This window comes from Thermobia domestica, chromosome 5, assembly GCF_964235325.1.
Source record: "Thermobia domestica chromosome 5, izTheDome1.hap1.1, whole genome shotgun sequence".
NCBI lineage: Eukaryota > Metazoa > Arthropoda > Insecta > Zygentoma > Lepismatidae > Thermobia > Thermobia domestica.
Genome location: NC_137458.1, coordinates 6,289,389 through 6,544,879, shown reverse-complemented (window position 1 = coordinate 6,544,879; position 255,491 = coordinate 6,289,389). Strand labels below are relative to the sequence as shown.

The window sequence follows — 255,491 nt, the reverse complement described above, 5'->3', positions numbered from 1 at the left end:
AGTAGAAGTTCCTGTAATGTGTTCAGTTTCCAATTCACTCATTTTATTACTGGAATAAAAATGTAATGGAAGTATCCAAAGAGAGAGAGAAGAGGTGCACGATCTTTTTCGCCATAATCTGGTGCGATCGGGATCTTATGAGGGACCTCCCGAACCGGAGTTTTGAGCACTCTTTATCACTGATCAACTATGCATCATCAATGGGGCTTATTCACAGTTCCATTGGCAAAGGCCCCAGAAGGTAGACGTTGACGAATAGTTGTAATAGGAAGTACTCCTCAAGCCCTATCTAGAGGTACTGTGATTTTGTCCCTAAAACCTCAGGAAGTTGATCAAAAACGGGTCATTAGTGATTTAGAGAAACTGAGAGGTTTTGTGAATGAAATCAATATAGGAATAAGATCAGTATGCAAGCGCATTTATCGTATGTGAGAAGCATCCACAGAGGATAGTGCTAAGCTGAGATACCGGCATAAATGATGGGTCAAAGATTTTCTCAAAACTAGATATCTTACAACGACTCACCAAAGGTAGTCGTCAACCTGGTTCGGCTAATGATAGCCTATAAGTAAATCTTGAGTGGTAATAATTGTTTACACATAAAAATATCTTCAATAATTATATACACTATTATTCTCACCTTTTCTATCGAAATTACAAGTCGATGATCGGTATTAAATGGTTTATTAGTTGATACTCTTTTAACGTATTTTCACTCAAACTGTCTTGCAAACATACATGTTGATTAGGTATCTATAAACAACTACCTAGCAACCAATTATACAATAATGCATATTTCTTTACATATATTAAAAACATTCTTCTTTTGTTATTTTAAATTAACATTATATCAAGTATATTGCTTGAGTATGAGCACTTTCTGCCCAAGGTACAGGTAATTATTAAACGATACAAAGTATCTCGTTGTAATCTCGAAAGGAAACAAAGGTACACGAAACAAAAATTGTTTAGTATAGGACCTATAAAGAGCTCGCATATGACATGAAATTTGTTTCTAAAAAAATTTCAGGTACAAAAAACTAGTGAGAGATCATTCTTCACCACGTAAAAACTGCTGCCCACCGACCCATCACCTATGCCGAAATCCCAGCTTAACGTTATCCACTATGGATGCTTCTCACAGATGCTAAATGTGGTTGCACACAGATCTTACTCCTGCATTGATTTCATTTCTAAAACTTGTGTTTCTCTAAATCACCAATGACCTTTGTTGCCCTTTTTCGACGAACTTTTTGAGGCTTTAGGGCCAAAATGACAGTACCTCTACATAGGGCCTGACTAGTACTTTTTAGTATTAGTATTGGTCAACGTCTACCTTCTCGGGCCCTTGGCAATGGAACCGTGAATAAACCCTAATCTTAATTCTATCAGTCATATTTTATTAATACAGGGATGTTGAGGTACAACTGTGCTGAGTTCCAAGCATTGTTCGTATTGTTAGTAATGAAGAGACAGACCATGGAGCGAAAATTGCTGACCATGATGGAAGAGAACTCAGTCTTCCCACATTGTGTTCACTTTCCACTGCTTAGTTTTATCAGCGCTGGCAGGTTTAATTGGACCAAACTATCAGTAATAAATGAGATGTATTCAAAACTTCATTTGGTATCTGGACCACCAGCTCAAGATTTCGACAGGAGAAACGAATTCTAATTTCACACTGGACATTCATACTTAACTCATAAATTTCTACTTCGTGGCGAAGACGCACCATTGTATGGGACCTGTGGAGCTAGACAAAGTATTCAGCATCAGTACCGAATCTAGCTCGGGGCCGGGGGTTTTTCGAATGACAGAAATAATTTAAGCTATTATTTATATATTTTTGAAAGTTTATAGTAAAGTTATGATATATATGCCTATCATAGACTGGCTTCTGGCTGCCCCCTCCCAGTTTTTACCTTCTAGATCTTCCTATGTTCAGCATCTGATTGTGGATTGTTCTGATCATGACCAGCTTCTAGCTGACTGTACCTTACCAGCAGACTTACCCAACACTACTTGGAGATGGCCACCGTACGATCTACATGCAACCAAGGGCGCCGATTTCTTTGTAAATTTAAGGGGGAGACAATCAGATGCAGAAGGCATATATGAGGATTTTAAGACAAATTGCTTTCAAATTATGCAAAATATTGTATATTCTTATATACAATAAGGGGGGTCCGGGCCCCTTTGCCCCCAGGATCGGCGCCCATTCATGCAAAGTCATTCTTCTTGTTTATACATCTTATTTTCTGCTACCTCCTCTGTATTTGTCCTGTCATTCGTTTGCACTTTGACATTCCCGTCAAGTATAGGACTTTTTAACTTTCGTACCAATTTGGGCCTTTCTTTTTTATCTCGTAGCCCTGACAATAAGATTAATATCTCCCTATCAGCGTGTTTCCTATTTTATATTTGCTTTCATGGTAAATTGTTACTGTACTTCAGACACTGACGGAAAGGAAAAGATTCTTGGAGTAGAATGCACGCAATCCCTATCTTTTATTCCTGTACGAAATTCTGGTCCTATACTTGCTTCACTTCTTTCTTATCTATTCCGAAAGGACTAGTCGATTGACATTGTTAATCCATATTTTGCTCAATAGGTGTAGCTAGAAATATAATATAGTGTCGCCGCAGGTGTAGCTTTGTTAAACTTGTTGTACTTATTATTCAAAATATGAAAGTTCCAGGTTCATTCTGAGCGCTAAAAATCATGCAGATTTTTATTTACTTTTATTACTGTGCAACATTCAAAATGATAGTATGTAAATAAATATGAAGAAAGACATTTGGGACATTGCATATATTGAAGTACATATGATGTATATAATTATATAGGACAAAATCTTTCTTGAGTTCTGTTATACCTTAACGATTTATTGTAGGCTCTGAGCAGGCCGGTAGCCAGCCCAAAAATGTAGGAGGGGCCCGGCTGAAGTTAAGGGGGGCCAGATCCAACCATACTATAGTTTATCATCCCATTATAGTTCATTTGCAAGCCTACCGTGAAAATGTTAGTGGGCCAGCAAAAATTTAGGGAGGCCTGGCCCCCCTAGACTCCCCCTGGATACGGGCCTGACTCTGACCAGGGATGATATCGAAACTGCACCTTGAATTGGGAGACATTCTATTTATTTCCTGATAGGACTTCTCTAGCAAGTTCCAAAACAGATGTTCGTTTCTTGCCCGGAAATGGCCCCACCTTTGCAGGGGCTAAAATATATAGAACATTTTGACCTATTTTCTATAGCAGGCGATCATAAAGTACGTTGCTACTCCTAAAAGTTGAAACCTATGCTAAAACGCCAAAACACCTGTTTCATCATTGTAAAAGCATAATTTAACGAAGTGAAAATATTTGCCCCAGGGTCTCCGCAGGGTCCCAGGTGGGGTCCAACTCAAAATTTGCAATTGAAAAGAGGGGTAGGTAGCATATCGTTTGAAAACTAGTGTTAAAAGAAAAACGATAACAGAAATTTCACAGCTCTAATCAGACTCTGTGCAAAATGGCGGAAGATTCAAAATTTGAAAACAGTCTGCAGATAACAGTGCATGCCCACCACTAGAATTCCAAAACTGTGATACAGGTATCAAAATTTTAAAACATATGTTACAGTATTTAAAACATGCAATTTATCTAAATGAAAATGTTTGCTCCAGGGGCCTCGTATGGTCCCACAAGGAGTCTACCTCGAAGTTTTCATTTGGAAAGGCTTCAAAAAGTATATCTTTTATAAGCTATCGTTCTTCAACTTTCCGACGACCCGTCTGGTAGAAGCAGTCTAGAAGACACGGCTCCGTCGACTGTTGTTTGCTGAAGCTTGGCTTTTGTTCTGGTCTATGTGTGAGGACCACGTAAGTCACACGCCACGATCGTAGCAACGTGGTAGCTGCCAGGACTATATCTTTTGTTATGCAGGTATAAGGGCCATATGCATGACGATCACTCTACGGCGTGATAGTGAGGCTTGAGTCTCATGGAGTGGTGTGGCCGTGCTATTGTTCATGAAGAAGTTATAAAAGCACAGTGGTTGGAGACACCAAGTGAACTGAATAAAACTCTTCTCCATGCAGTGTTCGTCGTCCGGAATCGAACATGTCAAGAAAGCTGCATTCTTTGTATGGAAACTGAAAGACAAGTCTCACTGACTGGTAACAAAAATCATTAGGTAGGTCGATGTATCCACATTTGCCGAAAGCGTACTTGATCATATCTTAGAATCTGGGTGATTCCAACTGACCGATTTGTCATGTCTAGCTTGTCTCCAAGTCCTTCATTCCGAACATGCTTGTGGGCACGCTTCACTATCATTTTTCTGTAAAGAATATATCCCATATCGAATGGCTGTCCATAGGAAGTACAGCCGGGAATGATTGTTCCTGGATGTAAGTCAGGACACTCTTGATACAAGTCCGGATCTCTCATGATGGCTGCGTCGTCCTTCAACAAAAGACAAGGAGTTCCAACGTCTCGAACAAGATGTGGCAGGTATTCCTTGAATATTGCCTTTGTCATCATTCCTGACTTGTTTGCTCTGATCATGACTCCAGGTATCTGAGGAATTTTCCATTGGACCATAGATCCAAATTTCTCGGATGGTTCGCGGAACACAATGACAGTCGGGCCCACGAGCTTTCCTGATGCCGAAATCGCTTCCTGGACTGTGTAAGAATGTGTCACTTTTGATTCGCATCTTACTTGAGTTTCGACATTTTTTGCTCCACGTTGAGTTAGAGTTCGTGGTGTTTGTAATTCATAATTGAATTCACTTTGATCAAGATTCACAATTTGATCAAGGTTGTAGTTATCCTCTTCAATCTCCCGCTTGATTTGTTGAATGTAGCTGTCGAATTCGTTTGAACGTTCCAGTGCTTTTTTTCTGGCTGCCATGGTCATGACTTTTGTGATTTTCCTGGAACCCCAGTTCATTTCTCTCAATAGTCGGCGGATGCCTTGAAACCAGTAACCCCTAGCTTCCGCGATTTTTCTAAGGCTTCCACGGCAATGCCTTCTTCAGTGATCCTGAAAAAAATTCGGAGCAACGCGTTGATTTTTGCACCATGCTTTGAGATTCTCGGAGTTCTGCTAGCTTGGTCCGCTTGGATGCCTTGTCCAGGAATAGTTTCATGCGAATGATGTCACTTGTACAGATGTCAACTCTTGCTACACGTTTCGCATCCTTGAGTTTGCGACCACTGGACGCGTTGTTATAAGCTGCTACAGTATCCCTCAATTTCGCTTCACTCCATGATCTCCAAAATGCGGTTTCCTGAGAAGGATTTGGGTCCAGGCAGTCGTAATCAGGATCGCCTTCGGTACCCGAAGCAGTTCCTTCTTGACTTGATGTCGTGTCCAAGGGCTGGAATTGAGTATTATCTTCGAACGTAACATAATCGTCTACGGTCATTGTAATGTCCTGGAGAACAAAGTTTGTCAACATCAACTTGATGAGCTTGTGAACCGTCTTTGCAATCTAGAGAATTAATTTTCTAGATGTAAGTCAACGTTATTGCAAATTGACTAACACAACTTTTCATTCAAGCTAATCACAGGCTATAAGTCAGGGTTGCTGGCTTTCTAAATTCGTCATTGCAAACGTTCAATGTATAGAAATGAAAACGTATGTTTTCGAGTCCCTATATGCGGGCAGCGGTCAAACTACACATTTTCAAATGGGTTAAGTAGTATTTTCTTTCAAAGTTTCTCAAAACAGACAGCGTATGGAACCGATCTTTCGTCTCTACGCCAATCCTGTGGAAAATGGTGGGGTGTTTACACTACGTCTACATGCTGAATCTTAAGGTTCATGACCACCTCTTACACCTAAAGCTTTGAAACAAATGTCAAACTATGTGGTTCTTCACATCAAAACGACACTTGTAAATGCAAAACAGCCACGTGGTCTAGAGGTTTCTAGATCACTTCTACCAGACGGGCTGTCGGTAAGTTGTAGCGGGATAGCTTTCAAACGATATGCTACGTGCCCCTCTTTTCAATTGCCAATCTTGAGTTGGACCCCACCTGGGACCCTGGGGTAAACATTATCATTTCGATAAATATAACTTTTCAAGTAATGAAACACGTGTTTTAGAATTTTGCCACCTGTATCATAGTTTTGGAATTCTAGTGGTGGGCATGCACTGTTAGCTGCAGGCTGTTTTCAAATTTTGAGTCTTCCTCCATTTCGCACAGAGTTGGATTAGAGCTGTGAAACTTTTGTTATCGTTTTTCTTTTAACACTAACTTTCAAACGATATGCTACTTGCCCCTCTTTTCAATTGCCAATTTTGAGTTGGACCCCACCTGGGACCCTGCGGAGACCCTGGGGCAAATATTTTCACTTCGTTAAATTATGCTTTTACAATGATGAAACAGGTGTTTTGGCGTTTTAGCATAGGTTTCAACTTATAGGAGTAGCAACGTACTTTATGATCGCCTGCTATAGAAAATAGGTCAAAATGTTCTATATATTTTAGCCCCTGCAAAGGCGGGGTCACTTCCGGGCAAGAAACGAACACCTGTTTTGGAACTTGCTAGAGAAGTCCTATCAGGAAATATATAGAATGTCTCCTAATTCAAGGTGCAGTTTCGATATCATCCCTGGTGAGATAATTTGCGAAAGTCACAACCTCTTTTCATTTTTTCTGTACGTTCGTGAAGATTTATGAAGAAATACTTTGAATATGTACTACTCTACAGGCCTGTATCCAGGGGGGTCGGGCCCCCCTAAACTTTTGCCGGTCCCCTAAATGAACTATAATGAACTCTAATACGGTGATGAACTATAATATGGTTGGATCGGGCCCCCCTAACTTCAGCCGGGCCCCTTACATTTTTGGTCTGGCTACGGACCTGCTACTCTGTTCAAACTCTGACACTGACAATATAAATGAGTATTTTTGTTAGAAAAATTAGTTATTTTTGTACTTAAGGGTTAAAAATTGAGATTTTTTTTTTTAAATTTTATACTGATGATTAGTTTAGCAGACGACTTTATTTAAATATTATAAGGATCCCCCATCTTTCAGTGCGCATTATTTCATCGAGCACATGCTATATCTACAAAACATGTGCTATTATTTATAGTGATCAGTTCAGACAGCGCATTAAATAAACAGGAGACACGAAGCCAGCACGACGGAACCCGAGAAGGAACGAACCACCCAAAAGTCGCCTATAAAAGACGTCCAAATTATTAGTTAACCACTGATCGCATAACCCATAATACCTACCCTTGAGGTTGCCCTGGACGAAGGAATATTACCTTACCTAATCCCTGGAGGCTGCCAATATACCATAACCTATAGTCGCTACAGACACCCTGGAGGCTGCCATGAGCTAAGCAGGTTACCAATATACCATAATACATAGTCGCTACAGATACTCTTGAGGCTGCTATGAGCTAAGGGGGTTCCCATGCAAAAGTATTTCGTTCCTTCACCTTTACTTGAGATAAGGAAAAGATTATGATTTATTATCTTTGTACTTACAAAGAAATTTTGTAATATTTTTTATAAGTAAATTTGAAGGGTTAAATCTAGGACTGTTATTGACTCTACTAATAGACATTACAATGTTAAGAAATTGTCGTTTAGCAAGAGCATTAAATATTATTTCTTTTAATTTAAATTAAAATATTCGATTTTTTTTTTTTGATAAAGTGAAATATTTTGTTTCTCTTTTTAATTTAATAGGTTAAATTCTGCAATCGTCGAAGAAACCGAAAAGAATATGAAGGAGATAAAGAAGCTGAGAACTCAATTAAAATTGGAGGAATTCAAGATCTCTAGTTTAGAATTAAAACAAAAGCAAAAGGAAAAGGAAAACAACGAGCTTCTAGCGTTGGCGGATAGTTTGTTGGAAAGGGCACAGCATGATTGTTCCGAGTATAGAAGTTTCCTTAGCACAAAGACTCCAGTGAAAAATTAATCATGAATGTATGAAAAGTGTAAGATGTTGTATTGTATAGCTTTGTAATATTTTGGCAGTGATCAATTAATTAGTAGAGGAATAAGTTAGTATAGCTATTTTGCTTCACATGTGATTTAATGGCGTAGGAATGGATCGATTGTCAGTGGAACATCAGGGGTAGAAAGAAACGAGTGTCAGGATCTGTGGGTTGTAACCAAGGTGCATAGGGGGAATTAGAAGAACGGAATGAAACTTTCTAAGCATCATCCGACAGCAAAGTCTATTACCTACTCAGGAAAAACTCAGTTTCACCCAGTTTCATTCCATTACCAAGTCATTTCGAATCTTCTAGTTCACTTTTTAATATACAGTAGAGCGTCGATTATCCGAACGTCGGTCAACCGAACGACCGCTTAACCGAACTGTGTACTCGCTCGCACCTGTTACTCTCCCATCCTACCGTCCATCATCCCCCTCACTCCCAAACCAAGTTTCCCACAGTAGTCGCCGCACTGAGCCACCGCTGGCGGAACATTGCTTCTAATGGGGCCTTCATAAGGCGCTGCTGACCGGCCAAGCCGCCAGTTGCTGTGTTTCAACAATCAGCACACTTCTTTTTATGAATATATTTTCTGTACAGTACTTCTTTTTGGCAAATAAACATGTACAGTTCGATTATCCGAACAAACCAGTTTTCCGAACACCCGTGTCCCCCAATTACTTCGGATAATCGACGCTCTACTGCATTCCAATCTATGGCCTATTTGTATTATTCTCAATTTCACCCCACTTGATTTTACTACAAAATTATCTCGAATCTTGTGGTTTGCCTTATTCTTGTGTTTCCAAACTTAATCTTTTTTTTTTTTTTTTTTTTTTTTTTTTTTTTCAAGTATAGCTACTGGACAACATGTTACGAACAGTCATTGATTTGTGTACTGTGCATAGTACGTAAATCTAAAGCAGTTTGAAATAAATGAAAATATAGCATTTCACAGACACTATTTTTGCTGCCAATATATGAGTAATAGGAGTTTGAAATGAGAATTATGTTTCTAAATAAAAACTGTTAAAATTTCGTCTTAAAAATTCATCTCATGAGCTATGTCTTAATTTTGTTTAATATATAACTCAGTTGCTTAAGATAATTTTCATAAATAAATTTATCCTTAATGTCTAGGTAGGCTATATCAAAAGTTTTTAAAAAATAACAAGTTTTTGATATTAATATTTGTATAATAATTTGTGTAGTTTTACTGATTTTATCCGAACTGTAAAATTTCGATTTATTTTGATCAGTGCCATCTTAACATCATTGCGTACCGCTGGGAAAACAGTCTATTGGAGCCTTTATGACAGCTTTATAGGTAATACGAGGGTCACTACGAAAGGTTTGAGATGTGAAATAACTTACATACTTAAAATCAATTTAACACTTACATTTTCTCAAAGTATTCACCGTTACACTGTACACACTTTTGCATCCTCGAAAACTACTTTTGGAAGCAGTCTTGCCAGTCTTTTTCTTCAAGTGTTGAAAGTTCATTCTCGTAAGCCACTACAGCTTTTTCAGGGTTGCAAAATCTCTTCCCGCACATGCGATCTTTGATCCTGGGGAACAGAAAAAAATCACACGGGGCAAGGTCAGGGCTATACGGCGGATGAGTTATAAGTTTGACCTCCGTAGATTCTATAAACTGAATTGTGATGTTGGCCGTGTGTGTGGACGCGTTGTCATGTTGAAGCAGGATCCCACGCAATCCAGTTCTTGGACGCCGTTCCCAAAGCTTCTCGAACACTTTTGTTAGGCAAACAGTGGTGTACCACTGAGCAGTAATAGTCCTTTGTTGTTCAAGTAGAACAGTTGCAACATGGCCAGATTTGGAGAAGAAAGTTGTAACAATCTTCTTCTCCACACTTCGCGGTCGCTTCACTTTCGAGGGTGGATTTTCGTCTGGAAAGATCCAAACTGCAGACTGGCGTTTATTTTCAGGATCAAATTGATAGATCCAAGTCTCATCACCAGTAACAATGTCAGAGACGCGTCGAGAATTGCCTCCATCAAATCTTGCAAGCATTTCCTCACACCATTCCACACGCATGCGCTTCTGCTGTTCAATGTGTGAGGCACCCAACGAGATGAAACCTTCCTGAGCCGAAGATGATCATGAAGAATTTTTGTTACTACTGGCGATCCAATGTTCACTGTAGATTCAATGTCCTTGAAAGTTGTTCGAGGATTTTCTCGAATCAATTGTTCCACAGCGGCAATGTTTTGATCTGACACAGCTGTTGCCGGACGTCCAGCTCTCTTCATCTTTAAGCGATGTCCGGCCTCTTCTGAATTCACCAACCCACCGAAAATTGTAGCACGGGAATGAGCAAGGTCCCCAAATGCCCCCTGCAAACGGTCAAGGCTTTGTGTCTCGTTCAAACCACTTTTGAAATCGTAAAGGATGATTGCCCGAAAATGTTCCCTTTCGAGCTCCATTCTAGAGAGCCGAATACTGCTCACATCAACAAACAAGTGAAGGCGATACGGCCACGCTGATAAGCGAGGCGAGTTGAAACTTGCTTTGCTTCTTCGCTCTGGATACCACTACCGAACGTAATTGTTGGAATTAAAATACTGTGCCACAACAATGCGTATCTCAAAACTTTCGTAGTGACCCTTGTACATTTCCTAATTCTGATCCTAATAATACCTAATTCTGAACATTTATGGAGTAAATTACTTCTTAAGCAGTTCAATAATCCTATTTGGACAAATTTAGGGCAAACATGTAACTAAGTATCGAAAAATATTTGAAGTTTATAATATAAAATTGTTACACGAGCTGTATTGAATGACACCCAGGATGTTTGATTCCATTGTCCTAATTTTCCCTAACTTCCTGTTAGAAAGAAAAGTATAGATCGAAGATGGAGAGACAAATGTTCAGCTGTAGAATAATAATATTCATCTCTAGATGAAACACAAAGAATGGGAACCAGATGAAAGTAAAAATATTAGAATAAGGCATTTTTCTGTTATATAATATTTTTAAAGTGTATAATTTCTATGTTTTATACAATGTAAATAAATCACGTTTTGTAAAAGAATAATCAAATAAAATTGATATTAATTTCCAATGTGTATTAATATGCAAAATTAATACCTTGGATAACGTGGTCATCGTTTCAAAGAAACGTCCACTGTATACAAAACCATGTTGTTCGATGCTTATTTATTTAAATTTGGGAGTCATGGTGGCTAAGTGGTAGAGCGCTTACTTCTGATAGGTGGGGGTCTCTGGTTCGATCCCAGATTAAATAAGTGTGTGGTGGATAACATCGTGAGTTTTCTCTGGGGTACTCCAATTTCCTCCTACTTTTCATTCCACTGATTCTTGCATCATCATTCACTTGCCTTAATCATCCTTCTCCCTTAGGTTAAAGGATATAATCGTGGGATGTTAAACTAAAAGATTTCATTTATCTATTTGAATAGAGTTGGTTCAACTCAGAAATGTAGAACCTTATAGGCTAGAGGAGACGGATGAATGACTGTTGAAGAAATTGATGGATTGGTGATGTGGAAGATAACTGGAGAATCATGGGGAAAACCCACGGACAGTGTTGTCCACCAGAAACTCGTATGGTGTGGGATCGAACCAGAGGCCTATTGCTCTAGAGACGAGCACTCTACCACTGAGCTGCCATTCTCCAATTTTTTGTAGGCAACATAATCTTTAATTAAAATTCTAAACTACAATTTTTTTTTCATCTTCTAAAATTTTAGTCATATATTTGTGTTCCAGGTGGTTCAGTGAATAAGTTCGTCGCCTTTCAGTCAAAAGATCGCGGATTCGATTCCTGAGGAATACAAGTGTTTCGGGCCTCATGTTAAACTGTGGGTCCCGTTTCTAGTTATCTTCGTACCCTTACCTTTTGGAAGGCAACACCGATCCTTTTGGAAGGCAATACCGAATCGACATACTGTAGGTTCATCTTGTCTAAGGACCTTAAGGTCTACAAATTTTTCGCACATTCAACCCAGTTATTTGACACACTTTCTTAGTGGCAGCACATAAGACGCTGGTTTTACATCCCTGCCCTAGACTACAAATAGCCCTGGGTGTATCTGCACCATACAATACACCCCTACGTGCCACCATCGTATATGGTAGTACATAGTTTTCATACGCTTCCTGTTACCCTTCAGGTTAGTGTAAAGGGACAAGTTTTGCCGATAATGTCGCTACAGTCTTCATATCTCTTCCGTGTATTTTTTTACCTTTCTCGAAAATTTAAATTTCTCTTACAAATTTCAACCTAGAGACTTCAAATTTTTAGAGAAGGAACTTCATAACCTATTAAAGGGAACAATCCGTGCCGATGTTTTATTTAGAATTTTCTTCACAGTTGAAACAGTCCCATTCTTAAAGGTTTGGGTATCCATTTCAACAATCATGCCATCTCAACAATGAAGAAAATTTTAAATAAAAAATCGGCACGGATTGTTCCCTTCAATAGGTTGTGAAGTTCCTTTTCTATAAGTTTGAAGTCTCTAGGTTGAAAATTGTAAGAGAAATTGTAAATTTTCGTGAAAGGTAAAAAATACATGGGAAAGATACGAAGACTGTAGTGCCATGCCATCTATCGGCAAAACTTGTCCCTTTTAAACTAGCCTTGCCACGTAAATTGGAATTTCTATCCAACAACATTGTTCAAGCACTGGCGTCATTTGAGCTGTCAAGGATATGTATTGCCCACCTGAGTTTGAGATGTGTATAAATTTTAATTACTAATACAGGACGTTTCAAAACAACCCTGCAACGTTTGGAAGATGATTCCTGAGACCAAGATATGACGAAAAGTATAGACCCACCTGGGTGCACAAATTCTTCCTTCCGGAGTTATAGGCTGCCGAAAACATGAAAAAACAAACTTCAAAGGTCTATAGCTCCAAAACTATGGAACCTACCATAGTCGGGTCAAGACTTCACTTAGGAATTAAGATGTGCCCTATTAAAATATCCAAGTTTCAGATCTTGCGGTACTTCCGCAAAAATTCTTAGAGGTAGTTGGTGAGTACTTCAAATTATATACCCGTAGCCAAATTTCCTCTATAACAATTGTGTGAGTACCTTAGAACTCTGAAACATGTATTTTTGGATAGGTTCAATATTAGTTCCTACATGAAGTCGACCCGACTACGGTAGTTCCACTACTATTGGGGCTATGGGCATTTAAAGTTCATTTTTTTCATGTTTTCGGCAGCCTATAACTGCTATAGGAAGCATTTGTGCACCCAGGCTGATCTATAGATCTACTTTTGTCTTATCTTGGTGTCAGAAATAACACCAACAACAACGTTTCCGAGGTCGTTTTGAAACACCCTGTATAATAATTGAAAACGAGAAAATATGAAAATAAACGTGTTTTGAAAAACCTTTTCTCTCCCTTCAACAAAAGCTTCAATGACTACTGTATTCAAGCATTGTAAAATCTACTTTAATGCGTTTTAAATATTTATATTATTTGCCACTTCAACCATGCTGAGCACCATAACTATTCACTATACCAGTGTTTCTCAACCTAATTGCTACCACGACCCCATTTTATCACATCCTCTTGCCAGCGACACCCTTATAATTTCTCGTTTGTAATAAGCTTGTGTGGTATTTTTTAATATACCTATTGCGGAGATCTCACGATATCCATCTATTTCCATTATAGCAGAATCAATTTCTTGTATATAGTGGATACAGTAACTTTTCTAAAACCAAATGGATTAAAATCTAATTTGGTCAGTTCATTCATATTACAAATATAGAATCCTATCCGCCATATTGTTTCAAAATGAATACCATGGCTGGAAGTGTTTTTTTCTTCCATGGTAATCATTAAAACAGAGACAAGAAATCGTTTATAAGTTGAAAATGACTTGATAATGTGCGTCACGAAGATTGAACCGGACATTGGCGCACTAGTGAAGTCACACTATGATCAGGTATCTCATTAGCTTTTCAATGTTAATTGTATTTCAATGTGCAGGTTTTGTATTTTTCTGGTATTTCAATATGCAGTTCTCATTAGTTTCATATCTTAACTCTTTGATTTAAATTGATTTTTAAACAACTCTGTACCTGTTGAAAATGTTTACTAGACCTATTTTTTTGTTGTTGTTGTTCTTAACAGTGTATATAAATGCCTATCAGAACAAAATTCAATATTTTAAAATATTTTCTGGTATTATGTTTTAATTATATTTATCTCTTCCACTTACTTATTTCGCGACCCTCATGAAGCCGTCTCGAGACCTCCTTAGGGGTCGGGACTCTCACGTTGAGAAACCCTGCACTATACCGATTGCTTTAGGCACCGCACACCTCGACAACAGTGACTACGCCAGCTTTAATTTCTTGGGACAAAATGAGAAGGGAGAGAAAACTTGGAGGATCGGCAGCAATTTAATGCATACGAAAAAAGAATAAATGCGCTATTTGATCTCCATAGACTACATTAGAACGTGTCTGGGGCGACAGGCGCACCCAACATCGAGTGCTCCCACCTTGTCGTCCATCTGTTATCGGTACTGCTCGGCAATTTTTTCGAACTATACTATTTTCCAGGCATTCCCGCGCAAGATCATGCGCATACTTGTATCTACACAGTGTTGCCAGTACTTCATTTACAACCCACGTGCATTGATAAATATTTAATCGCCAGTATGTACACGGTCCACCAGAAAAATGTATATTCTCTTTGTTACCCTGTATCAGGATACTGACATTGACAATTGTTCTGAAATTTAAGTATGTTGTACTAGTTTTTCGCTCAACAGATGTCAGCATTGTAATTTTCATTTAAAATTATGTTGTAGTGCGGAGTTTTGCTCAACAGATGTCCGTACTGTCAGCACAGTTAGTAAAATAAGAAAATGGTAGGAACACGCTCGACGTTCCACTTCAGCCGCATAACTACGTTTTGTAGTGTTTTCTCAAGTTTCAGCGGTCAATGTGTCAATGGAGACCGATGCACATGCCTCTGTAATCTTCTGGCGAAGGTTCTCGAGCGTCCCAAGCAACGGACAACACTTTCAACATCTAATGTAAAACTTATGCTTACTTGAAGGTTTGTAACACATGTTTGAACCAGGGGCGTCATTTAGGGGGTCAGGAGGGGGCAATTGCCCCACCCAAGTGTTTGAGGAATACATATACTTTAATCGATTGTCTACTAATATACCAGTACAAGACGAGAAAGTCTTATGTCGGTGGCGCTCTTGCCCCTCTCAAGCGAAGTCTGAAATAACGTCCCTGTGAACAATGTTTAAATGTAATTAACAAATATGATATATAGGTTTTTTTTTTCTTAAACAGTGTATACGTTTTTTCTGGCGGGTTGTGTATTTGAAAGAAATATTCTTTGTCCTAAGTTGTAAAGTACGATTTATTTGGAACATGGAATTTTTATATTTATTACAATCATTTGGTACAATAATGTTCAATTCTTAAGCAAGTTAACCAGACAAATATTAAAATTTCCTTTTTCATATAATTTTAACTACAGAGAACAAACTTTTAAATATGACTTAGCTTAACATTTAAATTCTTAAAACGGGAAAATATAGTGTAAATATATATATTTCTTTAAGAGCTGTTAGTCCCAACAATATTTTATTTACTGTACACTTTCATTGCTAAAGAAACAATATATTCATAAATATTTTTTTCTGTACATGACATTCCTTCAAACTATATAGAAGATAAAATTTCCTTATCTTACATTCTCTTACAACTTTTATACAAACAGTTTACCAAAATATATGATTTCCGTTGGATATTTTGTTCCCTCCCTATTCCATGTATTTATCGTTTTTCACACTTTTTCTTGTTTTAATATACGTTTTGCCCTTTCTTCGCGGCAATTGGAAGCTTCTCACCCTTCAGGTAAGGATTATATTGCTAAAAATAAAAATAATATTTATTATTAGAAAGAAAAATATTTTTCACTACAAGTTACTCGAAGTATGTACAATTAATTCTTAATCTACAGTAATTAAAAGCTTACAGATCAAGGACAAGTTTCAGAATAGCAGGATTACCATATGACACACACATGGAACAATTGTCAGCTGACAATTGCGATTATATGAAAATCTGACATAAGGTGATGACTTTGTCTTAAAGGCCACTTCAAAAATATGAGTTATGACATTTGCAATCAATTTGTTAATTATTTTATATGTTTGTATGAAATTCAGGGTTAGCATTTTATGTCGTGACTTAGATCTAGCCGAAAATCTGACAAAAAGGAGGGAGACTTTGGAAAGTGAACTTCGGGGCCATTTTTTTGCGAGTTGGTAGTGCACATTTAAAGAATTAATATTACAAACTGGGAGAGCGCAATGGCCAAAAATAACGGAGAAAATCCTTTTTAAAGTTTTCTACTCGCTGCATATATTGTACGAGGCACAAATTTACCAAGTGTCGGCGTGGCAAAGTGAGGAAAATCTTTGATTCATGAGTAAAGGGTTCCGGGTTCGGTTCCTGTCAGTCTTTTCTTCTTTTTTTTAAATTTTGTTTTTGCTTCAACCAATATAATAGGCATTTGTAACTATAAGTAAAACATTAATTCACTATATGTTTATAATGAATAAAACAATATAAATTTTCAAATCTCTTGTAAAATCTTTCAATAACCCATGTTAACTACGGAAGGAACAAAATTTAATCTATTCCGTAAATATTAATGTTGATCGTTGTGTAAAAAATGTTCTTGACGCTTCGTGTCTACATCTGAAGACAGTGTGCGAATTACAAGGGGAATGAGGAGGAAATCTCCTTTGGTTATAGAAACATCCAGTATTAGCAAAGAGGATTTCCCCCTCAACTCCTTTGTAATTCACAAACTGTCAACAGATGTAGAAACGAAGCGTCAAGAACATTTATTACAAAACGACTGTCGTAACTAGTGGCGTATATTAGGGGGCGCTTCCGGGCTTAATTCCCCCCAGAAATGTTATTTACTATATTAAAGTAAATGAAATATCTTCGAGAATTTTCACATTTCCACGACTAAAGTTGGCAACGCCCCCCCCCCCGAAATAAAATCGTAAATACGCCACTGGTCGTAACCATAATATATCTCGTGATATCAGTATATTTATGGAATAGATTAAATTTTGTTTGCCAGTTAACATGGAACATTGGAAGGTTTTACAAGTGATTTGAAAATTTCTATTGTTTAATTCATTATAAACATACAGTGAATTAATATTTTACTTATAGTTACAAATGCTTATTTTATTGGTTGAAGAAAAAAATGTAGGACTCGAACAGGAATCTAACCTGGGATACTTTACACACAAGTTAGATTTTACTCACTCTTCCACACTGTCACTTGGCAAATTCGCGCGTCGTACGATATATGGGGCGAGTAGAAAACTTTAAGACGGTTTTTCTCCGTTATATTTGGGCATTGCGCTCTCCCAGTTTGTAATAACTTTTTAAGTGTGCACTACCACCTCTCAAAAAGTGGCCCCGAAGTTTACTTATCAAAGTCTGCCTTCTCCTTGTGAGTGAGAACATTAGTCACATGAAGGTATATGACAAGCTGATACATAAGTAAGAAAATTACAACAGCACAATATTTGTTGTGTGTGTGTGGACCTCCGGATATTCAATGCGAAGTCTGAAAGATCCACCATATTAACGTTAGGTATAAGAGAAGCGTGCCAATTAAGGTATGTTAATATTTATATATAATACACCAACTACTTTTATTAGAGTACAAATACCTCATCCAGTTCATTTCCAGGTCGTAAAGTGCTAAGGACCGGATAGAAACAGTTATGCGCTGTATTAGATAAGATGTGGAGCGAACTGCGCCGGAAACGCAAGAAATAAGTCTTCCTACCGCCCTAATAAATTCAAGGTTTCTTGCACTCTAAGCGCCATTAGTCTCAATAGCAATAGGAGTGAAAACAACATTTGCGAGAAGGTTGTTGTATTTTCTTTGCTTTTCAGCTTCCCTGCGATTAGCAACAGCTCCAGCGTTCATTACAGTTAAAAGGGACATGATTTGCCGTGTGTATCAGCGCATGTGAAGTCCCATAATAAGTATTTTCCTCTCATGCATGAAACCAATGTCATGCCATCGGGTCGCTTTCCATCCGAACGACAAGAACCAGAAGGTTCACATATTGAAGGAATTCCAGCAGTGTTAAGGACTCGTAGTATGATATCATTAACGGAAGAGTGTCGGGCGTATTTACCAGCCCCCTTCATGCATTAAAGGTCATGCAGGCTACATTTGTTAACTTGATCTCCGCAAGCTGGATACCGATGAGGCTCACAAACAGCTACGGAACTTGCTTACGGACAAAGATGCAGAACCTACGCTTCGTCTGTAAACATAATAATGATGATTAAATACTGTTTACAATACAAATGTGCGCAGCTCTAGTTTATTGAAACCATAGGGCGAGGATAAAGGCTAGTTATTCATCCATAGAGAAGCTTCTATAAACCTTAGGAGTATCGTCAATTATTTTCAACATCAGAGACTGGGAAACGAAGGCACTCCTGTGAATATATGCAGTTGCTACTAGACATACCACAAGACAAAAAATGCTATGTAATGATGGAATAATAAATGCATTGCTCGGTAGACCTTATCCGAAGGTTCAAGACTTTATTTCCTGCTTCAAGTGGGAAACAGAAAACACGAATGTGACGTTTATTACAATGGAACTTAACCGAAGAGAGAACAAGAGAAAGAAACGTATACATACAGACGGATGAGAAATTGAGAGAATCGTTCGGAAGTTCTAAGTTATTGGTGACTTCAGGAAAAGCCTGGTATGTTTGATCTATGTTCTAAACTTGGGATAATGCAGGGGATTCTCAATTCAGCATTTCTTCTCTCATTTTTCCCAGGATACTTTGCGGTCGGTGACGTCACGTGGAGGTATCGCCAAGGATGTTATAAAATAGAGGATCTGCCATATCACAAAAGCGTGAAGCCGTAAGTCACAGCCATACATATCCTATGATTGTTGATTTTCTTACCTGTGAAAGGTTATTCCGGGTAACTTCTTCTTACACCTATTTGTACACCCATACGTGCAGCAGGTAACCATACGCTACATGCCTACATAAGAAGATCGTACTGTTTTGAGCCATGGCGGTCATTCAGTTACTTGATAGGATGAAGACACATGGGCAGGTCCTCTATTTTATAACGTCCTTGTATATCGCGAGGTATCATTCAAGACAACAAGTGAAATACTGCATACGCAAAAGTTCCTCCACAAGATGTCCAGGGAGCCAATCAGAACGCTAAACGTGAACAGAAGCTACCTGTTATTTTATGTACCTTGGGATAATGCACAATCTTCGGACTTCGCGAATAGTAGATAAATGATTTTTTAATTTTAAAAAATAAGACTAGCAAGTGACAATTAATATTGTTTCACATCACCTCAGTGGTTTCGACTATTTTAGCAGATCCAAGCGTAGAAAAGATGTAAGAAAAATCGGTACTTTATCATTAATGCTGTTTATATATAGTAGTAATTTCTTTTTTAAATTATGAAATCTCAGTAACAAATATTTTGACACTATCAGTTGATCGTAATAGTCTTTGCAGACGTCAGATTAAGAAATATTTCTTCATCGTTAATCGCAATTGTCGTGACATCTATGATACCTGTAGTTTTAGATTTCACAAAAAAAATATTTTGGTTATTTGCTAAATCTCTTAATTGCATAGTACAGCTAGGTCCTGAAGTGGGTGTAACCCTAATTCTTCGAAGACAATGTTAATGTACATTCTTACCTGGAGATGCTTAATGAGTGGTTTGTGCCTCAACTGGAAGAAAATGGTATCAAAGACACTGTAATTATACAGCAGGACGGAGCACCAGCGCACTTAGCGATTCACTTGCTCAATTACCTGAATCAGACGTTTCCTGGCCGCTGGATTCGAAGAGGTTGTGCATCTTCACATGCTCCCTTTGCCTGGCCTCCAAGATCTGACGACACCAGACAATGCTCTCTGGGGTTTCATAAAGCAACAAGTAAGAAACACTCGATATCACACAACGCAGGAATTACGAGCAGCTGTGGAACACGCCTTCATCTTTACCTTCGTGACTCCGGAGTATCTGCGCAAAACATCTGCGAGAACTTGGCGCAGAATTCAGCTGTGTTATGACATGGATGGTGATCATACCGATGTTTATGACTCTTAAGATTCTTAAGACTTCAAAAGTAACAGTGTATAGACATTCTACCATAACTAACACTGTACTGTTGAAACTAAAGAGGGATACGCCCCCTTCCGGACCATTCTGTACAAGAGTATAATTTATACAACTAAATGTTTACAATACCCAAAATGGAAATATTAGATTTCTTTCTTCCGCGCTTATTGACTATATTTTAGGGTCCGACGAAAGAAGACATGCTCGGGTAAAAGAGGAATTTGTTAACGTTATAAAGTTCGTCCGAAACATAAGTTTACAGCTTCATGTACAAATGTAAATATCACAAAACTATGACTTTACAATACCGGTACATTACATATAAAATGAGTGTTCCATATTACCTTCATGTGACGTAGACTAGAAGTAGCTTCTGGATCCTCGAGTCCAATGTCTGCCAATTACCTGTTGAACCATTACCAGAAAGTATGGATACTAGCAGTTCCGGATCCAGGATTGTCTGAGGGGGGGGGGTGCACCAATAATTCCCAAAATAACCAATCACACTGAAACTCTTCAAAGTGACATGTGACAATATTCTTTACCTCTGACAACGCTGATGCGTAGAACGGGGGACGGGAGTATTTTAAAGAGGGTCGCAAAGTGTTATGTAGGAAAAATGTTTTCTCCTCCAGGCTTTCGTTTTCTTCCTTATTTGAGAAATGTTACATTGTTCTGCTTGGTGTATCCTTTTCCTTCAACCTTCAGAAAACTGACTTAAACTATTGCTTTTGCAAAGCTCTGGTTTCTTTTAAGTCCCAAACAGAAACATGATGGCAGAAAGTTTCGGAAAGTGTTGCTATTTTCACAGCTAGTTTCTCATTTTAGATAGTATATATTTACAACGAAGGGGGGTGCACGTGCACCGGTTTTGGAAAACTGGACAAATAGGTAAGCATATGAGGACACTGACGAATCTTTTGTAAGTCGCTATAGGCTTGTATTAGTTTTGGGTCAAATTTCTTAAACAAGAAGCTTTTCCGCAGTTTTCCTGTGTCCTCCCATTTTCGGCTACGTTTTCAATGTCATGCTAACATATATACACAATCTTTGATTCATATTTACTAACCCATTAAAGCTTATTTGGGGATTTCAACACTCCTGTAGAATTCTATATATCTTAAAGGCACGAGTTTTACTGAAAAACGGGTTTGATTTTTAGAAATAGAAAGCAATTGATACGTACCGTTTTCTTAGCTCTAAATTTCTTAGCCACAAGACTTTTGTGTTGGTCACCAACCTGCATATTGAAATAAAGTGATTGAAACGTAAGTGAAAGTCTTCACACAAATAGTGCACACTACAAAATATTTGAAATACATATAAATGTAAACGGTAAATAAGAATAACAACAATAATAATCATAATAATAATATAGATACAATTGCAGTGTACAGATAAAAAAATTGAATTTCAGTTTTAAAAAAATAAATTAACAAATAAATTTCGTTTCAGGTGGGGTCGCGCCCTGGAAAACCAGCGCACGGGGCGAGAGTATACATACGTCGGCACCCCCGTACATATGAGTGAGGTCAGTAGACCAGCCGCTTCAAGCCACAATGGTGGCCGCGAAGCGTAAGAAAATTTCAAAAAATAAATTCTGCTTTTCCTTGATTTGCGCATATTTTATTACTTTTTTCCTTCCATTTTATACATATATCTTTATTCCTGCCGAATTTTCAGCCCTCTTACTTCGGCGTCAGGGGCCGTTGCCCCTCCCCACATGGCATGGCACTGTTTCAGACTATGAAAATATGGTTGACTTCCAAACTATGAGAAACAAATTTCAAATTAGATTACTAGTTCAAGTGTTAATAGAAAGACAGGTAGCAGTCACCACGTGTTTTTTTTTTTGGTAAACCAAATTCCCTAACAAACTAAATTTTACCAAGCCTAGAGTTAAAAATAACATTTTATCTCAAATTAAGTGAACTGTACTTTAAGATGACTCAACTACTGTAAAATACTTATTTAATTTTAATTAGATTTGTTGTGTACAAAGTAATTTAGTTTCATTTTAGTGTTATATTTATTTGGGAGATTAATATTTTTAGCATCCTAAGTATTATACTAACCCGCTAATCTCAACAGTACTGCAGATGGTCTATCAAGTAAGGATGATATCCATAATTACGACCATAGCAATATATGGGAACCGATTTTTGATTGTCCATATCTTCTATGGGATCAACTACATGAAACACGTCCACCATCAAACTCCATTCTTAACGTTTGACCTTTTGCATCCTGGACAACATTGATCTACTATAATAATTCTTCTTGCGCTCGTGGGTTTTCTCGGGGTTCTCCCGTTTCCTCCCACTTTCTTCATTCCACCATTTCAGTCATCTCTCATCATCACCGTCTCCTTTAGCCTAACCGGCATAACCGTGGGACGTAAAACTTATAGATTTCATTTCATATAATAATTCTTGAGATTTTCTGTCTCCCGGACAGACAGGATAAATATACAGGGTGTTTCAAAAGAACACAGACAACTTTTGGAAGGTGATTCCTAACACCAAGATAAGATAAAAAGTATAGACCATCCTGGGTGCACAAAAGCTTCCTTTCGGAGTTATAGGCTGCCGAAAATATGAAAAAAATGAATTTTAAAGGTATATAGCACCAAAACTATGGGGCCTACTGTAGTCAGGTCGAGACATCACTTCGGAACTAATATGTGCGCTATCCAAAAATACGTGTTTCAAAATCCTAAGGTACACACGAAGCAGTTTTTATAGAGTGGGTTTGGCTACGGGCATATAATTTGAAGTACTCTCAAACTACCTCTATAAAAATTGTTGCAGAAGGACCACAGTATTCTGAAACTTGGATATTTAGATAGGGCACATACTAGTTCCCAAGTGAAGTCTTGACTACGGTAGGTCCCATAGTTTAGGAGCTGTGGACCTTTAAAGTTATTTTTTTTCGTGTTTCCAGCAGCCTATAACTCCGAAAGGAAGCATTTGTGCAACCAGGATCGTCTATACTTTTTGTCTTATCTTGGTATCAGGAATCACCTCCCAAACGTTGTCGATGTTGTTTTGAAACACCCTGTAGAAAGATTTTTTTTTTCCTAAACCGAAGTCTTCAATAAGGGCGGATATTTAACCTCTTCTTGATACCTTGAATATAAAAGACAGAAACTTTCTCACTACTTTTTACCACAAACTGAAAAATATTTCTGCAGGTTTCGTAAGGACAGAGACGTAAGGACAGAGAATAATGTGGATCCAGAAAATAAATAAATAAGCTGCTTCATCATCATGAAATTAAAACTCTAGCACAGTTGGTTAACGAAAGTAAGGGAACGCAGTGTTATCAACAGCAGATTCTAGCACAATTTGATGCTATATTCCGTGTGCGTGGGTTTTCTCGGGGTTGTCCTGTTTCCTCCCACTTTCTTCATTCCACCATTTCATTCCTTTCTCATCATCACCGTCTCCTTTAGCCTAACCGTGGGACGTAAAACTCAAAGATTTGATGCTATATTTTCCGATAATATTGATCAACCAGTGAAAGGATATAAAGTAAGTATTCCAATGAAGGCGGAGAACATTTTTATTTTTTAGAAAAGCCTATGACATCCCCTACGCTTTATAAGGTGAGGGTAAACAAAAAAAATGGATAAACTATGCGCTTTCAATAGCTGGAAAATTTTTGGGTTTTCAGACTGGGCCACACCCATGGTAGTCGCTCGAAAAAAAATGGTGATATTGAACTGTGCTCTGATTTTAAACAGAAGCTTAAGAGTCTTCATCTCGGCGAAATTAAAATACCGCTAATTTTACAGTAATTATGTGATACCTTCAAATAGATAAAAGATAATTGAAATATGGAACAAGAGCGCCCTAGACAATATTATTTTGCGTGAGGTACCGTTATCACAAGTCACCTAGTGGCTTTCCGTTTTCAGTTGTTTAGAAACGCGAAAATAAATGCTGATTTTCAAAATAGCTCGAAATCGAAAGCAGATAAGCGAGTCGTGATAACGGTTTCTCATGTAAAATAATATTGTCTAGGGCGCTCTTGTTCCACATTTCGATTATCTTTTATCTATTTGAAGATATCACATAAATACTGTAAAATTAGCGGTATTTTAATTTCGCCGGGATGAAGACTCTTAATCGATATACAGAAAAGTGTGTATATCCGATTCCGAAAATAAATGATATTCTTAATAAAATTGAGGGAGCCAAGTATTTTGTTATATTAGACTTCAGTAATGCATATGTACAGCTAGAGGTCGATGAAAACTCTGCTAAGTATTTGGTAATCAACACCCGATAGGGGCTTTTTCAACAATCAAGATTACCCTTTGGGCTAGATTGCTTGCCACATATTTTTCAAACCTTTTATGGATCAGATACTACAGAGTTGTCAAGGGATTACAATGTATCTAGACGACATGTTAATCTAGGATCACTCACTGGAGGAGCGTTTCAACAGAACTGTGAAGGTATTGGAAAAGTTTAAGGCATATAATGTTAAGGTTAGAAAGGATAAGAATATATTCTTGAAGACAAAAATCACTTAGTTAGGATATGATTTGGAGGTGGATACCATTTTGCCGGCCAAATCCAAATTAGAACCGATACTTAGTGCACAACCGCCAAAATGTATTCAAGAGTTGCAATCTTTTCTAGGAATGGTAAATTTTTACCATAGATATTTACCTGCTTTGTCAAGGAAAATTCGCAATTTGAATTATTTGTTACATAAAGGTGTGCGAAGGAATTGGAATAAAAAAAATACCAAACTGAATTTGATTTAATAAGAATAAAGACATGTCAGAGGCACAAGTTCTTCACCCCTTTAATGAAAAGGAAGATATTTTGATTATGACTGATGCTTCTTCATACGGTGTGGTAGCTGTGCTATTTAGTAGTAATAAAAATAAATTACAGACCGTAGTGTCCGTCAGCTACTCTTTCCAAGGTGGAGCGGAATTTGAAGAAGCTTTGGTTGTTGTTTTTGCGATAATGAAATACCAGAAAATATCAGATCAATAAGAATAAAGAGACCTCCAATTTGACGGGGATACATGTAGAAATGTAAGCTTTTTATTTTTGGCACAAAGTGCTTATTTATATAACACTGACCGTTGCTAAGTATAAAGGCGATAGTACGTAAAAATAAAAAAGAATTGCTACAGCTCAATTATGAATATAGATTGATTTATAATCAAGATTTCAGGGAATAATGCGAAATTGAGTAAAGGAGATTCAGGAAGGATAAGGGGAAAAAAACAAAGAATTTCCATGTATGAGCATTTTTGGGTGCTTTGTCCTATCTGTTGGTGACTCTTGGTACTATTTGACTGTATATGCCATGCATGTGTAGATGTAGAAATGTTCATGTAATAAGGGGCAAAAGATGTAACTAACCCTATTCTTTTTACGCGGTTTTCAATATTAAAACGCCATTTTCTCGAAAATGCAGTTTTGTGACATTCCTTCTTTTTTTCCCCTTTACTCTTCAGTTGGTAAACTAGGTTATAATATTGAGTTATGTGCTGATAGATAGTAATAAAGGATTGATTGATTTTTGAGTTTAACGTCCCGTTCAGCATCAAGGCTATATGAGATGCGGACCTACTGATTAACGTGGAATCCGAACCAAATGAACTCCCGCCGGGAATCGAACCCGGGTCTCCCACGCCGAAGGCGCGTACACTAACCGCTTAGCTACGGAGGAGCTCCTAGTAAATAAAGGAAGAGGCAAGTCCATGCATAGATTGAGAATAAGCAATTCAGTAAGATATGTTGTGATAATATTTACTTGGATTCTTGGGTACTTGTGTTACACTAAATAGTGTCTATTATTTACGTAGTTACAAATGTTCATGTGGGGAAGTCAAATAAAATAATTTGACTAACAAATAATTTTCTGACTAACAAGAACAATTTTAGATATTACTAAGAAGAGGAAGAAAAACTGGTTAGGACATTGGCTAAGAAAGAATTGTGTCATGAGGAACATCCTGGAGTAGAATATATGGTGGCAGGAAAGAGAAGAACGGGACGAAGGAGACTACAATTGATTGACGATATTAAAACAAAAAAATTGCACGTGAAGAGAAAGAGGTTAGCGGAAGACCGTGGAGCATGAAAACTTTGCAATTGTGCCAAATGGCCTGCCAATAATGGCAAAATACCTATATCATGATGACGATGCTGATGGCAACTGACATGGCAAAGAAAAGTTTTGAAGTTTGACGTAAGTTCAGGATATTCACCTTGTATTTACGTTCAGTATCATATCCTATTAACAATATTAAATTTTGTTATACATTCAAATAAAGTTAAGACAATAAATCTAATTGCAATATTAGTCATTACATAAAATTTAGTTGTGGATTTCTTTTTATTTCCTACGATAATCTCTGTATAAGGAAGAACCTTGATCTCATTCGTGGCTAAGCGGTTAGCGTACGCGCCTTTGGCGTGGGAGTCCCGGGTTCGATTCCCGGCGGGAGCTCATGTGGTTCGGATTTCACGTTAATCAGTAGGTCCACGTCTCTCATAGCCTCGCTGCTGAAAGAGACGCTAAACTAAAATCAACTCAAGGAGGAACCTTATTCTTCACGAATACGTAAAGGGTTGTTTTTGGCTAAGTGGTTAGCACTTGCGACCTTGGTACAAAATGCCTTAATATGTTTTTTTTTCCTCTGTGGAAGGGGGTTTCGATCCCGCTAAAGTTTAGGTCAAAACTCATACAGCCTCACTGATGAAGAAAGAAACTAAATTGTAAAAAAGTAAAAAAAAAAAAAATACCTATACTAACGACGCCAACTATAATTACCAAGTAGAGGAACAAAGAATTTTTGAGAGGGCAACTATTATTTTTGTATACCGAAGATAATAGTTATATATTACTGAACCTACATTAAAATAAAATACGTCTGTGGCAGACCCGTTTCTATGGGAGGCACACGGAGATAGACCCTTGCAAAATAAAGTCATGCTCCCGCAAGTGAACGAACAATACAAATTGTTTAATATGTTTCACACAAAGTTTGTTAGTTGAGAAATATTGTTCATCGAACGGTGCTAAAGTTTCGTCATTTCAGAGATCAAACAGGGCAAAGTTTGAAGTAACGGAGGGAGTGAGGGGGACAAAAGGAGGGAAAACCAAAACAAGAAGGACCTGTAACCTAATTCAACATTATTAATTGATATTTACATATGGCGTGGTTTGACTGACAAAGCTCTTAGTATAAATTCTATGATGCATCACATCAGAAGAGTATGTATTCTGAATTAACCAAAGTGTTACAAAATAAGGATAGAGGCACAAATGGTGCGTTCCCCTTTCAACAGCACTATTGTATTGAACAAGCGCGGTTACGTGGCATTGTGTGTTATGAATGACGTTTCCTTGGAGGGAAGAATCTCAATTTCTTGTGCGGTTTATCGTTGTATAGAGAAACAGTGTTTCTTCAAGACAAGTATTTTGGGAGGCACTACGCCCGGGAGCTCTGAGAGTGTCCTCCCGGAGAAGATCAAAATAATACGTCTATAATATAATAATAAATATAATAGTATCAGCAGTGTCCCCCCCTCACCGAACACTGCTTCTGAAAGAAAATAGAGTGATTTAAAAGAGAAAAGGATACGCCGTTTAACTCATACATAAATATTTTGATATCAGAAAATTATCTGCAAAATTTTTTTAATGTGTAACAGCAAGGATAGTGTCATAGCCGACTTACTAGTTTCCCGAACTGTAGCGTCCTTGTTAAATTGTCTTAAAAGCTCAAGTTCGTATCATTTTAATCATATATGAGGGGAGGTTTATAGTTCTCTAGAAAACTTCAAAGCAATTGATAACTTATCTAATGAAGATTAGTGAAGTCAGGGACATACACAGAAGGTAGATACTCTAGATTTGAACCTCCCCGAAATCTCAATTTTTCTGTAAATTTAGTCTATTTTTTTACAAATTTAAATATAATTTAGTGTATTCTAAATTGAATTTGGACACCCCGAAAAGTTTTGGATCTTCCGATATAATTCCCTGTGTACGTTTCTGGTGACAGTAACCACATTAAGCTTACAGAAAGTATACAAAAGGCCAAAAGTTCAATGTATGGTTGCCGAAATTAATAAACAGTTGTGTATATATATATATATATATATATATATTATACTTTAATAAAACCTTGTGTTCTTTTGGGAACTATATTGTATAATAGAAATCATTATTATTAATTACAAAGGGTGATTACCCCTTATAATCCAGATAATTTGCACGATCAAGCTTAGAATATTCGTGACAGTTAAACCACACTTTAAATTATGCTCTTTTGATGGATATTTCTTTTACTTAATAGAAGTACTTACGTTATTTAATCTATTTATAGAATTAACATATTTCTCGTAGACACAACATATTAACATATTTCACTTAGACACGATTAAATATATTATTTCTTCGTTTTACTAATAAAAACCACGCAACTGAAATTAAATTTGAATAACTTATGTCGATATGCAGGTGGTAATGTGTACAGAAGCCTGAAATGTTTATCTTTATACCATTTCTACTCTGTGTTTGTGTGCATAGGTTTTCTTACTCCACTTTCAGATATATGTACGAGTGAATTTATAAAAGCAATAAAAACACTGCATTAGTGCAACTATTTCACGCTCCCAAAATATGATGCTTTTTTAAAAATCCGTTAGCAGTGGCGAAGCGTAATCCCACAAGTAGGGCATACCCGATAAACTAATATTCCCATTTAGCTCCATTACAAATATTTTGAAGTGCAGTTCTTGTTTTTTTTCTGTCTGGGATTTGCAGGGAGGATGAGGGGAATTTCCTCCTCACTTGCTCTTTCCATTTATTGCACATTTGAAAATGGAGGGAGAGGAAAAGAAACTACATTCTTATTGTTAGCTGTCAAATTTCTTGGATAAGCATTTGTTATTTGCATCTCTCACTTTAAAGTAAGTACAATACTGCATTTAATTAATGTATCACGTGATAATAACTTCACTAGAAATGTTAATGCTAAGAAGGAACTTCATTTGAATCAACGCAAGACATTTAATACTGTATTTATGCAGTGGCATATTTAAGAAGGTGGCTTCAGGGTTTAAGCACTCACCGAAATTTTATCGCATTTTTTATTGTTTTATATATATTGCAGAATTTTCATATTCGCAGGAATAAAGTTAGCAAAGCCCCTCCCGAAATAAGCAAAGTCCCCCGAAACAAATCGCAAATATACCACTGATTCTATAAAATGGAAAACTCAATTAAAATTAGACACAAATATTATTATTTTATTACGTACGGTAGTGTTTGGTAAATTTATACATATGTTTAATGCATTAGACTTACATTTTTAAGCTATTATCGACCAGGCCCATGTAGGGGAAAATAGCTAGTCTGAATTACTCCTGAGAGTATATACCTAAATTAAACAAGTTATCACTAATAGAAATACATAATCCTACACAGAAACTTCTTACTCTATGTTAAAGAAATCATTTAATAACATATTATCATTGAAAGGTGCCTTCAACGCTAAAACTAAACTCCCAGAGGCGAGCGTTCGCACCTTCCCAACAATGCGTGCAATCCCCAGTGATAATATCTTCGCTCCCTCATCAGCATAGCCCGTAAGCTTGTCTAGCGAGCTGGTGAGGTTCAGACAGAAGGGTCTCCAAGTGTTTCAACCTACTATTTTTTTTACCGAAAAACCCGAAATATTGACTTTATTTTAAAAGAAATCAAAAGATAAAGAAAATATACGGTAGAAAACAGGGTAAGCCCGGCCTCAGAGCTTCATAGTACGCTTCGCCACTGTCCAATAGTAATATTGTGTTCTTAAACAATTGATATATTTTCAGTGAAATTTAATCCGAAACCTTGTTTGGATATTCTCTTGCTAACATCGCTTACACATTGAAATAAGTAGCATGTTATTTTTCCATACTAAGGAACAGGGGCGGATCCAGGGCCGACTTCTGGAGGGGGTTGTCATACTGCTACTTTTAAGGGCTCCAAACTTTGGGATGGGTTTTATTTATATATATAAAATAAGAAAGCTTCCTCTTCTGGGGGGCGATCGTGGCGATCGCCCCCCTGGATCCGCCCCTGCTAAGGAAAACAAATGACTGTTCAATTGAAACGCGCCAGTAGCTGGAGTAACATAGATAATGGTGCCGATTCTGCCTCTAGTGGTTATTTTATTAACTCTACGAAATTAAATTATTGTGTATGTTGTTCAACTGTACTTTGAATATCACTAGGTTATATTCAATGTGTAAAACATATTTTTTGGTGAGAGCGTAGAACGATCATACTGATAAACAAAATACTACGGTTCACTATCACTCTTAAAACATTTCTTGCACTTATGCTTGGGAAAGTGATATTTTTTCTTTCATTTTTAAATCAATACTGCACATTTATTCCTGCATAAAGGTAATATGATTAACATTATATTAGCGCTTTGTTAAATATTTTTATTGGAGAATTTTAGATGGCAGAGCCATTTTTAACTTTGAATTTAATTGTACTTGTGTTATAAGTCATACAATAAATCAAATTTTTGAAACAAGAAAAATTCACACACTAGGCTTGTGAACCAGTGTAGAAAGTTCTTAATTTGGAACAAATTAACATTATCTAAATAATATTTTTTTTTCAAATTCTCAAGGTATATTACCTTATGTCAGTATTTATATTGCTTATCTAAAGCATGAGTTATTTGAGTTTTGGTGGTTGAGTTTCGCTCCAATAAGAACCATGTTTTAGATTAGTAATATAAATATTGACATAGAGGTATTTACGTACCATGACAATTTGAAAGATTTACGGTTGGGTGTGGACTATTGGGTTCCGGGTAGAACAACTATAATGGTCCATACCTGAACCATTTTCTTTTTGGACAATAGTGTTAAATATTTTGGGGTCACCTTCGAAAAACATCTTACTTCGATAGCTCATCTCACCAATTTAGAAGCTAATATACGCCGAAGAATCAATTTGCTGCGCAGTTTACAAGGAATCAACTAGGGTCTCAGTACAAACCTCATCCTTTATATATATATATATATATATATATATATATATATATATATATATATATATATATATATATATATATATAATATCTTTGTTCGTCTTTCTCATACTCATGGACATATCGCCTGGTTATCCGCTCCACCAAAATCCTGTGACAGGTTATAGGTCCTCGAACGTCATGCCTTGCGCCTGCCTACTCACTACCTATACGAACTCCAACACAAGAAGTCTATCGCCGTACAACTATCCCTACTCTTTTAGAGCATCTCTACCGTCTCCGCTGCAGGCCGGTAGCCAGCCCAAAAGTGTAGGGGGGCGGTAGAATTTAGGGGGGCGACCCAACCATATTATAGTTCATTTGCAAGCCTACCGTGAAAATTTTACGGGGGGGCAGTGAAAATTTAGGGGGAGCGGGCCCCCAGCCTCCGGTGAATACGGGCCTGCCCGCTGTCGCTACATTTAACACCATATCATCGCCGTTCACCCGATCGTACATGAAATATCAGATCAAACTCCAGCTGTGCTACGTTACGAATATTCAACAGTCGATCACCTTCTTGCTCTCCATGAACGTTATCAGGCAGACTCTACAATCCACATCGTCCCATTTACAATCACCATCCGCACATCTATTGGGCATAAATTTATTCTTGCACTCCTTTTCTCTTCCTAACAAAGAGCTCCCATTGTCTCAACCTCCTCTATGTAGCCCCAAAGCAGAAGATAAAAAATAGTTTCAGATAACATCATATGTCCTTATGTTATATGTTATATATGAACAGCACTTCATTGCTACCATCACCTCATCGCTCATCGCATTCTTATGTATTAATGGCAATACATCAATAAATAAATAATTCCTGATACGCACTCCTATTACGTTTTTACTACACTTAAATTGATGTCACTGGCTGAAGAGAAGGCGTTACCTTCTGTTGCTAGCCCATATTTTTTATGGGAACGAAACTGCACTTAAAAATGCTTTATCCAATTACCGTCTTAAAAATGAGTGTTACGTTCCTTCTTCTTCGTTCCTATTTGCCTCATAATCTTATTCGTGGAGGAGCCGCACTCAGGCCCGTATCCAGGAGGGTCTAGGGGGGCGGCCCCCCTAAATTTTTACTGGCCCCTTCCTAAATTTTCACGATAGGCTTACACGTGAACTATAATATGGTGATGAACTATAATGTGGTTGGAAAAGACCAACCCCCCCAAACTTCGACCGCTCCCCCGCTAAATTTTTGAGCTGGCTACGGGCCTGGCCGCACTTACAGTCAAACCCTCATTACCTTGTCGTCCTATCATACCACCAAATCCAGATAGATATACTGAACATGTTATGTCGACCTCTTACTCTGACTCTCGCCACCATTTATTTTCGTTCCACTCAAGTTTTGCCACATCGTTGCCTTACGTACCTGGATTTTAATTTTCGAACTTATATCATCCTAGCTGACATCCATTATCATTCACGCACAACAGCTCAATAAAAACGGTTCGAATACTTTCTACAAGTCAGCTCCAGCACTTGTACATCTCTACCACATCAAACTCGTCTTGAGAGTAACTCCACTCCTGATGTAGTTATTGTTAGTAACAACCTGTTAACTAAATGTACTGTAGAGGTATTCAGTTCAGTATACAACGATCATTTACCTGTTCTTCTCACAATAATTCCATCTGGTTCACAGCAATAGAGGTATTCAGTTCAGTATACAACGATCATTTACCTGTTCTTCTCACAATAATTCCATCTGGTTCACAGCAATAGAGGTATTCAGTTCAGTATACAACGATCATTTACCTGTTCTTCTCACAATAATTCCATCTGGTTCACAGCAATAGAGGTATTCAGTTCAGTATACAACGATCATTTACCTGTTCTTCTCACAATAATTCCATCTGGTTCACAGCAATAGAGGTATTCAGTTCAGTATACAACGATCATTTACCTGTTCTTCTCACAATAATTCCATTTGGTTTACAACAATAGAGGTATTCAGTTCAGTATACAACGATCATTTACCTGTTCTTCTCACAATAATTCCATCTGGTTCACAGCAATAGAGGTATTCAGTTCAGTATACAACGATCATTTACCTGTTCTTCTCACAATAATTCCATCTGGTTCACAGCAATAGAGGTATTCAGTTCAGTATACAACGATCATTTACCTGTTCTTCTCACAATAATTCCATCTGGTTCACAGAAATAGAGGTATTCAGTTCAGTATACAACGATCATTTACCTGTTCTTCTCACAATAATTCCATCTGGTTCACAGCAATAGAGGTATTCAGTTCAGTATACAACGATCATTTACCTGTTCTTCTCACAATAATTCCATCTGGTTCACAGCAATAGAGGTATTCAGTTCAGTATACAACGATCATTTACCTGTTCTTCTCACAATAATTCCATCTGGTTCACAGCAATAGAGGTATTCAGTTCAGTATACAACGATCATTTACCTGTTCTTCTCACAATAATTCCATCTGGTTCATAGCAATAGAGGTATTCAGTTCAGTATACAACGATCATTTACCTGTTCTTCTCACAATAATTCCATCTGGTTCACAGCAATAGAGGTATTCAGTTCAGTATACAACGATCATTTACCTGTTCTTCTCACAATAATTCCATCTGGTTCACAGCAATAGAGGTATTCAGTTCAGTATACAACGATCATTTACCTGTTCTTCTCACAATAATTCCATCTGGTTCACAGCAATAGAGGTATTCAGTTCAGTATACAACGATCATTTACCTGTTCTTCTCACAATAATTCCATCTGGTTCACAGCAATAGAGGTATTCAGTTCAGTATACAACGATCATTTACCTGTTCTTCTCACAATAATTCCATCTGGTTCACAGCAATAGAGGTATTCAGTTCAGTATACAACGATCATTTACCTGTTCTTCTCACAATAATTCCATGTGGTTCACAGCAATAGAGGTATTGAGTTCAGTATACAACGATCATTTACCTGTTCTTCTCACAATAATTCCATCTGGTTCACAGCAATAGAGGTATTCAGTTCAGTATATAACGATCATTTACCTGTTCTTCTCACAATAATTCCATCTGGTTCACAGCAATAGAGGTATTCAGTTCAGTATACAACGATCATTTACCTGTTCTTCTCACAATAATTCCATCTGGTTCACAGCAATAGAGGTATTCAGTTCAGTATACAACGATCATTTACCTGTTCTTCTCACAATAATTCCATCTGGTTCACAGCAATAGAGGTATTCAGTTCAGTATACAACGATCATTTACATGTTCTTCTCACAATAATTCCATCTGGTTCACAGCAATAGAGGTATTCAGTTCAGTATACAACGATCATTTACATGTTCTTCTCACAATAATTCCATCTGGTTCATAGCAATAGAGGTATTCAGTTCAGTATACAACGATCATTTACCTGTTCTTCTCACAATAATTCCATCTGGTTCACAGCAATAGAGGTATTCAGTTCAGTATACAACGATCATTTACCTGTTCTTCTCACAATAATTCCATCTGGTTCACAGCAATAGAGGTATTCAGTTCAGTATACAACGATCATTTACCTGTTCTTCTCACAATAATTCCATCTGGTTCACAGCAATAGAGGTATTCAGTTCAGTATACAACGATCATTTACCTGTGCTTCTCACAATAATTCCATCTGGTTCACAGCAATAGAGGTATTCAGTTCAGTATACAACGATCATTTACCTGTTCTTCTCACAATAATTCCATCTGGTTCACAGCAATAGAGGTATTCAGTTCAGTATACAACGATCATTTACCTGTTCTTCTCACAATAATTCCATCTGGTTCACAGCAATAGAGGTATTCAGTTCAGTATACAACGATCATTTACCTGTTCTTCTCACAATAATTCCATCTGGCTCACAGCAATAGAGGTATTCAGTTCAGTATACAACGATCATTTACCTGTTCTTCTCACAATAATTCCATCTGGCTCACAGCAATAGAGGTATTCAGTTCAGTATACAACGATCATTTACCTGTTCTTCTCACAATAATTCCATCTGGTTCACAGCAATAGAGGTATTCAGTTCAGTATACAACGATCATTTACCTGTGCTTCTCACAATAATTCCATCTGGTTCACAGCAATAGAGGTATTCAGTTCAGTATACAACGATCATTTACCTGTTCTTCTCACAATAATTCCATCTGGTTCACAGCAATAGAGGTATTCAGTTCAGTATACAACGATCATTTACCTGTTCTTCTCACAATAATTCAATCTGGCTCACAGCAATAGAGGTATTCAGTTCAGTATACAACGATCATTTACCTGTTCTTCTCACAATAATTCCATCTGGCTCACAGCAATAGAGGTATTCAGTTCAGTATACAACGATCATTTACCTGTTCTTCTCTCAATAATTCCATCTGGTCACAGCAATAGAGGTATTCAGTTCAGTATACAACGATCATTTACCTGTGCTTCTCACAATAATTCCATCTGGTTCACAGCAATAGAGGTATTCAGTTCAGTATACAACGATCATTTACCTGTTCTTCTCACAATAATTCCATCTGGTTCACAGCAATAGAGGTATTCAGTTCAGTATACAACGATCATTTACCTGTTCTTCTCGCAATAATTCCATCTGGTTCACAGCAAACAAATCCGCAAGTTTCCATTCCGAAATATAATTTCAATGAGGCATACTGGAAGAAATTCTCGGAGCAACTACAATCCACGGGTACTTCTACCTCATCCAGATGGCATTATCCATCACCACTTCTTTAAGTACTATCGTTCTTCATGGTACCGATCATTCTAACTAACTCTATGGCCTATGGAACTTGGAGGTTCAACGTTCACAAAAGCTCTCCACTGACTTCTGTTCTTAGCCAACTGAATCCAGTTTCTATTTTGTATTTCTATTTCTGTGAGATCCGTCTTAATAGTGTCCTCCCATCTGCGCCTAGGTCTTTCTAATGGTCGTTTCCTGACTGGATTTCCAGTTAAAACTTTGAAAGCGTACCTACTTTCTTTCACTCTGGCTACCTGACCTGTCCACCTGAGCCTCCTAGACTTGATGACTCTTATAAGGTTTACCAAACATTGTTAATTATGCAGTTCTTCGTTTGAAGTTTCTGACATTCCCCATCCCCGTTTCCTTTTGGGTCCGAATATTCATCTCAGGATCTTGTTCTCAAATACTTTCAGTCTGCGTTCTTCCCTCAGAGTAAATGATCATGTTTCGCAACCTACACAAGAGACATGATTATCGTTTTATATACAGAGTGTCTCAAAAGTCCCCTGACATAGGGTAACTCTGTTACTATCAGAGTTATAACAAAATGTAAGAGGGGAAACCGTCTCCAAATATGATGTTTTCAATCTAAAGTAAAGGAATTGTTTAAAATCGGACAAGTCATTTGGGCTGTTCACTCTTTATGTGCTCAATGTTAAATGAAAATGCAACGTTGTCATTTACTTGGACCCACAACATAAGTAAATGAACTTATTGGTTGAAATGGGGGCTCACCATCGACACGTTAGACTAAAAGACAATAACTTCATACACTTATGCTGTTGGTCCAGGTAAATGGCAACGTTGCACTTTCATTTAACATTGGGCGCATAAAGAGTGTACAGTAGGGTGGGCCGAAAAAATATTTTTTCTTTGTTTGAAACGCTATACTGCGGAAAACTTGCCTCTGTGGTAGATAAATGAAATGTAAAAGAGATTTTTTTTTTGTTTACGTCTGGCGGTAGCCCAACGACCCTAAACTTTGAAAAAATATACGATTTTCATAACTTTTGCAATATATGGAGAAAATTCAAGTAACTTCCATAACAACTACCTATAGTCATATTTCAATAGAGAAAATTATAGAAAAGATAAATAAATGGAAAAAAGAATATATTTTACAATTTATTAGTAGCGTATTACATTTATAAAAACACTTTTTTTTCTTTTTTCTTTTTTTTTTTTTTTACAAAAATTAAGATATTGAAATATATGCCTGATTGAAACCTACAAACTGTTTAGTGATTTGATTATATTAACCACTGTGTCATGGCTGTTTACAAGAAAATTACTCGCAGCCAGTTTAACTGCCCGTTATTTGGGAACCCAAAAGAGTTATCGTTCAATAAACTTCCTACTTATGAAGATCTTCCTAAGCGTTCTTTTTAAAATTAACATTACAACTTAGCAGTGAAAACAAACAACAGGTCAGTTAGTTTTTCCCAAGTTTAGAATATTGTGGCAGACAAATTGAATTTGTGTTTGATAAAGCTTCAATACCAACAGCAACGTCTTACAGAACTGTTCAGTTAATAAATTCATACCATGTCAGCTATCGTAAAGTCCTTTAAGCGGGATAAGGGAAAGTTCAAAAGAAGAATTGAACATTTCAAAAGAAAATCTTTGTTACTGTTTGATGTCTTTGCATGTAAGTCCAAAATAACATTTGACTGCAATTGCCAAAAAGGTCATTGATAGTGAGGTCTGTGAATGGCCTCTGACAATTATCTGTAACTGTGACCCCCCCCCCGCCAAAAAAAAGATACCCATCATTGAACTAAAATTCTTGTACTCCGAAAGAAATTTTGGCATAGCTAAAATTGGAAGTGTGACGAAACAAAAGAGATTACCCAAAGACATGAAAGAACTCGATCCAATGTTAATTTATTATCACAGCCATCTTGTTCAAAATATACAGATACTCTACTTCAAAAGAGGTAAACACTGATTCGTCTGAAGAGATAGAAGATAGCAACGATGAAGATTTCGAACAATTTAAGTCTGAGAGTAAGTCACCATTGGCAGATGCGCATTAAATTGAAAAATACTGTTCTGACTAGTGATCATTTTGGAGTATCAGATAGAGCAACGCCAGCTATCGCTTCAAGTGTGTTGCAAGATTTTATTGTCGTAGCTGATGATGATCGTATCCATGTTATTGACAAAAATAAACTTAGAGGAGAAAAAATGTTAATCGTTCAGAATTCCAAATGCAGAATAAAGACAAGCATAACCCACTTCAAGCTCTATATTTTGATGGAAAGAAGGATGACACCCTCGTGATTGAGAAAGTAAACTCAAAGCAGTTTCGAAGAACTATAAAAGAGGAACATTACTCAGTTTTACAAGAACCTCATTCTATTTTCGTTGGTCATGTTTCACCCTCTTCTGTTTCTGTTCAAAACATTGCTAATAGCATTCTTTCTTAATTGACTGAACCTGCATTTTCATTTCATGAACTCGACGTAATTGGATGTGATGGAACAGTTGTCAATTCAAGGTGGAAAACGGCTGTTATTTGCCAAATTGAAAAACAAATTAAAAGGACAATACAGTGAGGTCTGTGCCTCTTACACTTTAATAAATTGCCATTCCGGCATTAGTTTTTTTACATTTAGATGGTGAAACAACTGGGCCAAAATCATTTACTGGTCGGATTGGCACACAGCTCAGTAAATGTGAGAAAATACCAGTGGTAAATTTTGACAGTGTTGAGTATGAGACTCCAGGAATTGACCGAAAAATTTTAAGCAAAGATCAATAGTACCTGCTGGACATAAGCTCCGCTATAAAATCAGGAAGCTGTCCTTAAGATTTAGCTGTTCGTGAACCTGGAACACTTTACCATTTAAGATAATTAACAACAGCGAACAGAGTTCTCCGATTGTATTTAAGAATCGTAAACCCAATAGATGAACACAATAACTTAGTATATTTTATTCTAAAATCTTATATGCCAGTATGGTTCATATAAAAAAGTAAGTATTTCACATATGGATCAAAACATGTATTTGAAGGTATAGAATGGTCTAGATTTCTGCCAGAAAACTTGCTAAAAGTCATTGACTGAGTAAGTGAGAGAAACGCATTTTTTGCCCATCCGGAAAACTTGCTTTTAAGTATGACAGTAGATGCAAGGGATCATACAAGAGAGTTAGGGTTCAGAAGAATTATAAAGTCAAGAAACTTAACTTCTAAGAGGACGTCAATAAGGAGTTTCCGAATACCTAAGATTGATTTCCTAGCTACAGACTACACCGAAATGATTCCCTGGAACACTGTTACACTTTCAGCTCAGCCTTTGCTGCGGAGATTTACCGATCTCGACATTTGATCTAATTAGGTGAAACAGCGGCTGAGTGGAACTTTGAAAATTATCATGTAACACCCAAGCATTAGAACGATGAGTGAAGTTGGTAACTGAGGTGTCACAAAATGTCGTTGGTTCCAATTCCAGGATGAAAATTTGTCTTTTTCTAAGTGTTTTTATAAGTGTAATACACTACTAATAAATTGTAAAATGTATTCCTTTTCCATTTATTTATCTTTTCTATAATTTTCTCTATTGAAATATGACTATAGGTAGTTGTTATAGAAGTTACTTGAATTTTCTCCATGTATTGGAAAAGTTATGAAAATCGTATATTTTTTCAAAGTTTAGGGTCGTTGCGCTACCGCCAGACGTAAACAAAAAATATATTTCTATTGCATTTCATTTATCTACCATAGAGGCAAGATTTCATCACTGTAGCGTTTCAAAGAAAAAATATTTTTTCCGGCCCACCCTAGTGTGCAGCCCAAACGGCTTGTCCGATTTTTTAAAAAAAAAATCATTCACTTTTGATTGAAAACGTCTTATTTGGACACGGTTTCCCCTATTACAGTTTGTTGTAACTCTGATAGTAACTCAGTTAGCCTATGTCATTGGACTTTTGAGACACCCTCTATTTTAAGTTCACATTCCTCAACAAAATTTGCAACGACAAGAGATTTTGAACTGAATAATAACAATAATTCCCTGCTTTCAGACGCCATTTAATTTCTTTGTGGATAAGGTTTTGTTCTGTTAATATTGATCCTAGATATTTGAAAGTATTCACTTTATCAAAAGTATTATTCGATATTTTAACGCATCCATAGTTTGCCGTATTACGATCTCGGCGAACCTCCATGCATTTAGTTTTCTCTGCATTTACTTCTAAACCCATGTCTCTGCAAGCGTTTAGCAAGACCTCTGCATTTCTTTCGATTGTCCTCCTATCACCCCTAACAGATTTATAGCATCAGCACACGCCATAACCTTGTGAATACCATTCAGCTCTAGGCCCTGGTTGCTATCTTTGATTTTCTTTATAGCGTACTCGAGAACAAAATTGAAAAATAATTGCAACAACTCATCTCTTTGTTTCAGATCATTCTCAACATGAAAGCTCGTGGATAGTTGTTTTCCTACTTGGACTTTACTTTAGGACTCACTTAAACACATCTTATTTAATCTAACTAGTTTTTCGGTATTCTAAATTTTGCTCTAGGTTGAAATATCCGTGTGATTATATGATGGAGTAATGCCGATAAAACGTGTGAGGGAGCCTAGATCAGGTAACTTGTGCTCACTAACATTATTTTAAATATTAAACATCATACATATTGTAAATAAGTTTATTTATTTAATACAATCACCCAGAGTTATGATTTTTCTATTGCTTGTTACAGATACCTGGAAGATGGACTAGGTAAACGAACCGAGGAAGCTGGTTAGATGAACAGCTTCAGAAGGCTACAGCTTTTGTCGACAAAGGGCATTCAGTAGGAGCTGCTAGCAGACAGTTCAACATTCCATGCACTACACAACGAGACCGAAAATTGAGTGGAGCAAGAGGTCAACCAAAACTATGCCATGGTCCTGTGTTTTCCAGTGCAGATGAACAATTACTCACTGAAAGTATAGAGCTCATGGACAACCTCTTTTATGGATTGTCACCATTAGAAGTACGACGAGTTTCGTTTGAGTATGCAGAAATGAAGAAGATCCTCCATATTTTCACAAACCATTCATCTTGCTGCTTCTGTTCTGGCAAGGTTTCTGAAGTTTCGAAAATTTGGTAAACAATAGGTAAAATCTAAAATTTTGTAAATTTTCAATAGAATCGTAGGCCCTATCGGAGTGATGCGGAAAAGTTGCACCTACATGTAGGTATTATCTTTGCGAAATTTCAAAACCGTAAACTCATATCTTATGTTGTGGCAGGGGGCGCAAAATTTTGAAAATTCGTTGAAAAATTTACAACATTTATCTTTTCTATTACTTTTTAATACTATACATTTATCACAGAATCTTTCATGGTAGTAACGAAAAGTTGCGTTTACATATATTTAAGAACTATAATAAATTTCAGAACTCTGGGATAATAAAGGAACAGGCATTTCTGACCGATCAAAGAACAAAGCGACTAATATGTATCGGCCCGGTCGATGTTCAAGAAACGAGGAAAGTTCAAAAGCGTCTCAATAGAAAGTAAAATGGTTTTCTTTGTAATTCTGAAAGTAATGCCTCAATCAGCTTGTTTCATGGTTCATCGTTATCGGACCAGGATATGCAATTCACAAGAACAAATTCAACATCCTCAGAGGAAGAAGACGCAAACAAAATGGAGGTGGACGTCGGTACAAGTGCACGTTTCTTGCCTCGAACAGCGTCGTCCCAAATGGTACTGAAGCTTACACATACCGCCATATAAATTCAAAAGTTCGGGGTATTGCTTCACGCTATTGCTGCAATAGCCACAGGTGTTTTGCACGACGTAGGCCTAATCAGCAGATCGGATACAACGTTAGTGGTTGACAAGAGCAAAATAAAATAAATAAATAAAAAAAAAAACGATCTCGAACTATGAAAAAACTTAAAAGTGAGAGTTTGGAAAACGCATGTGGTCCTATTTTAGGTCTTTACTTTAATGGTCGACTTCATAACACATTGTCAAGACAAAATCTTGGCGAGAAGTACTTCAGAGAACATTAATAGAAGAATATTATTCTCTTGTGAAGAACCTCTTTCCACGTTGGACACGTTACACCTACCTCTAGATCCAGTCTGGACATTTCGGAAAGTATTATCAACTATATCACAACAGAGGTGCTTGGAGCTCTCAACAGCTTTATTCTACTTGGTTGTGATGGAACACCGGTGAATACAGGAGTCCATAATGGAGTACTGCGCCGCCTTGAATTGAAGTTAGGCAAACCTGTTTAATGGGCTGTTTGCCTCCTTCATTTTAATGAATTACCCCTACGTCACTTGTTCCAGTTCTTTGATGGCCCCACTTCTAGCCCTTGTTCTACTCTGGCAGCATTGGAAAGTCTTTGGACGGCTGCGAACAGCTTCAATTAGTAATATATGAGACAATTTATTCTGCCTTGCCTTCAATCGAACCATCCATTGCTAGCAAGGATCAAAAACATCTGATGGATATTGTTTTTGCCGTTTCCTGATAAATCTGTTCAGCAGATTTAGCAAAACGCGATCCAGGGCCACCAAACGCTTCTCGCTGGTTGACAATAGCGAACAGGATCTTACGGCTGTATGTTTCCACAACGAAACCTTCGTACAGCCTAAACACCATAGTGGAGTTCATTATGAGAGTGTATGTTCCGTATCAAAGTCTAACATTCAATTAAGGATGGAGCTCGACACGTTCACCAATTCATTGTGACCTCTAGATATTTGGACAAAACTCACCTCAACGTAATCGACAATGTGATTTCGGGAAAGGTTTTCGTTGCACCTCCAGAAAACATTATGGTTGCGATGCTAATTGATGAAAGAGCATATTTCGAGCACTTGCGTTCGAAGAGTTATAAAAGCCAGAGCCAGAGAATTTGAAGCAACAGGTGAATCTGATGGTGTTCGCAAATTAAACATTCCTAAAATAAATTTTGAAGCTAAAGACTACATTTACATGATCAACTGGCAGGCAACCCAAGTGATCCCACCACCAGTCTTGAATAACATAACATCCCAGGATTTGCAAACCGTGTTGCAAGAAGAGGTTCCAACTGAATGCTCATTCACTGACTTCCCATGCCACACGCAAGCTGTGGAAGGAACTGTGCAACTAGTTACGGAGGCCTCCATGAAAGTTTTCGGTCATGGAAACTGTGACGACTTCATTCGGACTACCTTGAAATCCAGAAAAAGTATGACATCATTCAGGTTCAAGGGTCAGTATAAAATGTGAACTGTGAAACCTTCGCGAAAAAATTTCACAAACTTAAAATTGCAAGTCCATAAGTTTTATAAGGTATTCGTTTATTTTTCTGCTTGTTAAAACATAAACACTAACATTCTAATCTGTCAGATATTTGTATGAATGAAAGATTTGAAATGTAATAACTCTGAAGTTATAAAATGTTGCTGCTTTACTTGAAACAAATGAGTTATTGTAATTTAAAAAAATATGGTTTATGTACTAGTAAGAAAAAATATGCAAGTTCAGGCCAACTGCAGAAGAGAAAATGTTATTCTACGGTTCTGAAACTTTCTATAGTAGTTAAACATATGTAAACGTAACATCTCATTACTACCATGAAATATGATGTGATAAATGTATAGTATTTAAAAAAAATTAAAAAGATAAATGTTGTGAAGTTTTCAATGAATTTTCAAAATTTTGCACCCCCTGCCAGAACATAAGATATGATTCTAGGGTTTTGAAATTTTTCACAGGTTATACCTATACGTAGGTGTAACTTTTCAGCACTACCGCGAAAGAGCCTAAGATTCTATTCAAATTTACAAAATTTTAGATTTTGCCTATTTTTTTTACCTAATTTTCGAAATTTCATAGGCCTTGCCAGAACAGAAGATATTATCCTAAGTTTCTGAATTTCTGCAGGGGTAATACTTACATGCAGGCACAACTTTTCCGCACTACCGCAAAGGGATTCTCAAATTTCGAATTTTTCGACCCCCCTAATAAATAATATTATATTATGTTACTGAAAGATAAAGCAAACACATCTGCAGAGGAAACATGGTAATAATTTTCATAGAATTCAAATATCGAGCTTCAATCTCAATGTATCAGTTTGCAATTTCAATGTAACTTGCTCTTTTGTCTTTCTTTCTTGATTTTCCTTCTACATCTGTTAGAAAATTTGAAGAAACTCGTTTCCACCTTTAATGATAAGGAACTTGTTTGTGACAAAGATAAGACTAGTTTTCATATCAAAACTGTGAGAACTATCTAAATGGAACAGGCGTTCTCTACTGTTCGAGAATTGAGTTCTTGTATTTGACAACATTCAAGCAATTCATGCTGGGATTTGTTTGGCCATTTGCTTTAGTACTGTTTATGTGATGTTAAACTAATGCGACCTAAACATGATTTATAAATGTAGTATTCAAATATTAGGTCAGCTTTGTAAATTTAACCACCATCATCATGAAGTCTGTTTCCAACTTGAAATATTAATTTTAAATACTATCGTTATGACAGACTTTTTCGCCACTCGAAACTTGCCACCCCGTGCAGAGGCACATGTACATATGGTAGAGCCGGCCCTGGGTCCACTAATCCTAAAGCCCCCAAACTTCACAACTCTATTAAAAGAAAACACTTTTGTGTTCTGTCAGCACCAGGGCTGCTCTCGTGGGGGACTTCCAGGCCCTTATCCCATCTAGTATTAGTAACTCGATATACATTTGTACTTTTTAAATATAATTATCTAAACAAGCTGCACTGTCTTTACCAGATGAATGATTGCTTTATCTTAAAGATTTGATCTGATACTATATTCTGAACTCTCTTTCCTTTAGAAACAATTTCGTTCTGTAATTATTGTGAGAATATAAGTAGAAGTACTTGAAAAATACTTATCGTTTTCTCGGGTATAAAATAACATTAGTTCAACGCTACATAAATCTAGTGCTTTGTAGTGTTGGACCCTTCCTCCACCCTAATTTGGGACCGGGTTCCCTACCAATAAAACTTCCTGGGCTCACGCCTGTTTCTTATAATCTAATCCTACTTTGATTACTAAATGTGCCAAATTTCCAATTTTATGACAAAATCATCTTTCTTTTTTAAATGTCCAGTACCTTCAGAAATGTATGTTGAATTAAAGTTTCCTACCTTAAACTTTTCCAAAATACGATCTAATCCAGAAAGGTCATCTCCTGAGTGACCTCTTTCCAGATCATGACCTGAGCTTGGGCAATCAAACATATGTTCTGTGTCACACATGCAATCTTGCGCAGCTTGATATTCGCGGCTGAAAGCAGCAGTGTTTTCGAAATCCTCTAGGCAACCATCTTCCGCTACAATAAATAAATAAATAAATAAATAAATAAATGATAAATTGTGGTAAAGTCAGTAAAGAAGATCACACAAAAATTACGAATGAATGAATTTATGCCCAATAACAATACTCTAATATTAATATGCAATCACACACCAACTATGTGGGGTCTTAAGCTCATTAATATTTCGGAGGATTTAACCAAAAAAAAAGTTACATAGGATGACCAAAAATCCTCCTACATTTTAAAGTCTAATACAACAAACCGCATTCCAGGTAGAAACTTGCTTGTTCAAACATATAGATTAATATTGAAAACAGTTTGGGTGAAATAGCTAAAACTGCAGGCCTTCTTCTAAAATCCATCTTATACTCACCCTAGGAAGTGCAATAGCTGCAACATGTTTCCTTGGAGAACGTTTCGGGTAATGTAAAACATACCATCTCACAGCCTCAACACTCTCAGGATGTGTACGAGCATTTTTAGGTAGGCTAGATAAGTTTATTTTTTTTAAAAAAAAAAAAAAACTCTAAACCTGATATTTAGAAATTCTCGACTCAGTGCTGCTTCTGCAAGACTACAGCTTTAGAAAAATATTTTGCCTGCTTAAGCGCGACGAGCTCCTCACCAAAGCAAAATGACGACTGAAAATAGCAGGAAAATGGTGAGCGGAAGCGACAACTCCCACTCCTCCCTCCCCTCCACTAAAAGTGCTACAGTTTATCAAAAAGTGAGAGGTTTCCTTGAGCATTATTGATAATATAATAACTGTATTGCCAATTGGTAAATTATTTCAACACACAATATAACAAGAGTAAATCAAATCATAATAAAGAAATTGATTTCAATACAATTGATTGTTTTTAATAAACAAATTTCTATATGTTTATATAAATTTCTATATGTTTATATATAAACAAATTTCTATACTTTCCCTCTTAATCAATTTTCAAATATTGGAGGGTTTTTTTTGGTCACTCTGTTAAACTGATACCTGATAATGACAACATTGTCGGCTTTATATGCTCTATCATACCCCTGAGATTAAATTGATACCAAATAACAACAAGACTCTAGGATTTATATACCCTAACATACCTCTAAAGTGAATCTGATACCAAACAACAGCAACAACATTCAAGCCTTTATATATCCTATCATACCTTGAGTTTAAACTGATACCAAACAACAAGAACAATCTAGATTTTATATACTTTATCAGTCCCCAAGTATGTGAGGTATATACCCTCTCATACTCCAAGTATATAAAGTTTTAACCTTAAGTATGTTTCGAGGTTTAATCACAAAATCTCAAGAAATTCTAACCTCAACACATTTTTTATATATATAAGATGCGACTCCATGCGAGATATGTGCAGCCACCGTTAATATCACCGTTATCCGTTAAGATGTTAACGGATTGACTCCATTAACGAACTCGGTCGACATAATTACATGAAAAACAAATTATCGTTGTATTATAGGCAACCAACATTTCTTTGTTACTGTGGAGGTTGCATAGAAGCTAGAGAATGTTATGGATCTTAAATGAAATTTCAATAGCCACCGTTACTCTTTAAGATGTTAGCGGATTGACTCCATTAACGAAAAAGTTCAACAATTCAGCGTATGTTTAAGAGTTATCGTGTGGATTAACGGACAGACAGATGTACGAACATTACATTCTTATAATGCCTAGGCGTGATCCTAATAGTAAACATATCTAAGAGTTTGTTTAGCTGTAATACTCATTGCGCTCTCCTTTCTACTTTTTTCTTTTTTTAAAAAAAAAAAATTAAGTGGACCACAAGAATAACATAGGAAGAGCGTTTAAATAACTTTGCACCGATGGTTTTATTATTTTTATTTGCAATATGACTATAAAATTTTAGGTGAACTTACTGGCTTTAAAATGGTAATAATTGTCGTTTTCTATTATTTACACCATTGTTTCCTATTATTTATACCTATTATTTACATCGTTGTTTCCTATTATTTACACCGTTGTTTCCTATTATTTACATCTATTATTTACACCGTTGTTTCCTATTATTTACACCGTTGTTTGCCATTATTTATACCATTGTTTCCTATTAATTACACCGTTGTTTCCTATTATTTTCACCTATTATTTAAACTACAAGGAACATCGAAGTACACATCAGGACCCAAGAACGATCTGTAATGGAACTCCTGTTCAAAACCGGTGATCAGCCAAATCAATTCATACAAAATTACTTCCGGTTTACGATGATCACACACAGGACCGCGCTACTATCCAACGTTGGTTGCTACGGTTTTAATTAAACCTAGACTTTCCATATTACTTTGTAAACACTTTAAATTACAGTTTTACGGATACGTGCTGAACATAGTAGAAACATACTGTAATTAATTCTTACCGCATGAGATTGTACATACTGATCTGTGCTTCTGACAGGCGAGTGAGTTACCGAATGTATGAATCTATTCACTTGAATACTGCTTATAAGTAAATTACACAAACTGTTAGGTTGTCTAAACATTATTGAGCCTTTTTCCGGATAAAGTGAAGAATACATTTATTGTAATTCGAAACTAAATCATGAAACCATGGGCGCCATTTTGTTCGATGACCTGTCATTTCTCCGACATCATATTCTGTCACTATAGAACTTTTGTCGCTTCCGGCAGGCCCGTTGCCAGCCCAAATATGTATGGGGGCCGGTAAAAGTTACGGAAGCCAGTCCAACCATATTATAGTTCATTTGCAAGCCGACGGTGAAAATTTTAGTGAGCCAGTAAAAATGTATGACTACAGCCCGTTGTGCACCCCATGGATATTGGCCTGATTTTTCTAGTAAAAAAATGTGACTCTTGGTTTCCACAGGTCTCCGTACACTAACTCTCAAAATCATTTAGAGAGTTCTACAGAGAAAGAAAGACATAATAGTCTGATTGTGCCAGGCTATACATGCATTAAAAATCCTCCCAGCCAAATTGTCTCAATTTCTGATGGATCGCTAAAGTTGTACGGGATTTGGTGTTGTCAGCATAGTATACGACACCTTTTCTGTTAACCATTTTCTTTAAATTGCTGGTTGCACTTACATTAATAATATGAACAGTACAAGTCCCAGTCTATCGTTCGTCCCCATGGCTTTAGTTCGTGATGTGTGATACCCTTCCAATCCCACCAAAGGCACAGAACAACCTTCGTGGATGTCGTATGGGTTTTGCCACAAACTGTGAAACTACTTCTTGTCTCGACCTCGATCTTCCTCGCACATTGTTGCCGTCCAATTCTCATCACTCGTGATTTCTATTTTAAATATGTCCTTGCTGGCGCTGCTGTTGACGTGTGTTTTCAATTACCTCCCTCGATAGAGGAGAGACTAGTTTCTGTGGTCGAGATTCTTCAATGGTTGGATGCGGACAGCGTTGCCACATTGAACTATTTCAGGCTTCGCTGTGTACTGTTTTCTTAGCCATTCTAAGTAGCCTACGATCTTCACTCGCCAAGACGAAAATGCATGAGAAAAACTGGATAGGAGGTATTCTATCAAAAAGAGGTCGAACAAGACGGACTGTTAGAGGGTGAGCCGATGTTGTACCAACGTATTTTCGAGGGAAATCTAGCTACAAGATAAGTATTAATTAAATAAATAGCGTCATTAATTTCAGTGTCATATGATCTGACTGAAAAAGAACATTTACTCGATCGAATTTCTATCTATTCGATCGAGTAAATGTTCTTTTTCAGTCAGATCATATGACACTGAAATATTGAGCTATTTTTTAAAAATCTTTTTGTAGCTAGATTTCTCCAAATAGTTGGTCACCATGGCTACTTAACAGTCCGTCTTGTTCGATTTTTGCTAGAATATTATCCAGTTTTTCTATGATTTTCGTCTACTGGGAGTAGAATTTCTATGATTTTCGTCTACTTTACAGTAATGTACAGTCATTTGTGTCGTTTTGAAATAAAATTGTAGACTACAAGATAACACAGTTTTGCAGGAAATTCCCTCATTTTCACAGCGCAATACCTTACGGTCGCTAACAGATGGCACTGGAGCGGCTCAGGATCACAAAGACCTGTTACGTCAATTGCTTTCGTCTTATGTGTTAAAATATTAATGAACATTTTAAAAAAGATATATATTAAAAGAGCAAACTCATTTTAAGTATCCTCGTTGCTCTTAATATTAACAACGAATGATTTATGTAATGAATACTGCAAAATATAAATTTTATACCTCATTTTATAAGAATTTTATTTCGCGAGCTGCTAAAATTGGAATTTTCTTTATTCACATACACAAAAAATGGGTAAAACAAGAGGAAGTATAGAAGTCATTCCCGCTTAGAATTATTATTAGAATGTTTAACACAAAAATAAAAGCAACAATAGATAGAGTCGTGTTTTTGTAACAGTTATCAATCTGCTCAAAACAACTCAATAATTGGCCAAGGTTCCTGGAAATTTGTGCTGTCGCCTTCTACAATGAATGAGCAGATATATGTTGTAAATTGTTGAGATTTTTAGTAGGGCAATATGTACTAATTTTCTTTACCGACCTTTTGAGTTCTTTTACCCAAGGTGACCAGAACTTTTACTTTCAAAAACGGGACGCATACGAATCGGCGACCGGGGGGCGTGACTACCACATTGCATTTTGGGACTCAGCAGTGTTTTCAATTTAAAAAAATACACAAGTAAGAATAATAACACAGCGTTTCTAACTTAAGTACTACCCAACAATACTTTTAACTACTTCAACACTCAGAATTCCCACTCAATTCCCACTTGAACCACAGAACACTCAATTCTCATTTGAATATTCAGAAGTTCTAGGCACGGTTGAACCTTCCCAATGCAGGGGCGGATCCAGGACCGACTTCTGGGGAGGGGCGGTAGGTTCTCATACTGCTATTTTTAAGGGTTCCAAACTTTGGGATGGGTTTTATTTATATATATAAAATAAGAAAGTTTCCTCCTCTGGGGGGGGGCGATTGCCCCACTTCTGGATCCGCTCCTGTCCCAATGAGTGTTGGTACGGAAGAGTGTAGAATTAGCATTGACCATTTATATTTTGAATAATAATTACGGGACACCTGGGTCATGTTTGCTTAAAAACGGGACATTTAGGCGTCCCGTTTCAGAATCAGAAAAAACCGGGACAACGGTTGAAAATAAGGGACTGTCCCGGCTAAAACGGTCTGGTCACCTTGCTTTTACCACAATTTCTTTCGCACCAAATATTATTTAATTGCTCTTTCTTAACCTGGAATATGCAAGTGTAGGCAAGTAGAAATGCTCTTTACCATTTCAAACTATAAAAGCTGTATATAAAACTCTTTTCTAAAAGAATTATGTTTTTGTTACTATAATTTGATATGATAGTAAATTCAGAGTACATTACACTATATAGAACTAAATTTTGCTTCTATTGTTGCTCAACAATGCTGAGGGGAAAGGGGACTCAGGAATCCCGTCAAGCCAATAGGCTTCGACATTATAATGCACACAGGAGAAATAATGTATGAACAAAGAAAGTGGGACTAAAAGTCCCGACAGTCGGAAAAGGGTTAATTAAATATTCGAGGAATCCATTAAAATGCATAGGTTATTTAAAAAGATATAAAAGATACGGACCACCACACTGAACTTTCTCGTTCTTATTTATTAGATTAAATTAGGTTACCCTTCAGTTATTATTAAAACATTTATTTACAAAATACGAGCTAAAGCATAATACGTGTAGGTACTTTGGAGAACTTCGAAAAAACCTCACATCCAAGACTAAAATACTAGTTATCGATTTTTCACTTGGAATGAAGTGGAAGAAATCTTTAAGTTTTACGTCCCACTCTTATGCTGGCTAGACTAAAGCAGACGATGATGTTAAGAAATGAATGAAATGAAGAAAGTGGAAGAAAACGGGAGAACCCCGAGGAAACCCATGCACATGATGTTTGCACACTACGAAGTTTACTTGGCGTGAGCTGGGATCGAACCAAGGACCGCATGCACCAGAGGTGAAGGCTCTACCGCTGAGCCAACGCGGCCCCTATTTTTTCACTTTAAATGACATGTTCCATGCTGTAGAGTTAGTATTCTGTTTATTTGCAAAAGTTGAAAAAATTGTTTAAATATTTTTTTATTTTAAAAAATCTGAAAAAACATCCCAAATACAAACTACCCCTTGTGGACATTTTGAGAAAAGAAGAGTTACGCCAAATTAAAGGTTTGTTTATGAAATACGTGTATAAACAAAATGAACCGTGCGAACCTGAAGAAACCTGTCCGAGAAATAAAAATACCTTCAAGCATAAACCAGAGGCAGATTTATCCTAGGGCCGAGTTTTTTGATTATTATTTATATATTTTTTTTTTTTTGAAAGTTTACAATAAATTCATGATATATTTATGACAGTCTGGGCTCTGGTTGACCATCCAGTTGTTATTTTCTAGGTCCACCTGTGGAATAAAGTACCTCTTGTGGACATCTTGAGAGAAACGACTTACGTCATACTATAGGACTGTTAATGAAATATTTTATTTTTGAATTATGAAAAACTTGTCTGAGTAATTTTTGGTAAAGCTGCATGTAAAAATAAATCTCTTCAAAGTTGACTACCTCTTGTGTGTTTGTGAGTTTTCATTATTTTTAAATAAATAGTTTCAGGCAAGGGCGCCTCTCAGGGGGGTAAGGTGACGCGCTTGCTCCCCTTAAGTAGAAATTGTACTTGGGAATATCGAAAGCCCAATAGAATTTTTACATTAGTTACAGCAAAATTTGAAACTATATTTGAAACGTTGCTTATACTTGCCCCCGCTTGGAAACCACAACATGGGCGCCCTTGGATTCAGGGGGATAATATAAAGTTATTAACATTTTTTTATGGAATATGAACAAAATCAGCTGAGCAATTTTTGAAAAAATTGGTTGATTAAAACGCCCTTAGAATAAACGACCCCCTGTGATTTTTTTTCAAGAGAAATGATTTATGAATATTTTAGCGTTATTAACGAAATATATAAATCATGAACGAAGTCGTGTGAAATTTGAGAAAATCGTTCGATAAAATCTCATCATCACAAATAACTTTCAATTTTGTAATTTTCCAGAAGAAATGTTTTGCGTCACATTATAGAGTAATTGATGATTTTTTTTTTTTTTATTTATGGAAAATATGAAGAAAATAGCCAGGGACGTATATTCAAGAAAATTGTGTGAAAAAGATCATCCATAGAAGCTCCTTATGGATTTTGTCAATAAAAAATGACAGATCGAGTTATAAGATTCTTAATGAAATATTTATTTATATTTTATAAACAAAATCCCTCTGAGTTATTTGTGGGACAATTATACAAACAAACAAACAAACAAAAAGAAATACTTGCAAGAATAAACTACCGTTTTGATTTCCCCTAGAAAAATACTTACATTACAAATACTCAAAAATAAATAATAATTAAAATATTTAATTAAAATAAATAATAATAAATAAAATAAATAATAATAATCTTTGTCAATTTATTTTGGGTATTTTATTGAGCTGAGCGAAGCGAAGCTCTTATACTCGGGTTAGCCGTTTGGTTGTCCGCGAACTCCTCCTAGACCGTTTGGCCGATCTCAACCAAACTTAGCACGCTGATAGAGTATGTCGTGCTGAGTGACAACATAGGTCGAAATCAAAAATCCGATGTACCATCGAGGAATAATCACCGAAAAACGCTTCCTCCTAGACCGTTTGGCCGATCTCAACCAAACTTAGCACGCTGATAGAGTATGTCGTGCTGAGTGACAACATAGGTCGAAATCAAAAATCCAATGTACCATCGAGGAATAATGACTGAAAAACGCTTACTCCTAGACCGTTTGGCCGATCTCAACCAAACTTAGCACGCTGATAGAGTATGTCGTGCTGAGTGACAACATAGGTCGAAATCAAAAATCCAATGTACCATCGAGGAATAATCACCGAAAAACGCTTACTCCTAGACCGTTTGGCCGATCTCAACCAAACTTAGCACGCTGATAGAGTATGTCGTGCTGAGTGACAACATAGGTCGAAATCAAAAATCCAATGTACCATCGAGGAATAATGACCGAAAAACGCTTACTCCTAGACCGTTTGGCCGATCTCAACCAAACTTAGCACGCTGATAGAGTATGTCGTGCTGAGTGACAACATAGGTCGAAATCAAAAATCCAATGTACCATCGAGGAATAATGACCGAAAAACGCTTACTCCTAGACCGTTTGGCCGATCTCAACCAAACTTAGCACGCTGATAGAGTATGTCGTGCTGAGTGACAACATAGGTCGAAATCAAAAATCCAATCTACCATCGAGGAATAATGACCGAAAAACGCTTACTCCTAGACCGTTTGGCCGATCTCAACCAAACTTAGCACGCTGATAGAGTATGTCGTGCTGAGTGACAACATAGGTCGAAATCAAAAATCCAATGTACCATCGAGGAATAATGACCGAAAAACGCTTCCTCCTAGACCGTTTGGCCGATCTCAACCAAACTTAGCACGCTGATAGAGTATGTCGTGCTGAGTGACAACATAGGTCGAAATCAAAAATCCAATGTACCATCGAGGAATAATGACCGAAAAACGCTTCCTCCTAGACCGTTTGGCCGATCTCAACCAAACTTAGCACGCTGATAGAGTATGTCGTGCTGAGTGACAACAAAGGTCGAAATCAAAAATCCAATGTACCATCGAGGAATAATGACCGAAAAACGCTTACTCCTAGACCGTTTGGCCGATCTCAACCAAACTTAGCACGCTGATAGAGTATGTCGTGCTGAGTGACAACATAGGTCGAAATCAAAATCCGATGTACCATCGAGGAATAATCACCGAAAAACGCTTACTCCTAGACCGTTTGGCCGATCTCAACCAAACTTAGCACGCTGATAGAGTATGTCGTGCTGAGTGACAACATAGGTCGAAATCAAAAATCCAATGTACCATCGAGGAATAATCACCGAAAAACGCTTACTCCTAGACCGTTTGGCCGATCTCAACCAAACTTAGCACGCTGATAGAGTATGTCGTGCTGAGTGACAACATAGGTCGAAATCAAAAATCCAATGTACCATCGAGGAATAATGACCGAAAAACGCTTACTCCTAGACCGTTTGGCCGATCTCAACCAAACTTAGCACGCTGATAGAGTATGTCGTGCTGAGTGACAACATAGGTCGAAATCAAAAATCCAATGTACCATCGAGGAATAATGACCGAAAAACGCTTACTCCTAGACCGTTTGGCCGATCTCAACCAAACTTAGCACGCTGATAGAGTATGTCGTGCTGAGTGACAACATAGGTCGAAATCAAAAATCCGATGTACCATCGAGGAATAATCACCAAAAAACGCTTCCTCCTAGACCGTTTGGCCGATCTCAACCAAACTTAGCACGCTGATAGAGTATGTCGTGCTGAGTGACAACATAGGTCGAAATCAAAATCCGATGTACCATCGAGGAATAATCACCGAAAAACGCTTACTCCTAGACCGTTTGGCCGATCTCAACCAAACTTAGCACGCTGATAGAGTATGTCGTGCTGAGTGACAACGTAGGTCGAAATCAAAAATCCAATGTACCATCGAGGAATAATCACCGAAAAACGCTTACTCCTAGACCGTTTGGCCGATCTCAACCAAACTTAGCACGCTGATAGAGTATGTCGTGCTGAGTGACAACATAGGTTGAAATCAAAAATCCAATGTACCATCGAGGAATAATGACCGAAAAACGCTTACTCCTAGACCGTTTGGCCGATCTCAACCAAACTTAGCACGCTGATAGAGTATGTCGTGCTGAGTGACAACATAGGTCGAAATCAAAAATCCAATGTACCATCGAGGAATAATGACCGAAAAACGCTTACTCCTAGACCGTTTGGCCGATCTCAACCAAACTTAGCACGCTGATAGAGTATGTCGTGCTGAGTGACAACATAGGTCGAAATCAAAAATCCAATGTACCATCGAGGAATAATCACCGAAAAACGCTTACTCCTAGATCGTTTGGCCGATCTCAACCAAACTTAGCACGCTGATAGAGTATGTCGTGCTGAGTGACAACGTAGGTCGAAATCAAAAATCCAATGTACCATCGAGCACTCTGCATTTGTCAGCACGCTGATAGAGTATGTCGTGCTGAGTGACAACGTAGGTCGAAATCAAAAAATCCAATGTACCATCGTGACAACATAGGTTGAAATCAAAAATCCAATGTACCATCGAGGAATAATGACCGAAAAACGCTTACTCCTAGACCGTTTGGCCGATCTCAACCAAACTTAGCACGCTGATAGAGTATGTCGTGCTGAGTGACAACATAGGTCGAAATCAAAAATCCAATGTACCATCGAGGAATAATCACCGAAAAACGCTTACTCCTAGATCGTTTGGCCGATCTCAACCAAACTTAGCACGCTGATAGAGTATGTCGTGCTGAGTGACAACATAGGTCGAAATCAAAAAACCAATGTACCATCGAGGAATAATGACCGAAAAACGCTTACTCCTAGACCGTTTGGCCGATCTCAACCAAACTTAGCACGCTGATAGAGTATGTCGTGCTGAGTGACAACATAGGTCGAAATCAAAAATCCGATGTACCATCGAGGAATAATGACCGAAAAACGCTTACTCCTAGACCGTTTGGCCGATCTCAACCAAACTTAGCACGCTGATAGAGTATGTCGTGCTGAGTGACAACATAGGTCGAAATCAAAAATCCAATCTACCATCGAGGAATAATGACCGAAAAACGCTTACTCCTAGACCGTTTGGCCGATCTCAACCAAACTTAGCACGCTGATAGAGTATGTCGTGCTGAGTGACAACATAGGTCGAAATCAAAAATCCAATGTACCATCGAGGAATAATGACCGAAAAACGCTTCCTCCTAGACCGTTTGGCCGATCTCAACCAAACTTAGCACGCTGATAGAGTATGTCGTGCTGAGTGACAACATAGGTCGAAATCAAAAATCCAATGTACCATCGAGGAATAATCACCGAAAAACGCTTCCTCCTAGACCGTTTGGCCGATCTCAACCAAACTTAGCACGCTGATAGAGTATGTCGTGCTGAGTGACAACATAGGTCGAAATCAAAAATCCGATGTACCATCGAGGAATAATCACCGAAAAACGCTTACTCCTAGACCGTTTGGCCGATCTCAACCAAACTTAGCACGCTGATAGAGTATGTCGTGCTGAGTGACAACATAGGTCGAAATCAAAAATCCAATGTACCATCGAGGAATAATCACCGAAAAACGCTTACTCCTAGACCGTTTGGCCGATCTCAACCAAACTTAGCACGCTGATAGAGTATGTCGTGCTGAGTGACAACATAGGTCGAAATCAAAAATCCGATGTACCATCGAGGAATAATCACCGAAAAACGCTTACTCCTAGATCGTTTGGCCGATCTCAACCAAACTTAGCACGCTGATAGAGTATGTCGTGCTGAGTGACAACATAGGTCGAAATCAAAAATCCAATGTACCATCGAGGAATAATGACCGAAAAACGCTTACTCCTAGACCGTTTGGCCGATCTCAACCAAACTTAGCACGCTGATAGAGTATGTCGTGCTGAGTGACAACATAGGTCGAAATCAAAAATCCAATGTACCATCGAGGAATAATCACCGAAAAACGCTTCCTCCTAGACCGTTTGGCCGATCTCAACCAAACTTAGCACGCTGATAGAGTATGTCGTGCTGAGTGACAACATAGGTCGAAATCAAAAATCCAATGTACCATCGAGGAATAATCACCGAAAAACGCTTCCTCCTAGACCGTTTGGCCGATCTCAACCAAACTTAGCACGCTGATAGAGTATGTCGTGCTGAGTGACAACATAGGTCGAAATCAAAAATCCAATGTACCATCGAGGAATAATGACCGAAAAACGCTTACTGCTAGACCGTTTGGCCGATCTCAACCAAACTTAGCACGCTGATAGAGTATGTCGTGCTGAGTGACAACATAGGTCGAAATCAAAAATCCAATGTACCATCGAGGAATAATGACCGAAAAACGCTTACTCCTAGACCGTTTGGCCGATCTCAACCAAACTTAGCACGCTGATAGAGTATGTCGTGCTGAGTTACAACATAGGTCGAAATCAAAAATCCGATGTACCATCGAGGAATAATCACCGAAAAACGCTTACTCCTAGACCGTTTGGCCGATCTCAACCAAACTTAGCACACTGATAGAGTATGTCGTGCTGAGTGACAACATAGGTCGAAATCAAAAATCCAATGTACCATCGAGGAATAATGACCGAAAAACGCTTACTCCTAGACCGTTTGGCCGATCTCAACCAAACTTAGCACGCTGATAGAGTATGTCGTGCTGAGTGACAACATAGGTTGAAATCAAAAATCCGATGTACCATCGAGGAATAATCACCGAAAAACGCTTACTCCTAGACCGTTTGGCCGATCTCAACCAAACTTAGCACGCTGATAGAGTATGTCGTGCTGAGTGACAACATAGGTCGAAATAAAAAATCCGATGTACCATCGAGGAATAATCACCGAAAAACGCTTCCTGATTACGTAGTTTAAGCTCGCTCAGCTCATTTCATTGCAACCGGGTATATCCATTGCATTCCTAGTAATATTATACAGTAAATTTGTTAACAGTATGATTTATGATATTGCATATATGCAAAACCGTTTGTAAGAAAACCGAGAATCTGTCGATTTTCTCTAATTTTTCTGCCATCCGTGGAACTTTCTTATTACAACTCGTTTGCATGAAGTGCTTTTTTTTTTTTTTTTTTTTTTTTTGATCAGAAGATCCAATATTTTTCAATCAAAAATTTTCTTGTAGATCTTGTATCTGGAGAACTACATATAGTGTAATCAAACCCAAACTATTACTTAAGTCAGTATGACGTGCTTATTCCGTAGAAAATACGAAAACTCAATTTAGGGGCCGTTCAAAAAACTTGTGACCCCTGATACAAAAACTAATTATTGGCAAGATCGCAATCTTTTGATCCATTTTTAGGTTTCCTAAAATTCTTAACCTCAATTGATATATTTAGATGCAAACCTAGGTCCCAGTCACCTGTAAGTTTAGTAATAAATAACTTAAATATTCCCTTGAATAACGCTCTGTGGCATATTTTGAAAATTACTGAGTTAGGATACTTTACAAAATATGACTGACGTATCGTAAAAGCGGAATACGGACAAAATCTCGGGGCCTAAACATCGCTGCCCAAAATCTCGCCGTGCCGAAACCTTGCTTGGCTAAAACCTCGCTGCCCAAAACCTCGCGGGCCAATATCTCGCCTGACTAAACCATGTAGTGTGCAAAGCCTCGCCGCCCCAAACCTCGCGTGTTCAAAACCCCGCGGAATAAAATCTGACCTAGTCAGAATCACGCCTCCCCAAAACCTCTCTGCCCGGAACCTCGTGGGCCAAAGTCTCGCCTGGTAAAAACCTCGTCGTTCAAAACCTCGCGGACTAAAATCTTGCTTGGCTTAAACATTTTGAGATGAAACCTCTCCATAAAATTTATCCAATGAGTTTCTTGATATGTAATTCTACTCTTATATTACTACTACTACTACTACTACTACTACTATTACTACTACTACTACTACTACTACTACTACTAATAATAATAATAATAATAATAATAATAATAATAATAATAATAATAATAAGAAGAAGAAGAAGAAGAAGAAGAAGAAGAAGAAGAAGAAGAAGAAGTAGGAGAACAACAACAGGAAAATACTTAAGTAACATGTTTACTTTAGAGATTAAAAGCGCAAAAATATTGATGGGTTTAAAATGAATCGACATATACATGTAAAACAAATTCACAATCTCCAATTCTAGAATTTGAAGTCTTGGGTGATTACATTGAATAAAACAAGCTACGAACTTTACATAACGTGTTCAGGACCTCAATACAAGGACAAGTTTATATGCGGTTTTGGTCGGAAACGCTTAATTATGTCGGTAGCGCTAATTAAAAGTAATTAGTGGGATTGATCATAGGGACTACCTGAATAAAAGAAACGTTAAACTTCACATGTGCGTTCAGGACCTCAAAGCAAGGAAAACACTTATGTTTGACTTTGATCGGAAACGCTAAACTACGGAGATAGAGCTAATTAAAGGTGGGACCGCGAAGTTTTGACCAGGCGAGAGTTTCGTAAGGCAAGATTTTGGGACGCGGGGTTTTGGCAAGGTGAGATTTTGGAACGCGAGGTTTCCGACGGCGATTTTTTAGCCAGCCAAGATTTTAGCCCACGAGGTTTTGGGGGATGAGGTTTTGGCCCGGCGAGATTTTGGGCGGCGAGGTTCTGGCCAGGCGATTTTTCAGCCAGACGAGATTTTAGCCCGCGAGGTTTTGGCCAGACAAAGTTTCGGTCCGATGTTCTGGCCGCGAGGTTTTGTACCCAAACCCGGGAAAGCCTCGTTTTTCCATTACCCAGATAGTGCACTATTACACTGGCAAACTCGGAATGGAACATTGTTATACATGCAAGTTTACTACAGCTTTCGTTGTTTTCTTGGTTTCATTGAAATATACCATTAAACGTCATTCGGAAAAATAGTTCAACTCTTTTAGCAGTGAGTTTTTAATACAGCTCGGTATTTAGACCAGTTGCACCTTGTAACAATAATATACTTAGTTATTTATTTGCTAAATGAACTGAATTTAATGTTTAAAATATACATATTCTGTCAGTGGCGTATTTACGATTTTGTTTCGGGAGGGGCTTTGCTAACTTTCGAGGTGGGGGGCCTTGCCTGGAAATGTGAAAATTCTGCAAGATATTTCATTTACTTTACTATACTAAGAAAGATTTCGGGGGGGGCTTAAGCCCGGAAGCCCCCCCTCTAAATACGCCACTGTATTCTGTAACAAGATTTAAGTAATAATAAACATTGTCTTCTGTATTGCATACCAGAATATCCAACTGGACAAGGGTTTGGAGGATTGCAATAGGCGGGTAAGACAGCGTCTGTTTTTACTTCCTTCTGATTCTTGATGGTGCCATCTGGTTTCAGACGTTGTTTTCCTTCACCAGCGCCACCTAGGAAAGAAGAAGAAAAGCTTTTGTTTAGCGAGAAATACAAATGTTTAATATACTAGCCACCAGGCCCATAGTCAGCCCAAAAACTTGAAGGGGGCGGCTGAAGTTAGGGGGGGCCAATCTAACCATATGATAGTTCATCACCATATTATAGTTCTTTTGCAAGCCTACTGTAAAACTTTTAGGGGACCAGGAAAAATTTAGGGGTGCCCGGCCCCCTAGACCCCCTGGATACCACTATACTTGTATCCCTACTAAAACCGGAAGTGGTAGAAACTTATTACTACTTTCAGTTTCAATACTGAATTCGCATAGTAAGTCTATTATACCTTCACAGTGTGAAACGAAACTCACTTTTAACATTTTAAGAGGCCTAATCATGGCGAAATTAAAATACCGCTAATTTTACAGTAATTATGTGATGCCTTCAAACAGATAAAATATATTCGAAATGTGGAACAAGAGCGCCCAAGATAATATTATTTTGAATGAGGTACCGTTATCACGAGTCACCTAGTAGCTTTCCGTTCGAAGCCATTTATAAACGCGAAAATAAATGCCAATTTTCTAAATGGCTGGATAAGTGAGTCATAATAACGGTATCACGTGTAAAATAATATTGTCTAGCGAGCTCTTGTTCCAGTTTTCGATTATCTTTCATCTAGTTGAAGTTATCACATAATTACTGTAATATTAGCGGAATTTTAATTTCGCCGTGACGGGTCCTCTTAAATACTTCTGTTTGGCTTCTATAAAAATAGACGGTAGCAAAACCTTGTAACTTACTGGTCTAGTAACTAACAAAGTCGCCACTTTTGTTAAATCCTGTGTTTGTGGTTGCCTTCAGGGCCGTGTCGGGGAAGATCAGCGCCCGGGGCGAGACTATACGACGGCACCCCCCATACATATATTCCAAGTAATTTTTTCTTTATTTTGCCCCTTTTACTCCCCATTTTTTCGCCCCCCTTACTTCGGCGCCCAGGGCCGTCGCTCCGCTCGCCCCCTCCCCAACGGCACGGTCCTGGTTGCCTTACCTGTCATGTACTGATGTCCAAAGAGCGAGCTGTGCTGAAGATACTCCTGGTCCCTGATGGTTGGATGCTGACTCTCTCCCAGTGAATCGTAATCCCTCAGGAACGGACTCTCCTCGTCCAACTCTTTATTTCGGCGAGGTGACAAAATAGCGTCGAGGGGCACCTCAGCGTCCATTCTGCTTACAAATAGAGATATTATAGAATAAATTGGTTAAATTAAGTAAAATATATCTTGCACATACTACTAACGGCCAAAAAAAGACAATATTGAAGAAAAGCTTTTGTTGTAAATTTACAAAAAAGCAAGGAAGAGAGCAGTTACAGTAGATATGCTGTGAGGACACTTCACTTTATGTTTTATATGGGCCTAGGGTAAGATTCTCATTGACGTAGTTTTAGAGTTTTCACTAGTTCACCTAGGTATTATTATATTATTGAAAAACATATCAAATTAAGGAAGTGTATAGTTTCCCCCTTGCTTACTCGGAAGTGTCGCCTCTGTGTGTGGCAGACCTTTTAAAGTTTTCATTATTAGATCATTAGTATCTAATGCTCTACCATGATTTGGATTATGAGGGATATCTTGGGGTCATCAAGGGCAGGGGGAAGTTAACTTTTTAGTGCATTATGCAGACATTGGACAAAATAATGGAAACACTTGTAAAAGTGGGATATATTTTCATTGTACCTGGTAACACTGAGCACTGCGTAAATTAGCCTCTCGTTTTTCTCTTATGTAAGGTAGTATGAACCGTGCACCGTTAGTGATATGAGGTAGTATCACTGTTGCCACACTTGGTACAATTGTACCAAATTCAGCCCCTTTTGTCATTCATCGGCCCGTTGGTACCACGCTGGCATTTTCAGCCCCTTTTGTGAAAAAGTTGGTACAATTCTACCCAATTCAGCACCATTTAACAAATACTTGTCACATTTTCAAAAGTGTCAGTAAGACTTTTCCTACATATCACGTTACTCATACTGTGTGATGTCATGAGGAGCGAACTCGGAGATGATTGATTTGTTTCTCGTTTTATATATATATATATGGCCATATTTTCATATATGGCCATAATACCGTTTTGGTTTATTGGTCACTTTGAAACAGAGGCGCGTTTGGTTTCCTTACAATACATACCGAGAAGATAACTGTTTTCTCTTTTAATTTGCAGCCTCTGTCATACTTCCTACGTGCGACAAAGGTTTCATCTACTTCCACGGATGTTTGGGGTCCTCCCAGTGGCGTAGCAATAGGGTAGGGGGCGCCCCAGGCTTTTAGTAAAAGAGAAGCAAATTATATAAATGGAGCCCCAAGTTTTCTTGCTCTTCATTTCCAAACATGGCAAGAATAAAAATTCCTGCTCACTTCGCTCGCAGTTTATTACATTTGCGTATCAAATTATTGGCATTACTGTTAACTCGTCGAGGTTATAGCACTGTATGATTAAGAAATTAATCCTCCTGTATTAATACGATACCAGTTCTATATTACATGTACTAAGCTTACTAACTATAAATAAAATTTCCCTGCGCAACACGCTTTCAACAATAACGACAAATTCTATGACCTATAACATCTGGAGTAAAACGAGTTAAAAAGTGTTATCATGAGGCACAGCACAATTGCCACGTACTTTGGCTACACAGAACCAAGCACAAACACCAAAGGTAGGGCAAACCGGGCAACTGCCCGGGACGCTAACGTCAGGGAGCGCCCAAACGAGCACTCCAAAATAAATTTTCGAACGTATTTTCTAACATCACTGTAATAAAATGTAAAGTTTAGGCTAGGACTAGGTGAGGAGGCAAAGACTCATTGACAGGGGGAAAATTTTGCCTTCGTCCGCTACTGACGTTGATTGAGATGACCTTGTGTTAAATGGATGAGGACGATACTGACCTATTTAGGCTCTAATCTCAACATTATTGGAGAGTAATAATTAGGTGATCTTCTTAAATACCGATTACAATATTACTTACAATATTTTTGTAGACGTGATATATATATATATATATATATATATATATATATATATATATATATATATATATACAGTGGCGGCGATTGAACGTTAGAAGTGGGGGGCAAGACATGATCTGAATATTTGTTTATCAATGTTAGTTTACCTGGTTGATGCTAACACTTTGTTTGACGAAAGGTTGTATAACTAATAGGATACTATATTTTTCACTTAAAATACCGTATATCGTATTTCATATTTTTTAAAGGAAATTGATAAGAGCAACGCAAGTGGGCACTAGCCCTTTGTATTGTTAAACAATAAAAGTGTAAGAAGAGATTTCTTCCTCACGAACATCTTAAAATTCTGTCTGAAAAACTGTGTGATCAGATTATTTAATAATAAATTTGCAAAACAAATAAATGGAAAGGATAATATTAACCATAGTAATGAAAAATGAGACTTATATTGCAAAAGTTACATTGAAACCGGGGATTAATGAACAACTTATATTTTTAATTCCACAATGCTATTAAATGTATGTTATTACTCTTAGAAAGACAGTATATACTACGAGCGTATGCTGCGACATTTGAAGAAATATTTTTGTAGCTTCTCGAAACATGTTCGTTGCCATTAGGTGCAGTTTTCACTTTCTTGGCATACATCTAAACTCAACAATACTTAGAATCACTCCACACTCCAGTTATACAAAATAATTCTGAAACCTAGAATTATGTTGAATTCACTAAATCTAATTGTATATACACTCGTACACCCCTAAACACACCACTTCACTCGTATATTACATTGAAAAACAATGGAAAGGGTAGAAGTTGTTTCTTATTACTCTGTTTTTATTCAATATTCCTTACTATTAGAAAAAAAGAAAATAAATTTTAGGAACTCTCAATTTTTATGCAATTAAAGAATAAATTGTGAAAGATTTTTTTTTTTTTTTTTTTTTTTTTTTGCGAAACATTATCTCAATTAGTTTCAAAGCGGCTGAATAACAACATTGTAAGAAGAAATGAAAGTACGCTGGAATTATTGCGCTCCAATATATTAAATTTTGGACCATTTTCCGTGGCAATTAAAACGCAATTCCTGTAGCTTTCTTAACACCACGGGAAGAGAAATAACCAATACGTACTCATGCAACGGCAAATATATGGTATCATTCTTTTCTATGAACCAGTAATATATACAATAACTTTACATTTCCAAATGAACTATATACATCAGTGGGCCACTTCAGAAAAGTAGGGGGCAACTGCCCCTTTTGCCCCCCCTAATCGCCGCCCATGTGTATATATATATATTTGCAGTTAGCGAATTTTTAGCCCTGTTTAGCGGAAAGAAAAATTTCGTGTTGGCAACACTGCCCAAAGCTAGCCAAATGTGGGATATGGCGCGTACGTGTAAGTTACAGATGGTCATACATTGGCCTATTATGTGGGTGAGGGGGGCACCACTAGGGATTTTGCCTAGGGGCACCAAAGACCATTGTTACGCTACTGGGCCCTCCTATTTGGATGTTTTTTTTTTTTAAATTAAAAAGAGCACTTTCTTGATTTGAACTCTTAGAAGAGGCGAGGGGGAGTGTTCTAGGACTTTATCTGTTTTAGCTTCGTGCTATAGAATCATGTATTACACTGGTATAAAATAATGAATTCGGCCCTTTTTGTTTCAATTTGGTACTTTTTTTCAGCCCACTCCAGAGCTAGGATTGTGGCAACACTGGGTAGTATGATTGCGGACGCTGTGCAAGAATGGCAAGCTACCAGTATGTTAAACAAGATGGAGTTTCAAAAAGATCTAATTGATGATGCTCGTTTAGCTGAAGAATCAGTGAACAAAATAACAAAATTATGAGTTGAAACACAAGACATGGTCTTGAACGCCATTACCACAGACACACTGTATGGTAAAACAGGGTCGGCGAAGCATAATGGTGATCAAAGGAGGAAGTTGCAGGATAGAGACCGCGGAGCTTGAAGTGTGTTGTGAGAAGGCAGAATAAAATAATGGCTGAGAAAGGAACAACAGATCTTAATCAAACTCTGAACATCCCAAGTCATGGAAAACAGTGAATCTGAAACCTTGTCAAAAGCTTTCTTCAGTTCAAATAGAGTTAAGCAGGATTGCCGTAAAGTACTATAGTGATTGGTGATGTAGTAGTTAAGGAGACGTAATAACTGATCATTAATGCTGATATTTGCTCGAAAACCTGCTCGATAACATATTTAGTAATCTATATATATAAAAGAGAACGTACAAAATCCTTTGTCCGCTCATCACGCTAATACGGATGAACCAATTTCTTTCATTTTTGGGGGGTTATTAGGATTTGGACCCTAGATGGTTTTTATCATATCACTTTAATTTTTAATTACCAGTGTCTTGAGATAATTGACCATTCAAGTGTCCATAACGTACAAATCCTTTGTTATTAGTTCATCATAGGTAAAAATAAACGTATTTATATGCAACCCGCATGACCGTGTCACTCGGCGGGTTAACATAAATGACAGGCGATATACAGCGGAAAATAGCTTGAATCTTCTGTTTAAAATTTTTTAATTGATTTGCTTATTTTTACAGACACTTTTACAATATGCCAGCACCGGGATGACCGCAGCGAAGCGGGGCGGGTTAACATAAATGACAGGCGATATAATGTTAAGATTTACTGCAATCTTCTATGGTTTTTATCATATCACTTGAAAGCGAAAAAGTAAAAATTATCTAAGTAACAAAGTTTATTGCGTTCCGGGGTGACCGCAGCGAAGCGGGGTGAACGCTGCTAGTAGGTTATATAGGTTAAGATGTGTATGTAATTGTTGTACTAGGAATTTTCTAAGATCTTGCTGAAACTTTTAGTCAATTGTATGGGCCAATATGAAGAGGGATTGTCAGCGGGTTTGTTGAGTTAAAGAAACGTAAGTAGTTTTGAAGTCTTCCATTGTAATGGTATATAGTCAGTGCGAAGAATGAATGTAAAGATGAGAAAAAGAATGTAAAAATACTGCGTAAGGACTTCCTTTCATATGACGGTATGAGACATTATAAGTGCCAGATGCAATGTTAGGTTTTCGTGCAATGGCTGCGCTGATGTGTTCTGGAGTGATGAGATTTGTGAGAGTGCGATTTGCATTGTTGGACCGAAGATGACAGGAAGAGAAGTCAAAGCGATCCTCTGGGTGATTTCGAACAGGATGTTCGGGAGTGAGTGGTGTGAAGATATCTTGAAGGTATGTGTCGAAGGCATTTGCTTTGTTAAGATCGCATTATATTAAAGAGTCATTAATGATGAGTGGGTATTAAGTTTTCGTAAATTTGTCCAAGAGAGCGTTGAGCAGTTTACAATACCGTGTAGGATGAGAGGTTTAGGAGAGAATATAGCAAGTTTTGACCTACTGCCGTAATCTAAAGGCTTTCACATAATTTTGAACTTTGCACTATTGTAGTACTTGACCTCCTTATCAACATACTAAAAGTCCCCTAAGATTGACCTTGAGCTTCGGCCGCCATATTGGAAAATGGCCACCGACAGGCACGTAGCCAAGGGGGGGGTCCAGGGGGTCCGGACCCCCCCCTTCGAGACCACAAATGAAATAAAAAATAAGGAAGGACGAAACAAAATGAAATGAGAAAAAGAAGGACCAGCGTTAAAAAAAGCTATAGGAAGCTTTTGGTTACTTTTTCTTATGAGGAGATTTGTATTACTTGCAATACGTGGTGGCGAGGTAAGCATAATATCCTGGAAGAGCCAGATAATTTGAAATTTCTAGAAATGTTACTTAATTCTCAGAATTTCTGCTACTAGGCAGGAAGATTTCAAGCTTCCGAAAACATAGTGCCGTTGTGTAACAGCGTGGACATTTTTTATCATAATTTTTCGTCATCGCATCCTTGCAGTGTCAAACATGATATTTCAAAAACAATTTTCTACTGCTCCTTTACCTGTCATTTGGAACAGACACTGGTTGACGGAATAATAAAAACAAAAATTTATATGGAAAGAAAATTCTGTTAACATTTGATTCAACAGAGAAAGGAACGCAGATATTGTAAAATATTTTACAAGACATTATTAAGTATGTAATTTTTATAATAGTTGAGGTCATAATGAAAGGAAAATTGTTATATTTGAATAAACAGAGGAAGAACGTAAATACATTATAAAATCTTTTTCAATAAGTTTTTTATTATTATTATTATTTTAATCGAGATTTCTTCATAGTTTGTTCTTAAAATCCTTACCAACATATCCTCTTTTTATTGTCCTAACAAACCAAAATATGTTGATAGTAAAGTAGTTTAGACTGATCGAGCTCCTGGGCCTTCAGAATTTCTTGTCACTTCCTCCCCCCCCCCGGTACGAAATCCTGGCTAAACGAACCAATATATGTTCCAGTAAAATAGTTTTCAATAGTCGAGTCCCTGGTGTGATGACCACAGTATTTCATGATTCGGACCCCCCCCTTCACGAAATCCTGGCTACGTGCCTGCCACCGATTTTCAGTTTTTGGTTGATAACTCCAGAATGAGCACAGATAGCGTAAACTATAAAGACTAATGATATGTAGAAAATAAAAAAAATACACATTTTGGTATATAATACATCTCTTTAGCTTTATTCGTTGAGCAGATATGAAGTTTTAAGTTATGGGAACTTTGTTATTTTGTGCCGATAGTACGGTTTCTCTGACAGAATTCAAACACTACAAATTGCATAATTACTCAAATTGTGCATTAAGATGAAGAGAATAAAATGCAGATTTTGGTGCATAGTATGTTATATATCTGTATCAGTGGTTTGTAAATCACATAGCAATAAATCAAGTGGCGATCAGTATAGTTTACAATAAACGTCTATTCAGTAAGTTTAGTTTTCTTGACAAACCTCTAACTTTGATATAGTATTTCTGCAGTGTTTATATTATTTTCAAAGATGCCACTACATGTTTATATCTAAGGATGCTAAAAATACATTATAATACAAGAATTTGTATTGACAATTATTATTAAAAGTATATTCTTTTGTCTATGCAATTTAAATATTAAATGCATGTTAATTTATCCTCATTTTCTTGTGAAGTAGGAATATCTGGATATTTATTACACGAAACACCCTGGCAATAACCACATATGGGCTAACAAGGTAACCACACACAAACGCAATTATTCTTACCATTATCTTTACAGTCACAAGATATTCTGTGCAATAACTCAGAAGACGCAAGTTCCAGGTCTGAGCAAATTGGCATCAATTTGTTGTGAGATTGTGTCGAACCCCAATTTGTAGGCTGTAATGAATTTCCTTTACATTCCTGCACCTGATGATATACATGGAAAGGATGCTGCTTTGCGGCTGCATTTGTTGGGGGTACGAGTACTACGAGATCAAATCTAAACCCTATGTTAGTTTAGCGGTGAGAAAATTGTACCCATAATAACGATACTCATCAAGGCTCTAGCTTGCCTTTTCGCAGGAGCAGGTCAAAACTCCCATAGCCAAAACTCCCACACTCAGAAAATGTCAAAACGCCCACACAAACGGTCATAACTCGCACACAAATGGACAAATCTCCCAAATCCACGAATAGTCATAACTCCCACAGCCAAAACTCCCACACTCACAAAATGTCAAAACTCCCACACAAACGATCATAACTCGCACACAAATGGACACATCTCCCAAATCCACGAACAGTCATAACTTCCACAGTCAAAACTCCCACACTCACAAAATGTCAAAATTTCCACACAAACGGTCATAACTGCCACAAAAAATGGACAAATATCCCAAATGCATGAACGGTCATAACTCACACAGCCAAAACTCCCACATAGGTAAGCGGTCATAAAGTCCCAACGGTCATAACTCCCATACAAACGGACAAAATTCCACGCATAGGAACAGTCACAATTCTCACATAAATGGACAAATCTGCCACACAAATGGACAAAACTACCACACGCAGAAATTGTCGCAGCCACTACACAAATGGACAAATCTCCAATAGTAAAATCTTCCACACTCAAGAAATGTCACAACGACCATACAATCGCTCATAATTCCCACACAGATGGACAAATCTCCCAAATGCACGAACGGTTAAAACTCCCACAGCCAAAACTCCCACACAGGTAAGCGGTCATAACCCCCCAACGGTTATAACTCCCACACAAATGGACAAAACTCCCAACATAGCAACGGTCACAATCCCCACATAAATGGACAAATCTGCCACACAAATGGACAAAACTCCCACACGCAGACATTGTCACAACCACCACACAAATGGACAAATGTCCAACAGCAAAAACTCCCACACTCAAGAAATGTCAAAACAACCACAGAATCAGTCATAATTCCCACACAAATGGACGAACGATCAAAACACTCTTGTACTTCTTTTTATTATTTTCAGCGTGTGAAACTTACAAGACGTGCAACCAGGATAATTTCAAAGTGTGGGAGTTTTGTGCGTTTGTCTCGCGGTTGTGACAATTTCTGCGTGTGAGAGTTTTGTCCATTTGTGTGGGAGCTTTATCCATTTATGTGGGGTCTGTGACCGTTCCTATGTGTGGGTGTTTTGTCCATTGGTGTGGGAGTTATGACCGATTTTGTGGGCGTTTTAACATTTCTTGAGTGTAGGAGTTTTGGCTGTGGGGGTTTTGACCGTTCGTGCATTTGGGAGATTTGTCCGTTTGTGTGGGAATTATGACCGATTTTGTGGGCATTTTGACATTTCTTGACTGAGAATTTTGGCTGTGGGAGTTTTGACCTAGACCCCTTTCAAAACTCTTCCAAACGGTATGTAGCTTTCTGCAAGCGGATTTTTCCCGCTGTTCTTGCTTTAGCGAATCGAGAACAGGGGCGTGCCCGATTTTTTTTTTTTTTTTTTTTTTTTTACTTACGGAATTAGCCGAAACAATTGATTTGGAATTTTGAGGTTCTACATAAGAATCTAACGAGGTTCTAGCCAAACTATAATTTTGATTTCCCCATAACTTACTTTGCTCTTTCTCGGGCGTTAAGGAATCCATCTCGTAATGCACACTCTTCCCTAATGAGGGCTGCGATATGCATTTCCCAAACTATTCCCATTCCATTCCGGCGGCTTTACCATTTGTTGTACGAACGTCGGATATTGCGGGAAAACCAGTGGACATGGCCACTCCCCCCCCAGGAGGCAAATTCGGCGCATACACTGGATAAGTTTGCGCTCCCGCCAAGTTCGTCGGATTCGGCACACACGACTGGGATGCATCCTGATGATACCCGAAATTCATCGCTTCCGGTTCAAATGATTGGTTTGAACTGTACGCAGCACACCGGTTTCCATGGTCTTCTCTTCCCCAGTTTTGTTTTGCATTATTGGGCCAAGGTCTTCACGATTGAAAATTTCTTCTACGGCCTCTGTTCCTGGAGAATCTATCATTCTTTTCTCCCTTTCCAGTTGTTTCTCCGTTATTCCGTTTTCCTTCGTCTTCCTCAGTTTATGACAAGGTGTCGTTTGTCTGTTGTTAGCCGTTTTCTCAGGCTTCTTCACTACTTTCGCCTGGCACACATGGAAATGTTTGAGCTTTTTGTCTGTCACGGTTCAACTTGCTCAGGATGTCCTTCAATTTCCGCAATCTTAACAATCAAATGTTGTATGTTCTTAGGTTCAACCGCTCTCAACAATTTTGCATCATCCGCTGGTAGACAATCGAAGACAATTTCTATCAATTCGGTTTCATCTGGATGCTGCGCCACCGCATAATTCTCGGCTATGATTTTCGATACGAAATTTGTAAGTCTGCTGTATTTCGTCCCATCGTATTCCATGCTTTGTATGAATTTCTTCTGTAACCTTTCCATCCTGACCGAGAAGTAATGTTCTTCGAACAGACGTACGAAATCTGAATAACTTCTGATCTCCTTACTGATTGCTTGATACCATGTCTTAGCCACAGACGTCGAACAACAAGGTATTAAGATCAATTTTTCAGGTTCTGAAGCCCAAATTAATCTGAAAGTTTGTTCTAAATTTTCCAAAAAGGATCTTGCTAGACGGTATTCTCCTGTAAATGTAGGTAATTAATTTAACTCTAATAATCTTAAGTTTAAAGCTCTATTACCGGAACATCCCTCGTATTTGTTGGTATTCAGGGGAGAGTTGCAGTCACGCACGGGGCTCTTTGAACCCGGAAAATTTTGTCCAAAACTTGGAAAATTTTGGTAATTTGACCTGAAATTGGATTGTTTTGCATCGATACCACCGTGTAACTACACATTCTCTCCTGAACTCCAGCAAACGAAGAAGTCATGTCTACCACATTACTTGAGGATACCACATGATTCGACCTACACATACCTTTTGATGAACCCAAAACCTGAGGTAACGCCGACAAAGAATTCGATATTCTGTGCATAGACTCACAACCCATTGTTTCACCACAAGATAGATTTAGATTGTTCTTATCTGGAGGTTGTGGGAGAAATTCAAACGGAAGTACATTCGAGCCGTGAATACTAGTCGGCTAACAGACAGGAACCATCACCGTGGCAACAGCACGAGTCTCCCCAACAGAAGAGACTGCTACATCCACTTGGATGTCGGAATCTGTTCCATCAGACTCAACCAAATCAAAAGCACCAATGTCACCTGACCGCTTATTACCATACCTGCTACCTTTTCTTTGCTTCTGGTTTTCTGCTATAATTTGAATTTTGGCCTCAAGTGAATTATATGACTCTTTGGTGCTCGACGCGAGATGTGATAACTCTTTAGCTAGTTCATCACATCGTCGATTCTGCTTTTCGACCGATAACCTGAGATTCTCCTCAACAGCGTCTACTCGAGTGTTTACCGTATTCTGTTCTTCCCCAACTGTGGTTTGTAAATCGCGAGCTCCGGTTCCGATCTCATCCACGTCCTTTACATTCGCAACCTTGCCATTTATTATTTGCAATATTTCAACTTTAACATTTTAAAATTTCTGATTCATAGCCTGAAAATTACTATCGACCTTATTACGTATGGCCTGAAATCTTTCATTACACATTTCACTCATAGCTTGGAATTTGTTATTACACATGGCATTTATAGTCTGGAAATTATCATTACACATGTCATTCATAGCCTTGAATTTGGTATTGCACATCTGATTTACGTTCTCAACCTTTTCACTCATAGCCTGAAATTTATCATTGAGTGTTAACGTTAATGCCTGGTTACAGCGCTCTAGCATCGCGGCTAAGTCAGCCGGAGGTACATTAGAACCTACAGATACATTTTCAAGTGTTTCTTGATTCTCTTTTGTTCTATTTATATCATGAAGGGATCTATTGTTGCCTTCCCTATCGCTTTCGTTACCCGGCTCCGGAAGCGGTAACCTCGTAACTTGTTTCGGCATATAAGGCTGAAACAACCAAAGTTCGTCACTTTTATTTAGCTCTTGCACTTGCTCATCAGACAAATCATAACACTGAGCATGCACCCAGAAATGACAGTTATCGCATACACATTGTAACACGATAATTCGCTGTTACAACACAAGTACTCGTCTGGGTTACGATACTCATGGTTAGATCTGCTACCAGCAGACATCTTCACTTTTCATGAAATTCTTTCCCCAAAATTACATATATACAGATCCAAAAGTGATCATGTATCACTCAATGAGTCGATTGTCATAATAATTCCCATTATATTCTCTGCTGTGATTGTTACTTTTCTTAGCATTCGCGTGAAACAGAAAGAACAGAAATCCTGGCTGTCGAAAGCCAATTTTACAAATAAATAAATAAATAAATAAATGAATAAAATTATGAGTGAGAGATGTAATTGTGTATATGATGTTCACTTTCCTTAGGACTACGGACTGTATAAATGTATCACTGACTGGTGGTCGCGAGCCCCGTGTGGGTATGCCACCAACAATCACTGATCCATTCACCAAGACAATTGTCCCCGGAAAATGGAACTCAAATTTGCACAAAGAAGATAATTCCAGAGCCTCCTCCATCACAACTCATAGCCCGGCATCCAGGCCTGCAGACCGTCATCCGCAACCCTTCGCGAAAAAGGTTGGGAACCACAAACTACCGACACAGGATGTCTACCTCCCAGTTGAGTTGACAATGAGAAGTAACACTTTAAATTAGTAGTGCCAATGAAGGAAAACTTTTAGGACATCGTGATTTCGATGGCCGACACTTTGAAATTTGTTATTTTGAATTCACTTTAATTTTTTTTTTAATAGAAACCATATATTGTGATACCTTGTCCTTATCTGAAATTTTCTCAGGGATTCAATGCTGTGTTTCTTTTTTCTTTACCACTTAACATAATGAAGATATGATTGTTTCCTTGTTTTCTTGGTATTGTTGCAGGCAGAAGGCATTGAGATCATTTTGACTTCACGAGAGCAAAGCACAACGTTACTGAAAATTTTAACAACCTTCACCGAGATGGGGCACCCATTAGCCATACAAGACTAAGTTGATCAATAAATTTAGGGAAACAGGGTCTGTGGCCAAAAAACTAAAATCAGACAGGCCATGCACAGGACAACCTTGCACGACGGTTACAAGGAAGATATTTTTACCGCTTATTATATCACCACCGACCAAATAATAAATTATTCTATAGGATATTTTCCATATTATGGAAGGAAGCGTTTATAATGCCTACAGCTAAAAAGCAAAAGATTTCATCTCTATACGACCTTATGCCTATTACCTTGTTACCAATATTGTCCATAGTAATGGAGAAAATTGTATATAAGCAACTCAGTGATTTCATCATCAATAATAATGTCTTTTCTCCACATCAACCAGACTTTCGTAATTCACGTAGTACTACCACTGCCCTATTTCATATCACCAACGATATATGCCGAGCCTTAGATGAGATTAAGACATCATTTCTAGTACTACTACATCTTACAAAAGCACTTGATACAATTCATTACGACTTGCTCTTAACTAAAATGAAGTACTATAACTTTTCCCCTAAAACTATTCAATGGTTCCAGTCATATATCTCAGACAAATAACAAAAGGTGAAATTGGCAGATCATAAGTATGCAATATGAAACCAAATCGATCTTAAAAGAGGAGTGCCATAAGGGTGTGTACTATAACCGCTGTAATTTATCACAGGAGATTTGGAAAAGTTACATGGTAAAATATATATCTATATGCGGACGATACACAACTCTGCATACTCACATTTCAAAAACATGCATCACACACTACCGTCTTCATAAATGAGGATTTAGAAATATTTAGCGATTGTTGCTTATCCAAGGTCTTAAAACGAAAAGTTAGTAAATGCATATTCACTATCATAGGAACTAGAGAAAACCTGAGCAAATTGTCACCGTTCTACAGCTTATTTTTTTGCAATTTAAAAGAAACATTGAGAAAATAGATTCATTCTGAACTTTATTAACCAACCCTCGAATAAACCCAAATGTTCTAGAAACTCGTTGTCATCGCTTTGGAATGCTTGTTCATCTGTGTTAGTAGACTTCCGTCAGATTTCGTAACCATATATGGGCATCCGCTGCAGAGACATTGATTTCCTTTGTGAACGCTCTCAGTCCCGAGAACAACGGGAAAGTCGCAGAAATACTATACTCCTTGTCATTGCTTAACGCTGATTTGACTAGTTAAAATGCCCGCACTTCTGCAGCCAAAGAGCGCGAACTTAGTAGTATACGTCATCATCTGAGCGCTCTAACACCGAGAACATATACGCAATAGCTAACTGGACAAAGGGGCAGTCGCCGTGGACCAACTCAAGAGGAACGTGTTGACGTTCGCTCGCTCGAATTACATAAAAGCAGCATTCAGGCTGCCTAGTTTTTTATACACAAAGTGATAGCTATATTTTTCATAGTGATTTTTTCTATAAGTGCACTTAGTTGACAATACAGCGATAACGAATTTTTGGAACAAAACCTACATATGTAGATCCCATGGAAATCATCACGGAAGAAGCAGTAAATTAACTTTGGGACCTTAACGCCAAAACCACACACATCGTCGAACACAGGACAGCGGAGGAGTGACATCGACAGGCTGGCCGAAGAGACACGTGAGTTAATTACCCTAATACCACCTCTTCGTCTATTATTAAAACAAAGCCACTAGCGTAAAAACTGTGTTAGATTGTTCATGGTGAATATATTGTAAATACAAACGTATGTAATATTTGTGCTTTTATAGTAGCATTATACTCGTTCTACCAAAAGGTAATTTTATCATTCGCATAGTTAATATCAAATCCTATTGTACTCGTAGCCTAACAAATTCATTTACGTTGTCTACACTTTCGTTTATTGCGTTTCCGGCTACCGCATAACGAAACTGTAGGCATGGGTAAGTGATCGTATACGTCGTAAAGTAGCTGGAAAATAAGAGAAGAAAGGGGCGCAGTATGAGACTGAGAAATTAATCTGAACCACGACGCAAAATAACGATTACACCCGAAATGGCTCAACCGTGACAAGACGTACTTTAATCTTCGGATAGAACTACATTTAATTATTTCGGTGTTCATTTATTAAAATACGAAAATAGTAAACGTTTGAACCACGTAGTCACAGATAGCTACTCAGTACAGAATCATGCGTAGATTGCTGCAACTTGTGAAAAGAAAGAAACGAAAAAGAAAATAATGAGTAGGATTTGAAAAAAAAAAGAAAAGAAAACAGAAAGTAAATTCAATTACCATAGAAATATTAGTAGCATAATTTGTTTTGTGCGAGATTAAAACGTTTCGTCCATTCGCGAACTTTTATTCCGCTAACTTTTCACAGTACGGAAGCACAGAACAGCTGATTACACATACACATACACGTACACATAGTTGTAGTTACACATGCACCTTTCATGAGTAAAGAATGAAAAAACGTATCTTGTGTAAGATATTTGGTTATGTTTATGTCATTTGCTAGTGAAACATCTCATTTAGTGGAAATTTAAAGTAAGTGTTGTGTAATTGAAATTATACGGGCTTTAGAAAAGTGTTTGTTTACATTGTTATTTACTTCAAGTGCTTGTTGCCGCATGTTTTGTATTGTTATTTAGTTATTTGTAAGTTAAGTAAACATGGAGAGTAGTATTACATTAGAACAAATTCAAGCATTATTAGAGAAACAGTCTGAGAAATTAGAGCAAAGTTTAGAGAAACTAGAAAATAACAGTAAACGCTTAGAGCATAAAATTGATACCAATAACGAGCGAATAGAGGAATTGGCAAATGAGTGCGCGAACAATAAGTCAGAACTAGGAAATAAATTTGATTGCAAATTCGACCAATTGCGTACCGGTATTACAACCACCAATAATTCCATTATCGAAGTACATTCTGGACTAATTGATGTGACCAATCAAGTCGAAACAGGAACTGTCGAGTTTAAAAATAGTGTAGCAAAATGTAGGGAAAGTCTCGTTGAGTTTCATGAATGCATGCAGACGGCACGACTTGAATACAAAAAAGTGCAAGGCAAAAGTGAAATCGTAAATACTCTTGAATTCGCGCAGGTTCCCATTGCGGAAGATAGATGCCTCATAAGTCAGAGAGTTAGTTATAGTCAGGGAAAGGAAATATGTAGTGTGGAGGTAGCAGTAAACAAAAGCTTGTTATGGGTATCCGTAGACAATTGTGATTCTAGTATATTTAGCGTTATTGATTTACCGGCTAGGGATGCCGATGGCTCACACATAATGAATGGTAGCGTTGGGAATACGCGTACCCACCCTCGCCAAGAAGCCAGGAAGGGCTTGCGAGTTGAATTGTTGTTTTTGTGTAAAGATGTAGTTACAGTGTTGTCGTTTTTACGTCGCGGGCAAGTGGTCTTGCGCGACTTAACGGATTCAAATTTGTCTTTGGTACCATACACGGCCAACGTGAATTGCATTTTTATACTGCAGATCCATTCCGACTTTACTAACTTCGAGTACGGTAGTAAGAGACAACTCCAGATTAGTAATTTAAAGTGTAGGCCTATCCAGCGAATTGTGTTTTATGTGCTAAGCGCTTTATTTGTGAACAACCTGTCAGAAACGTTTACGGTAGTTGAGCCTAAAAGTAACATTCTTACTCAAGTGCATGCAGATAAAGGGAAATTGTCACCCGTGAAAAGGTTAAAATGTAATACCGAGGTCAAGAATAACAGTGAGATAGTCCGCAATAACCAGTTGAATTTTGCTGATTTGGTAGTTTATCTGAATTCGGTCTCAATGCGCACTAACACTATACATGCTGTAGAAGGGCGTAAATTAGATTCTAGTATGGTCATCTTTCACCAAGCCAGTACGTCATTATTGCGAAATTGTAGAAAACGAAGGTTCAAACGCAAATCTACTCGAAAACAGCTGATCGTTCGTGATTATGCTCATGCTCATCAATTTTCATGCAAGACGTTCTCACAGCGCGCACAATCCCGCATTAGGTATGCAGCGAATAGCAGGATAAAAGTAAAACAAAAGTGTTCTCGAAAACGAAAGTCGGCACAAAGTAATCGTGGGAGAAAGAAATTTAAGTGCAAATTGAAGTTAGCGGCGTATCAACAAACTTGTGAGAAAGCGAAAACGCGAAAAAAGTGCATGTCGACTCCGAAGAATACTAAGAAGCGCAAGCGTAAATATGTACGGGTATCGTACAGCAAGCTACATGGTAAATACAGTGGTAGTAAGTGTAAACTTAAAAGGAAAGTTGTGCATGATCCTAAGTTTAAGCGCCGTAAACGAAAACGCGTTACTATGTGGAAGTTCAGCAGATGCGATGGAAAAGGGAGAAAAGTTCCGCAAATTATAAAAGGTAATTGGAAAAGTACTCGTAAGCGTATGAAATTGCAGGCGTACAAGTGTAATAGACATCGGTGGAAAATGAAAGTTTTTGCGTAACCAAAGCGCGAACTTTGCCCGAATTTGGACTGAATCCCGGAAGAGACAAAAAATCAAATACGGAATATGACTTTTAGGTTTTTATAGAGAATGAAAATAAAGACTATTACTCTTTTACTTTAATTATTCCCCACCGAATTTCGAAAGTTAGGAATTTGCTTTTCAGCTTCAAGTGTGTGCATGCCGTCACTGACGCGCCCGGCCAGAGGAACCACCAGTATCCATTCATAATCAGGTACGTTTATTTAAATACCATGTTTTATTGTTTCTTTACAGTTTTCGGAGATGAGGGATGAATGTGAAAAGCAGAGGAAGGACAGTATTGGAAATTTTAAATAGGTAATCAATTTAGATCGCAATCTCGGACTGTGAAAATTTTAACAAGGCCTTACCACCATTGAAAATTTTGATTATCCCGTTTCAGATACGGAACTTCTGTATCGAACTTTTGTTAGGATGTTTATGTTCTGTATGTTTTATTTCTTTTCAGGTACTTCCAGTCCTGGGAACCAAATGTCATTAATAAAATTTTACTATTTTATTTTCTTTGAGTTTTTATTCATTTACCTTGTATAATTATATGAACATTTAGCTGTCCCCATACTATTAGGCATTTAGAGAAATGTTAGGCAATTAGAGATACTTAAAACTCAATTAGAGAAACACTAATGAATGTTACAATTAATTATGAAATTTGGATTTTGAAAAAAAAAAAAAGTGTGTGGTTTTCAGTTAACGAATTCTTCCATCTGACTTTGTCATGAAACATGTGCAAAAGTATAATGAATTTTGTAATATAAGACTGGCTAGGCGTCAGAACATTGAAAATTAAATAATACTTAGTATGGTTTCGTAAATACTTGAAAATAATGTTGAATTTAATAATTTGCTTATGAATCCATTCACGCATAATGCTCGTTATGTAAAGTCAGTGGGTATTTGTTACGACATTAATGAAGCTTTGAATTTAATTCAACTCGATTACAAAAACCGTCTACAAGTCAAGAAGAGGTAAAAGGTTGAAAGATATAATTCATCCCCTAGAGGCGTCACTACTTTCTTTCAAAATTACAGTGACGAAATCGGTTTGGCACCCGGTTGGGCCTCAGCTAGTGTGTGAATTTGGCCTTTAGACACACACACTTCTAAATTCTATTTCGGCTTATGACATTGTAAATCTATTTATTTAAGAACAAAAATATTTAGTTTGACGCTTAAAATTTTATATTTTATCAGACATTTATTTTTCATTGACGCAAAAGACACAATAAATTGCATTTTATTTGGAATTTTGGCAAATAACTTTTTTCTTCTTTTTTCCTGTAGTACGATTTTCACGAAAGGTTACGTTTATTTATAATAACGTTTCGTGAAAATTGAACTACCAATGATAACCGACACAATTTGGTATCGATGTATCAAGTGTTTGTTTTTAATTAGGTAACGATTACTTATAATAAAATTGGCTCACAAAATGGGAAATATATGTATAATATAAATTAGCTATAAAATATTATGAAAATCAGATAATCAAAACTATCATCACCCTTGTATTTATTGATGTTGGTGAGTCTGAAAAAAAAAAATGAATAATATTTTGCACCGTAAAGAATTCAATGTTGAAGTATTCTCGTTATTTGTTTAAGTTTGAATCAGAAACTTGTTTCAGTTTAGTGAAATGTTTTCGAAATCAGTTTTGTTCAGTTTGAAATGTTTTTGAAAAAAAAAAGAGAGGTATAATGGCAGTGAACAACTGAGATATGTAAGGCAAGGGCCAGTTGTAATTTAAGAACCATGATTGGGCAAGAATGGATTAAAAGGAGCTAATAAGTAGCTTCCATGTTGCGGGTTAATGCCGGTGTCAAAGGCTACTTTGAAGAGCGACACCGATGTTGCGTTTCAGGATACTAGCGATAATATTCGCATAGAGGGCGATAATTGCGCATAAGGCCTATAGGGAGGCAGACGCTTATATTGAGGACCATGAATTATACATATATTGAAAAGTATGCACGATGCAAAGGGCAATGAAAGGCCGCATCTGTGTTTTTCGAGGTTGACTTTTCCCTCGTTGTCGTTGTTAAGTTCCCAGCCAAGGGTGCTGGAAGAGGCAAGAAGCCTATATTTTTGTGCGTTTATGCTATTAAATGACAATGGTCCATAAGGTTGATATGTATATCCTTTTATGTTCGATGTTGTGAATGCTTGGAAGATATTTCTAAGAAACGCCCATGCTTTGAGGTGAATTTGTCCCTCTTATGCTGTGTAAGGTGTCTTTTTTAAAGACAACCGTAATATGAATTATCCTAGCTCAGTTTTATAAGTGCCCATAACCCAGTTAGTTGCCATTAAACGTCTATCACAAAATTGTTGTTGATAAATTGTTATAGCCAAGTTAAAGTAAATAAATAAAAATTTAAGATGCTAAGTTGGGATTTCAAGCAATGTTTTTAGAATTAAAGTTACGAGAATACATCAACTTTATTACGTAACAGTAGGTGCTAAACTGTATTAACGTTTACTGAACCAGTTATAAAACATTATGGAAATTTGATAATTGAATTTATCATCAGATTTGAACTCAGTAACATTGTCGGTTTGATTTTAGACAAAATTTGATAAATATTGTTTCAAATTTTAAAATGAGTGTATTTCAGAAATTGAGGGAACGTGAATAATAGTTATTAAAGTAATATTAATCGCATAACGAATGTAATATTCTGATTGTAAGTGATATGGTCACCACCCGATATGGCTAAATGTATTGATTTATTCCCGATTGTGACTTAATACCGGACATGACGGTATTACTGATGTTGATAAGTGCAATTTGCTAGTAAAGCCGCACAATTCTTTTGTATTGGCTAGCGCTCTTTAAAGGAATGCAATTGTAAACCTACTAATTTTGTAGGTATGAGCGAGCCGAAAAATATTAATAGTTATTGAATGGTTGATGATATTGAGATGCAGGGCTGTAGTATCGAACTTTCCCTCCCCCAGGGTATTCTTCTTGTCCTTTTCATATTTTTTTTTCTCAATACCTTCTGTAGGTCTAGATACTGGCAGCCCAATTGGGGTTGGAAAATTTTACCCGATTATGACATAGCTACGATGCGTAAAGCATCTAGCTGGGAGGGATTAGGATTTCATGCAGAAGCGATTTTATCCAAATCGTCGGGAAGGTTGGCGCTCCCGCATACTTCAAGCTGTAAGAAAATAGTAAGTCGGCGCTCATTGATCTTCGGGATCAACTCATTAACCTATTTTTTGTTTAATTTATGGCTTACGACCTGCTTTGTCAATCAATGGCACGCAGGATGGCGCTTCGAAAGGCCTAACCGCTGATTAACTTATGTATATATATTAAAATGTTTTAAAGTTTACTAGTTAGGTTATGTAATGTAAATATATAGATTGATATTTTAACTATTTTGCATATTATGATATAATCCGTAAAATGTTAGCATATAGGTGAATTTTGTTCAGTTTTGAACTTTATTAGTTTATGAATAGATTTTGCATATTTAGTGAGAAACTGTAATCAGAATTTGAATCTTATCCACATATTGTATCACTTTTATATATTACGTTCGTATATTCCAATCATTATTCCGGAAAATAGATATTTAGAAATGAATAGGTAAGCTCAGTGTGAAAAACATATTAAAAAAAAAAAAAGGTTTACTTTTGTAGTTTTTACAAGTTTATCTATTGCTCAACGACTCACACAAAGGAGAGAATACCTAATTATATTTTGCTTGCTTTATATAATTCATACAGGTAGAAAAATTTTTAATTTAATTCACTTTATTAGAGTTTTATTCCTGTCAATTTGAGAAAAGTATCAGTTGGAACTTTCGCTACATAGTTCATTTGAAAAGTGTGATTGTGATTAACGAATTACTTTGTTGTTTATCTGATTATTTTCATGTTCAAGAGTTTGAAAGGAGAGAACATCGTTTCGAATCAACACTTGTCAATAAACTCACACAACTATAACAAATTTTAGATTGAATCTGAATTTGAGAGTTGAGAATTTGAAAAATAATAGTAATAATAATAATGGAAAGAATTTGGTTTGTTGTACAATTTAACATTAATTGATAGATCCTATTGTTTATAGTATGATGAGGCAATCAGGTTTAAATCCGTTAGGCATGTTGATATTGATAATGGTCATCGAGCGAACAAAACGATTGTGCGCAAAGTATCTTGAGCTGTATACGTTTGAGTTCAACTGAATGGCAATTGAGCATTACAAATAAGTTAGGGCTATTTTGAGATGCCAAAGGCTGTATAGAGCAGCATCCTTGTACGGATTTTATTATGTACGCGTATGTTGACGTGACGTCAAAGGCCATTAAAGGGCGACTCACGTTTGGAGGTAGATACTCCTTATTATCTCCCGAATACCTAGCTTGTTTCTAGACGAGTAGGGAATGCCTTTTCTAAGTATTTAATGCGTTTAGAGGTGGATTGTATATCCCTCTTATTATGTGATATGTGTTTGCGTTTAATGCCCGTAAAATAGAGTTGTAATATGCCTTTGCCAATAAGATGTTTGTTGAAAATGAGATTCAGAAATGATTGTATCAGCCAAAGGTCGTATGTTCGTCAATGCTATATAAGATCTGTGCACTAATGTTGATGTCCACATACTTTTTGCAATAAATAAATAAGTAAAATAAAAGTTTACGTTTGTTGTGAGTAATGCTGATAATTAAGAAAGAAAGAAAAAGTGAGTTGACATGTGAATCCCACAATTATTTGAAACAATTTGATGAATCTCTTGTTTGTCGTTTGAGCAATATAATTATTGAGACTTGATAGTATATTTGATTTTGCATTCTTTTAGTAGTTTTGATTTTAGTAAATTGAGAAAGTAGTGTTTTGAATAACTAGTATGTGATTCCTGTCATGACCATTTTGTGAATTCTTGTTTTGAAATTTTTTGGAATTATCAATATTTTGCATTTATGAATATACACAGTTATTGATATTGATATAGTTATTTTGATATTATTTTAGAAAGGTTAAGTATTAATTAAGTTTGTTGTAAAAGGTGCATATATACACACATTACACTACACAAACTACATATTAGGAATTTCGATATTACCATTCGTTACGTTGTTAGGCTACATTTTCGAAATCGATATACATATTTTATTATTGTTTAATAGTTAAGCATTTTCAATATTAATGTTTACTTGTACATCTATTTGATTTTGCTTATTTGAATATATTATGTGTTTAGTGAAAAATAATTGAAAGATATATTAAAGTACATTGAATTATAGTGAGAAACCAATGTTAAATGAATAAACAAATAAAAGCAACTATAAACTGAAAATATAAATAAACGAAATAATAATGAACAATCTATTAATGGTGGCATAAAGGTGGCTTTATTTAAACAAAAGGTGGCTTAATCAGAACTCAAAAGTGGCTTTATATAAATAAAAGGTGGCTTTAACAAAGGTGGCTTGTTGTCATACAGGGTGAACAACCTCACAGTTAATAAGTGAAGTGCGATATATACAGTGCAGTCCCGATATGTCGAATTTTCATAGTGAGTCCCCAACGATTTTCAATTTATATACAGTGTGTCCCATAATATAGTGATCTTCTAATAACACTTCCGTACACTAGTGGAGTGAATTATATACAGTATAGCCCCAATATATCGAGTCGTTATGGTGAACTCTCAGTGACGGTTGATTTATATACAGGACGTTCCCAAAATACAATGACCATTTAGTGACATTCCAGTATGGACTATTAACCCCTCAACGGCCAGGGTTCTCTTCACAAATTGAAGCAATTTGCTCGGACGCTGCTCGGGCCCCAATAGGATGTCACCGTTCTACAGCTTATTTTTTTGCAATTTAAAAGAAACATTGAGAAAATAGATTCATTCTGAACTTTATTAACCAACCCTCGAATAAACCCAAATGTTCTAGAAACTCGTTGTCATCGCTTTGGAATGCTTGTTCATCTGTGTTAGTAGACTTCCGTCAGATTTCGTAACCATATATGGGCATCCGCTGCAGAGACATTGATTTCCTTTGTGAACGCTCTCAGTCCCGAGAACAACGGGAAAGTCGCAGAAATACTATACTCCTTGTCATTGCTTAACGCTGATTTGACTAGTTAAAATGCCCGCACTTCTGCAGCCAAAGAGCGCGAACTTAGTAGTATACGTCATCATCTGAGCGCTCTAACACCGAGAACATATACGCAATAGCTAACTGGACAAAGGGGCAGTCGCCGTGGACCAACTCAAGAGGAACGTGTTGACGTTCGCTCGCTCGAATTACATAAAAGCAGCATTCAGGCTGCCTAGTTTTTTATACACAAAGTGATAGCTATATTTTTCATAGTGATTTTTTCTATAAGTGCACTTAGTTGACAATACAGCGATAACGAATTTTTGGAACAAAACCTACATATGTAGATCCCATGGAAATCATCACGGAAGAAGCAGTAAATTAACTTTGGGACCTTAACGCCAAAACCACACACATCGTCGAACACAGGACAGCGGAGGAGTGACATCGACAGGCTGGCCGAAGAGACACGTGAGTTAATTACCCTAATACCACCTCTTCGTCTATTATTAAAACAAAGCCACTAGCGTAAAAACTGTGTTAGATTGTTCATGGTGAATATATTGTAAATACAAACGTATGTAATATTTGTGCTTTTATAGTAGCATTATACTCGTTCTACCAAAAGGTAATTTTATCATTCGCATAGTTAATATCAAATCCTATTGTACTCGTAGCCTAACAAATTCATTTACGTTGTCTACACTTTCGTTTATTGCGTTTCCGGCTACCGCATAACGAAACTGTAGGCATGGGTAAGTGATCGTATACGTCGTAAAGTAGCTGGAAAATAAGAGAAGAAAGGGGCGCAGTATGAGACTGAGAAATTAATCTGAACCACGACGCAAAATAACGATTACAAAATTAATTCGTTAATTCGAAATATTTTTAAAATTACTCTCCCATAGTAAAAAGAATCTTGGATTATCATTAGATGAGGTGGTAAATTCGAAGCAACACATACTGTATCTACTGTAAAGAATAAATCGTTATCAATCTCATGATCATTGTATGAATATAATGAGCTCTTAAATACGAACATAAAGAAGATGAACTTGGTACATACACTCACTTTTCTACTGTTCGGCCATTAGGACAATGTACTTCATATGGACCAGCCATCACAAAATCCTTTCCAATATCAATCCAAAAAGTCCAAAATGCCTGCATGAGATTTATATATAACACACGAAGATTTTAATATATTCTACCCCTATTAAATAAAAACAAAGTTCTAACAATATTAAGAAGGCAGTTGTTGCATCTGTAGTGTCAGGTAAGTAATAAACAATAATGCCCCCTTTTACTTTAAAACCAAGCTGAAGTTAATCGAACAATAGCAAACAGAAAGTTCTAGAACAATCGACATCTCACATCACACACTAAAAAAACAGAGAACATTTTCTAAAGTTATGAGAGTGTGGAATTCATTTTCCTTTCGATATAACTGAGTGCGCAGAATTCTTGATCTTCAAACGTAGAATAAAGGATTTTCTTTTCTCACGAAATCTTAGTTTAAGTACCTATCCCTTGGACTTCAGCAAGTAAACTACTTATATACGCACTATATGGTTTTCAGCAAAGGTATTAACTTTTTCATAAATCCTTTCATTTTTATTCTATCTTGGTTTTGATACGTTACGCTCTGTAGATTAAAAAATACTATATTTTTGTCGTTCATATATATTTGTTTTAGACTATTCTGTATTATATAGTTGTTTTTAAGGTAATTATTTGCTAGGTTAAGTGGTAGAGCAGCCCACGGCTGAACTTTGACTCATAAATACATTTTTAATTTAATTCAATTCAACTTAAACTTCAGTGTGCACAGTACGATGGAACAGATACATGTCCACTGGATACATAGTTCGTATATGTAAGTACGTATTCAACTGTCGTCAGGGGTAAAAGTAAGGGAGAACGCAGGGGGATGCCACTCTCCCACTTCCAAAAAATATCTAGGATGTCCCTCCACTTCCTAAAAAATTACAATGGGCAAAGATAGGCACGGGGAACGGCGTGATTTCATGCGTTCCCCTACCTTTTTAGATGCACCTTTACTCTGTAGTACGTAGTCAATAAATAATCTAAAATTACATTGGCATGACTCTGTGGTACTTAGCGTGACTCTGTGGTACTCAAACCTGAACTTAAGGGCCGCGGTGGCTCAGTGGTAGAGCGTTCACCTCTGGTGCTTGGGGTCCCGGGTTCGATCCTACCCCCCGCCAAGTGAACTTTGTGGTGGACAAACACCGTGTGCGTGGGTTTCCTCGGGGTTCTCCCGTTTCCTCCCACTTTCTTCATTCCATCATTTCATTCATTACTCATCATCACCGTCTCCTTTAGCCTAACCGGCATAACCATGGGACGTAAAACTCAAAGATTTCATTTCATTTCATTTTTTTCAAACCTGGAACTTCCGGACACCCTGTAGATCTTCCCTTAAATGGAAATAAATTAATCTCCAAAAATATATTTTTTTAATACCTGGAAATATCTGTGTCTGGATAGCCAAGGTATGAACTAGCGAGGTCCCCTAAATCTTTGTTTAACTTCTCCATGGCTTCTCGAAGAAGCTCATCTGTGATAAATGTCTCCTGAAATAACACAAATTTATACAATTACTCAGATGAAACATACCTGAAACAAAAGATACAAGAAAAATTGAAATACTATGTAATATAAATTTGTTCGATTTACGTCTACATATTTAGAAATAGTGTATCCTTCACTGTAGTAATAAAATGCTTTTACGTATAAAAAAAACTGCTATATAAATAGCAATTAGCGAAGACTACTGATTACAGTTCATTTTCTCAATCGAGCTTGTAGTTGAAACTTCTGGTTGGCCATCTTAACTTAAGATTTTCCTGGAATTTCCTACAGTCTCATTGGGGAATATCGGGATGGTTTCTTTAATTATATTAAACTCTGATTCACTTCCTCCAATTTTCCCACCGTTGTTGCTGTATTCTAAACGACAGAGTTTACGGCATTTGAAGGCGGTGCTCTGAGCTCCTTTTAAGATTAATTCACACATAGTGTGCCATAGTGTGTCAGTCACAAGTTTATTTTCGGGCCTTGATATTGAAAATTCGTTGAGTTCTGTTTTTAAATTCACACATGGCGTGCTGTGCTTGTGTCGTTCCCGTGCCGTGCCCCGACAGGTTGCCTTGAAGATAAACCAGGCAGCAATCTACAACGATATTGTATATCTATTTTATAATTTCTTCTATTTTTATATCTTGGTTTTGGGCAACGGTGCATAAAAATACACAATCTGTCGTGTAGAAGAAGAAGAAGAAGAAGAAAAGAATATATATGTTTTGATTCTAAATAGAAAGAAATAAGATTTAATCTTAGTAGCTGAAGATATATGTTGATTTTATGTGTATAATACTTACATTTAGTTACCTTAACAGCTGATAGTTGCTTATTTAAAACGTTGCCATGACAACCGAAATTGCAAAATTATAATTAATGGACTTTTGAAGAATAAAGGTAATAGTGATATAATTTGTCGTGCCTGATTTAATGTGATTTGATCGTTTTTATATATTTTAAGAATTACACGGACTGTGGGCTGGAATGTAACGTAAAATATATGTATAATATAAATTAGTCATTACATTTTAAATGGTGGTTCCAATATACGTTACAAATCCTTCGGTTTTCTTCGGAGCACACGAAGCGACACGAAGTTGACCAGAACCAAGAGAAGCAGTAATGGCACGGCACGGTACGGCATTATATATCTGAATGATAGCGGCCGTGATACGAACAAACTATATTAGGGGGGATGACATGGACACGGCACACTATATGAATTTACCTTTGTGCGCTGATAGCAACAAGAGGAATAAGGTGTTGCCACGACTATGTAAATATCTACGTCAGTGTCGGTCATGTGCTCTTCTGCGCACGCTGTAGTCCGTCTGCTTCGCTACACGCCTGAACAGCACGGTAACATCGCGTTACAGCGTTTGTTTCATTCGCCTATCCCACACGTCATTGATTATTTCGTACGCTTTAGTTATTAATGGTGTTGACTACCGGCGCAACATTTCTCTTTATCTCACACATTTATATGGAAAATTATCCTGCTCTTTTGTTTTAAATGAACTTGAATTTTAACAGTTTGGTTCTCTTCTTCCACTCTAATTAAATGCTCTTTGTTTTCCAAAAATAAATTTGCATCATAGATCAATTCGAATTTAATTTGATTAAAATTATACATAACACAATTGGTGGAGTCCCAGTTTAGGGGTCCATACACGAATTCATAAATTGCTCTTTCATCAGGTTAATCCACTCCTACTGCCTTATAAATTATTTCTTACGGAAGAAGTTGCATTCAGGCCCGTAGCGAGCCCAAAAATGTAGGGGGGGGGGGCGATACAACCATATGATAGTTCATCACCATATTATAGTTCTTTTGCAAGCCTACTGTAAAACTTTTAGAGGGCCAGCAAAAATTTAGTGGGGGCAGCCCCCTAGACCCCCCTGGATACCTTCCTTTAGAAAATCTTTAGTTTTACGTCCCATGGTTATGCCGGTTAGGCTAAAGGAGACGGTGAAGATGAGAAATGAATGAAATGGTGGAATGAAGAAAGTGGGAGGAAACGGGAAATCCTCGAGAAAACCCACGAGCACGGTGTTTGTCCACCACAAAGTCCACACGGCGCGAGCTGGGATCGAACCAGGGACCCCAAGCACCGGAAGTGAACGCTCTACCACTTAGCCACCGCGCCCCAAGGATACATTCCTAAATTCATATTACGAAGGCTTAACTGTTATGGCTATAAATAAAGAGCGAGAACGTGTGGCATAAAAGCGACAGTACAAAAACACCAACGCACACGTGATAGGTGGTTACTAAAAAGCATCAACACTATCTATTCCGCGTAAGGGTAGCAGAAGTTGCTGGGCCTATGCGGTAACGCGTAAGTGCGTCCGTAGAAAGCAGGCATGCCAGCAACAGTGAATATAGATACACATAAAGCGAGGATAATGGAAAAGCACTGTGTTCCTCATGTTATTACATGCTTTACTTGTCGGATAGCTTTATCGTTTGTGTTAATGACTTAACACCAAGGGCGCCGATCCTGGGGGGCGAGGGGTCCCGGGCCCCCCAAAACTCATGTGGGCCCACTATTGTATTTATGAATATACAATATTTGGCATAATTTGAGTACAATTTGTCTTAAAATCTTCATACATATACCTTCTGCATCTGAATGACTCCCCCCACCCCAAATTTACAGAGAAATCGGCGCCCTTGCTTAACACACTGCCTGAAGATGCAAATTCCGTTCATTCTGGCCTCCTTATGGAGTGTTGCTAGTTAAAACCAGGGCCGTGCTGGGATACTAATGAGGGCGGTGGACAAGTCTACTAAAAGGGCGCCTATACAAACGGAATATATATATATATATATATATATATATATATATATATATATATATATATATATATATATATATATATATATATATATATATATATAGTTTGAAAGAAAGTATAGATGCCTTTCTCAGGGATGAATTCAGGGGGTAGCCCGGGAGGGAATATCCCCCCCCCCCGAAGAAAATTCATTCCCCCCCGGAGAAACTTCCAAAATTTCAGTCACAAATGTAGAAATTACTTCACCCAATTATTTGTTTTTCTTTCCGTGCACATGCAGACGAAATCCGATCTCTCAATACTCATATATATATGACGCAGACCCATTCTATATAAATATTAAACATGTAACATCTAAGATAGAATACTAAATAGTCAATAAAACCTGTATTTCTTAACGCTATGACCGAGTTTGACAGAACATGAAATTGTCAACTGTTGAAGAAAGGTTTGTATTTTAGTAGGTACTATACTCTCGCCCTATATTATATATTAGTAGGTAGCACAGATTGAGATAGGAAAGGAAAGATAGGGAAGATCTTTCGATCATTCCATATGATCTCTGATGTCAACAGACTTCAGTTCTTGAAAATGTACAGTTCTTGCATTATTTGAAATAGAGCGCCTAAATTTCATTTCTCGCATCGGAAGTAACAGTCGTAAATGTGTTTTACAATTGTTAAAGTAAACACACCTTTCTTTAACTAAAAATAAGTCAGTTAAAGGGTGAGATTCAGAGGGCCTCATTTAGAGGGATCAGGGAGGAACAGTCATCCCTCCTGGGTTAGAGATTTATATAGAATTTATCATATAGTAGTATATAAGTGAAAGATTGCTATTGAAAGTGACGAAGGAGGGGCAAGCGGAGTGACGGCCCCGGGCACCGAAGTAAGGGGCGCACGATTCGGGAGGGAAAAAGAAAAGAAAAGAAGGAAAGAAAAAAGAGGGAATGAAACACATGTGCACATGTGGGCATGTGCACATATATAAAATGAAAGGAAAAAGTAATAAAAAGTGCTCAAAATCAGGGAAAAGCAGGGTTTACTTCTTAAAATTTTCTCACCTTTCGCAGCTGGTCTGTGGACCTCACTAATATGTACGGGGGTGCCGTCGTATACTCTCGTCCCAAGCGCTGACTTTCCACGACACGGCACTAATCCTACTGAAGATTTCGTAAACTAAACTATTGATGTGTATGCAGTGAAGAAACCAAGGCTAATATACTTGATTTAGAATCAGAAGTGTGAGAAAGAATGCTTACTTTTTGTTAAGATATTCCTATGTATGTTTGTTTTAGGACAAAAAATATTTGAGTTAATTTAAATTTTATAAAAAAACTTCTACATTAGTAACAAACAGGAACTACTGAATATAGGAAAAAAAAATAACTAAAATAGCTAGTGTAAATAGCAGTTAGTTTAGTAAAAAATATTTTTGCCAGTCTTTATTTAATGTTTTAGATAAAATTAAAAGATTTTTTTTTTAATTGTAATCTCCCATTCAATATTTATAAGCAATTAGTCTCAATATTAGCTAAGATGTGCATGTGAATGGAATTGTTAAATATGCTGCTTTCTAGCAAAAATACAGAAAAACACCCCCCGAGGAGTTCACATTCCCCCCCGGGTGAAAATGTCTGAATTCAACACTGGCCTTTCTATATCAAAATCACCTAGTATTTGAAAACAAGATTCTTAAATCAATATTCGAACTCCAAAATGAACGGGAATGGGCAATGGCGGAAACTCCATAACGATGAACTGCATAATTTTATACCGTTTACAAAAACATTGTTAGGGTCATCAAGTCTAGGAGGCTCAAACGGACAGGTTATGTAGCAGAATGGAAGAAATTAGAAAAGCTTCCAAAGTTCGAACTGGAAATCTAAATAGGAAAACGACCATTAGGAAGAGCGAGGCGCAGATGGGAGGACAATATTAAAATGGTTCTCGTAGAGATTGAAATACAAAGTAGAAACTGGGTCCAGTAGGCTAAGGACGGAAATCAATGGATAGCTTTTGTAAATGCAGCACTGAACCTCCTGTGTCCAATTCCTTAGAGCTATATCAAGTTGTTGATACATTTAGCTTCTTTTTATTGGACAGAAATGTTACTACAGGAACTAAAAAGTTTTTCTCTAGCAAAGAGGATTTCTATACAAGGTTTCCACAAATTAGCTATTTACGTTAACACTAAAACAAATTTGGTGGTGATTTTTATATAGAAAGGTATCTATACTTTCTTTCAAGAAGCTAAATGTATCAACAACTTAATATAGCTCTATGGCCTATGGACACAGGAGGTTCAGTGCTGCATTTACAAAAGCTATCCATTGATTTCCGTCATTACCCTACTGGACCCAGTTACTACTTTATATTTCAATCTCTGTGAGAACCATTTTAATATTGTCCTCCCATCTGCGCCTCGCTCTTCCTAATTTTCGTTTGCCTATTTGGATTTCCAGTTCGAACTTTGAAAGCGTTTCTAATTTCTTCCATTCTGCCTACATAACCTGTCCGTTTGAGCCTCCTAGACTTGATGGTCCTAACAATGTTTTTGTAAACGGTATAAAATTATGCAATTCCCCCTTATGAAGTTTCCGCCTTTCCTCATTCTCGTTCATTTTGGAGTTCGAATATTGGTTTAAGAATCTTGTTTTCAAATAATATCAGTCTGCGATTTTTTCTCAGAGTCAGTGACACTGTTTTGCAACCATACAGCACAACAGACATGATTATCGTTTTATATTTTAACCTGCAAATTCCTCAACAGAATTCGCGACAACAAAAGATTTTTAACTGAATAATAACACGAAACCCCTGTTTTCAGTTGACATCATTTTTTTTTTTTTTTTTTTTTTTTGTGATTATGGTTTAGGTCTGTTAATAATGATTCTAGATATTTGAAAGTATCCACTTTGTCGAAAGAAAATATTATTTGGTATTTTAACACATCCATAAAATGCAGTATTAATTCCGACAAACTTCCATTTATTTAGTTTTCTCTGCATTTACTCTTAAGCCCATATCTCTGCAAGCGTTAAGTAAGATTTCTGCACTCCTTTCTATTGTTCTATCATCCCCTATTAAATTTACATCATAAGCATACGCCATAACCTGGTAAATACAATTCAGCTCTAGGACCTGATTCCTGTCTTTCATTTTCCTTATAGTGTTCTCCAGAACAAAGTTAAATAATAATGGCGACAACGCATCTCCTTCTTTCAGGCCATTCTCAACGTGAAAGCTCGTGAACAAGAATTTCTCTACTCGAACCTTACTTTAGGATTCATTTAAACATATCTTAATTAATCTAACTTTTTCGGTATTCCAAATTCTGTAAGCTTGTTGTTCAATGTTTCCCTACTACCCAAGTCTAAAGTCAATAACTGATGTGCCAGGATATTGTATTCCTATTTCTTTTCAAGTATTAGTCGAATGGTAAATATCTAGTCGATAGTTGATCGATTTTACCTATATCCAATCTGATAATCTCCAATAATTTCATCTGCGTATGGAGTCAATCTTGCTAATAGAATGTTTAAGAAAATGTATTGGATGTTGACAGAAAAGAAATACCTCAATAATTATTAAATCAGTGTTGTTGCTTTTCTTCTGAACTGGAACAATGATTGATTCTTTTCACTCTTGTGGTAATTCCTCCTTGTTCCAGATAAGGAGAATGAGTTTGTGTATCTAGCTCTACAATCCCCCCCGCCAGCTAAAATTAAGTCAACCAGAATTTCGTCTACAAGGAGATGTGTGTTTCTTTAACTTTTTAATAGTGATTTCTATGTCTGTCTGGTTAGGCTCTGGAATATACGGTTATGCTGTATGCATTTCACTTTCCCCACGCACATTAGTTTTTAGCTGTGTGTTAAGCAAACCGTCTAAGAAATCTTTCTATTTAAGATGCTATCCTGATCAGTGAGAACTGTTTCTTTAGCTTTCTAAAAATATATAAGCACGAAATTGATAGCCTTTTAAAAGTCCATTGATGCATTTATACATGTCCGGAATGTTTTTATTTTTTTACTATTTTCTTCAAGTTAATTAATTTTAGCTTTCTAAAATCGCGTTTCTTTGTTCTAAAAGTTTTGGAAGTTTTCCGCCAGATGACAGTGAAATTTTATGTAGTTATTTCGTTCGGATTTTGTAGCCAACGCTGTTTCTTCTGTTTTCTCTTCTCTGCTACTTTAGTGCGTTCCTGGTTGAACCATGCTTTGTTCCTACGTATTTCTGCCTGTCCCAATATTTCTTTTGCTGACATCGTAATGTTTTCTCTAATTTCAACCAAGTATCCTGAACACTAGTGCACTCCGAACCTTCTAAAACCGAGAATCTATTCGACACTTTAATCTTGCTACCCTCTCACCCGACTCTCTTTTAATTTCCTTAAATTAAACCGCTCCGTTTTCAGATATTGAGTTGAGTTGAGTTGATTTTAGTTTAGCGCCCCTTTCAGCAGCGAGGCTATATGAGACGTGGACCTACTGATTAACGTGGAATCCGAACCACATGAGCTCCGCCGGGAATCGAACCCGGGTCTCCCACGCCAAAGGCGCGTATGCTAACCGCTTAGCCACGAAGGAGCTCCTTTTTAGATATTGAATACTTCCTTTATTCAACGATAGTCTCTCTCCTATTATCATAATCAACTCCTCTGAACGACCGAATATCAGTTGTGCTAGACTGCTTTCTTCTGTCTACTAAAGCGTGATCGATTTAATTATGTGTTTTTCCGTCTGGTGAGGTCCAAGTATATTTATGAATGTCACGATGTGAGAAGTTTGTAATTATCATGATAAGGTTTCTGGATGTTGCAAAGTTCACGAGTCTAATGACGTTGTCACAACCTTCCTTATGCAGACATTTATTCCCTATAATCGGTTTGAAAATGCCCTCTTGTCCTACCTTCGCATTGAAACCGCCTAACAGAATTTTCATATGGTATTGCAGGAGATGATCAAATACCCGTTCTATTCTTTCGTAAAAACTTTTTTTTTTATTGTCATCCTTATTTTCTGTTGGGGCATGTAAATTTAAAACAATAATATTACACCACCGACCCTTAAGAGAAGTAAACAGAAACCAACATTAACAAATTCAATCCATGTAATTGCTGATATTATGTATTTGTTTGTGAACGAAAAGCCTTTGTCCTAGTTGGTCATTTTCAATTCGTTCCCCGTAAAAGAACGTAAAATTTTCCGACTTGACTCCTCCATTTCCTTCTCATCTAACTTCCTGATATCCCACTAGTTCCATCTTCTATTTCTAAACTCATTTGTTACACATTTTAACGCGCCTGCCCTATAGAGACTTCTTAACTTCCATGTTCCAATTCTCATGTTCATTTTACTTTGCTGAGTTCGTGCCAAGTTATTAGTTCTGATCCGAGGATTCTGCGAATATATCTAAACAAGCCTTTTTTCACAGGATGTGTTGTTAGCCTCACACCAAATCCCCAAGCTGGAGGATCACACCTTGTCTGTCCGCGACTACTTATTCAGTATATTCGCAGCTAATCTCTATATTCCAGAGGTCTTCTCCTCGATCCACAACCTGAGGACGCGCCGTGCCGTGGAGACAGGAAGACCACATTTTACGGAAATTAATATAGCTATATTTTAGAATTACAATGGGTACTGATTATCCGAACACTGATTTAAAACATACAGGAACAATCAATATGCTCGGATATATGGACGCATATTAAGACTGTGAAAGCTTCGATGCCGTAAAAATCGTAAATTAGAGACTAGTGTCAGTGTAGTATTTCATGAATGCATCGTACGTTTGACTACCCGAACTATTCTTGATGTATAACATTGTTTTGTTTTATAGCTACATAACTTTATAATTTTTTGGTAAGTGATTATACACTTTACCTGTTCTCTGCTAATAGCAACTGTATGAATTGTAAAGGGCGCCTTGTATTCTTCATAGCTTCTTTATTAACAATCATTATTTGAATTTATTATATAAAGCTGGTACACAGGATAAATAAAAATGAAATGAAATCTTTGAGTTTTACGTCCCACGATTATGCCGGTTAGGCTAAAGGAGACGGTGATAATGAGTAATGAATGAAATGGTGGAATGAAGAAAGTGGGAGGAAACGAGAGAACCCCGAGAAAACCCACGCACACGGTGTTTGTCCACCACAAAGTTCACTTGGCGGGGGCTGGGATCGAACCCGGGACCCCAAGCAACAGAGGTGAACGCTCTACCACTGAGCCACCGCGGCCCCCAGGATAAATAAAACCACTTATCTATAATGTGATGTTTCGTGGGGCGCCTTATGTAAAAGGCGCACTGTACCTTTCACGGGTTCTTTACCAATAGTAACTGTATGTATTTATTGTACAGGAGTGGTATACAGATGAGTAAATAAAATCGTTCATCTTTGATGTGGACTCGCAAGGGTGCCTAATGTAAAGGGCGCACTGCAGCTTTCACGGGTTCTTTACCAATAAAATTGTAAGAATTTATTACTAAAAACTTGTAACTTTATTTATACTGTGATGTTTCGGAGGGCGCACCGGGACACGTCCCGGTGTCCCGGTGGGCCAGCACGGGCCTGGTTAAAACCATACAATTTGAATTACGTTTTGGAATATTATTAGGCATGTAAGAGGTGACCCATTATTTTTGTTAGACCCTACTTACACATTCTTCTTTCGAAATAACGTTAGATATTTCTTCCCTAAATTTTACAAAAAAAAAAAAAAAAAAAAAAAAACTCTCCTAAACTGGACCAGTAACACAAAGTTTAATGATATAAGCGACATTTAAATAAGCTTTAGGATAAGAGCTACAAAATCAAACAATAAAATTCCAATCATTTTAAAGAAAAGGTAATTATAATTTCCTATATAAATAAATGGAACAAAAGAAAAAAGATGACGCTGGATTCAACATTGTTAATGTTAATGACAGTTAGTTATTCAGCAGTGCGATTGGTTTCGAAGATCATAGCTTTTTTAAACTTTTAAATAAATAAGTAAAAACGTTGGCATATTGCACTTGCATGAACTTGTTTCTTAATATAATAAATATTCTTTTGTAACGTATGGCAACAATCGTCAAGAAAATGTAAATAAAACTTACTTTTTCTGAATTATAAGTACGGCCTATAAATGAAACGTGAATACTAATATAATATTGAACTGTCTGACCCAGTTAATTCCATTAGTCAGCAAACAGCTCCAGTCACCTATCCAGTGGACCATTGAAATCTTAATCGTATACAGAGCTACGTGAACTGACATAAGTTACAGGGGTACTTCCGCTTCACGTGGGACAGTTGAAATTTGGCATGATTGCAGCTTTCCGAGACTAACCGACAGGAAAATTGCCAAAAGTAAATATTTTTAATTTTCAGGGGCTTTAAGAGAGGGATGAAAAATTTCCCCATGTTATTTAAATGGGTGTTTTTTTTTTTTACCTATAATCTCATGTTTTAGGTACTTGGAATTGGAATAAAAACTTGAAATTCGGTATGCTTGTACGTTTTCGTTAGCGTTAACTAAGCAAATAAGTAAAAAGGGTTCTCATTTTATGCCAAAAACACAGTGTCACAACGTCGTGAAGTTAGGAAGGTGAAACTCAATATGTAAAATCCTAATTAAAAAGATAATTGGAAAAGTTTTCGCGTTTTCGGAAATTCCCCTTTAAAGGATGGGGAAAGGGTAATTTCTATACGATTATTACAAATGATTGACCCGACTTTATAAATTCACTGTAGGTTTATTATTGGGGATATTGTAACAAAATTTGGCAAACATATTGAAAACCTCAAAACGTTTTCTTGTGTTGCAGGTTAACTTCTCATTTCTGCCACGAGAGCGTAACAGTGAGCATTTATTCAAGATGGCGACAGGCACAGAGAAAGCTTATGTTGTTCTCTAGTTTCATTCACATCCATCTGCTCTAACAGAGCAACGACACTTCCGAGCAAAGTTCAACAAACATCCTCCAACTGCCAAGTCCATTCGGCGATGGCATACATACTTACAGCTTCAGAATGCCTCCGTAAGAGAAAATCAACTGGTTGGTCTGCAATCACTAAAGAGGAGACTGAAGAATCGATGGATCGGTGTGGTGGTGACGACCATCAGCAATTCCTGTCATGGCCTTCACGCTGTCCGAACTTAATCCCATGCGAGTTTTGTTAGTGTGGAGTTATGTGAAAGATACAATGTTTACGTCTCCGCTAACAACAAACCTAACAGAACTTAAGAGCTGGCATTAGCAGTGCTTTCCAACGGATTCACAGGGACATGTTGCACCGAGTGTGAGGAGAATTTGATCATCGACTTGATATTTGAAGAATTACTAGCTGGAACATATGCAAACTCGTAGCATGACACTAAATAATTTTTAAGTTTTTCAATACTTCTGTTAAGTTTTGTGACAATACATCCAATAATACTGTGAATTTATGAAATTGGGTCAATCACTTGGAATAACCCAACACTATTACCTTTGCCACATTGAAACCGAAGTTGCCTGTTGTTTGTGATAGCATCACGGAAAAATAGTTGAACCGTGTGAAATGAATTTTGCTCAGCTGAAATTTCTATCTTGTCACTTTCATTAAAAGATGCACCGTATTGGAATAAATGGGTTTAAAATTTATCCTAAAAACTTTTCGGAACTTTCTATTGAGATAAAACTATGTTGAAAACCATATTCCATCAATCCTAAGATTTGCGTTAGATTATATTATTGACAAACCAAACCATTTGGTTTTTACGACATAATTTGTGGACAGTAGAAGCTGACAAAGTATTCTACAGGTACCGTTAGGTACTATAATTAATATAGAAAGTACTGGGCTGTGTTGGCAGCCGGTTGGGTTAGGTTATTAGGGTTTGATGACCTGTTTACGTGTATTGGAAAGTTGTTATATTTCTGTTTTTAGTTGTGCTGACATGGAAAGGTCATGTGATCTTTTTTCGTGTTTGTAGAGACTTTATACTGGCTATTTTTAAAAATAATAATAATAATGGAAATTTGAATTAAATCTGTTGATACGTCATTCTGAGAGAATATTTTATTCGTTCACATGTATAACATGTTGAACAATATGTGAGAGAGAGAGAATAAAAGATTACATGAACAATATGTGAGAGAGAGAGAGAATAAAAAGATATTCTCCTAATATATTTAATTTAACCTCTCGTAATAAATTTACTCGAACACTTACAGTGTGATTATTTTATTTGTTAAAAATAAGAAGCTCAGAACACTTACAGTGTGTGATACGCACTGGGATCGAACCCGGGACCCTTATTATTGGAGCTGAATACTGTATGATGGGAGGGAAATATTTATTCATGCGGGACACATTGTGGATTCTCCGTCTGAAAGACGTCGTGTATAAAATATGTATACTTTGGTATGATATGTAATGCCGGTACATATACAGAGCGTGGTAAAACTTCGTGTACGGTATGATACACTATGATGGTACATATACAGAGCGTGGTTTCCGTACGTCTGTTGCTGATGAACTTAAGACATGAACTGAACTTTTCCCGCGCTTTTGGAAAACCGGTTGGGTAAGAGTGATGATGTGTGCTTGCTAAAACTTGAATTCAAATACAAAGGAAGACCGTTGACACGTTTGGTAAACATTACAGAATACCGCCAGACTGATAGAAATAACTTTGGCGCCGCGGTAGGTGAACAAAAGGAAGATTGCGGACGTGGGAGATAAACATCACAAATTGGGGACAAACTAATAAAAATAACTTTAATGTTGGGAATGCCGAACACGTGATTACCTTGCGGTTATGAAAATACTTTAAATACAGGTTATAAGAGACAAAATATATAAAGATACATCATGCAGTCGTATGAGAAGAAGGATCTTTGCAATAGCAATATTGAAGCAATATCTGATGCTGAAACAGAAATATACGAATCATCGTCAGATGAAGAATTTGATTTTGATGCATTAGATTCACCAGCGCTAACAGTTTCACCAACACCGCCAGCATCTCCAATTGTATTATCAAGAACATCACGATTTTGGGCTTTAGATTGTTGTTGTAATAGTGAAAAAGTGGATCGCGAATGTATAAAGAAGGCTATTGAAAAATGGAATTTTAATGAAACACTAATATGTGAGGGATGTACGACAGGATCTAATCATGATTTTGATCATGATTGTATGACGACGCGTCCAGAATTATTGGAAATCCGCGCTTGGAGTATTATAGCAAGTCCTAGTGTTGAAGATGATGTGTTTTATTTGTACGCAAACACGCATATTATCGGACTATTAACAAGAGAAAAATTTTATGACGCCTATGTGGATTTATTAAGTGATACAGACTATTTACCGGAATTACTAGAGATCTTCATAAGAAAAGACAAACGGAAAGCGAATATTTCAGATTGAAAAAATGTATTCAAATAGTGGTAGTGTTTTATGTGTGTTATGTAATGGTGAAAACATTAATGTGAACTGTGTATTAAAAACTATAAAAGTATACTTACACAACAATAATCCATTGGAATGCGTGGAATGCAAGTTACATCTTCCTCATGAATGTAGACATTTTCATAATACTGGATCATTTGCAGTGAAGTATTTATCTCTTGACAAAACTCTTAGTGAACTGTTTGAAGTGTTTGAACAAGAACATAGTGAAATCTCATTTCGATGCTTTATGCATAAAACGTGTGATCTTTTACAAAATACAGAATTTGTTGGACAGATAATTCCGTTTTTTATTTTTCATTCAAATGAAATTTCACCATGTGTAAATCAGTATATTATTGATATTCAAGGTTTTAAAATGTCTGATAACGAATTTATTATTCGTGAGTTTTGTTTAACTGCATGCGATGATACAGTAAATTTCCATTGCTTGGTAAAATCACCAGTTGAATATAATTTATTATCACTAGGATGTCAAAAACAAATTGACTGGTTAACATTAAATTTGCATGGATTGAAATGGAATAGCAAAACTGGATATACTGTATCATGCATACGAAACCTTGTATATCAATTATGCGCAAAGAATTCAACCTTTTATTGTAAAGGTTTAGAGAAATCTCTTTGGATTAAAAGAATATTTGCATTAGATAATGTCATTGATTTAGAAACAAAACATTGTCCTTCATTAAATGAATTATGTGGAAATACATTTAATGAATATTGTTCTTTTCACACAAGTATTGTAAAGAAATCAGGATGTGCATATCGTAATGCACAACAGTTGAATTATTGGTGGAAATATGAAAGATCAACAGCATTAACTAATGCATTATCAAGATTGTAATGAGGAATTGTAAATAAAATGCATGGGTGTAAGTTTAAAAAATTTATTGTAAATTAAAAATGTAAATTTAAAAAAAAATAATAAAAAAAAATAAAAAAAAATTATTTGTGTTTTCTTTTTAAAAATTTGTTTACATGTTTATAAACAATAGCATCATTCTTTTTCAAAATTTTCTTGTTAAACAATTTTAAACACTTTTCAAATGATTGAGTGCGAATAATATGATGCAGAAAATATAAGACAAAATAACCACATAACACAGAATTATCATGTTGATATTGTTGAATATTTGTAAAGTACATTTTAGTATTTTTCGACAAAAAGTTTTTTATTTCCTTGGGAATGTCCATAGCAAGACTATCAAAGTAGTATCCATGTTTTTTCTTATTGATGTACACTGCAACCCAGTGGGAACCAGCAGAATCAGATGTATCAAGATTAATCACAAGTGCTGCAGGAGGTTTTACCGTTACAGGAAGTTTGTCAATAGGGTAAATTCCAGTAACACTTGCACCAGTCACTTTATCAGTTAGTAACACTTTTAATAATTCATCACTATACATGATAAAGATTATTTTTAATTGTAGTAGGTATGTAATTATCACTGTTATTTACATGTAACACATAATCATACACTTTTACATATTCACTATACAGTAATGCTTCCTGAACAGTACATCTATATTGTCCGAAACGATGCTTATTATGTGCACACCGATGAACGTGAAAACTTAATGCAGTATACTTTGGACAGTTTATTTCTTCCAAATTTGTAACTTCTCTTTGAAGAATTTCTTGAAGAAAACACTTTCTATTTATTCCGTATGTGTATATGGTTGTAGTATTTGAACAATATGTTTGAAGAATTTCCTTAAGATGTGAATATTCTACATCCCCTTCGTGCCAGGTAATGCCATACACATTCTCACCTAGATATTTGTTTGTGCTTATGATTGGCTCAGATAAGTTATTTAAAGGAAATGGTGGTTTAAAAACCCAATTTTGAAAAAAGGGAACGTCAGGATTTACAATGGCTAGCTCTTTTATAATAAACTCATCTTCGTTATCATGATACGCCGAGAAGTGAACAACAACCCGCATTGTACTCAACTAAATAAATTAGAAGGTGTTATCAGTATAAATATTTCTGTCTTTGTCTATTTGTGCTAAAGAATCGAATTGTGCGTACACAATGCATGTAACAGGTTCAGTTAAAGTTTCTGAAAATGATACTTTTAAATTTACAGGGGAATCGCGTACTACATCCCACGTGTTATCATCTAAAGTTCCTGTTGGAGATAGAATAAATGCATACAGAGCATATCCGTTTGGATACTCATCAAGAGTAACAGTATGTGAATAATTTTGATAATATATACCAGTACCTGAAATCAAAGTATAGTAACTTAGAAGGTATAAATTATTATTAAAATCAGGTGTGAGGGGGTTGGGAGGAAATGATTTTGAACCGACTTGTAATTGCAGTTTGTTAACGTTAAAGTTTCGAAATTCAAAGGGATTAAGATGTGATTTCCCATTGAAGGCTGTGTTGGAGATGAAACCAATAATCAGGCCTTTAGGAACATTACCCAGGAAAAGATTATCAAGACTGTAAGACTTTACTTGTGCAGGTATAGTATAAGATCTTGTTTCCACTCTCGTCAGAGGTAACTTGGCTGTTTCCGAACCCATTCGTGTATTTAATTGCATAGCTAAATCTGCAGCTACATCAATACGTCGTACATGAAGAATAATTTCCTCAAGTGCAACTTTATAACTTGTATTTTCAGCAGACATTAAGCAAAAATTATCTTTACTACGATGTAGTTTTACACGCAAACTTACTTTGTTAGGAAGCATACGATCTAAACTTACAATATCCGTATGAAGACGACCATACATTTCAAAAGATTTACTATTTTTCACCTTATTAGCACGTTTTTGAAAACCAGCATTTGTATTATCTAATTTATTAAAATTTTTTGCAGTATCTTTATGCCACATGGCACATGCTAAATGTGTTTGAGAAGCATCATGAGAATAATTTAATAATGTTTCAATGTATGCACGATAAGGATAAGATCCTGATGAAGAACTAATTAATTTATCATTTAACGAAATATCAATTTGACTAAATAAAGAATGTAAGAAATTATTTACGGGTGCGACAACATCATCGTTAGCTAAAGTTGTACCATCAGCTTTAGTAATTTTACAACGTACATAAAGATATAGATATGCAGGATGAATAAATTCACCTGTTTCTCCCGGAATAACAAATTCAATAGGTCCTTCTGAGGTTAATGTGGAAATAGGACGATATTCAGCATTTGTAGTTGCTTCAATAGCTGTTTGTGTCATTGGTATAGAAAAGAAATCAAATTCATTGGTACAACATTCAAAACTATTTGAATTTAGGAACGCCATTATGAAAAGATGTCCTGTATATGTTTACGTTTTGTTGGTGGTCCAAACTTTACAATTGCAGGAGCTTTCCTCTTGCGTGACCGTCTCTTGCCGTTACCAGTTAGCAACTGTCCAACTTTATTAATTGCTTTTGTCTTTAAACTATTACCAGCTTCTTTTACACGTGCACGAACCGATTCTTTAAATGGCCGATTTTCTAATACATCACCCGCAACTTGCATACCGGTTTGTAATGCTTGACGTCCTACAGTTTTTGCACCTTGTTTAAGAAATGGTAAAGCAAAACGGAATAATCCTTTAAAGAAACTACCTATACCATGTCCCCTTTGATATACAGGTCCTGAAAAATATGGTATTCCGCGCCCACGATGATAAGTAACACGTCTTGCTCTCATTTTTATTATTATTATTATTTAGAAGATGACGGAGAGCGTTTAAAATGTAGTGTTACGGTCAGTGTCCCAGAACGAAATGGCAAATTTCGCCCTGCATGATCTTTTAATAGTATTTCAATAGTGTTAAAACAAAATTTTGCAAGTGGCATATAATGAATATCTTCAAATGTAATTGTTTGAACTTTTCCATATTTAATATCAGAGATTGTTGCTATACGTAATAATGGTGCTTTTGTATCACCTAAAAATTGATATTGTATAATATCTGTATAAATAAAAATTTGATGTGGATATCCGATATCTATGTATGGTTGTTTAAATCCGTGAGATTCTTTTACAAGATCTGATTTTTCAGAAAAACCTAATTGTAAAGCTAATGTAGGCGACAATGTAACTGATTCTACATGTTCATCACATTCAACATGTACAACATTTGAAAAACTAAATTTTATAAAATTCGATATTGCGTTTAATTCTTCTAGTAAATGATGAATGGATGGATAATATCCAACAAGAATTTTACTTTTCATAGGTTCTGCATTTTTAAATTTGTACCATACAACGTTTTCACCCGCGGTAACATTATAACATGTTAATGGAATATGTACTTCACTTAATCCTACATACCAATCGGATTCTGATAAACGAATATTATTTTTTAATTGATTAATAAAATGTGTTGGACTATTTGTAGGATATACATCAGCACTAGCATTTGAAACTAATGTAATGTAAAAACTATCATCAATACTTTCAGAAATCATTTTCGTTTAAAGTGAAGTGTTAGGTTTGAAGTTCCAAAACGAAATGGTAATTTTAACCCGTGTTCATCTTTTAAGTTTACTTCTATTGTATCAAAATATTTCTTTTCAACTTTAACATAATGTGGTGTGTGAAATACAAAAGATTTTACATGACCGTGTTGTACATTATATACACTAAGTTTTCGAACTAATGGACCTATATTTTGTTGTTGTTTTACAATATCAATGCAAACATTAATTGTATTGGGAATATTATAATCTAAATCACATGGAAATTTTCCACGTGCTAATATTAAATCAACATTTTTAACTTTTGTGTATATAACATTTTTAACATCAAGCGTATTTTCATTAATAAATCCAAAAATTTGTTGTAAACCCGGTGTAACACCAATCATACATTGATCTTCTAATTTTAAAGAATGTTTAATAACAACTTGATTTTTATTTTGTAAATAGTGTAACATACGAACATTTTCAGGAATTAATTGTAGAATTGATTCAATTGATGAATAATATCCCGGTGTTATTGGAACATGGTAGCGTTCAACTTTATCATCGATAACACTAGTAATTATAATTTCTTCATTTTCACCAACATTGTAAAAACTCCACGGAATATTAATTTGTGTTAATGCAACACCCCATTCCCCATCACTTAAATCAATAGGCTGTGCCAATTTAACTCGAAATGATGATGTAGTATTATTCTCAAAAAGATTGCTACTTGCATTTGAAGGAAGAGTAACGTAAAAGTCGTGTGTAAAGTTTGAATTCATTTTGCAGACTGAATAGAATCTGATCTAATCCACGAATTCATACTTGATGGATATCCTAACCATTTTACATACATCCACCCTTTTTTACGTTTTAATACTTTTTCAATGAGATATGTTTTCTTTGAATTTATAATTACTTTTTGTAATTCTTGTGCATAAAATATTCCTTTAATTTCTTCACCGTTCCAATCTTTTAATTTGTAAGTGACAGGATCTGACTTAATACATTTGTCAACAATAAATATTTCTTGTGACCATTTAGGTAAATATCCTTTTTCTAATACATGTTTATACTTACTAACACGTACATAATCACCCTCATTAAATTTACATGTTATATTCTTTTTATTATTTTTATTTCCGTATAATGTTTCCCACACTTGATTCACATTGGAATCATTTACTTGTGCAGGTGCCATTTTAATACTTGAATGGTATGAATGATTATAATTTTTTACAATTTGATCTAATACATTAATATAACGATAAGTATTCTTTGCAGTAAAATAACGATACAATCTTTCTTTTAATGTCCGTATAAAACGTTCTGCTAACGCGCATTTAATTTCGGAATGAACACTATAATGATTAATTTTATATTCTTTAAACAATTGTTTTACATGACGATTATAAAATTCACCGCCTAAATCTGTTTGTACGTTAAACACGGGTAACTTGAAATTTTTAAAAAATTTTGTTATTGCTTTTACCATTTCAGGGCCTTTCTTTGTTTTTAACGGAACACAATATGCATAACGTGAAAAAATATCAATACAACATAATATATATTTATAATTATTATTATACTTTGCAATATTTTGCATATCTGCTAAATCCATTTGTAATGTTTCATTTGGTGCACTAACATAATACTTTTTACGTTCAAAAACTTTACGAGCTGGCGCATGTAATGTATAAGCATCTTGAGAAGCTAACCAATTTTTAATTTTCTTTTTAGATAACTTTGTTTTGCGTTGTAATGTTTGTATACTTGATAAAGAATTAGGATTTGAATAATCATAATATATTTTTGATAATTTTGTCATTTTTACATACTATATTCTTTCCACTGTTTAAATAAATTAGCAACTACTGCAGGACTAGTAGATTTTCTTACTTTACGAATACGTTGTCTACTACTACTACTACTACTACTATTTACTTTTGATGCTGGTGTGCTAATAGGTGTACCAATAAATTCTTTAGGAACATTAAGATCTTCTAATAAATTTTTAAATTCATGAATACCTAAAGGATTTCTTGAATATTTTCTTGTACGAACAACATCATTTACTAAATCTATAATATTTGAACCTGGTATTGTTTTTCCTTGAATACGTACAATGCCAGACTTATCCCACTGAATTTTATCAGAACTTGTCAACTGTTTTAATAATAGATCTGTTTTCCTACGAAGTGTTTTCGGTACTGATTGTAAAATGTCTGATACAAATGGTAAAATAGAAGTATTGCTATCTTGTTTGGAACTTGATGATAATTTTTCTTCTTCTTCTTCTTGAATGATAGGTAAAGTAATAGGTTTATGTGAAGAAGAAGATGTATACTGTAAATAACGATGCAAAGCTTGTTGATATAATTTCCACTTTTGTTGTACACTAAGATCATGGCGTTTTAAGATATTATTCATTTCTTCATCTAAACGTGACTGATGTGAATCTATGGATTTAAGATTTGATTGAATTTCATGTACAGCATTTTCAGGAACTAAAATCATTTTACGTAATTCTGACATATTTAACGACTGAAAATACTACTTCCTACTGCTGCAAGAAGTGGTCCCAAGATTAACGGTAAAAGCGCACCACCTTTTTGTAGTAACAACTTCTTCTTTTTATTTAATGCAGTACGCTGCTGAGATAGAGCACGTAAGATCTTTTTATGTCTACGTAAACGTTGCTTCTGACGAGAATTTAAAGGAATGTTTCCTTTTATTGTGTTTTTAGCTACTTGAGATATTGTTCTTATTAAATCCCCTGAAGCATTTTGTAAAATTTGTTTTCGTTTTGCATTTTTGCATTTGCACAGAGCACGGAGCGTGCTGTAGTGTTGTTTCACCTTCAACATCTTGATGCCGACTAAACAAAAATTTCTGTATGCATGTCTTTTACGTTAGCGTACACATGCATGATTTCATTCGGAAAAATATTTGTACGTATTCGCAATGCATCGTTTGTTTTTTGTGTCAAGTCAAATAATAAATAAGTGTGAGGCTCCCGTGTTACTTCTTCGAACACACTCACGACTTCTTTACTATACCGAGGCATAATTTGCCTTGCTAAATATTGTATTTGTAATTTATCACGTGGATTTTTAAATACTATAATATAATGTGCATTTAAACTAATATCACGTGCATGTTTTCCTTTTGGAAATAAATTTTGAATAATAAATATTACAGTTAACTTTTTATGATGTGCATACTTTGTAAATAAATTAGCAACATCGCCATTAGTTTCCGACATTAAATCATCAAGTATTAATAATGAATTTTCTTTAATTTCAAAATTATTCATGTCAGGTATCCCCTCTACAAAACGTATTTTTGCATTTGCATCTAATTTTGGTATTACTGCGCCATAACACCAAACAATATCATTAAATTTTATACTAAACATTTGATCACATTCATTAAGTAAACGATTTACAAAACAAGTTTTCCCAGCCCTTGAAGGACCAGCAATTAAAATAGTAGAGGGATGTTGAAACTTTAACATCTTGTAATCAAATGAATGCATACAATAGAGACTCTGCTTTATATACACACACTCACACTCATACATTAACATATTTTCGAACATGTGAATTTTAATATTTTCACAATCGTTGATTGTTCGGAGTATACATACTAATGAAACGGATAAAAAATCACTGGAATATAAAATTAAAGCTTGAAATGAAAAAAAAATCACTGGTATATAAAATTAAAGCTTGAAAATGAAAAAAAAATCACTGGTATATGAAAAAAAATAAATTATGAATAAATTAAAATAAATTAGGAATAAATTAAATATTTTAAAGAAAGAATATACGAGCCGGTTTAAAAAAAAAAAAAGAGACATTCATACAACTCACATTCATTCATTCGTGGGTCTATAACCGTAAGGTACACTTGCACGTTTTTGTACTGGTTCATCGTCAGTTACGTCAGGTTCGTCAATACGTTTTCGTTTTTTGTTGACCTCACGGTGTGTCTTTGTTTCTCTACAGCTAAAGATCCGGAACCCCGGTCTACGAACAATACTGTTTGGGTTTTCTATTACTGTGGACTCTAATTGTCCAGACACTAATTTATAGAAACTCTCAAAATTAATTTTTTGAGAGGTTCTATCGTTTAGTGTTATCCCCCTAATTTTGAATATATCGCGAACATCCCCTTGGGCATTTGTTAGCCGCATGGCGTAGTTTTTACAGCCAAGACCTATAAAGGTTGTAAACTCCCAACCTTCAGGAATTTCATTTGTAAGATCACCCAAATAGTTTCCGAGCGGTAACAAGGGTTCCTCATCTTTTTTCTGTAGATACATGATACTGTCAGTGTCACAGTAAATTGCTCTGTCAGGTCCTACAGTCGTCAGTAGTTCGTAAAGTCTAAGTCTAGCCCACGAAGTAATAAATGCGGCTAGTATCACATTAGAAAACGCTAACGGAACGTTTTCGTTTTCAATGTCTCTGTATGTGACAATGAGATGGTCATCATCAATTGGTACCACACTTTGAATTTCATACCTTGCCGTAGTTAAATACCTAAGAAATGTGACCTCATCACTAACAATTATACTCTGTGACATATCTGTGCGCTGCCCCCACTTTCCATACAATGAATTGAGGTATAGTTTTGCACATTGCCTCAATCCAGGGTTCGTCCTAATATTATCATAATTTAATCGTATGCCTTCATGGGCATAATATTCTTCGATATATTTATGTTTGTCTTCTTCAGTGGTACAGTAAGCAGGAAAACCAGAGGCTTCCTGCTTCATCTGAAGAAAGGAATTCACATAGGTCCCGAACAGCCCACCTGAATTCCCCTCTTCAGGATCTAAGAGTTCAAATTCCCATATCTCATGTATATCGATTATTTTGTAACCTTTTTTAAGAGCAAGGTGTAACTCTGGAGTACAAAATGTTCCTGTGAGAGCACACTCAGCGTCACTATGAGTACATTCATTAGTGTTTTCTTCTTCCATACATGTACGGCAAAGGCCGAAAAGTAATCGACCTCCCGCAACGTATGGTAAGATCGGAAAATAGAGGTCCTTTGCAGGGACAATTGTGCATTTGACTACACCGTGAATACTTTCCACATCTGGAAAGTCCGGTCCCGTGTGAATCTTAGGTGATTTAACCGGCATAGGTTTACGCGCCATTACCCATGGGTAAAGGCTAGTTACATCGGCATAAGATATACGCTCATCACTCGTACAATTGACGTAAGAACGAAAGACCTCCGTGCGACCACCGTTGTAACAGTTCTTAGGAATAAGAAAATCAGGTAGATTAGTACAACGTTCTTGAACAAACTTTTGCACTTCCTTGTCCGTCTTTATCTTATTATCCCAAGAACATTCCCATATTTCATATAGGTTTACACCTATACTTTTCAGGTACTTACGGCGGCGCATGGTTTGCTCATAGCGTTTTTCCATCGTATTGTACGAGTCTTGTGCATCGTGCAAAACCGCGTCACGGTTAAAGGGAAAGCAATGGCGACAGGCATGGAAAAAACATCCGTAATACTCGAAGGCAGCGTTGAGTCCTTCGTGCCATCCATCGACCTTGTACCTACCAATATACTTTTCCCCACCTCTCCTAGCATGCTGGATTTCTATCCCTAATTGGTCTTCCATATACATAAGCCATTGCATAGCTTTTGTACTATACTTGGTCTTATGATGAAATCCCAACGCGGGAATGATAGGAATAGTATTTTCCGGTAAGTGCAAGGTACGATATGTACGCATTGCAAGACTTGCAATGGTTGATGATGTTATGAAACATTGCAAACCCTCAGTTTTCTCTTCAATAATATCGCTAAACTTGATGACCGCTTCTGTTAGAATTCTAACATCATTTTTACAATAAGCCAACATATCCTTCTGCAGGTTAAACTCCTCGCCACTTTCCGCACGTTCTTGGTGCCAGGCTTCCAATTGTTTTCTTTCTTCTGTGCTTCGTCCCTCAGGGTCATAGTACTTAAGTGGAGGGTAGGGACCGACATAATTTTGATTTTCTTCAGTATTAAACAAATATGGGAAATCTCCCTTCTTTAAATTTTGACTAAGGCCTAACGTTTTCGGTAATCTGGATAATTTGGCACCAATATAGAGGAAAAAGTCGCGAAAAAAGATACGGTTACCTATATTAATATTAAAAATCTTTTGACCCTGAATAAGAACACTAGGTACAATATGCTGGTCTTCTATTAGAGTTCTAAGACAGAAGAGACCATCGTATCTGGATGCGTTATGCGCGATTACCAGGATTTTCTGAAAGACAGGACGTTCTACTAACACGTGGTTAATAAAATCCGTCATTGTCTTAAAAGAAAACGAACGATTTCCAATATTGTCACCGCACGTTTTACAAGGCTCATCGATACCTTTCCTTATACAGACGTGACATACATGATGACAACACACCAGTACAACCTCATGTTCCCTTTCACCGCGCTCATTCGGCGCCTTCAACATCGTCTCTACATCATAAATAATGTACATAAACCTTTTCGTATGAACAGGTTGCTGTCTCTGAACAAAACATGTATGATTTGTATCAACATACGCGCGGCATGTTGAACAAAAATGTTCACCACACATGTGTTCAGATTTTCGCCCCCTCTTATCAAAGATGATACCACAATCGATGCAGAGCTTTACATTATCACATACGGATTTAGCCGCTTTATTACATGTCAGATGGCTGTCAAAACAAATACCCGCAGCAAACTCTCTATTGCATGCATTACATTTAATTCTGTTTGCAGTATCGTCCCGTTCGTGAGTATGTTCGCAAAAAGTACAACGAGTTTTACACTTGTGTGCATGTGACCTTTCATCATAACCTTCCAAACAATAATAACAATACTTCCGTTTGCTAAGAAAACTTGTAATATTACGAATGGGTTCGAAATGACCAATAGTGTTACCTCTTTGATATAGAATAAAAATCTTATTTTCTGCGTGTTCTCCTGGGTAAAGTACTATATATTCCCGATTATTCTTTTCAACCTCCTCATAAACAACGATTTGATATTCCCCTTTCAAATATGATTGAAAGAGGTCCAGATCAGAGATGTCACAACCTTGCTTACTTTGAACGTTAACTCCTGCCATTTCGCAGAGAACTTCTGCTTTAAAAAGCCACTTATTATAATCTCTTGTTTTTAAATTATACAAAACTTTACTACTTGCGGTATGTTTTGTTATTCCATATATTATGGCCATGGGGAGGCAGTACATATTCTTATTTTCAATGCGAATTAATCGCTTTTCCAAGTAATCTTGGTATTTGCAGTATTTTCGGACAGCACTCATTGCATTAGGTCTTCCTTGTCCGTGCAAATTCTCTGCTATATGGAATCGAAACAATACTTCTTCCCCTAAAAGGAACACTTCATTCGAATTTAGTACTCGTTCGATTGAAGTGAGGACTGTTCTAGCAGTGAAATTGTCCTTTCTTCTAAACGGGACATACACTGGTTTGTTATTAGTACTATTACTACTTTCAACGTATAAACCAATGTAGTCCATGGGGCGTGCATTGGAGATCACATGTTCCAATGCAAAATCGATTAAACTCTCGATATAGGCCTCTGGGTTATTAATATTCCTTTCATCACCCACAGGTCTGACGACAATTTCATGGCCCGTAAGATGAAACTTACGAAACCTTTGTCTGCTTTGTCTTACAACTTCGAAATTACTATTTCTTTGATTATCCCCGCCATTATTATTATCACTACTACTACCACTTGTACTACCACTATTATGACTACCAGTAGTACTACTTGCACTATTCTTATTTATGTTGCCATGTCCAACCATTGGTGGGACACTAGCAGATGACGGTCCAGGCTGTGGAGAAAAAATCAATTGGTTCCCATAGTCATGATTATCCTGTACACAATATTGAGTTGTATTGTATACAGGATTTTCTCCCTGGACCTGTTGCGTGGGTATAACCACAGCATTGTCCGCATTTTCAACCAATCTCCTCATTTCTTCTTCAATTGGTAATTCAACGGAATTTAGATTGCCAATCCCATCTGCTTTATCATTTAGGAAAGCTAAATCTTCATTTGATAACAAATATAAATTATTAGGACTCAAGTTATGAGTTTCTTGAGGGGTCATGACTATGGCATTATTATTATTTTCAGATGGGATTAAGCATGGTTCCAAAACAAATCGCGAGCCAAAATCAAAAAACTCAGATAACTCTGTATCATTTATCCTATCTACCTGACCTTCCCCACAAGCTAATAAATACATAACTTTATCTAGAGCCAATTCATATAATTCTTTACTACGGAAAAAACCATACACAAACAAATCCAGTACGTCAGCACTGCTTACACAGTGCTGGAGAAGTAGTATATCATTACCTTCAAAGACACGAAGGGTCCGCAATAAGGCTTCGCATCTCACGGTTCCCCTATGGCCAAGTCTGCTTAATTCCATGATGGCTTTCCACGTACTAAAAACCCTAGGGTACTCGTTGAGACCGCGCAAAACCTCTTGCAGGTAGATCTCATCAATCATGTTAAATTCTTCAGTTGGGCAGAAGAAATCCATCTAAAAAAATAAAACAAAGAAAAACTATTTTGAGTAATCAACACCACTTTAATAAAAAAGATCAAATAAATACATCTTTTAAGCAACGCTCACATGATAATATCATATAAAAAAAAGAAAAAAATGATCATCTTTAGTTAATTATTGATATGTAAATAGAAATCAATCAAGTTACTTTATGAAAAATCAGTAAATATATTCACCTATATTGAATTATAAACTATTCTATTAAAAAAATATCCACACACACAGACACACACACACACACACACACACAGACACACACACACACACACACACACACACACAGACACACAGAGAGAGAGAGAGAGAGAGAGAGAGAGAGAGAGATAGTCTCTCTTTGTTCATTAATATTGGTTAAATACAATCAAGTACAATTAAAAACTATATAATTTCTTTCTTTTTTAAAAAAAAAAATCATAATAACCATAAGAAATACATACGTTTCAAGGTTTAGTTCTCCGTTCACAATCCACAAAAAGAAAAAGAAGAAATCTCAGCTGGGATAGTCGGTACTTTTTTTAATTAATTGCTAGCACCACAACGCTTAGCACAGCTTCAATATCTGTAATAAAACAGGTCTCAATAAATATACTGGTAATCCTGTATACTTTATTTAATACTATTAAAATAGGTTTAATAATCAGGAAAGCTTTCTCTGTGATCTTTAACGCACGCCGACGTAAGAAAAAATGATAATCGTACACATCAAACACATGTTATATCATGTTCTATCAAGTGTTCTCCCCCCTCCCACCACTAACAGTGACATCTGTCGGAGAACTTTTAAATTAACTTTAGTTTAGTTTAAGCCGTGTACCGTGTTGACGTATTTATTATTAGTCCTGAATATATATATTTATATTTTAAAGGTACAGTATGATATATATTTCTTTTTAGCCATTAAATACTACTGATAGCATTAAATAAGTACCCTTCTTGCAGTTGTGTTCTGTTAATAAAACATAATTTGTAAGGGTATAGTTGATTCTTGTTCTATCAGTAAACCACCATACGTTCATTATATTACAAATCCCTAAGGGGGCCCCTTCAGTTGAACATAATTATCATCATTATGTTATTACCTATTCAGAAAAAACCCACAATTGTAGGAATTAACTAATGGGGAACTTTAACACATGTCAATGTATATGGTAAAACACATAATTCTCTTTTTGCTATAATACTGTTAAAATCTAGGATCGCCTATAACTAATGGGTCCCGCCAGTTATAGCTACGTGATTTTCCTTTTGCTATAATATAATACTGTTAAAAAATCTAAGTAAGCCTGGGGGCCGCGGTGGCTCGGTGGTAAAGCGTTCACCTCTGGTTGGTCAAGTGAGTTTGTGGTGAACAAACACAGTGTGCGTGGGTTTCCTCCCACTTCCTATATACTTTTAAGAGTTTATTTTAGCTCCCATATTTAGTTCAAGTTTGTAGAAACAAACGAGAAAATAAATAATCACACTGTAAGTGTTCAGAGATTTCATAGAAATCGAACCAATAAAAAAAAAAAAAAACGGCATAACCGTGGGGACTCAAAAATTTCTAAATAATCCTGTGACTGGGACCCGCCAGTTATATTACAAATAGGACTACATAATTTCCTTGTAATACAATACTGTTTAAATCTATGGGGCACCTATAACTAATGGTGGGGAATGTCGCCCGCCAATTATACGGTTATACTACAATAGGCATACATAATTTCCTTGTAATACAATACTGTTTAAATCTATGGGGCACCTATAACTAATGGGGGGAATGTCGCCCGCCAATTATACGGTTATACTACAATAGGCATACATAATTTCCTTGTAATACAATACTGTTTAAATCTATGGGGCACCTATAACTAATGGGGGGAATGTCGCCCGCCAATTATACGGTTATACTACACTAGGCATACATAATTTCCTTGTAATACAATACAATACTGTTTAAATCTAGAAGAACCCCTAACTAAGGGGTAGGGCCTCCGACAGTTATAGCTATGTGTTACAATACTCGTACGTAATTCTCTTTTGCTATAAGATAATACTGGTAAATCTAGGCAATCTATCTTGCAGGCAAAAGCCCCTCGTTGAGGGACATGGTAGAAATAAGAATACCCATACATAATTTCAATTCGCTTCCTTGTAATACAATACTCCTAAAATCTAGAGGAACCCATAACTAATGGGGGGAAGGGCCCCCGTTACTTGTAAAATATACTACAAATAGTCATACATAATTCTCTTTTTGCTATAAGATAATACTGTTAAAATTTAGGCAATCTATTTGGCAGGCAAAGCCCCCTTCATTGAGGATCATGGTACAAATAGGAGTACATCATTTCATTTTGCTTCGCGGATACACAACAGGTTTTCAAGTCAAAAGACAGTGTTCAATAACCAATGTATTTAGCGGGTCCGTCCTTTCTCTGTCTTGACATTAAAGCTATTCTATGCGTTATGTAACTACCACCCAACGCAAATAACTAACATTCAGTAATATTTACTATTAAAACACAATAATGTTATGGGGAAAAGCGCTCCCCCCAAGACTAAAACATTTCTTTCTGCAAATACTAGTCTTAGTTCAAACATTTGCGTTCCTAAAAAGATTATCGGTTGTATTACCAAAGCGTAGTAGTATGCCATCTATTGGTAAATGAGCTTACTTAAACAGTTCAAGTCCCATCTGTACAACGTACATATATATATATATATTAGGTATAACTGATTTAAAGTGATCGGTATAACAGTTAAAAATCGTAACAAATGAATCAAACATATTGTAATTAAGCATCCTATAATTAAGCAAATAAAACTCTACAAGTAAATGGTCCGTCTTTTATTTGTAGGTTCACATTTTTAATATGTTCGCAATTTTCGAAATTATTTGTAGGTTCACACTACAAGTGTTCTGAGTTTGCTTCGCAAACGACCCAATAAATAACACCAATTTTAAAACGTTCACAATCTATTTTAACAATTAGTTTGCACCGCAAACGATCCAATACATAAGCAGAGTATGTATAACATACGATCCGTAAAAATATGAAGTGATTGAACAAAAAAAAAGCAAATGATCCAATAAAATATTTAAAAAACGAGCTTGTGTAACAAACGAGAGAATAAATAATCGCAGCGTAGCTGCTATTAGCTTGTGTACCAAGCATGAAAGAATGCAATAATAATAATAATAATAATAATAATAATAATAACTTTAGTAATCGAAAATCGCAATTACATTTCAAGCGTTTTCAGTATATCGCAAAGCTTATCCTCTTGCATAATTACAAAAAATGGTCGTAGGTTTATTCCCCCGATAATGTTACTCAGAAGCAAATCGTGTATTATTTACTTAATTATAATGAAGTGAATAATACATGACATTTAAAAAGTTCTCACCTTAAAAAATCAAACTTCGTTCTGTTAAAATCACTGACGAAAAAGTTCAACACACACACACTATGGAACTGTGTAAAAACAATAATACCAAACTTTATTTCAATACTATATATATATATATATATATATAAGGATTTCATTATGTCCCTCCCCCAAGCATCATGTTTTTCAGCGGGTTTTCAACCCGATTTCATTAATTATAAATAAATAAATAAGGTCCGCTAACATTGTTTATTCATTGCCACAGCGAGAAATCTAAAAATTTCTTATTTTCAAGTTCGTCAACCGCTGGAGAAATCTCATTCAGACAGGGTATCGATCGATCAACATTCAGGACAGTCTATGTACGGTTTTCATCTAATTAAGGAAAAATGCTTACATGTTCATCAGATATTAGATATTCTGCCAAAATCAGATATTGCCACAAAAATACATTTACGTGTTTGTCCCAAAACATCTTTTAAAGGGGGAAGAAACATAAAATTTCTATCTGTCTTCTTCATCACTGCCGATAACTATCGCTGTAACAACCATCGTTAATGGAAAAATATTTTCAGTATGTTGCCAGACAGTTTTCTCATGGTCAAGGGAGAAAGTGTCTAAGGTTATTCCAGTACAAGCGGAAATAAAATTAAAAAAGTGCATTGACACTCTATACATGCGTGTCACAATTCATAGTTCTATCGGGAGCAAGGTGAAAGCGTGTGAGGCAACGACCCGGAAGTAATGGCATTCTAAGCTAGTCTTCTGTAAGAGACGGAAGAACAATTCACTCGCTCCGTATTTCAAACTTGGCTGTAAACACGGAGTTAACTATAAGGAATAAAAACGATGAATAAATCATACATACACACTTCGTATTTCCCATATTTTTTTTTCTCACCAATTTACATGTGAGAATTGCAATAATTCTCAGTACAATACAATATACATCGCCGGTGCTTGGGGGGTCCCGGGTTCAGTCCCCGTACAATGCAACGTTCATCTCTGGTGCTAAAAGTCCCATATTTAATCCCCGTACAATGCAACGTTCATCTCTGGTGCTAAGGGTACCAGGCTCATTTTCAGTACAATACAGCATTCACCACTGTTGCTAAGGGTCCCATATTCATTCCCCGTACAATGCAACGTTCATCTCTTGTGCTAAGGGTCCCATATTCATTCCCCGTACAATGCAACGTTCATCTCTTGTGCTAAGGGTCCCAGGTTTATTCCCCGTACAATGCAACGTTCATCTCTTGTGCTAAGGGTCCCATATTCATTCCCCGTACAATGCAACGTTCATCTCTGTTGCTAAGGGTACCAGGTTTATTCACAGTACAATACAGTATACACCGCCAGTGCTAAGGGTCCCGGGTTCGATCCCCGTACGTATCACACATTATAAGTGTTCTGAGCTTCTTATTTTTAACAATCATCATCTCCTTTAGCCTAACAGGTGGGACTCAAATATTTCATTTTCTTTTTATTCTATCACATATTGTTCAACATGTTATACATGTGAACGAATAAAATATTCTCTCAGAATGACGTATCATCAGATTTAATTCAAATTTCCATTATTATTATTATTTTTAAAAATAGCCAGTATAAAGTCTCTACAAACACGAAAAAAGATCACATGACCTTTCCATGTCAGCACAACTGAAAACAGAAATATAACAACTTTCCAATACACGTAAACAGGTCATCAAACCCTAATAACCTAACCCAACCGGCTGCCAACACAGCCCAGTACTTTCTATATTAATTATAGTACCTAACGGTACCTGTAGAATACTTTGTCAGCTTCTACTGTGGACATGAGCCGGTCCATGCCATCTGTTAGCAACTGGTGGAACTACTTCGAACCTAGCAACGAACTCGCGGTCAGCGTGTCGCGTCGCCGCATCGCTAACCGCCGTATCGGGAGCTTTCTAGATCTAGTGGTCGTCACGTGTTTTATTGACGACGCTGGATGGACGAAAATTGGGGAGGCACCGGGCGGGATTCGAACTCGGGACTACGCGGACATGAATTCAACGCTCTAACCAGTAGACTATTTCCCCCATATTATTACTGCATAGTAATAAAATTCAGATACACTAAAATTATAGAAACGTAATAATAGAAATAAGGTAATTGAGTTGAGTTTAGTTTAGCGTCCCTTTCAGCAGCGAGGCTATATGAGACGTGGACCTACTGATTAACGTGGAATCCGAACCACATGAGCTCCCGCCGGGAATCGAACCCGGATCTCCCACGCCAAAGGCGCGTACGCTAACCGCTTAGCCACGGAGGAGCTCAGAAATAAGGTAAAAAGAACATCATATGTCAACTTCTTATTGGATTCTATTGGTCTGTTTTATGTGTTCTCTCTCTCTTTCTCTCTGTCTCTTTCTGTATATGCCTGTTTGTATGTGTTTTATTCTGTCACACTTATTAATGCAAGCATGGTAGAAAAGCAGAGTAGGTCACTGCAACCCGTATCGTATATAAGAATTTAGAACATGGAGAAATAAAAAGGCGAGCACCATTTGTTTCGCTGTTCGCTGGTCCTTAACTGTGCAGAATACTCGCGTAATCTTTGTTTTCTTGTGCGTTGATTTCCATTATATTTTTATTTTGTTTTGAAACCAACTGAAGTTTTGATGATGGGATTTTACTTTATATCTCTGTATATATATATATATATGTATGTATGTATGTGTGTGTGTGTGTGCTCGTTACAGAGCTGCCTCGTCCGTATATGGTTGGCATATGACTCAGGTTGGATTCCCGATATTAATGGATGTGGCTCGGATGCCACTTTAAGGTGTAGACCCACATTTCACGTAGGTGCTGAGAAGGACGTTAAATTGCAGACTAACCAAGTAACTAATTGATCTCAACACTTGAATACCCTAGTGTTTAATCTATATATATATAAAATTGAAAGTGACTAGGTTTGTGACTCTTATGGCATGTGTACCAACGAAGTTCAACTGTTGAACGAGGGTAATAACCAAGATCGGTAAAAATGTCTGTTGCACCAACAACGTTCAAGGTTAAGTATCGGTCAAATGGTGAATAAACTTAGTTTTAGCTTGAACGACCGAATTTGGGGGTTTAAACTTCGTTGATCCAAGTCAGTCCGTTTACATTCAATAATATCTTTGTATTTTTCCACTAATGAAATTACAATGCACTTCTCGTGTTCGGAAAATTTTTTGCTCGCGGTTTCATCATTTTTTCCATCACAATCACGATCACTGAAATTAGACTACTCACAACTCTATGCACACAATCTAGAAAGTTGGAAACACCGGCACGCGGTACGCTTTCTTCATTTGTTACTTTGTTAAACGAAGATTAGAGACAAAAGAAGACAACCAATCAGAGTCGATTTTACAAATTGACCGAAGTTTACTTAAGCGAGATGTACTGAACTTCGATTTTCAATGCTGCAACAGAAGTCCTAGAACCACGTTTAAACTTGAAACTTTAATGTTGAACGCATTTGAGTGAACGCTCTTTTGAACTTTATTCGTCCACACGGATGTTAATCTCTTGAACCACCCGACCGAACTAGATCAAATTCTTGACGTAGACGCAGCTCTAGCATGGGAGTGTTTTTAGCTATTCACTTGGACGATAGAACTTAGGGGCGGGGGAGGAGGGGGAAATTATATAAAATAAATAAAATTTAATAACTCTTGAACCAAACGACCAATCTCGATCAAAATTTCAACATAGATAAGGTTTCGACATGGGATGTTTTTTGCCATTTCACTTTTAATGTGCAGCGTAAGGGAGGAGGAAGGAGATATATGTAAAAATGTATAAATAAAAGTGACTGTCTTAGCACAATAACTTCTTCCCAGTTCACATCATGTCCCTTTTCTTTTACATGTTTAAAGATTGCGTTAGTTTCTCTGCCATATTTCACATCACTTTTATGTTGTTTAATTCTTTCTTTCAATAATTTCCCCGTCTCACCAATATCTTTCATATCACAATCCTTACAATTTATACAATAAATGACACCTTTCTGATCTCTCTTTTCTTTTTTCTTCCCTTTGCTTTTGACCATGTCCAACAACGTTCTGCTACCTTTTCTATACATTTTGACCCTTTTCTTTCTTAACATCTTTTTTAAAATCTCGGTATCTTCTCCTAACCCTACAATGCCTTTCCATACCCCCTCATTGTCCTCCCCACTTTTACCTTTCCCCGAGACCACAGATGTTTTAACGATATCCCTTTTACTATAACCATTCTCATATAGCTGTCCTTTAAAGATTTCCACATTCTCTTCTACATTTTTGTTACAAATTTTGGAAATTCTTTCTAACATATTTCTTATGAAATTAGCTTTTGTGCTTCTATCTACATTACTTCTCTTATTACAATAAATACCAGCACTACATTCTTTTTGATACCATTGAGTCTTAATGCTCTTCCCTTTCTTACTCATTAAAATGTCAAGATAACATAATACACCTCCCTGCTCTGTCTCTAGTTCTAATTCTATTCTCTTCTCCTTATCTTCAATACTACCAACGAACTCTATCAACTCTTCTTTTGATCCTTCCCATATCCCAAAACAATCATCAACGTATCTACATAAAAATCGAATCTTTTCTTTTCCCTTTTCTATCACATCCTTCTCCCACACATTCATAATGATATCAGACAATACCGTACTTCAATTACAAATAAATGGCAGCCCGAATAGTGACCCGATACAAAGTTTGGTTTCAAAACAAAAACAGCGGCACTTGTTTTGGGGCTCAAACAACAATCTTCTTATTGTGATTTAAATCTTGTCTGGATGACATACTAAGGGACCAGTTTGTTTTTGGTATCGGTGATGAAGCGATAAGACGTAAATTACTAAACACTCAAAATCTTATCTTTCGTAAAGCAATGGAGATAGTACATGTCATGGACAACACAGAGAAACAGTTACAGATATTTAAATCATTTACGAACTCCAACCTAAATATCGTACATCATGAAAACGATCGGTTATCCAATAAAATGACGAAACAAAGCCAATTTTCAGCATCAGCTCCTGAATATTTATCACTGATGATAGTTGGATGTATATTTCGTGGAGAACAACATAGGTAAGACAATTATCGCGCAGGAGGAAAACAATGTATGATTTGTAATCGAAGAAATCATTACGCCCGAGTCTGCCAATACAACACTTTTCCATCTTCCAAGTACAAACAACAGCGACGGTCTCAAATGTGGAGGCGGTTCAAAAGAATTGTTATATTCACAAACAGAGCCCTAGCTAGCGGTAAATATTTAGGCGCCTGTGGCGAAGTAAAATTCGGCGTCCCTACACTTACCTTAACAAGCTTTTCCTTCCCTTTTTATATACACATAAGAGAAGCAGATTTTGTTGTTATGCTACGCTGAATTTTTATCAAGTTGCTTGGAGTCCATTGCAACAGTCAAAAGCGATATTATGTATTCTTTTACGAATAAGAGTTGTTTTCAAGAGGCTTATTTTGGACTTAAAATTGACAAAACCACCTTTGGTTAGTATACAGATCCACTTAGAGAACAGTAATGGACTTTTACAACGTTTCATACTTCGATATGAAATTAAATTTCAATACATTAGAAACTATGGGTTTTTAAAGTGTTCGAAATGGGTAACAGCATCAATTTCCACGTCGAAAACGTATTTCAGATTGATTTTGAAAACATTCCTGTGTACACTATAAGTCATTACTCCGCACCTTATATATATCACATCGTCATTAAAAAATCATACTCCGAGATCAAGCAGCCCACGTGACTTCATTGTTCCGAAATTACAGCTGAAAATTATTACCGCACGATTAATTGGCCGAAATGTCTAACAAAGCCGCCAATCATACGAAACTTAACGGATCAGCAGCTTGAAGAAAACATCCAAACTTCAGCTACTCTAACAACAACATTCCCTTGCCATAGTCAATCTGTGGAACGCACAGTGAAGCTGGGGTCCGAGGCAGCGTCGAGATATCTACGTTAGAGCCAAACTGAAGTCTAGAACAAGAATCCCCCGCTTCGAGACCAAGAAGAGCTACGTGACCTAAGGTCAAATGTCAACGTATGCCTACTTCGGAACTTGATGTGCAACCACCTCTCCGTGGTGAGTTCTGGGTTATTTTGCGTACAGAGCAAAATAAGCGAAGAGTTGCACAAAGAAAATCGTGTTATATGAAGGGCTATACCCGTCGTTAACGTGGCATTCCAAACAAAATCTGGACATTATTTCCAACAACTCAGCTAATATGGCTGTATTTTGACTCATAAACATTTTAAATTATTTACTGTCATTGCTACAAGTTTCTTTTAATAAAATAATTATATTATAACCACCAGGTAACTCTAAAAACGACCAGAAGTAGTTTTTCTGTCATTGGTGTTGTGCGTGTTACCTACCCAAACACTGAAAAACTTCAAGTCCGTTGGGGCAGGGTAAGGGGTTGTCCAAAAAAATTTTAAAAATCAGTAAGGTCGGTGCCACTAATGGCACTTTTTGCGCACTAGCCGTCATCGAATTTTCAACAAAAGTGCAAAACGCTCCACTCTAATAGGCGTAGTCCCGAAGCAGACAGACTAGAGGCTCTGAGGTTAGGTTACTCCTAATATTCCTTGGCAAACAGTAGGAGGGACACAAGAAAACTGGAACCGAATTGCCGATGTCCAGCAAATTTATAGAGGTCCTTGAGTGGAGGTGGCGGTGTTGCTCAGTTGGCATTGTCTGCTCCATGGGAGGGGCCAGAAGCCCGTCGTCTGCAGGTGATAGTAGATCTCTTTGGTGTGTGGAATCCTCTTGCTAAACCAGGTGGTGGTGTTTGTAAACAGTGGCGTGTGGAATTGTTTATACACAACATCACGTGGGAGATTGCAATATTGATTTATAGGACGCCAATACTTTTGAGGGACACCGAGTCGTTTACTCTTTCCCAACCATTTTTATTTCTTCTTGCTTGTTCGGCGCCCTCTTGCTATCAGCGCCCGGGGCGACGGCTCCTCCTCCCCCATAGCTACGGCTCTGTTCACAAACAATATCTAGAGAAGTTAAAATACTGTGGCAAATTTAATAAGAATGGATGCACTATTTTTGGATGAATCTTAAAGGTGAAACTGCTTATGAAAATGATGGTGAAAATATTATATCTAGCATTATGCTCAACTCAATATTGCAAGCTCAAAGGATGCCGACTCATTTCCAAATCACACTGTCTACCTCAAAAGAAGAGAATTTCAATAAAGCAAGATTGTCGCCGACAAAACCTTATTTTTCTTTTGACCAGTGGCGTATTTAGGATTTGTTTTCGCGAGCGGCTATGCACAGCAAGTGAATACGTACTTATTTTTTTTCCTTTTGGGTGCCGACAAATTTTAATAAAATTATGCATATGGCATATTTATTTCGGGGGGGAGTGCTTGAGCATTGTATTCACCCCTCTAACTACGCCACTACTTTTGAAAGACAAAAAGAAGTAATCAAACAATCCAAGTTCAATAAAAAGGGAACACAGAGGACAGCAGGTAAAAGATAAAATACTTTTCACTGAAAAATCATGGATTGGAATGAATATGGATCAGAAATTAGCACTAAAATTGAGAATCAAAATAAAATGCAGGATCACATCAAATATTTGAAGGATCAACTTACAATTATTCCCAGAAAAAGGAAAGAAAGTGTTCGACTCTACCAATGATTCTTGCGATTAAGTTGCTGAAGAGATAATGTTTTTTTTCTACAATGTTAAAATAATGTCGTTGATTCCATCTCTTTTGTTATTTAATTGATATGAGTACGAAACCAGTTGTTCACAACAATGTCAAGTCAATTTTTGTAAAGGTGGGAGAGTGTTGGGAATGAGGATACGGACACTTATGTGTTACAGAGCAATTACACATGCCACTATACTCAGTGTTAGTTGTCGTGCAAAACAAGTTAAAATAGATTATTAATTCTAGGAATCTCTTCTATGTTCTTTTGTTGGAGTAATCTTTAATTACGTTAATACGAGGGTAAGTCAACTGAAAACCATAAAAGTAGAAATAAAAATCTGCATATGACGTCAGTGAGCTGTAAGTTGGCATGCCTGTTTACGATAGTATGCCGGATGTCTCCTAGGTGGCAGCAGCCGGCAGATGCACAAACACCGGCGGAACAACAGTTCCAAAATGGCAGCCCCACTAGCCACATGCACCAGCGAGAAGCAGCGTTCTGTGATTCGGTTTTTGCGAAGTGAAGGTGTGAAACCGATTGACATTTTTAGGCGAATGAAGGTTCAGTATGGAGATGCGTGTTTGTCACAGCCACAAATCTATGAATGGTGCTGGAAATTTGCAAATGGTGTTACGTCTGTGGCTTCTACGGCTGCAATAGTCTCTGGAGTCACTACGCGCCGAGCCTGGCCATTTGTATTAATGGAGCTTAGTTGTATTACAATTTGTAACAGAAGTTATTATGTAGATTATGGAAGTATAGTACAATACAATAGCTCGCATGTAACTGTGTATTTATGTTTGTATGTTGCAGGGGGTTATAAGCCTAACTAGATAGTTAAGGATCGTACTTAATTTAAAGACAATCTCAGATTGTGAGTACTGGATAATAATAGTGGGATCTACTAATATCGGCTTAGTGAATCTCAAATATTGTATAGTTTTTTTAAAAAATTTTAAAAATATAATACCCCATACGTAGGGGCACGAGTTTTTCGCAGTAAGAATTTGAAAATTTCGCGTTTGATTTTTCAAATTTCGCGTTTTGTCGCATTTTCCAAATAAAGTTTCGCATTTTGTAGCCCCTGGACATGACATTGTTACAATTGTTCCTCTTATTCATAGATCGCTACAAAAATAAACTATTAATTACCTAAAAATAAAATACACTGAATATTTCACTTTATAATGTAAATTTCACTTAATAGAAAATTGAGACGGTATATGGAAAAAGGGCATATATTGCTCTATGCCCTTTTTCCGGAGATCATTTTATTGAATTCTCCAGTCTTTCAAGAATATGTGGTGAAATTTTCATCAAGATATTTAAAAAATTGAGGCTGGTACTCCTGTTTTTGTGTCGTGTGCAGAGCTGTATTTTGGCGGTAATAGATTCGTACTGCAGTCCATTGTATTTCGTGGTGAATATATCTTAAACCTAAACATGAACGCCAGTAGCAGCAATGATTCTAGTACTGCGGAAAGCAAAAAGAAGGGTAAGAAAATATATATTCAGCGAAGAAACAAGAAGAAAGAAGATATTAAGCGTAAGCACCTTCGAGGCGAGGAGTATGTCAATGTTGGAGGGAAACGTATCAACAGCAAAAATTTCAGGTACTGTTCTAACTGTTGTCTTATATCATGTTGGGAACAGTTTTCTGTGGATACACAAAACGAAATATTTGCAGGATTTTACAATCAACAGGAGAAATCATGCCAGGACTCATTTTTAGCTAACTGTATGGAACGAAGCAAAACGTCGTCGGGAAAGAGGACTGTGAATCCCAAGAAGGAACGTTTGCACACTTGGTCGTATTCGTTGTGTGTTAACGGAAGAAAAATGCCGGTATATCAGCAGTTCATACTAAAATTGTTACTAGTGTCCCTGAAGCGGCTGCGTGTTATTCAAAGTAAACTACTGGCAAATGCAGACTTCAGGGAAGTAAGGGGATCTCACGCGAATAGGCCTCACAAACTGCAAAACAATGTGTTGGAGGTAATGGCAGAACATTTAAATACTATACCCAGTGAGTGCAGTCATTACTGCTCGCATAAGACTAATCTAAAATACTTTGAGAATCCTAATCTATCGATAAAGAAACTATGTGAGCTTTTCCGCGAGTATTACAAAGAGAAATCTGACACTAATCTGCGTATGAACTACAAAACATATTTCCGCTGGTTTTCCACTGAATTTTCATATGCCTTTGTTAGACCCAAAACCGACACTTGTGATTACTGTGCTGCATGTGAACTGACGTTGAAAGACAATCCCGGTGCTGAATGTGCATTATCATATGCACTTCATAAACGCAAGGTGGCAGGACGAAAAGAAATAAGGAATCATTATGTGCAGAAGGCAAAACAGGATATGTCTTATTTAGTGATGGAATTTGATTATGCTCAAAATTTTCCTGTTCCACGCCTAAACGTAAACACACAGTTTTACAAACGACTACTGTGGTTCTATTGTTTCAATGTGCATGTTTGCAATGATGATACATCGTACTGTTATTGTTTCATGGAAACTGATAGTAAGAAGAATGCTAATTCAGTGGCTTCTTTTTTGTATGATTGTTTAGTGAAGAAACTTCAAGAATACTCCAATGTCAAGACGATTGTATTGTTTTGTGATACAGCTGGAAGTCAAAATCGGAACCTCACCATTCTCAAATTTTAGCGAACAGCGAAACCATATCTTACTGCGATGGTCTGCTGCAGACGCAACCCCAGTCCGTTTCAAGTTCTAATGGATAGAGATCTATTGAAAGAATGGGAGAACGGATTAAGCCATTTGTTCCTTTCAAAACCTGTCTCCAACCGCCACACATTTACGATTATGAAATATGTCATGATAAAGGTGAACCAATCCGGCTCTCTGCTTTGTTCCGAAAATTACCTCCCTGTGTATAAGCCATTCATTTTTTGGAATGAGAGGGCACCGCGAGACCGTATACATCTTGATTTTGAAAGCATGCCGTATCCAGAGCTCAACCGCCTAAAAATCAAAGATGTAAGAGCTGTATACAGATTTCTGAAGGACGAAGACAAAGAGTGGCTGGAAAAATTATTTGAGCGTTAGACTTCACCTTCTGGAAGCATTTGCAATTTGATGGCATGTTTATTGTTTGCAAATTTGGTAATAAACATTGTATAATGTAAGTAATTTGGTTATTATATTTGTATCTATGGGAAAAGGGCATATAAGGTATTTTTTAGATTACATCATTCTGAAATATTTTTTTTCAACAGAGCAAGTATAAATGTCTATAATTCCATACATTAAATTCCAAAGTTTATTTTTATCATAGGTACCCAGTGAAATAAGCACCATGCATTTACGTATTCAACAATGAAAACTTTGATAACGATTTTCTCGAAATGGTATTTTTGCGTATATGCCCTTTTTCCATATACCGCCTCAATTATACTTTTAAAAGAAATCAAACTAAAGGAATATCAGTAAGTAAACTTACTATCAGAAGGAAAGTTTGCGATGGCGATAGCTAATCCACAACACGTTCTCTATAGCCAGGCCTGAATCACCCAAAATATACCGTTCATGGCACGTTATTCTGTTCCATCAGCAGAAAACCGGCGCTTTTAAAATTAATGAAAACGTAGATTTGAAATTTCGCGTTATTTCGCGTATTATTAGAAATTTCGCGCAAAACTGCCAATTTGGGGTTTTATCGCGCAGCAGAAAGCAACGAAAATACACATAGAATATCACAAAACGTCAAGAAACTGAAAATTACTTAATTCTGACGAATTTTGTTTTATCGCGCATTGCGAAAAACTCGTGCCTCTACCCATATGATAGCTATTGCACGAAAGCGATTTTTTAAACTGTGTTTTTGCAATAGAGAGCAATTATCTAGGTCATATCTAGCGATTATCTAGGTCGAGGTTCTTAATGTAATCAATCCGTTAACATTTTGACCTATGACCGATTATCTCGATGGAGTTCCTTAATGGAGTTAATTCGTTAGCTCTCGGTAACTACTGGGCGAATCTGTACCAAATTTAGTGGTCATGTAGTCCATCATCTAAGAATTAGAGCTACCTGTGTTTGGTCGGCAAGCTCAGCTAAGGACAACCTCAGCTGGGCAGTGTTCCGCAGCTCACACACCGGGAACCTCTAAATTTGGTTCACCTGAGCTTGTATTCGTATTTATATAAATTTCTTTATATTATCCTCAATTAATGCTATATCAAAGAATTCTGTTTAAGCCCACTGCAAATAGGCCTCAAACAACACGGTTTCGTACAACGTGAATGTTTCTTCGAACCAGTTATGCAAGTTATTGGTGTATAACACATTAAATGTAGCCTTCTTCTTCCCTTCGATTTCTTACCTTCTCTCATATATATCCCTTATAAGACAACTCGCTCTCCTCGTGGCTGTATGATTAGCATATGAGCCTTCAATGTGGGGTATCCGAGTTCGATTTCCAGTGGTAGAACATATTTTCTGGATACTACATTACAAGAATGAATCAAAGTTGGACATTTCTTAGGAACAACTTTTAGTCAATGTTTAACATGTACAAAATGTACTGGGATGGTCTATCAGTGAACAGAAAACATCTAGAATGTCTCTTAAGAATATTCATCACGAACTATCCAAACAGTGCTCAAAATGTACTTGAATATCTGATGTGTTCAATGAGTATACGAACGCACGAATGACTTTTAAACAGTGTTACTACACTTTACACCAGAGGGGATTTCAAACTGTGCGGCGCACCACCCTGGGAGTACCTTTAAAAGAAAGACCCTACAAAGGAACATACTTATAATGCAACACCATACTTAAGTGTGTACCCTTCTTCTTTAGTAATACATACTGGACTAGGCCTTTCTATCACCTCTGTTCCACATTTATGACCCTTCCACCTTTGGCTTAAATGTGTATATTGCTTGTTAGATGGCCACTAACGATCTTCTACTTTATATCTGTAGAATAGTGTCTTCGGAATTTCGCGTTAAGCCATATTAGCTGAATTTTTCTTTCTCTTAATTTTCTGTTGTTATTTTTGGAATGATTCTTGAATTTTACTATTTTCTAAAGTACTACCTCATTCATGAATAGTCTTATTTCCCATTGACTTTGTTCCACATTTAAATGTGCCAGGTTTTATTATTTAAATTCCCTCTCTGCTCATATTATCATTTTAACATAAATATCTGACTTAACACAATTTATAATTATTAACACCGGCTAATTATTAACACCGGCCATTAGAAGGAGTAGTCAGTGTGTACAATGTAGATCATCTGTGTTAATAAGATATTTCCATTAATGATTAATAAATGAAACATAGTTTATCGTAGTGATAGCCTTTCTTTTAGGGACACATGTATTTATGTTGTTCGCATATTTCATTTTTGCCAGGGGAGGCGCGTTCGGATTTTGGTTGTTGAGGGGAGCCTCAACTGCAAAAAGTTTGAAAACCCTTGCTTTACACATTATCATTTGTGCGCCCGTGTACTCATTGAACACATCAGATGTTCAAGTAAATTTTGAACACTCTTAAGATAGTTCCTGTTGACCAATAAAACTTTCAATAATAAACAACCAAAAACTTCATCAATAAAATTAACGTTTAGTTGCCGCACTAGTGACTATGACTTTTATCAACCTGATTCCTGGTAAAATTGTTGCTTTATCAGACAACATTCTTCATCTGACTGCGCAATTTAGTTCAATTCGGTATAGACGACACTTCTGTAAATTACCACCGATTTAACCCTAAATCTCTTAAGAGTCCCTATCACTGCAAAATTAAAATACCGCTAATTTTACAGTAATTACATGATATCTTCAAATAGATAAAAGATAATCGAAAAGTGGATCAAGACCTCCCTAGACAATGTTATTTTGCATGAGGTACCGTTATCCTGAGTCACCTAGTAGCTTTCCGTTTGCAGTTATTTAGAAACGCGAAAATAAATGCCGATTTTCTAAATGACTGGAAATCAAAAGCAGATAAATGAGTTATGATGATGGTATCTCATGCAAAATAATATTGTCTAGGGAGGTCTTGATCCACTTTTCGATTATCTTTTATCTATTTGGAGATATCACATAATTACTGTAAAATTAGCGGTATTTTAATTTCGCAGTGATGAGGCCTCTTAACTTAATCGATTGATTCTCTTTCTTTCCCATCTGACACACAACAAAGTGCCTTCTTCAAGATCATGTTCATCACATCCTGACAGATTCATGCACTTTTATAAGAATTACCGAACTGTTTAAAAAATAGTGTGTAATGTTAGATACAGTCAATTGCAAAATATTTCTTTTCGTTTTCTTTCTTTGGTGGACAACATTGTGTCCTTGGGTTTTCCCAAGGTACTCTCGTATCCTTCCACTTACTCATTCCACCATTTTTCCATCATCGTCTTCCTTAGCTTAAAGGTCATAATTGTGGAACTTTAAACTAATAGATTTCATTTCGTTTTTTTATATTATTATTATTATATTCAGTCTTTACGTTGAACATTGTTTTGATTCAAGATATCCATCAACAGTTTGAAATAGTCTGCAATGGAAAAAGACTAGGGAAGTCTATGTTGATTAATACCTCCTCATACAGATTATTCATAAATATTAAGAACTTCATTGAATATTTCCAGTTAAAAACATTAATTAAAATTAAGTTTACAAATCTTACCTTCAAAGCATTGTTATAGCGATAAGCGAAAGTCCCTCCTATTAACGCTAGAGTCACAAGCGTTTCTAGAATTCCACCCGCCATCTTGAATTGTCAGAAATCTGTAGAAAGAAAAATAAATTAGTAAAGGAAAATCACTCTTATCTTTTTATCAACATTTATATATCCATTTAACTCTTTTTTTATTTATATATAGTCATTTTATTTAAGGATCATTGCGATATTTACAGTATTGTTCAAATAAGGCATTCACAATATTTACATACTTACATTACTTACAAGAACAATATTTACAATATACTATTTACATGTAAATAAAAATGGCACACTTATTAAATAAATTTATGAAACAATTAAGAAAAAATAACTAACTCAACAGGAAACATATTTCGATAGTCGAACCAAAGGAAGGGGTAGAAAACCACCTATCAACGGCATCACATCCAGAGCCACTGCCTGCCTTTCCATGCCATCCAATGACACCACACCCTACTTGCATAGCACGTCGTCCAGTTGTACAAATGTTCAGTATTGTCCTCTGTGTTAGAGAAGAAATACTCGTATCTCATCTAGTTCTTTTCCATGTGGTAAGGTGCCAAGAACCGACGATACGTTGCCACGTTGGATAGCAATAGATTGCGTTGTATTAAGAAAGATGTTGAACGAATATCTCCAGTAACGATAGAAATGCGTCTGCCTACTTCCCTAATAAAATCAAGGCTTGCAGATCCCCAAGCACCACTAGTCTCGATGGCAATTGCAGCAAAAATAAATTTATCAAGGAGGCTGTTATATTTCCTTTGCTTTTCTACCTCTCTACGACTAGCAACAGCTCCAGCATTCAAAACAGATAAAGGGAGACTTGAATGGGCAAATGTATCTGAACACGTAAAGTCCCATCTAGTGATTTGCCTTTCAACCAAGTAACTAATGTCATGCCATCAGGTCGTTTACCATCTGAACGACAACATTTAACTCTGTTTTTAACTGTCTGAGAACAGAAATGTTGGAAATATGCAATTATAAAGCCATCTAGAATTCTTGCAAGAGTTTGGTGAAGGGAAGCTTAAAAGTTATTGAATGTGACTGTGTGGTATTAACTGACCCAGTGACACAGTGGCGGATCTACCCCAGGCCCTGGGAGCCTAGCTGCCCCCAGTTTTTTGAGTGACAAAAACAATGTAAGCTTTTCTCTATATATTTTTGAAAGTTTATAGTAAACTCATGACAGCTATTATAGTCTTGGTTCTAACTGCCCCCAATTTTTACTTTCTAGAACCGCCACTGGAGTGCGACGCTCCATTTGGAGGTTCTCACTCTTCAATCAGTGATACCAACCTGCGGGGAAAATCTCATGTGGGATTTTCTGACAATGGTTTCTCGAAATCAGATAAAGGGAAAAATAAAAATGAAATCTTTGTTTTATGTCCCACGCATATGCCGATTAGGCTAAAGGAGACGGTGATGACGAGTAATGAATGAAATGGTGGAATGAAGAAAGTGGGAGGAAACGGGAGAACCTCCGAGAAAACCCACACACACGGTGTTTGTCCACCACAAACAACATCGTCCGTCACAACATCGTGTGTGTGAGTTTTCTCGGGGGTTCTTTCGTTTTTTTCCACTTCCTTCATTCCACCATTCCATTATTTCTCATCATTACTGTGTCCTTTACCCTAGCCGCCATATACGTAGTACGTAGAACTGAAATATTTCATTTTATAAGCGTAGATTATCGGAAGTTTTCTATTATTCAGTAATATATTGAAAAGGCTAGGCGGATAGCGTACGCTCCTTTGGCGTAGGAGACCTGGGTTCGATTCCCGAAGGGAGCTCATGTGGTTCGGATTCCACGTTAACCACTAAGTCGCGTCTCATATAGCGCCGCTGCAGAAAGGTACGTTAAACTCAAAATCAACTCAACTCAATTCAACTTATATATTGAAGAAAATGACTAAAAATACACTAATTTCACTGTTTATATTTTCTAAGTTTAGAAAATGTTATTATTAGTATAGCGTGGGAAATTCAACAGCAAAATGGAAATTTCTACCTCTCGAGATTGGAGTTTGTAACATCCTCAGGTTGCTATCTCCAACCCAATGAATAACTACAAAATTTCTATCGTCTGGATTCTCTAAACCAAAGGTTAAAGGTGAGTAGATAAAGTTCTCCAAAAGTTTCTTCAAAATTTCCGTTAATTTTTGTGTTGCAAGAGCTCCAAGATCACATTATACAAAATGTCTAGAAGTCTTAATTCGATTTCGAAATAGCATAGGCTATATTTGAATAAAACGCCTACCATTCGAAGTAAGGTGTTAATAAGTTTTATTTGTTTGGCATTAGAATTCACTATTATGCAAGAGTGATGCTTACCACTGACATCTCCCGGACATCTAAGGTTACATTATGATAGGCTTGTGAAATAAAATGCTAAGTGAAACTAAACGACTTTTTACTCAATAAATCTAAACATTTAAATATTTTCTATTTTCATATATTCATTGATTTTTAACTGAAAGATGTCACAAGCGGACCCAGAAAAGACGTTTGAATGGGGCGGATAACGTTATGGGCAATTAATGTAGCGTGAATTTGATTTTATTTGATTTCAGTTTAGCGTTATGGGCAATTAATGTAGCCTCAATTTGATTTGGTTTGATTTCAGTTTAGCCTTATGGGCAATTAATGTAGCCTGAATTTGATTTAAATTTATCGTTATGGGCAATTAATGTAGCCTGAATTTGATTTGATTTGATTTCAGTTTAGCCTTATGGGCAATTAATGTAGCGTGAATTTGATTCGATTTGATTTAAATTTATCGTTATGGGCAATTAATGTAGCCTGAATTTGATTCGATTTGATTTAAATTTATCGTTATGGGCAATTAATGTAGCCTGAAATTGATTTGATTTGATTTCAGTTTAGCGTTATGGGCAATTAATGTAGCCTGAAATTGATTTGATTTGATTTCAATTTAGCGTTATGGGCAATTAATGTAGCCTGAAATTGATTTGATTTGATTTCAATTTAGCGTTATGGGCAATTAATGTAGCCTGAAATTGATTTGATTTGATTTCAATTTAGCGTCCCTTTTAGCAGCGAGTCTATATGAGAACTGGACCTACAGTTTAACTTGGGATCCGAACCACATGAGATCCCACAGGAATCAAACTCAGGTATCCCACACCAAAGGCGCGTATCATAACTGCTTAGCCACGAGGAAGCTCTACAGTGGCGCACCCACAGGGAGAGGTCCACGGGGCCCGGACCCACCGAAAAGTTCCTAATTCAACATGCATTTGAACACAATCTCAATAAAACTCTACTTGTTTAACAGAGAAATGATCGATATAGCATGAACATTTGATCTTACACTTCATCTGTACTCTTTCTCTTATAAAAACAATCTAGTTATTTATTATTATTATTATTATTATTATTATTATTATTATTATTATTATTATTATTATTATTATTATTAGTAGTAGTAGTAGTAGTAGTAGTAGTAGTAGTAGTAGTAGTAGTAGTATTTGATGGAATCGACGGAAGTATTTTACAATTACTTATCGTCTTTGCGCTTGCAAATAATACTCGTTCATTACTACGTAGACGTGATGTCTTGTAATTCTGGATGCGCGCCTAGCTCTCTATAATGTAGGCTGAAATGCAGTTTTACATCAAATCAGAGTAAGGTAGTACAATATTTTATATATAGGCCTATAAAAATGAAGCCTTTGGGGGCAGGGGTTAGTTGGCTCTTCGCCCTCTCCCATGGATCTGCCTGTCCAGAATGTATGTTGAGGGGAACTGCAAGATTCTAATTTCAATTTTCACTCTAGAACGCAAATTTTGGTTTCTGTTGATGCAAACCGCTACCGAATGAGGTCCAAAATCGGAAAAGCTTTTTTTTCAGTGTTGCAAAGTGATTAAGCAAAAACTGCGTATTTGTTTAACATGGAAAAAATCTTCCTTCATCCATCAACAAGCCAGGTAGCTCTAGAGGGAAGTCATGGTGGTAAAAATTACGGTTTAAAGGCCAAAAGTATTATTCAGATGACTTGGTGAAGGCTGCTTCCGTCAATGGTTCGAACGACAATTATGCAAATTGAACATGGGCGGTATTCGTAGATTGGTTACATAATAGAACAAATGTTATAACATTCATCATGGGTGACTTTAGATTGTGTATCAAATATAATTGAATACCATTAATACTTTCGCAATTATTAAATGCAAACGTGTTTAAGTTGATCACACCATATATCAATATAATGAACAAATTTAGAGCTTTACGAACAAAAAGTATAAAGGTCTTTACATACATAATTTTATTAAGCTTTTCTATACAAACTTTATAAGCTACATTTTTCATGTGATTAGGTCTATGACAATTACCAATAGCAGCTAATCGATTATTTAACCTTAAATCTAAAATTTGAATCCAGTTCCTACTATTACAGGAGTACTTTGTAAAGTACACATCTACATGAAAAGCAATCATTTTAAGTATAAGAATGTTATTTAATATTAAAGACTTCATTGCTATCTATTGTTCTAAAATACTAAAATTATTAAATATTAATGCATCGAAATCTGTAGTATATGCAAAACAGCAATAATAGTATGTATTTCAGTGGCGTCGCCTTGTGCAGTTCGCATGAGCACGTGAACCACCAAGTATTGTGGCTGTTTGTAGCTCCTTAAGTTATTTAATAATATTTACAGTATTATTATATTGCAGTTTCGTTTCTATTCTTCGCTTGCTTTATCCCTTGCGTATGAGTATATACATTCCATCATCACACCACGTTCACAACACAGCAGCGAGCGTGATAGGCTGCTCTGTGTGTAGTACAGAATGGAAACGCGGGCAGCTGAGGGGAGGAACTAAAGTCTCATGACGGGTACAAATCAAGATTTGCACGAGCAGCGTTGACAGCTGTTGTTTACTTATTTTCAGTAACGTGACGCTTTAAACACAGTCAAAGAATGAACTGCAATTTAAAATATATAGATGAATATAGTAGTAACATATAACTCATTCTTTCAATCAATTATCTACATTTCTTTTTATCTCAATTTCTCGTAATGAAAATTCACTAATGGAACAAACACAATTACGGCCTTCCGAGGTTGTATCAAGAGGAATGGGCGGTTTAGAACCCTTCCCCAGACATTTTTAAGTTAATGCAGAATAAAATTAAATTTTAATTTATTTTCAAGATTTTTTTAAATATGTAAATTATAATCTATGATTTTTCTTTAGGCTAGGTTTTCTTGCCTAAATAAACTAAATGTTTGTATGAAAAGCGAATAGCTTATTAAAACATGCTGTACTTGGTAATATTGCAACAATAGTAAAATTTTATCTTCTACATTGTGTGAACCTGAAGGAAATTTCCGAACTGATTGTTTTCAAAATTCATCTTTAACACATGCAAAATAGAAAAACACGAGTATTTGTATTTGCAGTAACGTACGTTCAGCTGTAACCGAAAAGGTTTTTTCTTTGGAGGAGGGGGATGGAACAGCCATGAAGTGTCTTGAGACAACAATGCAAAAGTACATGGACAAAGTGTTCCTAATTAAAGGTGCCTCTTCGCATACTGTTAACAGTTCACAAAACAACATACATGGCAATTCAAATATATGAGTTGAGTTGATTTTGAGTTTAACGTCCCTTTCAGCAATGAGGATATATGAGACGGGACCTACTGATTAACGTGGAATCCGAACCACATGAGTTCCGGGTCTCCCACGAATCCAGAATTGAATCCGGGTCTCCCACGCCAAAGGCACGTACGCTAACCGCTTAGCCATGAAGGAGCTCTTCAAATATACAAGATAGCAGACGTTTACAGTATTGATACTAATGGAGATTACATTTAGTGTGAAATAAATTGTGAGTTTTAGGGGAAAAAATGGCATACAACAAAATTAGTGAAAATCATAGCAAGTAGTCCGACGTTGACTTCAGGAACTGAAAGTTGTGTTACCATATTAAAGAATATGAAAGCATTTAAAGGAGTACCGTAGCTCAAAATAGTCTTAGTGCTTTAGCTACAGTATCAACAGAGAGAAAAAAAATAAAAAAATTCAGAGTTATTAGAAAGAGTTCTTGATAAGTTGACTGCCCAGAACCTCAGAAGTGATTTCATACAGGAATGAAATAGAGCATTTGTTTATGAATTGGTACGTTTTATTATGTATAAATATATATGTGGTTATTTTCATTGATTTTTTAAATAATTTTTCATATTTAGAATACTAAAAGAATTCTGGAATAGAATTTTCTAATGACTGTGAACTAGCGAAAAATTACGCCACCAGACGCCACTGATATATTTTATTAATACTATAGAAGTCTGTTGTATGTCCATGGAATCTTTTGTTGCTTGAACATTTATGAATTGTTATGTGATTTCATAACTCCATATATCATAATCATCATCATCATCATAGGTCATCTGTCATTATTGGAAGGTCACCTGCTGCAACTGAGAAGCTTCCAGGCTCGAAGGTCTTCTGCTAACTTCTTCGTCTTTACGTACGATTTTTCTGTTTTGATATCGTCCATCAATTGTAGTCTGATTCGCCCCATCCCTCTCTTTCTTCCCACCATATCATCTAGCACGTTTCTCTGACGCAGTCTCCCCTACCATTTCTAAGACTCACTCATTCGTTTTCCGCTAGACCCAGTTAATTCTCTCCGTTCTTCTCTAAGCGGCTGCGGTGGCTCAGTGGTAGAGTGTTCACCTCTGGTGCTTGGGGTCATTGGTTCGATCTTAGCTCTCGCCAAATGAAGTTTATGGTGGACAAACATGGCGTGCGTGGGTTTTCTCGGGTTCTCACATTCTTCATTTCACCATTTCATTCATTATTTCGTCATCACCGTCTCCTTTACCCTAGCCGGCATAATCGTATGACGTAAAAATCAAAGATTGCATCCATTCTTCTTCACACCCACATTTCGAAAGCTTCCATTCGTTTTTCATCATATTTGCGTGTTATATGTGACTGACTGACTGACAAACTGATAAACGTGCAGACTTAACCGCTTAAGCTAGAAACTTGAAATTTGGAAAGTGCATAGGATTTGTGGTGTAAAGGAGAATTTCTGGAAATTCAACGAGGAAGGGGTAAAAAAAAGTGGTAATTATTATTTGAAAATGCCCACATCTGGGAATTTCAGGAGGTTGGTGACATGAAATATGGTATTTGGACTTGTCATTTAAAATAATTAGACATATTTCTAAACTATCTTTGAATTTGGGCCAGAAGGGAAGAAAATGGGGTGACATTGAAAAATTGGTGGAAGTACAGTTATCATAAGATAATTTAACACGTGTTTCAATGTTTTTTTTTTTTTAATATTTGTCCTAGGATGGAAGAGAAGATGTTTGAAGAAAGACAAGTGGGTTGCAATTATTATAATAAGATAAAATACCTTGGAATCTTTTACCCAGTTATTAAGTTGAAGTAATCGGACTTTTCTTGACCTCGCTCTCGGGCTTTGTTTAAGGCAGCCATGTGCAACAGCCGGCCCGCGAGCCATATGCGGCCCGCTGAGTTATTGAAAACAATAATTATTATAATTTTTCTTTTTAAAAAAACTGTTACGAGTGAACTTTAAATTTTCCATCGATCACACAGTGTGAAACGTGGTAACGCCCTGAAGACAGGTACTTGGGGGAAATTTCCCTCGGTATAAGGATTGCTAGATGTACCGATAAAAGTTCTCAATACATTATTCTGCTCCTCTTTAGTGAGCAAATACAGTATTTTGGTTACCAGTATAACAGTTGTTTTGTGTTATTGTGATGTAAATTACGATGAACATGTTCCATCATTTAATGCTATATTATTCAATTATCGTCAAAATGATATACCTACAGTGAGGCCCGCGATGCCATTTAGTACTCTGTGATTGGCCCACCCACTGTTTATGTTGCACACGCCTGGTTTATGGTTATGTATTTGGTCTAGGAATTAATTCGTGCGGTTGGTACGCACACATTGAAGCTGTAGTACAAACACAAAATACATAAATACCTTAAGAAAAATATTGTCCATCGCTAGCCACCACTTTCGCCCATCTGTCAGGCAATGTACGGATTCCGTGGCGAAAGAAGTCCTCATCCTTGGAAGCGATCCAGTCAGAGACCCATGTTTCGATATCTTCTGAAGAAGTAAACCGCTGTCCAATCAAATCGTTGTTCATGCAATCGAACAAGTAGTAGTCCGAAGGAGCAACGTCTGGTGAATACGGCGGGTGGGGTAAAACTTCCCATCCGACATTTTCTAAATAGGTTTTGACCGGTTTTGCGACATGTGGGCGAGCGTTATCATGTTGAACAATAAGTTTATCATGTCTGTTCTCCCATTCTGGTCGTGTTCTGGCCAGAGCTTGCTTCAAACGCATTAATTGTCGTCGATAACGTTCTCCATTCATAGTTTCACCCGGTTGCAGCAGCTCATAGTACACCACACCTTTCATATCCCACTATATGCACAGCATAACCTTTGCACAGTGAATATCTCGTTTTGGTTGTGATGGACCTGGTTTACCTGGTTTCACCCAGGCCTTTTTTCGTTTAGGATTCTCGTAATGGATCCACTTCTCATCACCCGTAATAATTCGATGCAGAAACCCCTTTCTGCTCTGTCGTTGAAGCAGCAATTCGCAAATGGTTTTTCGTCTTTCAACGTCTCTGTCTTTCAATTCATGTGGAACCCAATGTGACATCTTTTGAATCATTCCCATGGCTTTCAAGCGTTTGGAGACTGTTGTTTGATCAACGCCTAATGCTGCTGCAAGTTGTTCCTGCGTTTGACACGAATCCTGCTCGAGCAATGCTGTCAATTCTTCGTCTTGAAATTTTTTTGGCTGTCCAGCTCGCTCTTGGTCTGCCAAGCCGAAATCACCACTTCTAAACCGTGCAAACCACTTCTGACACGTTCGCTCAGCTAGAGCATGGTCACCATACACTTCCACCAAAATACGATGACTTTCAGTCGCACTTTTCTGCATGTTAAAGTAATGCAGCAGGACACCTCGCAAAAACACTTTATCAGGCACAAATTGCGCCATGTTCACTTAACTACAAACTGGTGTTGTTGACGCTTTAATCCACTGCCCTATACTACGAACGATACGCGATGACAGGGGTTTGCAACACATGTGTGGATACACGGAACTGTGGGACGCTCCGTTCGTTGCGCCATCTCTTGTCCACCCGCACGAATTAATTCCTAGACCAAATATATAAGGTTGATGGATATTGAAGCAAAACGATTAAATATTTGTTCATTAGAACAAAGGCGTAATATTTCCGATCTGGTATTCCTCCAAAAAATAGTTCAAAATAAATTCGATTGATCAAACTTTATATCATAATTAAACTTCCATGTTACTTCAGTTATTACTAGAACTAATAATACAGGTGTCTTCTATGTCAGAGAAAGCTAGGACAAATATATAATGCTGAAGTCACCTATCTGAAGAATATGTTCTGTCTACAACAAATTATATCAGAAACATGGTTAAGTTGATATATGCACAAGGTTCCTTGAGGTACTAAAAAACTGTTGTAAAAATATAATGTAGTATTAACACTCTAACTGAGTATCCGCCTGTCGTGATGATAAATAAATAAAATATATTGTATTTCAACTCAAAATTATCGATCAGTTTCGACAAGTGACCAGAGCTGGCATTTGTCCCCCCCCCCTTTTTTCGTTTTATGCCTATGGCTGCGGCCGTGAAAGGGCTATCGTTCTAGTGTCTTAAGTATACGAATTTTGAGTAAAAGTAATTTCAATATTTTTTTTTACAATATTCGAGACGAGGTCTACTCTTGAACTACAAGTGTACGCTTTGGTCTCGATCTCGTCTCGAGCAAGGGTATGGGTTGAGAACGATAGAAGCTTTGATTTACATACACCGAATTTTATTCCTATACCTTAATAGTGAAAGGCAAAAAAATGAAATCATTCACTTTAACATTCCACGGTTATGTCCTTTAGGCTAAGGGAGAAGATGATTAATGCAAGCGAACCATAATGGAAAAAATGGTGGAATTAAAATGTAGAAGGAAACGGAAGTACCCTTAGAAAATTCTCGGACACGATGTTGTCCACCACAAAATTTACTTGAGGGGGTGCGGTGGCTCAGTGGTAGAGCGTTCACTTCCGGTGCTTGGGGTCCCTGGTTCGATCCCAGTTTGCGCAGGGTAGACAAACACCGTGCTCGTGGGTTTTCTCGGACTTCTCCCGTTTCCTCCCACTTTGTTCATTCCACCATTTCATTCGTTTCTTATCATCACCGTCTCCTTTAGCCTAACCGGCATAACCATGGGAAGTAAAACTAAAGATTTCATTTCAATTTTCAAATCTTACTTGGACAGGGAACGAACCAGGGACTCCACGCACCAGAGGTAAGTGCTCTACCACTGAGCCACCCTGCCCTAACAATAGAGAAAGGAAATTTGAACATTTTACAATACTTCCCTTTCTCTTCTTAGGAGCGAAATTTTCAAAAACGGTGAAAAAGCAGTTTCAAATATCAGGGCATGTTAAAGCTCAGAATTCATATTTGATGCTAAAACTATTTACAAGTGAGAGCATTGTTTCCTTCAGCAGGGTAATGCAGCATACTCGCATCATTTGTACCATTGACCATTTTGATGAGCTAATCATAAAAAAACGTATACTCCTTAAGGGTTATTATGGCTTTTACAGTGAGCAGACTTAATGTGACGATTGGTTCAAGGGCAGTTCCCAAACTCTAACAGAATATTCAAATTCATATTCAGAATATAGTAAACGCGACTTTACAAGTCAAATATAGCTTATACACTGGTGGAAGCTATTTTTAGTACTTAATGTACCAAGCAAGTATGTGTTATCAATTCTTCCACCCTTATATATAAAACACACGGAAAGGAATATCGGGAAGTGGTTCATTTGCATATTATTTTTCGTTTATCATAGTATGTATCATTGAAATTATCCTTACATGATAATTTTGCTTGGTTTGATTTACGTTTAATTTCTACTGTCAGAGCCGAGGATGTATCAATCAGGACATAATGTTTAAAGCAGAACCCGATAGAGTTACTAACCGTCCGGTATTTTACCGAACAGTTCGGCTTTTGACTTCTTGTCCGGTCTCCGGTACGGCCTCAAAAACGGACTTAAATATCCGGTAACTTTTGCTCTTAGTAGTCCTATTTTCTGTTCCATTCAGATTATTTTGGAGTGATGAAAGGATTCTTTTGTCTACGAACATTAGGGATGCGCACGAGACGAGTCGAGACAGGATTTTCCTGACAAAAATCGAGTCGAGACACGGCTCTTCCAATAGAACATTTTTCGAGTTGAGACATCACTTTTACAGCACATTTTCGAGACGAGACAGCCTCAAATCTTGTCTCGTGCGCATCTCTAATGAACATGGTGAAAGCAGAGCTTTGATATTGACCTGTTGTGCGCGGAATTTGCTCAAGAGTTGAAGGCAGGGAAATTTACTGAACTTATCAAAACTGTTAAAAGTGAACAAAAGTACATTTTCAAGATCTCAGCTAGCACTGCTTCATGCTTAGCTACATATTCCCATTAAATAATATATCTAGATCTACTAAAAGTATGTAGGCATTGTTAGACGTTACCAGCTCCAGCGAAGCTGGCAAGATACATATTTTTCAAGTATATTTTGTGCATGCCATAATTATATTACTAATTATATTTACGATTCGGTTTAAATACGATGTATTATTGACGGTAGAATACAAAAATTACACGTGTCGACTCAACCAAAACTGAAATATGTAAGTTTAAAAATATTTCAATGGTACGTTGAGTAAAAAATTGCAGGTGGCGTACTTAAAATGATAGGTTACATGCGTAATTCCTGTAGTTTTTGCACTTAACGTACAACAGACGTATAACTGAAAACGCATGTTTTATAATACTTTCTGTATAGGCCTAAGTGTTCCATCTATACGTACTTTCTGTATGAAACAATGTAGGCAGTCAGAATCTCACATACATATGGACGTATATAACATATAGCTGACAAAGGTAACATAAGTATATGCATGTGATATACGGAAAACTGTTAGATGTCAGACATCCTGCAACGGCATGATGTAACATCTAAGAGCAGTGTCTACGTAGCATACGGATAACGTATGCTTTGTACTGATTTCTATAATAAGGAAGATGATACCGTATATTTGTACAGTATACTGCTGTCCGAAGAAACGGATTTTTCTCTGTGTAACTAAAGTTATTCAATTGGAACTCCGAATTGTTCAATTTTATGTGAAGTAACCACTTTCTGGTTGTTCACATTTTTGACGAACGATGATGTCACAATCTTAAAGTATACGTAGTCCAGGTGGGTGTCCAATATTTCCATTTGCAAGAGTTGGCAACCCTAGACCAGAACCGAACCACAAACTGAATCTTTGGTTTGTATATAAGGCAAGTACTCTATAGAGAATCGAAACCGGAACCACACAAACTGGTAGCACGTGCGATAACCACACGGTCATGAGGAGGCGTTACACATCATTATTTCTGGAATGTATTTGCTGTATTATTGACACAACACCGACATACAACATATAACGTACAGTTGTCTAGAAATACCTGGAAATTTTCTGTGTGGCCATTGAATATAGTAAGAGGGGCATGGAGTGGCAGCGGTAAAGCGCTCACCTTTAGTGCGAGAATTCCACGTTCGATCCAAAGCCATGAATTCGTGATGGACAAGCTTTTCTTGGCGGGATTCTCCCGTTCCATCGCACATTTTTATTTCACTAAATTCTTTAAAAATTATTCACTTCCATTAATCATCCGTGTTGTTTAGCCTACAGCTGATGACAGTGGGGCGTAAAGCTAGAAATTTCATTTCATTCCACTTTTTGAAAATAAAATGAAATTATTCAATTTAACGTCCCACATTATGTCCTTTAGCCTAAGGGAGAAAGATGACTAAGGCAAGTGAATGATGATGGTGCAATGAGTATGTGGGAAGAAATGGGAATGCTGCGAGAAAACCCAAGGACACGATGGCACAACAAACTTATTTGGTCGGGAATCGAACCATGAGCTCCACGCACCTGAGATAAGCGCTTTACCACTGAACCACTGTGCCCTTCTCGTTGCTCCTATTAAAACTAAGTTGTTCATTCTGTGGAGGACAAAAATAGTCGACTAACTTAATCTATTTTATCCCCGACTAAAGTTACTATTAAGCCGTCCGAAGGCACAAATAAACCAGTGCATTAAGTTTATGACTGAGACATATACAACCCGTTGAACACCTTTGAGTGTTTGGTTGCATAACTTCTGTGATTTGTCCTTAGTTATATTCATATTCCAGTTGTTGCCCAGTTGTTGTAGACATATCGAAGACCATTAAAATGGCAGATACGAAGAATCGAAGCCGATACGCTCGGCTACCTTGCTTCAACATACATGTCTTATTTTCAATATGTATTTACATATTATTAGAGACAGAATAAAACTCCAAAATTCTGTTTGAGCAACGTAATTCTTAAACAATTTTGTCTGTTATATAAATTTACTACATTTTGTTGGTTATCCATTCATGTTTGAGCACATAAGGCACTTGTTAATGAACTATTATTATTAAGAAAGTACTTAGCCTTAAACGAATGTAATTCAATTAATGCAACACAAACCATATGAGAGTGTCTAATCTTTTATTAATCAAAAGATTATGTTAGATTTATATAGGGGAATACTTCCAATATAATTGCGTCACGAAAAGTATCGAAAATATGTCCTTAATAAATTAGTATTGTTGGTGAAACAGGAATAAACTCACCTGTTGTAGATGTAAAATCCTAGTGGTTGGTCCAATATGGCGTAGGTTGATCAATCCAAGAACAGCGCAACAGCTGATTCTAACTGCTTTTGTCAATTTATTGATTGAAGCGAATCCGCGCCGACTCAACGTGTTGTCTCTTACATGTATATATGAAAACAAGCAAATCGTGTTTCATTTTCGCAGACATTTTTTGTCGGGGAACAGAAAATAAGCGAATTTTAACATTAGTTAGTGTTGGTTCATTCTTTTTGTAGTGTGGTTTACCAAACAATTATACGCTTAAGAGGCCTCATGCCGGCGAAATTAAAATACCGCTAATTTACAGTAATTATGCGATATCTTACATAAAAGATAATCGAAATGTGGAACAAGAGCGCCCTAGACAATACCATTTTACATAAGATACCGTTATCACGACCCACTTATCTGCTTTCGATTTCGAGCCATTTTGAAAATCCGCATTTATTTTCGCGTTTCTAAACGACTCAAAACGGAAAGCCACTAGGTGACTTGTGATAACGGTACCTCATGCAAAATAATATTGTCTAGGGCGCTCTTGTTCTACATTTCGATTAACTTGTTTTCTACTTGAAGATATCATATAATTACTGTAAAATTAGCGGTATTTTAATTTCGCTGGGATGAGGCCTCTTAACTTCAGCCCGAAAGACAGAACATCTCGACAGGGTACAAGGTGGCTCAGTGGTAGAGTACGTGCCTCTGTTCCGTATGGTCCCCTACCAATTAGGTTTGTGGTGAACAACATCGTGTGTCCGTAGGTTTTCTCGTGTTCTCCCATATTATCATTCCACCAATTCTTCCATCATCATTCACTTGCCTTAAGAGCCTGCCTTACTGAAAATAATACAAAATTTACCATTTTTTTCTTTTTCTTGTTTATTCATAAGTGAAAGGGGATAATTAAATACAACTTACCACAATCATAGATAATGTTATTCTCCAACAGAAAATATGAACCTGAAGAATGTTAAGTGTTGCTATCCATAGAAATTACAGTGTTGCCAGAATAACAATGCCCCTAAAATCTAAGTTAAGGCAGCGAGTAGAAGAATGGACTCAACATCATTTAGTTACTTAGCATGTTGTTTAGGTTTCCTGTGAACTACTTTTTTAAAAATAATAGTTGTATTTAGTTTGTAATAAACAAAGTAGTTTTAACATGCAGTTATAAAAACTAAATAATAATTTTATTTAAAAAGTAGTTCACAGGAAACCTAAACAACATGATAGGGCTACGTAACGAAATGCAATTGAGATCGTTCCTCTAGTCGCTGTCTTAACTTAGATTTTAGGGGCGTTGTTTTTTTCTGGCAACACTGTAATTTCTAAAGATGGCAACACTGGAAATCCTTCAGGTTCATATTTTCTGTTGTATAATAACATTATCTGTGATTGTGGTAAGCTACAATTCATTATCTTCTTTCACTTATGAATAAACAAGCAAAAAAAGAATGGTAAATTTTGTATTATTTCTAGTAAGGTAGGCTCTTATTCACTTATCTCCCTTAGCCTAAAGGTTATTTTCATGGGACGTTAAATTGGAATATTTCATTTCATTCCAAATAGTTTTACAAGATCTCAACAAATACTTAACAAATCAGCATCTATTTTGGGAAGTATATACAGGGTCAAAAGTATATGCAGGAATTGAGTTCGTTCATAGAGGCATTATTCAAACCGGAAGTGGTAGAAATCAAACCATTTCCGGTTTTAACATTCATCACTATAGAGTAAAAATGTTAATAGATAGCGAGAAGTGGTTTCCTGGAATCGGTTAACGTGCCAAGAATACGACTCGTTTTGGTCTTAACGACTTGAAAAGTAAAAAAAAAAAAAATGCATTTTTCCTGTCAACCCTATTGAACATGTTCTTGAGATGCTGCATCCACACTGAAATGCGTATTTCGTTATGTCATACCGTTTTTTACTTATGAAGGTTAATCTTGAAACCGGAAATGATAGTGTATTTCTACCACTTCCGGTTTGAATAGAAAGTTAACGAAAGACGTGGAACCTATTCTTGGGACGTTAAATTGACTTTAAAAAAAATACTTCTCGATACTTGTTATCGTCATTGCTCTGCTACTTGTCGAGAGGCAGACGGATAGACGGACGTCATTGAATCAGCTTCTAATTATGCCCTTTTTATACACAAAATTGCGCATTCTATGTAGGCCTATCGATGTAGAAGAGGTCAGCCATAAACCCCAGTGATGGTCGTCCACGTGTGACAACTCCACAAGGGAACCGATCCTCGTATCTGCCCGTAACTGCGGATCACAACTGGTCCATGTCAGCCGAACTTCTAGCCGGCTCATGGGTAATAGTATGGCATTAAACTGAGAACCAGGGAGAGACTGATTGACAGTGTCTATACTTTCCACGACAAACAACATATGTTCCACTAACTCCAGCGTATACAAAAGGTCCCGTTTCCAGCAATGTCGAAAACATCGCCAGTGGACCTGCAATGAATGGAACGCAATTTCGTTCCACTAACACTGTGGAAACGGATAGTATGTTGGTAGTAACTTACTGGTCTGGGCAGGCATTATGATGAATGGTCATGCGAACCTCTACATCTTTTATGCTGGAACCATCACTAGGGAAGAGGTCCTGCTTTCCTACGTGCGCTGTCAGCCCGCAGTTTCTGCTCATGATGATAATGCTTATTCCCTTGGAGGCAAGCTAGTGGACGACTATCTAGATACCGAAGGCATCCAACGCATCGACTGGCCAACATAATCTCCCGAAATAAACCGGATTCCCCAAACGTGCTTGTAACACTTAGGGAAACGTGTTCTAACACGCCAGCCGCCCCTAGGGCACATAAGGAGCTTTGTACTCCTCTGTGTAAAGAAGTAGATTCAGCTGCCAAAAGTGCTGCTCAACAATTTGATCTTCTGCATGGAGCATCGATGCCATACTTGTGCGGCTGGTCGGGGTGACCACTACCAGAATTAGCATGTTTTTGATATTGCTAGGGTATCTTACCGTGTTCTGTGGTATGTGCATTTTGATTTGTTATTTACGCGTGTATTGTATGACTCCTGCTACTATGGTTTCTTGCAAATGTGGCCTCTTCCGTGGGTGTATGTCTGGTGTGCTAGTATCATTGGTCTTCTGCTGCGTTTTCTTTATGCCTTTTCCTGCCCTGTATTCTTGAACAATCATTATGTTTAACTTTTTGACACTAGCATATATTTACACACAAGACTTTTGATTTAATTGTAAATATTTTCTGGGAGGAGAGGTAAGAACACAAGAGATCCAACTGGATTATTAAAAGTGTACGATCAAAGGTTTATAGACAAAGGAAAAGAGGGTATGTTGTATTTATTGACCTAGAAAAGGCTTTCGATCGCGCGAATTGTACATTATTGTTGGAAATTCTAAAGAAGGTTGGGTTGGAATTAAAAGATCGAAGACTCATAAGAAAATTACATTGTAATGTCCCACGTGATGTTGCGTATAAACAATTCCACACGCCAGTGTTTACAAACACCACCACGTGGTTTAGCGAGAGGATTCCACACACCAGAGGGATCTACTATCACCTGCAGACGATGGGTTTCTGGCCCCTCCCACGGAGCAGACGATGTCAACTGAGCAGCAGCGCCACCGCCACCCAAGGACCTCTAAAATTGGCTGGACGACGGCAATTCTGACCAGTTCACTGGTACCCCTAATATTGTTTGCTTCGGAACATTAGGTTTAACCGAACCCCAAGGCCTCTAGTCTCCTTCGGGACTACTCCTAGCCTATCTCCTGGCTTAGCCTGCTTCGGGGCTCTGTCTGGAAATCCTAACCTCAGCCGCTTAGCCTGCTTCGGGGCTCTGTTGGCCACTTAACCTTCCCTCTGCTTGCTTCGGAGTATAGGGTCCCTAACTCCACTCTACTTAGCCTGCTTCGGGGCTCTGTAGAGATCCCATCTGCGGCCTTACGGTCAAAAACTACCTATAACTAACCCTGCATACTTAGAGAGATTATTTGTACAGTATTTTGTAAAAATACTTTTTTTAGTGGAAATTTATAATAAAAGTCGATAGTAGGAGTCGATTCCGGATGCTCTTTTTATTAATGCTCTACCTATAACCTATATTGGACAGAGTTATACAATATATATACCAGCAGGTAAATGTTAGAATAGGGGAGAAAATGACAGGGGAGACTGCAATTGGAAGGAGAGTTCGACAGGGATGTGGTCTCTCATCAACATTATTTAATATATATCAAGAAGAGGTAGTGAAAAGATAATACATACATAATAAAGAAGCATTTCAGTAGAAGGTAGAAAAATTAGGTATATAAGGTTTGCAGACGATATGGCGCTTGTTGCGTAATCTGAAAAAGACAATAAGATGTTAAAAAACTTGAGGAAAGGCTGTAAAAATATATGGGTTGAAAATGAACGTCAGAAAGACAAAAGCCATCATGATTGGAACTAAGGAGTCGGTGTCAAATATAGAAGTAGGAGGGAAGAAAATAGAACAGGTGATTAGTTTTCGACACCTGGGTAGTATTATTAGTGATGATATGAAGTGTGAACGTGAAATAAAAGGAAGGATAGGAATAATGAAAGAAGAAAGAAAGAAAGAAAGAAAGAAAGAAAGAAAGAAAGAAAGAAAAGTTTATTTTGTTGGACTTTGAATAAAAAGTTGAGATAAAGAATCATAAAATGCTTCGTGTGAGGCAGAAACGTGAACATTACGCAAAAATTATTAAAAACGACCGAAAGCTTTCGAAATGTGGGTGTAGAGAAGAATGGATAGAATTAGCTATGTTGAGCGGAAAACGAATGAGAGGGTGTTAGAAATTGTGTAAGAGAGAATAATAATATAAATATTATTAAGAAGCGGAAGAGAAACTGGTTTGAAGATTAGCTAAGAAGGAACGGTATAATGAGGGACGTGCTAGACGGTATGGTGGCAGGAAAGAAAGGGAGAGGGTGAAAGAGGCTACAATTGATATAAGATATTCAAACAGAAAAATCGTACGAGAAGAAGAAGTGGTTAACAGAAAACTATTATGTCACTGGTGATGGAACAGAAATTCAGAAATACACGAACGTTTAATACAGTGGTCAAAGTGAAACGGTATGCGGTGGTATGCCATACCACCTCCGGTTTTTCAGTAATGAGGACATTCCGTCTCTGGTTTTTCAGTAATCAGGGCAATATTTAAATAGCCGGCATGTTGAGTCAAAATCATAGTAAAACAAACCACTTCTGCTTTTTTCCCACTTCGAACACTGTTTTAATATATAGTAGAACTTTAACTATATTTAAACCTAACAACGATGTGAGAACTTTGTAGTGAGATAGTTGGTGGGCTTTAATTACTTTGTGCACACTCATATTAAAAGTTCTGCTACAATTACCATTGTGTTAAATTCTTTATGAAAGTTCTGCTTTAATCACCTTTGTGCATACTCATACTGAAACATTTCCTCAACCTGAGCGAAGACAAAAAATGGCGCCGTTTTTTTGGCAATCTATAAAGAAAACACAGTGTATAGATACTCTGCTGAAAGCACTTGACATTGTCTGACATCTTGCGGCCAGCTCACACACTAAATGGAATACGCGAAATGCTATCTGAGAGTGAAATTACGGGCAGAAGTCTGTAAAGAACATTATGAATTTCAATTTCAATTATCTAGCTTTTGAAGTTGGTTTTCTGTATGATCATTTATTCGCGATACAAAATAATAGTTAACAAACCATACTTTTGAAAAAAAAATCACTAAGAAAAGTTGGAAATCATTTTATTATTTACTTATTTTTTCAGGGCAGGCCCGTAACCAGAGGGGGACTAGGGGGCCTCGCCCAAGGGCGCCAATTTCTCTGTAACTTTGGGGGGCTCATTCATAAAAAACACATATAACAAGAAAAGTACGTATAGAAACAGATATTCATAAAAATTCAGGGGGACCCACACGAGCTTTGGGCCCCCAGGGCCTGGCCCCCTAAACTTTTCGTCGCCCCTCCAAATCTCAATACAAAAAGCACAATTTAGATATTTGAAAGAGAATTTTTAATGACTTGGCTCCCCTAAGATAATCATGCCGCGCTCCAAACTTCTGTGGCTGATTTCGGGCCTGTTGCAGGGTAAAATGAAGAAACCGGACTGAGAGTAAAAGACATGGGATACAATTTAAACGTTCACAAAAGTTGTTTCGTGGATATGTGATAAGAATATTGTATCATTCCGTTGAGAATGAATGGGTCGTTTGATTTAAATAATGTTTGCCAAGTACGTACAGTACAAGAGAAGTCGTAATATTATTTTAGTGTCTCATGTGTTTTCTTTGTCCTCCCAATGCGAATGTGAAGCTTAGAATTTGCAGCGTAATAGCTCGTTTATAATTTGCTTTGTACGAATTTGTTTCGTATTTTCTGAATCCATTGGTGATTTGTAATAACAAAAACTAAAACAGTGTAATCGCGGATATATGCGAGGGTACTCCTAAAAGTACACGATCTAACAAAGAAAACACACACAAAAAAAAACGGGAAAACCATCTTAATTTCCAACATCATCTTCTTATAGCTCGATACAATTTTTCCAGCTATGTTCAATAGCTTCGATAACCTGTGAAATGTCGAACTCTTTAAAATAAACATTAACTACCTCTTCATTGTTGCCAAATCTTTTTTCTGAGCCATTTCTTCAGGTTTGGAAAGAGACAATAATCCGAGGGGTCTATATCTTGTGAATATGATGCGTGAGGAAGCAATTCGAACTTTAACTTATTGACTTTGGCCATCGCAATAGCGGATGTGTGATTGAGTGCAATGTCTTCATGAAATAAAACGCTACAGTAAGTTTGGATAATAATCGCCGTTGATTGTTTTTCCTTTCTGGAGATAATCAATTAAAGTTATTCTACGTAAGCCTATATATAAAAAAAATTGACGCCATGAACGTGCTAGCAGATGGAACTGTCTTGTCTTGTTTGCAGCCGATTCACCCCACTCAGTCCATTGTTTTGACTGTTCCTTCGTCTCAGGTGTGAAGCGATGGACTCATGCTTCATGCATGGTTATGAATCAATGCAAAAACTTAACTTTATTAATGTGAAACAATATTGCCAAACACTCGTTGAAACATCCTCACGATGCTGTTTCTGTTCCAATGTGAACAAACGCATCACTCCTCTAGTGCATAGCTTTCTTAGATCCAATGTCATTGAACGAATATATGACAAAAGTGATAGAACCAACATTGGACAATGGAACAGATAGTGTGAGTGTCACCATCTCCCATGCACCTCAGTGTGGCGGATATAATTAGACTGTGACCCATACTAGGTTTGTAGTATATTAGTGAACCCACAAGCACCCATGTTGTCATGTTTGCCAATGTGGTAGACTTCATGCGAAAATTTTGAATGTTCGCATAGGTTGGCAACACTGCCACACTGGGGTGCTTGGGAGACAGGGACATACACTGTTTTCCATTGTCCAATCCTGCTTCTGTCACATTTTCATATATTCTTTCAATGGCAGTCACGCCATTTTCAACATTGTGATATTTACACTTGTTGGCAACACTGACAACCTAGAATGGTTGGGACTGCCACACGCAACCTCTTTTTGCTATAGTTAGTGTGATATTTCCGCAAAGCTTGGTGTATAAACGTCTTATCGTACGGAAAGTATTTTACAATTTCTTATTTCTATACTTGGTTGGCAACACTGATAAACTGGAGTCCTTGGAAGAGGAATATCTCCGAAATATATTTTCTCTACTGACGAATGATGTTTATGCCGCGTTTTCATGGATATACATCGAGTGGTACAGAAACCATCTGCCACGTTGTATGTACAATTCGTTGGCAAAACACGAAATTGGTACGTTTGGGTGCAAAGTGATATTATCAAACCCTTACCCGAGTCACGTTCTAGCAGTGAGCCAAACAGGAACATGATGGGCTCAGGGGCTTACGTGTGATGCATTGTAATATTCATTTTTATTTCTGTCAAATATACCATACATAGGGTCACAAACACCAACAAACTGGCCCCATATAAGGTCAGTTTCCGGATTTGCCCGTGATTTGAAAACGGCTTTGTACTTCTCATGGCTTTCAGACGATATATAGGTTTTCCCCAGGTACTTGGTCCCGGTATGGTATCATCCCTAGTTAGTGATATAGTCGACTGGGCTGCTTAAGATGCGACTTATAACAAATAATTCCCGGGATTCAGCAAAAGATTACAAGACTTCAAAATTTAAGTAGTGATTTAAGATTATGATGGAACTTTATGACATGTACTTTGTAAAATACTATTAATTTAATGAACTCTGATTATAGTAAAGGTATCTATTAACAATAAATAGATCAAACAACGTAATTGTGTTTTTGGCTTTAAAAGGTTACCGGACGAATCAAGTAATGGCCACTCTTGTGTTTTTAGATTCTAATAGTAATGTTTTTCAAACAACAATTGCCATCTATACATCACGTAAATGAATGAAGACTTGATTCAAAAAATTTCGCCTACACGGAAGGGAAATGTAACAAACTGGGTAAAGATTAAACTTCGATTACATTTCTAGGCTTAATATGTGATGTTTTTCTTTTTCATTTAAAAAGTGTGTAAAAGGTTTAATTTTTCAATTTGCAAAATTTACATATCATATTGTGATGTATAATACTCCCTACATTAATTGTGAAGATAAACAATTTCTACAAACAGAAATTTTATTTACAACGGATCTTCCACTCTGGAAGTATTCAAAATAAATGCCTACTTGCATGAGAAAGGAGAATATATAGTTAAATGAATAATGTAAAAAGATTCTTTTTGTAACGCCTTATGTTTCTTTAATCTTATTCTTATTTTGATTCCAGCAGAATCTATCAGGATGGACTTCTTAACAGCATCGCTCATAATGTTAGAGTGTATATACTTAGAGTACTTATTGTTAGAATGTAAGTAGACTATTTTCAAAGTGAAAGAAGGACACATTAACATAATATTAGTTATAGTGTGAGTACTTAGAGTGTAAGTCATTCAAGGTCAAAGAAGTATGTACTCTACTTCTCCTTTAGTGCTGAGTTAAGTTGATTCTGAGTTTAACGTCCTTTTCAGCAGCGAGGCTATCTGAGACGGGATCTACTGATTAACGTGGAATTCAAACCACATGAGCTCCCGCCAGGAATCGAACCCGGGTCTCCCACGCCAAAGGTGCGTACGCTAACCGGGGTATATTGTAAGGATCCCCACATCACGACAAAAGCACATGTCGACACAACGCATGTTATTGATTGTAAACAGTATAGCAGACGAGAAGTCGACACGAAAGACAAAGAGGAAAGCCGAAAGAAGACGGATCTCACGAAAGGATCCGAAGAGGACAGATAAAACCCCAACCACCGAGGGATCTGGCATCAGTCGACAAACTGATCGTAATCTATCCTAAACCCTGGAGGCTGGTATGAAGCTATGGGGTCTCCTAACCCCAACTAATCCCTGGAGGCTACTATGAAGCTAAGGGGATCACCTTAAATACCATACTTCGTGAGGGCTGCTATGAGCGGAGGTTTCCTAGAACCGTATCCTTGAGAACCCTGGAGGCTGCTATGAAGCTAAGGGGATCACCTTCAATACAATACCTCGTGAGGGCTGCTATGAGCGGAGGTTTCCTAGAACCGTATCCTTGAGAACCCTGGAGGCTGCTATGAAGCTAAGGGGATCACCTTCAATACAATACCTCGTGAGAGCTGCTATGAGCGGAGGTTTCCTAGAACCGTATCCTTGAGAACCCTGGAGGCTGCTATGAAGCTAAGGGGTTACCCCTACAGAACATTATAACCTGCAAACCTTGGTCATTATAGAGAAATTTGTTATTAAAACTTTTGTAGACATGAAAGACTTAATTTTATAATAAAATCGGTGAAGAGATAAAGTCTCCGTCCATTATTGACTCTACCTATGAGTCATTACAATATAATAATGGCCGCCTCAATTATCAGCATAGATTCATTCATAAATGAAGGGGCCGCGGTGGCTCAGTGGTAGAGCGTTCACCCCCGGTGCTTGGGGTCCCTAGTTCGATCTCAGCTCGTGTGGACTTCATGGTGGACAAACACCGTGCTCAGGGGTTTTCTCCGGGTTCTCTCGTTTCCTCGCACTTTCTTCATTCCACCATTTCATTCATTTCTCATCTTCACCGTTTCCTTTAGCCTAACCGGCATAAACGTGGGACGTAAAACTTAAAATTTCATTTCATTTCACGACTGAGTGAATTCGCAACAAAACCTTCATCATTTGATTTAATTAGGAAAAGAATACAGTCGAAATCTTATTTGAACATCCCTTGTGTTAATTCGATTTATGTCATGGGAAGAGGAATTCTTTGAACACCTTAGACGCTCAATTTGTCAAAGCTTCAACTCCGCCACCACAGGAAGAGGAAGGAATTATGGAAAGACAAATACGATGCCCTCCTACACGATTTCTCGCAGGAAAGCGAATTACGTCACAAAATCTGACACGGACAAATTCATTTAATGTGTCTTACATCTTACTCATATTTCTTTCTTGTTATTTCTTTATCTTCGACCTTACCTCTTTCTCCTCTGTTTGCCTACATTTTTTTTTGTCTTATTCTTTGAACTTCTGTCCACCGCCTACACAGAGTTGGTTTTAGTGGAAGTGGATGTACAGGTAAACCCTTCACCCCAAATCCCTTGTATTTTCAAATGAAAAGAACAGGCTATTTATTTTTAATTACGCTTACATACACACATACAAAGATAAGTTCTGTGTAACGAACCTCATAGTATGGGTTCGATATACTTTGTTACACAGGATCCAAATTTCGAAATCTTAAGACGATTCACCTAATTCCTTTTTATGTGCGAAAAACTTGAGCAATTTTGGATAGGGAGGCAATATATAACACAATCATGCAAAAAAGGTACAGAATACAGATTCGACGTAGGTTACACAGAATCGAAATTTCAAAACCCCAGGACGATTGACCATCTCAATTCCTTCGTATGGGCGAAACACTTTAGAATTTTTGGATAACGAGGATATATGTAACACACTCATACGAAAAAAAAAAGAAATGTTCTGTGCAGTGGACCCCAGAGTATGAATTCAATGTATTTTGTTATACAGAATCCAAATTTTAAAACCCTAGGACGATTGACCGTCTCAATTCCTTCGTATGGGCGAAACACTTTAGAATTTTTGGATAACGAGGATATATGTAACACACTCATACGAAAAAAAAAAAAAGAAATGTTCTGTGCAGTGGACCCCAGAGTATGAATTCAATGTATTTTGTTATACAGAATCCAAATTTTAAAACCCCAGGACGATTGACCGTCTCAATTCCTTCGTATGGGCGAAACACTTTAGAATTTTTGGATAACGAGGATATATGTAACACACTCATACGAAAAAAAAAAGAAATGTTCTGTGCAGTGGACCCCAGAGTATGAATTCAATGTATTTTGTTATACAGAATCCAAATTTTAAAACCCCAGGACGATTGACCGTCTCAATTCCTTCGTATGGGCGAAACACTTTAGAATTTTTGGATAACGAGGATATATGTAACACACTCATACGAAAAAAAAACGTTCTGTGCAGTGGACCCCAGAGTATGAATTCAATGTATTTTGTTATACAGAATCCAAATTTTAAAACCCTAGGACGATTGACCGTCTCAATTTCTTCGTATGGGCGAAACACTTTAGAATTTTTGGATAACGAGGATATATGTAACACACTCATACGAAAAAAAAAGAAATGTTCTGTGCAGTGGACCCCAGAGTATGAATTCAATGTATTTTGTTATACAGAATCCAAATTTTAAAACCCCAGGACGATTGACCGTCTCAATTCCTTCGTATGGGCGAAACACTTTAGAATTTTTGGATAACGAGGATATATGTAACACACTCATACGAAAAAAAACGTTCTGTGCAGTGGACCCCAGAGTATGAATTCAATGTATTTTGTTATACAGAATCCAAATTTTAAAACCCTAGGACGATTGACCGTCTCAATTCCTTCGTATGGGCGAAACACTTTAGAATTTTTGGATAACGAGGATATATGTAACACACTCATACGAAAAAAAAAACGTTCTGTGCAGTGGACCCCAGAGTATGAATTCAATGTATTTTGTTATACAGAATCCAAATTTTAAAACCCTAGGACGATTGACCGTCTCAATTCCTTCGTATGGGCGAAACACTTTAGAATTTTTGGATAATGAGGATATATGTAACACACTCATACGAAAAAAAAAGAAATGTTCTGTGCAGTGGACCCCAGAGTATGAATTCAATGTATTTTGTTATACAGAATCCAAATTTTAAAACCCCAGGACGATTGACCGTCTCAATTCCTTCGTATGGGCGAAACACTTTAGAATTTTTGGATAACGAGGATATATGTAACACACTCATACGAAAAAAAAAAGAAATGTTCTGTGCAGTGGACCCCAGAGTATGAATTCAATGTATTTTGTTATACAGAATCCAAATTTTAAAACCCCAGGACGATTGACCGTCTCAATTCCTTCGTATGGGCGAAACACTTTAGAATTTTTGGATAACGAGGATATATGTAACACACTCATACGAAAAAAAAAGAAATGTTCTGTGCAGTGACCCCAGAGTATGAATTCAATGTATTTTGTTATACAGAATCCAAATTTTAAAACCCCAGGACGATTGACCGTCTCAATTCCTTCGTATGGGCGAAACACTTTAGAATTTTTGGATAACGAGGATATATGTAACACACTCATACGAAAAAGAAAAAAAAGAAATGTTCTGTGCAGTGGACCCCAGAGTATGAATTCAATGTATTTTGTTATACAGAATCCAAATTTTAAAACCCCAGGACGATTGACCGTCTCAATTCCTTCGTATGGGCGAAACACTTTAGAATTTTTGGATAAGGAGGATATATGTAACACACTCATACGAAAAAAAGAAACGTTCTGTGCAGTGGACCCCAGAGTATGAATTCAATGTATTTTGTTATACAGAATCCAAATTTTAAAACCCCAGGACGATTGACCGTCTCAATTCCTTCGTATGGGCGAAACACTTTAGAATTTTTGGATAAGGAGGATATATGTAACACACTCATACGAAAAAAAGAAACGTTCTGTGCAGTGGACCCCAGAGTATGAATTCAATGTATTTTGTTATACAGAATCCAAATTTTAAAACCCTAGGACGATTGACCGTCTCAATTCCTTCGTATGGGCGAAACACTTTAGAATTTTTGGATAAGGAGGATATATGTAACACACTCATACGAAAAAAAGAAACGTTCTGTGCAGTGGACCCCAGAGTATGAATTCAATGTATTTTGTTATACAGAATAAAAATTTTAAAACCCTAGGACGATTGACCGTCTCAATTCCTTCGTATGGGCGAAACACTTTAGAATTTTTGGATAAGGAGGATATATGTAACACACTCATACGAAAAAAAGAAACGTTCTGTGCAGTGGACCCCAGAGTATGAATTCAATGTATTTTGTTATACAGAATCCAAATTTTAAAACCCTAGGACGATTGACCGTCTCAATTCCTTCGTATGGGCGAAACACTTTAGAATTTTTGGATAAGGAGGATACATGTAACACACTCATACGAAAAAAAGAAACGTTCTGTGCAGTGGACCCCAGAGTATGAATTCAATGTATTTTGTTATACAGAATCCAAATTTTAAAACCCTAGGACGATTGACCGTCTCAATTCCTTCGTATGGGCGAAACACTTTAGAATTTTTGGATAAGGAGGATATATGTAACACAATCATACGAAAAAAAGAAACGTTCTGTGCAGTGGACCCCAGAGTATGAATTCAATGTATTTTGTTATACAGAATCCAAATTTTAAAACCCTAGGACGATTGACCGTCTCAATTCCTTCGTATGGGCGAAACACTTTAGAATTTTTGGATAAGGAGGATATATGTAACACACTCATACGAAAAAAAGAAACGTTCTGTGCAGTGGACCCCAGAGTATGAATTCAATGTATTTTGTTATACAGAATCCAAATTTTAAAACCCTAGGACGATTGACCGTCTCAATTCCTTCGTATGGGCGAAACACTTTAGAATTTTTGGATAAGGAGGATATATGTAACACACTCATACGAAAAAAAGAAACGTTCTGTGCAGTGGACCCCAGAGTATGAACTCAATGTATTTTGTTATACAGAATCCAAATTTTAAAACCCCAGGACGATTGACCGTCTCAATTCCTTCGTATGGGCGAAACACTTTAGAATTTTTGGATAACGAGGATATATGTAACACACTCATACGAAAAAAAAACGTTCTGTGCAGTGGACCCCAGAGTATGAATTCAATGTATTTTGTTATACAGAATCCAAATTTTAAAACCCCAGGACGATTGACCGTCTCAATTCCTTCGTATGGGCGAAACACTTTAGAATTTTTGGATAACGAGGATATATGTAACACACTCATACGAAAAAAAGAAACGTTCTGTGCAGTGGACCCCAGAGTATGAATTCAATGTATTTTGTTATACAGAATCCAAATTTTAAAACCCTAGGACGATTGACCGTCTCAATTCCTTCGTATGGGCGAAACACTTTAGAATTTTTGGATAACGAGGATATATGTAACACACTCATACGAAAAAAAAAAAGAAATGTTCTGTGCAGTGGACCCCAGAGTATGAATTCAATGTATTTTGTTATACAGAATCCAAATTTCCAAACCCCAGGACGATTGAGAATTTGGATTCTGTGAAACAAAATATATGGAATCAATATTCTGGCGTCCGCTGCGCAGAACATTTTTTTTTTTTTTTTTTGTAGTCTATAGCTGTGCTGTAAGTATCCCTCCTATCTAAAATTGCTCATTTTTTCGCTCATAAGAAATTAACACACTCAATCGTCCTAGGCTTTTGAAATTTGGATTCTGTGTTACAAAATATACGGAATCCATCCCCTAGGGTCCGGGTACACAGAACTTTTATTGTGTGTGTGTGTGTATGGCTGTGTTACCTCTTAGTGGAATGGTTAACATAACTACCTTTCATGCATATTGCTTTGAGTTCGATTGCCGGTTCAGGTACAGTTTTGTTCAAAAACAAGTTACCACACACCTCTTTGAGAGACCTTGTAACCAACAGAGATCTTTACTGAAAGACGAGGAATTACAATATCCTATGTGTTGTTGCCAAAATATGTTCTTCTAAAGCAAGAATGTTGGGGAAGACTTTTTTGAACAAGACTGTACAATCTTGTATTCTTCCAAATTGGCAGTTCTGTTCCTCGAAGGTCTAGTGCCAATCATACGTTCGAATCCCTCTGAAAAGCATGGGCGTATTTTTAATTGTTCGTCAAGTTTCTCTAACCGTGTCCCTGTCATGTTGACTTAGGTGAAAAATTTAATTCGGAAACCACGTAGAGAAGAATCCTTGGTTGGGGTGAATTTACAAAAATAAATAAATAAGTATAGTGACTGATGTGCCTCCATTTGATGCTCTGGGTTCTGGATTGGATTCTCGGTGAAACATTTAAATGTGTACTATATAGACTGATATATAAATCGATAATAATGCCCATTGTTCTGTACGGTTGTGAAACATGGTCGCTTAATTTAACGAAAGTACGTAGATTGAAAGTATTTGAGAACAAGATCCTGAGAGGAATATTAGGACCCAAGAGGAACGGGAATGGGGAACGGCGGAAACTTCACAACGAGGAAATGTATAATTTATATAGTTTACCAAACATTGTTAGGGTCATAAAATCTAGGAGGCTCAGGTCGGAAGGTCATGTAGCCAGAATGGAAGAAAGTAGAAACGCTTTTAAAATTTTAACTTGGAGTCCAATCGGAAACCGAGCATTAGGAAGACTTAGGCGCAGATGGGAGGACAATATTAAGATGGATCTCGCCGAAATAGAAATACAAAGTAGAAACTGGATCCAATTTCTTAAGAATAGAAGTCAGTGGGAAAAAATGAAATGAAATCTTTGAGTTTTACGTCCCACGATTATGTCGGTTAGGCTAAAGGAGACGGTGATTATGAGAAATGAATGAAATGGTGGAATGAAGAAAGTGAGAGGAAACGGGAGAACCCCGAGAAAACTCACGCACACGGTGTTTGTCCACCACAAAGAGAAGTCAGTGGATAGCTTTTGTGAACACGTCATTGAACCTGCAGGTTCCATAGGCCATAGAGATAGTTAGTTTTAGTTTGTTACTATATGGATCGTGGACTTAGTTTATAGGGAAGCCGCTGTCGCTTAGTCAGTAACTGTCTTCCTTCCTACAGGGCTGCCCGGATTCGATCCCCGGTGGGACCAGTAAACTCTTCTCATTCCAAGCTCTTTCCAATGCGATTCTGATATTCATCCGGTCTCATTAAAATTGGTACCTGGGCAACCTACGAGGGGAAAATAATGGCGAGGCAAAGTGTTGTGGTGACCGACATCGTCCTCATTGTCTTCTCTTCAGATCATCTATAACCTGTCTCGAAGTAAGAATGAACTTCAATTTACTTATTATTATAATTATTTACATTCCATAAAATAAAATACTACTTGTTAAACAAGACTATTAAGTTTTCCCATTGCGAACAAAATTCGCCATTCATTGTTTTCTATCAGTATATAACCACTTGGGAATGCTCCAAAAGCATTGTCAGAACGAAGTTAAAAATTTTTCTTATTAACTTCTACAGGCTTTATACAATTGGTTTGTGTGCTTTATTATTATACTCATTAAACAATTCTTGTAATATATCTATCCATTTATAATTTCCTTGAATATTAAATTTTTTCCATATGTTTTGATTGAGAGTTCTGTTAAAACATTCTCTGATATGTTGTTTTACGAAGACATGCTCAAAATTGAAAAATTCGCAAAATATTACAACGACTCACCAAAGGTAGTCGTCAACCCTGGTTCGGCTAATAAGATATGTATATGATATAGCTCTTTAAATTTCCAGAAATCCGAAATTTTTTGGACCAATATCAGGGAAACGGTGGTCAGTTGGCCAGTAGGAACAGGTAGCTGTTTGGTACCAAAATGTTCATCATCATCTTAGATGTTGATTAACACCAATATGATGTCTTTATGACTTACGGTTCCCGAGATATGGCTTCTTAAATCTCCCGAAATCGGATTTTTTGTGGCTAATATCTCGAGAACGGTAAGAATGACGCGAAATATTCCATCACTTCTTTGATATAGTTTTTGATGCTCTATCGAATAGAACATCGATAGAACATCAAAATTGAAACATTCGCAAATAACATACACACACACACAAACACACACACAGACATATACAGGGGTTGGACAAAAAAATAAAACATTTGCAAGTGAGAAAAACATACCTAGTATGGTGTGGGACCCCCCTTTTGCGTCCAAAACAACTTGGATCCAACGTGGAATAGACGTATACAGCTCCTGAATCGTGGTGTGTGGAATTTTGTACCATTGTTCCTTCAAAACATGCTCCAGTTCCTTAAGGGATGCTGGTGGAGGGTAATGAACCCGAACACGCCTTTCTAACTCAGACCACAATGGTTTAATGATGTTCAGATCTGGTGATTGTGGGACCCAGGGGAGGTGTGATAGCTCCTGGTCATATTCCTCAAACCATGATTTCACCATTTTTGCAGCGTTACAGGCTTCCAAATCATCTTGGTAGATGTCATCACAATCAGGGAACAATCTTTGGGCCATGGGTAAAACCTGGTCCCCAAAATGGCCTCACACGCCTTAGCATTAATCATTCAATAGAGGGCTATGATGGGACCTGCAGAAAACCAGGATATAACTGAACATACTGTAACAGACCCACCCCCATGCTTTACATTTGGGAGCAGACAGTCTGTTCATAGACCTGCAACGGTGTTTTCCGTACGTAAATACGACCGGTTGTTGGAAACAAGATGAAGGTCGATTCATAGGACCACATTACGTGTTTCTACTGCTCATGAGTCCACGGTTTGTGTTCCTTGCACCACTGGACACGTCTCTTTGCATTTACTGCTGTGATCAAGGGTTTGGCGATAGCGGCCCTGGCATGAATTTTCATTTTATGAAATTCCCGACGCACTGTTTTCGATGAAACCGAGTTCTGTAGGCCGGAATTGAGTTCAGACGTAATTTTCATTGCATTGGTCTTCCTTTTAGCTGCTACAATCCGTTTTAATGCCCTCCGGTCCATATCCGATACGATTATCTTTCGACCAGTGTTGTGCTTTGCAGACGTCGTTTGCCCATGAATTGTGTATGCCCTCGTGACATTGAACACAGCACCTTTCGATACCCCCACAATGTTTGCCACTGTTGCCACTGAAGTTCTAACCAGACGGGCACCAACGGTCATGCCTCTTTGGAATTCTGTTAGGTCGCCCATTTTACCGCACCACTTTTACACCACGACAATCACAGGTGAACTGGTTACTGCTGACGGAAGAGAAAGACCCACATGACACATTGAAAACAAAAAACGATCGGCAACGCAACACGCGTTCTACAGTGGAGGACCAAACTTACGTGTCCTCTATGAAGTGTTTTTAGATTTTTTTTTGTCTATCCCCTGTAGAATCCAGTAATGAACTTTCAAAGTTTATTGAAAATGATGCTGAACTTGTTTGTTGTCGAATCACGGGTAATCGCCTGAAGCTGATTGAAATGATCATTTGGATGTAGTTATCTTCTACCTTCAATTGTCTTTTTATCATATGAAATTGCATATTCTAAGGGTGAAGTAGGGCCATAATTTAAGCGAAAAATTGGTTTATAAACTCCTCATTAAAACTTAACGAAAACTTATCACAGTGTTCATGATTTTTTTTTTTCTTTTAAGGGAGGGGGCGGATTGACATTTCCCTTCTTTTCGTCTACTATATTTATGAGAAGTTTTATTCGCTCTGTTCTACTTGTTTTGCTCTCTTGGTATGAACTTTCAGATTTTAGGTCGGGAATTTTTTTCGAGAACCATTTTTCCGCCCAAAATTAAAAACATCTATTCGCTTTATTCATATCTAGTATCTACTTGCCAAATTTTATCGTAATCTTGCTTGGATCAGTAATATGATGTTTCTTGTTAGAAAAGAATCCGTTTTTCTTTCCTTTCTTTTTTAAAAAAATAATCGACCTACGCTTTGGATTTTTCCTGTCTTTCTTCTTCGGCCATTAAAGAAAAATCTTCCATTGTATCTTAAACAGTTTGTTAGAGGGATCATATTCTCTTGTAATTTGGAGCTTGAGTGATACGTGACGCTCTTTTCTTTCATCCACTTGTAGTCTACCTTTAACTCATCGGCTCTTGAACAACAAACGATTTCCAACAGACATCAAATACCGGAAGTTCACCGCGACCGAGAGATACTTGGACAGTGTTGCTAAGTAAAGAGAAAATTCGTTAGATTAGAAAATAGTTTCTTGAGAAAAGGGTATGAAAGGATTTGTTACTTAATGGCTACACCGAACATTTTTTTTCTGCTCGTTAAGAATCTATTAACCTGCTTCTAAACGAAACTATGTAGAAGAATCTTTATTATACGTTGTCTATTGATTAGTAATAATCAGGGTTTCTTTCCTGGAAGGAAAAAATGCCAATATCCACCGTCAATATGTTATTGCAGGAACTTCCACACTTAACGTATCTCTTGATTTGTCTAGATGCTTTCCTGTTTTTGACATCAACTACAAAATGATGGCATAAGCAGCCATGAGTCCATATATTAAGGTTAGAGTTCCTTCGTGGCTAAGCAGTTAGCGTACGCGCTTTTGACGAGGGAGACTTGGGTTCGATTCCCGGCAGGAACTTATGTGGTTCAGATTCCACGTTAAGCTCTAGGTTCATATCTCCTATTGCCTCGCTTTTGAAAGGGACGCTAGATTTAAATTAGAGAAACAAAAACGTTAGTAGGGCCGTGCCGTGGGGGTGTGCGGGGCGACGGCCCTGGGCGCCGAAGTAAGGGGGCGAAAAATTCAGGAGCAAAAAGGAAAAAGGATAAGAAAAATTGCTTGGAATATATGTATGGGGGCGCCGTCGTACACTCTCGCCCCAGGCGCTGATTTTCCACGGCACGGCCCTGATCGTTAGTTAGGGTCAAATTGTAATAAGAGTATATTCTACCCTCCTCATAATATTAGTGCACAGCTTGTCCATACAAATCTAATTCCTATAGGGTTCATCTGAGAAAACTCCCTTCACATTCATTGTTGGTATGCTTCAGTAAGGTTAGTAATTAGAGCTTGGTTTCTCAACCTGGGGTCGCAACCCCTAGGGACTCGCGAAGATAAGCGGAAGAGATAAATATAATGAGAACTTAATACCGGAAAATATTTTTAAATACTTAACTATTTAATTTTACAGTAATTCCCCGCTTAGAGAAAAAAGTTATGCATAATTTAATAAATACCTTCGAAAAATTCAATTCCGCCATTTTGAAACTAAATTTCATGGTTTGGAAATATCATTATGCCGTTTTGGACCTGATTTGTAAAATCCTCGTGCAATTTCCATTTATTCTGATGAATTTGAATACATTTGGGTCAAATGTGGCCTTATGGTGCTCAGTTGAAGTTCCGAGTGACGTGCCGTTCATTTATCGCAGCATACACAAAATCGTCGGGTAGAGTTCTCTTTCGAAGGCTGTCAAAACCAAACCAGAGCTAATATGGGCAAAATAAAAAATACGGGTTCTTATATTTGTCTAAAGATACTGTATACCAAATTTCATTGCAATCGGAGATGGTCGGGTGACACCCCTGTACGATTCGGCGTGGAATGACCCAGTACTATATTGGAATATACATGTATAAAAAACAAATAGCGAACGTTATAGAAGTTAGACCAAATATAACAATAATAAATAAGCTTTGCACGTTTCCAACATTATATTTGTATTTTAGTGGTTCGGATTCTATATTTTACTATAGGTTTTCGTCACATGTAGCCACGGTGCTAAAAAGAACAATAGACTTTAACAAAGAAACAAACATACATATTGGAAAGGTACTTAAAATTCAAATATAATTTTGATAACATAAGCCTCGCAACAGCATCCTCAAACTTCGCCGAGATTACAGACAAAAGATCTCCTCCAGTTCCTTACCAGAGGGTAGCGTTCCCAAAACTGATGCAACGTTCCCTCTTTGTACTGCCATGCTGATGCGTTGCAGTAGAAAAGAGGTTGCTCTAGCATCTCCTGACGATAAAGAAATGCGGTGACCAACTTCTTTTATAAAGTTAAGGCCTTCGGGACCCCATGAACCACCCGATTCAATAGCTATAGCGACAAAATTATATTTGTCGAGTAAATTGCTATACTTCCTGTGTTTTTCTGTTTCTCGGCGAGCAGCCACGTTGCCAGCTTGTGCTGAGGAAGAATGTAAATTTGAAGGGGCGAAGGTGTCGGAACAAGTAAAATCCCATAGAAGTGCTTTTCCTTTCTTCCACGGTATTAGGGTCATACCATCTGGCCTCTTGCCGTCTGCACGACTGCATCCCAACGGTTCACATATAGAAGGAACGCCTGCTGAAATTAGTGCCCTCATGATAATGTCGTTGACGCTGGAGTGGCGTGAATATCTGCCCGCACTATTGGCACAGGAGAGTCCATGAAGGCCCTTCTTGTCTACGACACTTCTACAGGCAGGACATCTGTGTTGCTCGCAAACATCTGCTCCCAAACGCAGTGCACTGGCAATTCGAAAACTGTCATTGGGAAGATGTAATCCTAAAGAAGGTGACGGGATAGCATGAAGCCAAGCGCCTGCTTCTGGAGATGATGTAGCTAGAAGTCTGGCCTTATCTTCTGGGTTATCGGATGACTGAAGTAGAGCTGAAAAGTGATGACTTATAAGAGGATCGTCCCAAGAGGATTGTAGTCCTCTCTTATCAAGGTCAGGGGAATCTGATCCCAGTATAGATGACCACTTAGCAATGCTATCGTTGACATCCGAATCCGATACTAGGCTAAGATCTTGTTGGAGAATGGTCTCAATTAATGGCTTAGCGCCATAGAATGAAGACAGGAAGGATGAAATAGCCAGATCCATGGCGCGACGAATGCCGAGACCTCCGTGGTTAACAGGAAGGGACGCCTGCAACCAAGAGTTATTGTTGAGTGAACAATTCAGGATAGATTCTAGACCGGTTTTCAAGGTGTTGTCATAGCATTCCAGTAGATCAGCATCCCGCCAAGAAGGAGCACAACGAAGAAAGTATAGCAGCCTTGGCATGGACAATGAGGCACGTAGTAGGTAAAAGGCAGAGTGAGCTGAAATCAAGGAAAGACGTGTAAAGAAGAATTCTAATTTAGAAATTTTGTCTTTTAATATTGTTCGTCTTGCCTCATTAGATAATGCTGCTCCTAATAAGCTGGCGTCATCTGTCGAAATTCTTTGAATCCCAGGCGCGGTTTCGTCAAACAGCTTGAAGAGGTTATTAGACTGCTCATTGGAAACTCCGAGAAAGCTGACCTCACATTTGGAGAAATTCATCTGCAATCCGATCTCCTTAGCCCGTCTACGGATCATTTCTAATGTCTCTAGTACTGTATCCTTGTCTCCAGCTATAGTCCCGTCATCCAAATACCATATGTTCAGTTCTGTATTGATACTGCTAATGGATTGTAAAGTTAGTGCGAACAAACCAGGGCCTTGTTGTACGCCACGCTGAGAGAGGATTATTTCATCTCCTAAATATAAGTTGCTCGGTTGCGAGTAGCACTGATGGACGTATCGATAAATTGATGGAAAACTGGTTTTTAGCTGTATGAGCATGGAGTCACGATTCAACTCGTTAAATGCGTTTCTGAAGTCTATTTTCAGAAACACATTCTCCTGCTGGTGTGGAAAAGAGTTGTACATACGAGCAGCATGGACAGCTGCTTCTGCTCCATGTGAGACGCAAACTCCAAGTTGGTGTGGGGATAGAAAATGTGTTAGAGGTTCTCTAATTGGCCAACTTGCAATTCCTATTCATAGATCAACTTATTCCTCCAAATCATTTATAATTTCAACGTGTCGTGATTGGAATACTTTGCCAACCTCGGTACGTGAGTCAAAATCTTTAGCATCTTTTAAAAGAGCAGTTTATAATTTATTGTTATCGAAGCAGGGTTGAATGGACACAGAGACAGAAGAGCCAATAGAGAAGCTTGTCATAAAGATATGAAACCCAACACTTATTACATATTATAACATGTATGTACTTTCGTGTAGCAGTATATTTGTGTGTGTGTTTGTGTGTGTGTGTGTGTGTGTGTGTGTGTTCAAGTGACAGTCTGTTTCTTGTGTTTTTTTTTTACTTTCTAACTTTTTTTTTCTTTTGCTATTCTTAGCTATATCCTTTGATTTTTCAATTTTGTGTCATGTTTAGGTGGTAGATAAGGCTACATATAGCCTTAACCTCGACATGTAAAATAAGTCAAAATAAAAATAAAAATAAAAAAATAATTCTATGGCAAATGATTTTGGCTGATAATCTCCTCCACACATTGCCTATTGCGATAGAACGAATGCCGCCACTTTTCTTCCTCAAAGCTATTAGTGATGCTCCAAAGAAAATAGGTCTAATTTCTGTGGGCACATCACCGGAAATAATCAGGTGGAGAAAATCGCAGATGGCGTTAGTCAGGTGGTCTTTAGTTTTGCAGTCTTGGGAGAGTAGGAGGTCCTTTAATATTGAAGGACGGAGACTGTCCATACCTCCTGATGACCCGGAAGGAAATGATTTAAGTGCCTTCGTAAACTCGTCAACTGATATTCTAGGCACTACAATACTGGGCTCAATGAGATCGGGAGGTTCAAAAGGGTGGCTGTGAGCCGGATGTTTCTCTTTTAATGCTTCTAATACAGATCCATTCGGAGAAGCTATTTTTAAATGTTATTTTGAATTTTCTTCTGATAGACATATTTTTATTTTTATACCTACTGTTAAGAACAACAAAAAACATTTTTAACAGGTGCAGAGGTCTTTAAAAATCAATTTAAATCAATCGAAAGAGGTACGATATGAAACTAATGAATACCAGAAAAATATGAATGTAACAAAACCTGCATATTGAAATACAATTAAAATTGAAAGCTAATGAGGTACCTAAGCATGGTGTGATTTCACTAGTGCGGCAATGCCCGATTCAATCTTCGTGACGCACATTATCAAGTTATTTATAATACTCAATAACTTTCTTAACAACTGTCCAAGTTTTTAAAACTAAGTTTTTAAAATTAAAAATCATTTTATTTTTTATTATATGACCCAAAATTAAGGAAATTATGAAGTTTTAATATTTTCAGACGGCCTCCACTTTGAAACAATATGACGGATCGGATTCGATATTTGTAATATGAATGAACTGACTCAATTTGGTTTTAATCCATTCGTTTTTTGGGACGTTACTGTATCCACTATATACAAGAAATGGATTCTACTATTATAGAAATAGAGGGATATCGTAAGATCTACACAATAGGTATATTAAAATTCTCACACAGACTTATTACAAACCAGGAATTATAAGGGGATTGTTGGCAAGAGGAGGTGATAAAATGGGGGTCGTAATAGGAATTAGGTTGAGAACCACTGAATTTGAGAATATTTTCTGCTTCAAGGCGAGATTGCTTTAGTTTCATTTATATTTATTTACTTATTTACTTAGTCGATACTCATGACACCATTGATAAAGTGACTATTAATTTCTTTTCTATCCTACTCTTAGCGCAGCCCAGGTATATTGTCAGTGTTTCCAATCATTCTAAAATACGTTTTCTCGTTAGGTTGCCTGACCATTGCATGCATAGAGACAAAATTTGGTACCAACCACAGTACGTTTGCTGTTGTGTTGAATGATATCTATACCAAGTCTTGTCTTTATGCAAGTAAGGGTCAGGAATCTTTCGAGAAAACGTATTTTAGAATGGTTGGAAACACTGGCAATATGCGTGCCTGAGAGTTTACAATAAATAGTAGAAACCTAGTATGGGTCAGTCTAATTATGCCCGCCAATATTGTTTAGCTTGATGCGAAAATCTTGAATATTCGCGTTTGTTGGCAACACTGCCAAACTAGTGTGCTTAGGAGACAGGGACGTTCACACTATGTTTTCCATTCTCCAATGCTGCTTCTGACACGTTTGTTATATATTCGTTTAATGGCACGCACGCGATTCACAACATTGTGATGTTTAAAATAGGTTGGCAACAATGACAACCTAGACGGTTAGGAGACGGTCACACTCAACATCTTTTCGCTAAAGTATCATGCGATGTTTTTGCCAAGCTTGGTGTATAAACGTCTCATCGTACGGAACCTGTTTTACAACTTCTCATTTGTACAATTGGTTGGCAACACTGACAAACTGGGATCCTTGGTAGAGGAATATGCCCACAATATAATTTCTCTAGTGACGAATGATGTTTATGCCACGTTTCATGGATATACTGTACACCCAGTGGTACAGAAACCGTCTGCCACCTTGTATTTACAATTCGTTAGCAACACTGACCAAATGGGTACGTCTGGGTGCAAAGTGATATTATCAAACCCTTGCCCGATTCATGTTCTAGGAATCAGTCAAAAAGGAACGTGATGGACCCAGGCGCTTATGCGTGATGCATCGTAACATTCGTTTTTACTTCTGTCGTAAATGCCATACATAGGGTCACGATCACCAACAAACATGCCCCTTATAGGGTCAGTTTGCGGGTCTGCCCGTGAATTGAAAACGGTTTCGTATTTGTTATTGCAAGGGCTTTCAAACGATATATATGTTTTCCCCAGGTACTTGGTCCCGATATGGAATCATCCCTAGTTAGTCGATACTCATGATACCATTGATAAAGTGACTATATCAATTTCTTTTCTATCCTACTCTTAGCGCAGCCCAGGTATATCAGTCATGTCAAAAAAATAGTTTTTTTTTTTCTGACTATAGTTGATAGCGACAAGTCGTGAAGCGTGGCCACTGCACTAGTCATAGAACTGCTTTGCCACACGTGTGATGCACCGGAAGAATTCGGTACGATTCGTGGAGCTGCCTTCCGAACGCACACTTGATAAAATGTGAAACAGAAGAGCACCAACAACGTTGCCAAACTTACAGGATATGGCAAATGAGCGACACACAAACAAACAAACAAACAAAGTAGAAAACAGCACTTAAAGAACTATACCATGAACACTCACAATTATTTGAATTAAACCATAACAATAATAATAGCAAAAATATAAAACAACAATAGTAACAAAAATAAACAAAACGAAACATAGCGGCAATCCGACAACACTGTACCCTCAGGAGATGTTCTCCGTAAAGCGCGAGAGACGACACTGAGGAAATTTCATGAGTGAGGATTGACGACCGGGACATTCCCTCACGTTCTATTGGAGGTTGAAATTGGTAAATCTAGGCCCAGCTTCACGACTCATCGCGATCGCTCTAGTATTTGAACACAAGAGAGACAGGGTTTAGGGGGAGAGAAAGAAAATAAAAGGTGAAATATTACGTTAGCTCGCGTATCAGTCCAAGCTCGTGTTCTGTTTATCAGTCAGTCCATATCGGTACAAAAGCTTTAATTGTAACATTCGTATTTCTAGCCGGCTACTCAGTACAATTTTCTTAATTCTAGTGCACTGGGTGCGATTTAAATATCTTCCTTCTCACAGTGAGTTGGTTCCTCTACGTACCTATAAGCATCTATTTTGTTAATGGAGTGAATTATCTAAGGTACATTAGCAAGAAAATAGTTTAAAATTGTTTATAATGCAGTATCGCAACCTTTATATTTTATTATTAATACATGCCTTTCATATTATTTTTTAAAAAAGTCTTCTCTATTTACAAATGTCTTTTATGACAAAAACTAGATGTTCACAAAATAGGGCATACCCTGTGAAAATTTTACTATAACAGCACAAATAGTAAGATACAGTAGGAAGTCGAAAATCAGAACTAATTGGGACTACACGTAGTTCGGATTTTCAAATTGTTCAGATTTTCGAAAATGACCAAGAAAATGCCATTTAGGCTTAAATATACTGTACGGTATGCTCTTTTATCGATACAATGGTTATACAGTACATACAGTTATTAGAATACATTACGTAAGGCTACTTACATTTAATGTTTCTGAATAACCTAATCGTACAATAAATTACACTGTTCTTGTAACTCAGACTTAAAACTTAATTTGTATAAGCCTAAGGGAAAATAAAAATATGTATTATAAATAATTATGTATTAATGAACCTTTTATCAAAACACTGATTTCACACAACGCCGACGGACAACTATATTGTTTGTTTATCGCTAGCGCTAAGATAAAATGTAAAAAGTTTCCAGGGATCGCGTTTGGATTTTTGACGTTTCGGATTTTTGACGTTCGGATTATCGACGTCCTACTGTATATATAAAATAAGATCATAATATGGTTGTAGGAAATTGTAGGTCCGAGAATTTATAGTGTGAAAATACTCACGGAAAGTACCAATTACTTCTCCAATTGTGCTTTAAACGCAGTTTTAGCGACTACAAAGGCAAGGATATAAATCCAAACAACAGGAAGAAATGGTAAGGTGATGGAAAGTATTAATTGTATTGTCATTTGAAATAAAATGAATTAAATCTTTCAGGTTATAACGTCCTACGATTATGCCCATTAGGCTAATGAAGACACGTGATTAAAGGAAATGAATAATGATGAAATAATTGATGGGAGTAAACGGAAGTACCCCGAGAAAAACAATGGATTCGATGTTGTCCACCACAAACTTACTTAGCCAAGAATCGAACTAAGGACCCCACGTACTAGAGGTAAGAGTAATACCACTTTGTCTTTTCTAAACTTCCCTGTCTACCACTGCTCAGGATTACTAGACTCGACAGGGACTCGAACACAAAAACATCGAGGACAGTTAAATTCCACCCAAGCTAATACAGAAGGACTCGAACCTCTAATGTGTTTCGTCAGTCTTACGCCTCATACCGCTCGGCTACACCCACTGTATTCCTCCTGTATTGTCATTAAATGCATACAGGTGCAATATACTATCATCTCTGTTGTCAAAGCTTTATTCCCTTTAGAAAACAACTCCTTGTCGCTCATTACCTTAAGAAAGAAGCAATGTTGATGGTGCTAAGCACGGCTCTTCGGAAATATTTCGGTCATTATTCAAAATGAGTTTGGTTTGCCAAAAATCCCTTCAAATATTTTCTCTATTCGCCTGTATGTAGATACAAAATTTCAAGAACTGATTGTTGGATCATCAATTTTTGCCGATCATCAGGATGTAGTGGACCAAAGGTAAGGGTTCTAATTCTTTGATGGAGATATGATGATTATCATCAGTGGCGTATTTAGGGGGGGGGGGGCTTCCGGGCTTAAGCTCCCCCGAACTGATACTTACTATAGTCAAGTATATGAAATATCTTGCAGAATTTTCACATTTCCAGGCAAAGGCCCCCCACGAAAGTTAAAAAAGCCCCTCGCGAAACAAAATCGTAGATACGCCACTGATTATCATCATAGGTCATCTGCCATCATTGGCAGGTCACTTGCCACAACTGAGAAGCTTCCATTCTTCTGTCTTCAGCTAACCTTATCGTCTTCACGTACTGCAACTGCAACTTCCTTCGTAGCACCATACCCTATAACACGTCTCCCATGACACAGTTCCTTCTCAGCCAATGGCCGAACCAGTTTCTCTTCCTCTTCTTAATGATATCTAAAATTGTTCTTTTCTTCCCTCACCATTTTTAACGCCGTCTCATTCGTTTTCCGCTCGACCTAGTTAATTCTCTCCATTCTTCTCCATACCCATATTTAGAAAGCTTCCAGCCTTTTTTCACCACTTTTGCGTAATGTCTATGTTTCTGCTCATACAGTACAATATTCGACACGAAGCATTTAATGGGTCTTTTTCTCATCTCTTTATTCAAGCTCAAACAAAATAGACTTTCCTTCCTTCTAAATGCTTCTTCTTCATTCCTATTCTTGCTTTAATTTCACGTTCACACTTCATATCATCACTAATAATACTACCCAGATATCGAAAAGGATTCACGTGTTCCGTTTTTTCCCCATCTACTTCTATATTTGACACCTATCGCGTCATTACAATCGGAATATATTTTATCTTTTCAACATTTATTTTATTTTAATCCCATACTCTTCATAGCTCTTCCTCAAGCCTTTAAACATATTATTGTTTTTGTTTTCAGATTCTGCAACAAGCGCTAGAACATCTACAAACCGTATAGTCTAATCATTCTACCTCCTACCGAAATGCCGTCTTCATTATGAAGGCTCTTTTTCACTATTTCGTCTCGGTAGATATTAAATAATGCTGATGAGAGACAACATCCCTGTCTAATTGCACTCCCCTCTGTTATTTCCTCCTCCTATCCTGATACTTATTTGTTGGTTCATATATAGTTTCTTATGAGTCTTTGATATTTGCATTCCAACACAATCTCCTTTAGAACTTCCAACAACAATTCCCAGTTCACGCCCCCGCGGATACGGGAGTGGGGAGAGCACAAAATATTTCTCGGTGACTAGAAGAGAGTAATATGGTCCCATTTACACCGCAGTTCACAACTTATTTCAACAACTACTGTACTCCTCGATTTACGCAAATAACGTATTCCGTAAACGTTTAAATAACTTGAATTTTACTGAAGTCGAGTTAGTCAGTTGCTTAAATTTGATTTCGTAAGAAACTGAAATATTTCTTATTGTTATATGTGCTATGTATGCATGTGTGTATGTGGATATGGATGCGTATGTATGTATGTCTCTCTCTCCCTCTCTCTCTCTATCTGTGTGTGTGTGTGTGTGTTCATGTTGCCCATACAGTGTTCTTTTAACACTAAACATCATGCAGCACTATTTACTTCAATATAAAATATGAAAATACTAAAAATATAGTCGCAAAATTTCGTAGTCAGACGCATTCACCAATCCAAAAATGATGATCGCCAGTATCTCACGTACAAATTGAGAGACCCCCCTCCCCCCGGCCTTTGGTTTGACAAAGAAAGACTTCACATTCCATGTTTTCTCTCACTCAGTGACAATTAATTATTTTCGCGCGAAACAGAAACTGCATAGCCCTGTGAGTTTAGGCAGAAACCATACCTACTGAACACTGGTCGCCAGCTCTAAATTTCTAGTCGCCAATGGCGACCTGGCTACCAGGCATTTTGTGCTCTGGTCTATATATTACTTGTAAAGATTGTTTTGCAGTATACGTTCTTTAATTCAGAAAATCATATTTTACGGATATCTTTGGATACTGGAATTGATATTAAAGCCGCAAACATGGTGACTTCCATTTCAACTCAGGCAAAAAAATATAAAATTGTACCATCACCATCTCAGATATTGTTGAAACTTTTTTTATAGCAACTAGACATGTTTTTAAGAGACCCATATTTTTTTGTTTTGTCGAAAAAAATTTTCCCGCCAAGTAATGGGCCATCAAAGACGGGGAGTACAATTTATGAATGTAGAAGACATGGAAAATGGTCAATTTCGGAGCCTCACCATTCGGCTATGGAGACAGGTAGAGTTATAATTCTTGTTGTGGTATGTACATAGGGATATAAATAAACTATTTTTTACTATAGTTTGGTTTGCGCGTGCGTATCTTTTTGTACATAAATTAACTAATGAACGTCAATTTATCTGAAAAGTCGAAGTTTGCGAATTTTTTTCGAGCACTTCCGGTTCGAATTTTAAAATTCTGTTTTCACGGTTGGTAAGACCTAGTTACCCGCTTTCCGAAAAACATTTTGTATTGCTTCTGTGGTCAACCGTTTTGTCGCAAAAAATTCGAGAAATTGTAAAATTTTCAAAAATCGCCATTTTTGGGCGCCATTTTCTCGAAAACACCATTTTTTAAAATTCTGAAATTTTGTCAGATGGTTCAACTTTACCTGAATAATAAACACACCAAATACCATTCTCGACCAATGCTTCATGGATTAACTGCAGCCTTTTAAAGTTAGCGAAGTTTCGTTAATTTTGATGTCACAGTTAGCAACACTGGGAACAATAAAAGTGCAATGATTTGATGATGTTTGTGGTTCACATTCATTAAATGAAGAATAATTGGTTTTCTTGGCTGTTTTTTTTATTATTTTGATTAAAAAGGCTCTCTGAAATAGTAAAATGAGCCTCCCTCTACTCCTCCGTTTTCTTAAACTGAAGTAATCTGGGTGGAAATTACGATTACGAAACACACAAATTTCAAGTTCACTTACTTAAAATGGTCTTCGGAAACAAAATTTCACTGATTTTTTTTTCTTTTACATGGACCAATCATTTGCTTGGTTGTTGTCTTCTTTGCTAATAGCATGTAACCGTGCAGATGCTCCGATAAATGTTGGTTCACTCATAACTCATCCAGGAGTGGATCTAGGGGGACGACTGCCCCCCCCCCAGAAGAAACTTTCTTATTTATATATAAATAAAACCCATCCCAGAGTTTGGAGCTCTTAAAAGTAGCTCTAAGTAGCAGTATTACAATCCCCCCCCGCCAGAAGTCTGTCCTGGATCCGCCCCTGCGTAGCACATTGTCGATAGTCACAAAACACTTATTTTCACTTTTCTTATGCTCTTCTGGAAACCTGTACCCTGCTGAAGGTTCATGTGGAAGCATAAACAGCACTTAAACTTCACGTAATTCATAATATTTCTGCTACGCACCACTGGTTATCATACATATATGTATATAACAAAAGTTCCTTTTTGCAGATGTCTTAAATCTACACTTTGAATTGCAAAAGTTCGATTTTGGGGGAAGTATGAAGTTAGTTCATGGTGACCTGTTACTGCCATAAAAACTTCGCAATTTTCCGAAAGCCAAAGATAACTTCGTTGAATACCAGTTACCGGTCGCATACTTTCCTTTTTTTCTTCCGGAAGTCGTCGAATTCAGTTCCAGGTAACAAAACGAGAGTAATACCCGGAGTTTGTACTTGCACTATACTCACGAATTCTCCTGCGGTTTTAGTGGCGACGCGGTGGCTCAGTGGTAGAGCGTTCACTTCCGGTGCTTGGGGTCCCTGGTTCGATCCCAGCTCGTGCCGTTTTCCACCATTTCATTCATTTCTCATAATCACCGTTTCCTTTAGCCTAACTGGCATAACCGTGGAACGTAAAATTTCGGATTTCATTTCATTTTTTTCTTCTGCGGTTTTAATACTGTGTATCTGTTTTAGTCTAAGGCTATGGCGCGTTGTCACATTCTTTCCCCCCCCCCCTTCCCCACTACCGTCGCAGAGACCCTTGCATGGCCGGTTTCACTGCGAAAACACTGCTTTATCGGACCTGTCTGCATCTCGAACATCTGAAAGCGATTTTTAAAGTGGGATGCAGCACCATCAGAAATCACTGACACGGTTTGGGAAATTGTAGACACTTATTTTCACGTATTCAAACCTTTTTCTATAAAATATATTTTCGCTTTTCTTCGAGTATGTTTAGAATCTTGTCTATGACTATGAGTACATGAGCCGAATCGTGTGTTTTATCGTCGTTTATTACAACAAAACTGTCAACTGTTTCATGTTTTGGTGATAACTCTGAATTTCACTTTGCAGAATAACAGTCCAGTTTTCAATGAAGTCCACATGAAGTAAAATAGAATTTGTTTCTTGAAATTTTATACGGTGGTTTTCGGTAGCAATTGATTCTCTTTGGATTTTCTTGATGTAGCCATGAATTACAATTCTTACAGTTAAACCGGCAATGTACGATACGAAAACAGAAAGTGGCACAGTTTTTTTTTTTTTTTTTTTTTTTTTTTTTTGGTAATGAGATCATTATTCTCCCATATGGCATACGTAACCACTTTCATTTTAATCAGGATCAATAATTAAAGACACCACACTTATTTCTTCCACTCCAGGACATTCACCACATTCTTGAAGAAGACAGCTGTCATTTTCTACAGATCATACTACTAAAGGAAATTGGTCACTCATGACAACTTCAATACAGGTTGCACCTTTGATTTGCAGCAACGCAGTAGCAGCTAACTTAAAATTTGCACAATACACACACACACACACACACACACACTTCCGTCTCAGGTTGCGGACTGACACACTTTAGTCGAATACTATAAAATTCCGAGTGACCCATTTTTATGCTGGGATTGTTCTGTTTAAAAATTCAGTAAATTTCTTTGGAAGGCGTAAGAAAACTTTCGATTTTTTTTTTTTTTTAACTTTTTGTCATTTTTCGATCACTGTAATGACATCGCACTTAATTGAAAATTTGTCTGCAGCATTCCAAATCATACTGAGGTAATAGTTTAGGCCTTCTATAGATCATCAGAATTAATTGGATGGCCATTTCAAGTAAACTTAAAATTTGTGTTTTTCGTAATCGTAATTTCCACCCAGATTACTTCAGTTTAAGAAAACGGAGGAGTAGGGGGGGGCTCATTTTACTATTTCAGAGAGCCTCTTTGTTCAAAATAATAATAAAAAAAACAGCCAAGAAAACTTTTATTCTTCATTTAATGAATATGAACCACAAACATCATCAAATCATTGCACTTTTATTGTTCCCAATGTTGCTAACTGTGACATCAAAATTAACGAAACTTCGCTAACTTTAAAAGGCTGCAGTTAATCCATGAAGCATTGGTCGAGAATGGTATTTGGTGTGTTTATTATTCAGGTAAAGTTGAACCATCTGACAAAATTTCAGAATTTTAAAAAATGGTGTTTTCGAGAAAATGGCGCCCAAAAATGGCGATTTTTGAAAATTTTACAATTTCTCGAATTTTTTGCGACAAAACGGTTGACCACAGAAGCAATACAAAATGTTTTTCGGAAAGCGGGTAACTAGGTCTTACCAACCGTGAAAATAGAATTTTAAAATTCGAACCGGAAGTGCTCGAAAAAAATTCGCAAACTTCGACTTTTCAGATAAATTGACGTTCATTAGTTAATTTATGTACAAAAAGATACGCATGCGCAAACCAAACTATAGTAAAAAATAGTTTATTTATATCCCTATGTACATACCACAACAAGAATTATAACTCTACCTGTCTCCATAGCCGAATGGTGAGGCTCCGAAATTGACCATTTTCCATGTCTTCTACAATTCATAAATTGTACTCCTCGTCTTTGATGGCCCATTACTTGGCGGGAAAATTTTTTTCGACAAAACAAAAAAATATGGGTCTCTTAAAAACATGTCTAGTTGCTATAAAAAAAGTTTCAACAATATCTGAGATGGTGATGGTACATGCTCTGCCTGAATTGAAATGGAAGGCACCACATGTTCTTAATCAAACTTCCTTGTGGGCATATCATTAGCGCGGGAGACCCGGGTTTGATTCCTATGATCAAACTGTAAGTCCACATAGCATTTGTGCTAAACGCAAGGCTAAGTTCGAAATCAATAAACTACGGAATCAAGTTCATACGGGATTAAACTTTCGAAATATATCACATAACTGCTGATTTTTGTAAGTTGCAGGATACCTATATACACTATGTGATCAAAAGTATCCGGACACCCCCAAAACATACGTTTTTCATATTAGGTGCATTATGCTACCACCTACTGCCACGTACTCATTATCAGCGACCTCAGTAGTCATTAGACATCGTGAGAAAGCAGAATCTGGCGATCCGCGGAACTCACGGACTTCGAACGTGGTCTGGTGATTGGGTGCCACTTGTGTCAGAAGTCTGTACGCGAGATTTTCACATTCCTAAACATCCCTAGATCCACTCTGTTTGATGTGATAATGAAGTGGAAACGTGAAGGGACACGTACAGCACAAAAGGGTACAGGCCGAACTCGTCTTTTGACTGACAGAGACCGCCGACAGTTGAAGAGGGTCGTAAAGTATAATATGCAGACATCTATCCAGAACATCACACAGGAATTCCAAACTGCATCAGGATCCACTCCAAGTACTATGGCAGTTAGGTGTGAGGAAAAAAAAAACTTGGATTTCATGGTCGAGCGGCTGCTCATAAGCCACACATCATAGGTAAATGCGAAACGTCACCTCGCTTGGTGTAAGGAACGTAAACATTGAACGATTGAACAGTGGAAAAACGTTGTGTGAAGTGACGAATCGCGGTACACAATGTGGCGATCCGATGGCAGGGTGTGGGTATAGCGAATGGCCGGTGAACGTCATCTGTCAGCGTGTGTAGTGCCAACAGGAAAATTCGGAGGTGGTGGTGTTATGGTGTGGTCGTGTTTTTCTTGGAGGGGGGTTGCATCCCTTGTTGTTTTGCGTGTCACTCTCACAGCGCAGGCCTACATTAATGTTTTAAGCATCTTCTTGCTTCCCACTGTTGAAGAACAATTTAAGGATGGCGATTGCATCTCTCAATACGATCGAGCATCTGTTCATACTGCACGGTCTGTGGCGGAGTGGTTACACGACCATAACATCCCTGTAATGGACTGAACTGCACAGAATCCTGACTTGAATCCTATAAAACACCTTTGGGATGTTTTGGAACGCCGACTTCGTGCCAGGCCTCACCGACATACATCGATACCTGTCCTCAGTTCAGCACTCCGTGAAGAATGGGCTGCCATTCCCCAAGAAACATTCCAGCACCTAATTGAAAGTATGCCTGCGAAAGTGGAAGTTGTCATCAAGGCTAAGGGTTGGCCAAAACCATATTGAATTCCAGCAGTGCCGATGGAGGGCGCCACGAACTTGTAAGTCATTTTCAGCCAGGTGTCCGGATACTTTTGATCACATAGTGTATGTATATATATATTTAGGTATGAAGAATATACTAATAATATTTACATTAAGTAATACTTTTATACGGTTTCTGTTCTGTTTGCTAAACAATACCTTAAAATAGTGCTTAAATAAGAGCTCATTCATTAGTAACGTTTCTTTTTTCAACTTGCCAATCAATGAACACGCAGTTATACAAATATTAACTCTCCAATCTAAATATTGTGAATACATTAAAGATAACTCATTATGTTCACAATGTGGTTACCGCTCTTGTTTTCATAATAAACAGCAATTCGTGCTCAGTATGGCAACTATCTATTTTGAAATACAATTAAGTAAAATAAGACAATACTTGTATACCTTAAATTACAGCTTATTATTATATAAATAGACAGGTATTATTGCTGAAATCTAGCTACAGTGCAAGGGCGCCGATCCTGGGGGGCGGGGAGCCCAACCTCCCAAAGCTCATGTCTGCCTCCCTATTGTATTTATGAATATACAGTATTTGGCATAAGTTGAATGCCATTTGTCTTAAAATCTTCATATATATATACCTTCTGCATCTGAATGGGCCCCCCAAATATACAGAGAAATCAGCACTCTTGCTACAATGGGACATCGATAACTCGAAGCTAAAGGGAATACTTAAAAATCGATTTATCGAATTTTTCGAGCAATCAAGTTCGAGTTATAAAGGTGGCCACAACAAAAATTCGAGATACCGAGGTTCCGCTTTCCTCATGAAAAGTGACTATATAACCTCTATAGCTCGAAGCTTTATTCATTCAACCTCTATAGCTCGAAGTTTTATTCATTCAACCTCTATAACTCGAAGTTTTATTCATTCAACCTTTATAACTTGAAGTTTTATTCATTCAATCTCTATAACTCGAAGTTTTATTCATTCATCCTCTATAACTCGAAGTTTTATTCATTCATCCTCTATAACTCGAAGTTTTTATTCATTCATCCTCTATAACTCGAAGTTTTTATTCATTCAACCTTTATAACTAGTTGTTGTAAAAGTTCCTTAAATTACGAGTAAATAAGATGACATGTAAAAATAAAATATTAGACATGAGTTAAACATAATTACAGTGCACATTTGCAACTATGACAATTACGTACAAGTATAGAGCTATGGTTTCGAGTTATGGAGGTCACATCACATGATGTTCGACTTACAGATTTAAACTTCGACTTCTAGAGATTCGAAGGTATGAAACTTCAAAATACCGATGTTTTCAAAACAACAATGACAACGTATTGGAGGTGATTTCTGACACCAAGATAAGACAAAAAAGTATAGACCTACCTGGGTGCACAAATGCTTCCTCTCGGAGCTATAGGCTGCCAAAAACACTAAAAAACAGGAACTTTAAAGGTCCATAGTTCCAAAACTATGAGACCTACCGTAGTCGGGTCAAGACTTTATTGAGGAACTAGTATGTGGCCTATCAAAATATCCAAGTTTCAGAATTCTGCGGTACTTTCGCAACAATTTTTATAGAGGTAGTTGATTGCATGCCCATACCCATACCCATACCCAAATTCCTTCTATAAAAATTGTTGCGTGGGTACCTTAGGATTCTGAACCATGTATTTTTGGATAGCGCACATATTAGTTCCTAAGTGAAGTTTTGACTGAACTACGATAGGTCCCACAGCTTTAGATCTATGGAGTTTTAAAGTTCATCTTTTCTCTTTTGGCAGCCTATAACTCCGAAAGGAAACATTTGTGCATCCAGGTTGGTCTATACTTTCTGACTTATCTTGGTGTCAGGAATCATCTCCTAAACGTTGTCGGTATTATTTTGAAACACCCTGTATATATTTTAATGCTATTGTGCTATTTGAAAATTATTGAATTGAAGGATTACAGTTTTTAAGTTACAATTAAATCATTAGCGTAATCATCAATCAATAAATTGCTTATATGCTAGTGACATCGAGCGTCCGGCGGACACATGTGTTATCATCTAGGTTAGGCTGTTTATTATTAGGAATTAGCATTGCGCACAGAGGACGTTTGTCTTTTGTCAATAGACTAGTACATTATACATTTCTTGAAGGGAAATTGTTCTGTCAGTTATTGGCAACACTGCACGGAGAATAGACGGGAAAAAAAAAGAATGCGATAACATATTGAGAAGAGATTGGTGTTTAATTCCAACAGAGTGTTCCAGTCGAGGGTTATTGGAAGCGAGAAAAGGAGGAAATATAAGTGAACCCAAAGACCTAGATTCTACATTCCAACTGATGTGGAATCCACAATCCTCATCATTTGAGGCTGAGTTTCTCTCAAAGCGAGAGACACGAAAGAATTTTCCAGTTTTCTTCCATTTCTTCCTTTCCTGTTTCTTTCCATTCTTGTATTTTCAATCGTCTTGAATTTCATTCTCTCGCGTCTCTCCAATCGAAGAGAAATAAAATAAAAGAAAAAAAATTTGATGCTTTGTGATGGTTTTCGCGAGACGAAATACAATTCAAAAAAAGCCAATCTTCCATTTTCTAATATGCTTTAAAACGCGCATGCCATACTTGAATTGATTCTTTGCATTAGAATAAACATCTCTGTTATTAGGTTCTATTTGAATCTTCACTGTTAAACTACGCATATTGCAGTTAATATTGTAAAATTTTCTGAAAGATAGATCTAGTTATAAACCAAGATATGGAAACAACTCCCACTACCTATTTTATTCTATAAAAGTATTTACAAAAAATACTACAACGTTGTTTTTTTTTCTAAATTATCGGGTTGAAATTTAGGGCGTCCTTGACCGTGAGGCTGAGGACAGGATCTCCACAGAGCCTCAAAGCGCGATAAGCAGACTGGTGAAGGAAACCCTAATGCTCCGAAGCAAGCAATGAGAAGCTTATAACTGACAAAGTTCCGTAGCAGGCTAAGGAACTGTGGTAGGATTCCCAACAGAGCAATGAAGCAGGCTAAGCTAGGAGCAGGCCCGTATCCACGGGGGGGGGGCTAGGGGGACGAGCCCCCTTAAATTTTGGTTGGCCCCCTGAAAGTTCCACGGTAGGCTTGCAAATGAACTATAATAAGTGATGAAGTATAATATGATTGGGTCGGGCCCCTCTAACTTCTACGCCCCCCCTAAATTTTAGGGCTGGCTACGGGCCTGGCTAGGAGGAAAGGAATAGCCAAGAGTCCCGTGGCAGACTAGAGGCTTTGGGGTTAAGTTATCCTAATGCTCCGAAGCAAGCGGTAGGAGGGACACCAGAAAACTGGTACTGGTCCACTGGTTGCTGCCGAACTTATAGTCCTCCAGGGTAGCGGTCGCGCTGCTGATCTTATGTCATCATGTGCTTCGTGGGAGGAGCCTGTGGTGTGTTGTCTGCTGCAAATAGTATATCCACGTGGTACGTAATACAGTGTCGTAAAACCATGTGGTGGTGTTTACGAACACAAGTGTACAGTATTGTTTCTATACAATACTATGTGGAATAATACAATATAATTTCAATCACATCTAAAATTTATCAAATCACTAATATCACTAGTGATGTAGCCAGTCTAAATTTTTTCCTGACCTAACTTGTTAAAAGGCCAAAATAATCAAAATAATTGGTATTTCCATAGACGGACATGTTTAATCCCTCGTTTTGACGGATTAGCGGTATGATTCGTATCAAAAGGGAATTAGTGGTATGATGTTGAACATTGTTTATAATTTCCAACATTAATATCTGTAATGGCTAGAATCTGCAATCACAGTACAAAGGAAACACATAAACCTACAGTATTGTACTTAAGTACAAGCAAACCTAAAGTTCTGCTTGTGCAGGTGCAGGTAGAGCAAACTACACTCCAGAATTTTTCTCTCCCACTGCTAGATTTTACTACAAAATTCTACTGTAATATAAAATGGATACAATTTCTCTAACGTTTTTGCTGAAATAAGTGTCCTTTCAACCTGATGGTTTCGGGAAGTTAGAATTCCGACAAACTACCGCAAACTAGACCTGTATTGTAACAAGGAATCTTCACTAAGGAATCTACGTGAGGAGGAGTAGAACACGTAATACTTCACTGCAAGAAGAGAGGGGTTAGAATTCTGACGAAAACTCCACTGCACACTAGGCCGGTATTGTGATAAGGAATCTCCCAATGCTCCATGCAACCAGAGAGAGAGAGAGAGAGAGAGAGAGGTAAAGGTTCCTACAAGGCTTCACAGCAAGCAGAGAGGGATTGAATCTCCGATAAATCTCCACTGCAAGCTAGGCTGGTGTTGTGATAAGGAATATTGCAATGCTCCACTGCAAGCAGAGAGAGAGAGAGGTAAAGGTTCCTATAATGTTCCACTGCAAGCAGAGAGGGCTTGAGTCCCGACAAAGCTCCACTGCAAGCTAGGCTGGGGTTGTGATAAGGAATCTTTCAATGCTCCACTGCAAGCAGAGAGAGAGGTAAAGGTTCCTATAAGGCTCCACTGCAAGCAGACAGAGAGGTAAAGGTTCCTACAAGGTTCCACTGCAAGCAGAGAGGGCTTGAGTCCCGACAAAGCTCCACTACAAGCTAGGCTGGGGTTGTGATAAGGAATCTTTCAATGCTCCACTGCAAGCAGAGAGAGAGGTAAAGGTTCCTATAAGGCTCCACTGCAAGCAGACAGAGAGGTAAAGGTTCCTACAAGGTTCCACTGCAAGCAGAGAGGGCTTGAGTCCCGACAAAGCTCCACTGCAAGCTAGGCTGGGGTTGTGATAAGGAATCTTTCAATGCTCCACTGCAAGCAGAGAGAGAGGTAAAGGTTCCTATAAGGCTCCACTGCAAGCAGACAGAGAGGTAAAGGTTGATACAAGGTTCCACTGCAAGCAGAGAGGGCTTGAGGCCCGACAAAGCTCCACTGCAAGCTAGGCTGAGGTTGTGATAAGGAATCTTTCAATGCTCCACTGCAAGCAGAGAGAGAGGTAAAGGTTCCTATAAGGCTCCACTGCAAGCAGACAGAGAGGTAAAAGTTCCTACAAGGTTCCACTGCAAGCAGAGAGGGCTTGAGTCCCGACAAAGCTCCACTGCAAGCTAGGCTGGGGTTGTGATAAGGAATCTTTCAATGCTCCACTGCAAGCAGAGAGAGAGGTAAAGGTTCCTATAAGGCTCCACTGCAAGCAGACAGAGAGGTAAAGGTTCCTACAAGGTTCCACTGCAAGCAGAGAGGGCTTGAGTCCCGACAAAGCTCCACTGCAAGCTAGGCTGGTGTTGTGATAAGGAATCTTCCAATGCTGCACTGCAAGCAGAGAGAGAGGCAAGGGTTCCTACAAAGCTCCACTGCAAGCACAGAGGACTTGAATCCCCTATAAAGCTCCACTGCAAGCTACTGGCTTTGGGTTTAGATGAGGTATTCCCAAGGTTCCGCTGCAAGCCAAGAAAGGAGATTTGACCAGTCGAGACTGATGTCTGTCGTTGAAATCCTCTGTTATATAGGTGCTCAGGTGAGGCAGTGGCACTGTTGTTCCTCCGTCGTCATGTGACCAGTGGTACCGCTGCTGTCTCTGTCGTCTGCAGATATAGTACTCCGTACTAAGAGGCACATGGTTGATGTTTGTAAATAGAGACACATATTGGGTGTTTGTAAACACAACCACGCCGGATATTACAGTACTATCCAACCTGACAGTGTAAAATACATGTCTAGTCTTAATATACAGTATTACACCGTAAAGTAACGATGTGTAATTTAAAACCAACATATTCAGACTAAATCAGCTGCTCCCGGAATATGTTTGTCACTCCCGTAGTCCGTAAAATTGATGGACATGATTTCAGAAATTTATTCTGTCAAATCTAATAAGTATATGGTATTGTGGTACATAAGGGAACAATGGTAAACTGTGAAAGTTTGCTTCAAATAATCAAAAGTTTGCTATGTGAGCACCTTGCGTAACACAGCGGATAGCAAACTGATATATTATCTCCCGCCAAACCTTTTGTGCAGTCCGCAGCAAAAAAAAAAAAAAAAAAACCTGCGACATGAACATATAAGTTTATTGTGAAACGACGAAGTCTTTTGGTCCAAAATAAGTGTGCAAGGGAGGACGCCGAGGTTTCTCTTGGCGTGCTTCGTTCCATTTAGACGTTGTGTTGATTCCCTGCGCTGTTAGGCGTAGTCATGTTGCAAGTTCTTGTGCCGCGGACTGTACCATCTTGCGGTTATTATCAGAAATGGTTTCTGTGATGCATGGCCCCAATCTTTGAAATGTTCCTATCACTTACCTATGACCTTCCCCGTAAGTAGGTCTCTCCAATATTTGTAACAGAAATGCCATTGCACACTAATCAACAGACTTGTTTACATGAACATCAAACGCACATTACATCTCTGTTGTCCAGTCAACGCCATTTTCCATAACTGCTCGCTACTGACTCCTAACGGTAAGAAGTGGAAACACTACGAGGAAACTAAGCATTGAGAGTTGATCTTTCGAAGCTCATATCTCACAATAGCATGTTTGTTAGATTTCATTGAATTAATTTTTGAAATTGGACTTGCTCTCGGAAACGATAGTTGTACCCATGCGCGCATCCGGAACATTTTGCTAGGAGAGGTTTTGTTTTCGGGGAGGGGTTCCAATACTATAAGTGATGCCAGACCGTTTTTTGTTTTAATTTTTATCTACCTACTTTCAAACAATTGTATTTTAGACTTTATTTGGAATAGACAAAAGAAACAGGATCGGAGAATAGAATGTGGCCATTCAAGAAACCCTGGTCTTAGCGGAGGGGGAAGTGCAAAATAGATCCCAAGTTTAATTTTTATTTTGTTCTGGCCTGTGAAGCGTTAGTTGATGGCCACCACTGCTTAAGGGCAAAACGTGCAACTTAAATATTTTATGGAGAATTTTCCAATATTTATCACATTCTTTATGCAAAACTTGTATCAGTTGAGTCAAGAACAAAAATATTTCAGCTTATCTTCCCACGATTATGCGTGTTAGGCTAAGGCAAACGGATGATTAAGGCTAGTGAATGACTATACAAGAATTGGTGAAATCAAAATGTGGAAAAAAATGAGAGTACCTCCAAGAAAACCCAAGGACGCGATGTTGTCCACCACAAACTCATTTGGCCAGGGATCGAATCAGGGTCACCACCCACCAGAAGTGAGTGCTTTACAACTGAGCCACAGTACCTTCGACTCAAGAATAAAACATACTACACAACAGTTCCTTCGGAAACATGAAGAAAAGAGTTTATTCTAAAGAAGGACTGGAAAAATTGGTACAGTGGGAAGATAAATTAGAGTAGATTCCCCGGAGAACTTCCCTAATATCGTGTAATCCTGCCTTTGGCTTAGATAACCTCTTAGATGTTGTTTAGAAGTGGCTCCGAGGATTGTTGCGGGTAAATCACAATCAATGTTTAACTACTTTGCTCATCAATAACTCGCAATAGATAGCAATGTGTGGGCTTATCTCGTATTTCTGAATTTCATCCGGTGTTTCAACGTAGTTCACCACATTTTTAATTGAGTTTAAATCTGGGGAGTTTACAGGCCAGACTAGGTGGGGTAGGATGGTTGAATATATCTCAAATCTTGATTTGAATGCAATAATTTCGGAAGATGAAAATAGATCAAACTCACATGTTTTCGCATCGAAGTGTACATACTACTGACTCCAAAAATGAGCGATATAGTAACACTGAAAGACCCTGTTCCCTATGTAGTCTTTACTATTTCCAAACATTCTAAAAGTGAAAGAAAAACAAAAGGATAAAGGTGATAAAAAAAGCCTGCAAAGGAAAGAATCGTTGGAAAAAGAGATAGGGTAGAATGCATTAATTTTTTCGTTTGGAGTATTGTATTCTACAAGGCACATATGTGAATATTATGAAAGAACGATGAAATAGAACTGCAATTGTATCTGGATATGAAGAAGAATATAGAAAATAGCTGGCTATAACAAGAAAAAATAGGGAAGTGATAGAAAAAATGGAAATACGAAGAATACTGGAGATAGCTCAACGAGTAAAAATTGGTTAAAACCTTACTTGGGAAGAAATTGTGTTAATAGGAATGTGATAGAAGTTATGGTAGAAAGTAACAGTGGAGGAGAAAGCAGCAACACTGGAGATAGTTGAAAAGAGAAATACACACTGATTAGGACTTACTCTAATTCTAGAAGATATTTCATATTAGAAATGTAATTGAAGATTTATTTATTTATTTATACATATTTCTGGACATTACTGGCATCTATACGCTTACGACCGTCTAATGATGTCAACCGGCTCGGCTCGAGGCTTGAGCCAACAACTCGAGCAGGTTCGATTGGACAGCTCGGCTCGGTTACGATGAGCTACCGACTCCGCTTAGCTTGGCTCAGTTGAGACATCGGCTCTAGCTGGCTCTGTTGCGATGACCCATCGGCTCGGTTCGGTTAGGCTTAAGTGAGCCATCGGCTCGAGCCGGCTCTGTTCGGTGAGCTGCTGGCTCGGTTCATTTCTTGGTTCGACTCGGTGGTGACTGAGCCGTAAGCCGAGACGCTCGAGCCGTTGACAAGACTACGCCCGTCACATGTGAAGGATGACGTCTTTCGGCGAGCAGACTATCCAGGGATGGAGAAAGGAAGAAACGAATGGGGAAGGAAGGACCTATTTATTAAGTACCATCCCAGCATTTTACCTGGTGTGAATGAGGACACTCTAGGATAGACCTTACTCAAGATGACTATCCTGAAAAGCTTTCACATGTTTCCGTACGAGTGTCCCCACCGGGAATCGAACATTAGATTACTCGTGCAAAAGGCGAATTGAAAATACAGTATTAGGTAAAATACAGAGAAGGATCAAAAGATTAACATTTTATAAGATTGACATTCCTATATTAATCAAGGTAAAGCACAGGTATTACCTCTGCCTTTTTTCAACGCGACTTCCAATGGTGATATGAAATTCCACAAATTGCGTTTTCTTTTTTCTTTTTTAATTAACATACATTTCAAGTATTCCATTAACAAGATGCCCTTAATTTGTTAATGGATAATGACACGTAATTACTAGGAAAAAGTGGTAGCAATCTTGTAGCTAGTAATGCTTTAGATTTCATCATCACACCAATGTTCATTCTTCTCTAAACATTACTCAATTCTGAAATAATTATTTCTGCGCAACGGAACCCATTTCTGGGAATCCGTATATGAAATCTAATGATTGTTTGTCATGTTCAAGCATGTGATACATACCGCATTCAATATTTCTTTTTAGCATTTCTGTCTTTTTTTCTAAATGCTATCCGTGCGACTGTGTTGTCAACGGGGACAACGCTCCCTGGCGTGATGTATCGCAGGTTGCCTGTCAACTGACCCCGCTGGCGCACCCTTAATGGTGACATTTCTCGGAATTTCAGCGACATCTGCGTTGATCAGCGAGCTTGTTACTTAAAAATAGGTTGATGTCTGCTTGCTGGTAATCCATGTTGGTTTGTGTAATAATAAAAAATATGTATATAACATACAATGTTTGCTCCTTTGAAAAATCGTTTCTTGCTTTCATAGAATTGTAACTAACGCCATGATAAAGTTATACACTGTTGATTATGGTAATAAATCAAGCGCATATCCACAAATTTTCCCAGAAAATTATTATCTCCTAAAGAAATGAAAGAAAAACTAGAAAAAGAGATGAATTGCAAATATTATGTGTATATACGGTGTACGTAGTGCAGCGACGCAACTAGGTTAGTCATCGCCCGGGGCAAGAACTCATCTTAGCGCCCCCCCCCCCCCTGACCAACCAAACCAAAAACTCTCTCCGAGTACACCTGATATTGGCATCACACAGTAATTTCCCTATTCAATTTCTTTCCTCAAGTGGTAAAGCTTGGTTTCAAAATTGCAGTACATAATGTAGTTTTTAGTATAAGATAAAACACCAAACTAATTAGTATTTAATTTCCAAATAATCTGAGAGTAGCATGCTTGACATATTCTTATAGTCTTATTATAACTGCAAATCGCAATGTTTTTGGAATTATATTAGGATGTGGATATGTGTAGAATGAATCAACAGTCTGTTGCTTTAGAATAGAATATTTAATTATGACAAACAGTCAATCTGTTGTCTCGAATATTATACTGGGACATTTTGCAAATCTCTTAAATCGATGTAAGTTAAATCAAAACACAAAAAGCTGGAACTAAAATATAACTTTGCGGGCTCTTTTGACTTCAAAGATTTTTACAATGACCTCAGAAGATAGCTTTGAAACTAACATACGCTCTATGGATATGATTCTAAAGTTGGTGAGTCGTTGTTGTCCTGTTAAGTTTCTGAGGTAATTTTCTATGGTCTTTAGTTTGTTAAAATTCCTTTCCTTGCATTATAGTGCAAAGAAATATTTGCTCAATTTTGCGCCCAACCAATCTGATTCCCGGGGCACAATGTCCCCTCTTAGCAAGGGCGCCCATGTTGTGGTTTCTAAGGGAGGGGGAAGTATAAGCGACGTTTGAAAAATAGTTTCAAATTTTGCTGTAACTAATGTAAACAATCTATTGGATTTTCGATATATTGGAACTAAAGTACAATTTCCTCTAGGGGGGCTCCCCCTGATGGGCGCCCTTGCCTCTTAGTTATGTCACTGATGTAGTGTTGACGATAACTGTCCTTCAGAATTTGGGTACATAAACTTTAAGGTCCCCTCTAGTTGTGTAACTCGATTCGCATGTGACTTGCTTTTTAGTGGTATGGTGGTGGGGTAAAGCCAATTTCACCAACACTGAGTATTTACGTAATATTTCAATCTTCTTTTACCCAATATTTCTTTTGATTTCAGTCTTTGTATATAATATTAGCGAATACGAATAGGTGAATGTTTTTATTTTGTAATCAGGAAGCTTCAGGATTGACTTTATTTATTCTTTATACATATTTATGCGTTGAATCCGTTACATGTAACGCATGATGTCCCTCGGTAAGCACACTATTCGAGGAAGTGGAAAAGGAAGATAGCATAGGTGGGTGGAAGACAGCGTTCTAGAACCTGTATACTATATACCATCCCGACATCTGCCTGGTATGAATGAGAACACACCAGGAATACCCTCACTCAAGATAGCTGGCCTGGAAAAGCTATTACACCTTTTTGAGCGAGTGTCTCCACCGCTAATCGAACCCGGAACCGTTTCCATCGAAAGTGAGAGCGTTAGCGACTACGCTACGTTTAGCGACAGCTCCAGGATCAAATCCTATGACCAGTTACTATGTTTGTTTTCTTATCAGAGTTTTCCTCAGTTCCACAAAGTGATTACGAGGACTCAACATTTAGCCTTAGGCCAGGTCTTATCCAGCTTCTGAATATTTCATTGATCATCCTGGTTTTTTTTTTTCACTGTAAAATAACCTGACAGCGTTTACATATTTCGCTTGATTCAGAAATACGAGGCGCATTGGTAAAGTAACCTCCGGGTCACTATGCGTGAAGTATTGGGAGCAGCTCTACCATCCATCTTTGTACATACGAGCGTGGTAGATCAGTCTGCATTTAGCTTTGGTAAAGTGAAGGTTGTCTGATCACTAGTTCCACTTTTGTATCGTTTCAAAGTGTGTACTGCAATAGAAAACCCTCATAAGTGCGAGGTGCGAGCTCTTATACGTTTTCTTACGGCAAAGCAATATTCGGTAGTAGCTATTCATTGGGAACTTTGTGCCGTGTATGGACCAAGTGTGATGAGTGAAGGAGCTGTTCGTGAATGAGTTCGTTTATTTAAGAGTGAACGAATAAACATTCATGACCTCACTTTGCTCAGATAAGCAAGGTCTTTCTGCTCCAGTTCAAATGAGTCATTTTGAATCATCCACCTTACAGCCCAGATTTGACACCCAGCGATTATAATCTCTTCATGCATTTGAAGGATTGGCTTGGATCTCAGAGCTTTGGTAATGATGGGAAGATGAAAGATGCGATCACAGGCTTGCTCAAGACACAGAAGAGACATGTTCATGCTGATGGAATTTCTAAGCTAGTGCATAGATGTGATAAGTGCTTGAATGTTTATGGAAACTATATTGAAAAATAGAGCAAGGAAGTAGTTTTCAGATTTATATAATTGATTCTTTTTATTTACTTTGGTGTTTCTTTTATAATCAATGGAAAGTTACTTTCCGAACAGCCCTCATAAATAAGAAATGAATTTGAAATGAGATTATTACCCTTATAGTATACCTGGTGTAGCGAACTGAAGTTTATTTGGGAGCAATCCTTGACGGCATTTTTCGAAGCAATGAGAAAAGTATTGTTTCTAATATTTATATCATAGCTGTGTTACCTGGTCAAATATAAACTTGCTTGAATCTTATAAAATCTTGTAATTTTATTTCATCTTCAGTTTGTGAGGTATCACAGGGTGTTACTCCTCATTTAAGCGCTAGATCTTGTCTTATATAAATTCGATGATTACGTTAAACTCTAATGAAAAATATCAATCGTCATTCTCTCCTTGAGCACAATTTTCTGATCTAGTTTTACCCAACAATATATAATTCTGGGACATGAAACGCAATAAAACAGTAAAATTATTAGTAGATTATTAACATCCTGGTAATTCTGATGTAAGCTCAGAAGTGTGGTCATGGCATTTTTTCTGAAGTTGGTCGTCTGCTTGGTTTCCGACAAAACGCGTAATAATAGCTATGAAAATATAGAAATCATCAATTTTTAGGGCAGCTTTAAAAGGGTATAATAGAGTAGGGTAGCGTAGATTGGAGTAAGGTAGGGATAAGAAGAGTAGGGTAGGGTAGGATTAGCTTAGGGTTGGGGAAGTTTGGACCCATTTTGTTAAAATTAATAGAGTGCAAGTTCTCGTCTTTGCGTAAGGATATCAACTGGAGTGTCTTTGTATACTTGCAGCCATGTTCAGAATACAAATGCTCGTTACTTTCTCACAATACAACCATGCGGTAATCTTGCGCGAAGTAGTTCCCTCCACTTGCCTAATAGTTCCATGATTATATCCGTTTATAAAAATAATAAATACAAGTTCTGCTCTCCTTACATAGCACCAAGCACACAAACAAGCAAATTATCAATTTCTTCCCGGTAAATTTTAAAAAGTTTGCTACAAACGGACGACCAACTTTGGAACTTAAACCGTGCACTGAGAAAAAAAAATTGTAGGCGGCGTACTTAAAAAGGTAGGTTACATGCGTAATTCCTGTAGTTTTTGGACTTAACGTACAGCAGACGTATAAATGAAAACGCATGTTTTATAATACTTTGCGTATAAGTGTTCCATCTATACATAATTTCCGTATGAAACAATACTGGCGGTCAGGATCTCACATACAAATGGACGTATATAACATATAGCTGAGGAATGTAGCATAAGTATATGCATGTAAAATGCGGAAAACTGTTAGATGTCAGACATCCTGCAACGGCGTGATGTAACATCTAAGGGCAGTGCGTAAGTAGCATATGGATAGCGTATACTCCATATTGATTTCTATAGTAAGCAAGTTGATTCCGTGTATTTGTACAATATACCGCTGTCCGGAGAACGGATTTTTCTCAGTGTGGTCATTAAGATGATATTTTAACTTTTCTTGATAAGGGAGTAGCTATGTCCTTTGGAGTATCTATCTGTTCCGGGAGTGGCATTGTGTACACACTGGCCAGTGGCGTACTTACGAATTGTTTCGGGAGAGGGCTTTGCTAACTTTATTCCGAAAAATGTGAAATTCTGCAAAATATTTCATTTACTTTAAAATAATATTCATTTACTTTAATAAGCATGAAGGAACGTAAATTGTGCTCTGGAGTTTTTTCTTTTAATTACGAATGGAGGAAAGTTAAACTACTAAATGACAAACAGCCAATTTCTAAAACATTCTAGGTGAAATAACTGAAGAATGATATTTGCCTAGTTTCTATACATTTAGTAGAAGATTATTGCAGAAAGGCGTGATAGAAATACTAAATTTTGATAACAAACTTTACTTATTTCATCAACAACTTCAACAATCTCTTTTAATTTAAAAAAAAAATACTTGTTAGGAGTTTAGAAGATCGGAATTTACGAATACTTCACTCTAATATGGAAGAAAGTAAGTGACGTACATTATTTCTTTTTCATATTTTATAAATTTTGAACATTTTTGTAATTAGTTTCGCCACCTCGTCACTGGCATGTGTTTTAGGACGTCGAAACTTAACTTTACGTTCAATATCAGTTAAGGAAGCAAGGACCACTCACTTTATTTGTAAGCAACAAAATGAATCAGCCTAAAACCCATTGGTTTGCGAATATTTCGAAGTGATATCACATAAGTAAGCGCGTGCGAAATTTAAGAGGAAAACAGGGCTTTCGACATGGGTTTTTATAAGGGTCCAGGTCGGCATTAGTAGTTCCTAGAATAAGCTTTTTTCTTATCTCGACTGTTCTCCTATTCAAGCCTGAATTGGTGAATATCTACGTATGATTTCCGGTTTCAGTACCAAAGGCCATACCACAGTTAATAATTAAAGAAAATCTGAATTGATAGAGAAAAAATGAAAGCTTTGAGCTTTATGTCCCACGATTATGCCGGCTATGCTAAAGGAGACGTTGATGATGAGAAATGAGTGAAATGGTTGAATGAAGAAAGTGGGAGGAAACAAGAGAACCTTGAGGAAACCCAAGCACACGAAGTTTGTCCATTACAACGCTCACTTGTAGGGAGCAGAGTTTGAACCCGGGGTGGACCCCATGCACCAGAAATGGATGCTCTACCGCTTTTTTTATTTAAACACTTTATTGTACTCTTATCAGCCAATTACATCAGAAAGGATTAACCAACAAAATTGTACTGTGAGCAGGCAATTACATAAAAAAAATCATACAATAAACACATCAATAAATTGTTGTTAGAAAATTAGCAAACTTTTGTTTAGGAATTGAAAGTGCTATAGTTTGCATGCGTAACAAGAGTTGGTTGACGTACAAAGTTACATTGCCATTAAAATAATTACATAAAAGAATATCGATAGTTTGGGACGTGATCCATAAAATTGCGTTATTTTAGTGCTGATAATCCGGAAGCAGCATGAATGACGTACAGTGAATATTAGAAGGAGTTGTTCTTCCGATACGGTCAATAATTTTTTGATACTGAAACCACATAGCTGTGTTTCGAGAGTAACTTTCGAGCCAGTGTTGGAAAGTATCTAGAATATAACAAGTATTACAGAAAGAAATATTACAGATACCCAATTCATAAAGTCTCCCTTTAGTAGGATATATATTGTGAACAACACTGTACCAGAGAGATTGCAGAGCTCCTCCGTGGCTAAGTGGTTAGCGTACGCGCCTTTGGTGTGGGAGACCCGGGTTCGATTTCCAGCGGGAGCTCATGTGGTTCGGATTCCACGTTAATAAGTAGGTCCACGTCTCATATAGCCTCGCTGCTGAACGGGACGTAAAACTCAAAATCACTCACTCACTCAAAGAGATTGCATGGCAGGAGACAACACCGGAATATGAATGTTTACCCAGATTTCATTTCAGTTTTTCATTGAGTAATATTCTACAATACGGGCAACCGAAATTGTGACGGCATGGTAGCGATTATATAATAGTCTTACAGAAAGATCTTCAAGATGACTCTGTATGCGATAAGCGAGTAACTAATATCAAGAAATACGTCCTTGAGGCATGGCACAAGGGAAATCCAAGGTTGTATACGCAGGGGAGCTTGTAACTCAATATAACATAATGGTACACATAAACCATTGCTGGAAAAAGACTCTGAGTAGGAACAAGGTGTTTGGCAGACGCGATGTATCAGCAGCGAGTAGCTGTGTAGTTGAATGTTTTTAAGACCAAGACCTCCATCACTTTATAATAAACACGCAGTCTCGTAACTTACCCGTAGACAGTGATTATACCACAGCAGTTGCCCTGTGTGTTTTCGTATGACACTGAGGTATTTCTTCGGCAACGAAAATAATTGTCAGAAACCAAAGACGACTAAAAATAAAAACATGTAAAAGGTAGACGCGGCCTGCATACTTATATGCCGGGCTTTACTTTGGTGAATGAGTGCAGCCAAAGTACATGTTATGGTATGAAACTTGTAGTCTATAGTGTCTGCTATGCGACGTTGCCAAGTTACGCCTAAGATTTTGATGCGATCAGTAAAAAGGAATCGCACACAAATACACGTGTTGGTCAGCCGGGTTTATACACATCAGGCATGATTTTTGTTTATTGAAATGAAATGAAATGAAATCTTTAAGTTTTACGTACCACGGTTATGCCGGTTAGGCTAAAGAAGACGATGATGATGAGAGAGATGTGAAATAGTGGAATGAAGAAAGTGGTAGGAAACGGGAGAACCCCGAGAAAACCCACCACCAAGTCCACACGGCGCGAGCTGGGATCGAACCAGAGACCCCAAGCACCGGAACGCTCTACCCCTGAGCCACAGCGCCCCCTTTTGTTTATTGAGAACAGTACCTGAAAGGCACTCATAATTCGATATGAGAATTTGAACACGTGACAGTTCCTGTAGACTGTTAATGAAACAATATATATCGTCTATAAATGCTTGTAATTTTAAGGATGTTGCACCAATCTTTATACTTTGAATGTGTTGTTCCAGTGTTAAAAGAAAGGGAACGAGAACCAAGCTATAGAGAATGGAAGACAGGGGCAACCTTGTGCAATACCTCGACATACATTTATAGGATATGTAAGTGGACCATTAACCTTTAATCTTACATATCGTTGAGTATAAAGAAATCTAATCAAATTAAGAAAACTGTCTCCGAAACCATATTTTGCAAGTACTTTAAACATATAATCATGTGACAACCTGTAAAATGCCTTATGGAAATCAAGAGCTAATAGAGCGACCTGCTGAGGACTAGTTTTCTGACACCAATGAATACCTTCTCATATATTACTTAGTGCTAAAAACATGGGTTTTGTATGTTTTAAGCCATATTGATCATTGTGTAAGGTCTGATTTAAAAACGGTTCTAAACAAGAGGCTAGGGAACGAGATAAAATTTTCTGGTCAACATTAAGGAGGGTAATCGGTTTAAAATTATCAAAATCATGCGCACCTGCATGTTTAGGTACAAATACCGTAATACCAGCGGTAAAGGAAGAGATGCACGTGGGAGTGAGTCAGAGTTCTTTATACATTTCTGTGAGGAAAGGCGTAAGAATGCTGTGAAATTAGCGGTAAAATTCTAGAGTAAGACCATCGGGTCCCGGAGATGTATTTAACTACCCCGCAAAAATAGCTTGGTTGATTTCTCTTTCTGTAAAAGGTTATTGAGGATGATCCTCCGGCGTGATAGAACCGGTCGGATGCTCGAAGCAAGGGGCAGAGGATTGGGCTGGAACGGGGGAATGTAGGTTCTGGTATGCATTGTACAGAGCTGAGAGTACGCGATCATGCTCGTGAACGTCACCGTTAGGAAAGGTGACCTTGGAAAGAAGGTTTTGTTTACCTCTTCGCCTTTTACAGATAATTGTATGTAAAGAGGGAACTTCATGCTGAAGCATCGTTGTTTTGCATCTCGTGAAAAATCTTGTAAAGTGTAAACTTTTTTACGATGTAAAGTGAGTAGGAGTGTCTTAATTTTCTTAATACGAGGGAGTACGTCTACTTCTTGAGCAAGTTCTTCATAGTTGTCACATAATAAGTGATGGTAATAATTATATTGCTCTTTCAGAAAAGGGGATCTGTCTTTGCTATGCTGTTTACAGATAGACCGAAAGGGGGACGGCTTAATGTGATGTAACCACCTTGAAAACAAGCTTTTCTTGTGAGATTTAAAGTGCATTAAACAGTTCCCTCTATTGGTAATGAGCAACTGTAGATCCTCGTCAGTTAAACTGCCGTTATTGAGTGACCAAACAAAGGAGGACTTTAAGTACTTACGGATGGGTAAATCAATGGTGCAAACCACAGCACAGTGATCAGAAAAGCATACCGGTTGAACGTTTATGGAGCGCACAAAATTAATTAAGGTGGTACTGACATAGATCCTATCCAAACGTGAGGATTCATTTCGTCGAAAGAAAGTGTGTCCTGGGGTGTTACCTTTATAACGACGCCATACGTCAACTAACTTAAAGTCTTGAATCAATTTAAGTGTGTGACCAAAACTTGAGTCTATAGGATCAGACAGTGCGTTGTAATCTCCTACACAGATCAAATCTCTGGCACCAGAATGTAACTCCATAGGAACGTCGGTGAGATAGAAGTAGTTTCGCTCAGCATGTTTATTATTCCCAGACGGAGAATATAAATTGCAAAAGTGTATGCTTTCATAATTGGCTGTGATAATACGACCTGACGGAAACTTTGAGAAACCGGTTAATGAGATATCTTCCATTCTTGAAGGAAAATCGTACCCAGAGACGGTTTGTTTATGTAATGGGCTAGCGCTTTTTGCTTGGTAAGACTAGAAATGCCGTTGACATTAATAGTGTCTATACGCATTCCATACATAATGAATGGCAAAAGAAAAATAAAAAGACACCAAAGTATGTTCAAATTTGTATTCTTTAAGAAACTCATGAGAAAGCAATGTAAACAGTACATGCAATGTAGTTATGTGAATTTTACATGACCTACGAACTGGTTTTCCGTCTAATAAATGACTTACAGTTGTATCACTAAAGATACCGCTTTCAATCTATAGCTCGGGAATGCCAGTCAACTCGATGTAATTTCCTATAGCTCTCAATGCGGCCATTATTATGTATAGGTCTCCTGGAATTATCACCCAATTGTGGTTCAATAAAGCCATTAAAAGATTTTTAACAATTCCAAACTTTAGCTTCTAGACCCCTAGTGTGTTGGCATCTACATCCCGTGTACATTTTTGTGGTCAGGTATTAATAGAAAAGAGCTTTCGTTTTTAAAAAAGATAATGGAAAACGGATGAAAAATAAACGAGACGGAGATAGGTTTAAATTTCGTCCGTCCGCAATCTTGAAATGGCCACCATGTTTGCCAGGTGAAAGTCCAAGACCTTCACCAACACATCTCGTACATCTTAAGTATCCAATAAAACTGATTTCTCCATATTCGCAGTTAGTTTAGTCTCATCCCAAACTTCTCTTGACACAATATTGGAAAAAGTACAAAAAATGACCAAAAAACACGAATTTTGCATTTTGGGTAAAAACTAAAGAAGATAGCAGAAATTTCGTGGTAAATAAAAGTATAGAGCTACTAAAGATGTTTCGTTTAAAAAAAAGTTCGAAATCGGATGAAAAATAACCGAGATAGGGACAAATTAAAATGTCATTCGTTCGTCATCTTGGAACGGCCGCCATATTTGCCAGTCACGGGTCTCACATATCCACCATCACTTTTCTTATTCTACAATGCATAAAGAAAAAAATGAGACCACTCACAATACCTAATCACAAAAATGCACACGGACTAAGAATAGTTGTAGTTAGAAAACCCACTAGTAGGTACACGTCTTATATAGCCTTGCTGCTGAACGGGACGTGAAACTCAAAATCAACTCAACTTAAACTCAGCCAACAATGGGAGCAAATTATGCTATACTTTGGAAAAGAACACTAACTCAGGGGTGCCCACAAAGGGGGGCTATGACGCAAACTGCGTCATTGAAATATTTGGGGGGATTAAAAATCTATATAAATATGTTTGAGGGGGTGTAAAAATTAATCGAAAAGATTTTTTTCATGGAAGAATACCTATGGATAGACAGTAGTAGAAAATGGATCGATCTGGGCCAACATCGGACAACATTGGCCAACCTAGGCCAACTCAGGAGCCCCTGGGAAATTGAGCATCGTACACCGTGAGCCCACGGTCTTTTACGACCTCCATTTTAGGGGTGAATTTATTCTCTTTTATGAGCACTTTTTAGGGGGTGTATTCGTTCTCTTTTATGAGCACTTTTTAAGGGGTGATCTCGTTCCCTTTTATGAGCATATTTTCCAACCCCTACGAACACATAACATAACAAGGGTATACTCGTTCTCTTTTATGAGCATTTTTTCAACATAGCAGACAATGAACATAGCAAAGGGGTACGAACACACAACATAGAAGGGGTGTATTCATTCCCTTTTATGAGCATATTTCCCAACCCCTACGAACATCAGACTACGTAACATAACAGAAGAGCAGATAACACAAGAGTACGTAACACACAACAGAACTGATAATACATAAGACTCGTTCTCTTTTATGAGCACATTTTTCAACCCCTATTTTAACATAGCAGAAATTACATAGCACAGCTAATAAAAGAGCATGGCTTATTTTCCAACCCTTAATTTAACATAGCAGAAATTACACTGAGACTATGAACATACAGCAGAACAGATAATACATAAGACTCGTTCCCTTTTATGACCACATTTTAAGGGGGTGAACTCGTTCCCTTTTATGAGCATATTTTTCAACCCTTATTTACATGGAGACTATGAACACACAGCAAAGCAGATAACACACAGCAGAACAAATAACACAAAAGAGTACGTAACATAACAAGGGTGTATTCATTCTCTTTTATGACCACTTTTCCAACCCCTATTTGAACATGAGACTATCAACACTACGTAACACACAACCACCTCCATTTTAAGGGTGTACTCGTTTTCCAACCCCTATTTGAACATAGCACATCAGACAGAGACTACGAAACATAGCAGGGGTGAACTCGTTTTTACGAACACACAGCAGATACATAAGACTCGTTCCACCCTTATTTAGATTATGGTATATTTTCCAACCCCTATTTGAACCCATGGTCTTTTACGACCTCCATTTTAGGGGTGTACTCGTTCTCTTTTATGAGCACATTTTTCAACCCCTTAGCATCAGACTACATAGCACATCAGACAGAGACAGGGGTGAACATAACGAACATAGCAGAGAATAGGGGTGGACTCGATTACGAACACACAGCAGTTGAACACAGCACAGCTAATAAAAGAGTATGGTATATTTGAACATAGCATGGCTTACGTGAACCCATGGTCTTTTACGACCTCCATTTTAAGGGTGAACTCGTTCCCTTTTCCAACCCCTATTTGAACATAGTAGAAATTACATAAAACTAAGACAATAATGAGGTTGTATTCGTTCCATCGAAGATTAAACATAGTCCATTTTAAAGGGTGAGCTCGTTCTCTTTCTTTTATGAGCACTTTTTAAGGGGTGATCTCGTTCTCATTTTTCAACCCCTATTTGAGCATAGTCCATTTTTAAGGGGTAAACTCGTTCTAACCCTCTATAGTAAATATAATCATTTAAGGAGTGAACTTGTTCTAACCTATATTTGAACATAACAGAGATTATTTAAAGATTGCAAAGGAATGCAAACTTCCGTGTTTTGTTATCAGTTACATAATAACTTCCGCCATATGTAGATAATTCTCATTACGTCATTCATCCGGATTTTAAAAACATTGAACTAGTTTTCTCTTTAACAGACAATACGGTCATTCAACGATAGGATTGAAAAAAAAGGAATCCCTGAACTTAATGTAATCAATCACAAAGGTATAAAAAAAGAGGGGAATCCCCGAGCATAACTCATACCTATTGCGCAATATGACGTAATGCGATCAGACAGGTATAAAAGACTGACCGACATGTTTTTTTGTAATCACTTCCTGTTTGGTGTTTGAAGTGTAAAGTTCAGATATTATATTATTAGTGTGGTTTGTTATTAGTGTGGTTTTGTTTTCTTTTGTAAGTAAGACATTTTATAATAATAATATTATATTATAAAAACTCACTTCAGAATTATTATAATAACACTGAGTTAGTTTTTTAAAAAATAAAATGGCAACAAAAAAGGTTAAATCAAATACTATCAATTCACCAACTGATACTCTATTTAATAATAATTTTAAAAAAAAATATTTTAAAATGTGATACTGTTTTAAATTAGGATAGTGGATGTTTTTTAAATAATAAAAGAAAAGACTGTTTAGATATATTAAAACAAGAACAAATTAAGACATCGTTTAAAGTAAATTTTTCTTTGGCTACAACTTTTGTAAAACCAGTAGATTTAGAAACATGTAGATTCTTTGTAAATAGTGGTAACGAAATTATTTTACCGAGTACAGATGTGAATTCTATAATAGAAAAACTATTTAATAAAATTTTAGTTGAACAAGAAAATAGAGCAATTAAGAAATCAGGGTGGTCTTTATGTTCTGAACCAAACCATCACTTAGAAATTAAAATCAGTAAATATGATCCTCTGTCAGCTTCTTCTTTTATAAAATTACCTCAATGGATTTTATCCACAAAATGTGTTATAAATATTGAAAATAACGATAATAGATGTTATATGTATAGTATTCTAGCTGCTTTATATCCCGCAAAAGAACATCAACATCGTGTAAATAATTACATACAATATATTAATACTTTATTACCATTATTTGAAAAAACGAATATAAAATTTCCAGTCGAAATAGAACACATAAGCAAATTTGAACATATGTATAATTCCGTATTTACTACGGAACAAATTTCCATTAATATATATATCATTGATTATGATAATGAAACTATTTTTCCGTTACGTATAAGCAAAAATACAGGAGTATTTAAACATATAGATTTATTATATTTAAACTCTCATTATTGTTTAATTACAAATTTAAATGGTTTAGTTAGACATCAGTTAGGTACTCATCAAACATTTATTTGTAGACGATGTTTAGTATCTTTTTATAACAAATCAAAATTAGATGAACATGACAAATTATGTAAAGAACACACTCCAAGCAAAATTAACATGCCGAAACAAGGAAAAGTTTTAAAATTTCGAAATTTGAAATTGTTTTTACAGAATGATGTGATAATAGTTGCAGATTTTGAAAGTTTATTAAAACATATAAATAAACAAAGTGGATCTCATACAATACAAATTCAGCAACATATACCATGCAGTTTTGGTTATATTGTATGTTGGAGTAACAACTATATGAAATCAGATTTAGTTATTTATCGAGGAGAAAATGTATCGATGAAGTTTATGTCTGCTATGGAGAATGAATTAAGAAAAATCATAAACATATTAGATCAACAAAAACCATTAATACCATTAAATAGTTCTCAGTTACAGGAGTTTAACCTATCCACTGAATGCTCGGTTTGCGATAGTAAATATACGAGTAACAATAGAAAAGTTAAACATCAGAACCATTTAACTGGCCAATTTATTGCCACGGTGTGCAACAGTTGCAATTTACAAATTAAACGTCAAAGTAATTTTATCCCTGTCTTCTTCCATAATTTGTCTGGGTATGATGAACATTTATTTGTGAAAGAATTAGGTTGCACCCCTGGCAATATTTCGGTAATTGCTGAAAGCACTGAGAAATACATCACATTCTCTAAACACTTTAATTTTAATGGTAGACCTATCGAGTTATGTTTTGTAGACTTATTTAAATTCCTGCCGTACAGTCTCGAAAATTTGGTGTCAAAATTAAAACCTGAGCAATTTGTCTATACAAAGCAATATTTTTCTGATGATAAGTTCCCTTTAATTCTTCGTAAGGGAATTTATTATTATGATTACATAACAAATTTAGATACATTTAATGAAATTGAATTTCCTGAAATAGAGGCATTTAATAGCAAATTGAATGGAACACAAATTTCCGAGACTGATTATCAATATGCAAAACTGATTTGGCGTGTGTTTAAATGTGAAAATTTAGGGGACTACCACGATCTATATTTAAAATGTGATGTACTTCTCACAGCAGATTTGTTGGAGAATTTTAGAAAGACATGTTTAAATGCTTTTTGCATTGATCCGATTAATTGTTTTACTGCACCTGGGTTGGCATGGCAAGCCATGTTATATAGAACAAAAATTGAACTTCAACTTTTATCAGATATCAATATGTATGTGTTTGTAGAAAAATCGATTCGCGGAGGTATTACTCAAGCTGTGTTAAGATATGCCAAAGCTAATAATCCTTATGTACATGATTTTGATGCGGAAAAAGAAAAATCTTATTTACTGTATATTGACATGAGCAATCTGTACGGACTATCAATGATTGACTATTTACCATATGGTGGTTTTCGGTGGGAGGATAAAATTGACAATTGGCAAGACAAAAATACAATTATCAATTGGCCCACGGATAGTGAATGGGTTTTTTTTAGAAGTGGACTTAGAGTATCCAAATTATTTACACGAATACCATTCTGATTTTCCGTGTGCTCCCACTAATGAAGTTCCACCAAATGGTAAATACTCAAAATTACTATTGACACTTAAATCGAAATCGAATTATATCTTGCATTATAGAGTATTACAATTTTATCTAAAACAAGGTTTAATATTGGTAAAAGTACATAAAATATTATGGTTTCGTCAATCTAAATGGCTTGCATCTTATATACAAGAAAATACTCAACGCCGTGCAAATGCTACAATTGAATTTGAAAAAGATTTCTATAAGTTATTAAATAATTCTGTATACGGAAAGACAATGGAGAATGTACGAAAATGAATTGATATAAAATTAATTAACAATGAAAAAAGTGTAAAAAATTAGTAGCGCAAGATCAGTTTCAAAATTGGGTAAAATTAGGAGATAATCTTGCATTATTCCATATGTTAAAAAATCTGTAACTTTGAATAAACCGATCTATGTAGGAGCTACAGTTTTAGAATTATCAAAATTAGCAATGTATGAATTCCATTATAATATAATGACACCTCGATATGGAGATAAGATTAGTATTGCTTATATGGATACTGACTCTTTCATTTACTATATTAAAACTAACAATATTTATAACGATATAAAAGATATGAATGACTATTTTGATACCTCAAATTATCCTGAAAATAATTCTTTTTATAGCACAAAAAATAAACACGTTTTAGGTAAAATGAAAGACGAATTAGGTGGACTTCCCATTATTGAATATGTCGGCTTACGAGCAAAAACTTATGCAATTCGCACTAAATCTGATAAAAAAAATAAAAAAATAAGGGTATAAGACAAAATGTAACTAGTATGATCTCGATCGAAGATTTTAAGGATTGTTTAAACAATAATCGAACTATTAGAAAGACACAAACACAGTTGCAATCTAAAGAACATGAAATATTTACAGTATCTGTTAATAAAATTGCTTTGGATCCTCATGATGACAAGCGATGTATTCTTAATTGTAACATTCATACATTGCCATGGGGACATTATCAGTTACCATTGAAATATTGTAATAAGTGTAAAATGTAAAATAATTCTTTTTTTAAAAAAAGAAAGTTTTTCAATCGAAAATAGCATAATGATAATCAATGTAAAATATGTAAATAATATTTTAGGAGAAATATATAGAAATGATGTCACAATCAGTTCGAGAACAAATAGTTGCAGAATTACATAAAAGTGCAAGACGAAACTATCCTCGAATACCCGTTATAACGAAAGGGATTCATGATTTATGGCAAGCTGATTTAGTTGAAATGAATAGTGGAAAATTGAAAGGTCTAGCAAAAATTAATCGAAATTACAAATATTTATTAACTGTGATAGATACATTCTCTAAATATGCTTGGGCTATTCCTGTGAAAAATAAAACTGGGAAAGAAATTACACAAGCATTTATAACAGTACTGAGAAAAGCAAACAAAAGCCCTAAATTTTTACAAAGTGACAGGGGTCGATAATTTTATAATTCAGAGTTTCAGAAGGCGATGAACCAAAATACCATTAAACATTATTCCACGTACAGTGATGTGAAAGCAAGTATTATTGAAAGATTTAATAGATCATTACGTAATTTAATGTGGAGACAATTTACACTGCAGGGAAATTATAAATGGATTGCATTCTGCCGGAATTACTACATAAATATAATAATACTATTCATTCCACTATTAAAATGAAACCTATCGACGCTATTAAAAAAGAAAATGAAAAACATCTATTGACAAACATCTATTGCAAAAAGTTTTCTGTGATAAAAAGTAAAAGTAAATTTAAGATAGGTGAATATGTAAGAATTAGTAAACTTAAGCGTCCTGGTTTTGATAGAGGTTTTACACGCAATTGGAGTACAGAAATTTTTCGAATTGCTAAAGTTTTCTTCACTAATCCTCCGACATATCACTTAGTAGACTCAAATAATAAACCTATTGAAGGAAGATTTTACGGACACGAATTACAATTAACGAAATTTCCAAAAACATATTTAATTGAAAAAGTTTTGCGGAAGAAAAATAATAAAGCCTATGTGAAATGGTTAGGTCTGCCAAAAAGTGAAAATTCTTGGATTGATTTAAAACATACTATATTGTAAAAAAATAGAAGTCAAGAATTTATAGGTGAAGCATGTCGTCACAAGTATTTTAAATTCTAGCAAAATATCTGTAATAGAGATGGAATGGAAAATTCCTTTTACATGTATGGTAGCAGGTCCTACAGGTTGTGGAAAATCATATTTTGTTAAAACATTTCTTGACCATTATAGTAAGTTATTTAAAAATATTGTATGGTGTTATGGTGAATGGCAGCCGTTGTATGATACTCTTTCAGACTGTACGTTTAAAGAAGGTTTACCTCAAAATAATGAATTTCAAGCACATGAGGGTCCACATCTTGTCATTATTTATGATTTAATGCGTGAGTGTGACCATCGGATTGTAGATATTTTTACTAAGGGTAGCCATCATAGAAATATAAGTGTAATATTTATAACACAGAATATTTTCCATCAACAAAAAGGAATGCGGGATATTTCGTTAAATTGTCATTATATTGTTTGTTTTAAAAATCCAAGAGACCAAGCTAAAATTAATTATCTCGCACGACAATTGTATCCAGGTAATACAAAATTTATTCAAGAAGCATATCAAGATGCAACTCGAATTGCACATGGTTATTTACTCTTTGATTTAAAACAAAATACTCCTGATGAGCAGCGAATTCGAACAAATATCTTTCCAACAGATTCTTTTAATTATGTTTATGTACCTGTAAAAAAATAATTGTAATATGGTTTATATTCTAACAACTATTTGTGCTTTAATAGCCGTAAAAAATGATTAGTAAGGAAAATGCACATTTATTAAAACTTTTAGCAAAGTCAAAACCGAAAGCACGTAAGGCAATTTTACAAAATGCAGATCCTGATTTAATTCGATCTATTTGCGAATGTTCCTATAACGTATTACAGGGAAATGTTCCATTAAATAAAACAGAGATAAATAAGCTAAAAAATATAAAAAGGAACTGAGATATTTGGTGAAAAAAGTCCGTCATTAAAACAAAAGAAAAAACGAATAATTATACAAAAAGGTGGTTTTCTTACTGCATTGCTTGCACCTATTATTGGAGGTATACTATCTAGTTTAATTAAATAATTATGCAAAACGCACAAAAACTTATTTTAATCTCACCAGAAAAATTACATCATTATCAAACGATATCTAATCTTGATGATGAAATGAAAGAAATTTTAAATAATAAAAGTTTAAATGCAGAAGAAAAATGGACAAGATATAGAGAAGTCTTACAAAAATATTTAAATATTATTCAAAAACCGGCAGCAGTTACAACAACAGCAACTACTACTCCTACTACTACTACTACTACGGAGGAAGAAGAAGAAGAGGAGGAGGAGGAGGAGGATGATGATGAAATAATATCTACTCTCCCTGAAATTTGTAAACGTAAAGCGAGACCTTTATTACGTAAATTGAAACAAAATCCAAATATTCAATGGGACGATAATGGAAATGTGAATATTAATAATAAATTAATTCCAGGTACAAATATAGTGGATTTGATATCCGATTTTGTTAGATGTAAGAAAAATATTTCAGTTGCTGGCTGGAAACCTTTTGCTACATTATTAGCAAAAGCCAATATACCCTTAGAGTACATTGGTAATCCTCAACGAATAGATTATATTAGAAAACTAACAGAAGACGAAGAGGACGAAGAAGAAGGTCCTCCGCCCCGTAAACGCAAATGGTGTACTTATAAGCAATAATAATAATATTCTATTGTAATCTATTGATATTTTTAAGTATATAGAAAGAAAGAAAGAAAGATGAATGAGCCCTACCTTAATTATTACATACATCAAGCAGGAGGTGATTATAACGTGTATAGAGGTACAGCATATCAAGAAGGTTATGGCATTGGTAGTTTTCTAGGAGGTTTATTTCGTACTGTATTTCCTTTATTAAAACAAGGTGCAAAAACTGTTGGTAAAGAATTGATACGTACAGGAATTAATGTAGCAGGAGATGTACTAGATAATAATAGACCTATTGAAGAGTCTTTGCATGATCGATGGCAAGAAGCTAAAACAAATTTAAAAAATAAAGCTCAAAATAAATTAAATCAAGTGTTGGAAGGATCTGGAAGAAGAAAAAGAAAGAAAGTTCATTTTAGTGGTGCTGGTGGTGGTGTGAAACGGATAAAAAGATCCAAAGATATTTTTGATTGATTGATTGACTATGGAGCAAAGTGATAGTTTTTATCTCACACTTCCTAGCAATAGTTCTATGAAATATTTTCCTCAAAATACTCTTGCTTGTTATACTACTAAATTATATCAACCTATTGTACTGGAGAAGGGAGTGTGGGAAACAGCTGTTGTTGAAGTACATTATACAAGTTCATTTCAGAATGTTTCCAAATATACAAATAATATTTATTATCGTCTCATGAATACAAAAAACTCGAACATAACTCAAATCTTATCAGGCCACTATTATCATGTTGATGATATTCTATCTCAAATTAATCATAAAAGTGATATATTAAATTTACAATTAAAAGTCAAAGCATCAGTGAAACGAATTGAGGTTAATAGAGTAATAAAAGATCAAGAGAAGCATATACAAGTACGCCTATCTCCTGAACTAGCCAGAATACTAGGTTTTGATCATATTCAACAAGAAGATATTGCAGTTGTGCATCATGCTCGTTATCCACCTGATTTACAAAAAGCGCTACCTACACTTATGTATATTTACAGTGATATTGTAAAACCACAAATGGTGGGTGACACCGTAGCTCCATTGTTACGTATTATAAATACAAATATTACAGAGCATGGTATTAATAATGTACATATTTTTGATAATCCTCATTATGTCACCGTGCAACGTAAACAATTTGATCAAATTATTATTGATTTAAGAGATAGTACAGGTAATCCACTTCCTTTCCAATATGGCAGTGTATGTGTAAAATTACATTTTCGTAGACGTAATATGGTATTGTAAATTTTACCATATGTGAATATTAATAGTAAGAAAAGAGAAAAATGCAGTGTGAGTGTATGAAATCAGAATTAGATTTATTTGCTGGTTTACCCACTCAAACCAGTATTATAGGTAATAAAATAGTTCCATATAAGCCTGTGGCTTCGATAACTGATAATGCACCAATAGAATTTGTAGTCCCCGGTCATGGGGATGACTATATTGACTTACCGCACACAATGTTATATGTTAAAGGTAAAATTACTAAATCAGATGGTTCTAATTTAACTTCTGCCGATAAGAAAATCGGCCCTGTAAATGATTTTCTCAATGCAATGTTCAGTGAAGTGCAATTATATTTAAATAATCAACTTATTTCCTACTCTTCACATACATATCCATATCGATCGTATATTGAGAAACTACTAAATTATAATGCTGAAGCTAAAACAACGCATCTTCAAACATCAATGTGGTTTAAAGATACTGCAGGGCATATGGACAGTGTGGCCGATGCTAATGTAGGATTTAAACAACGTTTTCTTCTCACTGCTTTAAGTCAGTCATTTGAATTATTGGGTTATATTCATGCTGATATTTTCAATCAGGAGAAACTTTTACTGAATGGTGTACAATTGCGTATTAAACTAATTCCAGCTAAACCTTCATTTTGTCTAATGGGTGACGCAGATGCTGATGGAAAAGTTGTAATTACAGATGCACCATTGCTTGTGAAAAAGGTTGATGTATCACCAGCAGTTAAAATAGCACAAAATAAAGTATTACAAAATCCTAAATTTAGAATAAAATATCCTATAACAAAAGTGCAGGTGAAGACAGAAACTCTGCCACAAGGAATTATGGATAGTACACTTCCAGATCTGTTTTCAGGCATAGTGCCTAAACGTATTATTATTGGTTTTGTTACTAATACTGCTTTCATGGTACTTATCAAACAAATCCATTCAATTTTCAACATTTTAGTATGACATTTTTTACACTGTATGTTGATGGAAATCCAATGCCCTTCAAACCTTTACAACCAGATTTTGATAATAAGCTATATGTACAAGCATATTCTACGTTATTTACAGGTTCAGGTATTTATTATTCTAATCAAGGTAATAATATTTCACTCGCTGAATATCCTAATGGTTATACTGTACTGGTGTTTGATTTACCTCCTGATTCAAGCGCAAGTGCTGCATTTCATACTAGTCCACAACGGCAAGGAAGTGTACGTTTAGAGGTTCATTTTAAAGAAGCACTGCCATCTCCTGTAACAACAATTATTTATGGTGAATTCTCTTCAGAATTAGAAATTGATTTCCAGAGAAAAATATATATTAATTAAAGAAAAAAATGTTAAATACAATTGAACTTTATGAAGCATTACAACAAAATTTGCCTAAAGATCATTTTATTGGTGTATATGCTGCTGATGAGTTACCTTTGTTTATTCATACATTTCCAGCCGCCATAATTATAAATACTGATTCTAGTGATAAGCCTGGTGAACATTGGGTTGCTGTTTATATATCTAATATGTGTGTGGGAGAGTATTTCGATAGCTATGGTATACCTCCCTATATACAACATCATATAAGGTTTTTAAAACGAAACGGTCTGTATTATACATGGAATAATAGACGTATTCAAGGTGATTTATCTCAATTTTGTGGACATTACTGTTTCCTATATCTAGCATGTCGTGCATCTGGTTATTCGATGCACGATTTTTTAAACAAATTCTCACTTACCACTATTGATGCTAATGATATTATGCTTTATTCATTTATGAGAGTATGATGATGTTATTTTTTTAAACTCCGCCATTGCCGGTCCCAAGCCCTGGATGAGAAAGGAGGAGGGTTGGGGGTGTTGCTACCCCCGTAAAAGAAAATAATGTTACATTAAAATAGGGGTTGGAAACGAGTACACTTCTATTCTCTGCAATGTTAAAATAAAGGTTGGAAAATATGCTCATAAAAGGGAACGAGTTCACCCCTAAAAAGTGGTCATAAAAGACCATGGGTTCAAATAGGGGTTGGAAAATATACCATACTCTAAATAAGGGTGGAACGAGTCTTATGTATCTGCTGTGTGTTCGTAAAAACGAGTTCACCTCTGCTATGTTTCGTAGTCTCTGTCTGATGTGCTATGTTCAAATAGGGGTTGGAAAATAAGCCATGCTCTTTTATTAGCTGTGATATGTATTATCTGTTCTGCTGTGTGTTCATAGTCTCAGTGTAATTTCTGCTATGTTAAAATAAGGGTTGGAAAATAAGCCATGCTCTTTTATTAGCTGTGCTATGTAATTTCTGCTATGTTAAAATAGGGGTTGAAAAATGTGCTCATAAAAGAGAACGAGTCTTATGTGTTATCTGCTCTTCTATGTGTTCGTAATTTCTGCTATGTTCAAATAGGGGTTGAAAAATATGCTCATAAAAGGGAACGAGTTCACCCCCTAAAAAGTGCTCATAAAAGGGAATAAATTCACCCCTAAAATGGAGGTCGTAAAAGACCGTGGGCTCACGGTGTACGGTGGTCAATTTCCCAGGGGCTCCTGAGTTGTTCTAGGTTGTCCTCATATGGCCCAGATCGATCCATTTTCTACTACTATAGACAATTGGGGGGTGCGTCATGAGCATAAGGGGGGCACCACTGACTAACTCACTACTGCTATTGTATTGATTCGTTTCTGAAGAACGAAGAAAAAGCTATGTATTTATGTTGGTCAATTAGTTTGCGTGAGGAGAATTTCTCTACATTTTCACCTTTTATCGAAAAAAATCTCTTTTTCCCCTTTTATTAATTTACTGATTCAACACCCCCAAGGAAAGATTCCATCTCTGACTTTATCCTTTAATTGCAACGGAGAACTGTCTTTGTCTTAGGCAAGTGTGCCCCACTGGGAATCAAACGTGGGACCACATAAATGAAACTGTATGACAGCAAGTTGACACTGCTCATCAAAACTTTCGTCAGAATGTTTCAGTACTGTTTCTGTTGCAAAAAAAAAAGCCTTCCAAACAACATAATGTGTCGAAGTTCTTGCTATTGATATTTCCCAAGTTGCATTTGCCTATCTATTATATCTATGCCTATCGTTAGACTATATGTAGGTGAACATGGGGTACGGTGGCTCCGTGGAAACGCTTACGTCTGGTACATGGGAATCTTGGTTCGATCCCGGATCAAGTAAGTTTGTGTTGGACAGTATGGAGTCCGTAGGTTTTCTCGGGATATTCCCGTTTCCTCCCACTTTCTCATTCCACCAATTTTTCCATTATCATTTAGTTGCCTTAATCATCTTCTCTCTTAGCCTAAATGGCTTAATCATGGGAATTTAAACTGAAATATTGTACTTCATTTCATTTTCTACCCTCGAAGTAATAGAATACGAATTTTGTCACGTCGCACAAATAAATATCAGTGATACTTGAATTCAAAGAATGCGCCATGTATTGTACATGTCTTATATTGCAGTCATAAATAAGATAATAACAGTGTAAAGCGTTGGAGAAAGATGCAGGGCAACACCATTCAGTATTCGAACCCAGAAACTTTCAATTTCGTAGCGAGCACTCTAAGTATTCAGCTATGCTCGCTCGGTAAATTATCCATCTGTAAAGTGTCTAAAAATTACTGATCTACCCAGATACTTTACACTATTTTTAACAGTGGACTACTCACATAGAGAACACTTTGTTATCACGAATCTAGTTGAAGAAGGAACAGATAGATGGCAGAAGTTCTGACTTTTTTTTCTGCTTGTAGTAGCTCCGAAGTGAATGAGATTTTGGGAGGGCTATTTTTAGCACTTTTCAGCTGAATGCAGGGGACTCTTTCTCAGCGAAAACGCGAGTGGGGAAAAGGAAAAAAGAGAGAGTTTGGGTAAAAGTGTCAGGTCTAGAGAGACGCAAAGAATTGTGGGAAGGGTGCTAAACGGAGAAATGAGGCAACAAAACCCCCGGCCAGGATCTGCTGGTTCCGAGAGATAAGTGCGAACTGCGCGTGGGTGGTTGCAAACGTTAAAATGAGGAGCGGAATGCGGATATTTTGTCACATCGATCCGCTTAGCACAAGATAGCGCGCATGCGCATTTTTATATGCGGGGGTGGCAAACGTAGAATCAATGGAAACACTTATAGAAAAAAAATGTTAGGAAAAAGTGTTAGTGGCAATACTTCATCTAGACAGCCAAACCACTATTTTATTAAGTATATCTCATTGCTAAAACATCATTATTACAAACAATGCACCATAATTACTTACAGCAACAAATGCAATTTGTTTCCACTTAAAATGCATATCAATTATCTATATCTCCATTCTTTTATACACATGAACATGTTGCGAAAAGTGAACAAAGTTAACACGAGTTATAAATTTAAAGGAAAGTTGAAAAAGTATGGGATGAAAATAAACGTTAGAAAGACAGATTTTATGATGAGTAGAATCAAGTAAAATGAAATGAAGTTTTTAAGTTTTATGTCTCACGCTTATGCTGGCTATGCTAAAGGAGATGATAATGATGAGAAATGAATGAAATAATGGAATGAAGAAAGTGGAAGGAAACGGGAGAATCTCGAGAAAACCCACGCACACGCTGTTTGTCCACCACAAAGCTCACTTGGCACGAGCTAAATAAGTTCGTGGTGGACATCATGTCCGTGGATTTTCTCGGGGTACTCCATTTCCCCCCACTTTCTCATTCCACCAATTCTTCCATCATCATTCAGTTACTTTAATCATCTTCTTCCTTAGCCTACAGCGTTTAATCGTTTGCCATTAAACTAAAATATTTCATTTTATTTCAGACCGAGGCTATATGAGAAGTGAATCTACTGATTAACGTGGAACCCGAACCACATGAGTTACCGGGAATGGAACGCCGGGTGTCCCACGCCAAAGGTTTGTACGCTAACCGCTTAGCCACAGGGGAACTAGTTACTTTGATTAAAATGTGTATTGTAAGGGGGATATGGAGGCCAACATTTTTAGGAAAAATTTAGTTTCTCATCATGTTGTAATAAAATTATATTTTTGGCATTGAATTTAAAGTTGTAGCACTTTTGCAGTAATTTTAAAACTATATTGCTGTAGCATTGAGTCTAAAGTCAGGGCCGGATTTCCCAATAGGCCCGGGCCTATGGGCGCAAGCTCCTAGGGGGCGCACGGCCGAGAGAAAAAAAAATTAAAAAATATATCTAGAAATAAAAATAAATAGCAATAGCTTAACATATTTTTTGAATTGATTTTAAAAAATCATGCTAACAAAGCATTCTGATTTTTAAGTTCATTGGAACAAGTAATTGTTGGTAAAGTTCACCAATCTTTTGTTAATACATTAACGGTATTTTGTTAAGCCCAGAACCAAGTAAATTCCTCAAAACAACTTGCAATGATAAAATTGCATCGTCGAGTGGTGTTTAAGCAAATTAACATATAGGCCTGATATAATTTTTTAATAAAGGTTTTTAGGAAAGTAACTTTAACCAGATTAGAAGGGCGAAAAAAAATTTGGGCCTAGGGGCGCCAGAATGCTAAATCCGGCCCTGTCTAAAGTTGTAATATTTTACATTGCGTATTTTGATTCGTTTAGGCTGTAATTTGCATATAGCTTTTTTGCATTTGTGATGTATTTTCACACTTATTAATAGTAATTTTATTTAGTCTAATTTGTATATGTATTTTGTATCTAAATTGCATTTTTGTGTGTTGCATCTGTTAATTGTAATTTGCATTAGTCTAAAAGTGTAACTTCCTGTGATTTTTTAAAGTTAAATTTGTTAATAGCAGTATGCTTGTAATCTAACATTGGAGTTATACCGGTACCTTTTAAATGCATTTTATGTAATGCATTTAGTCTGATAATACAATTTTAGTTTTTAACTTCCCCCTTTCCCTGTTGTAAAAATATAAGTGAGTCACTGAGTAGTTCAAATGAATCGATTCTTTTTAGTGAGCGAACTATTGAGCGGCGATCTCAGAGCTGAATCGGTTTGCCCATCACTAACTTATACCATCTCGGAAGTGCGTATATTATACTTCACCACCGACTGCACAATAACTAGTGTAAAAGAGACTAGATTACTAATTCCTTCTTAACAAACTTACGGATTAGTAATGCGAAGTATCATTCAATAATTGTACAGAACCAGGTTCTCATTCCCAAGGTGTAGAATGAACCATGAATGTAATTTAGCGGTATTTCCATTGTTACGTTTTACCATTGACTGTTTTCTAGATATCTGTCAAAGTCTGCTAAAAGCTACCCAACTACATTTTTCTGAGTTTGTCTGTTCACACAACTATTTTCTGTGAATTGAGGAATACGTAAAAGAGGTACACTAATATAGAAGCGATCTGATCGACATCTATAAATGACCTCAAGGAACAAGTAAAGAAATTAATGTGATGTACTACAAACATTTTAGAATAATTTAATCTTTGCTTTCACAAGGATTAAAATGCACCACTTTCTAGCAAGGGAGATGACTTGGTTATAGTCTGCACTACTTTTCAGGAAAGATAAGATTAAAAGTAACTTTGTCACCGGTTTCCTAGTACTGTCTTTAATTAAGAATAATCATCATGTCTGGTTTTTTAGTATGTGCTAAATTACAATGTTTAAGGTGTCATATTCCTATTTCTAACAGAAACAAATATTTGTAGGTTACTTTAGGTGTTATGTGTAGTGTATGCTCTACACGTTTCGCAGTTTATGATCGATCGAAATTATTGTGAAATAAAATTAGTTCATATTAATTAGAAAGTGTTTATAATAGTCAATCTGTCTTGTTTAACTCAAAAAGGCATACACTCATATCACAGTCTCGTATATGACGTTCATCTCAGTGGAAAGTCAAGGAAAACTATTTCTAACTGTTCCGTTTAATCCTGTATCAATTGAACATCTGAAAAAGTTGAGCTCTTGGTTGATCACAATGTGAAACTACCATATTAACCACATACTTCAAGAACGTGTGGAGCCAGACACCATAAACACTTCAAAATAAGAAAATGAAATGAAATCTTTACGTCCCACGGTTATGCCGGTTAGGCTAAAGGAAACGGTGATGATGAGTAATGAATCAAATGGTGGAATGAAAGTGGGAGGAAACGGGAGAACCCCGAGAAAACCACGAGCATGGTGTTTGTCCACCACCAAGTTCACACGGCGCGGCGCGAGCTGAGATAGAACTAGGGACCCCAAGCACCGGAGGTGAACGCTCTACTACTGAGCCACCGCGCTCCCTTCAAAATAAAATACTTACATAGTCAGCACAGTTGAGAACTTCTGTCTAGGTTATTTTATTTCAAATTAAACAATTGAAAATACATATATTTATATAACACGCTACTATGAAATATTAGTCTATAAAAAACTAACATTTCTCTTTGAGCCTCTGTAGCACAAGAAATAGCGGAAACCAAGCTCATTGATACGTCTCTATGTATATTTGTTTCTTTCTTTCTTTTTTTTTCTTTTTTTTTTAAATAAAAGGGCTCACAAGGTTTATTTCACTTTCCAAAAGCTTTTTCTACAATTGTAATCGTCGAAAGTGTATTCAAAATTTTTCAACAAATAGCTCTGTATCTACAAACGTGTTGAAATTATTAGACTCAACATTCAGTTTCTGAATATTTAACTGTTCTTACAATATTACGTGAGAAAATACGTTCGAATTTAGTCCAAATTACTACTTTGTAACCCTGTCCTAATTTCTAGTGGGTGTGGCATATGCTTTTCAATATCAATAAAACAAATGCGTATATGACATTCAAATATAATTACTATATAGTGTGTATATCCAAATTGGAAATAAAAAATGAAATGGAATACTTACAAGAAAATTCTCTCACACACAAAGATTATTTCGTATGAAATCCCTTTGTCGCATGCTATATACGAGTTTAGCACATTTTGCCTTCAATTCAGCATCACAATACAAAAAATTGTTCATCTCCTCGATCAATTATGTTTGTAATGTGCTTCTTCTTTAGCTTTTCCTTCATGAAGCCCCAAAGGTTTTCAATCGGTTCATATCAGGACTAGTGTCCGGCCACGGAAGAACACTAATTTCGTTTTCTCGAAGAATTTTGTCACAGCTTTGACACGGTGGCCAGGGGGTTCATCATGCTTAAAGAGGAATTGTGCATCATCAAACCAGACTACAGTCTCAGTAAGCAGTTCTTCTTGAAGAACTTGTAGGTATTAGTCGTGCTTCATTGTCCCCTCTACTATATACAGTCTTCCAGACCCGAAGACAGAAATCACACCCCAGACCATGACTAAAGTAGGATGCTTCACAGTTTATTAAAGACATCCCAACTCGAATTCTTCCTAGGTCAACGCCTCACATATTGTGAACATTCATCAGACACAAAGATACATGATTCATCACTGAAACACACTATTCTCCAGTCGTCAGTAGTCCAATATTCTAGGCCTCGTGCCCATTCGAGGCGCTTCTTTGCCATGATTGGAGTAGACTAATTCAGGGGTGTGGTGGAAAAAGTTGATAACTCACAAGAACCAAATTATTGAGGAAACGCGATTGAAATTATAAATTAGTGTACAAAATCGTTTTGTTCAGACAGTTGGTCGAGTTTTTCCTTTTAATGGCCTCTATTAATTAACTTTCTATGATAAAATTGAAAATAATTATTAGAATTATTAAATTATGATGAAAGTACATCAATTGTATTTAAGGTTGCAATGATGGTTATCAAGTTTTTCCACCACACCTCTGAATTTTTGTTTTCTTTCTTGACCTGTGCTTTTATTCCCTCGGCACAAAGAATCCTTCGAACACTTTCAGGCCAAATGTCTGCGCCATACTCACCCATTTTTATGCTTCAATCTCTTAGAAGTTTCACTTCTGTTTCCCAGAGCCAATCTTTTTAGTTTTCTGATAACTCTCAGCTATAGCTTTGATTTTCGTCCACACTTCTCAACCTTATTTTGGCTCTGTTCATTCCAACAAAGATTCTACTCACAGATTTTTGTTCTACTCCGACTCCAAGGGCGTCCATCAGGGGGCAAGATGGGACGCTTGCCCCCCTAACAGGAAATCGTACTTGGAAATATTGAAAACCCAATAGAATTTTTACATTAGTTACAGCAAAATTTGAAACTATATTTGAAACGTCGCTTATACTTCCCCCCCTTGGAAACCACAACATGGGCGCCCTTCTCCGACTCTACTAGCAATGTGTCGCCGTGTATTTCTTCCTTCTACCAGAAGTATTTTGTTAACTTCCACTTTACGCAGAGAAATGTCATATTGCTTTTCCCATTATGCTGCGATTACAGGGCTTCACAGAATAAAAGATTGATTCACGAAACACCTCACGATCATTTTAAACTGACCCATTCGAACTGTTGAACGCTTTGAATGTTGTAACTTCTTACAACAGCAACCACAACACTTCAGACTGTAACTTGTTGATAGGAACCACAATAGCTATCTACAACTGAAACACCACTTTCACTATGTCCCTCTGCACTAATGCCATCTGCTGTTCAACAGTAATATCCTCACTTCAACTGTACAGTGAACAAATGAAGAATCCTATATTGGTGGTTTAACCATTAAATTAAATGTTCTAGAACTCTGAAATTAGGACTCCTACATCAACTTTGCATTTTTCGAGAGTGAATCTAATAATTTGAACATGTCTGTAAAGGGCTCGAGTTTGCTTTTTGAATATCAACAGAACAAGGTTAATTTTCTATCGTAAAGTATGAATTCTCTTTGTGGTCTAAGAACTCTTTTTTTTTTTTTTTAGGGCAAGAAAATCTGTTCTCGCATGTTGGTATTGAAATACCAATTGTTCCAGCTCCTATAACACCACCATACCTCAGTTCGATTTATTTAAGATATTTCATAGTATAACACATAAAATATTGTTGCTACTTACCACAATAAATATTCAATGATTACACACTATTTTCAATCACTTAAATGCACTATATATCAAAATAATTATTAATTGCTTCACAGCAATTCAATACTCTTCTTTATCATATGGCGTCTTGTTGAATTATATATTGATAATCATAATCCATGGTAACGAAAACTGTTACCATAGCAACGAGACCAATGTCCTAACGACGAGTAAACAAACATTTACATCTTGTTATTATCAAAACATTAACAAATCAAGATAATTCAAGAAACTTTTCTTCTTTTAATTTGTAGCTACTGCATTTTTGCTCAGCATATTAAATAAGAAAAAAAGAAGAAATACACGTTATTTCGAAACACGGTCTTATATGGGCTTAATTAAGATTTTTAAAAATATTACTGTCACTCTTGTTGTTGGATAAAATATTTACTTTAGCAACTTCAACTTCCAATTTCAAAGTTTGTTTATTGCAGCTTAGTAGATTCAATACTGGCAATACTTCGGAACTGTTCAAAAATATTTCTGACTGTGACAACAAGTAATTGAGGGCTTTCAAACACTGTTCAATATTCCTTAGTTTTTAATGTTGTACGGTCGAATACAAAGGAGCGGATTAAGGGCGCAGCCAATGGAGCCCAGGCTCCGGGGTCCCCAGGCTCAGGGGCCCAAAAACCCGTCTCTTTAATATTAAAATATAGCAATCAACTTATATTGAGACTTCAGACCCATGCCAATTTTTTTTTCTTCCACTCGCTACACTCGTGGCAACGCTGGAATTAAGTTTTGTTCCAGCTGCATCTTCACGAATACGATACTTCTTTTGAGAGAGTAAGCTATTTTGGGCCTTTATTACAAACTAAATTATAAGCTTGTGGTGACAATTCCTTTGAAATATCTGTCCATTTTAATGTCGTTTTAATGACATAATAGAATCCTTGCAAATCAAAAATGCAGGAAGAAAACTTTTCTATCGATGTAGCCTTGTACTGCTTTATCTATTTGTACATCTATATAATCTTTCTCCTTTTACTCTATTTGGCTTGTATTTGGCATTTAACACTGCACTATATGAGCATTTAACTGTTAATAATGAATGTAATTAAACTAACTATTGTAAACTTGGATCACATTAAAATATTACTGCATAGTCCTCGGTGTTTCGATAAGCCCTTCTTGTAATATATTACTGTGGTTTCTTGGGGCCCTGCCGGCCTTGAAATAGTCGGCTCCAGGGCCTCAAAAGCCTTAATCGTCCCTACGAATGCCTCACCAAATTTACTTTAAGTGCATTGCTTTGAGTCATATTTAGAGATTCTTCTACAACAAAATATTTTAAAGACGTATGAATATTCCGAATTCGCTTAAATGCAGGGAATTCAGGATCTGATATTTTAACTTAAATCTTGTGTAATTTGTCTTTGGCTGTTGGAAGCCTATTGTCAAACTCAGGCTGTTTTTCTTCTCCAAAACTGACAGTTTAGACCTCACAACTTGACCTGCGTTTTCAAAATGAATTTCTCTATCTTGTAACGCACTGTTAACTGGTTTCAAAATTGATAGAATTTGTAACATTAGAGCGGTGATAAAACAAAATTCTAATGGTAACATTTTCTTAAAAGTTCTGTATCTTCAATAGAAAACTCAGTATGTATATGACTTAATTTCCCTTGATTGATGAACAAGTACGATCGTTAGGGATCGATGAACAAGTACGAATTAGACCCTATCACAGTATGAAGTTGATTATTATAGCAATGAATATAAGGGATTGGTTTTTGAAGGTCTTCTTGTATTAGTTTTTCAACACTTCCCTTACATCCTACCATAACATTGATAAATTATTTGTTCTTTTCAAAATACTTCTAATTGAAAAACAACACGTATGTTTATGTAATTTTCCTTCTTTAACAAATTTCTCAACCACTCACAAATTTTGCATACCAGAGAAGTTTCGTCTTTCATCCGATGCTTTCAAGCAAAGAAACTGTAATTTATTTTCATTATATTCCGCTCTTAGTTTGTCCAGTACTATGTAATGCCAACACATCTATTACTTCATTCTGAACTTCAGACAACGTATACTGAGCGTTACGAGGAAAATATATAACTATGAATTTCATTTTCGAATATTTTTTCCACTCTGTAAGTATAGTAGAATATAATTGATAAGGATTTTAATTCTTACAGATGTTTGAGTCCACATTCTCAATCTTCACGATATGGTAACTGCGAGAAACTACACTAACTCAACTACGTACTTGACGCAGGACTTCTTTTTTGCTATCTCTCCCGCACCTAGTATTAGGGTCTATATTATCTTTAGGGATGCACGCGAGACGCGAGATGCATTTGCGAGACGAGACACGAGACGGGAGTGAAAATTTTATGCGTACGCGAGACGAGACTAAACAATGCGAGACGAGACTCGGTTAAGTCTCGCACAAGAACATTTATGAATTACTCGCAGTCTCGCAACATTTATGAATTACATTTAATTGTATATTTAGTGATTTTACATTTATTGAGTTTTCTAAGTTGAGTGTTAATGCCTCCAGGAACAAAAAAAAAAAAAAAAAAAAAAAAAAATGATTGGGGCAATAGACATTTTATGAGATTTATTATTATTCAAGGTTGATTTTCAGAATTAAAGCCTTCTTTAGTTTCTAAACATCGTTAAAAAAGAAAAGCTTTATAAATTGGAAATTTATTACAACATCGATTTAGGACTTTATTTTGCGACACTAACACATACATGCGGGCGCGTAAGAATACATAAACTTCTGTTTTTGGTCTGAAAAGCAAATAAGACTCCCTATTGCTGCGAAATGTGATATTTCTGTTGTGTTTGTCTTTTTCACATTACTACTAGCGACTAATGTTGGGGGTTGGCGGGGAAAACCCTTCTTATCAAAGTTTATCCCCGGCCCGGCTCGCAGAAATAACATGATATTTTTACATGGAATAAGTATTTTCTGGTTTAGTTTAGGTAACTGTGTTTAGTGTTGTTTAGTGTAACTGCAACTTCAGTCCCTGCGGAGAGTTTGTTCTCTAAAGCTTGACTTGTACTGCGAAAACAATAAAACTGTCTCAGCCACGAGTCAGCCGAAAGTCTGATATGTATAAATTCTTGGGTATCATCAGGAATGTCAGTTACCAATACAGGGTAGACTTTGCATGTTTGTCAAAAATGATTTCCTAACATTGCGTGTTTGTCACAGAGTAGATTTTGTGTGTTTGTCAAAAATGATTGCCTAACATTTTTGTTATTAATTTCCTGTTCTCTTATGTTTAAGAGCAAAATTGTAAAATGAAGTACAAATGTTCATTTTAGTGTCTTTTTATATATACAAAATGCAAAAATACCAAAATTATAGTAGAATTTTTATTATTATATCTGGGCATTGACGCAAGGTAATAAATCAAGTTTAAATATGTCTAATGAAAATCAATTATGCATTTCGAACCGAACCCCGATTACTTTCCAGTTTACAACAACGAAATTTTACAAATACATTCATCATAGAAAAGTTCTAATTTAATTGGATAAGTCGAGGATAAAAATTCATCATAAGTAAGAAGAGGCAGTTTTTACAACACCTAAAGTATAGTTTTCCTTGCTTATTCTTAAAAAAAAAATCCTTATGTCCTGAGTCAGATTGATCGAAATCCGAGAAGTCTTTACCACTATCATTGTCTAAGCTTTCTGTTAGAAGCATTCCAATTTGTTTACATTGTCGTAACCATTGTAATAAGTAAATGTAAACAACATGATAATAAAATAGAACGTATAACTTGACCAAGCAGAAAAGCATTATAGGCCTGAGCAGTAAACCGCAAAAATACAAATGTCACTATTATTCTTCACCACTAACGGCTCAAGTACACTTTTTTTTTTAATTAATAATCTCTCATTTGAGTAACACGAGCACTGGCGCCTAGTCTGTGAGATCCAACATTTCCTTTTCTCTGGATAGAACGCCTCTCAGCAAACGATAAAATGCGGTCTACAACTGAGATGTTTAAGTAGAAAGTTACACGAAACCGCGTTCTTGTAAGGTCAGCATTTTACTTAGCTCAGAATCAAAAGACATGTGGTCTGTGTCTATGTGGCTTGACACCAGTGCTGTCGGGTTAACCAAAACTTTTCAAGTTTTGATATTCTGGCAACACTGCAGTTAGTTCAACTGTATGATCTGGAAATTGATCCTGAAAGCTTTTTTTGTATCGAGTATAGTTTGCTGGATATTTTGATTCTCGCAATTGTTAACATATTGCGTTATCCACAAGTCCGTTGACACAAGTAATGTTATTCCTTGGTGGTTGGTGTAAAGGGAGATAGGCGATAGTAGATGGCAGCACTGTTCTCCTATACAAGTAACGTATTTTTATATTTTCTCTGCTGCTTCCACAAATTTAATGCTAGACAGTCTAAACTTTCTGAAAAGAAAGTTCAAACCTATTCGAAGGGAACGATCCGTGTCAATTTTGGATATTCTGACGTTAGAGCATTTCTCGGACTGGAAGCAGGCAAAAACAAGGTTGAAATCCGGTTAAATAAAGACGAAGAAATTTACATATAGATATAGTAAAAGGATCCGGGTTTGGTTCAATGAGTTCAGAAAAACATATACGGAAACGTTATATTCTTTATATCCTAATTACATTGGCGACATTTTTTTCGGGGCAAAAATGCGCCCACATGACATACTGGAAAATATTGCTGGAGACATCTAAGCTGGAAAACAATGTTGGATCCAGCAACAATTTATGCTGGTTTTGCTGTAAATTATGCTATTAATTTGACGAAAATTAATGGTCCAGAAATCAAATTGCAGCACAACTTTTCTTTTAATTTGGAGCGGAGGGGACACAATTTCGGATACCATGTTGAACTTTAGGTTCCGTCTCCTTAGGATGTTATGAACATTCATCCCATGGAAAGCAATGGCAAACCACCATGGATTCACTTTGCCAAGGGACTTATAGGTCAAATACCTGCCTTCGGACACATGGGCGGCGATTAGGGGGGGCAAGAGGGGGCAGTTGCCCCCCACTTTTTTGAAGTGACGCCCTCATTTATATAGTTATATTTGGAAATGTAAACAGGGTGTCCACACAATTTGGAGAAAAAATCTCTAATTTTTCCCTGACTCCATGACGAAAGTTCAATTTCTCTGACCCCTGGATAACTTAAAAATATAAAAGAAAGAAAGAAACCCCAGTCTCCACACTCCCCATAGTTGGCCTTGATCTCTTCCGCTTCTGTTTCTTTCTTTTTTCAATTTTCTTTCCAAAGGAATGTAAATTTACAAACACGTGCATTAGGCCGATATTGATTAGGCCTACATATTACACAAAATATAAAGATACAAACGAAAGTGTGTAACACACACACACACACACACACACACACACACACACACACACACACACACACACACACACACACACACACACACACACACACACACACACACATTACGTAACACATAATTTTGCTGGTGCAGTTGTTAAATGCAACTCATTTAGAAATGTGTTTACATCCTTTCTCGCATAGTTTTCTTCTCATTGATCTGAATATTCTTCTTGTTGTCTCCGCAGTTTAATTTTCTTCTCTTCTTCCTCCAGCTCCTTTAGTTGTTGCTGAATCTTCCGTTTCTCTCTCCTCTACTCGCCTCCAGCATTTATTTCTCTTTTCGTTTCCAAAATACACCTGATATTGTCACATTGAACTTCTCACTGAATTTATCATACCTCTTGTAATTATTAATCCTGATGATCCATCTATTCTCATCACAGAATCATATGATCCACTGAGCCATCAGAGATTCTTCTTGTAAGTTGTCAACAATGAGAAGTTTATTTATTGTGACACCACTTTCAAAAAATGCGTTTCCGTGAAAGAAGTTAAAACATAATTCATAAAACTGACCATAAGTCTACGAAGTTCTTCCGATTTCCTAACACTAAGTAAAAAAAAAACTCGTCAAGTCCAATACCATCTTTGTCATTGGCTATGAATTCATTCGAATATTCGGGGGCGCGGTGCCTCAGTGGTAGATTGTTCACCTCCAGTGCTTGGGGTCCCTGGTTCGATCCCAGCTCGTGCTGTGTGGACTTTGCGCTGGACAAACGCCGTGCTCGTGGGTTTTCTCTAAGTTCTCCCGTTTCCTCCCACTTTCTTCATTCCACTATTTCATTCATTTCTCATAATCACCGTGTCCTTTAGCCTAACCGGTATAACCGTGGGACGTAACACAAAGATTTCATTTCATTTTTTTCTTCATTCGAATGTTCCTTAAATTCTTCAGTCTGAGCTTTCACTCTGAGCTGGAGATACTATTTTTTCGCGTCCTCAGCCACTTGTCCAGATATCCTCTTGGCACCATGCAATTCTTCTAGAACAGCGTCTACCCTTTTGAGCAAATATGCCAGGATGTAGTTAGATGTGTTTTTCGCAGAAAATTAGTTTCAACGACTATATCAGAGAACACTGACTCCCTCAATATCATCATTGAGAACGCCACATTTTGCATCCAGTAACAATAAAGAAATCAACCCTGTTTCATAAATTCAGTAACTGAACAATGGACCTAAATCGATTTTTCCCTGACTTTTCCCTGACCAATCTGCCATTTCCCTGACTTACCTGATACATGTTTACTTCCCTGACCTTTCCCTGAATTTCACTTATTCTCCAGAATGTGGACACTCTGGTAAAGGTTTTGTATGTATTACTGTTTCATAGAAAGAAATGGTGCCATATATTTGCCATTGCGTGAGTACGTATTGGCTATTTGTCTTAACGTGGAGTTAAGAAGGCTACAGTACTTACTATATTTCATTTCCTAAGAGTAAAAACATTCATTTGGTGGCATGTGTGAAATTAAAAGGTATAAGTTGTTCGTTAATTCCCAGTTTCAATATAACTTTTGCAAAACAAGCGTCATTAATCATTATTATGATTAATATTATCCCTTCTATTTATTTGTTTTGCAAATTTATTAAATAATCTGATCACACAATTTTCCAGTCAGAATTTTAAGATGTTCATGAGCAAGGACTAAAATCTCTTCTTACTCTTTCGTTGTTTAAGAGTATAAAGGACTAATACCTACCTGTATTGCTCTTATGAATTTACTTAATAAAATAGAAATACGATATACGGTATTTTAAGTAAAGAAAGATACTATATCCTATTAGTTATACAACCTTTCATCAAACAGTGTTAGAAACAACCAGGAAATCTAACACTAATATACAATTGTTCACATCATGTCTTGCCCCCCCACTTTTAATGTCCAACCGCCGCCACTGTTCGGACAGGATATCACATCATCATTCATTAACAGCCATAGAATAACACACTGCAAAATTTTGACCCAGAATATATGCGAGACTGCGAGACTATGCGATAAAGTCTCGCGCGAGACGCGAGATGAGACTCAAAAATTTATGAGAGACGCGAGACGAGACTTCACATTTGCGAGACGAGACCAACATTTGAGGCTGTGAGACGAGACGAGACTTTCCATTTCTCGTCTCGTCTCGTCTCGCGTGCATCCCTAATTATCTTTCCCGCTGCGCAGTCTCAATTCAAATTTTTCCTTCATTTTAGTTGCGTCTATGTAGCTTTTAGAGCAAGAACACTTATCGAATCTTTTCTCCCGCTTCAATGCTGATTTTCAATTGCAAAATATTGCCACAGTAAAAATCTGATATTTTAGACTGTTCCTTAAAAACTTTGTACAGGGACAGGGAATATTCTAAGACCTTGTGTGATACCACCGACTTTGGAAACTACATTCTATTTCACCGAACTTTGTTTCGAGGTATTCACGTAGATTGGGTTGAGCAAATCTTTAGTCCCAAAGATCCGTTGCTTGTGCCATGGAGTTCTTGATTGTAGCTTTTGCACTCGAGAACTTGCTCTGAATATTATCTACTGAATCTTCAACGCCAGACATTTCACTGTGACTGTTCATGTTGATCACTTCTGCATATCGGTTTGACTATTTGGTTCTCTCAGTCGGCGAATAACAAATTACCAATACTATCTTGAAAGGCATTATCTACACAAAACACCATGCTTGAACCTCACCATATTTTATTTTCTCGTCAGGCCGGTTACCAGCCCAAAAATGTAGGGGGTGGTGGTAGAAGTTAGGGGGCGCGATACAACTATATTATAGTTCATCATCATATTATAGTTCATTTTCAAGCATATTGTGAAAAACTTTAGGGGGCCAGTGTAAATTTTGGAGGGCGGCCCCCCTAGATCCCCCGTGGATACGGGCCTGTTTCTTGTAATGACGCTGATAGGGCTTTAGATGAGCAATATAAATCCGAACATAAAGTAACATATGTTGCGAATATTTAAAAAAAAGAAAACATATTCTTTAGATAATGTTCGTTCGTTTGTTCCAAATTAACAACTTTCTACATTCAATAGCCTCTTGTGACTAATATTTCTTGATTTAAAAATGTGAAATTTTAAATTTTATGATATCCGTACATTTGAATCCAAAGTTTAAATTGTTCGCGTCATATCCAATAAAACTATTTAACAGGAGCTATTTACAGTGGCGTATTTAGGGGGGCTTCCGGGCTTAAGCCCCCCCCGAAATCTTACTTACTATAGTAAAGTATATGAAATATCTTGCTGAATTTTCACATTTTCAGGTAAAGCTCCCTCGTAAGTTAGCAATGCCCGCCCCCGAAACAAAATCGTAAATACGCCACTGGCTATTTGTGACAATTTTAATCACATTACCTTTAAATAGGAACAAATGTGTAGTACTCTATCCATTTAAAAATAAATACATTCACACTAGTCTAAGGATGAATTCAACTTTGGTTTTAAGTGTGGTTATCAAACGCCTTATTTTGTTTATCGGTATGATCACTCTCACCAAAAATATGTTTTACATGTTTCGTGTAATTTTGTGAGATTCGAAAAGACAATTGAACGAAATATACAATGATTTAATTCAGAATATATACTGTTCTGATGTAATACAGCATACAATTTATTGTAAAAACTTTTGTATGCCAAACCAAGCCTAGTCCAAACATCAGTTCAAATTAGATTAAAAGTCCTTCCTTTTATAGGTCTTTCTCCTTTTGTGTCTTCCACTCTCTCTTCCTTTAATCTTTTCCATATTTGAGTCCTGAAATGACAAGAACTAGCTTCCATTTATGAACGATATTTCTACGGTAAATTGATAAATCTGATATAAAACATATCAAACAATTTGTGTTTAGTCCTATCTTTCATTTGAGGAGTGTGACTAAAGTTTGGGGGCCTGGTCCCGGTGTGCTCCCCGTATCTGTCCCATACATGGTATTGTAACTTCAGTAATATAAACCTATTATTTTTGATATACAAGAAAGCTGCTCCTCAGCCAAAAAGCCTCCTCTCCCATTCTGCTTGACCATCCGCAAGAAATTACATTGAGAAAAATCCGTTCTTCGGACAGCGGTATATTGTACAAATATACGGTATCCTCTTGCTTACTATAGAAATCAGTACTGAGCATACGTTATCCGCCCTTAGATGTTACATCATGCCATTGCAGGATGTCTGACATCTAACAGTTTTCCGTATATCACATGCATATACTTATGTTACCTTCGTCAGCTGTATGTTATATAGTCCATTTGTATGTGAGATCCTGACCGCCTACATTGCTTCATACAGAAAGTACGTATAGATGGAACACTTATACAGAAAGTATTATAAAACATGCGTTTTCATTTATACGTCTGCTGTACGTTAAGTCCAAAAACTACAGGAATTACGCATGTAACCTACCTTTTTAAGTACGCCACCTACATTTTTTCTCAGTGTAACGTTTGCGTCATCATTGATACTTAGGTAGCGCACCAAATTAAAAAGGACTCCATTTTCTAAAAGCTAAACTTTTACTTCGTAGAAATATCTGTTAATTCAGAATTTTGACAAAAAGCAGAATTTACAGCATAATAATAAGAGTGTATAATTAATTAAATTACATTCTTAAAACAATGCCTATCAACATTATTGTATGAAATAAGAAAATTTCGGGCTAAACTACGTTTGCGGTGGGAGAACGGAACAGTTTCTGTGTTATGATGGTGTGCTCCTTGAGTTCATTGGTATTGTAATAGTTAATGTATCTGAACATATTAACCCTGGAAGGCACCATAGCGTTATCATGACACAAAATGGGATCATATAAGACCCATTACAAATCGTATGCATTTAAAAAACACCAGTCGAGTAAGAGTAGGTACCATGTGCTACTTTATTTTAGATTAGAGTACAACGTAGTTGCGTCACACCTCTACATGTGAAATTTTTCACAGTTTTACAACAGCTTTGATTACATTAGCCTGCAGTGGTTCTGTTTTTCAACATTTGATGATGGATTCCTATGTATCTTGGTGCGCTTAATCTAAAAAGGACCTTAGTTTGTTCCAATCACGTCAGACTTGTCAGAAAATGTCAATGTACCAAATCTAGTATATGTCGAAAAATGTCATAAATATGCGACTTAATCACGTAGTTGTATAATCGATATTACTTTAAAATCGCCACACATGACCCATTGATGATCGTCATACTTCATTATCTGGATAACAAATGGTAAATTTTCGTAACGTTCTTGTAAGTGTACAGAATGTCCCATGGGTATTAACGCATACCTGTTTTCGTTCTCAAGCAGGCAAACTATTAGGTTTCGTTTCTACGAATAAATGAATAGTCTCCAATCAGTGCTTTCGTCCGGAATGTTAAATGTCTGAAACAATCCACACACATCATTGCACAATGCTAAGTCTCCTCGTTTCCACAAATCTGGAAGAAATTGTTGTTCTGTGTGCCTGAACCAGGACAACGAAGTGTCAGTAGCTAGCAAATTATTTTCTTTTGACCTGGAACGAAGTAGTTCTGCCCCCTGTTTGGTGAGATGTAAGTCGCGAATTACATCGTTCAGTTCCGATTATGTCAATGGTTGTGATTCAGGCGTGCCAGGTTCGAAAGAGTCGTTGTTCTCGTCGGTGATTTCATTTTCTTAACCATCTACATCAGGCAAACGTTCTGGTTGCACTAGCACGGACACGTCTGGAATATGAGGGACAGGACATGACACCGATGGCACTTTGGAGAGTCAATGTTTGTTTTAGTCTTGATATTGAAACCGTAAACATTGTTGAACAAACGCCACAATCAGCACTGTGTTTTTGTGGCTCGCGCCACACCATCGGAACGCGAAATCTCAAAGCCTGTTGTTCTCCCGTTCCCTTTGGGGATCCTATGGTACAATTTGTACCATACGGGTGTTTCATGGTACATTGCGTTATAACTCTCCTATTTGAGCTTTTTCGTTCGTTTTTTTTTTTTTTTTTGTTTGCTTTTCAAGTCCAGAGGCATTGTAGAAGACCTTACGTATGGTTTCACACCTTCCTGCGTCGAGACATAGGAGGTGATGACGTCATAATTCTAAAATATATATTTTCATTTATTAAGCCTATGTTCATTATTTTTTGGCGGGCTTATTTTTTCACGTAGAAGATTGAAATTTTGCACAAACATTCAGTCCACCGAGAGTATTTACCAAATTTTTTTCAGATTTCTGCGTTAAAACAGGGGGGATTCAGAGGGGCAAATAGTTGAAAAAAGGGATATTTTTACCCCAAAAATCCCTTTGTTCGGGATTTTCCCGCCTTAGATACATGATGGAGACACGTGAGTCATACCGTCTGAAAGGCAGTTTTATTCTGAAGAATGATGGGGAAACATGACCCTAGGATGATTAGGGATGCCTCAGGGAATTTTTACAAAATATCCTTCTGTATACGGGAATTTGGTACATTGTTTTTATATATTTTTGGCGGGCTTACTTTTGCACCTAGAAGATTGATATTGTGCATAAACATTCAGCCTACCTAGTAGCATTTATTATATTTTTTTCAGATCTCTGCGTTAAACCAGGGGTTTCCAGAGAGGCTCAAAGTTGAAAAGATGGATATTTAGACCCAAAAAATCCCTTCGGGAATTTCCCGCCTCAGATACATGATGGAGACACGTGAGCCATACCGTCTGAAAGGCAGTTCTATTCTGAAGAGAATGATTGGTATTATAGTCCTAGAGTAAATAGAGATGTCTCAAGAAATTTTTTACCTGAGATCATGGTGTTTTGCTGTAATTTTGGGCTTGTTGGAATTCTTGATAAAATTTCTCCCGCCCTTAGTATTCAAGATAGAAACTTGAAATTTGGCACACATATTCCGTATACCAAGTATCATTTATCAGAATTTTTTTAGATCTCTATGTTCACACAGGGCCATTCCAGAGGGGCCCAAAGTGGGGAAAAAAAGTTTCCCTCCGAAATTTTCCCTTTGACATCATTTTTCCCTCTCCTGGTATATGGTATGAGCATGCAAGTGATACCATTTGAAAGCCAGCTTCATTCTGAAGGGAATGAGGTATGAACCATGATCCTAGGATAAATAGTGACGATGCTGTAGCTGCTTGACTGAAAGTCTAAAAAATAGCCCAAAAACCCCGGATCCCGAAAGGGTTTTAACCACCGTCTTAGTCCTTCAACACATGTATAGCAAACATAGTGGGCTGCCAAAGTTTTGTTTCGGTGTCCTGCTTGTACACCGAAATACGGTTGCACCAGCACTAACATTTGTAGTGTGCACCACATTTAATAATGCAAATGCTGCATCTGCCGGTTTACGTTGGAAACGATTCGTTGTTATCATAAACAAACAAACAGATGGCAACATTTCCTATGTTCTAATATCTGTCCATACGTTTCATATTTGTGATGCTTTTAGACATATAAGACATTGTGACACTTACGATTTGCAAGCAATTCTGACGTGATGGACAAAAACTAAGATCATTTTTGGATTAAGCTCACCAAGATACATAAGAATCCATCGTCCAATGTTGAAAAACATGACATAACCGAAATAATGCAGGTCTGTGTTATTGAACACAAATATTGGGCTAATGATTTACTGTTAAATTTTCGGCAATCTTCTAACTGGTGAATTACCGACGTATAACTATAACCAAATCTAACATGTAATATTTCAAGTGGTTAGGTTGGGTTAGGTTATTGTTTATAGATATAGCCTGGTAGGTCACCATTTAGAAGATTACTGAATTTTCTGTTCATTAGTTATATTATTTGAGTAGTCATACAAATATTAATATTCTCTTCCACTCCAAATTATTTGAAACAACTAAACAAGTTTTGAACATTCGGTTCTTTTGACAGTATTAGTGCAAAATCACTTCATATTTTTACAGTCGCCGAATTTCAGCATATGAGCTGCGTAAGCAATACTCAGATCTTGTATGTCCGTTTCTGTCCTTATTACGGGGACATAAAACACACCGATCAAGTCCTCCACTTGGTGATCCCTTAACAGTTGGGAACGATGTCTTTTCACACAATATTACAGATATTTATTCAACTGTGAATCCTTTAATTATTGAGGCCATGATATGTTGCACTTCAGCCGCAAAAATTTCAAAATTTAAAAAAAAATCAACAGTGCTATTTTCATATCACAAAGAACACCCTGGGGTCGTATGTGACCGAACTGCACTAAATAAGCAAATAATATACAGAATCAACAATTAAATATTCATTCTTTGACCACTACTCAGGCACTGAAAGTAGACAAATCATAAAATATTTAGGTTATTTAGCGCAGGCGCAGATGAGTAAGTGAACACATATGGGTCGCCGGTGATTCCAGGGTATCTTTTCAGGATTAAAGTAATTAGTTTGATTATTTTTAAGAGTTCTGTGTCGTAATTTTGTGTAGTTTCGATCATGCATGATGAATTTAATATGTGAATATGCCAGTGTTTGTTTGGAATGGATGGCAAACTGCTTCCACATGTGTATGTTCTTGTTTCGGAGTCCAGTTGTCACTTGTTAGCTAGCATGGCCGCTAAGTTCCCTAATGTGAAAGCATATGCAAGTAAATCAGCGAATATGGCCCAGTGCGATTTTCAGATCTTCCTGGAACAAGTTTTGTATCCCGATTGCAGGGTATGCATCATGTTTTGCTTTTGGTTGACTGCTTGGCACCAAACAAGGGTGTTTTAAAAAAAAAAAAAAACGCCTCTCCTCTCAGTGTTGAGATCTATAAGCTGATTCTTACGAGATATACAAATCTTGCTGGTATGTTCTTTTTTCGATCCATTCAAAAATATGGTTAAATTTATCACCGAAACATTGATCTTATCAACACTTAACTGTGGAAATGCGAGATATTTTTCCACCTTCAGTCATTTGTTTATGACCAGTTCTCCGCAAGGCGACTTTAAAATTTGATCCATTTAACGTCCTTCAAATGTGGCTATTCCAGGGAATATCCCGGGCCATTCCAAACATCTTCCAAATATTGTTTCGGAACAGGACTTTTAGAGGAATATTGCAGGGATGTGTGTGACCACTGTTCTCACTGTTTTCACTTGCATCCACTGTATTCACTTCGAGAATGTTTGTGTGTTGACGCATGAATATCGTCCACTCTTTTCACGCATATGTAATCAGTATTTCATATTATTTTTGTGTTACTTATGCATATCCCGGTGTCAAAATTGCTATTTTATTGTGCTTTTTTTAATATATCAAATTTTTGCTGAATTGGCAAAACTGTTTCAGATGCCGACCTGTTTATGGTCTTCCATAGTCCTTGATGTCTTTCTTATGGTTGGTAGACTCATTTTTCTTGGCTTACTTTCACTCTTCACTTCCGTCTCACTCATTACTGTCTTTTCTCTCATTTCGGCGACATTCAAAGCTTTCTCTTCCCTAATTCCGCTCCCTATGGTCCATAGCTCCCATGAAAAGTGACAAAACTCCCACAAGACGATGCAAAGTATGCCTGGAAGATAAGACATTCACTGAAATTAGGTGGTACTGGCCAAAATGTGGTATTTCTAGTCATATTGGGAGATATGATACTAAATATCACACACTCAAATTATGTTGGGTTATCGTGTGCAGTTATACACAAATTTTCAGATGTTTACATTTTATAGTGTTGGATTAAAATTAATTTTAATTTAAAGATGTTTTAGAAGTGACTAAAATTTTGATGATATCCATTTCTTTTCGTACTCAATCAGATGCTGTATGTTTGCATCGGATTTGAACGACAATCATATGGACTTTTACTTGTCAGAGATGGCAGAAATGTGTTCTTTCTACTAACCAATCACGTGTTTCAATGTTAATTCTTTTTCTTTAACTTCTGTTTTCTAACATGCAACTCTATCCATCACGACTCTGGAACTCACTAAAGAAATAATAAACACTTCTGACCATAGTGTATACACTTGTTTATTAAAAACTAAATTACTTTACTGTCAGAAGTGTTTATTACTGTATTTCTGTTTTCAAAATATTCTGTGAGCAGGTGATGTAACTTAGATGAAGTGCTTCAAGAATTCTGAATGGTAAGTAAAAAAAAAAATCAATCAAAGAAGCCATTGAAATTTTATAGGACAAGATTAGTGTGATGAATTTATATCGATATATGCATGGTGTGAAGGTGGATACAGCTGACCAACATCTGCCATTGAATTTATTCATTCGGAAAACAAGCAAGCAAACTAAAATTTTATTTGTATCCTTTACTCTATACACTTTTAAATTATTTCTGCTTTTGTGAAAATAAAACTAGCTTACATAACTTTTATGAGGGAAGTCTTCTGCAACTTCCTTCAAGGTCATAAAATGACAACAATGCTATTCGTTCACCGGCTATTTCTGGCATTTCGGACACTTCACAGGCACCATCCCTGCCTTTTTGTTGCAGACCTTCTAAGAACGTGCCTTCAAAAGACCCCCATTTTGTCTTGATGGTAAATCTACGGAACATACTTTGTTCAAAGTTCCTTCATGAAAAGTGACAAAAATCTCCACAAGATGGTACAGTGTGTGCCTAAAAAAATAAAACATTCAGTGAAACTAGGTGGTACTGCCAAAAATATGGTATTTCTCTTCACATTGGCAGATGTGTTACTAGATATCCTACACTCAAATTATACTGGATTAGCGGGTGAAATTATACACGAATTTCTTAGATGTTTGCCATTTATAGTGTTGGATTAAAATTTATTTTAATTGAAAGATGTTTTAGTTAGAAGTGACTGTCATAGATATTTAAAAATGGGTGTTTGTGCATGTAAATATCTTCTGTAGCTGATGCTAGTCAACGTGATAGAAAGATTATTCTTGTTCTGACTTCTGCTTCGATTGCAAGGACTACCAATTTCTAGTCTCATGGGCAACACTAGTCATGCAGGCCCGTATGCAGGGGGGTCTAGGGGGACTGCCCCCCCTAAATTTTTACTGGCCCCTCTGAAATTTTCACAGTAGGCTTGCAAATGAACTATAATATGGTGATGAACTATAATATTTTTGGATCGGGCCCCGCTAACTTTCACCGTTCCCCCTACATTTTCGGGCTGGCTACGGGCCTGTAGTCATGTTAATCGATACCACGAGATTTTTCGGATGCGGTAAACGTAAAAGGATATCAGAAGAATATATCGAGATATGGATGACTAACGTGTATGATGATTTTGCAGCATTCTACCCAGATAAGCAATCATCTGGGATAACAGGAAATGAAGCGGTACATACATAACACAAAGACGCCCTCTGCTTGCGACAGACTTTAGTCCCAAAATATCGTGTTGCCCAAGCAACGTCCCGGTTTTTGCCAGTGCACGTCCAGTAGACCTACTGTCTGTGAAAGAAAGTACACGCAAGGAAAGTGCAAATAAAATTTCTGCAGGCAAATGATATCAACTAGTTTTACATTGTCCGGATATCTCATACCAACTGCTGAAATATTCATAAAATCTGCACATTTAATACAAACTTAATTAGCATAACCCAAATCTGATAGAGTTCTGTACGTCACTACGAATCAACACAAACTGGATCCCTCGCTCCTACGTGACATATTGTTCAGCTATAAATCATATTTCTGTTTGAATATGGTGAATCGGCATAATTTTCGGTACTGGTGTGATAGTAATCTGAACTGAGTTGATCTGAGTGAAAAATATATTCCTGCAAAGATGTGGTGTGACATATGGGACACCACGCACATCATTGATCATTGACAATATGTTAACGGCACAACAGCACCTAATGCTGCTGCAGAAACGACCCTTTTTGAACCCAATGGCAGCTTTTTTATCCTTATTTTAAATACGATGGGGTTCTTCCGAACTTTTAATGAGAGTCAAAGACTCGATGTACTACTCTAAAGGAAATGGATTGTTCTCGTAGTCCTATGGAATGCATATCCGGTTCACCTAATTTCTTAAGCTTTGAACTACAGTTATGTATGCAGTGGAACGATCACAATATACAAACATACTAATACAGTGCCATTGGTAGACGAGTTTTGGACTTTTTGTGTTCATAACGTACAAACCATACAAAATATAAAAGAAAATTACAACTCCACCCCTGGATATGCTATTTCGGAAAGTCACACTTTCTATGTAGCCAATGCACTTAGGTCTGAATGTCTTTAAATTTGGCAGATCCAATTTCGAATTACGTTCAATTTTTCTTTTAATTTTTACACACACCAAAGCGTAAGTATGTATATCATCTAGTTACGCTCCTTCAAAAAGTCTTCTAAGCATTTGAAATAACACGCAAAATGAAATTTTAAAGAAGAATTATAAAAGAGGTAGTTGTTAAATATATTCTTTGCGTTTTAACAAAGAGCTAAATTAATTTGCGGACATTAAAATGACAGAATATGTACTAATGTATTTGTGCAAAACATTTTATTCTTTCACCTCTGTTGCATTACATGTATAGATAGTGTCTCTGAAATTAAAAATAAACACTTTGATTTTAAATAGTTGTTCCATACCACCTATTAGACGTTTCTAAAATATATATCACGTTCCGCTTTTCTTCAATTTAGGAGACCCACCTCAAAGCTGTAAATGCTATCAGTGCACAGCGGTGGCGTAAACCCAGTTAGGGTCCGAGGCAAGTGAAATTAATCGCCATTGGTACTGTATATTACGGTATGTAAAGACATCAGAAAGTTTTTTGCAAGGGACAAAAGACAGACATTCAAACAAAGTTGGTGTCTTTTCCGTCTGACTAGTGGTTAACACGCTTGCTTTTGGTGTACAAAGTCCCGAGTTCGATTCTCAGTGGGAGAGCATTGAATACGTCACGGTGGTTTATATTGCACCTTAAAATGTAGACCTGGGGGGCGCGGTGGCTCAGTGGTAGAGCGTTCACCTCTGGTGCTTGGGGTCCCGGGTTCGATCCCAGCCCCCGCCAAGTGGACAAATACCGTGCTCGTGGGTTTTCTCGGGGTTCTCCCGTTTCCTCCCACTTTCTTCATTCCACCATTTCACTCATCTCTCATAATCACCGTCTCCTTTAGCCTAACCGGCATAATCGTGGGACGTAAAACTCAAAGATTTCATTTCATTTTTTAAAATGTAGACCTACGTTTCGATGCTGAAAGTAGACGCTAATGTTTAACAGACAAACAAACACAGTCTGATACAAACATAATATGTAAGAAACTAAATCAAATGTGTTTCCTTCGAAAATACAAGGGAAGCAAATTGTCTACCTACTTGCACCACGCTCCGAAAGGCAATGAATGTTTTTTTGTAAAATTATTGCCTCTGAAACTGTAGTGTAACAAAATGTGTCAGTATTTCAGTGCATAGAAAGATAATTAACAGCGAAGGCTGACTAACAGGCAATTTCTGTGAAAATACTCAATGTAACAAAAACATAATGCCTTTTTGAGCTGTTGATAATTCATTTATCCCTTCTGAATCCTGTTAATTTCCCTCTGATTATACAGTAAATTCTCTTTTGCATTGGGATCTAGAAAGGATTTATTCCCTTCAAATTCATACTTTCCTTCCCACTTTTGTAACAATTCGCTTCCCCTGCTCTCTTTTTAAGGATTACTCGATCATGAATATTTCATGAGAAAGTGCTTTTCCAAACTTTTCTTGGTTCAAATGTTCCAGCTTTAGATTGGAGGGTTTTTAACAAAAGAAAGCGTATTTGTCAAAGAACAGTTTTAATATAAAATATAGAGTGCTCTGTTCCTGTCCAGTTTGATTATCGTTAACACTGGACGAGAACTAATCAAATTACAACGGTATTTTAATAAATAAGTTTACTTTTCTTTCATCGATTGCCTAAGAGCTTACTCTTATGCAGTGCGTCCCACTAGCTTTCGAACCCGAAAAAAAACGTTATAATTTCCGAACAAATATACATAGGAAAATGAAATTCACAATATACGTACCTTGTTTTATGCTGAATACATGACCGTCAAAGCAGGTGCTCAAAGTGTCCTCCCTGGATTTCAAGACATGTTTGTACACGGCGTTCCACATTATGAAAAGTCCGATGTAGAGTCTCCGGTGTGATCTCATAAATCGCATTCTCAATGTTGTTTCGCAACTCTTGCAGTGATCGTGGGTTGTTTCTGTAGACACAACCTTTAAGAAAACCCCATAAAAAGAAATCAGGTGATGTCAAAACCGGGGATCTTGGCGGCCACAATCCTTTGGAGATTATCCTGTCACCAAAAAGGACTCAATTTCTGCCATGGCCACGTTGGAAGTATGGCATGTTGCTCCGTCTTGTTAGAAATAACCACGACGCAGTTCTTGATCGTCCAGCTGATTCACAAATTCACTGAAGATGTGTAAGTAAACTTGTGTGTTTACTGTATCTTCAAAGAAGATGGGTCCAATGATACGCTGTCGGAAAATTGCACACCAAACTCCCACCTTCAAGGGATGAAGTGGAATCTCATGGTACACATGCGGATTTTCGAGTATTCTGCGATTTCACATAACCGGAGAGATGGAACCAAGCTTCATCTGTGAACCAAATATACTCTAGGATTCCTGGATTGTCATGCAACAAAGCTTGCAACCAACGACAATGCATCACGCGCTTTTCCCAATCTGTAGTCTTCAACTCCTGGACGACTGTAACGAGATATGGAAACAGCTTGGCTCTTTTGGCGGCTCTTTGCACAGTTGACTTTGACATCCCTACCTCTTTTGATAATCGACGCAGGCTCTTCATAGGGGACTGCAAAAGATGTTGCCGCACATTCTGTACTGTCTCCTCGGAGATCCGTGGACGCGCGCCTCCATGTCCCGTAAACAATGTTCCTGTTGTTTCGAACTTGTTCACCAAATGATGTATTGATGATTTCTATGGTCCTTTACGGCATCCAAATTCACGGCAAAATTCACGTTGAACGGTCTGATACGATCCCGATATCCAATATTTTTTAACAAAGAACACGCGTTCCTGTACGGTGTACAGAACCATCCTTGCGATGCAGCGACTCGAGTCACACTAACGCAAGCGCACCACGCCAAGCAGCGCTTCCCCTGGCGCCATCTATCGTCTTTGTTTTGACGTGTGCGCTTCTGTTCAACCCTTTCTCGTGTTTAGCATGAAACAAGGTTCGTTAATTGTGAATTTCATTTTCTTATGTACATTTGTTCGGAAATTATAACTTTTTTTGGGGGGGGGAGGGGTTCGAAAGCTAGTGTGACGGATCGAGATCGGTCTTGTAGTTCAAGAGTTATTAAGTTTTATTTGTTTTTATATTTCTCCCCTCTTCCTCCGCTATGTTGTACCATCAAATTGAAATGATAAAGACCATCCCATGCCCGAAACTCATCTATGTTGAAAATTTGATCGAGATCGGTCGGGTGGTTCAAGACTTATTAAGTCAAAAACGCAGGTTACTTTTATATATACGGGTATATAGGCCTATTCAGAATTACCATATTTATGACACTGGACTGTACTAGTCAAAGCAGAACGTATGGCAGAGAATGATTTGATATGAAAGACAACAATTTGAGTTTTTCTTTAATATTCTTTATTTTTTGGCATAATTTACTCGAAACTAAACGCTCTTGCGGCAATGTTTCTTGAGTTTCGCAATTTCTTCGAGGATTTCAACACACTCTCTTACTTTCTGTAAAAACCATCCATTTGACTCAAATTTTCATTGTACCAAAAAAATTTCAGTTTCGGGAATAGATTGTCCGAAACAGTTAGATTTGGTGAATAAGGAGGATAGAGGTGTTCAAATCAAAGCTCGGCCAGTTTTTGCTCAGTAACACTGCTTTTTTTTCTCTGCTCTGCAGTAAGTAAGAGCTGCATCCATCTCGTGCACAAAATATTTTCATGTGTAATTCATTGCATCTTCAATGACTTATTTTCCCACACTTAAATTCATTTACCCAAAGACGAACAGTTTCATGGGAAGAGCATGAGTCACCCAATGTTAATAAAATCTTCTTATGAATTTCCTTCACGGCTTTACCTTCCAAAAAAGGAATTGAATCACACCACAAATTCCAATTTTACTCATTTTCCACTGTCAGACGGAACACTTCTGTTTAAGTAACTGTCAAACAACGAATTACTGTCAGAATGAATAAGACTACAGATAACACAGGGCTGCAAATGAAAACCATCTGAAAGTTGCTTTCCTTTTGATAGATGAATATAATAGTTCTTTACTCGCTGATTCCGAAAATGAAGTCCGTTTTTTCTCATCACCCTAGGTTTTTCCGCAAATTGACTTTGAAAATCCAGTCCAATACCACAAAATGTGTATGTATATATTATATATGGGAACAGAAATAGGAAGAAACTATACAAATGTCTGTACTGAAATGTAAATCTGAATGAATATAAACACATTCACCCCAAAAACATTTTCATTCTTATACATATACATATATAGGATTTATATGTATATGTATATAAATCCTACATCTGATGAATATGTAAGACAAACAAATACATTCCAGTTGTTCTTCAAACACTTTTTTCTGTAAGCTTTGGTCAGTTTCTTATTCTTTTCTTCCGCAGTTTGTTTATGGTCCAGCAATAGTCCGACATCATGCTTACACTACACCTACCCTGGTATCTATGCTCCATATCTCTCATATCCTAGTAAAATTTCTCATCTTTATTCTCACTTACTTGGTCAAGATTTTCTGGAATGTAATCCAGATGTTAATATATCTGAATACTCATGTCGCACCCAAGTTCTTGAAGAAATCAACAACATAGTTTCTACAATGTTCTTATAATCTGAACTTTTGTAGTTACCGAGAAAATTCTGTTACACTTTTGCATGCCACCCAGGCATCTCTCTCATCTGGATTCATTGCTGCTTTAAAAGTTCTGTTTTCCGTAGGTTTTCGTATATCGGAGCCAATAAATATGCCTTCTTCACCTTTCCATAGGACAAGGATGGAAATGTGCTATATATAAATATAAAAACTTGAAATATTCTCCCTGTTTATTAAGTGTTTTCACAAATTGTTTAATGAGTTCCAACTTAATGTCAAGATGTGGAAGTAATATTTTGTCCTAACGAACTAAACTAAACGTTCATGTGCAATATTTACAGATCCTGGATTCCAAAGTACCCATAATGGCCATTCCCTTCTTATCCAATGCTCACTTCTTGCCCTACTATCCCACTCGCAAACGAGAAATAGCATCTTCGTATATCAAGATTACTGTCCTAGTAAAATGCCCAAAATCTAGAAATCACCACACACTTCCCACCCGTGTTCTTGATATATCATTTTCTTTTAGAATTAATTCCACCGTTTCTTTCATTGAAATCGAATGGGCATTATGGGCCTTATTTTCATTGTGTAAAAGGTTACATTTTAAACTTGTTTTGTTAGAATTAACAAACAGTCCCCAGCTAGTGGAAAGTAGAGGAAAACTTAACTTATTAAGCAAATCCAACACATCACAACAGTACACAAGAGATTCTTGTACAAAGTAGGGTGAAAATTGTCTTTGTCTGCACCGGGTAAATGTCGTTCCAGATGCCAGAAGGTTCGTTTTGTGAAGCTTAGAACTAAGAACTTCTGCTGACTTCTTCGACGGATTTAAGTCTGGAACCAAATCATTACGATCATTCTGTGAAAAAGTATAGGCTGAGATCAGTGGCGTTTTTAGGGGGGGTGCATCCCGGGCTTAAGCCTCCCCCGAAATCTTACTTAGTATAGTAAAGGAAATGAAATATCTTGCAGAATTTTGACATTTCCAGGCAAAGCCCCTCCCGAAACAAAATCTTCAATACGCCACTGGCTGAGATCAACCCCAAGGCGGTTCAAAGTTGTCATCTTCTATGTCATTTTTCTGGCTTGGCGAACTAGAATCACTAACACACTGTAGCAGTGATGAAGGTTTTGGGATAGGAATGTCTGGACCATGACCCAAAGCCCCTATAACTGATTAAATATTTGGGTAAACTACCTTCTTCTTATTTCTAGCATTGAGGCCAACAGTTTCACAACAGCAGAAGCAACAATCGTCAGTATGATTTTTCGGTCCCTACAAACCATAGGAATTCCAAACGGCATAGACATCTGTTTTTCCTTATTCTAATTTCTCAAAGATTCAACAAAAGAACGGAGCACTTTATATGGAGCCTATGGTTTTGATTGATCACCAAATTTTATATGAAAATAAGCGTAATATGCTTTTTAAACAAATTCCGAAGAACATTGCCGTTGTCTCTTAGGAACAAATTCACCGCAAATATAACAAAACACATTCGGACTATATTTACAACCACTACATGCCAATTCTTGTTTGTGTACAGCACAGGATCACAGAAGAAGCAAATCCAACTAAAATCCTAATGTTACCAAGTGGACTTGTTCATACATAAACTGAAAAAAAAAATCCATCTATGACCTACAAATGAATTTATACCAGAAATTGTGTGCACGCTATACAATTTAATTTGTAGACAAAAATAAATGTCAATTATATGAACTACACTTATAACTAATTTTCTTTCCTCATGCCTACATCAGCTGCATAATTGCTTACAGATGCACTGCTGTTATCTAGGGAGCACTTGATAAATTAGTTTCGAGCGTAATTAGTGAGGGTGATAGGAAAAACTAATGCCAGATTCTGAATGAGCGACCTGGAAAACACGTAATCCAAGTGAAATTTTCAAAACAAAATACCCATGCGGAGCAGTGATAATTTACTATTAGATAGGGAACATTATGACTACACATACAGCTGATATTAGCGCCATCTATTAGTATGTGCAGCAAGTTCTTTATCAAATCGTCCTCGTATAATACTATATTTGCATACATATATTAGTTCAGTTGAGTTGAATTTGAGTTTAATGTCCTCTTCAGCAGCGAGGCTACATGAAACGGGACGACCTACTGATTAACGTGGAATCAGAAATACATGAACTCCCGCCGGGAATTGAACCCGGGTCTCCCACGCCAAGAGTGCGTACCCTAACTACGTAGCCACGAAGGAGCTTACATATACTCGTGTATAACATACATACGTGCATACTTAGATACTTATCTAACGTAATCTAACTTATGTTAGTTTATGGCATAACGATTTCTATCACTTACTTATTAAATATTCCGTAGCTAGTTAGGAATTAGCTCAATGGCCAGTTCCTCTACATACTTAACACCTGGCTCAATAACTATTTTTCAGGACAATGGAGTCTTAAAGCCCAATCGAACGGCCTGCGCGATGTCCAAACCTCACCTTTTGTCTAAAAAGGAGATTGAGTACTGTCATCGTTTTCTTCTCTAATCGGATTTAATAATAACGTAATGTTTACCTTTTGTGAGAGGGAATAAGTAATAGCAATAATTTGTCTTACATAAGGGTATTGAGTAACAAGAGTGTTTTTGTCTTTTGTGAGAGAGTTGAGTAATAATTGTATTTTTATCTTTTGTAACGGAATTCAGTAATAGTACAGCGTGGTCCGGAAGTGGGCGTATCCCTATTTGGTGTTTTTCGGACGGTCTTAGGCTTAACCATATTTGTTTGGTAATTATTGCTTGACATTGTCTAGTAACATTGCTTGGCATTTTCTGGCAATGTGATACAGCAGGATGGAGCACCAGCGCACTTTGCGATTCACGTTCTTAATTACCTGAATCAGACGTTTCCACGCCGCTGAATTGGAAGAGGTTGTGCATCTTCACCAGCTCCCTTTGCCTGGCCTCTAAGAAGTCCCGATCTAATGACACCAGACAATGCTCTCTGGGGTTTCATAAAGCAACAAGTAAGAAACACTCGATATCACACAACGCAGGAGTTACGAGCAGCTGTGGAACACGCCTTCACCCTCGTGACTCCGGAATATCTCGCAAAGCAACAAGTAAGAAACACTCGATATCACACAACGCAGGAGTTACGAGCAGCTGTGGAACACGCCTTCACCCTCGTGACTCCGGAATATCTCGCAAAGCAACAAGTAAGAAACACTCGATATCACACAACGCAGGAGTTACGAGCAGCTGTGGAACACGCCTTCACCCTCGTGACTCCGGAATATCTCGCAAAGCAACAAGTAAGAAACACTCGATATCACACAACGCAGGAGTTACGAGCAGCTGTGGAACACGCCTTCACCCTCGTGACTCCGGAGTATCTCCGCAAAACATCTGCGAGGACTTGGCGCAGAATTCAGCTGTGTTACGACATAGATGGTGATGATCATACCGATGTTTATGACTCTTAAGACTCTTACGACTTCAAGATAACTGTGTACAGACATTCTACCATAACTAACACTATACTGTTGAAACTAAAGGGGAAGCACGCCTACTTCCGAACCACTCTGTAGTATTTTTATAATTTGTAAGGAGATTCAGTTTAATAACAGTATTTTTCTCTTTGTTAAGGGAATTCGGTAACAGCAGTGTTTTTGTATTTTCCAAACGAATTGAGAAATAGTAATATTTTCAAGTGTTGAAGGGGATTTAGTAACAGTTTTTTTTTCAGTTACGATTGACGTGTTCACCAAGTATGTCCAAGAATTATCATCTTGGAATATGATATTTGCTGACATCATGCTGGTGAGTAAAATCAAGGGAGCACTGCAAGAGAAACTAGATATCTGGGGAGGAGCATTGGGGAGTAAAGGGCTTGGAATTAATAAAATCAAGACAAAATATTTACTGTCAGGAAAAATGTAATCGAGAATAAAAGAGTATGAGCAGACTAAGAAACGATGACAATGACGAGGAAATTCAAATACTTACTGCAGGAATATAAAATGTAACCAGTTGAGAATGCCCCAAGAGCATTGCTAGAACGAACTTAAAAAGGATGGAGAGATGGAGCGGGAAGGATAACTGTGATTGTTCCTAGATGTAAAAGTAAATATTCTTGTCCGCACCTTCTTCTCTTCCTCGCAACAATTAGCGAAATATCTCTGTATGACTTACAATTCTCGTGATATGACTGCTTAAATATCTAGAAATTCGAACTTTTTAGCCAATATCTGGGAAACGGTGGCCATTGGCCAGTAGACAGTCAATCAGTGGCCACCGACTACTATTTGGTACCAATATGTTAACCATCCTCTTAGGTATTGATCAACATCAGTATTATCTCTCTATAATTTATGGTTCCCGAGCTATGGCTTGTTAAATATCTAGAAATTGGCCATTTTTTTTTTACCAATATCACGGGAACGGTCAGCCATAGAGCGATTATATTGGTGTTAATCAATACCTAAGAGTGTGGTAAACATTTTTGTACCGATAATAATTGATGACCATGGCCAACTTGCCATTGGCCAAGCCAGTGGCCAGCTGGGCACTGGACACCGGTTACTATTTGGTACCGAAATATTTACCATCCTGTTAGGTATTGATCAACACCCAATCGATCTCTCTATGACTTACAATTCCCGAGATATGGCTTCTTAAATCTTTGGAAATCGGCCATTTTAGGGCCAATATCTCCGTAACGGTAAGAGTGACGCAGAAAATTTAATCACTTTCTGTGATAGTTTTTGATGCTCTATCGAATGCAGGGTTCATTTAAAAAAATGCAAATAACAGACAGACAGACACACAGATACACAGACATAGAGAATTCAGTAACGAACTTTTTAAATGAAATGAAATTTTTGAGTTTTACGTCCCACGTTTATGCCGGTTAGGCTAAAGGAGACGTGATGATGAGTAATGAATAAAATGGTGGAATGAAGAAAGTGGGAAGAAACGGGAGAACCCCGAGAAAACCCACGCACACGGTGTTTGTCCACCACAAAGTTCACTTGGCGGGAGCAGGGTTTGAACCCGAGACCCCTAGCACCAGAGGTGAACGCTGTACCACTGAGCCACGGTGGCCCCACGAACCTTTTAAGTTCGTTGAAAAGCAGAATTAGCAGCGATTAAACAAAATAGAGAGAAGCAACAGAAGAAAACGCGTAGGATACCAATACACTTTAAAGCAAAAAGTTTACAAAACAGTAATGATATCAGCCATATTACATGGAGTGGAATTCTTGGACGATGAAGAAGAGGGAGAAACAGAACTTGCATGTTGCGGAGACGAAAATGTTGTGGTGGATGGGTGGAGAACGTTGAAGAGCATAATTAAGAATAAAGTAATGTAGTAAACAGTAAAGGTCAGACTAGTAGTAGAGAAACTGCAAGAATGTAGACTAAGCATGCAAGAGGAAGACCTTTGTAATATGTAGCTCACCGACTGGATGATGAATAACTGAATCAGAAGCAATTGTGAAGTCGGGCAATGAAGAAGTGGAGCCATTGTGAAAAGACCATAACGTGTAGTGTAGTGTCAGAGTGGAAATGACACAAGCAAGAGCACCCATGTTGTGGTTTCCAAGGAGGGGGCAAGTATAAACGACGTTTCAAAAATAGTTTCAAATTATGCTGTAACTAATGTAAAAATTCTATTGGATTTTCGATATTCTGAAGTACAATTTCCTCTAAGGGGGCGATCGCCCGACCTTGTCCCCCGGATGAGCGCCCTTGTGCACAAGATAGAAACAGATGGAGGACAGTGATCCGAAAAATCGAACCCAGCTCACTGAAAAAAAAGAGGTGAGGAAGAAGAAGAAGAAGAAGAAGAAGAAAATGAAATGAAATGAAATGAAATCTTTAAGTTTTACGTCCCACGGTTATGCCGGTTAGGCTAAAGGAGGCGGTGATGATGAGAGATGAGTGAAACGGTGGAATGAAGAAAGTGGGAGGAAACGGGAGAACCCCGAGAAAACCCACGAGCACGGTGTTTGTCCACCACAAAGTTCACTTGGCGGGGGCTAGGATCGAACCCGGGACCCCAAGCACCAGAGGTGAACGCTCTACCACTGAGCCACCGTGCCCCCCAATAAGAAGAAGAAGAAGAAGACAGGAATTGAGTAACAGCAGTATTTTTATGTTTTGTAAGTAGATTTGCTAATGATAGTACTTTTCGCTTCTGTAAAAGGAATAACTAACAGTATCATCTTTTGTAAGAGAATTTACTAACACCAGTATTTTTGTCTCTTCTAAGTGAGTTTTCTTCGTTTGTATTTTCAATAATACCTAGGTATATAAAACAATAATCATGCCTGTTGTACTGAATGGTTGCAAAACAATTTCGCTTACTCTAAGGAAAGAACGCAAACTGAAAATATTTTAAGAATAAAATCCTGAGACGAATACTCGGACACAAGAGAAACGGGAATGGGAAATGACAGAAACTCCATAACGAGGAACTGCATAATTTATACCGTTTACCAAATATTATTAGGATCATCAAGTCTCGGAGGCTCAGGTGGACGGGTCATGTAGTCAAGATGGAAGAAAATACGAACATTTTCAAAGTTTAAACTGGAATCCCACTGAAAAAAGACCATTAGGAATATCTAGGCGCAGATGGAAGGTCAATATTAAGATGGGTCTCTCAGAAATACGAATACAAAGTAGAAGCTGGATCCAATTGGCTAAGGACAGAAGTCAATGAAGTGAAGGCATTCAACATTTGAGTTCCATACGCCATAAAGTTAGTTACCGGTAATTAATAAAAACAGCAAAGACAGAGAAAAGCTGACTTCAGCAATCATTAAACGTCAAACAATATATTGTCTGTCTATTCTAACCTCTCAACTAAAACTGGGAGTGGGAGAAATGAAAGGCTCGGGAAGAGATAATGCTAAGCGCCAATTTCGGTGAAATTGAGTTATTAGGTGAAATAGATAGAACACGACCACAGAACAGTATGTAGATAGTTTAATTTAGGAAATATATCTGTAGATCGCAGTGGAAGCTTGTTAATATGTGTCATTGAGTTGCATTGCATATAAATGTTCAACTTTCTTTTCCAGTTTATTCCGAAGTTAGTTACCATCAGGTGGTAAAAGTGTGGAGGAAAGCGGGTGAACGTCGTTCCCACACTTCCAAGAAATATTCATGTCGTCCCTCACTTAAAAAAATTACGATGGATAGAGATAGGCACGAAGGACGGCGTGCTGTTAAGCGTCCCCCTACCTTTTTAGATCCTTAGATTCCAATTGAGAGAATATCACACTTCGAATTATTTTACGTGATACTCATGTGTCACTGCTTTTGATAGCTTTGCAACATATCATTTTATCAGTTTTCTTGAAATCGACTAACTAAATGACTACTCTATACCCTATAGGACCCGGAGATTCAATGCCACGTTCACGAAAGCTCTCTATTTACTTCTATCCTTAGCAACTGGATCCAGTTTCTACTTTCTAATCCTATTTCTGCAAGATATATCTTAATATTGTTCTCCAATCTGTGCCTAGATCTTCCTGATGATCGTTTCACAATGGGATTCCAGTTAAAACTTTCAAAGCGTTTCTACTTACTTCTACTCTGGCTACATAACATACCCACCTGAGCCTCCTAGACTTAACCCTTTTAGGATTTCCACTTTTTGAGGTAAATGTTAGACTTTCTATCAAACAGCTACTGCTTCCTTACTATATTTATCGTAGGATCATGGTTCATACATCATGTTTTTCAGGATGGATTCTACTTTCTAACGGTAAAACTCGCTTGTCCGTATTATACACCTGAACCATAAAATTAGGGAAGAGCCCAAACTTTTTCTGAAAATGTCACCCTCAGAACACTTGTGCCCCTCTGGCCCGGCCCCGGTTTCACGTAGGGGTATCAGAAAAATACGAAAAATATCCGAAAGTACACACAATCCGTATCCAAAGTTTTAATCTGATATTCTGAAAACTAAAGGCATGAAAAATGTTTGAAAATTGCCTTAAGAAAAATAAAAAAGTAACGCTCCTCCGCTCCCACTTGGCGCCGTCAAGTTGGCCATTCGGTTCCAAAACGCATCTGAGGTGTTCTCTGATCCATCTTTGACTTGAGTAATAAAAACCGTCATAAATGCCTGTTATAGAACCTAAATAAGCGGTCAAAGACGATACTATGCTATAATAACAAAAGTTATCCTAAAAGGGGTAATGACCCAAACAATATTTGGTAAATGGTATGAATTTTGTAGTTCCTCGTTAAGAAGATTTCCAAATTCTTCCATTCCCGTTCCTCTTAGGTCCGAATATTCGTCTCAGGATCTTGCTCTCAAATACTTTCAGACTACGTTCGTCTCTCAGAGTAAGTGACCATGTTTCGTAACCATACAGGGCAACAGGCATGATTCTCTCGAAATCTACACATTAAGATTTTCATTCATCATTTGGTTCAGCCCAATAAGATTTATCAATTTGTATATCTCTCATCTCTGATTTTGTTTTCGTTAAATGATAAAAAAATATTATAGAATTATGGAAGAATTAATAAAAATATTATAGAATTATGGGAGAATGGATAAAAAATATTTTAGAATTATGGGAGAATTGATAAAAATATTTTAGAATTATGGGAGAATTGATAAAAATATTATAGAATTATGGGAGAATTGATAAAAAAAATATTATAGAATTATGGGAGAATTGATAAAAGACGTACGTAAGAGCGAACAATGAGGAACGCTACAAATATTATATTGTTCACCACAAAATCTTTTGAATAATGATCAATTTGATTTGATTTGATTTTGGGTTCAGAAGAGAGGCTATATAAGACGTGAACCTATAGCTTAACGTGGAATTCGAGCTACATGAGCTCCCAGCAAGTACCGAACCCGGGTCTCCCATGCCAAAGGCGGTTGTGCTCTTAGCGACGAGAGAGTTTTGATTTATGATAAAATCAGGTACCTTTTTCAGCAGAGGAAAGCGCACAACTATTATGTTTCAGTAAATTTTGCTTTCTTTAGTATTAACCTTTGAACCTTTTTCAGTCATTGAGTAGACGAGTAGATTGTAATACTTTACCTACAGGTATCACTATACTAAAAAAATAATCTTAGGTCTAAGAACAAACAGGTTCTTGGTTACGTCTACTCCAGAAAGGCAACGCCTTATTCTATGAAGAGTGGATTATGTGAAAAGGTCACTAATAACATGGAAGTGAGTGCACGACCTTTCGATGACATGGTATCCCTCAGGGCTTCTACATTGAATTACGACTGCCACAACCAATTGATTCTAACTTCCACAGGAAAAGGAAGAACGAAAAAAGCAAATGCACTACTGAAACAGTGAAGCTTTCGAACTCTTGGGAAATCTGACCTTATATTCAACCAACAAAATGTATGTTACATTCGATACAAGTTCTTGTATAGTACAACATCTTTCTGTTTAACATTGTGCTTTGCCATGTAAAAGGAAGTTATATTCATCTCTGTTTAAAAATCTCTGGAAATTGTTTTCATTTAATCAGGAGAAAGTACGAGAGTGAATCAAAAAGTAATGCTTCTAGAAGAAGGTGAATATTCAGCTCTGTTTAAAAATCTCTGGGAATTGTTTTCATTTAATCAGGAGAAAGTACGAGGGTGAATCAAAAAGTAATGCTTCTAGAAGAAGGTGAATATTCAGCTCTTTTTAAAACTCTCTGGGAATTGTTTTCATTTAATCAGGAGAAAGTACGAGGGTGAATCAAAAAGTAATGCTTCTAGAAGAAGGTGAATATTCAGCTCTGTTTAAAACTCTCTGGGAATTGTTTTCATTTAATCAGGAGAAACAACGAGGGTGGATCAAAAAGTAATGCTTCTAGAAGAAGGTGAATATTCAGCTCTGTTTAAAACTCTCTGGGAATTGTTTTCACTTAATCAGGAGAAAGAACGAGGGTGGATCAAAAAGTAATGCTTCTAGAAGAAGGTGAATATTTAGCTCTTTAAAAATCTCTGGGAATTGTTTTCATTTAATCAGGAGAAAGAACGAGGGTGGGTCAAAAAGTAATGTTTCCTGTGATATAAAAAAAAGTATTAATGAACACATGACAGCGAAATGTATTACAGACCATAGCCTTAACTGTCCTCTATTGAAAACTACCGTTCAACATATTCTCCATGATTTTTAAACATATTTTCGCCTTCATCGAATTCAGGCATCAAAACCACTTTGGAAAAAATCAGGATTGCTTCTTGACCTATAATTTTAAAGTTGTTTTGACTTCGTTCAAGTCAGTAAGTCTGTGACTTTGTGATATCCCAAGTCAATTATTCGTTGAGCAGAGTCATTCAAAATGTTCAATGCATTAGCAAGATTCCAAATGTAACGTGCCAGTCTTCGAATCAATTCATCAGCACGTTTTCAGTATGCGTCTGTGACTGATGTTGTCGACCGGCTCGGTGTATCTGCAAGTTCTGTTTCTCCGTTTCTAAACTTTTCTACTCAATGCAGAACATTTCTGATGTCCATTATAGCGTCCCCATATACAGTTTTCAAGGGATTTTCTCAGCTGCACAACCTTCTTTTGCCAGAAATTCAACGACGACTCTTTGTTTTGGCTTCAGATTCATGGTTATGATCAGTCAATCTGAAAAAAAAATACTGAATTAATAGAGTAAGGTCAGTTCTATAATATTATTGATAGATAGTTCAGGAGCTGTAATAGAAACTGAATTATGGCGAGCCATTACTTTTTGATCCACACTCGTGTAAACGGTAAAAGTACGTTGAAACTATACACTTTGTTTTATCAAAATCTATTATATATATATATATATATATATATATATATATATATATATATATATATATATATATATATATATATATATATATATATATATATATATATTTACGAAAAATGCAAAATTGTTTTGTATGCATACTTTCTGACCTCCTTCACCCTTTTATTCTTTATGGACCGCAATCCCAAACAACGGGTTTATTTCGAAAGGTTGGAGATTAAGGTGTATATAGCATTTTTCATTAAAATCGGATAAGTTTTACGGGAGTTCTCACGCAACAGACAGACACACAAATTCCGATCGTATCGAATGATAGAATCTTGCTACGTTCCCTTCTATACGAATAATTCCATGTTAGATAGGCAACCCACTTTACACTGCTCCTTATTTGGTTGCATATGTTCAAAGTGTAATTCTTTATTGGGGCGTTTAGTATCAAAGGAATTCAAGTCTTAAGTTTGGTCATTTAGGACATATTTCATGTATAACATCTCCATCTGAAGTTTCTTTTTAGTGTTCAAAAGATCAAGATCTAGAAACTGTAAATAAGTCTTAAAATGTAAAAGATGTTCACTGGATTTAAATGGAACCAGAATTTATGTTTCTTTTTCTCACAACTTTGCAAATTGGATTTGAATCCTGGTGCTCTGTACGCCCCAATTGTCAGGCTATTGATATTAATTTTTCATTTGTTCAATTTAAGTAGTGAATCTTTCCATTATTCTTTGGAAACTAAATGGTTGTGGTGATAGTACACAGAAATTTATGTTTGTAATCTTCCGAGAGTAACTAAGTATTATTATGCTTTTTTTTATTATTATGTTAAGTATTTTATTACGTAGTAGTCCCGAAACTAACCAAACCCACTATGTATCTTTTACCTCACTTTTTTGAACTAACTTTAATCTCAATTAATGGGAATGATTGACATTAAACAATAAACTGAATAGTCCATCACAATCTAAGATTTTCTTCGAAAATTATCCTGCAAAATAATTTGTTTTCTCTTTATGATTATTACCAGACTTTTCAGTTAGGTTACTTTTGCCTCTTTACTCAATTAATTTTTGACAGAATTCAGTCTAATTAATCGGCTGTATTAAGATAATTTCGTTAATCAAGCGTTAGTGGCGCGATTAGTTAGTATTGTTTTAGTCATGTACTAAGGAGGGTGTATTTTTGGTATTCACAATCTGCTTGGAGTTCAGCTAATAAGTTGATTTGGATATGATTAACTAATATAAGCCTAATACACTGGGTGAGAAAAATAGAAGTGGCAGTTACGGAAATCTAGACGGGTAGTCTGTAAAAATGAAAATATATGAAATACGAAATTTGAAATGTTTTTATTGTGGTTTGACATCACAACTTAAAAAAAGAGTTACGAAATCGTATTATAATTAACGTATTCATTTCTGAAGAATGTATTTATGGGAGGAATGAGTAAAAGTCAATTAATATTAGAAAACAATAAAACAATTATGTTGTAACTATACGAGAAGATAATCCATCGATCAGTTGTATGTATCGCTCAGAACAATGTAAATTTTCAACTCATCTCTCACGTTAAGAAATAGTTCTGCTATTGTAGAGGACTTGACTTAATTGCTGCCTCATAGTTAACTCACCCGATGTGGTGAAAGATAGAAAAAAAGAAAGACAGTGCTTTTGTATTCTCATAATGTTAGTTTATTGTGGTTAAACCAGGGTATCCTTTGCTCTAAACTAATTAGTCGCATGTGATTAACTTAGTCAACTACTACGTTCTAATCACAGATTCTGATAACAATGCCTTAGTAAAACCTTTAGTATGGTGCTAATCATACGTCAGAATGACTATGCACAAGGCCCAATACGTTTATTTTCTAAAGTTATGGAGCAAACACACACTGAAGTATCATAAAAATCAGATGAATTCAACGCAACTTTTAGTAGAACCGACCATGTTGCATTGAATGGTAAAAGCTCCCTTACGCTTCGGTCAGATAAGCGAAAGAGGGTCACACGATTTAACACAATCGTTTGGAAATCCGAATCTACACAGGCCTAGGGTCACTATCCACATTTCTACTCGGGCTTACTAGTCTAAATAAGACCCATGCTAGAACAGACTCGCTATTCAATTGATCTTGAGTTCGCTATCCTTAGTGAGACGTCACACGTCACGCTAGCACGAATTAACCTCATTCGGATCGCACTTACTAAGGGCTTAGATTCACACGTACTACTACCTCATTCGGATCGCATAAACTAAGGACTTAGACTCACACGTACTACTACCTCATTCGGATCGCATAAACTAAGGACTTAGACTCACACGTATTAACCTAATTCGGATCGCACAAACTAAGGGCTTAGACTTGCATGTATTAACCTCATTCGGATCGCACAAAAAGAAGGGCTTACACTCGACGTATCAACACTATTCGAATCATACAAAAGTCTTGGATTCGCACTATTAACCCAATTCGGATTGCACATACTAAGAGCTTAGTTTCGCATATAAAAACCTCATTCGGATGGCACAAACTAAGGGCTTGAGCCCGTGGTTCTCAATGCGACCTCACACTATTTGTCTTTATACTCACTATCCTCATTGAAAATACCACTCTGCCCCAGTATT

The 255,491-nt window shown here is 36.9% G+C and overlaps 2 protein-coding genes across 4 annotated transcripts in view; one reads left to right on the top strand and one right to left on the bottom strand.

Moving 5' to 3' along the window:
* The window catches only part of LOC145685707 (transforming acidic coiled-coil-containing protein 1-like), a 118,035-nt gene extending 108,719 nt beyond the window's left edge, over window positions 1-9,316 (top strand). For both annotated transcript variants that reach the window (XM_081758154.1, XM_081758153.1), the window contains exon 5: window positions 7,705-9,316. In XM_081758154.1, coding sequence (XP_081614280.1) covers window positions 7,705-7,939 — 235 coding nt within the window. In that variant the 3' untranslated portion in view covers window positions 7,940-9,316. The remainder of the gene's footprint in view (window positions 1-7,704) is intronic.
* A 6,023-nt stretch (window positions 9,317-15,339) lies between these two features.
* On the bottom strand, window positions 15,340-145,130 carry 7B2 (Secretogranin_V domain-containing protein 7B2). 2 transcript variants are annotated; one of them, XM_081758151.1, is made up of 8 exons: window positions 144,995-145,130; window positions 131,134-131,234; window positions 86,924-87,033; window positions 61,446-61,621; window positions 60,283-60,411; window positions 45,144-45,328; window positions 21,364-21,417; window positions 15,340-15,873 (listed from the first exon to the last, which is right to left on the bottom strand). In XM_081758151.1, exons 2-8 carry the CDS (start codon window positions 131,215-131,217, stop codon window positions 15,805-15,807), a joined length of 807 nt encoding a protein of 268 aa, XP_081614277.1. In that variant the 5' UTR covers window positions 131,218-131,234; window positions 144,995-145,130; the 3' UTR covers window positions 15,340-15,804. The 2 variants fall into 2 exon arrangements, with proteins under 2 accessions (XP_081614277.1, XP_081614278.1); XM_081758152.1 differs by lacking the exon at window positions 21,364-21,417.
* Between the last annotated feature and the right edge of the window lie 110,361 nt (window positions 145,131-255,491).

Coding starts and splice junctions, on each gene's coding strand:
- 7B2 (XM_081758151.1), bottom strand. CDS start 131,217: ATGGCGGGTGGAATTCTAGAAACGCTTGTGACTCTAGCGTTAATAGGA. Junction 21,418..45,143: donor GTATTTTGGAAAAGTTTAAG/GTAGGAAACTTT, acceptor TTCAATATGCAG/GTTGGTGACCAACACAAAAG. Junction 15,874..21,363: donor AATTTAGAGCTAAGAAAACG/GTACGTATCAAT, acceptor TTTTATTTTTAG/CAATATAATCCTTACCTGAA.